We start from the raw sequence: 288,358 nt of genomic DNA, 5'->3' as shown, positions 1-288,358 counted from the left end.
AGCCTTGATACACTGACGGGCAAAACATATATACACTAGAAAATTGAAAAATACCCACACTTCTCAACTAAATACCTAACGACCACAATTATCGTGTTATTTCATTCCCTCCACAGTTCTTCCATCTGAAATAACTGTTCCTGTATGCACCAACTTTAACTGTATATGCGCCATGTTCCCAAACCTGACAGATTCTCCGTGATGTTCGTGCATTCTGTCCTCGCCTAGTACAACCTGCTAAGTTCCTACATTCTGTAAAGCATGGAAGCTGGTGAGTTAACTAACATTTGACGAAGGTTTAAAAAGTATTCAAAACACATCACAGCGACCATCTTGAAATGGTTGAAAGAGCCTTTACATTGTCTATGGTCGTAAACTTGATGTGATCAGGAATACTATTGACATTTTACGGGGTCCTTTTTCCCCCGCCCACTCTATTGTCTCACTGGGGAGTTCCGTCCATTGATGGTGTCATGATCCGCTCAAGGTGGTTCGAATCTCAAATTCACCCTGATATGATCATCAGTCTTTCTTCTCCGTACCATGTGTATTATTGCGTCCCTTAGTCGTGCCAGGATCCGATGCTTGTGGGTTTTAAACCAGATTCGCCTTGATTATAAGATATATATGTCAGCACCTCATGAATTTCACCAAAGTGACAAGGCGACATTGTGACAGCGTGATATTTGACCATTTGTCGCATTGATTTTAACCATAGGACGACAATGCAAATTAGTTCAAGGTAAGAAAATATTACGTTGTCCCATTTTGCTCTTTGATAATTTTGACACTTTTGATTGTCTTTGTAAAGGCGAAAACGCGACAACGTCCCTTCCAAGGTTCCATACTTATTATCAATAATGGTAAACAAAATGTAGACGATAAATTCAAGAGCCGTACACTCACGAGGACCAATAATTAGCATCATGCGACCACAGTGACACAAAACTAAATTAGTTCATTAGAAGTTGATGAAAACGTTTGTCTGAATCATAACAGAATATAGACGTTATCCATAAGTAGCTTGCGTTAACTGTTACTTACAATTTTTAAAAATGCCAATCAAACAGACAAGGTCACTTTAAGGTTTCTTGTGCAATGCAGTTCCATTTCTATTTGTATTGTTTGTCTTCACGATGCCAGGAGTAAAGCAGATATCGATTACCTTAGTATTAAATTACTAATCAACTAGAATATCAGATGGGAGATGAGCGAACAATTTGCTCAACACAAGTGCATGGAAAATAAATTAAATGGACGTTCAGTCTTATTGAATCTGTTGTTTAAATCAAACCGCGATCATTCATTCGTGTGTGCAACCCTTTGCACAAATCAGATGCACCTGCAGGTTTCATATTTGGCTATTGCCCTCAAATCATTCGTGCTCCGAAGTATATATGAAGAGTCGGCTGATGATGTGGCGTCATAATTCCAGTAACTATACCCACACAGACGAGGGACCCTTGACGATCCGTGTAGAGAATAGGTCTTCAGTAACCAGGCTTGCCGTAAGAGGCGACTCAAGCGGCAACGGAGGAGGCTCTGGTAGGCCAGATATTATTCATCGACGAAGACAGACTAATGATTTATTGAAGTCTCTCCAAGTGTGTAAGAACGAAATATTACAGTAAAATATACAATAACATGAAATAATAAAACATATACACACGCCAATTCAAAATGGAAGATCCGGGGTAGAATAGGTCTTCAGCAACCCATGTTTGTCGTAAAAGGCGACTAATGGGTCGGGTGGTCAGGCTCGCTGACTTGGATGATGATCGTATCCCAATTGCGTGGATCGATGCTCATGATGTCAATCACTGGACTGTCTGGTCCAGACTCGATCATTTACAGACCGCCGTCATATAGCTGGGATATTGTTGAGTGAGGCGTTAAACAAAAAACAAACATGATGGCATAGAGGCATATCCACGAAAAATGTGAGTCCAAGAAGAAAATTGTTTCACCATCACAAGTCCGTGAAATAAGCAACGGTTTGTGACATTTGCAAAAAACTTGGCGAGCGTGCAGGGATCAAGTACTTGCAGAACGTTGTTGGTAGATGTGAACCCAGGCTTCATCTGTAGTCACACAGCGTTGCGAGATGCTTTCCGGGGCAGCTTCAGTAGACCTTCCGGTTTTCAAAAAACTTCGGAGATAGTCCACCCCCAAATGACGAAAAGAATATTTTAAGTATATTTCATATGTGGTTCTCTAGCTGTATCATAAAAAAAGTTTTAAAAGTAAAAAGAAAAATAATGCTTCAAACGGTAACCTCCCAAAACCCCTACATCCCATTTCCCGTACAGCTTAAGACAACAAAGTTCACGGTCCAAGGCACTGCTAATCCCTGGTCTGTTACCTATTTCATACAATGGAACAACCCAAGAAACACGAATAGAGATAAATATTTAATTACGATTACGTCATTATTCAAAATTCATAATACATTATAATAAAATGTTCATTTTTCAAAATTCATAATACATTATAATAAATTTCATCTGAAATGTTCAATTCACTCTATATCCCAGCCTGAGGAGATGGCCAACCGCATCTAGAAACTGCATTGGGGATTTCACCTCTCTATTCAACTCGTCCTTCAGGCGGCAGAGACGGTTCTCCACCTCTCTGTACACTCTCTTCCTGCCTCTTGGAGCTGCTCCAAAGTCGAGCTGTAAAATCTTAGCTCGTTCTGCCTGTTCCACCTTCTTGACTACCTCCACAAATCGGTAGATGTTGGGATGTCGGTGAGGGAGACCTCGGTTGAGTCGGTTATGAAAGCCTTCCAGGTTGTTGCTCGTCCTGGGACCTGTTGTACCGTGATGGTTCCACAGTGGTAGGGGGAATCGTGCTCCGTGGTCGACCCACTGAGTGACGATGTAGTCGTTGAAGGCGACAGCTCTTGGTACATCTGGTGTGTTGTCCATTGCGTCAACCCACGTGTCCTGGATCTTGTTCCGGGGGAGTAGGGGTAGGCCATCTGCTCTTCTTATCCACTTGCAGACTTCGGGATCTTCTCGATGAGCGACAGCTAGTCCAAGATCCTGGACCTTCCTCCATATCGCCTGGCAGTAATGGAAGAAACATCCCTTCACATCGACCGTAAGAAACACGACTTGGACAGCACGAATAGCAGCCATCTCAAAGTCTGTCTGGATGCGGGAGCAAGTGGTCTGTTTAGTCTCTGTTGAACTTCATCCTTGAGTAGCCTGAAGAGTCTTGAGTATGTGTCTGTCTGACGGTCGGGGAGTAAGGCGAAGATGAGGGGATAGGTCGTGGCTCCGAGTCTTGCATGGATGATGTGCACTTGATTCCACAGTCCAGGGCAGGCAGTGAACGTTCCATTGTCTGTGGCAAAACAGGAATCGTCTTCTGTCTGTGCCGGTACAACGCGCTGCTCATGGTGGGGAAGGATGGCATTATTCCTGTCTCGTCGTTTTTCAAGTTGGAGAGTTCGTCGTTGTAGAGGGTGTGTATCGGGGTTGACTCTTCTCTCGCTCTCTTCCTCAGGGTGCTCATAAACCGGACCTTCTGGCTGTCCTCAGGGGCATGGTTATGCTCTGTAGCATTCCTCATCACGGTTCCCACTGTTGTGAGTCTTCCTCTACATGTGGACTTGACACACTTCCAGTGTACGCAAGTCAGTCTCTCGACGTTCTTAGCGTGCAGATAACCATCAAATAGGACTTGGGGCTTTCCTCTCTGTGACATAACAAACTCAACATTGCGAAAACCAGCCATGATGATGTCATGTTAGTCAGTTTCAAGTATCTATATACTAAACCTAACCATCTCAACTGTAAATCGTCTCATCTCAGTTTCTCAGTGTAATAATTGTTTCTTCCTATTGTTATTTTTGTAATTTCTAAAAAATTGTCTTCTCATCATACAGGCATCTTTCATTACACTTACATTATTTATTTATTTTTAAACTTCCTTTAAGTCCCCTAATCCCCTAAAGGTCTACCCCTTTCATTTCTACTACCTCTACTCCAGACCTTAATCTCTCCTTTAGGTGCGTTCATAATGCCAGACAGGGGAACTGGGTTGATGGGGAAATGGGATGTAGGGGTTTTGGGAGATAACCCTTCCAACATTATTTCATAAATATAATACCCGTCCAACATGACTGTGTTCGTGATTGCCTGCAAGGTGATATTGAGATATTGAGGTAGTACTGAACGTTGGCAAGAGATGAGACGTGGGGGACACGAAATTACAGTCGAATGAATCATAGGTTCATGTTATATCAAGTCAAGTTTTGCTTCGTATGAAGGCCACTGATGCTAAAAAGTGTAGATATAAATATTACAATGGTACATGAATGGTATCAAACATTATCTTGATTTTCAAATTAAAAACAGTCATCGTAAATAATGCTTCACAACGCCATTTGATACAAAATAAAATCACTCCTTTTACAAAAAATACAAAACAATCAAAAAGTGATCGGAAATGGTTGTAATACAAGCTTGGAAAGGTTTCAATATAAGTTCGACAACAATGTGCTGTCTCCAGCTGTGACACATGCAACAACATCATCCCTATACTGAGCTGACACCAACAGCATCATCCCTATACTGAGCTGACATCAACAGCATCATCCCTATACTGAGCTGACATCAACAGCATCATCCCTATACTGAGCTGACATCAACAGCATCATCCCTATACTGAGCTGACATCAACAGCTATGGGTTGCACGTTCTTCCCTGTACTGAGCTATCATCTTCCTCACCATACACCCGACACCATATTTATCCGTGTTGTTAATATAAAACTCCCCCGTCTCCAGCCATGTGGGCAGGTGGTTCCTGTTGGCTCCTTTCACAAGAACTGGGAAGATCTTTGAGTTGTCCACGCCATTTAGAAAGCTCTTGTTTAGCAACTGTATGTATCCAAAACGTACACCGAGATTTTCTGTGTCAGTCATGGATGGTCCGTCTGTGTTCTGAACTCTCCTGTCAACCCCTCGCAAGAAGCTTGGTCCCACAAGGAGTATTGTGTAGTCAGTCTGCAAGGAAAACGCTAATTAAAGTATATTCAGTGATGACACCAAGTGTTCGACCAACGGGAATACATGCCCTGCTCAACCGGTAGAACCCACCGCTCACACACATTCCATAAAGAAGTAAGTTTGTTGTTTAACGCCTCACTCAGCAATATTCCAGCTACATGACGGCGGTCTGTAATTAATCTAGTCTGGACAAGACAATCCAGTGATTGACATCATGAGCATCGATTCACGAAATTTGGATACGATGACATGCATCAACCAAGTCAGCGAGCCTGACCACCCGACCAGTTGGTTGCCTTTTACGACAAACATGGGTTGCTGAAGACCTATTCTACCCCGGATCTTCACGGGTATGTCTGAAGCGTAAAATGGATCTTTAGTAGAGATTTCATATGATCATGGAAATGTGTTTCGTTACTTTTATTGACTGTTGCCTAACGCTGCACCCAACAATACTTCTGTCATACAACGGCGGTATGTGAACACCAATCCAGTGAGCTGTATCACCATCCACGGCGTTGCGTACAGCATCATTGACATCAGCCGATCATGGGCTTTTTATTAGTTTCATTAGTTTTAACAAAATCAGTAATGATACTCTTGTGTCTGGATTTGCTGGTCCATCGATCACTTGATTGTGTGGTTTGTTTACAGGCTGACGTAGCATGGCAGGATTACTGATGTGCTGCGTCAGACAATAAATACTTACTTTTTTATGCAAATTGTATGAATGGGTGCTTCCGGTAGGGCAGGACATGCTTACCCTTTTCGCGAACACTGTTGTCATCACCGATTTTCAGTGCTCCGCTCATATATTTTCAACAAATCTTATCAAGTGGAATCTGTTTCGGCCGAAAATCTAGGCTGGTTATTCTCTTTCATTGACAATTTATGTTAAGATGAAACACCAAACTCTGTGACGTCCTACCGTTTTCATCGAGTCCAGGATGTACTCCGGGATACCAGACCGTATTCGCCGTGTCGGAGCCAGCTCTCCAAACGCAGGCTGAACATGGATGCTGTCGTGACTGTGATCGGACACGGACTGTATGAAGTCAGGAACAATGTCGTCGTCATCCGGGCTATTCATCATGAAGGTTTTGATCTGCAACTCTGAAAGAGACATACAGGACATATATAAACTGTCTATTTGGGTAATGTGAAGGCATCTTCTAATTCCAAAGCAAAATTCATTTGCTAACATTATTAAATAATGTCCTTCGAACCCAGGTGTTCAGCTGGAATATTGCTGAGTGTGGCGTTAAACGAGAAATAAACAGACAAACTTTGAAAAGGGATGGCCCCTGCCTATGCTTACTCGCCCACTCACGTGGCACACAACAAAATGCAAAACGCATATCCTATGTTGATACCTGACTCCAAATCTAAGTTTGAAGCTGAAGCATACGGCACAAATGCCTGTCATATCAAACTAAAAACGTGTCCTGTCACCTGTGGATTGGATAATCGGCACAAGAGAAAGTATTGACACGAGTTAGCCAGCGGAGATCGAGCATTAACCGAAATGTTTGCAATTGTGTCTGCAAGCATTTCAAGTCTGAAAGTCACTCTATCCTTTGCATAAAAGTTAGGTTATTAAAGAAAATATACCATCCAACAAATTAGCCTTAAATGCAGTCTACTTTATAGAAAACCATTGAAAACCATTTGGAAGTTATCGCACAATAAAAGACGCTGGCAGTCTTTCTGACCGAAGAACTTCCAACGTTAAGGTGTTGTGTCCGGCATCCCAAAGACGCTACTGCAGCCATGCTCAAATCATACATCTCCACGTAGGCTAAATAATACCCTTGATTCGGAAGATTTGTTGTATACCACAAAAACTTTTGAAAACCTTACAGCGGCCTATTGTAGCCTTGATCAAACATCTTTATTGTATTGGTCTCTTTTGGTGTCTTCAACTTTACAAACTTTAATGCAACATCATTCAAACAATAGAGTTGAATACACTTAATTATCAAAAGTGTCATTTCACCGGTTTTGGGCATGGTGTTATCAGGGTCACGTGTCGAAGTTGCCATTGAGACCGGAGAACGCCTGTTACGATCGTAATGGAAGACGCCTGGTCTTAGAGTGGTGTTGCCCGCATCCCTCAATTCGTCAAGACTTCGGTGTGCACCTGGTAGACCCTGGTCTGGCGTAGCTAGGGGTGCGGGAGACTCCTCTAGGCTCTGATAGGGAGTGACGGCGGAGACTTGGCGAGGACCACGGGATTCAGGGAGATGGACGTTCTCTAGTCCGTGTCGTATTTCGTCTAGAATCACCGTATAACCAGTTAAATACATGAATGTGAATAACAAATACATCCAAGAAAATAATAAGTGTTAATGTCAAAAATATATTTACATTGTGATCATTATTTACTTCAAGTTTCGTTGGCACTCGAAATCAATTTTGTTATAACAGATGTTCGTCATACCCTAAATGTAATGCCTTGCTTCCAACCTAATCCTATATCTTCTTTCTTGACAATTAACATCGGGGCGGTGGTATTACTGAAATATTGTTAAAAGTGGCGCAAAAAATAATCACTCGCTTTACACGTTATTTGTTTACAAATATACCTTTGTCATTATGTAGAACACCGCATGTTAAACTAACAGATTATAAGAAATAGTTGTGTTACATAACAAGGTTATATCGGATGGTGTTTTACATTACTTAGTTCTATCATAAAGTTGCATTACATAACCTAGTTCTACCAGATCGTTGTATTACATAACAAAATTATATCAGATCGTTGTATAACATAACGAAGTTATAACAGATAGTTGTATTTCATAACCTAGTCATGTAAGATAGTTGCACGAAATAACATAGTTATATCAAAAAGTTGTATTACATAACAAAGATATATCGGATAGTTGTAATATACATAACACAATTATATCAAATAGTTGATGACATAGCATAGTTATATCAGGTAGTTGTATTTCATAACAAGGATATATCGCATAGTTCTATCAGATCGTTGGATTTCATAGCATAGTTCTATCAGATATTTGTATTACATAACATAGTTATATCAGATTGTTGTATTACATAAAGATAAATCGGATAGTTGTATTACATAGCATAGTTCTATCAGACAGATGTATTACATAACAAAGATAAATCGGATAGTTGTATTACATAGCATAGTTCTATCAGCTAGTTGTTTTACATAACATAGTTCTATCAGACAGTTGTATTACAAAACATAGTCATAGCAGATAGTTGTATTACATAACTACCGGGCAATAGAAAGTTTTCACCGACTTCACTTGACCAAACACCAAAAACAAATGCATATGTGAGATTTATGATAATTAATTTATAAACAGAAATAATTTTCCATGAATTAGAATGAAAATGCATTGTAATGCCGATATTGCATTCTCCGCAATACACAAAGAAAGAGTCAAGGGGTCCAAATTAAAAATTACACAAATCAGAGTTCATTGAAAAAGTGTACGAAGAGTCCATTAATGACACAGTAGTCAGGTAACACGTCATCAATAGCGAGTGTGACCACCCTGGGCATCCATGCAAGCCACCACACGCCTCCTCATTGGCGTTGTCAGTCGGCGGATAACGTCAACAGGAATCCTGTTCCATAAGTTCAATAGAGTCTGTTCAAGTTCCTGTCGGTTCGCTGGAGGCGGTACATGTTGTCTCAGCTGACGACCAAGATGATCCCGGAGTGAGTGAGTAAGTTAACGTGAGTAACGTCACATCGGCAATATTACAGCCATATCATGACGATGAGATGATCCCGGAGATGTTCAATGGGGTTCATGTCTGGAGAACAAGGTGGCCAGGGCAATACGTTGACGTTAACGTTGTTCGGGTAGTCTTGAACAATTCGGGTGGTGGGAGGCCTTGCGTTGTCTTGTTGCAAAATTAAAAAATGTCAAAATAAAAAAATGCCACCCCATACCATGAAGCCTCCACCTCCAAACGGGTGAACTTCTCTAATACAGTATTTTGCTTTTTATACAACTATTTTTAAAGTGAAAACTTTCTTTTGCCCGGTAGTTTAGTGACATCACATAGTTGTATTACATTACCTAGTTCTATCAGATAGTTGTATTACATAACAAAGTCATAACAGATGGTTGTATTACATAGCCTAGTTCTATCATATTGTTGTATTACATAACAAAGTCATATCAGATGGTTGTATGACATAGCCTATCATATAGTTGTATTACATAACAAAGATTAATCGGATAGTTGTATTACATGACATAGTTATATCAAATAGTTGTATAACATAAAGACGTTATAACAGACAATTGTATTACATAAACTAGTCATGTCAGATAATGGCATGAACTAACATAGTTCTATCAAATGGTTGTTTTACATAACATAGTCATTTCAGATAGTTGCATTACATAACATAGTTCTATCAGATAGTTGTATTATATAACATAGTTATATATGATAGTTGTATTACATAAAGAAGTTCTATGAGGTATATCAGATAGTTGCATTTATATAACATATACCGAACCGCAAAAAAAGTATTAAATAACAAAGTTATATCAGATAGTTGTATTACATAACAGTCATATCAGTTAGGTATATTACATAACATAGTTATATCAGATAGTTGTATTATATAACATAGTTATATCAGATAGTTGTATTACATAAAGAAGTTCTATCACGTATATCAGATAGTTGCATTTATAAAACATATACGGAACCGCAAAAAAAATTCACACCAAGTAACATAGCAAGAAAAGTTGTCATTTAAATATCCGGGTAATTTTTGTTAAAGTTTCTAAAATTTAACATTACCTTGTCCGGAATTATTTGATGATAAAAAAACAAATCAGATGACAATAAAACCGATCGCCCAAACGAATCACGGCAACGGCCATGGTAACCCGATGCTCGTGAGTTCCGTGCAAATTGAAATGCACATGCTTTCCCCAATTTCTTGCCCTATAAAAATCCACCCAGATCAGATAACATGTATTCGTTATTGAATTGCTACCACATGCCAAGATTGACAAGAAATCAGCGACACCAAGCCCTTGGATTGCAAGCTAGACAAACCGCCCGGCAAGTAGCCAATGCATTTCAAGTCCACGTAAGGACCATATACAGGCCCCAGCAACGGAACACGACCACCAACACTACAGATGACCGACCACGTAGTGGAAGACCAAGGGTCACTACCCGACGTCAGGATCCTCAGATTGTGCGACAGCATCTTCAAGACCGCTTTGTTACTGCTGCGGAAACTGCTCGACAGACCATGGGGACACACTAGCGACACATTAGTGCGGACACCTTGGGCCGACGATTGACGAGCAGACACCCCCACTGTCACAGGCCACACCGAGGACCCATTCCGACACCACGTCATCGTCGGGACCGTCTTCAGTGGGCAATACAGCACCAGCATTGGCGCCACCAGCAGTGGAGAAGAGTCACCTTCTCAGACGAGAGCCGTCACTGCATCTCAACAGCAGATGGCAGAGAGAGAGAGAGAGTCTGGCGACGCCGTGGGGAACGTTATTCGGATGCTTGTGTTGTTGAGAGAGACTCGTGGTGTGGTCCTAGCATCTTGGTGTGGGGTTGAATTAGTCTTGCACAGAGGGTGGGTCCTGTGGTCTACCAGAACATCGGTGCCGGAAGAGGCAATGGTCTCACAGCAGCTCGGTACATTGATCAAGTCTTGAGACCACACGCCATACCTCATTTGGCACGTCGCCGCAACCACGAGTTTCAGCATGATAACGCCCTTGCACACACTGCAAGAGCAACAAGAGACTTCCTCCAGCAGAATGGCATCAGTCCCGATGTAACTCCCATTGAGCACCTGTGGGACGAGATTCAAAGACGGCTAAATGACGTCCGACCAAGGCCGACAACTGCAGCTGAACTGCGCCAGGCGTTCCTCAGAGTGTGTACTCAAGTTGCCTATGGCCTTTATCAACCGCCTCATCCATTCCATGTTTCGACGTTGCACGGCAGTCATCAATGCACATGGCGGACACACGAGATACTGACTTGTGATGCCATTTTCTCAGAGACTCAGATGCATGTCATCGTATCCCAATTGCGTGGATCAAAGCACATGATGTCAATCACTGGATTGTCTTGTCCAGACTCGCTTATTTACAGACCGCCGTCATATGGCTGGAATAATGCTAAGTGTGGCGTTAAACAACAAATAAACAAACAAAACATTACCTAGTTTAATTAGATAGCTGCATAACATGAGTATTAGGAAATATGTTTCTCTGTTTACGTTTCATGGTTGAATCAATGATATGAAGGCATGATCTTAATTCTGGATGCATCAAGTGGGAAGCAGCCAAAGTCCTGTCCGTCAACAACAGCAACAACAGGCACGTCATAGGATACTACAAGAAGCCATTGATATCAGGAGACACCAGTCAGCCATCACCTTGTATTACTCGCGGAGAATAAAACGGACCTCCAAATAACGCTTAGTCATGTTCACAAGTGGTGTGTCGATAACAAGATGTGTGTTAACAGAGAAAAGACTGGTATTGTACATTTTCGTAACCCATCGTGCAGCAGAACGCATTATATTGTTTTACTACGGCCCCCTAAGGACAGTTTGATCACACAACTATCTCGGACTTTTAATTGATGAATTCCTGGATTTTAACACAACGGCAAAAACAGTTTCGCAGTCAGAGAAGAGAGGTCTTATCATTGCTAAGAGTAAGCACTGAGTGGTCTCCCCAGTGATGCGTATACCAAACTATATGATGCAATTGTGCTACCTGTGATTACGTATGGTGCATCGGTTTGGGGAACTCGAGAATTTTCTACAATTGCAAAGATTCAAAACAGAGCGCGAAGACAGTTTCTTGGAGTTGGAAAATATACTCCTAATGATGCAGTACAGGGGGAGATGGGATGGACCCCAATGTGTGTCAACCTGTGGAAAGCCGTGTTACGTCAGTGGAGAAGATTGGTGAACATGATTGTGGATAGATAGAACAGACGAATATTCATCTTACAAGACAATTCAGAGAATATCAAGATTTAAGATATGGAACTACAGAATTTACAAGTTCTTTGAATACCAAGGGTCGAGTAATTCCTACAACGTTGAAACTTTTATATCCAAGAATGTGATCGATAGTGTTATTAATGCATATGAACTGAAAACATTGGAAGCATGGAGAGACAACCTTCGACAAAAATCAAAATGATAGAAAATTGAGAACTTATCGACTTTCCAAACAAGATTACTGCATGGAACATTATACTCAAGTTAACTTGCCCCAAAACTTCAGGAGTGCATAATGTAAATGTCGCTGTGATGTCGCCCCCATACATATTGAAACGAGCCGATACGAAGGCACCAATCCGTGACCAACTCGTGTTATTCCGGGACAAGCCGAATAGCGACCCGTGCCCCTCTCGTGGCTATCTTTGCAACTGGGTTCCGTCTAAGCGCAAAAGGGCATATCTAAAAGAATAGTCAACCTAATCATTCACGTTTTATCACCCCCATGTATCATATATATTTCAGATGCTATTGAAGACACATCGGGACTTACATTATTATACAGTATCGTTGAACACATTTAAATGTACCTTGGGTATATCTTTAAATGCAAGACATATGTAAAACCAAACATTATTCCTGAGGGATTCTTTGATGGAATTGATGACTGTTATATGATCAAGTGGAAATGATTTTCATTATTTAATCAACTTTGACAGCGATTTCAGTTGTTTGTGTTCAAACGATTACAAGGAGCATATGCGCGCAATAACGTTCGCGCAGTGGAAAATCCCAGTCTAAAAATAGCTCCATCGTCATCATTTTCTGTAATCCCCGGAAATAACTACTCCTGCGTTTTATCAATTTTATCTGAAATACGGACATGAAAACGAAGTTTGTTACTTGATAATTAGGACGCAGAGCTATTCAAGGATTCTCAATACATTCAACTCGTTTTATACATTAATCGCTGCAAGGAATAATCTAATCCAGATTTTTACCTATTTCTAGGCACCCAAGTGCAATGTTACCTACAAACTACATGTATAAATTATGATTGTGTAAATTGGCTTTAATATACAAGCTTTTTTATGATGAGTGAAATATGATAAGACAGCTGAAGACACTCACCTGCCATGCTTCCTGTCAAGACACGCTACAGTCTTCGTGTACAACCGCAAGCGCAAACGTGTAGGCCGCGAGGAAGGTGAATCTATTTATAGCCCATGTCCCAAGTTCGAGACCAGGAAGGCGGGTGTTTTCAAGGGCCGGTTTTTAGTTTTAAATTATGTTGTTGTAATGACGAATGTAGGTAATATATACTCAACAACAAAAGTTCCTGTGACACAAATATTTTAGTATTCGTGCGTGCGTGATTCCCGTGCACCCTTTCGAGTTGAGTTGATTGGTTCAACTCTGTCATATACATTAATACATTACGAAGATGGCTGTTTCAATGAATGTTCGTTCCATCCGTGAAAAACTGGTCTGGTTGTTGATGAAATATAGTGATAGCTAAATAGACAGATTTTTTATTCATGCACCGACTGTCTTTAAATGTAATATCCAGTTGTGTATGACTGTTTAATAATCTCATACCAAAATTGACTGGACTAGGTCCGATAGTTTTTCAGATATTGTAGTAAACGTTGGTACCTTAAATTACCTTCCAGACTATACCAGTGACGTTAGAGTGGGAGGCAACACAAATGTCAGAAGAAAACATATACGTCACCAACGAAAACATATACGTTACCAAAGGAAACAGATACGTTACCAACGAAAACAGATACGTTACCAATGAAAATAGATATGTTACCAATGAAAACAGATACGTTACCAATAAAAACAGATACGTTAACAATGAAAACAGATACGTTACCAATGAAATCAGATATGTTAACAACGAAAACAGATACGTTAACAACGAAAACATAAACGTTAACAACGAAAACAGATGCGTTAACAACGAAAACAGATACGTTACCAATAAAAACAGATACGTTACCAATGACAACAGATGCGTTAACAACGAAAACAGATACGTTAACAACGAAAACATATACGTTAACAGCGAAAACAGATACATTAACAACGAAAACAGATACGTTACCAATGAAAACAGATACGTTAACAACGAAAACAGATGCGTTAACAACGAAAACATATATGTTACCAAAGGAAACAGATACGTTACCAATGAAAACAGATATGTTACCAATGAAAACAGATATGTTACCAATGAAAACAGATATGTTAACAACGAAAACAGATACGTTACCATGGAAAACAGATATGTTACCAATGAAAACAGATACGTTAACAACGAAAACAGAAACGGTATCAATGAAAACAGATACGTTACCAATGAAAACAGATATGTTACCAATGAAAACAGATATGTTACCAATGAAAACAGATACGTTACCAATGAAAACAGATATGTTACCAATGAAAACAGATACGTTACCAGTGAAAACAGATACGTTACCATGGAAACAGATACGTTACCAATGAAAACAGATACGTTAACAACGAAAACAGAAACGGTATCAAGGAAAACAGATACATTGCCAATGAAAACAGATACGTTACCAAAGAAAACGGATATGTTACCAATGAAAACAGATACGTTACCAATGAGAACATACGTTACAAATGAAAACAGATATGTTACCAATGAAAACAGATATGTTACCAATGAAAACAGATACGTTACCATGGAAAAAAGATACGTAACAACGAAAACAGAAACGGTATCAAGGAAAACAGATACGTTGCCAATGAAAACAGATACGTTACCAATGAAAACAGATACGTTACCAGTAAAAACAGATACGTTGCAATGGAAAACAGATATGTTACCAATGAAAACAGATACGTTAACAACGAAAACAGAAACGGTATCAAGGAAAACAGATACGTTACCAATGAAAACAGATACGTTACCAATGAAAACAGATACGTTACAACGAAAACAGAAACGGTATCAAGGAAAACAGATACGTTACCAATGAAAACAATAACATTACCAACTGAAACAGATACGTTACCATGGAAAACAGATACGTAACAACGAAAACAGAAACGGTATCAAGGAAAACAGATACGTTACCAGTGAAAAGGGATACGTTACCAATGAAAACAGGTACGTTACCAATGAAAACAGATACGTTACCAATGAAAACAGATACGTTACCAGTGAAAACAGGTACGTTACCATGGAAAACAGATATGTTACCAATGAAAACAGATACGTTAACAACGAAAACAGAAACGGTATCAAGGAAACAGATACGTTTCTTATGAAAACAAATTCGTTTTCAACGAAAACAGATACGTTACCAATGAAAAGAGGAACATTACCAACTGAAACAGATACGTTATCAACGAAAACATATACTTTACCAACGAAAACAGATACGTTACCAATGACAACATATACGTTACAAATGAAAACAGATACGTTACCATGGAAAACAGATACGTAACAACGAAAACAGAAACGGTATCAAGGAAAACAGATACGTTACCAATGAAAACAATAACATTACCAACTGAAACAGATACGTTATCAACGAAAACAGATACTTTACCAACGAAAACAGATACGTTACCAATGACAACATATACGTTACTAATGAAAACAGATACGGTATCAAGGAAAACAGACACGTTACCAATGGAAACAGATACGGTATCAAGGAAAACAGATATGTTACCAATGAAAACAGATACGTTAACAACGAAAACTTTTACGTTAACGACGAAAACAGATACGTTAACAACGAAAACATACGTTGCCAATGAAAACAGATACGTTTCTAATGAAAACAAATACGTTTTCAACGAAAACAGATACGTTACCAACGAAAACAGATACGTTACCAACGAAAATAGATACGTTACCAATGAAAACAGATACGGTATCAAGGAAAACAGATACGTTACCAACGAAAATAGATACGTTACCAATGAAAACATATACGTTTCTAATGAAAACAAATACATTTCCAATGAAAACAGATGCGTTAGCAACGAAAACATTTACGTTAACAACGAAAACAGATACGGTATCAATGAAAACAGATACGTTACAAATGAAAACAGATACGTTACCAATGAAAACAGATACGTTACCAATGAAAATAGATAATTTACCAATGAAAACAGATACTTTAACAACGAAAACATTTACGTTAACAACGAAAACATTTACGTTAACAACGGAAACAGATATGGTATCAATGAAAACAGATACGTTACCAATGAAAACAGATACGTTACAGATGAAAACAGATACGTTACCAATGAAAACAGATATGTACGTTACCAATGAAAACATTTACGTTAACAACGAAAACAGATACGGTATCAATGAAAACACATACGTTACCAATGAAAACAGATATGTTTTTGTTTTTGTAAGTAGGAAATAAAAAGTAATTTTAAAGATATTTCATATATCTCCCATTTCTGCCGGCAGCCGACATCACAAGAATGTTTTTGCGGATAATATAACAGACCGTGTCCGCGCCCAAGGAATATATTTATACTACAACATTACATAATAAAGCATGTATGTTTAGCATATCCTACATGTATCGTTCTTATCGTTATTAAAAGTAGAGATGACTCTTTCGCCCGAAAATTTGTAGCCGTTTTCGCCAAATGAGGTGCCGTTCTGCTGAAGTGCGGTTTTAGCCTGCAGCCGTTTGCGACGAGTGCCAATTCTAAACCATTATCTAATCAAATAATATACTCTCTATTAAGTAAGGGGCGGTGCCAAAAGCCCTAATGTCTCCACGCGAAAAAGTTTTCTCATATGTTTTATATTCTCAGATACGAACCCTGAATGTTGTATCGGCGAAGCAAGCGAGTTCATTACCAATAACGTGCACGTGTCGTGAAATCAACAAGGTCAGAGTTACTTCCCCTGATGGTTGTCGGCTGATGAGTTGTCAATGGAGAAGCTGGCAGACATTCTTCCACGTGAAAATGGTGAATGATTGGTGAGACAGATAGGTGTATTGACTGGTGGATCATATTCTGTCACGTTGCTTATGCTTATGCGTACCTATCGTTCTACTGACGTCAAATGCAGACAAGGGCGGATCCATCATTTAGAAAGGGAGGGGTCAAAAATATCAAAATCCTCTCTGTCAAGTTTACTGCCTACAACTGATACTGTCTTTGAAAGCATTTAGAAGTGATACACATGAGGAAGAGAATTTATGGATGTCAACTTCTTTATTATGAGGAAAACAACGTTTCGGTGTATATGCTTCCTCCTTCATCAGGTGAATGACTTGATGAATTCACCTGATGAAGGAGTAAGCATATGCTCCGAAACTTTGTGTTCTATGAGAATAATAAAGAAGTTGACATCCATAAATTCTCTTCCTGTAACCACAGGACCATGTCACAATAAAAAAAAAAAAGTCGCCAAAAAATCATAAATCATATGGGTTTTTTTGCGCCTTTTTTTATTTTTATTGTGACATGGTCCTGTGTGTAAACATACAACATTTGGTTTTCAAAAAGGGTCTGGGACCTCCTCTGGAGCAGGCTTTGCTGTTACAAGCACTGTCAGAGTGCACTTTACCAATTACAGTCAAGTCCCGTTAATCTGACATTCAGGGTTGCATATGATTAGGTCAGATTAACTAGTATGTCGGATAAACAAAATTAAGTAGTATCAACGTTTGTGATCGAAAACACATAATAAAAAAATATAAAATAAATATTCATATTGTTGTTACATTGTAATGGAATGTCCTAGTTGATAGCGAGGACTTGTATCTGATTTTAATGAGATTCAGGTAATCTAAGGATGTGATTTATCATGTTTTCTTTATTTAAAGCACAGGGTTGGAAATTGGTACTAGTCCTTTAGTCTTGCCAAACTAATAGACTAATAGAAAATTGCCATTTATAAGGGTTTTGCTATATGTTATTATTTTAGGACTAGTGGACGAAAACTGTTAGTTTCTAACGCTGGAGCATTAATTGTTTATTGTTAAGCAAGTTTAGCTCTGCAGCCGTTGTAATATGCAGCTACCAGCTGACTCGTCTCGCATCACAACACGGGCTGTGAACTCGCGGGCAGATGACCACGGAGTACACTGATCACTGTGTCTGATTAACGAGACTGATTAATGAGTGATTTCGGTAATTCATTACAAATTTGGTGTGTCAGATTGGGAGTGCGAGACTGTCGGATTAAAGGGTCTAAATAGCACTGATTTAATCAGTTCCCATCATTAGTGTCAGATAAAGCTGATTGTCGGATTGTTGTATTGTATATATACAACACCACTTGTTGCCAAGGTATTTGGGCAACGTTTGAATACAGCCAAACCCTTTGTAAATATGTTTGTATATGAGTCTAAAAACAAGTTTCCAAGGGTTGAGTTCACAGTGTACATCCTCGGCTTCTTTCTAAAAATAGTAACAGCAGCCAATGCAAAAGACTTGAACCCTTGTGTAACATTCCAACAGTCGGTGTAGATTTATCAACTGTTACGGTTTGGGATAACCACCTTTAAATGTACACTCCCACATACTTTATTTTCTGAGATCATTTAAGGGGAAACAATGTTGCAACTGTTAGCCATCTAGCCTGCGCTGTTTTAATAAGCCTGCGTAATCACCGGATCTGTCGTGGGTCTCGCCAAAATGGTGAACATGTAAGCCCTGCATCAATCAGGCTTTCCTCCCCATCAAGCTGACACATCAGGATATAACTGAAACACTGATCAAATCAGCATTAAAGCCAACGTGACCCGTGAAGATCTAGAGTAGGGTTGGTCTTCAGCAACCAATGCTTGCCGAAAAAGGCGACTATGCTTGTTGTGATCGGGTGGTCGGGTGGTCAAGCTCGCTGACTTGGCTGATGCATGTCATGGTATCCCAGTTGCGTAGATTGATGCTCATGATGTCAATCACTGGATGGTCCAGACTCAATTATTTACAGACCATCGTCATACAGCTTTAACATTACTGAGAGCGGGGTTAAACAAGAAACAAACCCAGCAGACTCACTCACTCACTCAGGTATCCCCTGCTTGTCATGATGCTCCTACTGATGAGGACCTGGTGATTACCATGGTTACACTGTAATCTGTGCCAGTGTGGTTTAAGCATAGTTTTATCACATACATGAAGAATGAATTGGGGATTGGTAAACAAGCAACAATGCTTATGTTAATACCACCCCAGGTGATTACATATATACATTCAGCGTTAGGAACTAACAGTTTTAGTCCACTAGTCTTTATGATGATAACATACAGCAAAAGTCTTTAAAAAAGGCCAGTTTCTACTCGTCCTTATGATACCTTAACTATTGGTCAGTTTGGCAAGGACTACAGGACTAGTGACATTTTCTAACTCTGACATTGACAGCTTTAATACATAAATTCAAAATACAAATATCATGTAAGAATATAAAAGAAAGGTATAATAAATGTACAGCTCATGTACCACCAAGGTATTTGGCGTTACTTTCAAAGACTACTTCCCTGAACACTGTCGCAGTTAACATACACACTGTTATAGAACACTGTATAAATGGCCAATTTTTTAGATTTAGTAAAAAAAATATGAACGGATTCAATTAGTTAGTGTTACCAACTTATTCAGAATAGGGTTACCATTAAGAACTGTTTGTAAATTATAACCAGTGTGCCCCAGTGATTATTTTTCATTGCTCATGCGACTGCCTCTGTGGTCTAGTGGTAGAGCATCCGCCCAGAGAGCAGAATGTCTGGGGTTCAATCCCCGGCCGCGTCATACCAAAAGACGTTTAAAGATGGTACTTGTTGTTACCCTGTCTGGTGCTCGGCATTAAGGGTCTGAAACAATGGCTGGTCGGCTCAGAGTCAGTATACTGTGTCTAATTGGGGTATTCATGTCAAACTGTGGCATGGTATCTCAGTATGTTAGCACAATAAAATCGGCATCACGTCAATATATATTAGTGCAATAATCTTGGATGGGACGTTAAACCCCATTTCACCTCCCCTCGTTGCTCATGCAGTCAAATGTTTGTTTGTCTGGCCCAGGTGTGATGACTTGATGATATAATGCCCTGATTTTAGTTTGTCATATACCACTTATACCCAAATATTTATCGTTGTTGTATATGACTAGTACCCAGGTATGAAGTTGTCATATATCGGAATATAACTTACCTCGTAAAGTGCATCAAATTACTTGAGCACCTTGAGTAAAACATGAAGAAATTTGGAAAATATATTGATGTCCAGTTGAAGGTAGACATGCTTTGCAAATCCTGCAGTTGACCAAAGTCTTCAATGGCAGTCTCCGTGTTCCATGATCTTCCAGACTGGTTCAGCAAGAGTGCAAACTCGATATTTATGGTCAGTTAACTCCCTTGCCTCAGGAAGATGTACAGTACCTCGGTAATGATGACATTTGACAACCTAATACTGGGAGCATTAGTGATATAGGACATAGAATGTAAGTTTGTATTGTAAATATATTTTAGGAATAAGAATTGTGTTATGCTGGTCTTTGGCATAATACATATTTTTTGTAATTTTAAACCTGCCGTTGTGTTGGTTAGCAATGATTGCAACTTTCGATAGAGTTACTTCCTTTTGGTTTGAGTAGTGACAGGGAGGAAAATCGTGACACGTATCGGCTTACAGAGCACATGCAAGTATCGTGACACGTATCATCTTACGGAGCACATGCAAGTATCGTGACACGTATCGGCTTACGGAGCACATGCAAGAATCGTGACACGTATCGGCTAAACGGAGCACATGCATGTATCGTGACACGTATTGGCTTACGGAGCACAGATAAGAGCACATGCAAGTATCGTGACATGTATCGGCTTACGGAGCACAGATAAGAGCACATGCAAGTATCGTGACACGTATGGGCTTACGGAGCACAGATAAGAGCACATGCAAGTATCGTGACACGTATGGGCTTACGGAGCACAGATAAGAGCACATGCAAGTATCGTGACACGTATCGGCTTACGGAGCACAGATAAGAGCACATGTAAGTATCATGACACGTATGGGCTTACGGAGCACAGATAAGAGCACATGCAAGTATCGTGACACGTATGGGCTTACGGAGCACAGATAAGAGCACATGCAAGTATCGTGACACGTATGGGCTTACGGAGCACAGATAAGAGCACATGCAAGTATCGTGACACGTATGGGCTTATGGAGCACAGACAAGAGCACATGCAAGTATCGTGGAGTACGCAAAAGTGAAAATAGCCCCAATAGTCACCCTAATTAATATATTGCTATTCACCATGTTCACTAAAGTAACTTTGGAAACTGAGTAAGAATAAAAAGTATGAGTGAACCCTACCACCAACATCACCCTACCCTGCACACCCCACCCCCTACACCCTACCTTGCACACCCCACCCCCAACCTTGCACACCCCACCCCCAACCTTGCACACCCCACCCCCTGCCCCCTACCTTGCATACCCAACCCCCTATCCCCACCCCCTGCCTTGCACATCCCACCCCCTACCCCCTGCCTTGCATACCCCAACCTCTACCCCCTACTTTGCATACCCCCACCCCCTGCCTTGCACCCCTACACCCTACCCTGCACACCCTATCCCCCTACCTTTCATACCCCACCCGGGGCGGTCGGGTAGCCTAGTGGTTAAAGCGTTCGCTCGCCACGCCGAAGACCCGGGTTCGATTCCCGACATGGGTACAATGTGTGAAGCCCATTTCTGGTGTCCCCAGCCGTGATATTGCTGGAATATTGCTAAAAGCGGCGTAAAACCATACCTTGCATACCCCATCCCCTACCCCCTACTTTGCACTTTGACAACCTAGTATTAAGTAAGTTAAAAGTATTGTGATCTATATTAACTAAATGAAACAACACTCCATTTTGAAAGTATTGAAATATGGATGGCTTTTTTCTTCGTGTTTCAAAATTTGCTTATTATGGACTGTAATTCTAACTGGTTTGACTTGTGTTCAATGCTATTCTTGTTAGTTTGACGAGTCTCTTATCCTAATTGGCATCTGGTGATGACACCATCTTTTAACGTCTTTTGGTATGACGCAGACAGGGATCAAACCCCTGAACTTGCACTGTCCGGGCAGACACTCTAGCTACTGGACCGCTGAGGCTTTCCTTTCCCCATCTGGTAGTAAGGTGCATGTAAAGTTATTGTTAAGGTAACTGTAGGCATTTACTGTTTTAGAGTTGCCTTGCAGGGTTGCTTTAATAGGGGATGTCTTCAGGTTCCTCATGTTATCTATTGTTAGTTTGTTGTTTAAAACCGCACTCAGCAATATTCCAGCTATATTACCGCAGTCTGTAAATAATCGAGTCTGGACCAAACAATCCAGTTATTGTTTTCATGAGCATCAATCTATGCAATTGGGATATGATGACATGTATTAACCAAGTCAGCGAGCCTGACCACACGATCCCATTAATCGCCTCTTACGACAAGCATAGTCAACTTTAACAGCAAGCATGGGTTGCTGAAGACCTATTCTATCCCAGATCTTCACGGGTCAGCAAGGTACTTGAGTCTGGCAACAGGTTGTAGTTGACTGACTATAAAATTCCAATTTACACCCTTGCCAAACTAGGCTGGAATTATGGAGTTATATATTAGCTAGACTGGCTTCATAGTCCAAACAAAATTGACATCCGGTTCGTAAAATGCCATGCAGATTTCGGTCGATTGCAGGATTTGCAAGGCATGTGTACAGCCAAATCGGCATCAACAGATATTTTCCAATTTTTTTCATGTTTTTATTCAAGCCGCTCACGTGATTTGATAGACTTTGCGAAGTAAGACCTATTTTGTTATAACATAGGTCTTGGTTAGGGATCAGATAATCTCGATTGGACACCACCAATTTGTTTGAAGCAAATGTAGGTGATATGAGAGGTGGAATCTGATTGGTCAATAGGAGGGACATAGAAGGTGCATAACTCGTAATAACCACTGGAGGCGCTACGATCAAGCCCAGATGTTCTAGCCTAGTTGGGCAATGATGAAAACTGGGCTTTTCAAGTCAGTTAACTCCCTTGCCTCGGGAAGATAGCTTTCACTGAACCAAACCAAAGGTAATGGTATCGTACTGGAAAAGTATGGTGGTATGCAATAATTTCTGGGGCCAACTAGAAAGAAGGAGGGGGAACTGCATTTGTTTTTGCCAGTACACTTTGCTAGTTGAATTAGCTATTTTCAAAATACATGAATAGTTAATTCATGGAAAAGAAATCTGACGTTTAGCATGAGTGGAAATAAGTTTTCTTGTTTAATGTTTTTCATTGATATTTTCAGGCTGTCCAAACACCGTCCATCCAGCTAATTCCAACCTTGTGGACATGAAAAAGTTACACATCCCGGAAATTTTGAGAAAAGGACAAGTAGTTGTGGAATTATATGTTCTTCACCAACATAAGCAAACACAAATATAGAGAAAAACACACAAAAATAGACCCAACACTGATGGCATCCAGGAACGATGATCCTGAAATCAGTGTCCAGTATCTAAACATTGCGCACCTGAAGTATCTCATAAAAGCTGGTGATGTCGTTGCTGTTCAAAAGTTCATTCAGACCTCACAAATTAATCCCAGTCAAGAATGTGTAAAAGACATTCCCCCAGTGTTCACAGCAGCAAGATATGGTCAAGTTGATGTCATGCATGTTCTGATATCAATGGGCTTTGCTTGGAACGATTCACGCAGGTTTAATATTGGAAGGCGTGTGGATGTATATTCTTCAATACATTGCGCGGCTTATTACGGCCATGTGGATATTGTAAGGGCACTAGTCATGGAATATGGCGTCGATGCTCAGGTTTTGAACCTTGAGCAGTTTGAAATTGATGAGTGTCTAAGTCTTTATCCATTCCCCCGAGTTCCACTCTGGTTTGCTGTGCATGGCGGCAGACTGAATGTTGTGGAGTTTCTCTTTGAGTATGTAGACTCTTGCCACAAAGCCATTGAGTTCCCCGGCGACCACTCTCCACTAATGCTTGCTGCCATGGGAGAACATCAGGACATATGCAGATATCTTATTTCCAGAGTTGGTAACACAAAGGAGAGGAAGTCTTATCTATGCAATGAATTACTTCAAACCATTAGAACAAACCACATTGAGGCGGCACATGTATTGCTGGATTGTGAAGCTGATGTAAGAGAGGACACAGACAAGCAGCAGGATGGTTTTTTTGCACAAGCACTATTGATGGGCAGTTTAGAAATGATGAAGTTACTACACTCTTACGGCTATGATGCAGACGCTGTACCGGCCAATACATTTAGTCGACATTCCCTGGATGTTGTTCGCTACCTCGCTGTGGATCTGAATGCCAAGATAGTACTCAGTGAATACTGGTTCAAGTCGATGCCTTCTGACATTATAACACTTCTGATAAAAGCAGGTTGCCAATTTACTCACAGAGATTATGACTGTTTAGAGGAGATGTTTGACATTCGAAGATTGTCGCACCCAACGTTTATGAATTTTGTGAGACAAACTATCTCAATACCAAGGAGCCTACAGGACATTTGTTGTTTTAGAGTGCGGCAGCTTCTAGGACGTAACATTTCCTGTGTTGGTTCATTGCAACTTCCCCAAAAAGTAAAGGACTTTATCAGACTGAAACATGTCTGAAACTACTGAAACTGAGAGAATGCTTGAAAAAAATAATGATGCTTCAGACATTTAAAATAAGTAAAATGTCTGTCACAAACATAAAATTGTTGCAAGATGCTTTAAAATAAATGTTTAGGATCTTAATCCTAAATCCTAAATCCCAGACACTGACCCTATTCTTTCTCTTTCGCATTGAAAAGACAAACAAAAGATACTATTATTCACTGGTTTGTCAGGCCCAGACTCAATTAGTAACAGCCTGATGCAGACAAGATTATTTACTGGCTGCAGTTGTATAATTATCCCCCGCCCCAACGAAGTTTTCGGGGGATATAGAAATGGGTTCCGTCCGTGTGCGTGGGTGAGTGCGTGCGTGCGTGTGTGCGTCCCAAAATTGTTTCCGTAGCATAACTCAGAAACCGTTAAATATTTCTCTACGAAACTTTGCATGTCTATCAGACTCATGCTGTACTGGTGCCTTTTGCTATTTAGGAATTTCATAAATTTTTATTTGTTACAATTCCATGGCAACAAGTTGGACTTAGGTTCTATAAGGATGGTGTTCGTGTCCGGAGCATAACTCAAAAACTGTTAAATACTTTCTTATAAAACTTGGCATGTCTACTAGGCACATACTGAACTGGTGCCTTTTGCTATTTAGGAATTTAATAAATTTTTATTTTTTACGTTTCAATTGCAACAAGTTTGACTTAGGTTCTACAGGGTTGGTGTTTGTTTCCAGAGCGTAACTCAAAAACCGTTAAATGCTTTCTTACAAAACTTTGCATGTCTACCACATACTGAACTGGTGCCTTTTGATATAAAGCACTTTTAGAAATTTTTATTGTTTATGTTTCCATGACAACAAGTTGGATTTAAGTTTTAATATAGGATTGGTTTATTTAAGGAGTATAACAAATAAACTGTTAAATATTTCCTTGCCAAACATTGCATGTCTGTATATAAAGCGCATACTGAACTAGTGCCATTTGATATTAAGGAGTTTTAGAAATGTTTATTTTAGAATTTCCATTGCAACTATTTTGACATGGGCTAAGAGAAATGTTGGGTCATTTACCTGGTTTGGGACCATAACGTGTTAAAATGGGCGGGGGATATAGATGACTTTGTCAACTATACGCTTGTTTTAATATTGCTGTGTTAACCAACAAACAAAATTACAAACCATGATCTCATGATCTCTTTTTGGATGTGGTAACCCTAGACTTCTTCTGTTGAAGGTTTGTTGTTTGTTGTTTATTGCCGCACATGGAAATATTCCAGCTATGTGACGGTGGTATGTAAATAATCGAGCTTTGACCAGACAATGCAATGATTGACATCAATCATCTACACATTTGAGATACAATGACATGCATCATCCAACTCAGTGATCACTTATCATCCTCACCACTTGAAATAGAATCGCGAAACATCCCAATGATTAATTGATGAAGATAGCTGCATGTGCGCTATTACTTAGAATGTGAAAACAAGCCATTCGGCACATAAGGAATATTACTTGCAGCAATGCCAAAAACTGTAAAGACCTATTTTACCCCGGATCTTCATGGTTAACATTGTATTGGTATAAATATCTTCTTTGATTTATCTTTGTTCGCGAAAAGGTGAGCTATCCTGCCCCCCAGGTGGCACCCGTCACAAGCAAACTTTGGTAACTTAGAGTAGATGCGACCACTTTTGACACCTTGACACCGGAGTGTCTTGCTTGGACCTTGGGCCTGGCCAACACGCAAGGACATAACACATGTGGTGTCTCCTCGGGCAAGTGATTTTGTTCAAAATAGGCCTGTGTTCACCCAGGAGTGAGTGGGTAACCGGTAGACTGTCAACCGTCTAGCGGTTCAACTCCAATTTCCCAACATTTGGATGGTTAGAATAACATGGGATGAAAGGATTATGATCTGCGGGAGTAACCCTCTTTCAAGTTAGGGGTACTTGGATGAAACTAGCCAAACTGAAATAGGTAAAGCATTGAATATTAATTTTCATCATACGTTTCTTTATGTATCAATATTTGAATTAATTTAGATATCAATATATTTTTTCTCAAATAATAATATTATAAAAAAATGTGTTCGAACATCAACATATTTCATTATTAAGTTTATAAAACTGTGATGAAACAATAATATATTTTCATTATTTATAGTATATAGTACTTAGGATATGTCCATGGTTGTAGTAGCACTTACAAATAGAGAATACACATACAAATTAAACAATCAAGTCATAGTCCATCTGCAATTTGAATGGCCGACTTTCTGTCCTTTTTGGAAGATGCGTTTTTCACTGGTCCAGGGATTCTTCGTGGGTGAGGTATTTCCTGTTTCTGGGGCAAAAGGAAACTCCAGCATGTTATCAGAGTATTATGGCTTTGGTGTATGCTTGTTGTCTTGAAGAAGTCTATTATCTTATAGAGAACACAGATGATGTGGTACGATTACTGCTGGTGGACTAATTGCTTTTGTCTCAGGGATGTGTATCAACATGAATTTTGGACGTGTACACAGAGTGTGAAGCTATGGCATCAAATAGCCACGACCAATAGTTGTCAATTTCAAGGATCATTGAGATAGTCATGATTTTAAACGACCATGCATATAAATGAACAGGTTCCTCCAGAAATATATGAACAAAAAAGAAAATAGATTTTAGTCATGAAGGCGGCTAGAAGTGATGGTAAGGATGGTAAGGTCGATCACTTGATTGTCTGGTTTCTTTGCAAGCCGCCGTCGAGTGGCAGGACTACTGCTGTGCGGCGTCAGGCAGGAAATACTTACTTCTTTATGCGATCCTCGAAGATACGGGGTAGAATAGGTCTTCAGCAACCCATGCTTGCCGTAAAAGGCGAATATGCTTGTCGTAAGAGGCGACTAACGGGATCGGGTGGTCAGGCTCGCTGACTTGTTTGATGCATGTCATCGATCCCAATTGCGTGGATCGATGTTCATGATGTAAATCACTGGATTGTCTGGTCCAGACTCGATTATTTACAGACCGCCGTCATATAGCTGGAATATTGGTGGGTGCGGCGTTGAGCAACAAACAAACATAACAACAAAAACTTTTTTATGTTGTGTGAATGGCGTGTGCTTCCGGGAATGCTCAGCCTTTTCAGTGGTCCATTCATATAATTTTCACCCTTTTTTGCCTTTTACGCCAAATTTATTATGTGTTTCAGCGGATAATCTAGACTGGTTATTCCCTAACATTGACAATTTATATTAAAAAACCATTTTGTCGAAGTTTAATGAACCTACGTAAATGCTTCGAGTTATCCGAAGTTCGACACGACAAAAATGATGAATAAAGAAGGAATACGCAAGGACCATGATTTTACTTCGAGACAACCGAAATGTCGACACATTAAAGTTCGATATAACGGTGTTTTTGACTGTATATTTGAACATTATTATGGCTTAAGCTTTAGAAGACCTTTTTCCCTTTTGATAAGGATATGGTGTTGTGCATTGTGTATATATGGCCAGACTATTCTATTATGTACAGTGTTCATAATGTTGATCTTATGGTACTCTGATGGATGATGGTATAGGTGTGAAGAAAGTTTTTAACAGCGTAATATGTATTGGTGATTGTCATGCCTGTGTGGGCGGTAAATCTAATTATGTTGAACATGATTATTACTCCCGGTACACACATGACGATGGGTGCTCTGTGGATAGCTGTCTTCCAAGGAACTCCCTGGAGAATACAGATGGCAGGGTCAGCACAGTTAGATCTTGTACTATCGGTTTACCTTTAGCAAATGGAAGGTGTGAACGTGATATACCCGGGAGACACACGTATGAAAATGTTTGGAGTGACAGAATTTTTTGACTCGTATGTAAATGGCATTGAGATCATTATCTTCTTGACACGTGACAATTCAACTTGAAGTGCAGGTCACCCACAAGTGATATGACTCAGTGTCGCCTTGAAGATATAAACCATATTATTGACTGTTGTAGTGAAACTACTTTGACCGAATTCAAGAAACAAGTGTCTGATATTCTTCTCATCACCGCTAAACCCTACACCGAGCGGAAATTAAATGGATTGCATATGATTGACAAACACAGTTCAGTGATGCGTACGTAAAATCACCTGAGCGATTCGCCAAAGACTGTGTTAAGCTGAACAGTGTTTACCTTACTTCATTAGAGGCATTCCTGAAAGATATGTCAAATTACATCAGAGTGAAAATACAAACTGGCAAGAAAATATTTAAGAGACTTGTGAAAAGCAATAAAAGAGTTTACTGTGACGTTAAAACAAAGAAATTAGAACTGCTGTGTTCACAAGGCCCAAAGAATTCTGGAAACATTTTAAGCTCAAAAACACCATTTAATTTATACGGATATATATGCATCTGACTTTGCAATTTTTTATGAAAATATTTCTACAGAATCATTTGTGGAAGAGACACTCGCCACTATCAAAGTACAGCTACCCGTGCTATGAAGAACTTGAATGTGAAACTAACTTACAAAATATGAAATCAGTAGCATTTGGTGGAATAATGAACGCATTGTTTAATGTGGCAATGAAATTCTTGTGGCTCCTATAACTACACTATTTAATAAGATAAATCCCTCTTGATTGTTTTGCTCCAAAGCCTTAGACATATATGGGTATCATACCGATTCACAAAAAAGGAAGTAGCAGTGACGTGGGCAGTTATAGGGGATAACCAGAAACAGCTGTTTGTCAATGTTGAGTGAGTGAGTATGGTTTTACGTTGCTTTTAGCAATATTCCAGCAATATCACGGCAGGGGACACTATACATGGGCTTCTCACAATGTCCAGATTTGAAATGAAAGTCGCAAGAAAACACGGATGCTGATTCGCTTACTGATATTGTTAACTTACTTATGATTCTCGTTGCAGATAATACGTTTCTTTTTTCAGGAAGTATAGTGGCCTCTTATTCCTTAAATACAAAGAGATTGTAGATTGTGATTATTGTAAACGATCTAACATATATGTTAAGAGTATGAGTATCATTTCTTACTAATATGTCCAAACTTTAACAATAATAGGGTTATATATTACTGAATATTACTGGCAAAACCCAAGTGAAGATAAAACGAAACAGTTATTAAAATATAATAGTAAAACTCTTATCATCATGGACATCGCAAAATATATCAAATCCTGCTTGTATTAATTACTTTTGACTGCCCTGCCCTGCTCTGCCCGCCCCGCCCTCCACGCCCCGCCCCACCCTGCCCTGCCCTGCCCGCCCCGCCCCGCCCCGCCCCTCCCTGCCCTGCCCTGCCCTGACTGACTTTGTGGTTTATAGCCAATGTTGGGAAACCGGGCGGGGAGGTCAACATTCGAGTGCGGCTTTGGTTGTATACTCCCCAGGAAGCTGAGAATGAAATTGAGTACACGCTGATCTGTTGACCGGGGTAGAAATGTTTATTTATCATTGCCTAACCCTGTTGAGCAATTATAATTTGGTAAGTGATCTGTACAAATGCATAACTTCATATAACTTAATTAGATTGATCAAAACTACGGATACGTCGATATGAGCTTTAACATGATTCCTTTTAGATTGATTACAGACAGACCTTCTCATTTCCGTGAACATGAAAAGAATTGTCAATATATATTATTGGTTGTGTAAAACGGCAGATTTTTGTTGCCTTTGACGGTTTTTGAAAGCACTGTATTGTACTTGAAAATTGATAATAATAACAATGACAATAAATTAAATAAATAAATACGATGACACAGCAAACAGTGACAAAAAATAACATAAAGATACAAATGCAAAGTGACGCAACACCGTGAAGTCGTGATATACTAACCTGGGTTCGCTTACAAATACAGTCTTTTGTTCTTCTTTCTTCGTTAGCATGATTAGATGAAGTTGACACCGTCTCCCATCACCTGATGCATCATTTGTTCAGGTGTAACTGTGCGATGATGAAAGGGAATATAGATGACTTTGTTTTCTTTTGTCTATTTCACTTAACTTAAGGGATCAATTCCCAAATGAAACAGAAATAGACGAAAATGCTTTCACGACAGCAGTTTTATTGCAGTCAATCTTGCGAAGGAGCGTGTAATATTAATTATGAAACACAAGGTTAACTGTGAGAATTCCTGGTCAGAAACGATTCCCCAGAACTTTATGTTTCTGGTGAGACTTAAATCTGTCACAAACTGGGGCTCTAACTTTACAATTTGCGTGGCATCGTAACGTGCTGCCGGAATCTTTGCATATGCTTCATGCCATTGGTTTTAGTGGTCCAGACTCAAAGATCACTGTGGTGCTGCTGGAATATTGCGGCGGAACACACCATTCACTCACTCGATGTAACGGAGAGGAATTAACTAACATATCCACCATCAGCAAAACACACCAACCATCAGAAAAACACCCACCATCAGTATAACACACTCACTATCAGTATAACACTTCCACCATCAGTATAACACACCCACCATCAGTATAACACATCCACCATCAGTATAACACGCTCACCATCAGTATAACACACTCAACATCAGTATAACACATCCACCATCAGTATAACACACTCAACATCAGTATAACACGCTCATCATCAGTATAACACATCCACCGTCGGTATAACACACTCAACATCAGTATAACACATCCACCATCAGTATAACACATATATCATCAGTATACCAATCCACCATCAGTATAACAAACTCACCATCAGTATAACCCATCCACCATCAGTATAACATATCCACCATCAGTATAGCACACTCACCATCAGTATAACATATCCACCATCAGAATAACACATCCACCATCAGTATAACACACTCAACATCAGTATAACACACTCAACATCAGTATAACACATACATCATCAGTATAACACACTCAACATCAGTATAACACGCTCACCATCAGTATAACACACTCATCATCAGTATAACACTCTCCATCAGTATAACACATCCACCATCAGTATAACACTCCTCCATCAGTATAGCACACTCACCATCTGTATAACTCATCCACCATCAGTATAGCCCATCCACCATCAGTATAGCCCATCCACCATCAGTATAACACATCCACCATCAGTATAACACATCCACCATCAGTATAACACTCCTCCATCAGTTTAACACATCCCCCATCAGTATAACACACTCACCATCAGTATAACTCACCCGCCATCAGCATAACGTATATACCACCAGCAACACACTCGCCATCATTAAGATCCGTAAGATTATAAATATTTATTCTTATATGGTTTTGGAGTGCCATTGTTAACACAGGGCATTGGTAATATGAACGCCTTTATGACTCTCATTAAAGAGCGACTATATTTCTACTTCAGTCAGTATTGGCACCGTAGCCTTAACTTGTTTTCAAAATGTTATTATTATGCTAACTTTAAATCAGTTTTTAATGTGGAAAGATACTTTCATCAGAAATTCCTTGCTTGTAAAACTACATTGCTACATTTGAATGTAATAACGTTAGATTGTCAGTGGAAACAGGAGGCGTAATAAAACGGCCTACTGTGATGGACTATGGTAATAATGGCATACACGAAGATGACGTGTAACATGTACTTATGTAATTAAATGATACTAAAATATCAGAGAAGTATGTCTCCCTCTGCATATTTTGTTTTCTAAAAAAGTGTTATAATTACTACAGTCATCCTCCGGAGGCAAGCCAGTGAAGTTTCCACCCTTGGGAATTTCGTGGCTCAATTCGTGGTTCGATCGTAGCTCCACCAGCGGCTCTTACCAGTTATTTCCCCTTCTAAATCCCTACAGGTGATCGATCCGCTACCACCTGTCATATCACTTACATTCGCTTGAAATACATTGACGGCGCCCAGTCAAGACGATCTGATCAATAATCAACATCTATACTGCTCACAGTTTGCTAAGGATCAAGTTTTGAGGATATTGATAAGTAGTCCAACAAATAAAGATTGAAATATCCCGGTACACAATGCCTGGGTAACCCTTGCAGGACCTCAATTTCATGAAGAACGGACAGAGGCGTGCAGTCATGGGCACGATGTGCACAAGGTGTTCGTATGTATCACGAAAGAACAGTTGCACATCATTATCAGAGAACTCGACAACAGTTGCTTCTGAGGATTGCAACAACCGAATGCACATCGATCGAAGAATTTGGCATAGGCATGCATGAAACTGGGTCAACACGTCACGTTGCAAACGTCTTTGGTGCCAGCAAAAGTGTGATCAGCAGTGCATAGAATCGATACCAGACGTTTGGATCGGCTATCCAGCGATATGCAGGTGGACGATAGCGTTCCACCACACAACAGGGAGACAGGTTTCTCCTCATTGCAGGATGGCGTCATCACTTCGTGACTGCCACCACACTCAGAAATGACCTACGGAACGCCAGTGGCTTTAACGTTTCTTCTCAGACAGTGTGTGACCGTCTCCGTGTGTCTGATCTCCGGTCACAGGCAAGCACGATTGGATTGGGCTGAAGATCTCGTCAATTCGACAGACCAGGGCTGAGCTCCAGTACTTTTCACTGGTGAATCGAGATTTCAGGATTCCAACGTATCCGAACATGATTTGGAGTGGGATCAGTAGAGCAGGAAGAACCAATCTCCATGTCCTTCAGCGTGGCACGATGACAGGTGTGGTCTTCAGGGATGGCGTGCCAGGGATGATGCCTGCCAAGAGGAGGAGACCATTGTCCACATGGAGTGGGAAACACGATCACCATCCTCAACCTTATCAAATATGTGTGGAACGCCCTGTCCTTCTGGCGAATCTACAGAAAGTGGCTTTCCCTAGCAAACATTAAGTAGTATATATTGTAATAAAACAGGTCTTACCTTGCGAAGAGTTTGAGCAAGGTGAATAAAACATGTAAAGATTTGAAAAAAAATCCATCGAAGCCCAGTTGACTTTACACATGCTTTTCAAATCCAGATTCCATATTGCGATTTTGATTGGACTCGTGAGGTCAGCCAAAATATTACTCAGAAATTCCAGCCTAATTCAGCAAAGGTGGAAACAGGACTTTCACAGTTAGATAATTCCCTTGCCTCGGGAAGATAAACAACAGTAGGGAAAACTCATTTGCTGTTTTAAAAGAGTGTAGAATTTCTGGTGTGTTAAAGTTTTATAGATAACCTAAAAAGAAGTTTCAAGCGTCATCGCCTGCATTAACAGCATTTACGATCAGCGAAGAACAGGTTTTATTATATGAAACTTGTGACGATTTGCCACGTCGATGGTTATCTAACGTTTTGCAAGTCGTTTCAATTTAATGAGATACTCTGAAACAAACTATCATATACCAGAGGTTTTCAAGCTCCAATACGTGATATTAATCAAATATTTCAAATATCAAGTGTTGTGCTCAACACAAAAGGAATCCAGACTATCCTGGAAACCAACAGAATAAATCAATACTGTGTTGAAAGATGATATGTTTAGCTCCTGTACTCCCTGGAACCCCCCTGGCAAGTTGCCAGGTGGTCGTGTTGACAGAAAGTAGAGCGTCAACGCGGAAAGCGAAAGGTCCATGGTTTGATCCCCGGCTGCGTCATACCAAAAGACGTTACTTGTTATAACCGTGCCTAGAGCTCGACAATTAGGGACTAAAACAATGAGTGGTCTGCTCGGGCTCAGTATACCGTGTCTGTACATGTACATGCATTTATATCATTTGAATTTTTCTGTCCCTTTTGACACTAAAGTGATTGGCAAGATGGAGGAAAAACATGGGAAATATGTGGACCTCACTTTCGAAATGTCACGCTTGCATCCCAAGTACCAAGTTGTCCGACTCCCCATTGTTCTCGGCGCCTTAGGTTTGGTACCTTCCAATCTGTTGACTGACATTGGGAGATTCATAATTTTGTGCACTTTTGCACACATTTATTTGTCTGATGATCATCTTCTGAAGCATGTCAAGACTCATGATGAAAACAAGACATTCCACAGTTTTCTAAAACGAGCCAAAGATGTGGGACATAATCTCAATGTCGGTGTTGGTTTTGGTGATGGTTCTGTACTGAGGGATGGTACAGAAATGAATGTCAATGAATGTGAGTATGCATGTCGCTATAAAGGTGCAATAACCTTGGACGCGACGTTATATCCCATTTCACCTTACCTCACCTAATCCTTGTTTACAAGCTATAGTAAAACGGGATAAACTTGCCGTATCTTTCCTTTCAATGGACACAGTAGGAGTCAAGTGTTAGTACATAGTAATTCAGGGGACCCAGACGTCTAAGGCGCTGCAATTCTCTGTGCAGAGTTGCGTCCCATGGGCACGTCAGAAACCTATGATCGTGGGTTCGAGACCCGGTTCGCCCGATTTTGTTTCTAGTTTTGTCAGCATCGTACATGTGGGTTTCACAAAACGTCTAAGCTAAGATCTGCATCCTTTTGGGCTTTCCTCTCACATCAAGGTGACAAGCCAAAACCAAACCCACTCACTCAGTCACTCCAGTTTAACACTGCACCCGACGCCTTGTTTCACTTCTTCTATGTTTGTTTGTTGTTTAACGCCGGACTGTGTGTACACAATTGTGTAGGTTGTTTAACGCCGCACTCAGCAATATTCCAGCAACATGACGGCGGTCTTCAAATAATCGAGTCTGGACCAGACAATCCACCTATTGCAATCCACTTATTGCCATCATGAGCATCGAACAACGCAATTGGGATACGATGACATGCATCAACCAATTCAGGGAGCCTGACCACCCGATCCCGTTATTTGCCTCTTACGACAAGCATAGTCGCCTGTTTCGGAAAGCCTGGGTTGCTGAAGACCTACTCTATCCCCGATCATCAAAGGGAGGGGTTGGTGTGTACACATTGTGCCTTCACTGCGAACTGCGTCGCCTCTAATGACTGCGACACCCGTGCTCCCTATACACATTAAGACAAATAATACATTCGGCCATATATGTCAGAAAATAACAGTAACAATAAGGACATCACAAATGCTTTTATTGCAGTCTTTCACAAAGACTTGTAATATAATATATTCATGACGGAATGAGAGCGAATTGTGTAGGTTTTCCGTGTGAAAACGGGCCCATCTGCTGCATATGTATCGATTTACAAAACATTTAAACATCTGAAGAACACTTTTTATAACAGATCGCACGCGACTTTTCCAGGACTGAAACATTTGTCAGAAACAGATGTTGAGAAAAAATTACGTGTCCATTAAATCAATACAAGATTTGTGAAATTTATTCGTATATGTAATTTATGGTCAATATGTTTGAAATCTAAAGATGTTTAGATGATTGGGAGTACATTGTTAGGATAATACACGTTGATATTCACTTAACGTAAACATTTTATGTTTAGATGGTGTGTTTGGGTGATGTTTAGGCTGTGGGACGATAGCTCATTAAACGTCATTAGTTGTAACACACAGATGTGTATTACGTTTAGAATTTAAAACAATGGGTAAACATGTTTCTATCTAAATATGTCTTGTGTGCCCCTAACCTCCTCACTCTCCCTACCCGCCCCATCCCACACCCACACTCCGCCCCTTCTCACATCCCCAGCCCACTCACACCCACACCACGCTCCGCCCCTTCTCACACCCCCGGCCCACTCACACCCACACCACGCTCCGCCCCTTCTCACACTCCCAGTCCACTCACACCCACACCACGCTCCGCCCCTTCTCACACTCCTACCCCGCCCCATCCCACACCCACACTCCGCCCCATCCCACACCCACACTCCGCCCCTTCTCACATCCCCAGCCCACTCACACCCACACCACGCTCCGCCTCCTCTCACACTCCCAAACCGCCCCATCCAAAATCAACACCACACTCCGCCCCATCTCACACCCCCAGCCCACTCACACCCACACCTCGCTCCGCCCCATCCCACACCCACACTCCGCCCCATCCCACACCCACACTCCGCCCCATCTCACACCCCCAGCCCACTCACACCCACACCTCGCTCCGCCCCATCCCACACCCACACTCCGCCCCATCCCACACCCACACTCCGCCCCATCTCACACCCCCAGCCCACTCACACCCACACCACGCTCCGCCCCTTCTCACACCCACACTCCGCCCCATCCCACACCCACACTCCGCCCCTTCTCACACCCCCAGCCCACTCACACCCACACCACGCTCCGCCCCATCCCACACCCACACTCCGCCCCTTCTCACACTCCTACCCCGCCCCATCCCAATCCCACGCTCCGCCCCTTCTCACACTCACAGCCACCGCAAATCTCACTAGCATAGGCGACTAAATGTTTTTTGTCTGATTTTCAATTACTGCAAGCCCTGAATTATTAACTTCGTTCTACAATTTGTCCCTGCAATGTGTCCACGGATGACTGTATCCACTATCCAAAGTCTAGAAACAGTTTATGCAATATGACGCAAGCCTGACACCAATCTCTACATCTGTTTTTACCTGGAGGCAGGGCAAGGCCACACAAACACTTCAGGTGACATGTATTTGATTGTATACACAATGAAGTATGGCTGATACTATGGAATCCTAGAAGGATCCTGAGCAGTTGCTAAAATTTGCTAATCCAAATATAGCACTGCTTAGCAAAATATAGCATGAGCTTAATCTCATGACGATCGTTTGCGCGCATCATCATTTTTGCATAAAAAATTCCCTCTGTAGTAGCAATATAGGTATATAAATCGGGCTCCTGTGGAGTTGCGGCAGAATCCCCATCATCTATACTACTCCCGAAAAATACTGTTACTTTCCTTATTTTGACTGACACCTCTGGGTCCGCACGTGGACAATAATGTAAACTGTAATCCAAATATATTGATTTGCATGAAATCAAATAACTTGTCTGTGTTGGCGACCGAGAAGTAACAGTGGTCATTCTTTGGTCATCCTGTTTCAAATGAAAGCAACTTTTCACTGTTAATTAAACAGTTAATAAGCAAGTCTGATGCCGGTTTCTAGCCTTACATATTCAGGCCCCGCCGTTGTAAACACATACCTACCTGGGCTTTCCTCTCACATCAAGGTGACAAGCCAAAACCAAACCCACTCACTCAGTCACTCCAGTTTAACACTGCACCCGACGCCTTGTTTCACTTCTTCTATGTTTGTTTGTTGTTTAACGCCGGACTGTGTGTACACAATTGTGTAGGTTGTTTAACGCCGCACTCAGCAATATTCCAGCAACATGACGGCGGTCTTCAAATAATCGAGTCTGGACCAGACAATCCACCTATTGCAATCCACTTATTGCCATCATGAGCATCGAACAACGCAATTGGGATACGATGACATGCATCAACCAATTCAGGGAGCCTGACCACCCGATCCCGTTATTTGCCTCTTACGACAAGCATAGTCGCCTGTTTCGGAAAGCCTGGGTTGCTGAAGACCTACTCTATCCCCGATCATCAAAGGGAGGGGTTGGTGTGTACACATTGTGCCTTCACTGCGAACTGCGTCGCCTCTAATGACTGCGACACCCGTGCTCCCTATACACATTAAGACAAATAATACATTCGGCCATATATGTCAGAAAATAACAGTAACACCAATCTCTACATCTGTTTTTACCTGGAGGCAGGGCAAGGCCACACAAACACTTCAGGTGACATGTATTTGATTGTATACACAATGAAGTATGGCTGATACTATGGAATCCTAGAAGGATCCTGAGCAGTTGCTAAAATTTGCTAATCCAAATATAGCACTGCTTAGCAAAATATAGCATGAGCTTAATCTCATGACGATCGTTTGCGCGCATCATCATTTTTGCATAAAAAATTCCCTCTGTAGTAGCAATATAGGTATATAAATCGGGCTCCTGTGGAGTTGCGGCAGAATCCCCATCATCTATACTACTCCCGAAAAATACTGTTACTTTCCTTATTTTGACTGACACCTCTGGGTCCGCACGTGGACAATAATGTAAACTGTAATCCAAATATATTGATTTGCATGAAATCAAATAACTTGTCTGTGTTGGCGACCGAGAAGTAACAGTGGTCATTCTTTGGTCATCCTGTTTCAAATGAAAGCAACTTTTCACTGTTAATTAAACAGTTAATAAGCAAGTCTGATGCCGGTTTCTAGCCTTACATATTCAGGCCCCGACGTTGTAAACACATACCTACCCTGAATACTACGCTAATTAATGGTTTCACCCGTTTTCTGAATGCACACGCCGTTCACAGGCGGTGGTCAAGCTTTGTCCAAGACGGATAAGCTCGTTAACGCCACACACGAACTATCCCGGGCATTATAATTACGTTGGATGTGTAACGAGCTCACATATTAGTCGCATTGCCATGATAATACTGATTGTTTCCAATATCATGTGATTCTCGGCCTACCTGTTATGGTGACGGGTGTGGCCTTCTATGCGACACAGGATGAAATTATAGAGACCGTGCATGTTTAACAATAATCTTCCATTACATGCTGACTGATTTAAAAGCTTATGTATTTAAGAGAATTGTATTCCGACTTGATATTTACCCTGTCAGATTATTTTACAAACAGTACATTTTTAAACGAATTAAGGAAACACAGAGAAGCAAATAAATAAAATATAAGCGATCAAAACCTTTCATTATTCTTAAGAAATATTTGCTAAAGCAGAGCAGATTGTACGATTCCAACAATATCATAAACATGTGTATATGAATCACGATCAAATGGTGATACTAGGTGTTACATGGTGAGTCTATTCGGAATACGATGGCTCGAAACTGGCTAGCGAACGGCTTTGTCTGCTCAAACGACTAATAATAATGATGATAAATGCATTTGTACGCTCGTACAGCACAGCATTCACTGCCGCAACACAGGTAGTCGGAGGCCTCTCTTGCCTGTATCTCTCTGGTCACTGGATTGTCTGGTCCAGACTCGATTATTTCCAGACCGCCGACATATAGCTAGCCTGTTGCAGAATGCGGCTTAAACAGCAAACTAGGCCGAACACTGTCTCCGAAACACTGCAAACGTGTGGTCCAAAACAGCCCGCTTGGACACATAATGGCTTTACAATATCAGCGTTGCACGTGACGGGTGCCATTGGTGGGGCAGGATACGCTCACCTTTTCGCGAACACCTGGTGTCATCACTATTTGATAGTGATTCATAAACACCTGGTGTCATCACTATTTGATAGTGATTCATAAACACCTGGTGTCATCACTATTTGATAGTGATTCATAAACACCTGGTGTCATCACTATTTGATAGTGATTCATAAACACCTGGTGTCATCACTATTTGATAGTGATTCATAAACACCTGGTGTCATCACTATTTGATAGTGATTCATAAACACCTGGTGTCATCACTATTTGATAGTGATTCATAAACACCTGGTGTCATCACTATTTGATAGTGATTCATAAACACCTGGTGTCATCACTATTTGATAGTGATTCATACACACCTGGTGTCATCACTATTTGATAGTGATTCATAAACACCTGGTGTCATCACTATTTGATAGTGATTCATAAACACCTGGTGTCATCACTATTTGATAGTGATTCAGAAACACCTGGTGTCATCACTATTTGATAGTGATTCATAAACACCTGGTGTCATCACTATTTGATAGTGATTCAGAAACACCTGGTGTCATCACTATTTGATAGTGATTCATACACACCTGGTGTCATCACTATTTGATAGTGATTCATACACACCTGGTGTCATCACTATTTGATAGTGATTCATAAACACATGCTGATGATCACGTCGGAATCGGACAGTCGATTATGCGCTTGGCAGAGTTTTCTTATAAACATGGAAAGGATTTGTCGCTTTTACTACTCCAACAGATAATTGGCTCTGCATGGATATTGATAGTATGCAAAAATAACAAATAACTCGAACACGTGACCCACTGATTAGAATATTTCAAATCTGTTATTTGACGACGTAATAGTTGGTTTGTGCAGTCCGATAGAATGACGTTATTCAAAATAGTTTCTTATATATTCACCAAGTTCTAGAATGCCAATCAAACAGTCACGTAGCCTCGGTACACAATACCTCTACGTGGGTTTCTGGCTTTGTCTGAGTCATTCGTGTTCTGTGTATTCGTTTATGTAAAGTAAAACATTGAAATATCTTCATCGTAGTTTGACCCCAATAATGTGGCTCAAAGTTAGTTGCATAAATTAAATCAAATTGCCAGACACCTAACTGCATCTGGTAGTCTTGACCCTGTTTATCACACTGTGGGTGCTAATGACAAGACGCGCGCACCCTTGCACCTGCTTTCACACCTGTCAATTGTTCAATCTAACTATATTGATTATTTCATCATAAAATAGATGTTCATGAATAACCGAGGTTTCCACACAGAATTAACCTTTCTTTTGTATGTACGACAACCTGTCAAAACGTGTTGTATATACGTAATCAAACATAGGCTCTTTTACATGAAGGTGTATTCAGCACAGTGGTGGCATCGTCAAGATTATTTGTGACAATAAGTCATTAAGGTTCTTATATAGGGATTACAAGGTGTGTTAGAATATCACACTGTTTGTGTAATACGCTTGAGTTTTCTATTACACTCCTACCCGACAACCGTTGTTATTGTCCAGGTAAATGTTCTGCTTGATGTAGTGTATATGTGTACAGGTCTGATGGTGTGCTCCCTCACAGGTTCTCCCCGGCATCCAATCATTAATATATGGGTAACTGCTCTCGCAGACAATTCTATACGACGGCAAAGTAGACCTACTTTTCCACCTGTACCACATCGCATGGTACTTGCAATCGCGGAGATTGGAAAATCCATATACTCTGAGATAGTTCTACATCTACACAGACAGCATGCACGTGTGTAGATGAATCGATATACTATTAGATAAATCCACATGTATATAGATAGCATGCATGTGTGTAGATAAATCGATATACTATAAGATAAATCTACATGTATATAGATAGCATGCATGTGTGTAGATAAATCGATATACTATTATATAAATCTACATGTATATAGATAGCATGCATGTGTGTAGATGAATCGATATACTATTAGATAAATCTACATGTATATAGATAGCATGCAGGTGTGTAGATGAATCGATATACTATAAGATAAATCTACATGTATATAGATAGCATGCAGGTGTGTAGATAAATCGATATACTATTAGATAAATCTACATGTATATAGATAGCATGCATGTGTGTAGATAAATCGATAAACTATAAAATAAATCTACATGTATATAGATAGCATGCATGTGTGTAGATAAATCGATATACTATAAGATAAATCTACATGTATATAGATAGCATGCATGTGTGTAGATGAATCGATATACTATTAGATAAATCTACATGTATATAGATAGCATGCAGGTGTGTAGATAAATCGATATACTATTAGATAAATCTACATGTATATAGATAGCATGCATGTGTGTAGATAAATCGATATACTATTATATAAATCTACATGTATATAGATAGCATGCATGTGTGTAGATAAATCGATATACTATTAGATAAATCTACATGTATATAGATAGCATGCATGTGTGTAGATAAATCGATATACTATAAGATAAATCCACATGTATATAGATAGCATGCATGTGTGTAGATAAATCGATATACTATTAGATAAATCTACATGTATATAGATAGCATGCATGTGTGTAGATAAATCGATATACTATTAGATAAATCTACATGTATATAGATAGCATGCAGGTGTGTAGATAAATCGATATACTATAAGATAAATCCACTTGAACATATTCGTGAAACCTGTTGAGTAAATATACAGCTCGATCAAAAATCAAAAGCCGAGCAGAATAAGAGTATTTATTATGATACATATTTAGTGAGATAGATAATGTTTCTAAATATTTATAATATATATTCAGAGAGAGAGAGAGAGAGAGAGAGAGAGAGAGAGAGAGAGAGAGAGAGAGAGAGAGAGAGATTTTTTTTATAAATACTATATATTAAGAGAGAGAGAAACAGAGAGCGATTGTTTTATTTTGTCCTATATAACAGTTTGGTTGTACAATATTGCCTGTATCGTATGCTCTTCATAAATGTTTTAATGTTCTAAACCATTACAATTGTAACAACCTCTCTCAATTATCCCCACTTTACTTCTATTATATAATCTAAACAACAATGTTCAGTACGCACATCGTGTAATCTTCACTAGCAGTAACAGTCAGCGGGAACGTGTCAGTCCTCTAGTTCTACACAATGTCCACATGTGGGGATCGAATGACCGGATACAGGCAGGGGTACACTTGACCGTCTGTATTGATCACCCAGGATTACCGCCACACAACGCAGCTATTGAATAAGTAACTGCCCACAGCATCTGTTCATCTCGTGTTCCCACCAGGCCGTCATCTATTGATTTCAGGTGTGGAAAATGTACATAATTAATTAGCACGATCGAATTGATATCGAATTCTGTATGGAGGCTAGTTGTACTCGGTGTTTTTGTGGAGTTGCCACACTGGTGGCTTCACCTGCCATCTTCATCCCATAATTCCCTCACAGCTTCTACATTAACTTCATTATTATTATTTACAGATTAAAATACAAAATGCAGCAAAGAGAGCTTGGGTGATCCTGGCACAGTTAGGCTGGTTAGGCTCATCATCAGCTCAGGGCCCCTGCCCCCTCTACACGCAGCCCAGACAGCGAATGGGACTTCTCCAAGGAAGCGCTACCTTGTCAAACCCACCCAAAAACTTTTCGGAGAATGTGAAGACTCCCCAACACTGCAGCCTTCTGCATTACCCAGATTGTCAGAAGGGCTGTATTCCTGGTAGCAAACCTGGGCACTCTCCCAATGTCAGTCAACAGACTGGGAGGTACCAAACCTAAGGAACCGAGAACAATGGGGAGTCGGACAACTTGGTACTTGGGATGCAAGCGTGACATTTCGAAAGCGAGGTCTGCATATTTCCCATGTTTTTCCTTAATCTTGTCAATCACATTACTGTCAAAGAGGACAGAAAATTCATTGAGTTAAACGATTTCATTGTATTTATAAAAAAGGACAAGATCAGATATGTTGGCCTGGATATGTCTGAGGCCATATACGGCCTATTCCAAAGGATTTTGTATTTATCATTTTCCATGTCTCCCTCTACATATTCCGGGTCGTACCATGGATGGACCTCTGTGTCAAAACGGTAATAAAAGACGGTAATAAAATGATCGAGCTACACCATCATGTCGTTTAAGATACTGTACCAAAACTGGGCATCCACTGACAATGTATTGGACAGTCTCATTAAATTCATTACATAATCTACATTTCATATTTACATTTTAATGCAAAATCACACATTGACTGTTTCGAGTGGGAAGTGACTGGTCCTGAGCAGAAAGCCTTCTGTTTCACTTTTCAGGCCAGACGACTTCATCCAAGTGAAGGACACTGCAGGATTGTTGATCTTCTCAACACACTGCACATAAACTCGATGCAGTGGTCGTTCAGATAGCCTCTCTTTGAAAAGCTGAGTCTGGGCCCACTTGATATGGCACTTCGCTTGTTTGACATTCATTCCTGTACCGTCCAGCAGTACAGAACCATCACAAAAATCAACACCGACATTGAAATTATGTCCAACATCTTTGGCTCGTTTTAGAAAACTGTGGAATGCCTTCTTTTCATCATGAGTCTTGACATGCCTCAGGAGATGATCATCAGACAAATAAATGTGTGCAAAAGTGTCAACAGCGACAGAAAATTCAATGATATAAATGCATGTACATGTGTGTGATTGTATGTGTCTGCTTGTACTAGTCCGATCTATAGCGCTAGCGTGAAATGGGGTTTAACGTCACATTTATTATTATTGCACTTATATGTACGTGTGTGTGTGTGTCTGTGTGTGTGTGTGTGTGCTTGTGTGTGCTTGCGTGCGTGTGTGTGTGTGTGTGTGTGTGTGTGTGTGTGTGTGTGTGTGTGTGTGTGTGTGTGTGTGTGTGTGCGTGTGCGCGTGTGTGCGCGTGTGTGCGTGTGTGCGTGTGTGTGGCTGTGTGTACTCACTCCGGTTTCATAGTGCCAGCGCTGTACTTTAACACGGATAACCACCTGAGACACGGTCTACTGACTCCAAACCGACCAGTCCTTGTTTTATCCCTTTCATTGCAAACACTGCAATCCGATCTTTTCTTTTGGGTGTATGGCAGCTTGTCATTACACATTGTGCACAAGGAATCATAATGATAATAACAATACACTTGAAGGACTCATTGCTCATTGTTATACTAATACATGTACATGTACTAGAGGAGTGTACATTTATCATTAAGCTGACCAGGCCTTCGTCAAGGCTTAACGTGATTTCATTCGTAATTGTAATAAAGAGATTACTATAACTCTCTTTGATCGTGTAATACTCTTGACTTGAGTCAACCATTACACCCCAGATGGGATTGTGTTGCTTGTAGTACATGTACCCAACGCTGGCAGCATTATATAGATCGTTAAGTACTAACGGACCAGATGTCGGAAACACGTTGAATGTGATATTGAATATATCACGATACAAAGTCTACATTTCTAATACAGAATGTCCTTCATCAAATTAAAGAAATCCGACACCTAGGTTTGTCCTTTGAAGCGAACTAGATTTTAGTGGATATAAACATTATTTGCTTTATATTCGGAAACATAATCTTCTTTCTCCCATTTTTTTAAAGGGTGGCCTAGTGGTTAAAGTATTCGCTCGTCATATCTGAGTCACGATTTTGATTCTCTACATGGGTAGAAAGTGTGAAGCCCATTTCCGATGTCCCCCGCCGTGATATTGTTGGAATGTTGCTAAAAGAGGCGTAAAACCAAACTCACTCACTTTTTTTCTTTTGAGGTAAGGTGAGGTGAAATGGGGTTTAACGTCACATTCATGATTATTGCACTTATTTAGCGATGTGCAAGCATAAAACATATTCATTTTTGTGGTAGATTTTATGCTTGTCGGGTTAACAGTAGAAGTCATAGCCCTGTTCAAACCGACAAACTATAATAGTCGCTCACGTAGGCAAATGTAGGCGGCCCCTGATCATCGGGTTGCAGTTGGTCTTCAGCAACCCATGCTTGTCGTAAGAGGCGGCTGACGGGATCGGGTGGTCAGGCTTTCTGACTTGTTTGATGCATGTTATCGTATCCCAGTTTCGTAGATCGATGCTCATGGTGTCAATCACTAGATTGTCTGGTCCAGACTCGATTATTTACAGACCGCCGTCATATAGCTGGAATATTGCTGAGTGCGGCGTTAAACAACAAACACACAAACAATCATCTGGCAACACGGGCTCCATCGGATCAATCTGCAGGCCACTGCTTGTTACCTAACATTGATAACGAGAATGAAATTGATTTATCTACAACCCCGGCATCAGCTGTCACACGCTGATTCATACTCCCGAATCACACTACAAAACAGTTCAGTTCAAAACACTGTTAACAGGACTCCAACGTCACAGCTCTAACACAATAGCCACTCAGTAGTATCGGATTAAATTTCCATGAAAAGGCCTTGCCCGTTAAAGTGGAACGGTGTTACTGTGCATTCATACATAAGACTACAGACAATTGATTTTGACGTGGTGATCAGTAGGCTCACGTGACTGGAGGAAGCCAATGGGTGTGCGTGGAGATCGTGAGAACAACCCCCTGCGTTAATCAAGTCCCCATTTACCTGGTAGGTACTAATTAAACTGCTTCTCTTCCATAACCTGTACCTGCACGCATTCAAGAACCGGTAACCAAGGGATTGTTTTTATCCACACCTATACAGGGAAGGATTCGAGGCTAGTATCACAACGGCTTGAAATCTTGTCAGGAGAAGTACGTGGTTCTTACCACCTATACAGCTAAGGATTCGAGGCTAGTATCACAACGGCTTGAAATCTTGTCAGGAGAAGTACGTGGTTCTTACCTGTTAACAGGATTTCTTTATAGTTGTTTGGTTTCTGAAATCCTTTCTTGTGCTGTGTCAAGAACGCTACCGAAGAAACAATTAACCCTATTTTGGATCTTTTGTGTTTTATCCAAGTCGGAGAGTACAATGTGACCTTTTAATCCTGTGAGTTTTTATCTATTTTTATAAAAGAAAAACATTGTAAATATATTACAACAAGAGACCGTATATTTAAAACAGCTGACGCAGTCCAGTAAGTCGGATTAAGTGCTTAGGAAAGATGGGTATTCCTCACTGTGGAAACGTTTTGGGTAAGATGGATATTGCAATTACCCTTGTGTTTATCGTGCTTGTGAATCACGCTGTCAGGACTAAACAATCAGCGTCCGTGTCAGATATATCAATGACTATGAGTGACATGTCTACTGTGTCAGAGACGGGATCTATGTCACTCCCTTCCCAGATGGCGAGCTACGACTCATCAGCTAGTCTTGATAGTAGTGGTGTGTCATTGACGTATTCAACGGACTCGTCATCCAGTAGTATAGATATGAGTAGCATGTCAGGTATATATGCTAGTGACACTTCGAGTTACGTCATGGGAAGCCAGGATTCTTCAAGTATGTGGAGCAGCGATTCATCGTCAATGACGGTATCAACAGACATGATGGCAAGCATCTCTCAAAACACCATCAGCACGATGTCGTCTCCTGGAGACTATTCGATGTCAAGTGACCCAAGCATGATGCCCAGTATGTCATATGGAAGTTCCACAATGTCAAGTGACTCGAGCATGATGCCAAGTATGTCATATGGAAGTTCTATGTCAAGTGACTCGAGCATCATGCCCAGTATGTCATATGGAAGTTCCACAATGTCAAGTGACTCGAGCATGATGCCCAGTATGTCATATGGAAGTTCAATGTTAAGTGACTCGAGCATGATGCCCAGTATGTCATATGGAAGTTCCATGTTAAGTGACCCCAGCATGATGCCAAGTATGTCATATGGAAGTTCTATGTCAAGTGACTCGAGCATCATGCCCAGTATGTCATATGGAAGTTCAATGTCAAGTGACTCGAGCATGATGCCAAGTATGTCATATGGAAGTTCAATGTCAAGTGACCCCAGCATGATGCCAAGTATGTCATATGGAAGTTCTATGTCAAGTGACTCGAGCATCATGCCCAGTATGTCATATGGAAGTTCAATGTCAAGTGACTCGAGCATGATGCCCAGTATGTCATATGGAAGTTCAATGTTAAGTGACTCGAGCATGATGCCCAGTATGTCATATGGAAGTTCTATGTCAAGTGACTCGAGCATCATGCCCAGTATGTCATATGGAAGTTCAATGTCAAGTGACTCGAGCATGATGCCCAGTATGTCATATGGAAGTTCAATGTCAAGTGACCCCAGCATGATGCCAAGTATGTCATATGGAAGTTCTATGTCAAGTGACTCGAGCATGATGCCCAGTATGTCATATGGAAGTTCTATGTCAAGTGACTCGAGCATCATGCCCAGTATGTCATATGGAAGTTCCACAATGTCAAGTGACTCGAGCATGATGCCAAGTATGTCATATGGAAGTTCAATGTCAAGTGACTCGAGCATGATGCCCAGTATGTCATATGGAAGTTCCATGTCAAGTGACCCCAGCATGATGCCAAGTATGTCATATGGAAGTTCTATGTCAAGTGACTCGAGCATGATGCCCAGTATGTCATATGGAAGTTCAATGTCAAGTGACTCGAGCATGATGCCAAGTATGTCATATGGAAGTTCTATGTCAAGTGACTCGAGCATGATGCCCAGTATGTCATATGGAAGTTCGATGTCAAGTGACTCGAGCATGATGCCAAGTATGTCATATGGAAGTTCTATGTCAAGTGACTCGAGCATGATGCCCAGTATGTCATATGGAAGTTCTATGTCAAGTGACTCGAGCATGATGCCCAGTATGTCATATGGAAGTTCCATGTCAAGTGACCCCAGCATGATGCCCAGTATGTCATATGGAAGTTCCATGTCAAGTGACTCGAGCATGATGCCTAGTATGCCATCGTCATCACCACTGGCTAGTTTCTCGTCAATGCCACCAATGTTGTCGTCATCACCACTGGCAAGTTCCTCATCAATGCCACCAATGTCATCGTCATCACCACTGGCAAGTTCCTCATCAATGCCACCAATGTTGTCGTCATCACCACCGCCTAGTTCCTCATCAATGCCACCAATGTCATCGTCATCACCAGCTGCTAGTTCTTCTTCTGCGCCACCAATGTCGTCGTCATCACCCCTGCCTAGTTCCTCATCAATGCCACCAATGTCGTCGTCATCACCATTGGCAAGTTCCTCATCAATGCCACCAATGTCGTCGTCATCACCAGCTGCTAGTTCCTCATCAATGCCACAAATGTCGTCGTCATCACCACTGGCAAGTTCCTCATCAATACCACCAATGTCGTCGTCATCACCAGCTGCTAGTTCTTCTTCTGCGCCACCAATGTCGTCGTCATCACCACTGGCAAGTTCCTCATCAATGCCACCAATGTCATCGTCATCACCACTGGCTAGTTCCTCATCAATGCCACCAATGTCGTCGTCATCACCACTGGTAAGTTCCTCATCAATGCCACCAATGTCGTCGTCATCACCTCTGGCAAGTTCCTCATCAATGCCACCAATGTCGTCGTCATCACCAGCTGCTAGTTCTTCTTCTGCGCCACCAATGTCATCGTCATCACCACTGGCAAGTTCCTCATCAATGCCACAAATGTCATCGTCATCACCAGCGGCTAGTTCCTCATCAATGCCACCAATGTCGTCGTCATCACCACTGGCAAGTTCCTCATCAATGCCACCAATGTCATCGTCATCACCAGCTGCTAGTTCTTCTTCTGTACCACCAATGTCGTCGTCATCACCACTGGCAAGTTCCTCATCAATGCCACCAATGTCGTCGTCATCACCAGCGGTTAGTTCCTCATCAATGCCACCAATGTCGTCGTCATCACCACTGGCAAGTTCTTCTTCTGCGCCTTCAATGTCGTCGTCATCACCAGCTGCTAGTTCTTCCTTTGCACCACCAATGTCGTCGTCATCACCACTGGCAAGTTCCTCATCAATGCCACCAATGTCGTCGTCATCACCAGCTGCTAGTTCTTCTTCTGCGCCACCAATGTCATCGTCATCACCACTGGCAAGTTCCTCATCAATGCCACAAATGTCATCGTCATCACCAGCGGCTAGTTCCTCATCAATGCCACCAATGTCGTCGTCATCACCACTGGCAAGTTCCTCATCAATGCCACCAATGTCATCGTCATCACCAGCTGCTAGTTCTTCTTCTGTACCACCAATGTCGTCGTCATCACCACTGGCAAGTTCCTCATCAATGCCACCAATGTCGTCGTCATCACCAGCGGTTAGTTCCTCATCAATGCCACCAATGTCGTCGTCATCACCACTGGCAAGTTCTTCTTCTGCGCCTTCAATGTCGTCGTCATCACCAGCTGCTAGTTCTTCCTTTGCACCACCAATGTCGTCGTCATCACCACTGGCAAGTTCCTCATCAATGCCACCAATGTCGTCGTCATCACCTCTGGCAAGTTCCTCATCAATGCCACCAATGTCGTCGTCATCACCAGCTGCTAGTTCTTCTTCTGCGCCACCAATGTCATCGTCATCACCACTGGCAAGTTCCTCATCAATGCCACAAATGTCATCGTCATCACCAGCGGCTAGTTCCTCATCAATGCCACCAATGTCGTCGTCATCACCACTGGCAAGTTCCTCATCAATGCCACCAATGTCGTCGTCATCACCAGCTGCTAGTTCTTCTTCTGTACCACCAATGTCGTCGTCATCACCACTGGCAAGTTCCTCATCAATGCCACCAATGTCGTCGTCATCACCAGCGGTTAGTTCCTCATCAATGCCACCAATGTCGTCGTCATCACCAGCTGCTAGTTCTTCCTCTGCACCTTCAATGTCGTCGTCATCACCACTGGCAAGTTCCTCATCAATGCCACCAATGTCGTCGTCATCACCAGCTGCTAGTTCTTCTTCTGCGCCACCAATGTCGTCGTCATCACCACAGGCAAGTTCCTCATCAATTCCACCAATGTCGTCGTCTACACCAGCGGATAGTTCTTCTTCTGCACCACAAATGTCATCGTCATCACCACTGGCAAGTTCCTCATCAATGCCACAAATGTCATCCTCATCACCAGCTGCTAGTTCTTCTTCTGTACCACCAATGTCGTCGTCATCACCACTGGCAAGTTCCTCATCAATGCCACCAATGTCGTCGTCATCACCAGCTGCTAGTTCTTCTTCTGCGCCACCAATGTCGTCGTCATCACCACAGGCAAGTTCCTCATCAATTCCACCAATGTCGTCGTCATCACCAGCTGCTAGTTCTTCTTCTGCGCCACCAATGTCGTCGTCATCACCACTGGCAAGTTCCTCATCAATGCCACCAATGTCGCCGTCATCACCAGCTGCTAGTTCTTCTTCTGCGCCACCAATGTCGTCGTCCTCACCAGCGACGAGTTCCTCGACAACACCACCAACATCATCGTCAACACCAGTGCCTAGTTCCTCGTCAACACCAGTGCCTAGTTCCTCGTCAACACCAGTGGCTAGTTCTTCGTCAACACCACCAACGTCATCGTCAACACCAGCGGCTAGTTCCTCGTCAACAGCCCCAATGTCATCGTCAACACCAGCTGCCAGTTCCTCGTCAACAGCCCCAATGTCATCGTCAACACAAGTGGCTAGTTCCTCGTCAACAGCCCCAACGTCATCGTCAACACCAGCTGCCAGTTCCTCGTCAACAGCCCCAATGTCATCGTCAACACAAGTGGCTAGTTCCTCGTCAACAGCCCCAACGTCATCGTCAACACCAGCTGCCAGTTCCTCGTCAACAGCCCCAATGTCATCGTCAACACAAGTGGCTAGTTCCTCGTCAACAGCCCCAACGTCATCGTCAACACCTGCGGCTAGTTCCTCGTCAACAGCCCCACTGTCATCGTCATCACCAGCTGACTCCAGCTCCATCTCAGCTGAAACATCAACGGCATCTCAAGATTCTCTATCAGCATCCGCAACAAGCACACCCTCTACACCAGCAACGCCATCAGCATCGTCTACCATAGCACCGGGATCAACGGAAGCGTCTGCTACTGCAACCACATCCACAGAAATAATGCCATCAACCACAATGATGACATTAACCTCCACGGTCGCTGACACGTCAACCTCTGTAGCCATTTCCCCATCTTCTGTGTCAGTCGTCCCTTCGTCATCAATTGTCATAGACTTCAGCGGTTTCTACGGCTGCTTCCAACAACGAGGCATCAACTTCTTGGCCAAGTATGAAGTCTACAACAAAGTATACTGTGCTGCTACCACGATCCCTGCAATTGGAGGTAAACTAGCAAACCTTACCCTCCCGGATGGCAATGTGACAACCATAGACTTAAGTCCCGTGTCGTCATCTGTGCTTGCTACCGCTAGTGCCGCTCTCTCAAGCAGCAGCCCCAACTGTTCAGCGTATGACTTTAGCGGACAATCCAATGCAGAAATACTATCTGGTCTCCAAACAGATGTTCAAGCAGCAATAACGTTCTTCACTTCTCAAGCTTCCACCGAAGTAGATCAGGCAGCATTGTGTGGCGTCAATGTCCTCGGCAGCCAAGCATCGACGTACACCAGCACCATCGACACATACAAGACAGCTGCCAAGGCTCAGATAGCGGAGTTCAAGACGTACTTCGAGGCCCTGCTGGCTGCACTTAAGGAAGGTGAGTGTTATCTGTCTTCTAAAACTTGGGCTAATATACTCGGTAAGACATCTTGGTTGAATTGTGTATATTAAACTAATTGTTCTATTACAAACTGACCATTTGATGACCCAGTGGTGTAGCAAAGGGAAGAGGGTGGGGTTGGTGGTGTATCTGTCATATCTTCTAACGAACAATATCACTGAAAACTCATTCTTTCTGGAACAAAAAATGCCTTTATTTGGCAACAATAACATCATTCTATCATCCAAACTGTCTTCAACGTGCGATATCGCTTGGGTCACATCAAAGCGATATCTTCTAGGAGTTTACATTTCAATGCTTTTCCGTCCATTGTGATGTCACCATTGCAATTCAATTAAAACGCTAATCTCTCTGCCTCTGAAGTTGGTTAGCTTCTTACACTAACGACACTGGCTATTATTGTTAACAATCTAAAATAGTAGGAAGAATGATTTGGATAATAAATAAAACTTCACCCGAAAAAAGTTTGATTTGAAACATATTAGCGATATATTTGATGTCAAAAGACATTCGGTTGAGATTCATTATTTATCATACACAACCGGCATTCTTAAGTCCCCGTTATACTATCAAAAACTTTGATTAAAACCTGATCAAAGTCCATTTTGACCACGTTTTTGATAGTGTAACATGCTGGTAAAAACTTTGCCAAATGTTTTGACGGACTTTGATGGAATAGAAACCGATCCTATTTCTCGTCAAACTTTGATCAAAGTTTGATGATGTTGATTACATTTAGACAATCAGAACAAGGAACAATTACCCCTTTTCAACCGGAAGTGCATAGAAACAAGTCAGAAAGAGACAACTATTTTGGACTGAAGAGATGCTGGAAGAATTAATTCATTTGGTTCAACAGGGAGCAGCCATTCTCGGGACCAAATCTGTCTTCCCCGACGCCGCATTCTCAACAGGGCAATACACAAAATACAAATGACAACAACAAAACATTCTTCGTCAGTAGCATCCATCATAGCAAGATAATTCCCCCCAAAGCTTTGACGTTTGATCAAGTTTTTCATCAAAGTATTTGATAGTGTAACGGGGGCTTTAGACTTATCGCTACAGTGAAACTGAATCACAAGGCTTTGCAGACTAATAATATGACGTCATCAGTTACTATGACGTCACAATCAAATGACATCACTAATCCATGCCACTGAAACTGTTAAGCTGTACCTGTTACGCTCAATAATAATTTATTATATCTCTAATTTGATTTGTTGTTTTGCAACTGTATTTAATTCTTATTCAAGATTTTATTCTAAAATGATTAATTACGTGACGTTTCTTTAAGGCGTTGTGTCACTGACAAGTAATTGACGTACAGACATGCTATGTATGCCCATCAGTGGAATCCTTAGTCCCTGGAACAACCATGCTATAATCAAACAGGTGTACGTACGATGCGATCATGAAGACATAAAACAGATTCTCTCTACAGTAATGAATCCCCTCTTTGTTTTATTACTAAACTTCACATTTGTTCAGTCAATCGTTTATTGATAAAAATGTGATTGGACGCTACAGATAAATGTCAATATGATAATAGTGAACCTATGTCAAACCACAGGGGAAACATTAATACAATATTTCCACACGATTCCATTTTATCTGGATTTCAAACCCTGTATCAATAACGCCTAATACCCCAGAACCCTTTTGGTAAGCTGTGGTAATCGTCAAGTATTTAGACATCTACTTACTGAGACTTTACTAAATGAATCAAATATAAATATAATTAAAAAATTATACATGATTTATTTCGAATTGTTAGACTTCCGCAGATGTTGAGCAATGTTTTATTTCTGCCGCACCATACCCTGGTACAGAACAACACGTGATCAACAAGTAAACCAAGGTTAAATGTACAGCAAGGTCTCTGAAAGTAGTTGTTTAAAACATAAAACATACTATTGTATACAAATTAATCAATAAAAGAGTAGAGGTGCAAACCTGGGATACTTATATGGGTCCATTGTACTTCTTTTGAATAACGCTCAGTTTTGCGTTCTTTGTAAGACCTTTCTTTTAAACAAGAGTTTGATTGATATAATCTGTATAAGACTAATACTTAAACAAAACTAAATGGAACTTTCACGTTGTTTATAAATGAAAAAAAGCAAAAATTATGTACATAATCATAATATATAAAAATCAAGAAATAACATTTAAATGATAACTCTCTACTAAAAGTAGAGTCCACTGTTCGATTCCGACTATATCACAAACATGTGTTTAGGAATCACTTTCAAAACGGGATGAACCAAGTGTTCGCGAAAAGGTTATCGCATCCTGCTCCACCTTTGGCATATATTAAACTAAAGTATAATCTTCACAGACATTACATTACCGAGATGTTTTATGTCTGAATATGTTTTCAGCTACAAACGATATACTAACCTGGGTTTCTTTCTTCAGTATTTCTTTTACAAACGTCCAGCACAGTATACCGTCATTCACCTTTCATAAATTATATTTCGAACCCGAGGTTCCAACAAATGTACCATACCTGGTGTCATCGCTGATTTTCAGTGATCAATATACTTTTACGACAATTTTGCCTTTTGCGCCCAACTGATAATCTAAATGAGCTATTCTACGGCGTTGTCGTTTTATATTTACTGGAATTCTGACCTCGCTACCAAACAGCTCAATGAAGCTTTACGTAACGAATGTTCTTATTTGAGTCTGTAATAATGCAATGTCATGTCACATGTGTCTTACGAAGTACTTCTTTGATTCTTCTACAGTGATTCATTCACATACTTTTCACCGCTACAGTCTCCACTTTGTTGTAATAAAATAATCGTTTTAAACATTCCGTTGGCGATAAATATTAACTCTGAGTTTTTGGTTTGCAAATATCAAAATCTCAAACTAATTTCAGTCTGTCGAACGCCGACAACAGCAGCGATCTGGAAAGTTTTACCTGGAACATAAATGGATATGGATATGAAACACTATCACTGTTTCCAAAGTTTCGACACATTCCTGCTGTTTATAATACAAGTTATTTAATATCGAGGTTATTTATATATGCCCTGGGTGATGTGGCAATTGCCATGGAAACAGCCTTGGCTCAATGACAAACACGTGTTGTTATTAATGGGAGTCATGTGTCGCATCGATATTGACATGTCTGTCTCATCGATCGTTTGATAAAGAGCCACAGCTGATATACTGAATATAGCATGTCTCTAATGAACTATCACAGTCTCTTCTACCTTGTCAATGTGGACATCAACGTGACCACGACTGTATTCTCCACGACCTCGTCGTCATCATCATCATCATCATCATCATCATCATCATCATCGTCATCATCATCAATATTATCATATATACAATACATCTACCTACCTGGTAATGATTAAAAAAACACAATGTTATGTACGTTATTTGTAAATGACATGATATTCATATTTCAAGTAAAATCATGAATTAACCAATTAAGGTAGAAAGACAATTATTAAATCCTAATACAACCTCTTGGAACTGGACACACACGTCCTGACTGATACGTTGTTTTGCAAGAATTTAATGTATTCAGTAGACAAAATAATTGTGTCATAGTGATTTGCTCAGGAACTAACAACTCACTGATAAATTATATAGAATATAAAGAATTCCATGTTAAAACTCAATTAGAATTTAAAACAAACAAACGTTATTATCTAACCGTCGTTATTTTGATAGAGTGATTCATAATTGAACAAAGGATTTGCTGCTAATTATGGCAGGGGCTGGCGAGCAGTGCGTTGCCAGGGCAATGTTGATGCGTGTGGGCGGACATGTTTGTTGTGAGATGGGAGAACTGTTGTCAGCAATCTGGGTACAAAATATTATTTAAGACTTTCCCTGCACGATTGAAAGATTCGTGTAATCTTCACAGATTTTACGGTACTTTTTCAGATCTAATTGTACTTAAAAAAATATATACATTATATTCAAAATTATATATTATACTAAAATACTGTAGCAGCTAATTATGAGTAAAATGTTTTCACAGCATCGAAAACTGAAACACACTAAACTGAATCTCAACCACATGGACAGAAGGTCATAAAGTAAATAATATTTGTTTACATTTACATAAATAGCAAGTTATGAACATATATTCGCTTCACTGTTGTTTCAAAGCAATGTCAGTACGTGCATAGACAGGGACAATAAGGACATACCTATCCGGCGTTCATACACCATTGTTGGTAGTGAGCTACACGACCGATACTCTCAACAGGGACATCATGTAAATCCTGTCGGTGTTTCGGATGAAATTCATTCATTCATTCATTCAGGACAGATAATCTATCATTCCTCGCTTGTTATTCTCTAAATAACACAATGGAAACTGGTGTAACCAGTCTTCACAACCAATGCATCTTACCAATACAACGTCGATGCACTTAACTTCGTGAACCACCAGTCTTCTACATGTAAACGGATAAGCGGAAATTAACCAATCTTTTTTAATAACCAATGGAATGTTTAGATTTCGAACATCACGCCTCGCTGTCACAGCGGGACGTTGAGATACCTGTTTTCACTATTAACTAATCGGGGTAAGATAATGGTTCGGTCCAATTTTAATCATTCCCATTTCAGCTACGATGCTTAGTTTGGCCCCACGATATGCGTTTATTGAACTTTTATGAGGTGAACTATTAATACACATATTCGAACTTGGTAGGATTTGTTAAGGATCCCTTTGCTTCGGTGATCCGATGCAATTCCCTATTTTGACTTGTACAATATGTGCCCGGTTTTTGTTCAGGTGAAAAAATTACTTGCCTTTGCGTGTGTTTGTGACGGGTGTCATCGTTGGGGAAGAATACGAACACCTGGTGTCATCACTATTTGACACTGATTCATAAACACATGCGTATAATTATGGAGAGAGAGAGGGGGGGAGAGAGAGAGAGAGAGGAGGAGGGAGAGAGAGGGAGAGAGAGAGAGGACTGTGAAAAAACACACAACCTTTGTCTTTTTCCCACAAGTCATGAAAAGTCATTCGGTTTTATTAATTACTGTTATCCATATTATTAGCTCGACTACCGAGTCTGTGGTTTAGGTAATAAAAGTTCACTTCCAGATGTTTATCTATTCTTCTCATGTCTAACAATCACTTCATGGTTCCAGTGACTGGTTGTACGGGAACATTAGACTGCGCCGGTGTATGTAACGGCCAGGCTGTGTTTCACTCCACCTGCAACATCTGCTACGGTGGAACCGCCAATGTCAGTGCTGTCAGCGACTTCCTGGACTGCAATGGTAAGATATATTATGTAGATAACCGTATCATGAGCGTGTGGAATGGACATTAGCCTATTGTACAGGTGCCCCGTGAAGACCTGGAGTAGAACATGTCTTCATCAACCCATGTTTGCCGTAAAAGGCGACTATGTTTGTCGTAAGAGGCGACTAACGGGATCGGGCGTTCCAGCTCGCTGACTTGGTTGATGCATGTCATCGTATCCCAATTGTGTGGATCGGTGCTCATGATGTCAATCACTGGATTGTCTGGTCCAGACTCGATTATTTACGGACCGCCGTCATATAGATGGAATATTGCTGAGTGTAGCGTTAAACAAACAAACAAACAAACAAACAAACAAACAAACGAACAAACTGTACAGGTAGACAGCTCGGTTAGCTGTATATTTAATTTAGCGTGTCACTAGTATGACGTCATCCCGTTCATTGTGATGTAAAACAATAAATCAGAGTGAGGTCAGAGTCAGACAGCGAAATACGAAAATATCAAGCACGCTGTGGTCCCTAAAACTTGAAGTACAGTTTCTTTGTCGAGAACACTTTGAAAATTGTCTTAACAATAACTCTCCATTTTGTAACATTAAGTGAACAGATCATTTCTTTAGAATGACCATGGACAACTATTGAGATAAAAGGTTTTTATCTTCATCTTGGCTGTTTCAATAGGAGTTGGATGAACCAGTCACAATCGAGTCATTGGGGTTCAAGCCACAGTCAGCATACGTTTGTCTTCTTCATTTGAAAACGTTTCCATTCTATTTCTCTATGCCAAAGTCACGTGGTACAAACGTGCAACCATGTCCGCCTGAAATGTCAATCAATGTCACTGAATGAAATACATCATTATGTATAACAGTAAAATACTGACAGGAATCCACGAACCTGGAGACTATGATATTGTTAGACTGACATCGGGGGTTAACATAGGAGACAAACTAACAAATATTTAACTTTAACCACATGAGATGTTGCAAATTGTACCAAGTTGCCGGCGCTTTGGAATGTTCACAGCATTTTAGTCAACGTTAAGCGAGAGATTTTCGGCTATATTGGGCACCATTGATTATTTGGCGCTGTAGGAGCCTTCAGAACTACGTACTCAAACTGTCAGGTCGATTCCTAAAGAACACGTGCCCTACCAATCAATAATATCAGCATAGAGTAAGTATACATGACGGACTCTGATGAGTCGGTGTCATTACGTTAACACAACATTGTGCAATCAGTGTTTTTAATAAAGTGCTGGTTTCACTGTGTAAACTCTTGCTGTCATTGCCGTAATCGACAATTACTGACAGATACTGTAGGAAAGGTAAAGCTCCAAATACGTTTGTTTGCATACATCTTTTTCTAAAATATTTTGAATCAGCCCGTAACCCAGTTTTGTGTTAAGTTTGCATGAATAGAAAACATATTCCGCAAACAATGTAACATAACAGTACGAATTTTTCAGTTTTCATTTATTATATTTTTATGACTACGTGCTTGTATCGTTATCTACCGTGAAGTTGTCCGATTTTCGATCACGAACGCTGATACTACTTAATTTCGTTTATCCGACATACTCGTTAATCCGACATAATCATATGCAACCAACCATGTCGGATAAACGGTACTTGACTGTATAATAATTGTTTATCTTACTTTGTCAATGGAATGCATGAAGATAAACTCGTAACCTTTGGCAATCTGGTGAAATACAGGCCACACGCTAGAGAGCGATACCAGCAGGAATAAACTGCCGACCAAAACAAAGTACATACTTGAAAGCTGGGTTTCATCAAAAAGTTCCTCCAGTGAGGAGACTTCTCTGTGGTGGGGTCATGTCAGATTAAAACCTCAATATACATTACTACTAAGGAATCAACCTTTGGTTTGTCCTAGGAAATTCTCTTAAAAATAGTTATGCTTCAGAATCCTGAAAACAAAATTAAAAAGTTGTCTGCCTTTAAAATTAGATTGTTACAAGGTCATTTTGTTAAATAATATTCAGTCTGATAGTTATATTTCTTAATATACCTGGCTTTGCACCTGTAGCTGAAACATCTCTATGAGTCAAATATTAATTTCAAAATAAAAACCGTGCAACAATGCATTTTTTGTTTCAAACAATTTCATTTTCTCTCCAACAGTCAGAGCCTAATAATTTTTACAAGCATTTTCGGGGTCAACTTTTGTTTCAATAAAATCCTAGCCCCTACCACCACCCTTTAATATCAAATGGTCATTCCCTAACTATTACTTGGTGTCTCGTGGTGCAATAGAACAATCTATTCCAAAACCTGTTCCTGAATATAAAGAATGCCAATCCATTGAGGAGGCTTGGTCTTCTACGGTTGGACTAGGCACCAGGCAGGTTCCTCCTCAGTCTCTCCATGAACGAGTAATGAGATAAGCATTATCACGTCATCTCAGCATGATTTATGCATGGCCATGATGCAGATGGCATCGGTGCCATAGAGATGTATTCACAGATATTGTTTAATGGAATAATAAAACTGCTCCATTATGACATTCAGCGACAGGCGTAATGGTGTTGTGATGTTGATCAGGCAGCAAACTATGGTAACACAGAAACAACTAGGAGGATGTTTAAATTATTAATTTTTGTTTAGGTGTTTGCTTTGTACTGACAGCAGTACGATGGAAGTCGAAAGGAAAGTGAAAACTAAACGACTCACGTCATTGAAATTAAAAGCCATGCATAGTGTGAACCCAGCGTTAAACCCAACTCACTCACTCACTTAATGCGTAAGGAAAGTCCAAGGTAAGGTATGTCGTTTACTAGAGTAATAGCCGAGAGCATATGTATGAGGATGCCAACCCCGTTTTAGTACGCTGTATACCAAACTTTGTCAAGTAGCATTCCGGAAGCCTCAGAGCAGTACGCTGTATGCCAAACTTTGTCAAGTGGCATTCCGGAAGCCTCAGAGCAGTACGCTGTATACCAAACTTTGTCAAGAGGCATTCCGGAAGCCTCAGAGCAGTACGCTGTATACCAAACTTTGTCAAGTGGCATTCTGAAAGCCTCAGAGCAGTACGCTGGATGCCAAACTTTGTCAAGTGGCATTCCGGAAGCCTCAGAGCAGTACGCTGGATGCCAAACTTTGTCAAGAGGCATTCCGAAAGCCCGAGAGCAGTACGCTGTAAGCCAAACTTTGTCAAGAGGCATTCCGGAAGCCTCAGAGCAGTACGCTGGATGCCAAACTTTGTCAAGAGGCATTCCGGAAGCCCCAGAACAGTACGCTGGATGCCTTTAAATGTTTATCTGGTTAGCGGATGTCAATATTTCAATGTTGAATTTATGATTCGTGCAGAGAATAACAAATCAATAAAATTGTTACCCCTAAGCTTTTGAGCACGCATTGTCAGGCATTCCATGTGAAAATCCCAGAATATTATACCACCCTTGAACACTGATATGGCCCGAGAGTTCTTAAATTGGATTCCAAGACCAAATAAGTGGTATGCTTGATGGCTAGAGGGAGCAGGTTTGCACCCTCATGTATCGTGCTACCAAAACCAAGGCGCGCAAGGTTTCAATGCAAAACTCAAATAGTGTTAAATCCTTTTTGTAAAAACCGGGCATACATCCACCAACATCCAGTCGGATATACAACTTAGAAGCAGTAGTAGTAGTAGAAAGTAGTAGTAGTAGTAGTAGTAGTAGTAGTAGTAGAAGTAGAAACAGTAGTAGTAGTAGTAGTATTAGCTGCAGCAATAGTAGTAGTAGTAGTAGTAGTAGTAGAAGAAGCAGCAGTTGAAACGAAACAGTAGTAGTAGAAGCTGCAGCAATAGCAGTAGTAGTAGAAGCAGAAGCATTAGTAGTAGTAGGAGCAGCAGCAGAAACAGTAGTAGTACTAGTAGCAGTAGCAATAGTAGTAGTAGTAGTAGTTGTAGTAGAAACGGCAGTTGAAACAGTAGTAGTAGTAGTAGCTGTATCACTAATAGTAGTAGAAGTAGCAGCATTAGCAGTAGTAGAAGAATCAATAGAAACACTAGTAGTAGTAGTAGTAGTAGTAGTAGTAGTAGTGGTAGAAGAAGTAGTAGCTATAGAACTACTAGTAGTAGTAGTTCTAGCTGCAGTTGAAGCAGTAGTAGTAGAAAGTAGTTGTAGTAGTAGTAGTTGTAGTAGTAGTAGTAGCTGCAGGAATAGTAGTAGTAGTAGCAGCAGTTGAATCAGTAGTAGTAGTAGTAGTAGTAGTAGTAGTAGTAGTAGTAGTAACAGCAACAGTAGTAGTAGTAGGAGGAGGAGGAGAAGTAGCAACAACAATACCTTGGCAAGAAGGGTAACATTTATTTTCCCCCTCCCCAGGACAATGTCAAGGGAACGCTACCACCAACAACTGCGGGGAGTGTTACGGCGGCACCACTGGTCGCAACATCACCTACGGAGTGGACAGTTGTAACGGGCAGTGTATGAGCAGGCCCGGCTACGCCACCAGCACCGACTGCAACAACGAATGTAACGGAACAGCCATCATAGACAGCTGCTCAGGGCAATGTGTGGGTGAGTAGATGTGAGATATTATAATGATATTTTGATTTTTATTCTTATTATGAAATATGCACCCGGACAACAAGTCGTGTTGTATCATTATTGTGTGAGTCTTGGCGTCCTTTCCAGCTCCTTCGCTGCTCACTTAAATCAAGGTTTCAAAATGCCAATGATTCATCGTATACTTTTATGACCCGTGAAGATCCGGGGTAGTATAGGTCTTCAGCAACCCAAGCTTGCCATAAATGGCGACTAAGAGAATCGGGTGGTCAAGCTCGCTGGCGTGGCGGATGCATGTCATCGCATCCCATTTTGAGTAGATCGATTCTCATGATGTCAATCACTGAATTGTCTGGTCCAGACTTGATTATTTAAACAACAAACAAACAAACAAACTTTAATAGATTTTAGTTGATATATTAACGCAGTAAAACCAGGACCAGAAATATGGTGCTGTTAACACAGAGGTCCGAGTAAGTGAGTGTCCGGTTAAGACAGATTCCACTGCACGTGTGTTTCCACAACTCATTTGACTTCCTCATGGGCGGCTGAATCCAATACGTGAGAGCAGATAAACTGGGTTTTTTAGCACCATGTAATTTCAGACATATCGTAACTAACCACTTTTCTCACAGATCCTAATGGGACGTGTCCTGTTACGCATGGCTTCAACTCATTATTTATTTTACTTCATGAATATTTCTTATCTGTGTTTATATATCACATCAATCAAAACAGTTCTGTCGCTGTTAATATCAAGGCTGAAATTCGATCGTACCTTAGCGGCAAGAATACCACAAATTGTACAATCAATCATTCAGAAAATTCAGCCCGTTGATAGCCACGATAAAAATGTCTATGAGTTTTATACAATCCTTGTTTGGATTGATGTGTCTGCCAATCATTTCCGTTTGGTGGTTTACAATCACTTCACATGGAGAAATTATGCTTTATGAAAAACATTCGCAAAATTGAGTAAAGAGGAAAAGCAGAAACGCAAACAACAAGCTGCGTTATTTATTTGTAATGTACCCCTCGGGCTGAGTCGTGTTGTGTCGATCTTGTATAATCTAACCTGGATCAAGGAGGACGCTTCGACCAAATCATAGCAATATGAAATTGTTAGTCTCTAAATTATACATATTTTATCCCCCAGGGCTGCTCAATGATTTCATAAATAACACGAATACTGAAAACATCAACTGTGCAATACTGGGGAATTATGGAGTTTAACCCCGCTGGGGGCTTTTTTAATCTTATCACAGTGTGTCAGCTAAATGTGGGACAAAAACCGAGTGACACAGGCTGTTGTCGCTTGTCACTATGAAGCCGATAGAACAGGTATCGTGTCGTAGCCCAAGGTCAGGATCAGGATGATACGAACATTGAAACCCACACCCCAACAGATCCTGGTTTGACAAAGGGAAGCAACTGTGCATATCGAATTATATGCCACAGTGCTTCTTTGTAAGGCCAGGTTCACACAGTGACGATTGTGGCTCCCGTTTGAGATCAGACAGCGGTACGACACGAAAAGTGAATAAGTCGGATAACTATCCTGGAATGTCCTATCATTGTCTTAACGTAGTCGTATACGTTCGTAACAGAGCCACGGATCGGGAAAGGTCCAGAGAGGTCGGCCAAGCACTCCCGACAGTCAGGTGCGTCCCGTAACATTCGGGAACCTCAACCGATTTTGTCTAGTCGAATTACAATCGTGACTATGTCGTGACAGATTCTGCTGTATCGGATCAAAATCGTAACAATGTCCTATGTTGTCAGGGCGGTGTCCTGTGGATCGGACGCTGTCGTGATGAACGGTCATGAATTGTTCATTGCTGTTTCTTGTCGATTGAGTCCAGATTGCGTCCAGATCTTGCCGAATGCGAACCGTCTTTGTCGGTTCACTGTCCGGTCACTGTATGATCTCTGTCGGATCACATTCGGGAGAATCGGGACGCTGTCGGGACAGCTTCGATCGTGTTTTACCATGCGAAAGATACAAATCGGATCAGATTCAGATTGAGAACGGGAGAATCGGGACGAATTCGGTTGGAAACGGCTGAATCGGGACACTTCCCCAACAATATCTCGATGTTTGTGAATTTCCCGCCGCGAATCACAGGATCTTGATCTGACTTTTGACACATTTTAATCAAGAACGGCAGTAGAAATCCCGAATGTGTGACTGGTCCCTTAGAACTGACATACATTTACACTGGTGAATGAACTCTATGGACTACAAACAGAGCTCACGCTCTTTTTCCTTGTCGCGACATACATATGTGTAGACTGTGTCATTTCATTTCATGATTTATTTATACTGTCGACTCAGTGTGTTACATTTTTCTGAAGCTTATCCAAGAATCTCCCATAATACCCACGATTGTGAAATATCAATGACGTCATTAACACGTCCAATCACTCAGCTGCATCTGGTCCGGATCAATTCTCTTGTTTCTAAAATCACAAAACATAACTTGATATGGGGCTTCTTTACCAAACTACGACTAAACCCTAGAAATAACTATATATATTTACTTGACTAAACATAGCTTAATATGTTTTCACGGAGCATTGTTTCACTGAACTAAACATGATTCAACATTACTCAACTTAGCTACAAAAAGAAATATGTCTTACATTGTTCTCTGCAAAGATTGCTGATGGCAATGGAAAACAGTTGTCGGTTATATTTATTAACGTCACTAAATGTGATTTACTTTAACTGAACAGTGACTAAACATTCTCAAACTTTTTAATGGCGCTCGGTTCCAAATTAAAATAAAAGGTCCTCCTCTACATTGGGACTACATCAAATTTCAAACCACAGTAGGTTTATCTTCTAAATGAACATGTCTTTGTGAACACCTGGTGTCATCACTATTCGATAGTGCTTCATAAACACCTGGTGTCATCACTATTCGATAGTGCTTCATAAACACCTGGTGTCATCACTATTCGATAGTGATTCATAAACACCTGGTATCATCACTATTTGATAGTGATTCATAAACACCTGGTGTCATCACTATTGATAGTAATTCATAAACACCTGGTGTCATCACTATTTGATAGTGCTTCATAAACACCTGCTTATGATATACAGCCGAACCCCGATATCTCGAACATAGCCAGACCGTGCTGTAACTTCGACGAAACGAGGTATGGATACTCAGACCCAGAGCAAAACGATTGCATACTGGAGACATCGAAAACACAACACGTGTGATCATGACGCATTGAAATGTATTTCACAGGCAATGATCAATAACACTTGTAATAAGATATGTACGGTGGTATTTCATGTTACATTGACAAAACATCACATGCACATTATTAAGCACAGAAGCAATCTGAAATCAACAGCTTCTGAACGAGTGGCACGTGGACATTGAATTGCTCACATCATGTTGCAGTACAGAATGTGAAGTTAGATATAACAAAGAGGGTGATGCATATAAGGGATATCGGACTGGTTGCCTTTTCAGAACAATAGACGTTTAATGTGATTACATGTATTTGGGTAAATACAAATTAGGGAATGAAAAATGACGAAAAAGACACATCTCATGTTTATTCAAATATAACAATGTTTAACAATTTGTATCATAATTTGACACATGTTTAGTACAGCTGTCACAGTTCATGACAATGTAAGCAGGTGCGAGGCAGCCTCTGCATAATGGAAGACATCCATGTCAACAGTCTGCTGTCTGGGTTTCAGTAGATTCAGGCTTCTGTTAATGCCTGTGTATTTCTTTTCTGTGTATTGCACTTTTCAACCTGCCCAGTGTTTTAACAACATCACACTGCCTGCAGGCAGCATCAAAGAAATCTATACCGTTTTCACAAATCTCCCGGTGAGATATTTGTATTCAGTTTACTGAAACTTTACTTTACTAAAACCACAAAGTGTCACACTCGCCTCAAGCATGTAAAGTTAATGATAGGACATGGCAAGTAGCGTCCCGCGGTTTCATTCCTATAATTGCCTTTGATTAGCAATGTTTGATATATCAATGGACTCTATATTAAAAACAAACCCTTAAGATTACGGAAAGGGCAGTGTTGGTTATTTTAACTAAATCAATCACTACGAGAGACCGAGGCTGGAAGTACAAGCTGGAGGCGCCAGAGATTGCAAACTCTGAGACATGGCAAGTTTTGTGATGTGATATTCAGGTAATCGTGACAGTTGTGAGGGACGTAGTCTGACACACTGACGTAATGTGCCTTGAAAACAACAAATAATAAGTTTGTGGAAGGATGTGTAGGGGCCGTGCATTGAAACATAGCACCTAAATCTAAACGGTTCCGAGAAATATAACCACTGATACTGAAGGATTTAAGATTATTTTGCTTGAAAGTCAAACCTTCAGAAAGTTCATAGGTCAATTTTCAACCTTAATATGCACATAAATACCTTAGGGAAAAAGAGAGGAGTTACGTATATTAAAGAAAACAGTTTCAGTTCGTCTAAGGCTCCGCAATTAGCGTTGCACATTTATGCCCCTTTGGCGAGCCAGGATCCTCTGATATTTGATTCGAATCCAAGATTAGCTTTTTTATGAAACTTGGTTCCTTACCCCCAATCATGGGTTTCACCGAAGTGGTAAACGTGGTTTCAATACCACATAATGATGACACGACTTGATATTACTGAAGTTTGCTCAATGTGACGTCACACTCACTGATACAGTTTGTCCGAGAAACAAACTAACGTGGAATAGTTCATACACATTGTAAACCCTTTTTTCATGGTAAAATGTGTCATTTGTTACAGGTGGGTCAACGGGCAAAAGTGCTGCAGATTTCAGAGACTGCAACAATAATTGCAACGGCACCAGTGTCAACGACACATGTGGTTTCTGTGTAGCAGCGTCGGCGGCGGCCGGCGTCACAGGGAGTCAATACAAAGACTGCAACAACGACTGCTATACGCCAGGTAAGTGAGAACGAAGCACACGTGTGATGCATATCATTACAACATGCAGAAAAACATCAACCATGTCTCGCGTCCCGAGAACATCCGGGTTCCAATTGGCCTTCAGCAACCAGTGCTATTCGTTAGAAGCGACTAACAGGATCCGATGGTCTGGCTCCCTGATTTGGTTGATGCATGTCATCGTATCCCAGTTGCCTGAATTGATGCTCATGGTATCAATCACTGGATACACAACAAACAAAATACACAGGTTTGACATGGGTTCAATGTGTGAATACTGTTACTTAAAGCTGGAATTACGCAAGAATTTCGAGTTTCACCGAAATTGCTTTGAGCAATTCCAATTCACCTATTTAAACAATGAAGGCCAATGGAGCCATATGTTTATGGTTAAAATGTTGACCAATCGTGCCCACTCGTCATATTCCGCTACCTATACCTCGGACAGCAAGTGCGTTTTTTATTGAACGAATTAATATCTTAACATTGACACATCAAGCATTTGTGTAGCGCTTACATGTCTCCGTACCCTTTGCACTACAAGATCCTTCTGCATGAAGTTCCCACGGGCCGCCGACGTATTGTTGTAAGATTGCAGAGTGTAACGCTAATTTAAACAACAAAAAAGACATTGTTGTCATGGGGATCTCTGTACAATAAGAACAATCGATTTACATGCATTGTATCGTACATAAAATCAATACATTAAAATTTATATATTGACTTAAACTTGCGAGAACTGCCTTTTGAATCCAGTGTAAATCCCCGGAAGGTAGAACTTGCTGACTCCGCGTCTCGCCACCACCAGTCAATACATTCCACCGCTCTGTTAAGTGAGTAGTGAGTCTCGCCACTACCCGTCAATACATTCCACCGCTCTGTTAAGTGAGTAGTGAGTCTCGCCAGTAAACGTCAATACATTCCACCGCTCTGTTAAGTGAGTAGTGAGTCTCGCCACCACCCGTCAATACATTCCACCGCTCTGTTAAGTGAGTAGTGAGTCTCGCCACTACCCGTCAATACATTCCACCGCTCTGTTAAGTGTGTAGTGAGTCTCGCCACCACCCGTCAATACATTCCACCGCTCTGTTAAGTGAGTAGTGAGTCTCGCCACCACCCGTCAATACATTCCACCGCTCTGTTAAGTGAGTAGTGAGTCTCGCCACTACCCGTCAATACATTCCACCGCTCTGTTAAGTGAGTAGTGAGTCTCGCCACTACCCGTCAATACATTCCACCGCTCTGTTAAGTGTGTAGTGAGTCTCGCCACTACCCGTCAATACATTCCACCGCTCTGTTAAGTGAGTAGTGAGTCTCGCAACCTTTCGTCAATACATTCCACCGCTCTGTTAAGTGTGTAGTGAGTCTCGCCACCACCCGTCAATACATTCCACCGCTCTGTTAAGTGAGTAGTGAGTCTCGCAACCTCTCGTCAATACATTCCACCGCTCTGTTAAGTGAGTAGTGAGTCTCGCCACTACCCGTCAATACATTCCACCGCTCTGTTAAGTGAGTAGTGAGTCTCGCAACCTCTCGTCAATACATTCCACCGTTCTGTTAAGTGAGTAGTGAGTCTCGCCACTACCCGTCAATACATTCCACCGCTCTGTTAAGTGAGTAGTGAGTCTCGCCACTACCCGTCAATACATTCCACCGCTCTGTTAAGTGAGTAGTGAGTCTCGCAACCTCTCGTCAATACATTCCAACGTTCTGTTAAGTGAGTAGTGAGTCTCGCCACTACCCGTCAATACATTCCACCGCTCTGTTAAGTGAGTAGTGAGTCTCGCAACCTCTCGTCAATACATTCCACCGTTCTGTTAAGTGAGTAGTGAGTCTCGCCACTACCCGTCAATACATTCCACCGCTCTGTTTAGTGAGTAGTGAGGTGTGTGTGGTTTAGTCAGCCGTTTTTTACTCACGGAAGTTGAATAAGTGAGTATGATTATACGCCGCATCCGTTCACGACATGGAATTCATACTTTGTACCTATGTAGGGAAATGAACACTGGGCTTCTGCACGAACACTCTAACCACTAAGCCACCCCATCACTCCTTAACAACCTAGATACCACATGACACAACTCAATAAAGATATCTGCTAGAGTATCAAATGCTCAAACCATGTGAAGATCCAGAATGGAATCGGTCTTTAAAAGGCAGCCATGATTGTCGTAAGAGGTGATTAAAGGGATCGGGTGGTTAGGCTTTCTGACTTGGTTGATGCATGTTATCGTATCAAAATTGCGTGGATCGATCGCGATGCTCATGATGTCAATCACTGGATCGTCTGGTCCAGACTCGACTATTTACAGATCGCCGTCATATAGCTGGAATATTGCTTGGTGGGGCGTTAAATAACAAACAAATCAAAACCAAATGCTCAAATATATGAAATCAGGCAATCAGCACTGTAAGCGAGGCAAGTTGCGGTCTTCCTCAGCCTGTAGTGTTCCTGTACACGTCCCTTGACGGTGAGTATGGTGGTTTAACAATGCTACCTATCCTCCAGGTACACTGGCTCAGATGGCATCCAACAACACGTGCCAGGTGTGTGTCGGCGGCTCGACAGGCAACGCGGCAACAGCGGGAATGGACGCTTGCGGCGTCTGTAGCGGCGACAACTCCACCTGTACCGACTGTAGCGGAACTGTGAATGGGCAAGTACCATACATCTTGATTTTGTTCCGATTCCATTTCTGACGAGATTCCTTGTATTTTCCACGAAATCTTTCATCCCAAACCTTAAAATTCAGTCGAAACTTGTAACCCGCTATTGACCAAAACATAATTTACCTACATATTTAAGAAATAAACGACTCATGGTCGTTGTTTCTCGTACAATAAAACTCTGCAGGTTTATTCTCCGTTCATTATTTTATTGTGCGATAAACAACGACCACGTGTCGTTTATTTCTTATATTATTTTTCAATATTATGTACAGCATCTTTAAGGATGTTGATACAATGTACAAGCTTCAGAAATATTTACCTATTTTTTGATAATGATGACTCCCTGAATGGAATCCGACTTTGGAAATGTCGGACAAGACCATTTTACGAACAGGTGGGTTAAGTTTGATATATTTCCGCATATTCTTACGTTCCTTACGTCGATTAACTGTACCTTTTCTCCCAATACCGATGGTCACATCTTTCCCACTTGTGGATGCGGTCATTCGGCCGCTACGTTTATGTGCATAGCCCAGCCACGTCTATAGTATTTCATGCTGGTTTAACATTGTTTAATACAAATTAAATAATAGTACAGTTGTGTGGCTGTGTAGTGTAAGCTCCCCCTCCTTCATCACGTGATGAAGGACGAAAGAGTGATAACATGTTTAGACGTCAATAACAGTTCAGTAGACTTGTCCGACATTTTGAATTTAAAGTATGGCGCAGTGTGTGAACGTACCCAATTAAGCTAAGTCAGTGTATTGATAGTCATTGGGTAATGCCGACAGAACATTGTTAGGTGTTGATTGCATCTGAAGACACCCAACGTGCGTGATGTCAACCATTAAGACAACAGAACTTAAAACACCGCACGGGCTGGCTCGCTGATGGTGTCAATTACCAGTTCGTCACTCCGTGACCAAACCTGCTGGTCACCACTTGATTGTTTTCGCCTTAGTAATTTTCTCAAGCATTATTTACGAAAACACTTTCAATGCCAGACTTCTGTGTGTGTAGTGTTGATGCCAGACTTCTGTGTGTGCGGTGTTGATGCCAGACTTCTGTGTGTGCAGTGTTGATGGCAGACTTCTGTGTGTGCGGTGTTGATGGCAGACTTCTGTGTGTGCGGTGTTCATATTATGGTGTATGGATTTCCGCAGTTTCGCCGTGCAAAGTCTTTTGCTTCCATTAGGTGTACCAAACCCAGAAGGGTACCTTCATCAGACAAATCGCTGAGCACTTGTCTTGTGAAGGTACCTTCATGGGTTTGGCCATCTTCCTGAGGCAAGAGAGTTAACTGACTTTAAAAGTCCAGTTTCCATCCTTGCCGAACTAGGCTGGAATACTGGGCTCGATCGTAGCGCCACCAGTGGCTATTACCAGTTATGTCCCTTCTAAGCCGCTCATATGGACCAATTAGATTCCACCTCTCGCATCACTTGCGTTTGCTTCACACAAAATGCTGGCTCCGAGTCAGGACGATCTGATCGATAATCAAGATCTATATTGTGATAAAACGGGTCTTACATCGCGAAATGCATCAAATCACGTGAGCACCTTGATTAAAAACATGAAAAGATGTGGATGCTGACAACGAGTTGGCGGTGCAGATGCTTTGCAAATCCTGTAATCGACCGAAATCTGCACGACAGTTTACGAACCGGATTTCGATTTCGGTGCGCGATTTTGATTGGACTATACATAGACTCGTTAGTCTAGCCAAACTGTAACTCCATAATACCAGCCTAGTTCGGCAAGGGTGGAAACTGGACTTTTATAGTCAGTTAACTCTCTTGCCTCGGGAAGATGGGGTTTGGCATGCAAAATGGACGCAACCAATTTCGTCTAAAATGGTGAAATTGGCAAAGAGTTATCTCCCATAGTGGTACCAGGTTCCGCTGCTCTTGGCACTTCCTGGTTATAATTCTCCATGTATCAGCACCGTGCCTGTGCTCGTACGTTTCACCAGAGATCTTTGCATATGGCAGGTGATGTACCAAAATGTGAAACGCTTCCTCTCTCAGTTGACATCCTGTGATAAATTGAAGCAATGTTTATAGCGTTGATGAAGCTGAACTCTCTCACAAGTGAAATTTGTACATTTTGCACTTTTTGCGAAAAGTCCGTTCATGTCCTCTTGGTGATGCAAAGCGACACTCACTGGGCAAGTAATATAAGTCAGGTTAGACAGATCTCCATTCCTCTGAATGTTTAATCGAATTCATAACAACTGTGTTGTGGCTGATTAAAATAGTAATATCAGTCTTTAAAAAACTGCTGGACTGGTTTCATGTCGTGTTTGACACAGACCACTGAAATCGATGAATATTTTTATACTTGTTTTTTTTTCTAAAACCAACATCTTATTTAACAAACCTCAATTCCGAAATGATGTTACTACGTTCCTAGAATACACCAAAGCATAGTATCACGAAATCTAGTGCCCGACACGCAAGACTTACATGAAATATACAAGCATTGCCGTACACTGTTCCAAGTAAGTGATTGATTTCCTGGTTGTTGATTACAAGAATGTCGCTATATTAATAATTAAATGTGTTCCTTCTCGTTGTCCAGTAGGTAACCGGGAGCCATCTCTGTTTGTGTAGTTCTGTATCGGGGACAGCTATTGGGGCTATCTTCATTCAGGGCAATTGTAACATCGCATGTAATGTGATGACAGGGTTGCTCCGGGCAGCGGCAGTTCTTCTAACTTAGATGTTTTGTTTATTGCCTGGCATTTTTGCTGTGGCTTGGAAGTAGAAGAAATGCCCGGACTGATGGAATTACATCCAAGTTTAATCTACATCTTGATTGTCATTATTGTGATCTGCTGTTATCACTTATCTCTTCATTATGCCGAAAATCACTGTAAAGCCCATACATATTCCGTGAACACTAAGCACATTATTATGTCATCTGCACGACTCCTTCGAGTGTTATAGCAACATTCTATTACAATATGTAACAGTAAAAGTCATATGTCGATAATTTAGTATGGCGATAAATGACAAAATGTAAAGTAAAATATATTAACTACAAATTAGCTATTGCGAACTATTGTTTTGATTTCAAACACACGCGCACCGCATCCCCCCACCCCCACCCCCTCGCCTCAGCATCCCACGTATGTTGCTAACCCTGATAAAACAAGTCTGGGTCAGTGTTGCAAGTTTTGCATCAGGAGTACATTCAGCAATAAATTTTCAATCGATTCACATTATGCAGGTGCGCCATTAACTTGTCTAAGCTACTTTAATCGTTTCAGTGACATTACCAAGATTCCGACATTGCAAGATTACCGAATCATTTGTCATAAGGCTTATACGTATTTTCACATGAGTAGTCTAGGTGATGGCGAGGTTTGCTAACTACAGGGGTCCGAATAAACGGGGTATAACTGTAAACTCGCTCATCGATTACAAAGTAGGTCGATAGTTACATGAAACCGCGCAAGTGTGTGCGACGTCTCGCTGGTTTCTAAGCTAATGTTTTCGTGGATACTGGGAAATGTAATTAAGGAGAGTTATCAATACATTTTATTTGATTTAACTTAGCGGCGCTCCTTGACTTATAAAATCTCCCGTGAAATTGACACCTGTTGCATCATAGTTCTATTTACTTTGAGGTGAGAGCGATGGGGTAGCCTTGTGGTTAAAGCGTTGGACCCATGTTCGACTCCAAACATGGGTACAATGTAGAAGCCCATTTCTGGTGTTCCCTGTCGGGATATTGCTGGAATATTAGCCTTTGCTTCAATAACAGTGTGGTTGTAGGACTTCGACAATGCTCATACTAATGGTTGTGGTAAACAAATCTACCATAAATACATGACACTTTTTTTTCTTTCTTTTTTTTTCTTTTTTTTTAATTTATTTTTTTAAAAGAAGTTGCTATCCACAACAAAGTGTCATGTATTCATGTTCTCCAAACTTCTAATTGGCTATCAAAGACTTAAATCTGCCATAGCTGAAATCGACACTACTACACAAAGGTAATACACGTAACACACGAACAGCTTTTCGCTATTCCCTGTACATCTCACCGTTATCTGAAGGGCTAACTACAATAAAGACCCCCGTGACCACGGTTCATCACAGGTATACACAAAGTCAACGTACGCCCATTGTATCCGTGTTATAAATAACTCATGGTTGATATTTGACTAATACATGTATAAATATGTGTTCTCCCGTAAAGATCCGGGTAAGAATTGATATTCAGCAACCCATGCTTGTCGTAAGAGGCGTCTAACGGGATCGGGTGGTCAGGCTTGGTTTCTTGGTATGTCATTGTTTCTCAATTGCGTTGATCGATGATCATGACCCGACTCGTTTGCAAACCGCCGCCATGTAGCTGGAATATTGCTGAGTGTGGCGTTAAACAAGAAACACTTTTTGCTACCCGGAAGTTAAGCAGGTTGCGGCACGTGTTTGTGCAGGTATAACTAAACTTGGTTTTCCAAGAACTACATTGATTCGTTAATTGTTCACCCACAGGAGACGTGCTTATACATGGATGATTTCTTTGAAATATTCGTTTATTTTCTAGTCAAGCATAAACACAGGCGATCTATTACGTTCAGACTAAGTGGATCCATTCAAGTATTTCAAAACTGTTCTAGTTGTCGACCGTCTGCAAATGGGGAAAACGATTACCCTGTTTTGTTAAGAATTACCTTTTGTTAAGAATCTTCCCTGGGGAGACATTACGAAATCACGCATATTTTAACCGTTCTTTCAACGATCCACTATTTATTCGCGAATTGACATTTCGGTTGTGAGTTGCCCCATTCTCAGTTATCATTGCCAGTCATTATAATTTAAGTTAACATTGTCATATATAATTGTCATTTATCATTGTCAGTTATTTTATTTGAAGGTATCATTGTCAGTTATTTTATTTTGAGGCATTATTGTCAGTTATTTTATTTTGAGGTATTATTGTCAGTTATCATTATCATTTATCATTTCTGTTATCATTCAATTTATTAGTTATCATTGTCATTTATAATTGTCAGTTAATTATTTTGAGGTCTTATTGTCAGTATTCATTGTCATTTAACACTATCATTCATCATTGTCAGTTATCATTGTCATTTCTAGATTTCATTCATCATCATCAGTTAATTATTTTCAGTATCATTGTCAGTTAATTATTTTCAGTATCATCCTGAAAGAACGTAACATTTAATATACAAACGCAATAAAAGTACAGGGGTGGTCCCTCCCTGAATCCGCGTCACAGTACTCACTCATAACACAGGCTCACCGAATTGGTCGTATCTTAATTGTGTCGATCGATACTCATGATGTGAATCATTGGATTGTCTGGTCCAGACGCGATTATTTACAAACTGCCGTGAGTCATTAAACAACAAACCAAAAAAACACTCAATGTTATTGTTATTGATGCCACATTGCATGTTTGGACAGAACTACGCAAATCGATGTTAAGAAATTGAACTCGCTGCGCTTGATCGCTTCATATAAGGGTGTTATTTTACAACTGATTGATTGTTCCCCTGGCAAACACAGTAAATGTTTTGTCAACAGTCGCAACAAGTTGCAACTGATTGCTGTTTCGTGGAAAATGCCTGGCTTGGCAAACTGCATGCCTCACACCTGACCTGCTGTTGGAGCCATGTGTTGCCCGGGTGATATATCAACATACAATGGGTGGCCAAGCACCATAGTGCAGCGTTTCCTCCCTTAGCAATGTCAGGACGCACTGGTTGTTGGTTGGAATCCCAAGCTCACTCTGATTGTGCTGTTTGATCTGTTAGCACTGAACCCGCGCTCGTGCGTTTCATTGTTAAACACCACCGTCAAGATCCAGGGTTAGAATTGGTCTTCCGCAACCAAGCTTGGACAAGGTCTCTGACTTGGTTGATGCATGTCATCGTATCCCATCGATGCTCATGATCTCAATCACTGGATTGTCTGCTCCAGACTCGATTATTTCGAGAGCGCCGCAATAAATAACCGCAAATATGCTGAAGTGCTACACTTATGATGTTAAATATATATAGTGAAATCAGTAACTAAAATAACACAATATTAGAATACATGATTCCTTTTAGAATTATAGTTTAAGATTTAATTTCTTCGGACCATTGCATTAAAATTCTTCCATGTTATTTTGGGGGTATTTTCAACTGGAATGGCCTGAAGATTACGGGAAAAAAATGTGCTTATAAAGGTAAAAGCAATGATTTTAGCTTCTGCATGAAAGAAATTGTCAAGTGAAACAGGAAATACAAAAGAAATTGTAAGTCATCATGTCTTGTAATGGTTTATCGCAAAATTAAAATTTACTTCGAGTCTGTTTACTCCTGTTCGTTCACCTGTTTCTTTTTAAGATAGTACCTTCGTTTGTTTGTTTGTTTGTTATTCAACGCCGCACTTCACAATATTCCAGCTATATATTTGACGGCGGTCTGTAAATAATCTGGACCAAACAATCCAGTGACTGACAACATGGGCATCGATCCACGCAATTGGGATATGATGACGTGCATCAAACCACCCGATTCCGTTAGTCGCCTCTTATGACAAGCATTGTCGCCATTTACGGCAAGCATGGGTAGCTGAAGACCTATTCTACCCGGAGCTTCACGGCAAACATGCATTGCTGAAGACCTATTCTACCCTGGATCTTCACGGGTCTATGATAGAACTAACCATCACACTACCCTACCAGGTTGCTTCAACACTGACGCAGCTGATATTTTTTCGATTTATTTACGTGCTTTCACTGAGTCAAATACGCAGGAATGTTTTGCGTCAGGTTAAAAGCTATTTTATATAATATAATCTACAGAATAAATCAGCCAGACCATTGGACATGCATGTTTTAAGAATCTGACCGCCCGAGACCTTCGGTGTCGGTCGCTCGGGTAGTTTAAACACTGCCTCGGGACAATGACTATTATTTGGCAAACTATAATTGACTGTTGTGTCGACCATTCATTCTACAACGTTCATTACATTTCAGAGGGAAATCGATTGACCCTTGTGGGGTGTGTGGCGGTGACGGCACTACCTGTCTCGTTGTGACGTCAGTCAGCCCCGATTATGTCCCGCCACAAACCGTAAAGGTAAGATTACTTTTCACAAATTATAGAAAAAAACTACACATCTGCTTTCGTGGATTTATAGGAGCGGTGAGGTAGTTTAGTGATTATAACGTTCGCTCGTCACGCTAAAGTTCTGAGTTCGATTCCCTACATAGGTATATTGCGTGAACCACATTCCTATTACTATAGGCGGCGTAACACTATACTCACTCACACGTTGATCTAAATGGCCGATTCAAAATACGTAAACGTAGACAAGTGGATTTCCCTATTTTGACTTGTAGCATGTGTTCGCATGTTGTTTTTTCAGATGAAAAACTTACTTGCCTTTGCATGTGTTTGTGACGGGTGCCGCCAGTGGGGCAGGATACGCTGACCTTTTCGCGAACACCTGGTATCATCAGTATTTGATGGTGTTTCACAAACACATGCTCATGATACAGTCGGAATCGCACTATCGACCCTATTTCTATTGGATGCGGGAAGGAAAATTAGCTTACCCATGATGCATGTTTGTTTGTTCTTATACAGACGATCAAAGTCGGCGGCGCTGGGTTAGGTAGGGCATCCATAGAGTGTGTCGCCATTAGTCAGGCTACCAACGCTGAAACCAGTTTGACAACCATCCAGAAGACACCTCAAGAAATTACCCTATCTCTTCCCGCCGTAGCTGCAGGTGAGGCGTCAGATCCTTATACAAGCAGAAATATGGTTGATCTGAACCTTAGGAAATATATACCACAATGTAATCAGCTGATCTTTACTCTCCCGATGTCAGGGCCTCTTATCATTTTCTTTCAATCAAATTAATCTTTTCTCTTTAACTGTTTTCAGTCTTATTATTTTGTTAAAAAGTTATTCAACATTTGAGAATGTGTCAGAGAAAGACACGCTAATAATAGTTGCGAATTAAAAGTAAAGTATTGTTATTAATTGTTATTACCTGAGTACAAATATGACGACCCATTAAACAGCATATCCAGAATATGTAAACATGTATATTTTTATAAATATCAAAACATATACAGTTTGTACCCGGCAGTGTATAAAGCTATGAATATACGATACATATAGACAACGTTAATTGGTTTAGTTTTGATACGCTGCAAGATTCTGCGTACTTTTAGGGGCGGTGGGGTAGCCTAATGGTTAAAGCGTTCGCTGGTCTCACCGAAGAGCCGGGTTCGATTCCCCAAATGGATACAATGTGTGAAGTCCCCGCAGTGACATTGCTAAAATTTTGCTAAAAGCGGCGTAAATCTCACTCACTCACTCACGCTTACCTTCTGACACATGGTTCTTTTCTTCCCCTACCTGTTCCTTTATTTTTTATCTTCAGTATATGCTACAACTGTCTTAACTTCTCATTTGTCTATTTCAGCTATGTACAATATATCCTGCCGTCTTGGTTCTGCTGGATCTCTTGCCTCCACCACGGCCATTGTGACAGTGTATGACTCAAGTAAGTAAACATGTTTGTTTGTTAGTCGTTTAACGTCGTTTAACGAATATTCCATCAATATGACGGCGATCTGTAAATAATCAAGCTTGGACAAGAAATACAGTCATTGACATCTTGAGCATCGATCTTAACAATTGAAATATACATCAACCAAGTCAGCGAGCAGGACCACCCGATCCCGTTAGTCGCCTGTTATGACAAGATCCCGTTAGTCGCCTGTTATGACAAGATCCCGTTAGTCGCCTGTTATGACAAGATCCCGTTAGTCGCCTGTTATGACAAGATCCCGTTAGTCGCCTTTTATGACAAGCATAGTCGCCTCTAACGGCAAGCATGGGTTGCTGAAGACCTATTCTAACCCAGATCTTCACAGGTCTATGATAGTTCTAACCATACCCTTACAGGTTGCTTCAACACTGACGCAGCTGATATATTTTCGATGTATTTAATTACGTGCTTACAGTGGATCAAATACGCAAGCATGGGTTACTGAAGACCAGTTCTAACCCGGGATTATCACGGCTCTGAGAACATGTAAACATTTTCCTACTCTAAAAGAGCTTTGTAAGAATTAGATTACTTAACTCATGTCTGTTTCATCGAGTGAATATTTACGCCAACATCTTTCACGAATACCTCATACTGCCATTTCATACAGGAGGTTTACACGATATACGGTTGTTCTATTGGACGAAAGGTCGATCACATGACCGCTAAACCGTCGTTCATGAGCATATGGACCACAAATGTTGATACAATCGTTCATATGTTTTTCATGAGATTATATTTTGAAGTGAAATGAGTCCCACATTAGTTGGGCCGTACCCCTTGGAACCCTAAAGCCCACACGTTCATACAGGTCTGCCCTCACTCTAGGAAGGTTCATACTCCAGTGAATCCACACAAAGTGAAAGTCAGTTTTTAAATAAGTGTACAATGATTGTGACAGCTGTTTGAATGGGATTTGTTTGTTCTCGTGGCAAACATACAACTAAGACATTGACGCTTTAACATAAACTTTCTGGAAACGGTGACAAAACAACACTTCATGTTGGCGCACTCAGCCCGATAACCCTCAGACAGGTGATGTACAATCCAATCAGTTTGTATCAGAGCGGTTTAAAATTAATTGAATCGGAGCGCGGCTTTCGTCACTTTCGTGTATGGGGGCTGTTTTGTGAAACACAGGACCCGCTATTCATGTGTTCTAATCCCCGATAATGATGATCTGTGTCAGTGTCAATGTCTAACACACACAGCCACCGAGGCTTCCACAAAAATGAAAGTCCGACACTCGTCAGAGGGGTGCACAAAGTACGTGATCTGGACTACCAGTTGTCGGACCCTTTTGTGTTCATTTTTGTGGAAGCCTCGGTGTCTGAGTGGGCTAGATCGCTGACTTTGTGTACTGACGATAAGGTGCCTCACTCTGGCAGTGAGGGTTCGAATCCCGGACCCAAAATGGTACGAGAATCTGTAGCTCAGAAAGTGTTATCCCAAATATAACATTTGTTACATGTCGACGATACATTTACACTGGCAATATTTGACCCGGAAAGAACTAATCATCTTTGACATCACATCAGAACCTTGACCTAGGGTTTCAGTTAGTGGCATCTATCTACACTAAGTATGTCTTTGAGTGTTGATCCCCCTAAACCTGAAAGTAAGAATGCGATGCCCCTCAAACAGCACTGATCTCCAACTCCAACTTTCTGATATTCTTTTTTATTGCTACAGGTGCGACCGTGACCTCTGTGACCCCAACCCAGTTCACTATTTCCGGGTCAACCCAGTCGCTGGCATTCGTTGGATCTGACTTCGTGGTTAATCACACCTACTGCCACGTCAAAGGTACTGGTCACCATGTGTTATAAACTACCCAAAACATTTAAAGACCACCCGATTCATGCCATGACAAATTAACTATAGTAATTTGAAGGAATTGGGTAGTCCTTAACTTCCTTTGAGTAGAGTACATTGTTTAGAAAAAAAACACTTTCATTGGGCTATTATGCATCTAACATGCTATTTATTTGTTTTTCATTTTGTACCAACGTAACTTATCTTATTGACCTTATTCAGGTCTGTTTTCACGTACCATTGATCTTACATGAGGAGCATAAATGAAATTAACATTCGCATTGCATTTTATAGATATATTGTATTGGTTTAAGAGACTGAAAACACTTTCCTACCAATTGTTATAAATATATCGTTAACCAACGATTTATCAAATGTTAAACATTATACATGAAACAAAGAATTTAGGAGTTTACAATTGTCCCTTCTTCTTATCATAAAGAGCCATGGTTGACGATACAGCATCTATATAATCAGACATACTATGTGATGTAGGTACTTACGTAGCTGCATATGGGAACTTATCTTGTCGTTATAAATGAATATATCACTATAACGCTTGTTCCTTTGGTAAAAAGTGTATACGGAGTTTACGACTAGCAACTAACTGACTTGTTTTGGCCTCGTGTACATTATCAAGGTGGACAATATGATGTTTTAGCTTATAGAATCAAGGCATCGATGCTAAAAAACTAATACAATAAAATTGTTCGATAAATCTGCTAATGAGGTCACCCGATGGGAACGACTTAAATGCTCTACACATCGATGCGATATCAGTTTTTTTTTAAACTATTTACTTACCTTTCCAGATAGTTTAGATATGGGTTTCCCATTGCCTGGTTTATTATGGGGAATTTAAACATGGCCGCAAATCATTTAGCACTTTATGGTCAGTGGGAAGTTCACTCACACACTGTATTGATACGCGTTTTTAACGTTCTCCCCATGCTGCAAGGTATTTTTAAAGACCGTCAGTTAATGATATATCTGCTAACCATCTCAAAATCCTGATCTGATCTGTATTTGTAAAATATGTCTTCATAATGAAGAATTGTAACTTGATTTAAAATATAATCATGTACATCTCGTGACAAATGTTAATATCCAATCTGCATTTTACTCTGGGCCTTGATGCCTAATTACTGGATGAATTGTCTGTCCGCCTGTTTAACATTACTTCATCGAAGTTACGCCTTAAAATTAGTTTAAGGATGATAAAGAGATAATTACCCGTGTGCGTTTCCGTATCATAAATATCATATATTAGGAATAGAACTTATGTATTATGCTCGCAAAAAGGCTCGTATAATATATATTTCTTATTCCGAATATATTTATGATCCGAAACGCACAAGGGTAATAATTTTTTTCATTTATTATCTATATCACAAGCGGGGTCACACACATTTGTATGTTTGTGTTTCAGTGGGAGCAGCTGCAGAAACTACCTTCCTCGCAAGTGTCACCGACGCCAGCAATGCTGCCTGTGACGTCACACATCCTCCGACGTCATCCCAAATACTGGTAGCCTTGAGTCTGAACACACTGGACAAACTCGCCAGCGACACCACAGTGACGGCACAGGCCGCAGCCCCTACCCTCACAGCGGCCTTCACCAACTCGGGTACAATATACGACTGATACTGCTTGAATAATGTGACAAAGTCCCATCCCCATCCCTCCACCGCCCCATTCCTCACACACCCATGGGGAGTCCGGGTAGGGATACGTCTCTAGGAACATATGCTGATGCTGGTCGTATGAGGCGATTTAATGGATTGGTTGATAGCTATATCGTTGCTCATAATATCAGTCACTGGATTATATGGTCCAGATTCTACAAGACAACACGTTTAACGACAGAGAATACTCTGTCTCGATTATCTGCCGAAACAGATTCCACTTAACGTAAAACGCAAAATAGCATTGACAATTATATGAATTAATCACTGAAAATCAGGAGTGACACCTGGTGTCATACATGTGTTTGTTTAACATACATGATAACTGCGGTGAATTCACTCAACGCCGCATTGGACAGTATTCAGTTATATCATGGCGTGTCTTCTTTGTGTGGGACGAAAGTCCACAGTGACGTAGGTCGTTGATATTAACAACTTTGGTGTCCATGAACCCGGGTATGGTGCTGAAATTAACGCAAGACTCATAATCAGGGACATCTGGAATTCAAACCTACAATCTTCGGATCCTGGTACCATTAAGGGACGCAACACAGCTAATCGAATTGTGTCCCTAAGATAACTTGGCCACACGTGCCCCCGCATCATACACGAACTTCGAAATGTTAACGTGGCAGCAAAGGCAGCATTGATTATTTATACGAGGATGGGTCGGCCTTTCCTCGCACGAATCACATGGCTACAGTATGTGAATAGATACTGATACACGTTATCTTTATTTGCAGGTGAAAAGGTCGTTGTTACATTCAGCGCGTCCGTGAACACAGCTAGTCTCACTTCCTGTGCCGCGGTGTTCCAGGATGTGACGTCACTCGGATCCACTGCCACGTGCTCTTTCAAATCTCGGACCACCATGTTAATTGAGAGTACCACAGCTGCACTTGGTGAGCTTCTCAACCAATAGAATTTGAAAGATTTGAAACAGATATGTTGAACATTAATTATATTAATCACATTTATACTGCGTATCTGTGGAAAAAATCGGATTTACGTTGTTTCATGGTAGGGACGTGTGAGTGAGTATTGTTTTACGTTGTATTTATCAATATTCCAGCGTCGTGGAACTACAGGAATGGATTCGTATTGTATGCCCATGTGGGAAAGAGAACCCAGGCCTAATGTGTGACGAGCGAATGCTGTATCCACACGGCTTTCCTACAGTTCAGACACTTTATAAAAAATACGCATGCACATCATTGTGTCAAATATGTGTGTCATGTGTCAAATATGTGTGCCATGTGTCAAATATGTGTGTCATATGTCAAAGACGTATTTAATCCAGCAGGTCTTGCGTCGTGCTTCAAATACAGGATATAATTACCAGGTGTTGAAACACGTGTTAATGGTGTCGGCAATCCGCAGGAAATAGTATCTGGAGTTAGAGCTCTCTCTGCAGGATCAATGCAAGCAATAGATTAATTATTAAGACGTTCATTGCTAGCGCTAGGAGATGACGGATCAGCCACCACCATTGGCTTATTCAAGCTCAAGGCCTGGGGGATTTCACATAACTGTACGCGACAAACACGACTTTTATTTCCACTGAACATTATTCAGTGTTTATGGAAAGGACTGTTGAATATACACAAACCCCCTTTTAATATACAGAAAGAGAAAAACCATCGGTTGTTTTGTTTCCGACACAATGGATAATTGTGCGGAAACGCGGCAATATAGCGAGAGAACGCGGTAGTATAGTGAGGGAACGCGGTAATATAGCGAGGGAACGCGGTAAAACAGCGACAGAACGCGGAAATATAGCGATGGGACTCGGTAGTATAGCGAGGGAACGCGGTAATATAGCGCAGGAATGCGGTAGTATAGCGGTGGAACACGGTAATATAGCGAGGGAACGCGGTAGTGTAGCGACATAACGCGGTAATATAGCGAGGAGCTCGGTAGTATAGCGAGGGAACGCGGTAATATAGCGGAGGAATGCGGTAGTATAGCGGTGGAACACGGTAATATAGCGAGTAACTCGGTAGTATAGCGAGGGAACGCAGTAATATAGCGAGGGAACGCGGTAGTATAGCGAGGGAACGCGATAATATAGCTGATTAAATCTGTGAAAAAGAGAGGGAACGCGATAATAATGCGAGGGATCCCGAATATTAAGCGTAGGAACGCCGTAGTGTGGCGAGGGAACACGCTAATGTAACCAGGGGACGCGGTAGTAAAGCGGGGGAACGCGGCAGTATAGAGAAGGAACGCGGATATTTAGAGAGGGAACGCGAACATTATTGTGAGGGGACGAATGTTATACATATATATTGACCATATCAGGCGCATTCGTACTATACATATCCATAATCACTTTTCTTGATTATCAGATAGCAGCTTGACGATAAAGACTGGCGCCGTCAAAGCCTATGATGAAACGTATGCCATAGCTGCCAGTGGAACAATCACACTGGCCAAGGGGAGTAACCCTGTCCAACCTACCGGTACCATCCGTGGACCAAGCAAGATCGGGTCGTGCAGTGACCTATCCGTGAATGCCCTCGGCAGCAGTGGCGGGGGAGGACGGGCGCTGACCTACACATGGGCCGTGTCCCCATCAACTGGCCTCACTCTCAGTAAGTATAGTAACTAGCAATGGCGTTTGTAAATAGTAAAGCCAAGAGTAACACAAGGCGTTTGTGAATAGTAAAGGCAAGAGTAACACAAGGCTTTTATGAATAGTAAAGGCAAGAGTAACGCAAGGCGTTTGTGAATAGTAAAGGCAAGAGTAACACAAGGCTTTTATGAATAGTAAAGGCAAGAGTAACACAAGGCGTTTGTGAATAGTAAAGGCAAGAGTAACACAAGGCTTTTATGAATAGTAAAGGCAAGAGTAACGCAAGGCGTTTGTGAATAGTAAAGGCAAGAGTAACACAAGCCTTTTATGAATAGTAAAGGCAAGAGTAACACAAGGCGTTTGTAAATAGTAAAGGCAAGAGTAACACAAGCCTTTTATGAATCGTAAAGGCAAGAGTAACGCAAGGCGTTTGTGAATAGTAAAGGCAAGAGTAACGCAAGGCGCTTGTGAATAGTAAAGGCAAGAGTAACACAAGCCTTTTATGAATAGTAAAGGCAAGAGTAACACAAGGCGTTTGTAAATAGTAAGACCAGGAGTAATACAAACCGTGTGTGAATAATAAAGGCCGAAAGTATTTTTTGTCTCGTTTCAGTCTTTTGTTAACACGTATTCTACATCTTATTATGACCCGATAGAGAGAGAGTTTCTAGGTCTTCGGTCCTGCCCCACACTGAAGCATATGTAACCAGTGGCATCAGTTTGGCAATGTGCCTCTGTTCACCCAGCAGTGAATGGGTACCCGGTAGGATGAGATGGCGATGTGGTTGTTAACCTTCTAGCGCCTCAAAGGCAGCTACTTGTATCCTCACCAGGGAGCTGGGGAGGATTCTTGAGTGCACACTGATAGTAGCGCTTTGAGCATGCCCCTTTGACTGGTGTGGAGATAAACGCAATATGAATGGCCTGTTATTATTATTATTATGTTGCAGCCGGACAAGGTACAACTGATCTCTCCGTGACCGGCACGATGAATGGAGTGACGTACACCGTGACCTTGACCGTGTGCAACTTCATGAACGAGTGCGACAATACCCCGACGAAGACCGTAGAGAAGCTGACGACGGCCATACCAGACGTTTTCGTCACAGCTGGTGCTGACGTCAGCAATGTTATCGCGTCCGAGGGGTGGGTTCATTGCTGTTGTTTTTAAATAATATGTGTAACATTGCATTATCTTTAAGGAACCGAGAATCTGATATTCGGGGTATGAATGGGGGTGGATGTGTGTTTGGGATGTTATCGAAAAACATAAATTGTTCAATAAATTTCTTGAAAGAAATACATATGCTTACGACTGTTGAACAAAAAGGAAATTGCGTGCCTCAAAAATTACCTTCTTACAAGTTTTTTTTTCTTATAATATACATTCAGGCTCATATTTTTAATAAAACAATATCTTATCTCCAAAATATCCTTGATGATATTTATTGAAGATATGGTTCAAGTCCTGTAATATAATGCCTTTTGATCACCAATTGTAATGTTTGTATATTCCAGTTTTGAGCTGAAAGCGAACGCTAAGCTGACAAGCTGTGTGGACGACAATCTGTTGTTCTCATGGAGCTTCAGCGACTCCCGCGTCAACATCAACACCGTCGACCAAACGCGTAGGGTGTACAACGTCCGTGCCGGAGATCTGCCAGGTGAGGGGCCAGGACCTGTGTACAACGACACCTCGTCAGTCCGGACTCTTGAATATTGAACATACACAAGTACAATGTGACATCACCTTGATTTCATTATACCAAGGTCATGGAATTTGATAATGCGGATTCTTGATAACTTAATAATATTTTGTAATATGGAAACGAAAGAAAGGAAGAGACGGAACTTGAACCCACTATCACAGGTTTCTAGAACACCGATAGGACGCAACCATGCACAGCGAATTGCGGTGCTATGTTGCCCCTTATGCCAAGTGGAATCAGTTTCGACAGATAATCTAGGCTGGTTTTTCTCTTGTATTGACAATTTATATTTACTCAACTGGGGCACCTGCATCCCCAATAGCCGTAACGTGGAGCAGTAATCATCCATCAAACTAACGACTTATGTTGTTTAATGGCATTTTTAAAATTGTTTCACAACAGCGTTTATGTTCTTTAAAGGCATTGTTTAAAGTTGGTTAAGGACATTGTTTAAAGATATTAAAAGTCATTGTTTAATGCTGTTTTAAGACATTGTTGAAGTTGTTTAATGCCATCGTTTCAAGTTGTTTAATGACATTGTATAAAGTTGTTTAAGAACAATGCTACCGGTGGGGCTGGATACGCTCACCTTTTCGCGAACGCCTGGTATTAATACTATTTAATAGTGATTCACAAACACATTCTTATGATATAGTCGGAATCGTACAGGGGACTGCTTTTCGCAGAGCTTCCTTATGCTTATGGAAAGGGGTTTTTGTTGCTTTTATTTATTAATAAGTATAATTATCCAAGTACGTGTTTTTCTCACAGGTGATGTGACAATAACGGCGACAGTGACGGTATCACTGGCCAGCGACTCCACAAGGACAGTTCAGGCCAGTATCTCCCTCGTCACCAAGTCAACGCCTCTTGTCGCTCTTATCAAAGGTAAAGGAATATTGAGTTACTTTAGCTTATCTTCAAGTGTGCACACTTTTTCGCAAACACCTTTGAAAGCACACACTCATATCTTATATGCTAAAAGGATTTTGTTTAAGGCGTCAACTTTTGGTACATTCACACGACGAAATCAAGCAATTTGAACACCTGGTGTCATCACCATTTAAAAGTGATCCATAAACACATGCTAATTCTTTAATCGGAATCATACAATGGCCTGTATAAAGCAGAGATTTCTTAGATTATGGAACTGGTTTTGTTGCTTTTAGTGCCATGTTAAAGGATGCACCACAGAGATGTAGATACAAATCCTTTTAACAAGTTTATTGCCGTTGGAGTAACTGTTTGTTACGTTTGGGCGAACTTCATGATCACACTGGAAATCCTTTGATTACGGTAAAACTGAAAAAAACACATGAAAAATGAACGCTAATACACTTTTCCGCTGTGCAGAGGTGCGTCCATTGGGCACGCAAGAAGAGTTTGAATCCCGTTTCGCCCCGATTATGTTCCTAGGTTTGTCAGCACCGTGCCCGTGGGTAACGTCTGAGCCCTGCATCACTTCGGGCTTTCTTCCCACATTAAGCTGACTTGCCACGATATAACGGGAATACTGTTAAAAGCGGCGTTAAACCAAACTCACTCACTCCTTGTGTTATCTGTGATGTCTTAATTGATGCTAAGTTTGTTTGGAACTAACTTCCAAGTTTTTAGAGAGTGGGACGATTTGGGATGAAAAATGTCAACGAGTACCAGTTCTGATTAATCAAGGAACGTGAATATATAACTCGGGTCAGCAGCATGACAGGTGCAGAATGGCCTCTGAACGTCGGTGGCCAGCTGTTTGTATTGTGTAAAGTCACAGACATGACCTAGTGGATTGTTGGTTCCAGGATCGGACACGGTTACCATAGGAACACAGACGGGCCAACTCATGCTTGACGGAAGTAATTCCCGTGACCCGGATGGAGCTGCTGGTAGTCTTGTGTATGAGTGGGCATGCGTCGTGCAGATAGCGGTAAGATGTGTGCTGAGTTAGTTGTTGTTTTATGCCGCAGTCACCATTATTCCAGAAACATCCGGGCGATATATATATATATGTTTTATAAATAGACCAATTTTTAGTCAATTTATAAAATGATTGAAAATGACTGAAATGACTGGATATCTACTTCTTGTACGCAACATAGTATGTGTCACGTGAGCCCAAGAAACACGTGACACATTCCACCTAAAACCTGCAAATGTTAAAGGTCATCGATATAAACTCAAAGACAATGAAAACGTTTTATGACAATTTATCAGTGACAACAAAGAACTATAGACCATATTTTCAGGTGGCAGCCAAATGGAACACTTTTCCATCCATGAATATACTTTTAGAAATTCTGTTACCATCAATGCGTTTCTTGTTCAAGGGAGCATATAAACGCAGCCATACAGATAATCTAAATGTACATATCTGTACTTCTACTCTCAGCGAACCTACAACGAATACAAATAAATCCTATGTGCACATCGCTTTGTATTTTCAGTCGTCAACAGCTACATGTCTTGACCCCACCGGATCTACCTTCCCGACAAGTTCTGAGCGCTCTTCAGCAACGTTTACGATGGCGACGACTCGGTTGTTGAGCGGCAAAACCTACTTATTTACACTGACAGTCAGCAAGTCTAGCGGGAGTACCACGAGGTCCAACAGCGCCTCCGTCACAGTCGTCACTGTGGAGGGCACGCCACCAAAGGTTCGTTACATCAGAATGAGTGAGTTGGGTGTGATGTCGTTTTAAGCACCATTCCCGTCATACCACTGCAGGGAACTCAACTGAAGGCATCCAGCTTTGTACCATGATGGGATTCGAGCACTGATTTTCAATCCTTTGCTCTGTATACTGAGTGAGTAAATGAGTATGGTTTTGAGCCGCTTTGAGCAATATTCCAGCAATATCACGGCGGAAGACACCAGAAGACGGCTTCACACGTTGTACCCATGTGGGAAACAGATCCCGGGTCTTTGGTGTGACAAGCGAACCCCTAGCTTGCCCCACCGCTACTCTTCCAAATGCTATACCTTGATACCTTGACCTTGACCAGTCGTCTAAGGAGCCGCGATTCGCTGTGCAGAGTTGCGTCCCTTGGGCACGCCAGAAACCTGTGATTGCGGGTTCGAATCCCGGTTCGCCCCGATTATGTTTCTAGGTTTGTCAGCACCATACCCGTGCGCGTGGGTTTCACCGAAGTGGTAAACGTCCGAGACCTGCATCACTTCGAGCTTTCCTCCTACATTAAGCTGACACGCTGTGATATAACTGGAATACTGTTAAAAGCGGCGTTAAAGCCAACTCACTTACTAAGTTGATATTGCTTAATAACCCTAGTGAGTTCTTGAGTGGATGTGAGTTAATGTTTGTTCATGAAATGACAGGTGTCATCAACTCTGAGAGTTTCCATCCTCTGTAAACACCATTTCCTCATTACTTTCAATGAGCCTATTACATATATCATTTCATAGGTTTAACTCGTTATATTTATATTTGCAGATCACGTTCAGGGACCTGGCCAATGACGGTAAAGTTAACTCGAACGACGTCTTCACACTCACAGCAATCGTAGAATCTACGACGACAGTGACCTTCACCTGGGATTCAGAGGTCAAGGCTGGTATGTACAGCCGTGATATTATTTAGCGTCTTAAATGTATTTTAAGTGCCTGATTTCCTTTTAGTGCCTGATTATATGTACATATGCATTGCACAAGAATGTGTTTGTTTGTTGTTTATCGCCACACACAGCAATATTTCAGCTATATGACGGCGGTCTGTAAATAATCGAGTCTGGACCAGACAATCCAGTGATTGACATCATGAGCATCGATCCACGCAATTGGGACCGATGACATGCATCAACCAAGACAGAGTGCAGAGTTGCGTCCCTTTGGCACTCAAGAAACCTATGATTGTGGGTTCGAATCCCGGTTCGCCCCGATTATGTTTCTAGGTTTGTCAGCACCATACCCGTGCCCGTGGGTTTCACCGAAGTGGTAAACGACTGAGACCTGCATCACTTCGGGCTTTCCTCCCACATTAAGCTGCCACGCCGTGATAAAACTGGAATACTGTTAAAAGCGGCGTTAAACCCAACTCACTCACTCACTCTTTGTACACCGCTTTAAAGCAAAAAGATGGATGTCACGTGCCATCGAGCAACTGTTTTCTATCAATTTGGAATATATTTGAATTATATTACTATGTCACATTAAAACATGTCGATAACATAAATTCGTTGTAGCAGGATCACTCGGGGAACATGGCGTGTTATGCGTCCCGGGTTAGGTTTCATACCACGCGCCTCCGGCCTCCGGTACGTGGTATGAAACTCGGGACGCCTAAAACCCCATGTACTCCCCGTGGTCCAGCTGCAACTTATTATGGATGCACTTTTTGTGGCAGACAATTTCATTTTTTTCAAAAGTCTGAATCTTAATTATATTTCTTCAAGCATTTACTTGGGCAATCTATTTCGATAGAACCCCCTCTTTCTGTCACAGCTTAGACTGGATTTATTTCTCGTACCATAAAAAGCATAGTGCTCATGATATAATATGAAATAGTGTTATGTCATCAGAACCGATGTAAAGTGCCTTACCTCTGTCTGGTTGAGTCGGGTTCAAATAAAAATAAACTCATGTGGTTTTTTTTACAGGTTATGGCTTTGTGGACTTGACCAACACCAACAACCTGCAGACCACGCCCACATTGACGACCACCTCAACCAACACATACGTCACAGTGCTGTCAGTCAAAGCAGGTAGGTAGATTACACGCTTATCGTTAATATCAGATGTCACCTTTATGATAAAATAAAGAAAACGTTTTCATAATCATATGAAATTTATACTGAGAGCGGTATCCAGGGTACGATTCCGACTATATCATAAGCAGGTCAAATCAAATAGTGACACTAGGCGTTTAAATTCCTAGACGCCGTCGTTTTGATAAACTACAAGTTAAAGCCTCAAGCAAAACCATTTTAGAATATAGTGAGTAAGTGAGTGCGTTGGGTTTAACACCGCTTTTAGCAGTATTACAGTTATATCACAGCTTATCAGCTTAATGTTGGAGGAAAGCCCGAAGTGATGCAGGTCTCAGCCGTCTACCACTTCGGTGAAACCCATGGGCATGGGTATGGTGCTGACACACCTAGAAACATAATCGGGGCGAACCGGGATTCGAAACCACAATCATAGGTTTCTGGCGTGTCCAAGGGACGCAACCCTGCACAGCAAATTGCGGCCCTTAGACGAAAGGGCCACCCGTGCCAGCTTTTAGCATATGAGATATGATTGTCTGTTTTCGAATTAGAATAGTGCATATTGGTAGGGAAGCCTAATCCCTAGTATGAGGCGTTAATTTGGTTGCTGGCGATCTATTGCCCTTTATTTATATTGTGCTGTTAACTGATATTTATATTTTTACATGCTCTCAAAATTCAGACACGGGAGCTACCCGCCTGCGTACATTCTGGGTATTAGTTTTAGTTGTTTTTTTGTGTAACTAAATTCTGTTTGTCACAGACATCCTACAGCGAGGGACGAATTACCGCTTCAGGTGTACTGTCAATGACGCAAACGGAAAGTCTAACGTGGCATCGAAGGAAGTCTATGTTTATAATGGCGTCACTTCCTGTTCCATCACCGCGCCCACGTCCTATCAACAACTAGATTCGGTTAGTGTCATTGTGAAGGGGCAATGTTTCCAGCATAAACTGTTTTAAACATCCTTAGTTTTCGATTAATTATAGGAATATGAACGAATCGGTGGTCCTTAACTCTTTTGAGAAGTATAGTCCAAACAATCCTCTCCGGATGTTTTCTTTAGGAACATCTGCATATAATTAAAAAATAAGTGCCAGGGACCCGTTGCACAAAGAGATCTTAGCGCTAAGATGGTCGTAATTTTCAGACATAGGCTTACATCTATCAAAGCGCTAAGATCGCTTTGTGGAGCGGCTCCGTGGCAGTGATTTTGTAGTCCAGAAACTATGATGAAGTCACACTTGTAATTAACATGTACATATCATATATACCTACACACACAACTGGAATAAAACAACTGGAATAAAACTGTAACTCAACACACGTAGATGTCACCATTGGGCGTCCAACGAAACCTGTTAACAAAACCTGTTCCAAATGTGTTCATCGACCGGAATTTCGCTGTGTTTTTTAGATCAGTCTGACTGTGACCAAGTGCTTCACCGACAGTGACGGCAGTCCCCTCACCTACACCCTCTACCAGGTGAAGGGTGGCAGCGACACCTCCTTCCCCCTGTCCACAACTCAGGACAGTGGGCAGTTTGTGGTCAACGTCGGCCCTAAGGATGACGGGTCTGGGAAGAACGTCTTCGCCGTTAAGGCAAGTATTCTGTCACGTCCTTCCCATCATGTAAGGACCATTTTACCGAAAAAATACAGGCTCAGGGAACATAACAATCCAACCAGTTGGTTCAACTTATGGATGCCAAAAATGTTTTACGTTGATTTGATCGTTTATTTTTGCTTTTACAAAAATGACAGAAAAGAACATGCTACAAATATGAGACGAACAGTTCCAATTACTGAACATAATGAAGTACATTTTACATGCATCGAAACACATAATGTTCTGTACAACAAAAATGTTTCCATGTGGGAATTCATCAGGAATCAATTAATCAGATTTAGTAACAGAAACAGGCGGATGCTGACATTAACATCTGCTCTCTTTTGGGTTAACGAATGCGAACTGAATAGCATTTATTTCCAGCATGTTTTTCATTTACATCTGAAATTGACCTCCGTGAAGATCCAGGTTAGAATTGGTCTTCGGTAACTGATGCTTTTCGTAAGAGATGACTAACGGGATCGGGTGGTCAGGCGTAGATCGATGTTCATGACGTCAATCATGGGATTGTGTGGTCCCGACTCAATTATTTACAGACCACCGTCCTATAACTGGAAAATTGTTGAGTGTGGCTTTAAGCAACTAACAAAGATACTAAATGTTGGCCAAATTTCAATTTGCTCGATCCCATTTTTTCAGGTGTGCGCAAACAAAGGAGGCTGTACGGTTTATAAAACGGGAGACATCACCGTGACGGCAGTTACTGCAGCTGCCCTGGCGGCCAAGAAGACGGCAGTACTCGGCAATGTCGACACGCTCACGAAAGAAGGTATTTCCATTCTATCACGTAGTTATTGTACCCGTCTTCAGCAACCCATGTTTGTCGTAAGGGGCCACTAACGGAAGACTATTTCCTTATGTGTTTGGTGAAGACCTTGATCGGGTGGTCGGGTGGTCAGACTTGGTTGATGTCCTCGGTTGGTCCATCATCTGGTCCACAATCGATTATTTACAGACCGCCGTCATAAAGATGGAATATGGCTGAGTTAAAAAAACAAAACAGACGTTGTTACTGCTCTGGCTTCCTTGGTTTAATGTTCTGGTGGCAATGGTCGTTATAACAACCGGCAACGCTTACTGCTTGTTCACAACTCTATTGAAGAGACGCAAAGGTCGGCTATAGGTAAACTCAAACATGTTCCAGTAACTGACACAGACAAGTCAAACATGTTCCAGTAACTGACACAGACAAGTCAACCATCCCAGCAAGTAACTGTCCTCTCATGCCAAACATCTTGGCAACATCTAAGACATGGATGTTTTTGTTGTTGTTGCAATATTCCAGCTATATGACGGCGGACTGTAAATAATTGAATCTGGACCAGACAATCTAGTGATTGACATCATGAGCATCGATCCACGCATTTGGGATACGATGACATGCCTCAACCAAATCACCGAGCCTTACCACCCGATCCCGTTAGTAGCCAATTACGACAAGCATAGTCGCCTCGTCGCCTCTTACGATAAGCATGCGTTGCTGAAGACCAATTCTACCCCGGGTCTCCACGGGTCCCGTATGTGTTTCTATAACACTAAATGAAATAAGTATTACTACAATCACTCGTATTATATTTGTGTCACAGGTAATCCCTTGGATGCTTCCGTCTCTCTCAGTATCTACATGTCTGCCCTCACCGGAAGTGTCAGCCGACGTCGACGTAGCGCTGATGAAGCCTTGGAACGTTACAGACGTAGCACAGTCGTCACCACAGACCTTGCAACCCTACAGATAGATCTCGTCAACAAATCCCTCAATAACATACAGCTGAAAGAGTCTGTGGGAAACACGTTGTATGGTGTTCTGGGCGCGTTACCCGCGACGACAGTCAGTGACAGCGACATGCAGGTGGTTACAGGGTTCTACTTGACCATCACAAACTTTTTCCAAACAAATACAATCAAAATGCAGTTTACCAGTGTTCAGCATTTAGACACGTGGACTGTGGCCCTGGCAGCAAGATCGATAACTGGTAGTGATGTAACGGATCTGTCTTCAAAGGCAAAGAAAGCCGCCAGGCTTGGATATCAATTGGAGGAGACTCAGACCTTCACCTTGTCTCAGTCAACCCGGAAGTACATGTTCGTCATACCCGGGACTGGCCACGTCAGCAAGGACACGGACAGTACGGTGATCAGTTTTGGAGACACCCTACGGAAACAGTAGGTCTATTTCTTCCCCTACCACACGCTGCCTAGTATTGACAGAAGGGACCTAAACTGACCCAATATTTACGATGACACTAAATATAAATGCATGTCAATGATCTGTATTCCATCGAGGCTTAGTCCGACCTCTCCATAACCATCAACAAATCTACATGCAGAACCACACTTTACATAATATATACTGAACGAATAATTGTTTCTTTATCAATGTTGATAAGCATGTAGTAGTAGTAGTAGTAGTAGTAGTAGTAGTAGTAGTAGTAGTAGTAGTAGTGTGAGAGAGAGAGTGAGTGAGTGAATGTAGTTTTACTCAAAGACATCAATATTCAGATAATATGATGACTCTCTTTTAATAATCGAGAGAAAGACGCGACTATGCTTGTCCTATTAGACGATAAACGGGATCATGTGGTCAGACTGACTTGGTTAATGCATGTCATCTTATCCCAATTGCCTCGATCAGTGCTCTACAAACAAACAAATAATCGAGACAGACCATTGGTCAACGATGTATCCTGTCTTTGTTGTAACCCTGCGATCTCATCTTTAGCGACTCTTACCGGATCACCAATTTTATTTTTATCGGTTTGTCGACACCATACCTTGCTCGTGGTTTTCATCAAGGTTATAATAGTCAAAGACCTGTATCACTGTGGGCTTTCCTCCCATATCAAACTGACAAGCCGTGATACAACTGAAATAGCGTTCAAAGCGGCGTTTAAAACGCTTCAGATAAGCATAGTGTACTGAGCATCCATGATCAAGGATGAAGCAATAGATGATTTGTTGCAGGTTTGCGTCCTGGTCGTGCAGCTCGGGAACGTGCGAGGGCGTCGGCGTCGAGATGACAACCAGCAACACCGGTGTCGACCCTTACTCGACCACCAGCGACGACATCAAGCAGAGAGCTACAGACGTCCTGGAAATATTGCTCATTGATCCAAAATCAGGTAAAGAAGCCTAGGTTGCAGCAACTGTTATAACGTCACGCATTGGCTGTAGTATCTGTCGTGTGAAGAGCAACTGGAATTTCTCTATGATGCATTCAGAAGCTGTAGACAGGATTGACTTTTAAATAATTTTATCTTATTATTTTAATGCAATGTTTCGGCACAAGCGCCACAGCGCTAATAGCGCTAATAGAGGTTCCAGCGCCTGTACTGAAAGAAGTTAAAACACATAGTTGCGCCAATCCTGTCTTCAGAAGATTGAATATCATTGTGCGCTATCCGTGACCTTTATGAAATTTGTAAGACTTTTTAAATGGTTCCCAGATGACTCATGTTTTTCATTTAAAATAACTTGGGCAAGGATGTCAGGTCTCATTTAATCATTATGTTGTTTTCATGTAAAGTTCATATGCTGACGCATTTTATAAATATGTTAAATTGTTAAAAATCAATTTAATCATATCATTAGGTCCTTCAACTTAACGTTTTGTTTCACTTCACAAGTCAAACGTTTAACACGTATTTATTACAAAACTGGACCCTGCAAATAAGTACGTTTGCTTCAATGCTGATGTTTTGTTTCAGGGGCTGAGATATCTAGTATCACTGGACTGAGCAGCCCTGTGACCATGACCTTCGTTGTGACGCGGCCTCAGTCTGGGACGTCCTTGACCTGCAAGTACTGGAACACGCTCAGCGCGAGATGGGAGACGGACGGAGTGACGACGTCATCACAGTCCACGAGCTCCCTCGCATGTACTAGTGACCATCTTACTGGCTTTTCAGGTTTTGCGGAAAGTAAGCATTTTTCAAAATGATAATTTGTTCTTTCTTTTTACAGTTTTTCTGTTGTTTCCTTTTAAGCTCTTGTCTGTGTTTCATTTACTCGTTTTTTTAAGTGAGTAATTTCATTTGCTCACCTTTGGGGGAGATGTGTGTGCCTTAAAACATACATTGATGACCGCTGTTAACACAATCGATGGTTTTAAATATAAGCAACAAAAATCCTTTACATGATCATAAGAAATATGTACTAAAAGCCCTGTACGATTCCGACAATATTATGAGCATGTACGTATTAAACACTATCAAATAGTGATGATACCAGGTGTTCGCCAAAAAGTGAGTGTATCCTTCCCCACATGTGGCGAGCGTCACAAACACAAGCAAAGGCAAGTGAAGTGATCACACACAAAACACGGGAACAGATGGTTCAGGTTACAAAAGGGAATTGCACTGGACAAATCTTGGTCAAATTTGGAAATGTTCTCCACATGTCTAAACTCATCAAATTCTCACGTTGTTAACGGTAATGAATATTCCTTATTTCTCTTTTCCAGCAACAGAAACAACCACAGCCAAATCAGAGCAAACAGGTTTAATCGTTGGAATCGTCTTCGGCGGTATCATTGGGATGTGTGTCATTGTAGGTGTCGCCATCGTCATAGCACTCGCCGTCAACAAGAAGAACAAGGTGAACATAGTCGAGGCCATTTCTCCTCCACTCGGACCAGAGCCCTGAATGACATAATCAGTGACGTCATGATTCGCCTGCCTATCAGGTTCTTCCTTTAATATGTTGGCTGGTAATTGGGATCTACTTTACTTGCAGTGATTTGAAGGGTTATTAGATATTCTGACGTAAAAAGGTTGATCCTTAAGTTCGTGCGTTCCATTTATGACAAAAGCGGAATTTATGGGAGTTTTAATTGTATCAATATTTGTATAACAAAATGATTATATATTTATACAAATGAAAGAAACTGTATCATTGATATACGTATTACGTACAATTTGGTAAATTAGGGCAGATTTTTTTATTCGTGCCCGAAATGTACGCCTGTTACACATTGCATACGGTATGACGTCATATTCTCGTGGCACCATTACAACTAGTGGGATGGCATGTTGCTAAGTGACCATGGATAGAGCACCCGTTTTATCTTTGCAGTGCTATCTGACACACACACACCCCACAACCCGCCCCATCGTCTTTGCACAAATTCAAGTTTGATGGGTACTGAGACATTAATACAAAATCTTACTTCACCAGAACTCAGTATGCTTTCTATGAGCCGTCATGAGACATGAATTTCCGTTTGAGTATCGAAATGTAAACAATTTAATGACATCAATGGTATGAGTAAAAAAATAATTAAATATCCAGCGGATGATTTACAAGATAACATTGCGAGTAGTATTTGAAGAGGCTGTACCGAGGGGTTTCCATGACATCAGCTTACCATAACGCATTATTTCTAACGGATGATGTGTTTGACGTACAACGAAGTAAACTTCAATCAAACCCGAACTTGTACATACCTGAAGCACAATACATATGTAATGGGTTTTTTATAAAGTTGGTACGACTCTGTGTACAATTCTGATGCTTCGCGTTTCTGTACATGCAATCTCTTTAATTTTAAAGTGCATCTATCGTTCATCTTCTTCAACATACACGAGAGGAACGATGGTGCATTTAAACCGTAGTTCATACAAAGTGGTTTTCCTGTCGGATATATCGCAATAAGTGTGACCGTGACATTGTTCTTTTATTTATTGTCAGACCTGGTTGGTCTACCTTTACTCCACGTGTTCTGGCAGGTCTATAAAAGAAGTCATAAAACTCCTGAAACTGAAAAAATATACCCCAAATATGTGTTTACAATATTGCTCATGCTTATAAAAATATCGGGTAACTCGTCCATATTTGCACTTGCGGATTTGAACGTTTTTATGGATGATGATTTTAATTGCAATATTCTATTACAGATATTTGTAGTTGACTCGTTGATTTGTAGCTTATGATGAAACTCGATGACTTCAGTCCACCAGCAGAAACATCGACCACGTTCATATAAATATAATACGTCATTGTCAGAACAACAAGGCACAATTATCCGACAAAAGAGATGCAATTTGGCATAAATGGCAAATAGCTGTGAAATTCTATGAAAATCAGTGATGACACCGGGTGTTTGCTGTGTTCATCCATAGGTGATTACACGACGGAGAGATTCCGTTACCCCAGCAACAATAGTTCTACTTCAGAAAGTAAAAGCGACTAAACCCTTTCCATGTCCGTAAGAAATATCTGCCCAAATCAGAGTCGATTGTCCGATTCCACTGATATCATGAGCATGTTGCAGCGATATTTCATATATATTTCTGGAGTTTATTTTTTAAGCTTTTGATAGAGTTACGAAGCGGACACCTGGCTCGCTTATCAGCATTAACTATTTCAGTGTTTCTTGACTGAGTCGACAACGTGTCGTGGTAGCCCAATAAGGGCTATCTTGGTTACCTGGGCCAGAAGGAGATATTGAACTGACACATAGACCATGCATTATCAGCGAATTCCTCTGTCAGGTCATTCTGTGATCCAGTGTGAATATTTTCTGTTAAAACCGTTACATATATCCAATGTTTGTTTTTTTTAAACGTTTTTATTGTATATTATATATCCAATGTTACTGTGGCATGTACATCTGGCATGTTTACATACCGATTACGTAAATACGTTTTAGAGACCATTTTGCTTCCTCTAAAGTGTAAAACGAAATGTACTTGTGATGTAATTTGTTGTTAGACATAGAGACAATTTTATGTAACAATTAAGAAGAGACATTGTATCAAACAATGCTCCAAAAAATATATATTTGTTTAGATTGCAAATGAAGCGATGCGTTGTTCTCTTATTGGTAACGTATTTGAACTTTCTACCGCGCACCCATTCACTGCTGGGTGAACAGAGGCATATTTCCACCTGCCTAAGGAGACACCACATGTGCCACATGTGCTTCATAATGAAAACAACTTATTGTCTTATTGCAACAATGACTGAACTTTTTTGTCATATCATAGCATATTTTCATATAGCATACCACCTTTTGAAGAGCGTTGAATTAATTTATTCCACAAATATTGTAAATTGGTAAAGTGCTAATTACCTGGTATTCAAAGGTGTCTGTGATTTTATGACACGTTATTGTGTTATGGAAATATGTTGTAAAATATTCGAAAGTTGCACATGTACATACCCTATGTTAATATTCCCTTTTTACCATTCCGTCCAAATCATGCTGTACCGGCGCGGCATGGCTTCTAGTTTCCGGCCCGGTTAGATAGTGTAGAAACTGTTATATTGACTTCGCTAATGCTAATTACCAGCAAGTCATGACACACTGCTGCAGGGTCCACAGTTCATTTATGGCCTGGGTGGGGTCAGGAACAATTTACAGGAGGGTGGTCATGGGAAATGCACATCTGTAGAGGTAAATCAAAGCAGGCATCAGTGAACTGATCCGGCAATAAGGAGTGATGAAACCCTCTTAGATGAGGGGTCTGGGGAGGTCAGCCTTTTGGAAAGTCAACACCCCCACCCAACACACACACATGTAATCTGAATGTCGATTGTGAACATTTATGTTCAAGCCCGCGTACATGTACTTGCAGACGGCAGCGGTTGAAATATTTTAGACAAAAAGACGACCCTGTTCACTAACTCACTTACCTTATGTCTTTGTGTTTATACACACTAGTCACTATATTTATATGTATTTTCACCTTGTTAATAAGGTCATGATTTTCTTAGTTGTTATAAAAGATCTACAGATATTTTTACATTAAAATATACATATTTCTGTGTGTAAATAAACTTGGCAATATATCTTTCATAAATACCCTTTCTGACTGTGATTTTATTGTACGTCCTTCAAATAGATACGGTCTGATGTTCGTGTTTATCTGCACCTCGGATGTCAACCCTGTATAGTTATATTAGCTCCATGCGAGTTGCACTGCTCAACATGGGTGGAATTATTTCAGATATTTCTTCAGCTGAGGCTGCAAACCCAGATGCGCCAGATGCATTTTGTCAATGAAAAACTATGCGCCTAAATTTCTTTTTTACATCATCTTACAACAATGTTATTTTGTGGCAGACAATTGCTTTTTATCAAGAGTCTATAGCAGAATTAGCTTTTTTCGTGCATTTCTGGGACAGTTTATGTTTTCAATAAAATTCAAGCAGCAAGAATATCGAATGGTCGGTCCCTTGAAGAAATGACAAATTAATTTATTTCTATTTTTCATTTTAACCATTGTTATTTAGACATGTTGAGAAGTGTAATTTGTATCCATATTTAATGCTACAAACGTTTGTATTTGCGCATAGTTAGTTTGTGTCATTTTACCTTCGTCGAATCCGAACATTATTTTTTGTTGCGAAAATTAAATTGTATTAAATTTATGATTAAGTTAAGATCACTCGTTACAAGTATGTATCTTGTTGTTATCGACGAATCACAACCGACGCCTGTGATATGACTGTTTGTTTGTACTGAGCGTGTTAATTTGTTGTCATCGTTATTGTTGCATCTTCTGTGAATAAAAAAGCAATGGTTTTGTCTAAGAATGACCCTTTTTTGTCTCCCTGGTCGTTCCGTGTGACGCTGGAAGCTCATTCTAATGATGAATTCGATCAAATTCTTCGAGTCCTCTAACACCCAAGCATGTTCGATCATTTTCAGCTTCTGCTGGTAAGTCGACACGTTGGTCCGTCCGAAGATACCATTATGTCAAGTCGGCCGAAATAAAACTATTATGGACCATGATCTCCATGTGAATGGAGGAAAAGAAATACCAATGACCATTGAGCTTGTTTATATGCATTGAAAGCTTATTCTAAAATTTCAATGAGTGAAGTTGCAGCTTTTTCTATAATCGCCAAGAGACTAACCGTATTTTCGGGTGCGGTTATACTGAATGATGAGTGCACTGTAGTAATTTGGATGTATATGTATGTCGTTACATCAGAATGAGTGAGTTGGGTGTGATGTCGTTTTAAGCACCATTTCCGTCATACCACTGCAGGGAACTCAACTGCAGGCATCCAGCTTTGTACCATGATGGGATTCGAGCATTGATTTTCAATTCTTTGCTCTGTATACTGAGTGAGTGAGTGAGTATGGTTTTACGCCGCGTTTAGCAATATTCCAGTATTATCACGGCGGGGGCACCAGTAATGGGCTTCACACGTTGTACCCATGTTGGAAATCGAACCGGGCCTTCGGCGTGACAAGCGAACGCTTTAGCCACCAGGCCACCCCACCCCTATATATAAGCTAGCTACGAGATAAATCGCAAAGAACAATGAAGAACGAGACGTGGATTATGTCACGATAAAACATAGTTCTGTCATGACGTCATTCCTGAAGATTCGAACATACGCTCGCAACTTGATGACGTCGCAAATTGGCATGCTATTTTTGAGAGGTTGGTGACTTGTTCCCCATAGATGTAGCTGTGCAACAAAGATAACCACAATGGCCGAACGATCGCATCCGTAAATGGGCGAGATGTGGCAGTCTGAGACGGGAGAGAAGGTATAGATGAACGTGAGAAATGTGAGAAGTTTTAGGAAATACCTGACTTAACCCCCCGTTCTTCAGTTGGATCGTATTCAGGGAGTCATCATCATTTACATAGGGTAACTATTATAAGTTATATTAACAGCCTGAGAGACGCTGTATGTAAAGTTGATACTGGTATATCATAAGAAATATGAAACCAAAAACGTTATTCACAATTCTATGTGTATATATGTTTCCCAGCGATACTAGGTGTAGTGTTCATTAACACATTAACACAACCGTGAAGATCGGGGTTAGAATTGGTCTTCATTCCTTGTCATGAGAGGCGACAATGCATGCCTTAAGAGTTGACTAAAGGATCGGGAGGTCAGACCCACTGACTTGGTTGATGCATGTCATCGTATCCCAATTGCGTAGATAGACGCTGATTATGTCAATGACTGGATTGTCCGATCCAGATTTGATTATTTACAATATTTATCATATTGCTTGAATATTGCTGTGTGCGCCCTAAAACAACAAACAAACAAAATTTTCTAGTTTTGCCTTTGCAAGTATCTGTTCCCCTTCCCGTTGTTCTATAGATGACTTAATTTTACTTTTACTTCTCCGACTTGGTAGGCCGATCCATGGAAGCCGCCGTTCTTCTTGCAACATTCAACAACAAACAAGCTAACTGCCACTACACGATCATGAGTCTATTTGATCCACAAGCAAATATATTGATTGATACAGTATTTTATTACGAAACATTGAGTGATATATACAGGAATCATTTTAAAACATCTCAAACAGCAATTTATACAAATATATATATATATCACGTATAATTTCACAAAGGCACTGTTGGACAAGTTAGTTTTTCTAAATTTTATTTTTGTTATTACAATATATTTCCATGAATAACATTTGGAAAAAAAAATATCCGTCAAGTTTTAATCTGTATCATATATATCGAAAGATTGGTTAGAGTTTGAGAGGAAGTGGACAGTGATATAAAAATAAGATACAATCTATATTGGACGGAACCAGATAACAGTATAAGATATAAAGGAACATTCTGTACAGAAAATATCACAGTTTGATATCAATAATCAATCAACCATATTTCATAACAACAATTATAAAGTCTACTGATTTCAAAGTGGCATTGACTCATCTCCACGAACTTTGTGTATTTTTGCGTTTTACGTTTAGTTTAAGTTATTGAATGTTACCGTCGTCAATATGCGCGTACATATGCTTGTATTACCCTCAGATATCAATTGTGCGATGATGTCATTTGACTGGCATTTTTGTTGGAACTTAAGTTTGAAGTCACTCAATAATAATTTTCACAAATCTTGAAGTACTATAATAATTATTCTGCCATCATAATGTTAAATGTGTAAAGAAAAGTGTCAGCATGTACAATCGATGCCTTATTTTAAGCTATTAATAGGTTGCATGTGAACAAAATAACACATATAGTTACACAAAGAATCTAAGAATGCTTATGTAATAACTTGCTACAAGCCAAGTATTAATACTATTGCGTATCACAAAGCTAACATGACCCTCTCACACAAATCCTACAAGAAACAGGAAGAGCAATTTCATTAATGAACCCAAACGTTTCTTTCCAAGTATTTATGCATAAATATATAATTAGTTCTGCAAGTACATACATGTAGTATAATTAAACTTTAAACCTGTCTAAACGGAATCCTACGTTGTGTCATACATTCTTTAGAAATAATAGTCAGTAAGTGAGTGAGTTGGTTTTTACGCCGCTTTGAACAGTATTCCAGTGACATCTCAGCGTGTCAGCTTGGTGTGGGAGGAAAGCCTTAAATAATGCAGATCTTAGACGTGTGCCAGTTTGGTGAAACCCACGAGCACGGGTATGGTGCTGACAAACCTGAAAACATAAACGGGGCGAACCCGGAGATTATAGGTGTCTGGCATGCCCAGAGGACGTAACTCTGTACGGCGAACAGAGGCGCCTTTGACGACTGGGCCAACAGTATCCGATTGAAAAATAAGATTGTTTATGCAAAATATAGTGGATTAAGGTAAAGAGTGGATTTCAGAATATAACAATCATCGTCGACTGGTGTAAATATTAAGTAGATGTAGGATTCAGTACTTCTTCAACATCGCTACAAGTACTCTCGGTGAGAATTATTGCTCGCGCACTAATCACTGTCAACTTCTCGTTTCTGTTAGTAGATGTTTCTCTTGAGCCCGTCGCCTGACCCGGGACGTTTGTCGCTAGGGGAGTCTACCAGTCGATTTGGTGACTCGTTACTCGTGTGAACTCTGGACTGGGACCTAGAGTTCCTTCTGGAGGTGGCGTTCATTCTTGAGTTAGCCCTATAATAAGAAAGAGAGATATCTTCAACCAATCCATGTACCGGAAGATAGGAGTCTTTCACAAACAACGATTTAGCGACATGGCTGGTAACAAATGAAACAAGTTCTAACTTTAATAAGCAGACAGATTAAACATGTATCATCTAGATTGATGCAATGGCCACGATATCAGTTGCATGTACATCACTGGAAGAAAAACTCTCTTTTGCTGGAGTGAGTGAGTTAGGTTTTACGCCACTTTGAACAGTATTCCAGTTATATCACGGCGTGCCAGTTTCAATTGGGAGGAAAGCCCGAAGCGATGTTGGTCTCAGACGTTTACCACTATCCTGAACCCCACGAGCACGGGTTCAGCATAACAAACAAAGAATTCGAATTCTCGATCATAGGTTTTTGGCTTGCCATTTGGCGAATTGCGGCGCCTTAGACGACTGGGCAACCCGTGCCCCCTCTTTTGCTGGAAAGATGTGTGGAGTGAACGCTAATTCCAAACTTATCAAGAGACGAATGATTTCCTTTTCAGTGATATTTAATATTCAGCTGATCCAACTTATAACTTTGTTTTGTGTCACCTGTCTCTTTAATATGTACTACTTTACTCGTTCACGCCTATTTACATAGGTATCTACGTTGTACTTAGCATAGGGAGAAACAACAAATGGAAGTGACAATTGAGAGAAAAATTCGCACAAAAACTTAACATTGTCGTCTAAAAGAAGAGATTTTACTAAAGCAACCAAATAGATCTTTATGGATCAAGTTCAAAGCTTACCTGGAAATGTCTAGGACTTTGTTCCGTGTGCATCGGTAAACTATGAAGACGATGAGAAGGATGATGACGATCATGAGGACGATGATGCCGAGGACGATGCCGACAATCATACCTGTGTTGTGGTCGTCGTTGTAGGCTGTGAAGACATCACAATGCAAATAAATGTGTCATAGACAACCGATGAGGTGAAGAATATCCCACGTTAAACTCTGAGCTGGATAATTGTAACAACAAAAATCAAGACAATCAAGTCTGTGATGCCAGAAGACAATCAAGTCTGTGATTTAAGAAAACAATCAAGTATGTGATGTAAGAAGACAATCATGTCTGTGATGTAAGAAGACAATCAAGTATTTGATGTAAGAAGACAATCAAGTATGTGATGCCAGAAGACAATCAAGTATTTGATGTAAGAAGACAGTCAAGTATGTGATGCCAGAAGACAATCAAGTATTTGATGTAAGAAGACAGTCAAGTATGTGATGCCAGAAGACAATCAAGTATTTGATGTAAGAAGACAGTCAAGTATGTAAGGCCAGAAGACAATCAAGTCTGTGATGCCAGAAGACAGTCAAGTATGTGATGCCAGAAGACAATCGAGTTTGTGATGTAAGAAGACAATAAAGTATGCAATTCAAGAAGTCAGTCATGTTTCTGATACAAGCAGATAATCAATTATGTGATATCAGAAAACAATCAATTGTGCGATGTATGAAGACAATCAAGTCTGTGATAGAAGAGGACAATCAAATCTGTGATAGAAAAGGACAATCAAGTCTGGGATGCAAGAAGATAAACAAGTCTGACGCAAAAATATCTTTACTACAAAGTGGGATACACAGAAGTGATTAACCTGTGTAGGTATTTACATAAAAAACAAATTTTCGAATCGATTGCTTCAGTGTATACTGATCTATGTTCCAGTCTAACTGTATAGGTCAATACTTCAGTGTGTACTGATCTTTGTGCCGGTCTATGTGTGTAGGTCATTGTTTCAGCGTGTACGTATCTATGTTACAGTCAACGTGTATAGGTCATTGCTTCAGTGTATACCGATATTTGAACCCGTGTATGTGTAGGTCATTGCTTCAGTGTATACTGATTTATGTACCGGTCTACGTGTGTAGGTCATTGCTTCAGTGTATACTGATTTATGTACCAGTCCACATGTGTAGGTCATTGCTTCAGTGTATACTGATATTTGTACCAGTCTACGTGTGTAGGTCATTGCTTCAGTGTATACTGATTTATGTACCAGTCCACATGTGTAGGTCATTGCTTCAGTGTATACTGATATTTGTACCAGTCTACGTGTGTAGGTCATTGCTTCAGTGTATACTGATTTATGTACCTGTCAACGTGTGTAGGTCATTGCTTCAGTGTATACTGATATTTGTACCATTCTACGTGTGTAGGTCATTGCTTCAGTGTATACTGATTTATGTACCGGTCTACGTGTGTAGGTCATTTCTTCAGTGTATACTGATTTATGTACCGGTCTACGTGTGTAGGTCATTGCTTCAGTGTATACTGATTTATGTACCTGTCAACGTGTGTAGGTCATTGCTTCAGTGTATACTGATATTTGTACCGGTCTACGTGTGTAGGTCATTGCTTCAGTGTATACCGATATTTTTATCGGTCTACGTGTGTAGGTCATTGCTTCAGTGTATACTGATTTAAGTACCGGTCTACGCGTGTAGGTCATTGTTTCAGTGTATACTGATTTATGTACCAGTCTACGTGTGTAGGTCATTGCTTCAGTGTATACTGATTTATGTACCTGCCAACGTGTGTAGGTTATTGCTTCAGTGTATACTGATTTATGTACCGGCCTACGTGTGTAGGTCATTGTTTCAGTGTATACTGATTTATGTACCAGTCTATGTGTGTAGGTCATTGCTTCAGTGTATACTGATTTAGGTACCGGTCTACGTGTGTAGGTCATTGCTTCAGTGTATACTGATTTATGTACCAGTCCACATGTGTAGGTCATTGCTTCAGTGTATACTGATATTTGTACCAGTCTACGTGTGTAGGTCATTGCTTCAGTGTATACTGATTTATGTACCAGTCCACATGTGTAGGTCATTGCTTCAGTGTATACTGATATTTGTACCAGTCTACGTGTGTAGGTCATTGCTTAAAAGCTTCAGTGTATACTGATTTATGTATCTGTCAACGTGTGTAAGTCATTGCTTCAGTGTATACCGATTTAGGTACCGGTCTACGTGTGTAGGTCATTGCTTCAGTGTATACTGATTTATGTACCGGTCTACGCGTGTAGGTCATTGTTTCAGTGTATACTGATTTATGTACCAGTCTACGTGTGTAGGTCACTGCTTCAGTGTATACTGATTTATGTACCTGCCAACGTGTGTAGGTCATTGCTTCAGTGTATACTGATTTATGTACCGGCCTACGTGTGTAGGTCATTGCTTCAGTGTATACTGATTTATGTACCAGTCTACGTGTGTAGGTCATTGCTTCAGTGTATACTGATTTATGTACCGGTCTACGTGTGTAGGTCATTGCTTCGGTGTATACTGATTTATGTACCGGTCATGCGCCACGACTTACCTTGATTTGCATGTATAACGGTGTACGTGGTGAAATGAGATGCTCTGCACTCCACGTTTGTGCCGGTCTGGACTGCCGTTGTCACGCCCTCCGTTGACCAGGTGCTTGTGGCGGCGTCCCAGAACACACACAGCGCCACCTGGCCCTGGTTAGCCTGGTCGCTGTTCAGTTTCATCGAGATGGACGCCGGCGTCTCAAGCCCTGCCACTTGCTTCTGTCCATCTGGAAGTACAGAGGTGACGTTTCATGCAGCATTAGCACTGTTTAGCCACATAGTCACGAGAAAGTGATATCGAAATGATCAGCAAAGGATACATGATTTATTACATTCGTCAGTGTGAAATAATGAGTTCACTGGAATAGAGAAAAGGGATATTTTCATTTTAGTGAACATAACACTTTATATTTTACTGCAATGAACATAACACTTGATATTTCACTGCAGTAAACAAGACAATTTGACGGAACTATTGTCATACCAGAGTTACCTTCACGCAAATGTCTTCCTTTATCATAAGTGTCTGGCCCGTACACAAACTGTTGACTTCCTTCTTATGTTAGTTCCACATTGACAAGGCCAAATAATGACAGATGGTCAATTTTGAGGTTTATGTTTCGTTATAAACTGTAATTTCTTTATGAAACTCGTCAATCGAGACTGTTTTTTACGCAAAGAGCCATTTTTGTTACTTGACCAGCATGTATTCTATCGCCCTCAACAGCGTTCTCATGGACTTCAAGAATATTTTTGTTGAAGTCTGTTTTTTATATAATCATATCTAAATGTATGATAAAGAACCTAATTATTTCTTGTTATATTTGTTAATTTTAAGATTTTGCAAACACGGAACTACATTTCAAGTCGCAAATACAGGAGCTAGTTAAACGTCCCTGTGTGTTAGGTAGGCAGAATTTACGTTTCAACGTTTTACTTTTGGAATGAAATTATTTAATTTTTCCGGTAGACAACTACACATAAAGTATAATATAAATAGGATATTCTACGCCACTCGTGAAAAATCTCCTTTCCCCTTTCCCTCCTTTCTTCAATTTAGTGAGTGAGCGAGTGAACTGTGATTAGTCTTATCGCTGTCAGTTGTCTAAGAGTGGGAGGGTACGCTGGTACGTCACACGATGGCAGGCATGGTGCTGCCAGACCAAGGATCCTAATTAAATCTAGGAGTCGAACGTGTGATCGACCTGCAGGACTAAGGGACACAACTCTGCACATGGACCTGTGGCGCCAACTACTACTACTACTGTCACTACTACCTTCACTACAACTACCACTGCTGCGAATTCTACTCCTACTACTATTGCAGCTGCTACTGCTACTACTACTACTACTACTACTACTACTACTACTACTACTAATACTACCGCGTCTTACAAAAAGACGTTAAAAGATTGTACTTGTTCTTACCCTGTCTGGCGCTCGGCATTAAGGGGCTAAAACAAGGACTGGTCGGCTCGGAGTCAGTATACTGTGTCTGAGTGGGGTATTCATGTTAAACTGCGGCATGGTATCTCAGTGAGCTAGCACTATAAATCGGCATCAGTCCGGACTAGTACAAGCAGCCACACACACACATACACGTGCATGCACGTCGCTATATAAGTGCAATAATCTTGGACGCGACGTTAAACCCAATTTCACCTCACCTCACTACTACTACTACTACTACTACTACCGCTACTGATAATACTATTGCTGCTTAACGGGATCTGATGGTCAGGCTCGCTGATTTAGTTGATGCATGTCATCGATCTCAATGCCGTGGATCGATGCTCATGATATTAATCACTGGATTGTCTGGTCTAGACTAGATTATTAACAGACCGTCGTCATATAGCTTGAATATTGCTGAGTGCGGTGTTAAACAACAAAGAAACAAACAAAACAAACTACTGCTGCTACTACTGCCACAACTTCTACTAAAACCACTACTACAACTGCTACTAAAACTTCTACCACTGCTGCTGCTACTACCTCTATTACTTCTTCCCATCGAAAAAAGCCCGATGTCAATCCTTGCCGAACTAACCTGGAATTCCGGAGTACCATTTTGGCTGCAGGCGAACTAGACATGCACTTGGTTCATAAACAACATGACTTTCAACGTACAGATTTCGGTTGACCGCAGGCTTTGCAAAACACGTATACGTGTCAACTGGGCGTCGACAGATATTTTCCAAATCTTTTTCATGTTATTAATCAAGGTGCCGAAGTGATGTGATGCACCTCGCGAGGTTAAGACCCGTTTAATTACAATATAGATCTCGATTATCGATCAGATCGTCATGACTGGTCGCCGCCATTCTGTGTGATGCAAATGGAATCTGATTGGTCAATAGGAGGGACATAGAAAGGGACATAAATCGTAATAGTCACCGGTTGCGCTACGGTCGAGCCACGAATGCCAACCCAAGTTGGATCGCCGTCATATAGCTGGAATATATCTGAGTGCGGCATTAAAGAAATAAATAAACGGCTATTGCTGCCTCTGCTGGTACTGCTACGACTGCACCTATTCATACTAATGCTGCTGCTGCTGCTGATGCTGATACTCACTTGTGGCCGGGTCTAAGAAGGAGACTTCAATGATGGGCGCCATAGTAGAAGACGCATCGGAGATGGCTGCAGGTTTGGTCTTGAAGGATGTCACCTTAATGACCACGTTCTTGTAGCCAAGCCTGCAAACAAACACGTCATAATAATGTCCAAGCTGATTTACTAACCTGATCTGACTGAAAGACGTATCTGCCTGGAAAACATGACGTGGAATTATCATCAAGGCACTTAGACGTCCTCAAATCCGACGATGCGGGTTCGAACCCCGCTGGCACAACATGTTTTCGACAAAATTTAAAATCATTCCCTTGTCAAAATAAAAAAAATAGTTCCGTCTCTTTCAAGTGTAAATTAATTGAAATATTGGTGCAAGATAATGTATATTTGACGAATACCCTGAAAGTAATGGGGCGTTTAAACAATAGAATGGCGTCACAAATATGTTTTAACATCAAGACTGGGTATTTAGCTTGGCATACGGAAGAGAAGGATTTTGCTGTCAGTCCATATACAAACAAAACGCCCACGTGGGTGGTTTCGAATGTACGTTTCTCTGTTAAAACCCTTAAATCAGACATGTTGATACCTGACACCTCAGTCCGACTTTACCATTACGTATCTGAATAATTTGTTGAGCGGGTCAAAGACAATACTAACCAACGGCCACGTGAGTTACTGGACACACCCCGCACTTGCTGAATTTCAGTACTCTTTCTTCATGATAAACGGGCAAACCGTCCAGTAATTACTAAAATGACTTTTTCAAAATGACTGCCGAGGTGAGCAAATTTAAAGATGGATCCAAACCATGTAATATGTTGGGTTTTTTTCAGTATAACAACTACTTACTATATGTCACACGTCATATGATACATCCTGAGTTCCAAATGTGATAGTTTTAATATGGCTGCCACGACGGCCATATTTAAAATTTGAATAAAATTGTAGAACACTCTTTGGAGACCTTTGCAAGGTTTCAGAGAAAACGGACGGATGACGTGTCACGACTGGAAAAAAACTCTCACTTACTTCGATCTGACACTTTCACCGAATTTTATCTTCAAATCGTTGTTGCTTCCATCTTTGACCGTCAAGTCATCGCCGGGTATATCATTGACCACGCTCACACGAGATGCAGTCAGGTCATAAGTAGCAGAGTTTCCGTATTCAACCCCAGTGGCCTCGGCATCATCCACTTTGGCCTCTAAGGCCGCAATCACATCACTAGAAGCACCCGCAGTCTTAGCATTGGCGAGCCAGGTGTTCACGCCCTCAAGGTATCGTTCCGGGACTTTGACGTTATTGTTGATGAAGTAGTCGGTGGTGTTCATTATATGAGAAGCGAGAGTAGCAATGTCCTCACTCCTGAAAGCCTGGGGTGGGATTGCCGTCAAGGCGTCGAGGAAAGTGCTTGCGGAAGCATCGTTCATGGTCCTCTTGGCAGCTATGTCTTTGACCAGAGGAATAAGCAGAGATGGGAGGGTGCTCTCGCCTGTCTTTCCGTACAACGTAACAAGAAGAACTGCAGCTTCCATGGACCGGCCTACAAAGGCGGAAAAATTAAACCAGTCAAGCATTGAATAAAGTGAAGGGGAATGGCTGCTTGCAACGGCAAAACTATAAACAAGTATTTAAAGAAAGTGTGTTTGTTTGTTGTTTAACGCCACACTCAGGAATGTTACAGCTGTATGACGGCGGTCTGTAAATAATCGAATATGTACCAGACAATCCGGTGGTTGACATCATGAGCATCGATGCATGCAATTGGGATCGGTGACCTGCATCAACTGAGTCAGTGAGCCTGACCACCCGATCCCGTTAGTCGCTTCTAACGACAAGCGTACTCGCCTTTTATGACAAGAACGGGTTGTTGAAGACCTATTCTTCCCCGGATCTTCAAGGGTCAGTGTAAATTATTACATAAATGGAATTATTGGGGACTAGTATTTTTCGCTATCCTCGATTATCCAATGCATTATGTTTCCATGCTATTATGATAAATACTCTGGGGTGAGTGAGTTGGGTTTAGCGATGCTTCGAACAGTATTCAAGTTATATCACGGCGTATCGGCTGGTTTTTGGAGGAAATGATGCATGTCTTATAAGTTTACCACTTTGGTGAAACCCACGGGTATGGTGCGAACAAACCTAGAAACATTATCTTGGCGAACCGGACTCAAACTCATCATTATTAGGTTTCAGACGTGCCCAAGGGACGCAACTCTGCACAGAGAGTTGCGGTCACCCTTGGATCCTAAATACCATGGACATTTGGGAGCATTGGTTTGAGCCTTTGTGAGCCTCGGATTTCCATGACTCTTAAAACAGCCATCCAATCAAAGAGGGCGCTAAGTTAGAGACAAAAGCGATAGAGGTGGTGAAATCTACGGCGGCGAATGTGTCTCGCATGTTTAGATATCTTGTCATATAAAATACTATTTCATAAGCTGTCAACATGATATTACATTAGCATGTTTGAGAACTATTTATCAAAACGATATTTCACTTATAAAATAAATAACACGTAAAGAACGGCATTGAGCGAAACTCTCTACCGAGATATAGTTACTTATACAAATAAATATAATCGTATTTTTATCTTATTGGTGGACAATTGATAGAAACAATTATTGATATAAATAGATATAATAGTATTGTTTTCTTATTGGTGCAACACTGACAGATACAAGTATTTATACGAATAGATAAAATCGTATTTTTGTCTAATTGGTGAAAGACTGACATATACAATTATTATTAAGGAAAAACGCATAGATCTATTCTCCCCTTCTATACACCATGTTTTTAACCAGCTTCCTCTACATATCTGCTGAATATCCATCGTACAACAGATACAACAACAGTCTTTCGCTGTCCCCAAATTTAAGTAGGAAAAATATTTGTTTTTCGAAATGTCATCATCCTGTGCACCCTGTGAATAAAAACTGAAGTCGTCCTACACATCCCTGTCATGGAATCCCTGGTGTTTCTTGGTGTTTTTCTGACTGATCATCAGGTCACATTTCCTTACTTTGATTATTGAGAAGATCGATCTCTGTCTTGATTGCCGTGACCAGCGTGTCCGTACTCCCGGGGGCGTTGACAGTTGGGACCACGCAGCTCAATGTCCTGCACAGGCCGTTCTCGCCTCCCACACACACCTGGACATCAAACAATTATATATGGCTACTGACTGACCGATACTCTTCAGCAAACTTCATCATCCGTAGTCTGCCACTCTACACTTTTGCTAGCGGGTGCGCTCCTCAGCCCGTGTAATATTATCTACCTTGACAGCACTTCTGCTCTTCAGACGTATACAGGTTAAACGAGCTGTATTACAATACAGTAAACTACGTTTATAACGAACTGACGGATATAACGAACTTTTTTGTCCCGGACATTTGCTGTATATATGTTGTAAATATGCCTTTAACAAATTACGGTTATAAAAAAACTAAAATTAGTGGTCCCTTTGAGGTCGTTGTAGCCGTTTTTACTGTACATATGTATTTCGTCCAATAGAAAAGTCGTATCGTGTAAACTTCACATTAAAACCACATGATTCTGTTAAAACTAACTGTCATTGGAAAAGTCCTTTGAAGTTGTATATGTTGGAGGTTGCCTATCAGTAGACATAAACATATAAACACAAACAATGTGTCTAGTTGTGTATGTATTGAATTAAGCCAAACATACACGAGTGAGGGAGTATGGTTTTACGCCGCTTTTAGGAATATCCCAGCATTATCACGGGAAGGGACACCAGAAATGGGTTTTACACATTGTACCCATATCGGAAATGGAAACCGGGTCTTCGGCGTGATGAGCGAACGCTTTATCCACTAGACTACACGACCGCCCCTTATATGCAGAAACACATGATATATAAGATGTGAATAATTTTCTGTTTGCGAATAGCAACACAATATCATTCAACAAACTACTATAAAACAACGGATCTTTTTCAAATCACAATGATGACACCAGGTGCTTGTGAATCTAACAAGCCTGAACTGTCCTACGAATCGTTATCACCACGAGTCAAGGTCAAGGCCAGTGTACAAGAAGCTGTACATCAAGTTCTCGTCATCACCACGAGTCAAGGTCAAGGTCACTGTACAAGAAGCTGTACAACATGTTCTAGTCCTCACTACGAGTCAAGGCCAAGGCCACTGTACAGGCAGCTGACGAACATGAACCAGACCGGGAAGATGAAGATAAAGTAACGGTTGTATTTTTTTCAATTAGTTTAAATTGTGAAATGTAACCACGAATTCCTCACCTCAACATGGAAGGTGTTTCCAGCAGAGCTGTAGGAGCGAGGCCCGACAACACGGAAGTCCCCAGTGCTCTGCCTCTGAGACAAAGCCCTGAATTGTCCAGGAGAGGTCTGGACTAGGAGCATGTAAGTCATCCCTCCCGGACCGTCCACCTTCCTAGTCGTGATTGATATCTGCAACAATAAATCGATTTCTATGATCAGTGAAACCAAACCAATCGTGAGCATGCTGTCTCTCATGTGACCTTTCGAGACCATAACCTTTAACTACCACGCAGTGATATAACTGTAATACTGTTCCATATAACTCACTAAATAGTATCTGACATACCAACTGATTACACACATGAAACTATTTCCGTAATATTTAACGGAACTGAAAATTGTAGAGTTATCGGGTCGAACTGACAGGTGACCTCTACGTCAAAATATAAGACTATATGAATACATCACCGAAAATCAGTGATGGCACCAGGTGCCTGCGACAAGGGCAAGATGTCCTACCATACCGGTAGCACCTGCTTCTCACACAACTTGCAGAAACATTAAGTGTTTGTTTGTTACACAGCAGTACTCCTGCCATACGATGACGGTCTGCAAACACATGAGTGAGTGAGTGATTTTCGGTTTAACGCCGCTTTTAACAGTATTGCAGTTATATCGCGGCGTGTCAGCTTAATGAGGGAGGTAAGCCCGAAGTGATGCAGGTTCCAGACGTTTACCCCATCGGTGAAACCCAAGAGCACGGGTATGGTGCTGACAAACCTAGAAACATAATCGGTGCAAACAGGGATTCGAACCCACAATCATAGGTTTCTGGCATCCCCCACGACGCAACTCTGCATAGCAAATTGCGGCGCCTTAGACGACTTGACCACCCGTGCCCTCAAACAACAGAACGAGGAGATGCCAACCTACCTTGTTCAGCTCGGTGTAAGCCGAAGGACATGTCAGTTCCCCTCCAGACAATCCCTTCTTCACGCTCACAGTAATCGTTGTCTTGGTTTGACCGCCATTAACATCCGTAATGATAGCTTGTAGATTGTACATATTGCCGCCTTCGACAATGCCTGGAAATACATAACCCAACTGGAAAACCACCCAACACAGGGCTCCTCAGAACCAGGTGATGAACCGTTATCAACCACCCTGTCTGCCGTTGGTGTCGTCACAGCCCCATGTTCCATGAACCATCCAATTTATACTATGGGACGCCGCTTAGCGAACGACCATTTGTTATTCTGACGGTGGGGGCTGGGGGTAGGGGGTTCTGGGATTTTATCGACAGGTAGATGTATAAAAACCATCCTCTGCATAATTCCAATTTACGTTAATAAAAAGGTACAATTATCAAATCCACGTATGGACCCTCTAAATTTATACCACTGTGTGTTTCCCTCAACATTTAATTTGTATATTATATGGTGGGTACACTATTTATTATGTCCTTACTGAGATTCATTGATTATACATATACTATATGATCAAATAGAGTCTGGTCTTTTCTTTCAGTTTGAAATACCTTACTATGTGACACCTACCTTTTCCGATTACAAGGAACATCTTATATACATTGTCGGGCAGGGCATCGGTGTACTGGTCCGCTATGGCCACGTCCAAGTCCAGGGCCATGACAGCTGAACACAAAGTAAAGACACATGATAATTTCTGATATAGCACACGCATAAAAACTGACGATTTCCCACTCTACCCAATACCTCTGACCAATTAATCACGCCATTTCGAGCTCATTCCATCCTTCCCCACCACCTTGTACCCTATTCCACCCCTTCTTACGACATCCCACCCCTTCTTACTCCATTCCCTCCCTTCTGTTCTAGCCCCATCCCATCCCACTCTGGTCATACCCCTTCCTACCCCGTCCAACCCCTTCTTACGCCACCCCACACCGCCCTACCCCGTCCCAAGCCGTTTTACACCGTACTACCCCCAAAATCCCTCCTAACGACGTCCTATTTCCTACCCTTCCCTCCCCATACCGACCCACAAGAACCCCTTACAGCATGAACTGTAGCTACCTCCGCGTGTCTGGCTGTTCCACATCGTGTCCCTGATGGCTACTGAGGATGTGCAGGTGACCACAAGCAATGCCCGGTCTCCTGGCCGCACAATGTGTCGATTATTTGACGCAAAACACTGTAAAGAATGATTAAAAAATCAGATACATGTACATTTTTTAGTGTACAATTGGCATTTCAACAGGATTTGTGATAAAATATCTTTACAGTTTAACACAATCTTTTACTTGATCTACAATTCACGGAAATTCCATATTTAATCACATGAGTTTATATGTTGATCAGGTTTTCGGTCCATGTATTCAAAAGCGATCGAAAAATTCAATTTTATTTATCAATCTGTGCCTTTAAAACACATTTATCGTTGTAACTAGGTTTCCAAAAGAACGTTGTGAAGAAGTCGCTGATGTTGAAATTACGATTATTATTATTACTATTAAAGTACCGAGTACATATTTTCTTAAACGTCTTGATCGTGATAATCAGAGACATACAGATTATTATTCGAGCATGTGTTTCATACTGATTTTACGACACGACTGTCAGAATTCTTGTATTTTTCGAGCGGGAACGAGGGTATTAATTACTAGTATATAGATTCTCACATCCGTTTCGTGAAAAAAGTCCAACACACACGCGAGTGTAGTAATTTCTTTTTACTCATTTTTTCCTTATTCTTCGCAGCTACCCTTTAGAAACATGCACAGATCACGACCGCCATCTTAGAAAAGCACAATTGTCGAAAGAAATTTCAGCTATGACGTCCTTTCAAGTGTGACGTCATTCGACCTTATGTCACAATAAGATTCGAATGACGTCAGCAATGCCGTCCGGATGACCTAAACAATACACTAGTGATATTTGCACGAGTGCACATACAATCATTTAAGGGATGACTGTGTACACAGTGCACATACAATCAATTCTTAGCAATAACTGTGTATACACTGTGTATTCTTTACAGTCTGCACATCGGTTTTTCGATTCATACATCAATGAACCGAAACAAATACACAGTCAATCCTTAAATAACTCGGTTATTTCTAACACTCATTGTAATAAACTGAATTGTTATATCTCTATTAATCTTGCAATTCCATTGGTTAATCCGTACCATGTGACGAAACAATACATTTCAATGTTGACCCCGAAATCATGACACTGACCTCGACTATTGACTCGTCACATGATCAGTATTGACCTATCACGTGATCAATATTGACTGCTAGAAAACAAGATGGCGTCTAGTAGTAACATTTCACAGTTCGCAGCTAAGTTACTGTAAAGAAACAGAGGACGGTTTGAGACTTCATAATCTTTCAAATGAATTTCGGTATAACAAACGAATGGTTACTCTTTACGTGGTAAATGAACGAAAACAAGGACCCTCGGACCCGACCGCTTCGGCGGTCAGACCACCTCGGGGTTCGGGGCCTCGGATCCTTTGTTTTCGCAAATTGATCTCGTCAAGAGTAATTAATTGTATAATATGCCTACCACTGGTGATGTTCCACTCTGGATATCCAAGGTGACAGTCTTCGAGCCGGACTTTGTAGCCGTAGTGACAGTGAGCGTCACTTCACACCGTGTCCCTGCAGACAACAGGGAAGGATCTATTGACAGCGTCTCACTGTTCGTGGATGCACCTGACGCAAGACATGAGCCAACATCGGTTCCCTGAAAATAAAACCGTAGATCTCGTTTCATTTACCATGGAATGAACAAGCACACCTTTGAAGTTAATGTGGCGACAGTGTTCATGCCTTGATCCACATCCGGATAACCAACTTACACGAGAGACACGTGAAGATGCGTGTGTGAAGTGTGTGTGTGCACTAATCCGGACTAACGCCTCTTATAGAGTGATTCCACTGAGACACCATCTCTCAGTTTCACGTGAATACTCCACTCAGACACAGTATACTGACTCCGAGCCGACCGGTCCGTGTTTGATCCCCGTAATCCCGAGCGCCAGGCAGTGTAACAACAAATACCATCTTTTAGCGTCTTTTGGTACGACGTGGCCGGGGATCAAACCCCGGACCTCGGCTCTCCGGGCATACGTTCTATCCACTAGACACGGAGGCTGTCTCTCGGACTAAATGAACGCGGAAGTGCCCTTGCTGCGCTTATGTTTTTAAGCGAAAATGCCATCTTTGTATGTTTATGAAGAACATGGAATGAACGCCACGTGTGCTAAGTGCTACATTCCCAGTTGCCAAGTATCGAATAAGTATCTTACCAAAAGATTCCTGTGTGTTTTGCTTTGGATTGGCCTGGATGGCATTGAAGTTGGATTATTTGGGATTGCCTTTAATGGGCTTTCGTAGTCTTTCCTTCTTGAACAATGTTAATTCACAAGTTACATTTACAGTTTCTCCAAAATTTCGTAAAAAAACGTATTAAAATAAAAAAATTGTTCCTTTATTTTTTCTCTCAATTATATTTTAAAATTACCATCGAATATCATCATTAATGCGCATATATCATTCAAGATGTAATTACAATATAACACGGAGTATGAATATACCCCGTTTGTTTCAAACCCAAACCGATGAGGAGCGAAATATGAATTAAATCAAATACTTTCCAACTATCATTTATCATTTTATCACCATATTGCATCGAGCTGAATTACGCCATTTGTTTGAAACTGAGAAAGGAAAAAAAATAATTTTACTTTCCATGTACAATTTACCATGTCATTACAATACTGCATTGTGTTTTAATATATCTTATATCTCCCAGACAGTTTAGCACGAGGTCCGAATAAAGTTTTTGAATGAACTTTCGACCAGCCGTGTTTGCCAAGGGATGTGTGCTCGCACTGCAAAAACAACTTGTCTTCCTGCCCACATTGTATTTCTGCACGAGTGATTACGTAATGTTGACCAGTGAAGATCCAGGTTAGAATACATCTTCAGCAACCCATGCTTGCCGTGAGAGGCGACTATGCTTGTCGTAATAGGAATCCCGATATACTTGCAGTTCATTTATCATTCATAGTGGTTGTCAAATAGGAAACAGTACCACAGATGTTCTCGAGCTGACAGTCGTGGCAGTGAAAGATATTCGTAGATTGCTGTATATTCTTCCATGGCATTGAAGGATGATCTAATTCTATTGGTTACTGTGACCAAATTTGAACCCGTGAAGATCCGGGTTAGTATCGGTCTTCAGTAACCCCTGCTTGTCAGGTGGTCAGACTCGTTGACTTTGTTGATGCATGTCATGGTATCCCAGTTATGTGGATCGATGCTCATGATGTCAATCACTGGATTGTCTGGACCAGACTCGATTGCTTATAGACCGCCGTCACATAGCTGGAATAGTGCTGAGTGCGGCGTTAAACAACAAACAAACAAACAAAACTTACACTGCTGTCTCGCCCCACTGCTGTCCACGAGAAGAATAAGTTTGCCGTAGGGTCATCCGGGTCCTTCGTGAAATTGGCATCAAACACCTGCAGTCCGCTGTTGACACTTGCCGTACGTTCTTCACCACCTGCAACACGTGCACACACGTCAGTCACATCCGTTATATGTGAATCGTAGAATTACAGAGGTTAATAATGTTATCAACAGTAGAAACTACAAGAACAGAGCCATCTCGTGTTTTTCGTGAACGGGAGTGACCGTGCAAAGGGCAAATGATCCGTCGTAGGTAATTTTCTCTGTTTTATTTTCTGAGCCATCAAGTTTATTCCAGATATATTTCTTCTGAGTGAGGGACAGAACAGGGTTGTATGCCGCTTAATTCCACAATGTCACGGCTGGGTAAACACAACATACCATCGCCGCACTCGGGTTGACCTTGTCTCTTATGAGCATGAGTCTCTGGTGCTGTGCGAGAACAGACTGACCCGCAGTCATGGCTGTAGAAGGGTAGCCTAGTTGGCCTACCAGTGCATGGTTTGGTTCCTACTGTGAATTCAGTGTGTTCCGTCCATTACTATTGTTCCCCATCTTGATTTGGTGAATATTGCCTCAGAGGCGGAAACCCCTACACACTGTCATTGTCTCACTAGCTCAATATCCGCTCAGAATGTTGTGATGGCAATACGATCGCGAGAACGCTTGAATTGACAAGTCGACATTTCGAGATTTTGTACCATGTCCAAATAGCGCATTCTCACAGTCTTGCATTCTCGCATCACACAAAAACACTATGTACACGAGAATGCGGGATCTCGAGAATGAGATATTCTGGCCAAATCTCAAGTTGTCGTGATCTTGCATACTCGTACTTTGGGCATATTTAGCTCGCGAGATCACAAGAATGACAGCAGGCAAAAATAGCAATTACATTATTCCACAGTTTGACGACGAATTGCGACAACGAGGCTAAAATGATGGGAAGGTTCATCTCCTTTGTGTTAGGCAGCGCTAAAGACTCGAACAGGGGAACAGTTTTTCCAAACGAAGAAAGCAATTTTATAACGGTCCTACCAATTAGGCCATCAGTTTGTAAACTTGGTACAAAATATATAATGCTGCATGACCTAGAACAATTGTGTTAGAATGAAATTTTAATAATTCTTCACAATACAAAGTTTCAAATAAACAATACAAAGTTTCAAATAAACAATACAAAGTTTCAAATAAACAATATATATAATGACTGGAATCAATTTTGATTTCGGCAAATTTTCTTTTCTTTTCGTGAGTGAGTGAGTATGGTTTTACGCCGCTTTTAGCAATATTCCATCAATATCACGGCATGGGAGACCAGAAACGGGCTTCACTCATTGTACCAAAGTCGTGAATCGAACCCGGGTCTTCGGCGTGTCTAGCGAACGCTTCGTCCACTAGGTTACCCGACCGCCCCTCCTTTTTATGAAGTAGATTCTAAACGAGCTATGCTACCTGTGGAAATCTTTAATTAATATTTACGAAGCTTTGAAGCAGGTAGTCGCATCTTTATAGAGCAACCCATTCGTAAACAACGAAAACAAACGTATAGTCAACTCTAGTTTTTTGTTGTCAAAATTCTGATAAATGGGAATATGTACACGTCGCCGTGTTATAGCTAAAATAGTGCGGACTGTGGCGTCAACCAACTTCCGGTCATTCACTTTGAATTCACGCCATGGGGATTCTAGGTTTGAATTGGTTCCTAGCAACCTGTACTGGTTGTACGTTCTGCCTTGTTTGTTGTTTAACGCCGCACTCAGCAATATTCCAGCTATGTGACGGCGGTCTGAAAATAATACAGTCTGGACCAGACAATCCAATGATTGACATCATGAGTATCGATCTACGCAGTTGGGATACGATGACATGCATCAACCAAGTCAGCTAACCTGACCACCTGATTAGTGTCCTCTTAGTGACCAGCAAGGGTTACTGAAGACCTATTGAAACCCGGAATCTTCACAGACTGGTCGTAAGAGGCAACCAAATGGATAGGTTGTCATGCCCTGTGACGTGCTTGATATCGTGTCAACGTGACCTGACATCGTGAATCATTGTTCATGATATCACTCACTAGTTTGTGTGCTCCAGACTAATTTATATACCACCGCCGTCATATACGGCAATATTGGTGAGCGCGGCGAGACCCACCAAACACACAAACAAAAGACACTGAAAACAAAGCTTATAGTTATACATACCATCGATAAATACCTCCAGTGCAGTGCTGATTGTGACGATTTCAAATTCCCTCGACGCGGAGACAGATGGATCCGACGTCAGGGACACCACCAGAGTTACCGATATGGTTTGTCCGGCTGCAAAGAGGGAGGATGTCTTTAAAAGGTTCCAACAGTTTTGATGCGCCAGAATTACATCATCGTATCCGTTCCTGACATGGACTTGGAAATACACTGCCGAGCTAAAGAAAGTTGCTTGCAAAGTGGATTTGACAAAGAATTACAAACGTCACCAAAACGCCACTAGGCTGAAAATAGTCACCGAAACACCGCAAACTTAAGGTCCAAAGCACAACTAGGATCAAATACGACACCATCGTTTCTTGTTTGTTCCATGTTTAACCACCATCAAACATGGCTGCATATTTCCTTTTGCCCGGTCGTATAGATATGTCGCTGATTCGTTGATGTCGAAGTTAGTTTAGAGCATGTTTAACAGAAGGCGTTGCAGTAGCAGTAGCCTCTGTAGATGCTGCAGTACCAGTCGCGGCAGCAATAGAAGTAGTGTCCTGAAGCACTCGGAGGTGATTGGAGATGATCGATGAGAAGATGACCATAGCATACCATGTTTTCACCAAAGAACTATGTCACCTTGAAAAATAACCTCGTTTAATTGAATTTGAAATCTCTGTTCGAGTATCAAGTATTTTCCAAATTCCTAGTCGAGTTTGGGTTTAATTCTGAAGATTGATTTGAGTATTACTGAGTACTGAAAGATACTGATCACATCAACCGAGGCAAACCAGGCAGAGGCTGAATGATACAATTGCCTCTTTGAGACACAAACAACTGTCTGTAGAATTGTAAACATTTTAAATAGCTTCTATTTTTGTAACTGAAACAGTTGAAACCTTGCGTCGTTAGTATTGTAGTGGTAGCTGTACGAGTAGAAGCATTTAGTGGAGCAGTATTGGTAGAAGCATTTAGAGAAGAAGTATCAGTGGAAGCATTTAGTGGAGCAGTACTCGTAGAAGCATTTAGTAGATAAGCACTAGTAGAAGCAGTATTAATAGAAGCATTCAGAGAAGCAGTACTAGTAGAAGCATTTAGAGGAGCAATCAGTGGAAGCATTTAATGGAGCAGTACTAGTAGAAGCTTTTAGTGGAGTAGTACTAGTACAAGCATTTACTGGAGCAGTACTAGTACAAGCATTTAGAGGAGCAGTATCAGTAGAAGAATTTAGCATAGTAGTACTGGTAGAAGTATTTAGAGGAGCAGTATTAGTAGAAGCACTTAATGGAGCAGTATTAGTCAAAGAATTTCGTGGAGCAGTACTCGTAGAAGCGTTTAGTGGTGCAGTCCTAGTAGAAGCGTTTAGTGGTGCAGTCCTAGTAGAAGTGTTTAGTGGTGCAGTCCTAGTAGAAGCGTTTAGTGGTGCAGTCCTAGTAGAAGCGTTTAGCGGTGCAGTCCTAGTAGAAGCGTTTAGTGGTGCAGTCCTAGTAGAAGCGTTTAGTGGTGCAGTCCTAGTAGAAGCGTTTAGCGGTGCAGTCCTAGTAGAAGCGTTTAGTGGTGCAGTCCTAGTAGAAGCGTTTAGTGGTGCAGTCCTAGTAGAAGCGTTTAGTGGTGCAGTCCTAGTAGAAGTGTTTAGTGGTGCAGTCCTAGTAGAAGCGTTTAGTGATGTAGTACTAGTAGAAGCGTTTAGTGGTGCAGTACTAGTAGAAGCGTTTAGTGGTGCAGTCCTAGTAGAAGCGTTTAGTGGTGCAGTACTAGTAGAAGCGTTTAGTGGAACAGTGCTAGAGAAGCAGCAGCTGTGGCAGAACAAACAACAGTAGATGTAACAGTGCAAGTAGTGATGCCAGTAGTTGCAGCAACACTGGTAGTGATAGTAGACGATGTGCGAGTGGTTGTAGTAGTTGTAGCAGTGCGAGGGGTTGCAGTTGTCGTTGTTATTATTCATGACTACATACGTGGGAAATCTCCCTCCCTGACTTGATAGACTTGGTCATTCTGCCTATCGGCGTTGATCTTCAGCCCAGGAGTGTTACTGAACGTCCAGCTGTAGGTCAAGCTTGTCTCCACAGGTGCCCCAGGACATTGGGAGGGCAATGCAAAACCGAATAGTTCAAATCTGAAGTTATGAATAAAATATATGTTGTGTATAAGCATTAGACACTAGGCGCACTTTCTGGAGGTCTCAACCCAAGGCTCTCCAATCTACTGGAGATAAATGGAATAAATGAGTGAGTGAATATTCCTTAACGCCGCATCAGCAATTTTGCAGCTTTTCGCGGCGAGGAGAAAGAATAAAAGAATAATTATGATAATAACAGTATAACACAATTATAATTACTAGCAATATTCGCTGGTAATTATAACAGTTACTGTTACTATTCAGGTATAATTGAAATTGTGTGATTGTGTTATGGAAGCAATATATAGTAGGGCCTGGATACCTTGGCTTTAAATATTACATCCCACGAGGGAGATACCTAATTAATGGGGCTGATTACAATTCTTACTTAAAAACAGTAAACAATGTTGGCCAGGATCTTGCACGGAGCAATAAACACGACAAAGTCCGTTCTATTGTAGGATTCCGACCAGATCATGAGCATATATTTATGAACCTCTGTCTCCAGATGTTCGCTCACCTTGTGTTAAAAGCCAAAGATGGGTTTACATCAGACATCATTTTTGTCACATGTCAAGTTTGGAAATATTCTCCACATGTAAACAACACAACCTTTTTCACAGCTTTACTAAAGCCTTGAATGTTGTTTGTTTGTTTGTTATATACGGTGGTCTGTAAATTATCGAGTCTGGACCAGACAATCCAGTGATTAACATCACGAGCATCGATCCACAAAATTGGGATACGATTCCGTTAGTCCTTTTACGGCAAGCACAGTTGCATTTTACGGCAAGCAAAGTTGCCTTTTACGGCAAGCAAAGTTGCCTTTTACGGCAAGCAAAGTTGCCTTTTACGGCAAGCACAGTTGCCTTTTACGGCAAGCAAAGTTGCCTTTTACGGCAAGCAAAGTTGCCTTTTACGACAAGCACAGTTGCCTTTTACGGCAAGCACAGTTGCCTTTTGCGGCAAGCATAATTGCCTTTTACGGCAAGCATGCTTTGAATGGTGTAGCCCTGAGTCAAGAACTTTTGAACAGTTGTATGACGGCTTTGTAAGTTTAACAAGCGCCTTACTCTGTGTTGGCCGGGGCAGCATTGACGTCCACGGCTGTCTCAATGCTCACTTCGGGAGGGTACGACGACGTCTTTGTCACCGTTTCCTGGCACGATGTGCATATGTCGAATACTGTACATACCCGCAGTGTCACGGTGTACGAAGTACCGGCCACAAGACCCGTCCATTCGGCGTAACCATTCAAGGGTTCAGCTGGAATCAGATTGACAGTGACGCTATATATATACATACATGTAATATAACGTTATTAAATTCTGTCTATTAAGTATATTTTGTAGAAATCGTTTTAGAAATTAAAAACAATAAAATCAGGACGGTATCCCAATGAAACCGTCAAGATCTTCATGAGAACTGTGTGGCGTGAAGGGAGATGTGGACCGTAGAAGTTTTATTGGTTTTCGTAACCAGGGGTATCCATATCAACGGGGCGAAAATTACGAAGGCTAAGAACATATAAATTCTCAATGCAAGAAAAAAACCATCCTAGACTTTCTGCCGAAACAGATTCCACTTGGCGTAAAGGGCAAATGGAAATAATATGAATGGACCGCTGAGAATCCGTGATGATACTGGGTATTCCCGATAAAGGTAAGCATGTCCTGCCCTACCCGTGGAACCCGCCATCCATACAATTTGCACAATAAAAGTAAGTATTTAAAGCCTGACGCAGCACAGCAGTGATACGTGTTGCTCACTTAATGCGTCACTTGTGGAAGGAGAAATGGTCCAGTGGTATGTCAGTCCAAGCGTTCCACCTCCTCTGCTGCTGACGCCGTTCATCATTAAATCAGTGCACGAATCAATGGAGGTAGGTCCGGTTATCACACACGTCGGACTGACACTGGACTCTGAAACGTTGAAACCAAATAATAGTATGTGTTTTACATTGGGGAATTAACCCTATATCAGTCAACAAATGTTCAAGCTTTAATTCAAAAACTACACATCGTTGTAAATGACAATGAAACCAGACAACCAACTCTCATGGTGTAGTCGATTTATAAAAGCAAACATTTATTCAAAACAGATATCGCCCTCTAAGGTATCCAAGCGGGAGATACCTTATCTAAGACTGGGCAACCATCTGTCCACCGACATAGATGATAGTCGTACTGGACTCTAGTAGAATGTCAGGTCACATCAAGATTCTAAATGGCAGCTGTTTGCCAGGGTAGGAGAACGGAGAACATGTTATTTCCCCAGAGCTTCACAATATGCATGTATAATTAGCAATGCCAGTTGACTGAATCTAACAAATAATAAATGACCCAAGATTAGCCACAAAAACATAATTATTAGATTGTCATCCAAATATAGTTTATCTTCTTTCTATAAACTGTTCATCAGTGATGCGTAGGAAGCATGAATGTTTGTTACGAAGATGTACGTGATGGCTATAATCAAGTAGAGAAAGTAGGGACTATCATTTATCATCCAAAACTGGCTCCCACGGGAGATATCGCTTGGGTGAGATCAAGCGACATCTACATTCTAGATGTGTCTGCAATGAAATTGCATCACAATGCTTTGCAGGCCATTGTGGCGTCATTGGTTACCATGACGTCACAATCAAATGACATCACTAATGGCTCCGCTAGTGAAGCTGTTAGTAGTACTTTTTACACTTAAGACACTGCTTATTACTGTCTACAGACTGGAAGAATGATGTTGGATGATAAATAAAGTCTCACTCTCGTGTCTTTTGATATAAATGTATCAACACTCCTTGATATATTAGATATAAAAAAACACTCGGGTGAGATTCTCTATACGTCAACACCAGATAGTAACTAGTCTCGATTATCCAACAAAACAGGTGATATGATGTGAAACGTCGCGTCCAAGATAATTGCACTTATATAGCTATATACATGCACGTGTGTGTGTGTGTGTGTGTGTGTGTGTGTGTGTGTGTGTGTGTGTGTGTGTGTGTGTGTGTGTGTGTGTGTGTGTGTGTGCTTGTACTAGTCCCAACTAATGCCGATTTTATATTGCTACCTCACTGAGATACCATGCCACAGTTTAACATGAATACCTCAGACACAGTATACTGCCTACGAGCCGACAAGTCCTTGTTTTAGCCTCTTAATGCCCAGCGCCAGGCAGGGTTACAACAAGTACCATCTTTTAACGTCTTTCGGAATGACGCGACCGGGGATGGAACCCTAGAATTTCCGAGCTCCAGGCGGTCGATCTACCACAAGACCACAGAGGCGGTCTCCGTGAAAACAGATTCCATTGGGCTTAAAGGAGAAAATTATATTTAAATAATTACATTAAAATTAAATGATAAATATATGAATGGATCATTGAAAATAAGTGATCACACCCGGTGTTCGGGAACCCACTTAACGATTTCCTTTGGCGTGCAGGTACTTGGATACCATAACATGTGTGCCAGTTTGGACATTGTACAATTCCGACTATGTCATAAGCATGTTTTTTTTATGAATCACCATCAGAGAAGTATTTCTTTATATACCTGATGCCTCGTAGACTGTGAACTTTCCAGTACTGGTACCCAGAGCTGCTACAGCCGTCACCCTACACTGCAGCATGTAATCTCCAACTGTAGAACAGAGGAACATCATTCAAAAATCATTCTATTTCATAAGCCACTGATAGTCTCTAAATGGAAATATAAAACGCCAGCGCCAGAGAATATCTAGTCTCAATTATCCAACGATACAGGTTACATAGGGCGTAAAAGGTAAAACAGCTTTGAAAAGTCGATGAAACGTTCCACAAAGATACCTAAGCTACGATGACGGTATTACCACCGTAACATAGTCTTACGATTTTCGTAGCGCTAAAGTCGCTCCGTGGAACGGGACGGCCATACAGCATTACGGTATTTCAAAACGTAAACGTTGAGTTTGTATGTAATACAATATATGGAACGGATCTATTCTAACCAGCTGAAGTTGCCAACGAGTACCAACCTGAAACGTATTGCAATTTTACAAAGTTCAACCTTGTTCCTGATTGTAGGTGTCTTCCCAACACGAAGACGAAACCCCAAAACCATTGAACATAGGTATAACACAGCCGCAGTTGTTTGTTAACTATAGCCTTGTGGACTCCACGCAAATCTACGAGTGAGTGAGCATGGCTTTTCATGGATACTTTAACTACTGCGAAAGTGTATTGCAATTGATCAAAATAAAATAGCGACACTATTGCAATAAGCTTACTCATATTAAGTGTGTGAGTGTGGTTTTCCAGCAATATCACTGCGGGGGACACCAGAAATGGGCTTCACACATTGTTCCCATGTGGGAAATCGGACCCGGGTCTTTGGCGTGACGAGCGAACGCTTTAACCCAACCACCCCCCTTACTTATATTGAAATAACATGTGTGATAGTATGACGCGTACATTGATCCACCCACTGCAGATTCACTGCATATCCGACGCGAGGACAAGATCGCGGTTATAGGTTCAGTATTGTTCTAGGTTCTTTTATTGATAAAATGAACACAGGCATAAAGTAAAGTTATGCATAGATACATGCATGTTTCGTTAGGGTGTAAATCATTATACGAGCGCTTATATGTTACCTTTTAATAGTTCATCCATGCTCAAAACAAGACACAAAACACAACAATGGTTATCAGACCAACCTTTGCTGTAAGAAAAACGGAAGTGAGGATATGTATAGCGCCACACAATTACATCTACCTTCTAATGAATTCGCTTCAACGGTGACTTCTATGGATGTTACACTGTTTCGCGTTGTTATGGGTACCCGGTGTTCTGTGGAAGTGTCTGTGTTTGTGGCCACACACTGCACTGATGCCGAAAACAAGCTTGTGCCAGTCACTGTCAAAACCTGAAATTATTCAGAACCATGGACCAATTGCAGATTCTGCAATTGTAAGACTAGTGGGGGCTTCGGGGAATGTCCGCTTTTAATGTTCAAAGTGAGCAAACAAATGACGCGTGGTGATTGGTAAAACAATAGAGAATTATAGGGACCGTCTCACAGGCAAGTGAGCAAAGGTATAAGGATGGTGAAGCAAGTCCACACAAAGACGTACATATATGTAAATTCATTAACTAACAAATTATATAGGTGAATTCATTAACTAGATTCACTCAATTCACTAGGATATTCACAATTTTCACTTATGCTTTTCACTCATTTCACCAATGATATTCACTAAATTCACTATGATATTCACATTGTTCACTTATAATATTCACTCATTTCTATAATGATATTCACTAAGTTCACTAATGATATTCACTCAATTCATAAATGATATTCACTAAGTTGTGACACAAAGGTTTGACGTTTAGAATTTTCTTCATTTCAATGTGGCGAATGTTCAGCTTGTGATAGGCCGACGAAGATTGTAAAGGTTTCTGGTGTTGTTGCACATCTAGGAACGTAAATGTGTATTTACATTACAGAGTACTGGCATACCTGATTCCGGTCAGTACGAACTAGTACAGGGCTGACAGCGGTGACGGCTATGCAGGTTGTGCCGTCGCCATCACAAACGTCACAAGCATCCTTCACCTTGGCTGTCACACCAGTGGTTCCCCCTAATGGTTAAAAGATTGCAATTAAAATTATTTTAAGCAACAATATTATTTCTGCGTTTTGTACTTGTCATCGGATATGCAGTAGGCAAACCAGTTCTGTTACTGTTTTTCTCACAAAAAAGGGGCATATAAATGAATATTTAAAATTGATTGTCATGTTTGTCAAAATATATATAATGTGCTCACCTGAGCAGACACCATCGCAGTCCAGAGTAGCAGCCCCATCACATACATCGGCGCAATCATAGGAACATTCTGAAAAAATCATTCAAAAATGAATTCACTTTGTAAGATAGTCCGGCTAACTGTGAAGACCATTTCTGGTGTCCCCCGCCATAATATTGCTGGAATATTGCTAAAAACGTTAAACCATACTCACTCACTGTCAAAAAGACAATGTACAATGCACAGGCTTAGCAGAAAAGTATACTAGTTTGTTATAATTATTCTACTGAAATTAGCAAGTTTCGTAAAACACTCATTCTATGGGGTGTGTAATAAGGAGATTACGTCACACACGGAAATGTATTTTTAAAATGTGCAGGTATGTAAGAATTCCTAATGCCAACAACATATTTCTGAACCGAAGATGGTATTAAATACAGACATAAATATATCCACACCGAAATCGATAAATACATGAGTACTTCTGACAATTGAACAAAAGGAAGTGTGAGCCACATAAAAACGCTTTGTTGCAAGCTGCTTTTTGTAATAAAGAAATTAGACTCATAGTTTCAACTTTTAAAATAGCTGTTTTTACAAATGTTGCTGATAAACTACAAAATCCCAGAATACCAAAAAGTATGAAAGACTAATTGCCCAGGTCACGAACGAAAGGCCCATGATACCTCAAACGTGAAAGAAAGAACATATATTTTCTTTCAGCTGTGCATAAATGTCACACAGAGAAAGTTTCTTTCAACTTTATATGTGAAGACTGGAGTGATGAATCACATCAGTATATTCACTCATAAACGAAAACTAAAGGTACCTGTACATGTCACTCCGTTCCCAGTCAACCCAGCATCACAGGTACAACTGTAGCTATCAAGAAGATTGCCACACGTTGCATTCATATGACATGGACTGGAATCACACTCGTTGATATCTGTAAATTTACAAGCATTCAATATTACATCACCGAACATTTATTCCCGAGTGGATGAAGCTTATGCTCATCACGCCAAAGATTCGGGCACGATTTGCCACATAGGTACATTGAGTGAAGCCTCTATGATTGGTTGGTTTGTTGTTTTACGCCACACTCAGCTATATTCCGGCTATATGACGGCGGTCTGTAAATAATCGAGTCTGGGCCAGACAATCCAGTATCGACAACATAAGAATCGATCCACGCAATTGGGATCGATGACATGTTTCAACCAAGTCAGCGAGCCTGACCACCCGGTCCCGTTAGTCGCCTCCTACGACAAACTTAGTTGCCTTTTACGGCAAGCATGGGTTGCTGAAGACCTATTCCACCCCGGATCTTCACGGGTCGAAGCCTCTATGAGATCATGTCACGTTCACAACAAAAGGTTTGAAAATTACTCAGTTCATTCTATGTGAGGCTTAAAACTTATCAACAAACTCTCGAACTTCAGCTCTTCTCTGAAAACGACCCTTTCCACAACTGAGTCACACTTGTTTCCATAAAATTTTAAAAACTTTGCACTTTCAAAAGGCATAAATACCATGGCTTGAAAATATTTGCAACGCTTCATAACGGAAGGCTGAATTTGTATTATCATCTTTGAAGATGGACGGATGAAGAGACGGAAAAACGCATCCATACACATGCAATCAACATGTAGAACTCATGGAAGAATTGTAAAGACTGTAAAGTTTACATAGTTTATCCATAGATATTAATCAATATTACAAACCTTTACATGTCATTCCATTCCCTGTATATCCAGCATTACATGTACAACTGTAGCTGTCAACAAGATTACTACAAGCTGCGTTACTGTCGCATGGATTGGAATCACACTCGTTGATATCTGTGAATGATGACAACCATCAAATATTCCCTCGTAGTTAAATTACAAATACCATAAAAAAATACAGATACTTGTTTTCATCATATACTGAATACATTGTGTATTTTCTGCTGATAACGTATGCTTTTAGATAAAGTTTTATTTAACATAATCACAAATACAACAATAAAATACAATGAAACAATATTAAATGTTACCATTTGTTTGAATCATACATTTAATACGATGTAATGCCCTATATTTGTTACATTCTTGATGTAGCCTTACACTGGGAAACCTAATAACAAAGTGGTACCTTCAGAGAGTTCAAACAAACCAAATTAAAAGTGATAACAAAACATCAAATCTTAAAAAGAATCAAACGGCAACCAAATGAACCCATGCGAGCTTACTACGCTTGAACCATACCCCATTGTTTTTGCCTTTAGAGTTATCTGACCTTTCTCGACTTGTTTGTTGGTTTGCTGTTTCACCCTGTGTATTTCAACATGAAGTTATCATAACGGTCACACCTTATTCTAGTTCCTCATTCATTACAGGATATGTACAGTACTGCTAACACAAGTATAGCTATTTTTAATACCCAAAGTTACTAACTATATTTGTGGCAGATTCAGGTCAATGCAGTATCTATAAGCCATCATTCTTTTATATCCCTATGGATGAAAAGCAAATACAGCAAACCTGTACACGCCATTCCATTCCCTGTATAGCCAGCATTACAGGTACAACTGTAGCTATTCAAGAGATTTCCACAAAGTGCATTAGTGTCGCATGGACTGGAATCACATTCGTTGATATCTGGAAATGTTTGAATGGATTAAACATTAGTTCTTCTAGTCTTTTAGTAAATTTAATTATGAGTGACATACAACATAGGACAAAAAATGTCAAGCATTTGCCTCTTCAATGAAGAGGTACATTTCTGCATCCAAATCTTTAAATTAAACTGCCGAGTTAGATTGGCTTATATTTATTTAAATAACGTTAATTTAGACAATTACGTTCACCCTCAAGCTGTTTGTAGTCCTGCATTGTCAAAAAAAAGTCCTCAAAACAGATTGAGTTTCCTTATTCAGACAAATTTTCAAATAAGAAACAAGGCCTTTTCTATACAAATGTGATCATTTGTATACGTGATCGTTTCCAGGGTACTTTGGAACACCATGGAACACATTCGCCTATAAACATAACTCTTAAATACACCAGTGATAGTTAAGATCGATTAATATCTATCCAAAATAAAAATAACATTATTTCCATTCAAACCTAAGATAACCCGTCTAAGGCCCGTCACATATACCTCTTATACCGCTTATACCAGTCTGAGGTTAATAAAGTTCAGTGAAGTGAATGTGCTTGACGTGCTTATCATACATTCAGAATCGTAAAATGAACATGATTTATGAACAGGCTTTCTTAAGATTATGAAACTGGTTTTTTCCACTTTTATTATTTTGATGTTTCTCCCCCATCTAATAATCAGTGAATGTCAAAATCAAGTTCTCATATGTGTCATACTCTTTTCTAGTTCCACATTCATCATAGAATATGTACAGTATTGCAAACACACATCTAAACACATTTTATAACCTGGCATTACTAACTATACTTGTGACAGGCACAGCTGAGACGTATTTTTAGTCATCATGTCTTTTATCCCTTTGGATGAAAAACAAAAACAACAAACCTGTACACGTCATTCCATTCCCTGTATAGCCAGCGTTACAAGTACAACTGTAACTATCAAGGAGATTTCCACAAAGTGCGTTTGCGTCGCATGGACTGGAATCACACTCGTTGATATCTGGAAATGTTTAACAGAAGTAAAACCTATAAAATATGCTACAAAATATAAATAAAACGCATTGGCTATTTAATTACAAAGGTACATTTCTCCATACAAATCTTTAAAATATACTGATCAGTTAAATAGGCTTATATTTATTTAAAAAACAACGTGTTTTTGAACAATTAATTTCATCTTAAAGCTACTTGTATTCCAGCATTGTCAAAAAAGTCCTCAAAACAGATGGAACTTCCTTATTCAAACAATCAAATTTCAATAAGGAACAAAGCCCTTTTTATTAAAATGTGATCATTTGTACACGTGATCGTACACGAAGTTTTTTGGAACACCATCGAACAGCCTCTCCTTTGCTTCTTCCATAGAAAATAAACACATTCGCCTTTAAACATAATTCTTAAATACACAAGTGACAGATAAGATCGATTAATATCTATCTAAAATGAAAAATAACATTATTTCCATTCAAACCTAAGGCCCATCGCATTAAAATGTTATCAATTGTATTTGAACATGTATATTCGTTCGGAAAGCAAATAAATTGTGGAACCTTATTTGGTTCAGTGCACATTGTGCCCATTAAGAGTGATCCTTCATTATAGTGACTATATTGTCTCTGTTTGTTCGCAGGATATAATCTTATTGTAACCATTACAATACTTTCAACCTATGATACTCAGTGTATTTTCTAGCTTATCTACATTAAGTTTACAATGTAAGCTCCTCTGCCATGAGTGTGTAGGGAACGGGGCATTTTTTATGTAAATGGTAAAGAAATACAACGAACCTGTACATGTTATTCCATTCCCTGTATATCCGGCATTACAGGTACAACTATAGCTATCAACTAGATCACCACAAAGTGCGTTACTGTCGCATGGACTGGAATCACACTCGTTGATATCTGCAAATGATGACAACAATTGCAGATTCACTTCTCTCCTGCTATTGTAAATGTAATCACAAATAACACAATAAAACGTCATCCTTGATACCAATAAATGTTTCCATCTGACATTTGATACAATGTCATGCTTTTTATTAGCTAAGCCCCAGTAGTAGCCTTGCACCTATGAGGCTTATACCACAGTGGTAACTTCAGAAAGTTAACAAAAGAAAAATACTTTCAATGGCATCAAATCTTTAAAAGAAACAAACGGCAACAAAATGAGAGCTGACTACGCTTGACCCAAACCACATTGTTTTTGCATTAAGACTAACCAGGCCTTGCCTTGATACTTACATGAGCTTATTACACATTCAGAATTATACAATAGACTTTCCTTCAAGCAGAGGATTTCTTATGTAAATAGTTCTTGTTACTTTTATTAGTTTCATGTTTTTTCCCCACCTTATAATTAGTGTATGTCAATATTCCTAACAGAATATGCACAGGATTGCAAATACACATCTAATCACATTTTTATTATCTGATGTTACAAACTATATTTGTGACAGGTACCGGTCTGTGCACAATTCATTAGGCATCGTTCCTTTATCCCTATGTATGATGCACAATACAACGAACCTGTACACGTCATTCCATTCCCTGTATAGCCAGCATTGCAGGTACAGCTGAAACTATCGAGGAGATTTCCACAAGCTGCATTAGTGTCGCATGGACTGGAATTACACTCGTTGATATCTGGAAATGTATAAATATTAAATATTAGACCTTATTCTCCCTTAGTGTCATAAAACATAGAACAAAATACAACTATCACGGAGTTGTTTCGCCAATGCAAATGTACATATCTCCAAACAAATCTTTAAACTACACGCACGAGTTAAACTGACTTTCAATTATTTAAACAACAACGTGTTATATGACAATGAATTACACTCTCAATTTGCACTTATTCCAGTATTGTCACGAAAGTCGGAAAGCAGATGGAATTTTCTTATTCAGACAATGAAATTTTTAAATGAGAAAAAAAGGATCTTTATATTTTAAAAAAGAGATCATTTGTATATGTGTTAGTTTCCTTTGTTTCTTCAATGGCAAATGTACATTTGACAGGTAAGATCCTTTTTAATAACAATGTGATGTAGGAAAACAATTTGTTATCACACAAGTTAAGATGATCCCTGTCCTGTTCCAAAAGGAGGGAATTTCTTCACTAAACACATTCAATTTTTATTAAAACCTAAGGCCTGTATCATAAAAAAACGTTATCAATTGTATTTTAACATACATGTATATATACATCATATAATTTGTGAATCGTAATTTGATACACTGCACATTGCGCCCATAAATAGTATGCATTCAAAGTAGTCACTATATTGGTTCTGCTATTACCCAGCACATAATCGTAAAGAACACCATCCTTCCCACGTGTGATACTCGGAGTATTTGCTAACATGTTTACATTAAATGTACAAAACTTATTTCCTTTGCCATGTGTTTACTGTGAATCTTTTATAGTACTGTATGCCTAAATATGTGTATATATCTAAACTAACACTTCAAGTACATACACACGAAAGTCTATTTTTCCTACATCATCACCCTGAGAACATGTATTCACGTGGAGTAAAAGCGTAACGCCTGAGGCCCGGGTTCGATTCTCCACATGGGTACAATATATGAAGCCTGTGTGAGATCGTGTAAAGACCACAACCAATGATTTGACTGTTATGCAATCTCTTCTATGTGAGGCTAAGAACACAATCAATCAGTTAATGTGTTCGCTCGTCATGCCTCTATGAAATCATGTAATGTTCAAAAACACAGAAAAGTTAACTTTTATGCAATTCATTCTACGTGAGACTTAGAACCTATCAACCAACCCTGCTACTTAACTATTTTTCAGTTCCTCTCTGAAAGCGCCCAATGAGACTGAGTCGCACTTGTTTACATAAAATGTCAAACACATTCAAATTTCAAAGGGCATAAGTTGCACAAACGAAGCACTTCTTCTTGTTTTATATGCTTCACTTTTTAAAGGACTTCTGAATTCGCATTATTCTGCTTTGAAAATGACACAGACGCTCAGATGGGAAAAAAACATCCAAGGCAATCTATATTTAGAACTCATGGAAGAATTGTTAAGAAAGAAAGAAATATAACAACCTGTACACGTCATTCCATTCCCTGTATATCCAGAATTGCAGGTACAACTGAAGCTATCAACAAGATTTCCACAAGCTGCGTTCGTGTCGCATGGACTGGAATCACACTCGTCGATATCTGCAAATGTTTAAAAAAATTCTACACCTTTAGTACATTCAGTTGCGAGTGCCATAAAATATAGTACAAAACACAACTATCACGCAGTTGTTTCTCCAATGCAAATCCTCATTTCTACATTTAGTTCTCATTGCCATGACAAATAAGGACAACATGAAAGGATACCTAATCCGTTGATATCTATAAATGATTACAACCATCGAACATACCTTCCTCTACATGATGCATTTAACACATCCTTGTAGTACACTTGGACTTAGGAAATATCATTGATTCATTTTCAGTTGAGAATTTAATTTCACTTTGTGTGAGTTCACTGGAGTATGAACCTTCATAGAGTGAGGGCCAAACTGTATGAACGTCGGAGCACTGCATCGGACTCGCACAAATGCTTTTGCATGAGTTTGAGGCGGGTGACGCCGGTTGGGCAGAATATAATCACCTTTTCGCGAACAACTAGTATCATCACTATTTGATTAAAAAATAAATGCTTATTGTTTGTCGAAATCAAACAAATCTTATGATTGCAGAAAGGATTTTGTTGAACACATCAAAAGGCAGGTCAAACGTTTACCTGAAACAAACACGGGAACACATGATACAAGTCAAAATGGGGTATTGCATCGGACTTTATTTTTGTCACTGATCAGTCAAATTTGACCCCTTTGGTCATCAATCCTTTATTCCTTTGGATGAAACATAAATTTAACAAACCTGTACACGTCATTCCATTCCCTGTATATCCAGCATTACAGGTACAACTGTAACTATCAAGGAGATTTCCACAAAGTGCGTTAGTGTCGCATGGATTGGAATCACACTCGTTGATCTCTAAAAATGTTTTTAACAGATCAATATTAGCCCCTATAATCCTTTAGTCCATTTAGTTATGGATGCCATAAAACATAGTACAAAAAAGTCTATCACGCTTTTGTTCCTTCAATGCAAATGTTCATCTCTCCAAACAAATCTTTAAAATAAATCGAGAAGTTTGATTGACTGCTATTTAACTAACGTGTTATTAGACTATTAATTACACTTTCAATTTGCTTCAATTCAAGTATTGTTGTGAAAGTCGGAAAGCAGGTCGAATTCCCTTATTCAGACATCAAAATAGATCATTTGTATATGTGTTAGTTATCGAAATATATTGGAAAAAACATGGAACAGCCTCTCCTTTGTCTCTTCAATAGCAAATTACACTATCACTTTTGGACATAATTCTTAAATACACAACTGACAGATGAGATCGATTGATATCTTTTTCAATTAACGCTACGTGACACATGTTTAGATGATACCAGTCCTGTTCCAATAGTAGGGAGTCTGTTGGAATTACTTCACTAGATCCATTCAATTTTTATCAAAACCTAAGACCTCTCTCATTAAAATGTTTTTTCTTGCGTCTTATTGTATATTCGTTCGGATAGCAAACAATTTGTCAACCTGATTTGGTGCAAGGCACATTGTGCCCATCAATAATTATCATATAGTGACGATAATAGTTATATTATTTTATGTAGGAAACAATCTGATTGTAAGCATCATCATACCTTCCACGTGTGAGACTCGGTGTATTTTCTAACAAAAACACATTAAATTTACAATGCTTACTCCTGTGTCATGTGTACAGAAAATGGGGCATGATTCACCATTCATCTTTTACACTGATATTTGTCTAAATAAGGGAATATATAAACAAAACACCTGACATACCTACACACGAAAGTCCATTAAGCCCCTATAGATGATAAATAAATACAACAAACCTGTACATGTCATGCCATTCCCTGTATATCCCGGATTGCAGGTACAACTGTAGCTACCAATATCATTACCACAAGCTGCGTTACTGTCGCATGGACTGGCATCACACTCGTTGATATCTGTAAATGTTTAAAAGAACTAAAGGTTACCTCTTCTCCTTTTTCAGTACATTTAGCTCTCACTGCCTTCAAAACAACACGAACAACATGAAACAATTGGTGAAGCCATGTCATGTTCACAATTAAAAAGTCCTTTTGTATTTTTATTGATCCTCGAGTTGAAGAGTAATACAGTATTCCGTCAAGATGTCACATTTAAACTAAACACGTTGCAACACAACATCAGTCTCAAACATAGCATGTATCAACAAAGAGCTAAGAAACAAATGCAAAGAATAAAAGTGACCAAGTTATTTTACTCATCTTTTTTCATAGCAATACATTTTGCGATTGAATATATGTTTTTAAGTAGTTTTTAATGTATATCTATTTTTGGTTTGATTCCTTTAATTCCACATACATGAATATGCCCTTTTCCAAATAAAAGTATAGGATTTATTAAAGTATTGAAATACCAGAACCAAGCTAATAAGACATCTTGTCATCTAATTATTTTTTAAATAATTATTAAGCCAAAGTTCCAGATCATTAAAAGTTTTGATAGTTTTCCTACATGCCCAAAAGACATGGCTGATGTCTTCATTGACAACATCACAAACTTTAAGTATATATTCATTTGATATTAATTTATGAAAGGGGAAAGCACCTTTGACAGGTTTTATCAGATCACTTCAGGAACTGTTTATATACAAATTCTTTAAATTAATATTTCTACTTTTCTTGACTGTTGCTTTCCATGAGTCTGGTACATTGAAAATTAAATATCTATGGTCTAATGTTATGCCTTTTATCGGATAGTTTCAGTTCTCCAAATGACATAAATCCGTTTTTAATGCATATATATCTTTAATTGAGTAAATTCCATGACTAGCCCATTGTTTTCTGTAGTATGTTGCTTTTTAAAGTTGTGATTTTCTACAGTTTGCATAGCAATCTATCTATATCTTCTGGCATTCCTTTTGTATCAACTAACCAGGGTTCACTTAAGTTTGGATTAAATATTATCTTCTAATCTTTTCCCAATTATTTATTGTGACATGTCATGTTCACTTTTACGCAATTCATTCTATGTGAGGCTCGGAACTCTTCAATAAACCCTCGTACTAAACTAGTTTTAAGTTCTTCTCTGAAAACGACCCCATTAAAAACTACTGTCACGCAGATTTTCATAAAATGTCATAAACATTTCAATTGTATAAGTAATAAAATCACAAACGACGCAATTCAACACTGCATAATTTATGTCTGCAACGTTTCTGAAAGGTGTGCAGAATTCGTATTATCCTGCTTTGATAATGACACAGACGGGTGGGTCAACAGAAGGCAAAACGCATCCATACACAAGGCAATCAACATTTCGAAGTCATGGAAGAATAATTATTGTAAAGACGGTACACTTTACATGTTTTTTTTCATCATGGATATAATTAAATAGGACAAACCTGTACACGTCATTCCATTCCCTGTATATCCAGCATTACAGGTACAACTGTAGCTGTCAACAAGATTACTACAAGCCGCGTTACTGTCGCATGGATTGGAATCACACTCGTTGATATCTGCAAATGACGACAGAATTAAAACCTATAAAATATACTACAAAATAAAAATAAAACGCAATTGCTATTTAAATGCAGAGGAAATGATGACAACAATCGAAGGTTCCCTTCTCTCCTGCTGTTGTAAATGTAATCACAAATAACACACAATAACACAATAAAAATCTTCCTTGTTACCAATAAATGTTTGCATCAGACATTTGATACAATGTCATGCTTTGTATTAGCTAAGCCCCAGTAGTAGCCTTGCACTTATAAGGCTTAAAACAAAGTGGTAACTTCAGAAAGTTAACAAAGAAAAATACTTTCAATAGCATCAAATCTTAAAAAGAATCAAGGTTACAAAATGAGTCAATGAGAGCTGACTACATTTCACCCAAACCACATTGTTTTTGTATAAAGACTAACCTGGGTTTACATTGATACTTACATGAGCTTATTACACATTCAGAATTGTACAATAGATTTTGCTTCAAGCAGAGGATTTCTTATGTAAATAGTTCTTGTTACTTTTATTAATTTCATGTTTTTCCCCCACCTTATAATTAGTGTATGTCAACATTCCCAACAGAATATGCACAGGATTGCAAATACACATCTAAACACATTTTTATTACCTGATGTTACAAACTATCTTTTATGAGAGGTACAGGTGTGTGCAGAATTTATTAGGCATCGTCCCTTTATCCATATGTATGATGCACAATACAACGAACCTGTACACGTCATTCCATTCCCTGTATAGCCAGCATTGCAGGTACAGCTGAAACTATCGAGGAGATTTCCACAAGCTGCATTAGTGTCGCATGGACTGGAATTACACTCGTTGATATCTGGAAATGTATAAATATTAAATATTAGACCTTATTCTCCCTTAGTGTCACAAAATATGAACAAAATACAACTATCACGGAGTTGTTTCTCCAATGCAAATGCACATATCACCAAACAAATCTTTTAACTACACGCACGAGTTACACTGACTTTCAATTATTTAAACAACAACGTGTTATATGACAATGAATTACACTTTCAATTTGCACTTATTCCAGTATTGTCACGAAAGTCGGAAAGCAGATGGAATTTTCTTATTCAGACAATGAAATTTTAAATAAGAAAAAAAAGAATCTTTTTATCTTAAAAAAGAGATCATTTGTAAACGGATATTTTTCCTACATCATCACCCTGAGAACATGTATTCGCGTGGAGTTAAAGTGTCACGCCTGAGGCCCGGGTTCGATTCTCCACATGGGTACAATATATGAAGCCTGTGTGAGATGGTGTAAAGACCACAACCAATTATTTGACTGTTATGCAATCTCTTCTATGTGAGGCTAAGAACACAATCAATCAGTTAATGTGTTCGCTCGTCATGCCTAAGACCTCTATGAAATCATGTAATGTTCAAAAACAAAAAAAGTTAACTTTTATGCAATTCATTCTACGTGAGACTTAGAACCTATCAACCAACCCTGGTACTTAACTATTTTTCAGTTCCTCTCTGAAAGCGCCCCATGAGCTGAGTCGCACTTGTTTACATAAAATGTCAAACACATTTAAATTTCAAAGGGCATATGTTGCACAAACGAAGCACTTCTTCTTAATTTATATGCTTCACTTTTTAAAGGACTTCTGAATTCGAATTATTCTGCTTTGAAAATGACACAGAGGCTCAGATGGGAAAAAACATCCAAGGCAATCTATATTTAGAACTAGAATTGTTAAGAAAGAAAGAAATATAACAACCTGTACACGTTATTCCATTCCCTGTATATCCAGAATTGCAGGTACAACTGAAGCTATCAACAAGATTTCCACAAGCTGCGTTCGTGTCGCATGGACTGGAATCACACTCGTCAATATCTGCAAATGTTTAAAAGAATTCTACACCTTTAGTACATTCAGTTGCGAGTGCCATAAAATATAGTACAAAACACAACTATCACGCAGTTGTTTCTCCAATGCAAATCCTCATTTCTACATTTAGTTCTCATTGCCATGAAAAATATGGACAACATGAAAGGATACCTCATGCGTTGATTTCTATAAATGATGACAACCATCGAACATACCTTCCTCTACATGATGCATTTAACACATCCTTGTAGTACACTTGCACTTACGAAATATCATTGATTCATTTTCAGTTGAGAATTTGCTTTCACTTTGTGTGAGTTCACTGGAGTATGAACCTTCATAGAGTGAGGGCCAAACTGTATGAGCGTCGGAGCACTGCATCGGACTCGCACAAATGCTTTTGTATGAGTTTGAGGCGGGTGACGCCGGTTGGGCAGAATATAATCACCTTTTCGCGAACAACTAGTATCATCACTATTTGATTCAAAAATAAATGCTTATTGTTTGTCGAAATCAAACAAATCTTATGATTGCAGAAAGGATTTTGTTGAACACATCAAAAGGCAGGTCAAACGTTTACCTGAAACAAACACGGGAACACATGATACAAGTCAAAATGGGGTATTGCATCGGACTTTATTTCTGTCACTGATCAGTCAAATTTGACCTCGTTGGTCATCATTCCTTTATTCCTTTGGATGAAACATAAATTTAACAAACCTGTACACGTCATTCCATTCCCTGTATATCCAGCATTACAGGTACAACTGTAGCTGTCAACAAGATTACTACAAGCCGCGTTACTGTCGCATGGATTGGCATCACACTCGTTGATATCTGCAAATGACGACAGAATTAAAACCTATAAAATATACTACAAAATAAAAATAAAACGCAATTGCTATTTAAATGCAGAGGAAATGATGACAACAATCGAAGGTTCCCTTCTCTCCTGCTGTTGTAAATGTAATCACAAATAACACACAATAACACAATAAAAATCTTCCTTGTTACCAATAAATGTTTGCATCAGACATTTGATACAATGTCATGCTTTGTATTAGCTAAGCCCCTGTAGTAGCCTTGCACTTATAAGGCTTAAAACAAAGTGGTAACTTCAGAAAGATAAAAAGAAAAATACTTTCAATAGCATCAAATCTTAAAAAGAATTAAGGTTACAAAATGAGTCAATGAGAGCTGACTATACTTGACCCAAACCACATTGTTTTAGTATAAAGACTAACCTGGGTTTACCTTGATACTTACATGAGCTTATTACACATTCAGAATTGTACAATAGATTTTGCTTCAAGCAGAGGATTTCTTATGTAAATAGTTCTTGTTACTTTTATTAGTTTCATGTTTTTTCCCCACCTTATAATTAGTGTATGTCAACATTCCTAACAGAATATGCACAGGATTGCAAATACACATCTAAACACATTTTTATTACCTGATGTTACAAACTATCTTTTATGAGAGGTACAGGTGTGTGCAGAATCTATTAGGCATCGTCCCTTTATCCATATGTATGATGCACAATACAACGAACCTGTACACGTCATTCCATTCCCTGTATAGCCAGCATTGCAGGTACAGCTGAAACTATCGAGGAGATTTCCACAAGCTGCATTAGTGTCGCATGGACTGGAATTACACTCGTTGATATCTGGAAATGTATAAATATTAAATATTAGACCTTATTCTCCCTTAGTGTCATAAAACATAGAACAAAATACAACTATCACGCAGTTGTATCTCTAATGCAAATGTACATATCGCCAAACAAATCTTTTAACTACACGCACGAGTTAAACTGACTTTCAATTATTTAAACAACAACGTGTTATATGACAATGAATTACACTTTCAATTTGCACTTATTCCAGTATTGTCACGAAAGTCGGAAAGCAGATTGAATTTTCTTATTCAGACAATGAAATTTTAAATGAGAAAAAAGGATCTTTATAATTTAAAAAAGAGATCATTTGTATACGTGTTAGTTTTCGAAGTATATTGGAAAAACTTGGAACAACCTCTCCTTTGTTTCTTTAATGGCAAATGTACATTTGACAGGTAAGATCCTTTTTAACAACAACGTGATGTAGGAAAACAATTTGTTATCACACAAGTTAAGATGATCCCTGTCCTGTTCCAAAAGGAGGGAATTTCTTCACTAAACACATTCAATTTTTATTAAAACCTAAGGCCTGTATCATAAAAACGTTATCAATTGTATTTTAACATACATGTATATATACATCATATAATTTGTGAATCGTAATTTGATACACTGCACATTGCGCCACATAAATAGTAAGCATATAAAGTAGTCACTATATTGGTTCTGCTATTACCCAGCACATAATCTTAAAGAACACCATACTTTCCACGTGTGATACTCGGAGTATTTGCTAACATGTTTACATTAAATGTACAAAGCTTATTTCCTTTGCCATGTGTTTACTGTGAATAGGGTACAATGTACCAAAAATCTTTTATAGTACTGTATGCCTAAATATGTGTATATATCTAAACTAACACTTCAAGTACATACACACGAAAGTCTATTTTTCCTACATCATCACCCTGAGAAAATGTATTCGCGTGGAGTAAAAGCGTCACGCCTGAGGCCCGGGCTCGATTCTCCACATGGGTACAATATATGAAGCCTGTGTGAGATGGTGTAAAGACCACAACCAATTATTTGACTGTTATGCAATCTCTTCTATGTGAGGCTTAGAACACAATCAATCAGTTAATGTGTTCGCTCGTCATGCCTAAGGCCTCTATGAAATCATGTAATGTTCAAAAACAAAAAAAGTTAACTTTTATGCAATTCATTCTACGTGAGACTTAGAACCTATCAACCAACCCTGGTGCTTAACTATTTTTCTGTTTCTCTCTGAAAGCGCCCCATGAGCTGAGTCGCACTTGTTTACATAAAATGTCAAACACATTTAAATTTCAAAGGGCATATGTTGCACAAACGAAGCAATTCTTCTTGATTTATATGCTTCACTTTTTAAAGGACTGCTGAATTCGTATTATTCTGCTTTGAAAATGACACAGACGCTCAGATGGGAAAAAACATCCATGGCAATCTATATTTAGAACTAGAATTGTTAAGAAAGAAAGAAATATAACAACCTGTACACGTCATTCCATTCCCTGTATATCCAGAATTGCAGGTACAACTGAAGCTATCAACAAGATTTCCACAAGCTGCGTTCGTGTCGCATGGACTGGAATCACACTCGTCGATATCTGCAAAAGTTTAAAAGAATTCTACACCTTTAGTACATTCAGTTGCGAGTGCCATAAAATATAGTACAAAACACAACTATCACGCAGTTGTTTCTCCAATGCAAATCCTCATTTCTACATTTAGTTCTCATTGCCATGAACAATATGGACAACATGAAAGGATACCTCATGCGTTGATATCTATAAATGATGACAACCATCGAACATACCTTCCTCTACATGATGCATTTAACACATCCTTGTAGTACACTTGGACTTACGAAATATCATTGATTCATTTTCAGTTGAGAATTTACTTTCACTTTGTGTGAGTTCACTGGAGTATGAACCTTCATAGGTTGAGGGTCAAACTGTATGAACGTCGGAGCACTGCATCGGACTCGCACAAATGCTTTTGTATGAGTTTGAGGCGGGTGACGCCGGTTGGGCAGAATATAATCACCTTTTCGCGAACAGCTAGTATCATCACTATTTGATCCAAAAATAATGCTTATTGTTTGTCGAAATCAAACAAATCTTATGATTGCAGAAAGGATTTTGTTGAACACATCAAAAGGCAGGTCAAACGTTTACCTGAAACAAACACGGGAACACATGATACAAGTCAAAATGGGGTATTGCATCGGACTTTATTTCTGTCACTGATCAGTCAAATTTGACCTATTTGGTCATCATTCCTTTATTCCTTTGGATGAAACATAAATTTAACAAACCTGTACACGTCATTCCATTCCCTGTATATCCAGCATTACAGGTACAACTGTAACTATCAAGGAGATTTCCACAAAGTGCGTTAGTGTCGCATGGACTGGATTCACACTCGTTGATCTCTAAAAATGTTTTTAACAGATCAATATTAGCCCCTATACTCCTTTAGTACATTTAGTTATGGATGCCATAAAACATAGTACAAAAAAGTCTATCACGCTTTTGTTCCTTCAATGCAAATGTTCATCTCTCCAAACAAATCTTTAAAATGTACAGAGAAGTTTGATTGACTGCTATTTAACTAACGTGTTATTAGACTATTAATTACACTTTCAATTTGCTTCAATTCAAGTATTGTTGTGAAAGTCGGAAAGCAGGTCGAATTCCCTTATTCAGACATCAAAATAGATCATTTGTATATGTGTTAGTTATCGAAATATATTGGAAAAAACATGGAACAGCCTCTCCTTTGTCTCTTCAATAGCAAATTACACTATCACTTTTGGACATAATTCTTAAATACACAACTGACAGATGAGATCGATTGATATCTTTTTCAATTAACGCTACGTGACACATGTTTAGATGATACCAGTCCTGTTCCAATAGTAGGGAGTCTGTTGGAATTACTTCACTAGATCCATTCAATTTTTATCAAAACCTAAGACCTCTCTCATTAAAATGTTTTTTCTTGCGTCTTATTGTATATTCGTTCGGATAGCAAACAATTTGTCAACCTGATTTGGTGCAAGGCACATTGTGCCCATCAATAATTATCATATAGTGACGATAATAGTTCTATTATTTTATGTAGGAAACAACCTGATTGTAAGCATCATCATACCTTCCACGTGTGAGACTCGGTGTATTTTCTAACAAAAACACATTAAATTTACAATGCTTACTCCTGTGTCATGTGTACAGAAAATGGGGCATGATTCACCATTCATCTTTTACACTGATATTTGTCTAAATAAGGGAATATATAAACAAAACACCTGACATACCTACACACGAAAGTCCATTAAGCCCCTATAGATGATAAATAAATACAACAAACCTGTACATGTCATGCCATTCCCTGTATATCCCGGATTGCAGGTACAACTGTAGCTACCAATATCATTACCACAAGCTGCGTTACTGTCGCATGGACTGGCATCACACTCGTTGATATCTGTAAATGTTTAAAAGAACTAAAGGTTACCTCTTCTCCTTTTTCAGTACATTTAGCTCTCACTGCCTTCAAAACAACACGAACAACATGAAACAATTGGTGAAGCCATGTCATGTTCACAACTAAAAAGTCCTTTTGTATTTTTATTGATCCTCGAGTTGAAGAGTAATACAGTATTCCGTCAAGATGTCACATTTAAACTAAACACGTTGCAACACAACATCAGTCTCAAACATAGCATGTATCAACAAAGAGCTAAGAAACAAATGCAAAGAATAAAAGTGACCGAGTTATTTTACTCATCCTTTTTCATAGCAATACATTTTGCGATTGAATATATGTTTTTAAGTAGTTTTTAATGTATATCTATTTTTGGTTTGATTCCTTTAATTCCACATACATGAATATGCCCTTTTCCAAATAAAAGTATAGGATTTATTAAAGTATTGAAATACCAGAACCAAGCTAATAAGACATCTTGTCATCTAATTATTTTTTAAATAATTATTAAGCCAAAGTTCCAGATCATTCAAAGTTTTGATAGTTTTCCTACATGCCCAAAAGACATGGCTGATGTCTTCATTGACAACATCACAAACTTTAAGTATATATTCATTTGATATTAATTTATGAAAGGGGAAAGCACCTTTGACAGGTTTTATCAGATCACTTCAGGAACTGTTTATATACAAATTCTTTAAATCAATATTTCTTCTTTTCTTGACTGTTGCTTTCCATGAGTCTGGTACATTGAAAATTAAATATCTATGGTCTAATGTTATGCCTTTTATCGGATAGTTTCAGTTCTCCAAATGACATAAATCCGTTTTTAATGCATATATATCTTTAATTGAGTAAATTCCATGACTAGCCCATTGTTTTCTGTAGTATGTTGCTTTTTAAAGTTGTGATTTTCTACAGTTTGCATAGCAATCTATCTATATCTTCTGGCATTCCTTTTGTATCAACTAACCAGGGTTCACTTAAGTTTGGATTAAATATTATCTTCTAATCTTTTCCCAATTATTTATTGTGACATGTCATGTTCACTTTTACGCAATTCATTCTATGTGAGGCTCGGAACTCTTCAATAAACCCTCGTACTAAACTAGTTTTAAGTTCTTCTCTGAAAACGACCCCATTAAAAACTACTGTCACGCAGATTTTCATAAAATTTCATAAACATTTCAATTGTATAAGTAATAAAATCACAAACGACGCAATTCAACACTGCATAATTTATGTCTGCAACGTTTCTGAAAGGTGTGCAGAATTCGTATTATCCTGCTTTGATAATGACACAGACGGGTGGGTCAACAGAAGGCAAAACGCATCCATACACAAGGCAATCAACATTTCGAAGTCATGGAAGAATAATTATTGTAAAGACGGTACACTTTACATGGTTTTTTTCATCATGGATATAATTAAATAGGACAAACCTGTACACGTCATTCCATTCCCTGTATATCCAGCATTACAGGTACAGCTGTAGCTGTCAACAAGATTACTACAAGCCGCGTTACTGTCGCATGGATTGGAATCACACTCGTTGATATCTGCAAATGACGACAGAATTAAAACCTATAAAATATACTACAAAATAAAAATAAAACGCAATTGCTATTTAAATGCAGAGGAAATGATGACAACAATCGAAGGTTCACTTCTCTCCTGCTGTTGTAAATGTAATCACAAATAACACACAATAACACAATAAAAATCTTCCTTGTTACCAATAAATGTTTGCATCAGACATTTGATACAATGTCATGCTTTGTATTAGCTAAGCCCCTGTAGTAGCCTTGCACTTATAAGGCTTAAAACAAAGTGGTAACTTCAGAAAGTTAACAAAGAAAAATACTTTCAATAGCATCAAATCTTAAAAAGAATCAAGGTTACAAAATGAGTCAATGAGAGCTGACTACATTTCACCCAAACCACATTGTTTTTGTATAAAGACTAACCTGGGTTTACCTTGATACTTACATGAGCTTATTACACATTCAGAATTGTACAATAGATTTTGCTTCAAGCAGAGGATTTCTTATGTAAATAGTTCTTGTTACTTTTATTAATTTCATGTTTTTCCCCCACCTTATAATTAGTGTATGTCAACATTCCCAACAGAATATGCACAGGATTGCAAATACACATCTAAACACATTTTTATTACCTGATGTTACAAACTATCTTTTATGAGAGGTACAGGTGTGTGCAGAATTTATTAGGCATCGTCCCTTTATCCATATGTATGATGCACAATACAACGAACCTGTACACGTCATTCCATTCCCTGTATAGCCAGCATTGCAGGTACAGCTGAAACTATCGAGGAGATTTCCACAAGCTGCATTAGTGTCGCATGGACTGGAATTACACTCGTTGATATCTGGAAATGTATAAATATTAAATATTAGCCCTTATTCTCCCTTAGTGTCATAAAACATAGAACAAAATACAACTATCACGCAGTTGTTTCTCTAATGCAAATGTATATATCGCCAAACAAATCTTTTAACTACACGCACGAGTTAAACTGACTTTCAATTATTTGAACAACAACGTGTTATATGACAATGAATTACACTTTCAATTTGCACTTATTCCAGTATTGTCACGAAAGTCGGAAAGCAGATGGAATTTTCTTATTCAGACAATGAAATTTTAAATAAGAATAAAAAGGATCTTTTTATCTGAAAAAGAGATCATTTGTAAACGGATATTTTTCCTACATCATCACCCTGAGAACATGTATTCGAGTGGAGTTAAAGTGTAACGCCTGAGGCCCGGGTTCGATTCTCCACATGGGTACAATATATGAAGCCTGTGTGAGATCGTGTAAAGACCACAACCAATGATTTGACTGTTGTGCAATCTCTTCTATGTGAGGCTTAGAACACAATCAATCAGTTAATGTGTTCGCTCGTCATGCCTAAGGCCTCTATGGAATCATGTAATTCATTCTACGTGAGACTTAGTACCTATCAACCAACCCTGGTGCTTAACTATTTTTCAGTTCCTCTCTGAAAGCGCCCCATTAGCTGAGTCGCACTTGTTTACATAAAATGTCAAACACATTTAAATTTCAAAGGGCATATGTTGCACAAACGAAGCACTTCTTCTTGATTTATATGCTTCACTTTTTAAAGGACTGCTGAATTCGAATTATTCTGCTTTGAAAATGACACAGACGCTCAGATGGGAAAAAACATCCAAGGCAATCTATATTTAGAACTCATGGAAGAATTGTTAAGAAAGAAAGAAATATAACAACCTGTACACGTCATTCCATTCCCTGTATATCCAGAATTGCAGGTACAACTGAAGCTATCAACAAGATTTCCACAAGCTGCGTTCGTGTCGCATGGACTGGAATCACACTCGTCGATATCTGCAAATGTTTAAAAGAATTCTACACCTTCAGTACATTCAGTTGCGAGTGCCATAAAATATTGTACAAAACACAACTATCACGCAGTTGTTTCTCCAATGCAAATCCTCATTTCTACATTTAGTTCTCATTGCCATGAAAAATATGGACAACATGAAAGGATATCTCATGCGTTGATATCTATAAATGATGACAACCATCGAACATACCTTCCTCTACATGAAGCATTTAACACATCCTTGTAGTACACTTGGACTTACGAAATATCATTGATTCATTTTCAGTTGAGAATTTACTTTCACTTTGTGTGAGTTCACTGGAGTATGAACCTTCATAGAGTGAGGGTCGAACTGTATGAACGTCGGAGCACTGCATCGGACTCGCACAAATGCTTTTGTATGAGTTTGAGGCGGGTGACGCCGGTTGGGCAGAATATAATCACCTTTTCGCGAACAACTTGTATCATCACTATTTGATTCAAAAATAAATGCTTATTGTTTGTCGAAATCAAACAAATCTTATGATTGCAGAAAGGATTTTGTTGAACACATCAAAAGGCAGGTCAAACGTTTACCTGAAACAAACACGGGAACACATGATACAAGTCAAAATGGGGTATTGCATCGGACTTTATTTCTGTCACTGATCAGTCAAATTTGACCTCTTTGGTCATCATTCCTTTATTCCTTTGGATGAAACATAAATTTAACAAACCTGTACACGTCATTCCATTCCCTGTATATCCAGCATTACAGGTACAACTGTAGCTGTCAACAAGATTACTACAAGCCGCGTTACTGTCGCATGGATTGGCATCACACTCGTTGATATCTGCAAATGACGACAGAATTAAAACCTATAAAATATACTACAAAATAAAAATAAAACGCATTTGCTATTTAATGCAGAGGAAATGATGCCAACAATCGAAGGTTCCCTTCTCTCCTGCTGTTGTAAATGTAATCACAAATAATACACAATAACACAATAAAAATCTTCCTTGTTACCAATAAATGTTTGCATCAGACATTTGATACAATGTCATGCTTTTTATTAGCTAAGCCCCTGTAGTAGCCTTGCACTTATAAGGCTTAAAACAAAGTGGTAACTTCAGAAAGTTAACAAAGAAAAATACTTTCAATAGCATCAAATCTTTAAAAGAATCAAGGTTACAAAATGAGTCAATGAGAGCTGACTACACTTGACCCAAACCACATTGTTTTTGTATAAAGACTAACCTGGGTTTACATTGATACTTACATGAGCTTATTACACATTCAGAATTATACAATAGACTTTGCTTTAAGCAGAGGATTTCTTATGTAAATAGTTCTTGTTACTTTTATTAGTTTCATGTTTTTTCCCCCACCTTATAATTAGTGTATGTCAACATTCCTAACAGAATATGCACAGGATTGCAAATACACATCTAAACACATTTTTATTACCTGATGTTACAAACTATATTTGTGACAGGTACAGGTGTGTGCAGAATCTATTAGGCATCGTCCCTTTATCCATATGTATGATGCACAATACAACGAACCTGTACACGTCATTCCATTCCCTGTATAGCCAGCATTGCAGGTACAGCTGAAACTATCGAGGAGATTTCCACAAGCTGCATTAGTGTCGCATGGACTGGAATTACACTCGTTGATATCTGGAAATGTATAAATATTAAATATTAGACCTTATTCTCCCTTAGTGTCACAAAATATAGAACAAAATACAACTATCACGCAGTTGTTTCTCCAATGCAAATGTATATATCTCCAAGCAAATCTTTAAACTACACGCATGAGTTAAACTGACTTTCAATTATTTAAACAACAACGTGTTATATGACAATGAATTACACTTTCAATTTGCACTTATTCCAGTATTGTCGCGAAAGTCGGAAAGCAGATTGAATTTTCTTATTCAGACAATGAAATTTTAAATGAGAAAAAAGGATCTTTATATTTTAAAAAAGAGATCATTTGTATACGTGTTAGTTTTCGAAGTATATTGGAAAAACTTGGAACAACCTCTCCTTTGTTTCTTTAATGGCAAATGTACATTTGACAGGTAAGATCCTTTTTAACAACAATGTGATGTAGGAAAACAATTTGTTATCACACAAGTTAAGATGATCCCTGTCCTGTTCCAAAAGGAGGGAATTTCTTCACTAAACACATTCAATTTTTATTAAAACCTAAGGCCTGTATCATAAAAACGTTATCAATTGTATTTTAACATACATGTATATATACATCATATAATTTGTGAATCGTAATTTGATACACTGCACATTGCACCCTTATAAATAGTAAGCATTCAAAAAAAGTCACTATATTGGTTCTGCTATTACCCAGCACATAATCGTAAAGAACACCATACTTTCCACGTGTGATACTCGGAGTATTTGCTAACATGTTTACATTAAATGTACAAAGCTTATTTCCTTTGCCATGTGTTTACTGTGAATAGGGTACAATGTACCAAAAATCTTTTATAGTACTGTATGCCTAAATATGTGTATATATCTAAACTAACACTTCAAGTACATACACACGAAAGTCTATTTTTCCTACATCATCACCCTGAGAAAATGTATTCGCGTGGAGTAAAAGCGTCACGACTGAGGCCCGGGTTCGATTCTCCACATGGGTACAATATATGAAGCCTGTGTGAGATGGTGTAAAGACCACAACCAATGATTTGACTGTTATGCAATACAACTTCTATGTGAGGCTTAGAACACAATCAATCAGTTAATGTGTTCGCTCGTCATGCCTAAGGCCTCTATGAAATCATGTAATGTTCAAAAACAAAAAAAGTTAACTTTTATGCAATTCATTCTACGTGAGACTTAGAACCTATCAACCAACCCTGGTGCTTAACTATTTTTCTGTTTCTCTCTGAAAGCGCCCCCTGAGCTGAGTCGCACTTGTTTACATAAAATGTCAAACACATTTAAATTTCAAAGGGCATAAGTTGCACAAACGAAGCAATTCTTCTTGATTTATATGCTTCACTTTTTAAAGGACTGCTGAATTCGCATTATTCTGCTTTGAAAATGACACAGGCGCTCAGATGGGAAAAAACATGCAAGGCAATCTATATTTAGAACTCATGGAAGAACTGTTAAGAAAGAAAGAAATATAACAACCTGTACACGTCATTCCATTCCCTGTATATCCAGAATTGCAGGTACAACTGAAGCTATCAACAAGATTTCCACAAGCTGCGTTCGTGTCGCATGGACTGGAATCACACTCGTCGATATCTGCAAAAGTTAAAAAGAATTCTACACCTTTAGTACATTCAGTTGCGAGTGCCATAAAATATAGTACAAAACACAACTATCACGCAGTTGTTTCTCCAATGCAAATCCTCATTTCTACATTTAGTTCTCATTGCCATGAACAATATGGACAACATGAAAGGATACCTCATGCGTTGATATCTATAAATGATGACAACCATCGAACATACCTTCCTCTACATGATGCATTTAACACATCCTTGTAGTACACTTGCACTTACGAAATATCATTGATTCATTTTCAGTTGAGAATTTACTTTCACTTTGTGTGAGTTCACTGGAGTATGAACCTTCATAGGTTGAGGGTCAAACTGTATGAACGTCGGAGCACTGCATCGGACTCGCACAAATGCTTTTGTATGAGTTTGAGGCGGGTGACGCCGGTTGGGCAGAATATAATCACCTTTTCGCGAACAGCTAGTATCATCACTATTTGATCCAAAAATAATGCTTATTGTTTGTCGAAATCAAACAAATCTTATGATTGCAGAAAGGATTTTGTTGAACACATCAAAAGGCAGGTCAAACGTTTACCTGAAACAAACACGGGAACACATGATACAAGTCAAAATGGGGTATTGCATCGGACTTTATTTCTGTCACTGATCAGTCAAATTTGACCTCTTTGGTCATCATTCCTTTATTCCTTTGGATGAAACATAAATTTAACAAACCTGTACACGTCATTCCATTCCCTGTATATCCAGCATTACAGGTACAACTGTAACTATCAAGGAGATTTCCACAAAGTGCGTTAGTGTCGCATGGACTGGATTCACACTCGTTGATCTCTAAAAATGTTTTTAACAGATCAATATTAGCCCCTATACTCCTTTAGTACATTTAGTTATGGATGCCATAAAACATAGTACAAAAAAGTCTATCACGCTTTTGTTCCTTCAATGCAAATGTTCATCTCTCCAAACAAATCTTTAAAATGTACAGAGAAGTTTGATTGACTGCTATTTAACTAACGTGTTATTAGACTATTAATTACACTTTCAATTTGCTTCAATTCAAGTATTGTTGTGAAAGTCGGAAAGCAGGTCGAATTCCCTTATTCAGACATCAAAATAGATCATTTGTATATGTGTTAGTTATCGAAATATATTGGAAAAAACATGGAACAGCCTCTCCTTTGTCTCTTCAATAGCAAATTACACTATCACTTTTGGACATAATTCTTAAATACACAACTGACAGATGAGATCGATTGATATCTTTTTCAATTAACGCTACGTGACACATGTTTAGATGATACCAGTCCTGTTCCATTAGTAGGGAGTCTGTTGGAATTACTTCACTAGATCCATTCAATTTCTATCAAAACCTAAGACCTCTCTCATTAAAATGTTTTTTCTTGCGTCTTATTGTATATTCGTTCGGATAGCAAACAATTTGTCAACCTGATTTGGTGCAAGGCACATTGTGCCCATCAATAATTATCATATAGTGACGATAATAGTTATATTATTTTATGTAGGAAACAACCTGATTGTAAGCATCATCATACCTTCCACGTGTGAGACTCGGTGTATTTTCTAACAAAAACACATTAAATTTACAATGCTTACTCCTGTGTCATGTGTACAGAAAATGGGGCATGATTCACCATTCATCTTTTACACTGATATTTGTCTAAATAAGGGAATATATAAACAAAACACCTGACATACCTACACACGAAAGTCCATTAAGCCCCTATAGATGATAAATAAATACAACAAACCTGTACATGTCATGCCATTCCCTGTATATCCCGGATTGCAGGTACAACTGTAGCTACCAATATCATTACCACAAGCTGCGTTACTGTCGCATGGACTGGCATCACACTCGTTGATATCTGTAAATGTTTAAAAGAACTAAAGGTTACCTCTTCTCCTTTTTCAGTACATTTAGCTCTCACTGCCTTCAAAACAACACGAACAACATGAAACAATTGGTGAAGCCATGTCATGTTCACAACTAAAAAGTCCTTTTGTATTTTTATTGATCCTCGAGTTGAAGAGTAATACAGTATTCCGTCAAGATGTCACATTTAAACTAAACACGTTGCAACACAACATCAGTCTCAAACATAGCATGTATCAACAAAGAGCTAAGAAACAAATGCAAAGAATAAAAGTGACCGAGTTATTTTACTCATCCTTTTTCATAGCAATACATTTTGCGATTGAATATATGTTTTTAAGTAGTTTTTAATGTATATCTATTTTTGGTTTGATTCCTTTAATTCCACATACATGAATATGCCCTTTTCCAAATAAAAGTATAGGATTTATTAAAGTATTGAAATACCAGAACCAAGCTAATAAGACATCTTGTCATCTAATTATTTTTTAAATAATTATTAAGCCAAAGTTCCAGATCATTCAAAGTTTTGATAGTTTTCCTACATGCCCAAAAGACATGGCTGATGTCTTCATTGACAACATCACAAACTTTAAGTATATATTCATTTGATATTAATTTATGAAAGGGGAAAGCACCTTTGACAGGTTTTATCAGATCACTTCAGGAACTGTTTATATACAAATTCTTTAAATCAATATTTCTTCTTTTCTTGACTGTTGCTTTCCATGAGTCTGGTACATTGAAAATTAAATATCTATGGTCTAATGTTATGCCTTTTATCGGATAGTTTCAGTTCTCCAAATGACATAAATCCGTTTTTAATGCATATATATCTTTGATTGAGTAAATTCCATGACTAGCCCATTGTTTTCTGTAGTATGTTGCTTTTTAAAGTTGTGATTTTCTACAGTTTGCATAGCAATCTATCTATATCTTCTGGCATTCCTTTTGTATCAACTAACCAGGGTTCACTTAAGTTTGGATTAAATATTATCTTCTAATCTTTTCCCAATTATTTATTGTGACATGTCATGTTCACTTTTACGCAATTCATTCTATGTGAGGCTCGGAACTCTTCAATAAACCCTCGTACTAAACTAGTTTTAAGTTCTTCTCTGAAAACGACCCCATTAAAAACTACTGTCACGCAGATTTTCATAAAATTTCATAAACATTTCAATTGTATAAGTAATAAAATCACAAACGACGCAATTCAACACTGCATAATTTATGTCTGCAACGTTTCTGAAAGGTGTGCAGAATTCGTATTATCCTGCTTTGATAATGACACAGACGGGTGGGTCAACAGAAGGCAAAACGCATCCATACACAAGGCAATCAACATTTCGAAGTCATGGAAGAATAATTATTGTAAAGACGGTACACTTTACATGGTTTTTTTCATCATGGATATAATTAAATAGGACAAACCTGTACACGTCATTCCATTCCCTGTATATCCAGCATTACAGGTACAGCTGTAGCTGTCAACAAGATTACTACAAGCCGCGTTACTGTCGCATGGATTGGAATCACACTCGTTGATATCTGCAAATGACGACAGAATTAAAACCTATAAAATATACTACAAAATAAAAATAAAACGCAATTGCTATTTAAATGCAGAGGAAATGATGACAACAATCGAAGGTTCACTTCTCTCCTGCTGTTGTAAATGTAATCACAAATAACATACAATAACACAATAAAAATCTTCCTTGTTACCAATAAATGTTTGCATCAGACATTTGATACAATGTCATGCTTTGTATTAGCTAAGCCCCTGTAGTAGCCTTGCACTTATAAGGCTTAAAACAAAGTGGTAACTTCAGAAAGTTAACAAAGAAAAATACTTTCAATAGCATCAAATCTTAAAAAGAATCAAGGTTACAAAATGAGTCAATGAGAGCTGACTACATTTCACCCAAACCACATTGTTTTTGTATAAAGACTAACCTGGGTTTACATTGATACTTACATGAGCTTATTACACATTCAGAATTGTACAATAGATTTTGCTTCAAGCAGAGGATTTCTTATGTAAATAGTTCTTGTTACTTTTATTAATTTCATGTTTTTCCCCCACCTTATAATTAGTGTATGTCAACATTCCTAACAGAATATGCACAAGATTGCAAATACACATCTAAACACATTTTTATTACCTGATGTTACAAACTATCTTTTATGAGAGGTACAGGTGTGTGCAGAATTTATTAGGCATCGTCCCTTTATCCATATGTATGATGCACAATACAACGAACCTGTACACGTCATTCCATTCCCTGTATAGCCAGCATTGCAGGTACAGCTGAAACTATCGAGGAGATTTCCACAAGCTGCATTAGTGTCGCATGGACTGGAATTACACTCGTTGATATCTGGAAATGTATAAATATTAAATATTAGCCCTTATTCTCCCTTAGTGTCATAAAACATAGAACAAAATACAACTATCACGCAATTGTTTCTCTAATGCAAATGTATATATCGCCAAACAAATCTTTTAACTACACGCACGAGTTAAACTGACTTTCAATTATTTGAACAACAACGTGTTATATGACAATGAATTACACTTTCAATTTGCACTTATTCCAGTATTGTCACGAAAGTCGGAAAGCAGATGGAATTTTCTTATTCAGACAATGAAATTTTAAATAAGAATAAAAAGGATCTTTTTATCTGAAAAAGAGATCATTTGTAAACGGATATTTTTCCTACATCATCACCCTGAGAACATGTATTCGAGTGGAGTTAAAGTGTAACGCCTGAGGCCCGGGTTCGATTCTCCACATGGGTACAATATATGAAGCCTGTGTGAGATCGTGTAAAGACCACAACCAATGATTTGACTGTTGTGCAATCTCTTCTATGTGAGGCTTAGAACACAATCAATCAGTTAATGTGTTCGCTCGTCATGCCTAAGGCCTCTATGGAATCATATAATTCATTCTACGTGAGACTTAGTACCTATCAACCAACCCTGGTGCTTAACTATTTTTCAGTTCCTCTCTGAAAGCGCCCCATTAGCTGAGTCGCACTTGTTTACATAAAATGTCAAACACATTTAAATTTCAAAGGGCATATGTTGCACAAACGAAGCACTTCTTCTTGATTTATATGCTTCACTTTTTAAAGGACTGCTGAATTCGAATTATTCTGCTTTGAAAATGACACAGACGCTCAGATGGGAAAAAACATCCAAGGCAATCTATATTTAGAACTCATGGAAGAATTGTTAAGAAAGAAAGAAATATAACAACCTGTACACGTCATTCCATTCCCTGTATATCCAGAATTGCAGGTACAACTGAAGCTATCAACAAGATTTCCACAAGCTGCGTTCGTGTCGCATGGACTGGAATCACACTCGTCGATATCTGCAAATGTTTAAAAGAATTCTACACCTTCAGTACATTCAGTTGCGAGTGCCATAAAATATTGTACAAAACACAACTATCACGCAGTTGTTTCTCCAATGCAAATCCTCATTTCTACATTTAGTTCTCATTGCCATGAAAAATATGGACAACATGAAAGGATACCTCATGCGTTGATATCTATAAATGATGACAACCATCGAACATACCTTCCTCTTCATGAAGCATTTAACACATCCTTGTAGTACACTTGCACTTACGAAATATCATTGATTCATTTTCAGTTGAGAATTTACTTTCACTTTGTGTGAGTTCACTGGAGTATGAACCTTCATAGAGTGAGGGTCGAACTGTATGAACGTCGGAGCACTGCATCGGACTCGCACAAATGCTTTTGTATGAGTTTGAGGCGGGTGACGCCGGTTGGGCAGAATATAATCACCTTTTCGCGAACAACTTGTATCATCACTATTTGATTCAAAAATAAATGCTTATTGTTTGTCGAAATCAAACAAATCTTATGATTGCAGAAAGGATTTTGTTGAACACATCAAAAGGCAGGTCAAACGTTTACCTGAAACAAACACGGGAACACATGATACAAGTCAAAATGGGGTATTGCATCGGACTTTATTTCTGTCACTGATCAGTCAAATTTGACCTCTTTGGTCATCATTCCTTTATTCCTTTGGATGAAACATAAATTTAACAAACCTGTACACGTCATTCCATTCCCTGTATATCCAGCATTACAGGTACAACTGTAGCTGTCAACAAGATTACTACAAGCCGCGTTAGTGTCGCATGGATTGGAATCACATTCGTTGATATCTGCAAATGACGACAGAATTAAAACCTATAAAATATACTACAAAATAAAAATAAAACGCATTTGCTATTTAAATGCAGAGGAAATGATGCCAACAATCGAAGGTTCACTTCTCTCCTGCTGTTGTAAATGTAATCACAAATAATACACAATAACACAATAAAAATCTTCCTTGTTACCAATAAATGTTTGCATCAGACATTTGATACAATGTCATGCTTTTTATTAGCTAAGCCCCTGTAGTAGCCTTGCACTTATAAGGCTTAAAACAAAGTGGTAACTTCAGAAAGTTAACAAAGAAAAATACTTTCAATAGCATCAAATCTTTAAAAGAATCAAGGTTACAAAATGAGTCAATGAGAGCTGACTACACTTGACCCAAACCACATTGTTTTTGTATAAAGACTAACCTGGGTTTACATTGATACTTACATGAGCTTATTACACATTCAGAATTGTACAATAGATTTTGCTTCAAGCAGAGGTCTCTTATGTAAATAGTTCTTGTTACTTTTATTAATTTCATGTTTTTCCCCCACCTTATAATTAGTGTATGTCAACATTCCTAACAGAATATGCACAGGATTGCAAATACACATCTAAACACATTTTTATTACCTGATGTTACAAACTATCTTTTATGAGAGGTACAGGTGTGTGCAGAATCTATTAGGCATCGTCCCTTTATCCATATGTATGATGCACAATACAACGAACCTGTACACGTCATTCCATTCCCTGTATAGCCAGCATTGCAGGTACAGCTGAAACTATCGAGGAGATTTCCACAAGCTGCATTAGTGTCGCATGGACTGGAATTACACTCGTTGATATCTGGAAATGTATAAATATTAAATATTAGACCTTATTCTCCCTTAGTGTCACAAAATATAGAACAAAATACAACTTTCACGCAGTTGTTTCTCCAATGCAAATGTATATATCTCCAAGCAAATCTTTAAACTACACGCACGAGTTAAACTGACTTTCAATTATTTAAACAACAACGTGTTATATGACAATGAATTACACTTTCAATTTGCACTTATTCCAGTATTGTCACGAAAGTCGGAAAGCAGATTGAATTTTCTTATTCAGACAATGAAATTTTAAATGAGAAAAAAGGATCTTTATATTTTAAAAAAGAGATCATTTGTATACGTGTTAGTTTTCGAAGTATATTGGAAAAACTTGGAACAACCTCTCCTTTGTTTCTTTAATGGCAAATGTACATTTGACAGGTAAGATCCTTTTTAACAACAATGTGATGTAGGAAAACAATTTGTTATCACACAAGTTAAGATGATCCCTGTCCTGTTCCAAAAGGAGGGAATTTCTTCACTAAACACATTCAATTTTTATTAAAACCTAAGGCCTGTATCATAAAAACGTTATCAATTGTATTTTAACATACATGTATATATACATCATATAATTTGTGAATCGTAATTTGATACACTGCACATTGCACCCTTATAAATAGTAAGCATTCAAAAAAAGTCACTATATTGGTTCTGCTATTACCCAGCACATAATCGTAAAGAACACCATACTTTCCACGTGTGATACTCGGAGTATTTGCTAACATGTTTACATTAAATGTACAAAGCTTATTTCCTTTGCCATGTGTTTACTGTGAATGGGGTACAATGTACCAAAAATCTTTTATAGTACTGTATGCCTAAATATGTGTATATATCTAAACTAACACTTCAAGTACATACACACGAAAGTCTATTTTTCCTACATCATCACCCTGAGAAAATGTATTCCCGTGGAGTAAAAGCGTCACGACTGAGGCCCGGGTTCGATTCTCCACATGGGTACAATATATGAAGCCTGTGTGAGATGGTGTAAAGACCACAACCAATGATTTGACTGTTATGCAATACAACTTCTATGTGAGGCTTAGAACACAATCAATCAGTTAATGTGTTCGCTCGTCATGCCTAAGGCCTCTATGAAAACATGTAATGTTCAAAAACAAAAAAAGTTAACTTTTATGCAATTCATTCTACGTGAGACTTAGAACCTATCAACCAACCCTGGTGCTTAACTATTTTTCAGTTTCTCTCTGAAAGCGCCCCATGAGCTGAGTCGCACTTGTTTACATAAAATGTCAAACACATTTAAATTTCAAAGGGCATAAGTTGCACAAATGAAGCAATTCTTCTTGATTTATATGCTTCACTTTTTAAAGGACTGCTGAATTCGCATTATTCTGCTTTGAAAATGACACAGACGCTCAGATGGGAAAAAACATGCAAGGCAATCTATATTTAGAACTCATGGAAGAATTGTTAAGAAAGAAAGAAATATAACAACCTGTACACGTCATTCCATTCCCTGTATATCCAGAATTGCAGGTACAACTGAAGCTATCAACAAGATTTCCACAAGCTGCGTTCGTGTCGCATGGACTGGAATCACACTCGTCGATATCTGCAAATGTTTAAAAGAATTCTACACCTTTAGTACATTCAGTTGCGAGTGCCATAAAATATAGTACAAAACACAACTATCACGCAGTTGTTTCTCCAATGCAAATCCTCATTTCTACATTTAGTTCTCATTGCCATGAAAAATATGGACAACATGAAAGGATATCTCATGCGTTGATATCTATAAATGATGACAACCATCGAACATACCTTCCTCTACATGATGCATTTAACACATCCTTGTAGTACACTTGCACTTACGAAATATCATTGATTCATTTTCAGTTGAGAATTTACTTTCACTTTGTGTGAGTTCACTGGAGTATGAACCTTCATAGAGTGGGGGTCAAACTGTATGAACGTCGGAGCACTGCATCGGACTCGCACAAATGCTTTTGTATGAGTTTGAGGCGGGTGACGCCGGTTGGGCAGAATATAATCACCTTTTCGCAAACAACTTGTATCATCACTATTTGATTCAAAAATGAATGCTTATTGTTTGTCGAAATCAAACAAATCTTATGATTGCAGAAAGGATTTTGTTGAACACATCAAAAGGCAGGTCAAACGTTTACCTGAAACAAACACGGGAACACATGATACAAGTCAAAATGGGGTATTGCATCGGACTTTATTTCTGTCACTGATCAGTCAAATTTGACCTCTTTGGTCATCATTCCTTTATTCCTTTGGATGAAACATAAATTTAACAAACCTGTACACGTCATTCCATTCCCTGTATATCCAGCATTACAGGTACAACTGTAGCTGTCAACAAGATTACTACAAGCCGCGTTAGTGTCGCATGGATTGGAATCACACTCGTTGATATCTGCAAATGACGACAGAATTAAAACCTATAAAATATACTACAAAATAAAAATAAAACGCAATTGCTATTCAAATGCAGAGGAAATGATGACAACAATCGAAGGTTCCCTTCTCTCCTGCTAGTGTAAATGTAATCACAAATAACACACAATAACACAATAAAAATCTTCCTTGTTACCAATAAATGTTTGCATCAGACATTTGATACAATGTCATGCTTTGTATTAGCTAAGCCCCAGTAGTAGCCTTGCACTGATAAGGCTTAAAACAAAGTGGTAACTTCAGAAAGTTAACAAAGAAAAATACTTTCAATAGCATCAAATCTTTAAAAGAATCAAGGTTACAAAATGAGTCAATGAGAGCTGACTACACTTGACCAAAACCACATTGTTTTTGTATAAAGACTAACCTGGGTTTACATTGATACTTACATGGGCTTATTACACATTCAGAATTGTACAATAGATTTTGCTTCAAGCAGAGGATTTCTTATGTAAATAGTTCTTGTTACTTTTATTAATTTCATGTTTTTCCCCCACCTTATAATTAGTGTATGTCAACATTCCTAACAGAATATGCACAGGATTGCAAATACACATCTAAACACATTTTTATTATATGATGTTACAAACTATCTTTTATGAGAGGTACATGTCTGTGCAGAATCTATTAGGCATGGTCCCTTTATCCCTATGTATGATGCACAATACAACGAACCTGTACACGTCATTCCATTCCCTGTATAGCCAGCATTGCAGGTACAGCTGAAACTATCGAGGAGATTTTCACAAGCTGCATTAGTGTCGCATGGACTGGAATCACACTCGTTGATATCTGGAAATGTATAAAAATTAAATATTAGCCCTTATTCTCCCTTAGTGTCATAAAACATAGAACAAAATACAACTATCACGCAATTGTTTCTCCAATGCAAATGCACATATTGCCAAACAAATCTTTTAACTACATGCACGAGTTAAACTGACTTTCAATTATTTAAACAACAACGTGTTATATGACAATGAATTACACTTTCAATTTGCACTTATTCCAGTATTGTCACGAAACTTGGAAAGCAGATGGAATTTTCTTATTCAGACAATGAAATTTTAAATAAGAAAAAAAAAATCTTTTTACTTTAAAAAAGAGATCATTTGTATACGTGTTAGTTTTCGAAGTATATTAGAAAAACTTGGAACAACCTCTCCTTTGTTTCCTCAATGGCAAATGTACATTTGACAGGTAAGATCCTTTTTAACAACAATGTGATGTAGGAAAACAATATATTATCACACAAGTTAAGATGATCCCTGTCAGGGGCCAAAAGGAGGGTATTTCTTCACTAAACACATTCATTTTTTAATAAAACCTAAGGCCTGTATCATAAAAACGTTATCAATTGTATTTTAACATACATGTATGTATACATCATATAATTTGTGAATCGTAATTTGATACACTGCACATTGCGCCACATAAATAGTAAGCATTCAAAGTAGTCACTATATTGGTTCTGCTATTACCCAGCACATAATCGTAAAGAACACCATACTTTCAACGTGTGATACTCGGAGTATTTGCTAACATGTTTACATTAAATCTACAAAGCTTATTTCCTTTGCCATGTGTTTACTGTGAATGGGGTAAAATGTACCAAAAATCTTTTATAGTACTGTATGCCTAAATATGTGTATATATCTAAACTAACACTTGAAGTACATACACACGAAAGTCGATGTTTCCTACATCATCCCCCTGAGAACATGTATTCGCGTGGAGTTAAAGTGTCACGCCTGAGGCCCGGGTTCGATTTTCCACTTGGGTACAATATATGAAGCCTGTGTGAGATCGTGTAAAGACCACAACCAATGATTTGACTGTTATGCAATCTCTTCTATGTGAGGCTTAGAACACAATCAACCAGTTAATGTGTTCGCCCGTCATGCCTAAGGCCTCTATGAAATCATGTAATGTTCAAAATCAAAAACAAAAAAAAGTTAACTTTTATGCAATTCATTCTACGTGAGACTTAGAACCTATCAACCAACCCTGGAACTTAACTATTTTTCAGTTCCTCTCTGAAAGCGCCCCATGAGCTGAGTCGCACTTGTTTACATAAAATGTCAAACACATTTAAATTTCAAAGGGCATAAGTTGCACAAACGAAGCACTTTTTCTTGATATATATGCTTCACTTTTTAAAGGACTGCTGCATTCGTATTATTCTGCTTTGAAAATGACACAGACGCTTAGATGGGAAAAGACATCCAAGGCAATCTATATTTAGAACTCAAGGAAGAATTGTTAAGAAAGAAAGAAATATAACAACCTGTACACGTCATTCCATTCCCTGTATATCCAGAATTGCAGGTACAACTGAAGCTATCAACAAGATTTCCACAAGCTGCGTTCGTGTCGCATGGACTAGAATCACACTCGTCGATATCTGCAAATGTTTAAAAGAATTCTACACCTTATAGTACATTCAGTTGCGAGTGTCATAAAATATAGTACAAAACACAACTATCACGCAGTTGTTTCTCCAATGCAAATCCTCATTTCTACATTTAGTTCTCATTGCCATGACAAATAAGGACAACATGAAAGGATACCTCATGCGTTGATATCTATAAATGATGACAACCATCGAACATACCTTCCTCTACATGATGCATTTAACACATCCTTGTAGTACACTTGCACTTACGAAATATCACTGATTCATTTTCAGTTGAGAATTTACTTTCACTTTGTCTGAGTTCACTGGAGTATGAACCTTCATAGAGTGAGGGCCAAACTGTATGAACGTCGGAGCACTGCATCGGACTCGCACAAATGCTTTTGCATGAGTTTGAGGCGGGTGACGCCGGTTGGGCAGAATATAATCACCTTTTCGCGAACAGCTAGTATCATCACTATTTGATTCAAAAATGAATGCTTATTGTTTGTCGAAATCAAACAAATCTTATGATTGCAGAAAGGATTTTGTTGAACACATCAAAAGGCAGGTCAAACGTTTACCTGAAACAAACACGGGAACACATGATACAAGTCAAAATGGGGTATTGCATCGGACTTTATTTTTGTCACTGATCAGTCAAATTTTACCTCTTTGGTCATCATTCCTTTATCCCTTGTATGACACATAAATTTACAAACCTGCACACGTCATTCCATTCCCTGTATATCCAGCATTACAGGTACAACTGTAACTATCAAGGAGATTTCCACAAAGTGCGTTAGTGTCGCATGGATTGGAATCACACTCGTTGATCTCTAAAAATGTTTTAAAAGATCAATATTAGCCCCTATACTCCTTTAGTACATTTAGTTATGGATGCCATAAAACATAGTACAAACAAGTCTATCACGCTTTTGTTCCTTCAATGCAAATGTTCATCTCTCCAAACAAATCTTTAAAATAAACCGAGAAGTTTGATTGACTGCTATTTAACTAACGTGTTATTAGACTATTAATTACACTTTCAATTTGCTTCAATTCAAGTATTGTTGTAAAAGTCGGAAAGCAGGTCGAATTCCCTTATTCAGATATCAAAATAGATCGTATATATATGTGTTAGTTATCGAAATATATTGGAAAAACATGGAACAGCCTCTCCTTTGTCTCTTCAATAGCAAATTACACTATCACTTTTGGACATAATTCTTAAATACACAACTGACAGATGAGATCGATTGATATCTTTTTCAATTAACGCTACGTGACACATGTTTAGATGATACCAGTCCTGTTCCATTAGTAGGGAGTCTGTTGGAATTACTTCACTAGATCCATTCAATTTCTATCAAAACCTAAGACCTCTCTCATTAAAATGTGTTTTTTTGCGTCTTATTGTATATTCGTTCGGATAGCAAACAATTTGTCAACCTGATTTGGTGCAAGGCACATTGTGCCCATCAATAATTATCATATAGTGACGATAATAGTTCTATTATTTTATGTAGGAAACAACCTGATTGTAAGCATCATCATACCTTCCACGTGTGAGACTCGGTGTATTTTCTAACAAAAACACATTAAATTTACAATGCTTACTCCTGTGTCATGTGTACAGAAAATGGGGCATGATTCACCATTCATCTTTTACACTGATATTTGTCTAAATAAGGGAATATATAAACAAAACACCTGACATACCTACACGCGAAAGTCCATTAAGCCCCTATAGATGATAAATAAATACAACAAACCTGTACATGTCATGCCATTCCCTGTATATCCCGGATTGCAGGTACAACTGTAGCTACCAATATCATTACCACAAGCTGCGTTACTGTCGCATGGACTGGCATCACACTCGTTGATATCTGTAAATGTTTAAAAGAACTAAAGGTTACCTCTTCTCCTTTTACAGTACATTTAGCTCTCACTGCCTTCAAAACAACACGAACAACATGAAACGATTTCACATTTGGGGTTCATTTGAATGTGCATGTGTACATTTCTTAACACATCCCCTTCATATCAGTAAATATTTGTTCAATATCAATAAATGCGGGTGGGGTGAGCAAGGAGTCTACACAGTATTAATCATTCATATTACCTAATACTCTGTAGATGAAAACACACACACCATGTATATGCTACTAGCATCTTATAGTACATCATCGTCCTTAGAACATTTAGGCCCGAGTGATTAAACCGAGTGGTTCACGCCTGAGGACCCAGACATCATTCGCCACACAGGTACAATTGGTGAAGCCATGTCATGTTCACAACTAAAAAGTCTTTTTGTATTTTTATTGATCCTAGAGTTGAAGAGTAATACAGTATTCCGTCAAGATGTCACATTTAAACTAAACACGTTGCAACACAACATCAGTCTCAAACATAGCATGTATCAACAAAGAGCTAAGAAACAAATGCAAAGAATAAAAGTGACCAAGTTATTTTACTCATCCTTTTTCATAGCAATACATTTTGCGATTGAATATATGTTTTTAAGTAGTTTTTAATGTATATCTATTTTTGGTTTGATTCCTTTAATTCCACATACATGAATATGCCCTTTTCCAAATAAAAGTGTAGGATTTATTAAAGTATTGAAATACCAGAACCAAGCTAATAAGACATCTTGTCATCTAATTATTTTTTTAAATAATTATTAAGCCAAAGTTCCAGATCATTCGAAGTTTTGATAGTTTTCCTACATGCCCAAAAGACATGGCTGATGTCTTCATTGACAACATCACAAACTTTAAGTATATATTCATTTGATATTAATTTATGAAAGGGGAAAGCACCTTTGACAGGTTTTATCAGATCACTTCAGGAACTGTTTATATACAAATTCTTTAAATTAATATTTCTACTTTTCTTGACTGTTGCTTTCCATGAGTCTGGTACATTAAAAATTAAATATCTATGGTCTAATGTTATGCCTTTTATCGAATAGTTTCAGTTTTCCAAATGACATAATTCCGTTTTTAATGCATATATCTTTAATTGAGTAAATTCCATGACTAGCCCATTCTTTTCTGTAGTATGTTGCTTTTTAAAGTTGTGATTTTCTACAGTTTGCATAGCAATCTATCTATATCTTCTGGCATTCCTATTGTATCAACTAACCAGGGTTCACTTAAGTTTGGATTAAATATTATCTTCTAATCTTTTCCCAATTATTTATTGTGACATGTCATGTTCACTTTTACGCAATTCATTCTATGTGAGGCTCGGAACTCTTCAATAAACCCTCGTACTAAACTAGTTTTTAGTTCTTCTCTGAAAACGACCCCATTCAAAACTACTGTCACGCAGATTTTCATAAAATTTCATAAACATTTCAACTGTATAAGTCATAAAAATCACAAACGACGCAGTTTAACACTGCATAATTTATGTCTGCAACGTTTCTGAAAGGTGTGCAGAATTCGTATTATCCTGCTTTGATAATGACACAGACGGGTGGGTCAACAGAAGGCAAAACGCATCCATACACAAGGCAATCAACATTTCGAAGTCATGGAAGAATTGTAAAGACGGTACACTTTACATGTTTTTTTCATCATGGATATAATTAAATAGGACAAACCTGTACACGTCATTCCATTCCCTGTATATCCAGCATTACAGGTACAACTGTAGCTGTCAACAAGATTACTACAAGCTGCGTTACTGTCGCATGGATTGGAATCACACTCGTTGATATCTGCAAATGACGACAGAATTAAAACCTATAAAATATACTACAAAATAAAAATAAAACGCATTTGCTATCTAAATGCAGAGGAAATGATGCCAACAATCGAAAGTTCCCTTCTCTCCTGCTGTTGTAAATGTAATCACAAATAACACACAATAACACAATAAAAATCTTCCTTGTTACCAATAAATGTTTGCATCAGACATTTGATACAATGTCATGCTTTTTATTAGCTAAGCCCCAGTAGTAGCCTTGCACTTATAAGGCTTAAAATAAAGTAGTAACTTCAGAAAGTTAACAAAAGAAAAATACTTTCAATGGCATCAAATCTTTAAAAGAATCAAGGTAACAAAATGAGTCAATGAGAGCTCACTATACTTGACCAAAACCACATTGTTTTTGTATTAAGACTAACCTGGGTTTACATTGATACTTACATGAGCATATTACACATTCAGAATTATACAATAGACTTTGCTTTAAGCAGAGGATTTCTTATGTAAATAGTTCTTGTTCCTTTTATTAGTTTCATGTTTTTTCCCCACCTTATAATTAGTGTATGTCAACATTCCTAACAGAATATGCACAGGATTGCAAATACACATCTAAACACATTTTTATTATATGATGTTACAAACTATCTTTTATGAGAGGTACATGTCTGTGCAGAATCTATTGGGCATGGTCCCTTTATCCCTATGTATGATGCACAATACAACGAACCTGTACACGTCATTCCATTCCCTGTATAGCCAGCATTGCAGGTACAACTGAAACTATCGAGGAGATTTTCACAAGCTGCATTAGTGTCGCATGGACTGGAATCACACTCGTTGATATCTGGAAATGTATAAAAATTAAATATTAGCCCTTATTCACCCTTAGTGTCATAAAATATAGAACAAAATACAACTATCACGCAGTTGTTTCTCCAATGCAAATGTACATATCTCCAAACAAATCTTTAAACTACACGCACGAGTTAAACTGACTTTCAATTATTTAAACAACAACGTGTTATATGACAATGAATTACACTTTCAATTTGCACTTATTCCAGTATTGTCACGAAACTTGGAAAGCAGATGGAATTTTCTTATTCAGACAATGAAATTTTAAATAAGAAAAAAAAAATCTTTTTACTTTAAAAAAGAGATCCTTTGTATACGTGTAAGTTTTCGAAGTATATTGGAAAAACTTGGAACAACCTCTCCTTTGTTTCTTTAATGGCAAATGTACATTTGACAGGTAAGATCCTTTTTAACAACAATGTGATGTAGGAAAACAATATATTATCACACAAGTTAAGATGATCCCTGTCAGGGGCCAAAAGGTGGGTATTTCTTCACTAAACACATTCAATTTTTATTTAAACCTAAGGCCTGTATCATAAAAACGTTATCAATTGTATTTTAACATACATGTATATATACATCATATAATTTGTGAATCGTAATTTGATACACTGCACATTGCGCCCATAAATAGTAAGCATTCAAAGTAGTCACTATATTGGTTCTGCTATTACCCAGCATATAATCGTAAAGAACACCATACTTTCAACGTGTGATACTCGGAGTATTTGCTAACATGTTTACATTAAATCTACAAAGCTTATTTCCTTTGCCATGTGTTTACTGTGAATGGGGTAAAATGTACCAAAAATCTTTTATAGTACTGTATGCCTAAATATGTGTATATATCTAAACTAACACTTCAAGTACATACACACGAAAGTCGATGTTTCCTACATCATCCCCCTGAGAACATGTATTCGCGTGGAGTTAAAGTGTCACGCCTGAGGCCCGGGTTCGATTCTCCACTTGGGTACAATATATGAAGCCTGTGTGAGATCGTGTAAAGACCGGGGCGGTCGGGTAGCCTAGTGGTTAAAGCGTTCTCTCGTCTATCCAAAGACCCGGGTTCGATTCCCGACATGGGTACAGTGTGTGAAGCCCATTCTGGTGTCCCCCGCCGTGATATTGCTGGAATATTGCTCAAAGAGGCGTTAAACCAAACTCACTCACTCACTCGTGTAAAGACCACAACCAATGATTTGACTGTTATGCAATCTCTTCTATGTGAGGCTTAGAACACAATCAATCAGTTAATGTGTTCGCTCGTCATGCCTAAGGCCTCTATGAAATCATGTAATGTTCAAAATCAAAAACAAAAAAGTTAACTTTTATGCAATTCATTCTACGTGAGACTTAGAACCTATCAACCAACCCTGGTACTTAACTATTTTTCAGTTTCTCTCTGAAAGCGCCCCATGAGCTGAGTCGCACTTGTTTACATAAAATGTCAAACACATTTAAATTTCAAAGGGCATAAGTTGCACAAACGAAGCACTTTTTCTTGATATATATGCTTCACTTTTTAAAGGACTGCTGCATTCGTATTATTCTGCTTTGAAAATGACACAGACGCTTAGATGGGAAAAGACATCCAAGGCAATCTATATTTAAAACTCAAGGAAGAATTGTTAAGAAAGAAAGAAATATAACAACCTGTACACGTCATTCCATTCCCTGTATATCCAGAATTGCAGGTACAACTGAAGCTATCAACAAGATTTCCACAAGCTGCGTTCGTGTCGCATGGACTGGAATCACACTCGTCGATATCTGCAAATGTTTAAAAGAATTCTACACCTTATAGTACATTTAGTTGCGAGTGTCATAAAATATAGTACAAAACACAACTATCACGCAGTTGTTTCTCCAATACAAATCCTCATTTCTACATTTAGTTCTCATTGCCATGAAAAATAAGGACAACATGAAAGGATACCTCATGCGTTGATATCTATAAATGATGACAACCATCGAACATACCTTCCTCTACATGATGCATTTAACAGATCCTTGTAGTACACTTGCACTTACGAAATATCACTGATTCATTTTCAGTTGAGAATTTACTTTCACTTTGTCTGAGTTCACTGGAGTATGAACCTTCATAGAGTGAGGGCCAAACTGTATGAACGTCGGAGCACTGCATCGGACTCGCACAAATGCTTTTGCATGAGTTTGAGGCGGGTGACGCCGGTTGGGCAGAATATAATCACCTTTTCGCGAACAGCTAGTATCATCACTATTTGATTCAAAAATGAATGCTTATTGTTTGTCGAAATCAAACAAATCTTATGATTGCAGAAAGGATTTTGTTGAACACATCAAAAGGCAGGTCAAACGTTTACCTGAAACAAACACGGGAACACATGATACAAGTCAAAATGGGGTATTGCATCGGACTTTATTTTTGTCACTGATCAGTCAAATTTTACCTCTTTGGTCATCATTCCTTTATCCCTTGTATGACACATAAATTTACAAACCTGCACACGTCATTCCATTCCCTGTATATCCAGCATTACAGGTACAACTGTAACTATCAAGGAGATTTCCGCAAAGTGCGTTAGTGTCGCATGGATTGGAATCACACTCGTTGATATCTATAAATGTTCAAAAGAATTAAATTATTTCTTTTCTATTTCTTCTGTACATTTAGTTCTGATTACAAGCAAACAGGGGGCACGGGTGGCCCAGTCGTCTAAGGCGCCGCGATTCGCTTCGCAGAGTTGCGTCCCTTGGGCACGCCAGAAACCTATGATTGTGGGTTCGAATCCCGGTTCGCCCCGATTATGTTTCTAGGTTTGTCAGCTCCATACCCGTGCTCGTGGGTTTCAACGAAGTGGTAAACGTCTAAGACCTGCATCACTTCGGGCTTTCCTCCCACATTAAGCTGACACGCCGCGATATAACTGGAATACTGTTAAAAGCGGCGTTAAACCCAACTCACTCACTCACTCACTCACTACAAGCAAACAATTAGTGCATTATAAAACGATTCTTCATTAGCTAGTGCATGTGTACGTTTCTGCACAGATTATGTCTGTAAATATTTTCACGTTACACATGTTACTTCTTCAACTCTATATTTCTTCTCTACATTTCATTCACGAATACCACAAATACACAGAACAGTATGTATCTATCATATGACGAACTGTACGGTAATAAACCAGTTCTGCCTCACATAAATGTTCATCAGATTTGCTTATCCAACATCACTAAATGCATCTGTGTTGAGCAATGTTTCCACACAATAGGCACAATTCGACACTTAGGCACTTTTTATTGGTAAAATGTACTTTTGTATTCAACATTCTTAGATAGGTTTATATGCGTATATGGTAATAGGAAATTATTAATCGATGAAGACAGAATTGACATTGTCTTCAACTTCTTTTTATCGTCTTCGTTGACTCGTCTCGGCACAGAAACAACTTGATAGAAACTTTATAAAGCATGTGCTTTTAGTTATCGCTTTCTTGATACGTTAACATTTCTCCAAATACATTACATGGCGGCCAAGTTGACCTTTATAGCATGGTGTCAGTGTTAGAGAAACCGAAAACACTAATCATCAGAAAGTGTTTTTTTCTTGGAACTGTGATTCGTAGGAAAAGAAACATTTCTCTAATTGTTAGCGGGAGAAAACAACATTCGTCGAGATTGTTCCTGAAACACAGACGCACCAAGTTAATAATCCGGTCATATGTGGTATTCGATGATACTTAAACCTGCATAATGAGCTGTAGCCTACTAAACCAATAGGCCACCGATTCAATCCAAAGATTGTTGTTGGATGATGATCAGGCAAGACCGTATATCAACGCTAAATTAGAAATTGGATTCTACATAAAGCAACTTGCAAAGAAATAAAGTGATATACCTGTACACGTGTAGCCATCTCCGGTATATCCTGCAGCACATGAACACGTGAACGATGGATCGAGATTGTTACACACTGAATTGTCGCCGCAAGGATTGTCATAGGTGCACTCGTCGTAATCTGAATATGAAATGTCAAGTTGTATTATGGATATATATTTCTATGGTTGAAGACATATGATCATTTAAAACATGACACGAAGACTATGCAATGAATTCTCGTTATTTCATTCGTTGGTAACTGTACTCATACCACTATAATGTCACTTGTAGAGTTAAACAAAACGTCAGTTCAATCCAGATCCAACTAAGATATGTACCCAGCTGTCTTTAATATCTATACCCAAGACCATCAGATTCCACTAGATCTAACTAAGACCTATACCAACATGTCTTTAATATTGAAAAAGAACACTAGACCATCAGTTGCTACTTGATCCAATCAAAGTCTGTACCTATCTGTCTTTAATATTTAAAAAACACACTAGACCATCAGTGGCTACTTGATCAAACCAAGGTCTGTACCTATCTGTCTTTAAAATCTATAAAAAAAAACTACACCATAAGTGGCTACTTGATCCAACCAAGGTCTGTACCTATCTGTCTTTAAAATCTAAAAAAATAACACAAGACCATCAGTGGCTACTTGATCCAACCAAGGTCTGTACTTACCTGTCTTTAAAATCTAAAAACACCACTAGACCATCAGTGGCTACTTGATCCAACCAAGGTCTGTACCTATCTGTCTTTAAAATCTAAAAAAAACTCTAGACCATCAGTGGCTACTTTATCCAACCAAGGTCTGTACCTATCTGTCTTTAAAATCTAACAAAAACACTAGACCATCAGTGGCTACTTGATCCAACCAAGGTCTGTACCTATCTGTCTTTAAAATGTAACAAAAACATTAGACCATCAGTGGCTACTTGATCCAACCAAGGTCTGTACCTATCTGTCTTTAAAATCTAAAAAAAAACACTAGACCATCAGTGGCTACTTGATCCAACCAAGGTCTGTACCTATCTGTTTTTAAAATCTAAAAAAAAAAACACTGGACCATCAGTGGCTACTTGATCCAAACAAGGTCTGTACCTATTTCTCGTTAAAATCTAAAACAAAAACACTAGACCATCAGTGGCTACTTGATCAAACCAAGGTCTGTACCTATCTGTCTTTAAAATCTAAAAAAGCACTAGACCATCAGTGGCTGCTTGATCCAACCAAGGTCTGTACCTATCTGTCTTTAAAATCTAAAAAAAAACACTAGACCATCAGTGGCTACTTGATCCAACCAAGGTCTGTACCTATCTGTCTTTAAAATCTAAAAAAGCACTAGACCATCAGTGGCTACTTGATCCAACCAAGGTCTGTACCTATCTGTTTTTAAAATCTAAAAAAAAACCACTGGACCATCAGTGGCTACTTGATCCAACCAAGGTCTGTACCTATCTGTCTTTAAAATCTAAAAGAAAACACTAGACCATCAGTGGCTAATTGATCAAACCAAGGTCTGTACCTATCTGTCTTTAAAATCTAAAAAAAACCACTAGACCATACAGTGGCTACTTGATCCAACCAAGGTCTGTACCTATCTGTCTTTAAAATCTAAAAAAAACCACTAGACCATACAGTGGCTACTTGATCCAACCAAGGTCTGTACCTATCTGTTTTTAAAATCTAAAAAAGCACTAGACCATCAGTGGCTACTTGATCCAACCAAGGTCTGTACCTATCTGTCCTTAAAATCTAAAAGAAAACACTAGACCATCAGTGGCTACTTGATCCAACAAGGTCTGTACCTATCTTTTTTTAAAATCTAAAAAGAAACACTAGACCATCAGTGGCTACTTGATCCAACCAAGGTCTGTACATATCTGTCTTTAAAATCTAAAAAACCCACTAGACCATCAGTTGCTACTTGATCCAACCAAGGTCTGTACCTATTTGTCGTTAAAATCTAAAACAAAAACACTAGACCATCAGTGGCTACTTAATCCAACCAAGGTCTGTACCTATCTGTCTTTGAAATCTAAAAAAACACACTAAACCATCAGTGGCTACTTGACCCAACCAAGGTCTGTACCTATCTGTCTTTAAAATCTAAAAAAAAAACACTAGACCATCAGTGGCTACTTGATCCAAACAAGGTCTGTACCTATCTGTCTTTAATATTTAAAAAAAAGCCACTAGACAATCAGTGGCTACTTGATCCAACCAAGGTCTGTACCTATCTGTCTTTAGAATCTAAAACAAAAACACTATACCATACAGTGGCTACTTGATCCAACCAAGGTCTGTACCTATCTGTCTTTTAAATCTAAAAAAACCACTAGACCATCAGTGGCTACTTGATCCAACCAAGGTCTGTACCTATCAGTTTTTAAAATCTAAAAAAAAAACACTGGACCATCAGTGGCTACTTGATCCAAACAAGGTCTGTACCTATCTGTCTTTAATATTTAAAAAGAAGCCACTAGACAATCAGTGGCTACTTGATCCAAACAAGGTCTGTACCTATCTGTCTTTAAAACCTAAAAAAGCACTAGACCATCAGTGACTAATTGATCCAACCAAGGTCTGTACCTATCTGTCTTTAGAATCTAAAACAAAAACACTAGACCATCAGTGGCTACTTGATCCAACCAAGGTCTGTACCTATCTGTCTTTAAAATCTAAAAATGCACTAGACCATCAGTGGCTACTTGATCCAACAAGGTCTGTACCTATCGGTTTTTAAAATCTAAAAAAAAAAAACTGGACCATCAGTGGCTACTTGATCCAACCAAGGTCTGTACCTATCTGTCTTTAAAATCTAAAAGAAAACACTAGACCATCAGTGGCTACTTGATCAAACCAAGGTCTGTACCTATCTGTCTTTAAAATCTAAAAGAAAACACTAGACCATACAGTGGCTACTTTATCCAACCAAGGTCTGTACCTATCTGTCTTTAAAATCTAAAAAAAAAACACTGGACCATCAGTGGCTACTTGATCCAACTAAGGTCTGTACCTATCTGTCTTTAAAATCTAAAAAAAACACTAGACCATACAGTGGCTACTTTATCCAACCAAGGTCTGTACCTATCTGTCTTTAAAATCTAACAAAAACACTAGACCATCAGTGGCTACTTGATCCAACCAAGGTCTGTACCTATCTGTCTTTAAAATCTAAAAAAAAACACTAGACCATCAGTGGCTACTTGATCCAACCAAGGTCTGTACCTATCTGTCTTTAAAATCTAAAAAAAACACTAGACCATCAGTGGCTACTTGATCCAACCAAGGTCTGTACCTATCTGTCTTTAAATCTAAAATTAATCACTAGACCATCAGTGGCTACCTGATCCATACAAGGTCTGTACCTATCTGTCTTTAATATCTAAAAAAGCACTAGACCATCAGTGGCTACTTGATCCAACAAGGTCTGTACCTATCTGTTTTTAAAATCTAAAAAAGAAACCACTGGACCATCAGTGGCTACTTGATCCAACCAAGGTCTGTACCTATCTGTCTTTAAAATCTAAAAGAAAACACTAGACCATCAGTGGCTACTTGATCCAACCAAGGTCTGTACCTATCTGTCTTTAAAATCTAAAAAGAAACACTAGACCATACAGTGGCTACTTGATCCAACCAAGGTCTGTACCTATCTGTCTTTAAAATCTAAAAAAGCACTAGACCATCAGTGGCTACTTGATCCAACCAAGGTCTGTACCTATCTGTCTTTAAAATCTAAAAGAAAACACTAGACCATCAGTGGCTAATTGATCCAACCAAGGTATGTACTTATCTGTCTTTAAAATCTAAAAACACCACTAGACCATCAGTGGCTACTTGATCCAACCAAGGTCTGTACCTATCTGTCTTTAAAATCTAAAAGAAAACACTAGACCATCAGTGGCTACTTGATCCAACCAAGGTCTGTACCTATCTGTCTTTAAAATCTAAAAAAAAACACTAGACCATACAGTGGCTACTTGATCCAACCAAGGTCTGTACCTATCTGTTTTTAAAATCTAAAAAAGCACTAGACCATCAGTGGCTACTTGATCCAACCAAGGTCTGTACCTATCTGTTTTTAAAATCTAAAAAAGCACTAGACCATCAGTGGCTACTTGATCCAACCAAGGTCTGTACCTATCTGTCTTTAAAATCTAAAAAAGCACTAGACCATCAGTGGCTACTTGATCCAACCAAGGTCTGTACCTATCTGTCTTTAAAATCTAAAAAAAACACTAGACCATACAGTGGCTACTTTATCCAACCAAGGTCTGTACCTATCTGTCTTTAAAATCTAACAAAAACACTAGACCATACAGTGGCTACTTGATCCAACCAAGGTCTGTACCTATCTGTCTTTAAAATCTAAAAAAAACACTAGACCATCAGTGGCTACTTGATCCAACCAAGGTCTGTACCTATCTGTCTTTAAATCTAAAATTAACCACTAGACCATCAGTGGCTACTTGATCCAACCAAGGTCTGTACCTATCTGTCTTTAGAATCTAAAACAAAAACACTAGACCATACAGTGGCTACTTGATCCAACCAAGCAAGGTCTGTACCTATCTGTCTTTAAAATCTAAAAAAGCACTAGACCATCAGTGGCTACTTGATCCAACAAAGGTCTGTACCTATCTGTCTTTAATATTTAAAAAAAAGCCACTAGACCATCAGTTGCTACTTGATCCAACCAAGGGGTGTGCGCCCATCTGTCTTTAATATTTAACCCAAGACCATCAGTTGCTACTTTAGCCAAACAAGATCTGGACCCACAGCCGTAGGATTTGATATGTTGACGTTTACTTCCTACATTGTTGGAACTTGAAGCGGATTGGAAGGTTACTGGTTCTTAAAGGAGAACATTCAAAAATATTTTGGTCGTTGATTAAGATTTATTCATAATACATTCGAATAAATATAGTACATCCTCCTGTGGCAAGAGAGTTAACTGACTATACAAGTCCAGTTTCCACCCTTGCCGAACTAGGCTGGTATTATGGAGTTACATTTTGGCTGGACTAACGAGTCTATGCATAGTCCAATCGAAATCGCGCACCGAAATCGAAATCCGGTTCGTAAACTGTCGTGCAGATTTCGGTCGATTGCAGGATTTACAAAGCATGTGCACCGCCAACTCGTTGTCAGCAGATATTTTCCAAATCTTTTCATGTTTTTAATCAAGGTGCTCACGTGATTTGATGCATTTCGCGATGTAAGACCCGTTTTATCACGATATAGAACTTGATCCAACCAAGGTCTGTACCTATCTGTCTTTAAAATCTAAAAGAAAACACTAGACCATCAGTGGCTACTTGATCAAACCAAGGTCTGTACCTATCTGTCTTTAAAATCTAAAAGAAAACACTAGACCATACAGTGGCTACTTTATCCAACCAAGGTCTGTACCTATCTGTCTTTAAAATCTAAAAAAAAAACACTGGACCATCAGTGGCTACTTGATCCAACTAAGGTCTGTACCTATCTGTCTTTAAAATCTAAAAGAAAACACTAGACCATCAGTGGCTACTTGATCCAACCAAGGTCTGTACTTATCTGTCTTTAAAATCTAAAAAAAACCACTAGACCATCAGTGGCTACTTGATCCAACCAAGGTCTGTACCTATCTGTCTTTAAAATCTAAAAAAAACACTAGACCATACAGTGGCTACTTTATCCAACCAAGGTCTGTACCTATCTGTCTTTAAAATCTAACAAAAACACTAGACCATCAGTGGCTACTTGATCCAACCAAGGTCTGTACCTATCTGTCTTTAAAATCTAAAAAAAAACACTAGACCATACAGTGGCTACTTGATCCAACCAAGGTCTGTACCTATCTGTTTTTAAAATCTAAAAAAGCACTAGACCATCAGTGGCTACTTGATCCAACCAAGGTCTGTACCTATCTGTTTTTAAAATCTAAAAAAGCACTAGACCATCAGTGGCTACTTGATCCAACCAAGGTCTGTACCTATCTGTTTTTAAAATCTAAAAAAGCACTAGACCATCAGTGGCTACTTGATCCAACCAAGGTCTGTACCTATCTGTCTTTAAAATCTAAAAAAAACACTAGACCATACAGTGGCTACTTTATCCAACCAAGGTCTGTACCTATCTGTCTTTAAAATCTAACAAAAACACTAGACCATACAGTGGCTACTTGATCCAACCAAGGTCTGTACCTATCTGTCTTTAAAATCTAAAAAAAACACTAGACCATCAGTGGCTACTTGATCCAACCAAGGTCTGTACCTATCTGTCTTTAAATCTAAAATTAACCACTAGACCATCAGTGGCTACTTGATCCAACCAAGGTCTGTACCTATCTGTCTTTAGAATCTAAAACAAAAACACTAGACCATACAGTGGCTACTTGATCCAACCAAGCAAGGTCTGTACCTATCTGTCTTTAAAATCTAAAAAAGCACTAGACCATCAGTGGCTACTTGATCCAACAAAGGTCTGTACCTATCTGTCTTTAATATTTAAAAAAAAGCCACTAGACCATCAGTTGCTACTTGATCCAACCAAGGGGTGTGCGCCCATCTGTCTTTAATATTTAACCCAAGACCATCAGTTGCTACTTTAGCCAAACAAGATCTGGACCCACAGCCGTAGGATTTGATATGTTGACGTTTACTTCCTACATTGTTGGAACTTGAAGCGGATTGGAAGGTTACTGGTTCTTAAAGGAGAACATTCAAAAATATTTTGGTCGTTGATTAAGATTTATTCATAATACATTCGAATAAATATAGTACATCCTCCTGTGGCAAGAGAGTTAACTGACTATACAAGTCCAGTTTCCACCCTTGCCGAACTAGGCTGGTATTATGGAGTTACATTTTGGCTGGACTAACGAGTCTATGCATAGTCCAATCGAAATCGCGCACCGAAATCGAAATCCGGTTCGTAAACTGTCGTGCAGATTTCGGTCGATTGCAGGATTTACAAAGCATGTGCACCGCCAACTCGTTGTCAGCAGATATTTTCCAAATCTTTTCATGTTTTTAATCAAGGTGCTCACGTGATTTGATGCATTTCGCGATGTAAGACCCGTTTTATCACGATATAGAACTTGATTATCGATCAGATCGTCCTGACTGGGCGCCACCATTTTGTGTGAAGCAAACGCAAGTGATACGAGAGGTGGAATCTGATTGGTCCATAGGAGAGACTTAGAAGTGACATAAGTGGCAACAGACACTGGTGGCGCTACGATCGAGCCCAGGAATTCCAGCCTAGTTCGGCAAGGGTGGAAACTGGACTTTTTAAGTCAGTTAACTCTCTTGCCTCGGGAAGATGAATATAGTATTCCGAAGTCTTAATTTTCCAATCACGATAATACAATGTCAGTGTGCCAGGACCATGTAATAGTGTTGCTTCTGGTCCTGGTTCTCCAGATACTTTGGAATTGATCACTGGTTAGTTAGTTTCCACATTGTATTGCTTACAGTTTAATTTAGAGTGGTAAATAGTAGAACTAATGCAGGATTACTGCATTTAGCGACATCAAACTAATCAAACTATATGACAAGAGAGTTGACTTCAACTTTCCAATAATCAAAATTTCCTTCATGGCTAGCAATATTCCAGCAGCTCTAGCCTTTTGGGGGAAATCGACCATGCTCTTTCTGCCAATTTTTCAAAGAGCGTCAGGTAGAAAGGGTTCAAGCAATCAATAACTCAGTAAAGTTCTCGAGAACATTTATTGCAAACATGTTGAGATTAGTTCCAAAACTGACCAAAATGACATCCGATGCAATTTCCTAGTTTGACTTGTTCCATATGATCTCGTTTTTGGTCAGGTGAATATTTGCCTTGACACCGGGGGGGCAGGATACGCGAACACCTGGTGCCATGACTGATTGACACTGATTCATCAACACATCATTATGGGATAGTCGGAATCGTTTTCAGAACACATCTCTTATTCGTGAGATATTGTACTCTTTCCTGGGAACTAAACTGATTCATTCTAATTACCACTCGGTATTCAACGACCATTTATTTATTTCTAAAGTTGCGCCAGTAACCAAGATTGGTCAGGTTAATACTCCGGCTCATTACTGAAGAGTCCGCTTCAGACAGTGATCACGTGACAAACGATGCGGCAAAATAGCTACTATCAAAGGTATCACATAGGGATCTAGATATGTACCCACAGTTTCATAGTTCATGGTGACATCTTGATAAACATATGGCGTCTACATTCCCAGACCTCTATCTGGTTAATGACGAAGAATGGGGTCAAGTGCTATGTTACAGAATAGAGTCGATTTGCCAAAATAGCGTGTCCTGGGTCATGTGATTATCAACAATTAGATATCGCGGACAGGAATATGAAGTATCACCATTGGTATTCATTGAGATAATCCGTGTTTCACGTACCAACACACACGATTCCGTCGCCCACATCACCTGCTTGACACTGGCAGCTGAATGATCCGGCGGTGTTTGTGCACTGTGCATCTGCATGGCAATTATCCGTACCTGCCGTACATTCGTTGACATCTACAAGAGAATGTGAATAGTTTACCAGACCGCCGTCATGCAGATGGTATATTGCTGAGTGCGGCGTTAAACAACTAACAATCACACAAACAAACAAACCTTGATAACAATAGATCATGGCCCATGCCTCACACAATGAGCAAACTGTATTACCATAGTCGCAATAGATCGTATCTTTACCATACATATAACTCATTAAGATAACCAGACTTCCTTGGTCACAGTAGGTCAGTAGGTTGCTTCCTTCGCAAACCGTGATAACTGTATTACCTTGGCAACACCATATCCTGGCAATCCTTTACCCACTGGAATAAGCGTATTACCTTGGCAACAATAGCACCTGGTCCATCCTTCATACAATAGGCAACACCAGTTCCTGGCAATCCTTTACCCACTGGAATAAGCGTATTACCTTGGCAACAATAGCACCTGGTCCATCCTTCATACAATAGGCAACACCAGTTCCTGGCAATCCTTTACCGACTGGAACAAGCGTATTACCTTAATCATAATAGCACCTGGTCCATTCTTCATACAATAGGCAACACCAGTTCCTGGCAATCCTTTACCCACTAGAATAAGCGTTTTCCCTTGGTCACAATAGCACGTGGTCCACCCTTCAAACAATAGGCTGACCAGTTCCTGGCAATGCTTTACCCACTAGAATAAGCGTATTACCTTGGTCACAATAGCACCTGGTCCACCCTTCATACAATAGGCTGACCAGTTCCTGGCAATGCTTTACCCATTTGAATAAGCGTATTCCCTTGGTCACAATAGGCCCCGGTCTATCCTACATATAATAGGCAACACCAGTTCCTGGCAATGCTTTACCCACTAGAATAAGCGTATTACTTTGGTCACAACAGCACCTGGTCCATTCTTCATACAATAGGCTGACCAGTTCCTGGCAATGCTTTACCCACTAGAATAAGCGTATTACTTTGGTCACAATAGGCCCCGGTCCATCCTACATATAATAGGCAACACCAGTTCCTGGCAATCCTTTACCCCACTAGAATAAGCGTATTACCTGGGCAACAATAGGCCCCGGCCCATCCTTCATACAATAGGCAACACCAGTTCCTGGCAATCCTTTACCCACTAGAATAAGCGTTTTCCCTTGGTCACAATAGCACGTGGTCCACCCTTCAAACAATAGGCTGACCAGTTCCTGGCAATGCTTTACCCACTAGAATAAGCGTATTACCTTGGTCACAATATCACCTGGTCCATCCTTCATACAATAGGCAACACCAGTTCCTGGCAATGCTTTACCCATTTGAATAAGCGTATTCCCTTGGTCACAATAGGCCCCGGTCTATCCTACATATAATAGGCAACACCAGTTCCTGGCAATGCTTTACCCACTAGAATAAGCGTATTACCTTGGTCACAACAGCACCTGGTCCATTCTTCATACAATAGGCTGACCAGTTCCTGGCAATGCTTTACCCACTAGAATAAGCGTATTACTTTGGTCACAATAGGCCCCGGTCCATCCTACATATAGTAGGCAACACCACTTCCTGGCAATCCTTTACCCCACTAGAATAAGCGTATTACCTTGGCAACAATAGGCCCCGGCCCATCCTTCATACAATAGGCAACACCAGTTCCTTGCAATCCTTTACCCACTGGAATAAGCGTATTACCTTGGCAACAATAGCACCTGGTCCATCCTTCATACAATAGGCAACACCAGTTCCTGGCAATCCTTTACCTACTAGAATAAGCATATTACCTTGGCAACAATAGCACCTGGTCCATCCTTCATACAATAGGCAACACCAGTTCCTGGCAATCCTTTACCCACTGGAATAAGCGTATTACCTTAATCATAATAGCACCTGGTCCATTCTTCATACAATAGGCAACACCAGTTCCTGGCAATCCTTTACTCACTAGAATAAGCGTATTACCTTGGTAACAATGGCACCTGGTCCATCCTTCATACAATAGGCAACACCAGTTCCTGGCAATGCTTTACCCACTAGAATAAGCGTTTTCCCTTGGTCACAATAGCACGTGGTCCACCCTTCATACAATAGGCTGACCAGTTCCTGGCAATGCTTTACCCACTAGAATAAGCGTATTACGTTGGTCACAATAGCACCTGGTCCATCCTTCATACAATAGGCTGACCAGTTCCTGGCAATTCTTTACCCACTAGAATAAGCGTATTACTTTGGTCACAATAGGCCCCGGTCCATCCTACATATAATAGGCAACACCACTTCCTGCCAATGCTTTACCCACTAGAATAAACGTATTACCTGGGCAACAATAGCACCTGGTCCATCCTTCATACAATAGGCAACACAAGTTACTGGCAATGCTTTACCCATTTGAATAAGCGTATTCCCTTGGTCACAATAGGCCCCGGTCCATCCTTCATACAATAGGCCGCACCAGTTCCAGGAAATCCTTTACCCACTGGAATAAACGTATTACCTTGGTCACAATAGCACCTGGTCCATCCTTCATACAATAGGCCGCACCAGTTCCTGGCAATCTTTTACCCACTGGAATAAACGTATTACCTTGGTCACAATAGTCCCCGGACCATTCAGTAGGGCACTGGCAAGTCACAGCCTCGGGGCCGTTCAGGAAGCACGAACCCTCGTTGCAGGGGTTAGGGTTGCATCTGTCTATGGTTGGGTCTGTACACAGAAAGCAAACCTTGTAATCATACCAACCAATTGTCAAATGCAAATGTAGAATAAATATCGTTAAATGCTGTTCACAGAACGAATAATTCTGTTACCCACAGGTGTTTTCAGAATGGCTTCCCACCACGAACTAATGCCTTCTTTGGCGTTGTTGGGAATACGTGTATTCATATTCATCCTCCTTTCTCTTGACTTTTCATGAGGTAAATATATATCATAACCCTGTCACTACTAAAATATTAGAATTATAACTACATCGGGAATAGAGGTTAACCATAAAAAGAAGACTTTTAGTAGTACTAGTATTGTCAGTTCAGTTCAGTTTCGCAACAGAGCTCACTGTAATGAAGCAGTAATAATTGAAAATCCATGCATAAATGCATATATAAATATAAGAGATATAATTCGGAGATAAACTTAATGTTTTAAATTTTGAGTTGCTTTATGATTGATTAAACACCGCTAAATGTTATTAACATCATCATTGATTGGATTGTTAGTGTAAGTATTCTGCATCGCGTGAGTGCAGGTTACTGTTATAACATTGGAAAGAGTGATGTAGTGATTGGTTTGTTAGTGTAAGTATTCTGCATCGCGTGAGTGTAGGTTACTGATATAACATTGTGATGAGTGATGTATTGATTGGGGCAGTTGGCATGTCACTTATGCCCGATGAAACAAACATGTGAGTACATTCAGAGAAAGTGTCGTTTGTGTTTTTTTGTGAGAGACTAAATCGTGACTGGAGATGACACAACAAATGGGTGCATATTATTCCTACGCGATGTAACGCGGCCCTTAAATCACATTAACCACTTACGGTTAGATTTGTTTGTTTGTTGGTTAAGGCCACAATATGAAACTATATGACAGCGGTTGATTATCTGATCATGAGCATCTATCTTCGCAATTGGGATAGATGACATGCATCAAAAAAGTCAGCGAGTCTGACCACCTGACAAACAGTGATTGCTGAAAACCGATACTAACCCGGATCTTCACGGGTTCAAATTTAGTAACAGTAACCAATCAAATTAGATCATCCTTCAATGTCATGGAAGAATATACAGCAATCTACGAATATCTGTTACTGGCACGACCGTCAGCTCAAGAACATCTGTGGTACTGTTTCCTATTTGACAACCATTATGAATGATAAGTGAACTGCAAGTATATCAGCGTTCCTTTGAAATTATGAAGTCAGCTCCGTTCTCATCTTACCCTGACGATGTGAAGGCAAATACAAAATATGTAGATGTAGAAATCTCTTATCCTTTTTCTGTGTGTCTGTCTGACACGTGTTTAATCAATCTAAGGGCTATGTCATATACAAGTTAAAAATATGTGCTTGTTAAGATGCCTTACCAAATTGACAAACGGATGAGCTGTCTCTAGTCCATCCAGGAGGACATTCGCAAGAGTAAAATGAAGTCGTATCAACACATCGCTCACCAACAGCACAGGGATTTGATAAGCATTCGTTCGTCTCTGAAATAACATAAGCAGTGTTAATAATATAGCATGATATAAAGTGGAAGTTTATTCAATTGTGTTCAAACTTTGCTTTAAAACAGTAAAAAGTACATACTGAACAAAACAATTGGGGATCATGAATATTTTTAAGATATATTTTGAACTGAAAACAAGCAGTTTCATATTTCACGTATAACAATATGTTATGATCTAAAACTTCTTTGATCAGTAAAGTATACAGCTGCCTAGATAATTCTATTATAGCTATACTTGTATCATAAATGAAAAATTAATATGTCCATTAACATAATCTATGGTGATCTGCATTCACACACTAAGTGCATATATAAACATGCTAAATATTGAACCCTTAAGTGAGCCATACTACATGTCAACGATGCTTTGAAATATCTTATTATATATGGTTTTATTATATTTTAGTAATTCATTTCCTCCTCGCAAGTGACCAGTGTTATGTTAGACGGGGGCGCGGGTGGCCCAGTCGTCTAAGGCGCCGCGATTCGCTGTGCAGAGTTGCGTCCCTATGCACGCCAGAAACCTATGATTTTGGGTTCGAATCCTGGTTCGTCCTGATTATGTTTCTAGGTTTGTCAGCCCATATCCGTGCACATTCCTCCCACATTAAGTTGATACGCCGCTACATAACTGGAATACGGTTAAAAGCGACGTTAAACCCAACTCACTCACTCACTCACTCACTCACTCACTCACTCACTCACTCACTGTTATGTATATTGGATAAGGTTTACCTTCGTCGTCATCCACGATGGTTACCGTGGTTGAACCTGACTGTTCACTTCCCAAACTGAAGGTGACACCAAAGATCTGATCTTCTCTCACAAACTAATGAACAGAAATACATTAATTTATGGTAAAGGCATGGTAACTGTAACCTTTTCTTGTGGAGAATTTTCTTTGACAATTCGAATAACAATTATTACACTTTTCTCAAACCAAACATCCTTTCGGTTTGGTATGGTATGGTTTTACGCCGCTTTTACAAGTATTTCAGCAATATCTCGGCGGGGGAAACTAGAAATGGGCTTCACTCATTGTACCCATGTCCAGAATTTAACCCGGGTCTTCGGCGTGACAAGCGAACGCTTTAACCACAAGGCTACCTAAGTTGTAGACACATTTGTATCTTACATCGATAAAGTGCCGTGCTACGAAAAGTTATATTTGACAGCTTTATATACACTGTAAGCGAACAAAATAATGCCTTATATCTGAACGACATAAGAGCATATATTAGAATTGAATATTGCAATCTCAGAAAAGAACCAATTCTATTCTGTCAAAACATTTGATTTTTCAACTTTACCCCACTATCCCACATGACAAACTAAAGGAAAAAAATTCCTTGATCCATGGGGCTTTTGTTACAAAACGTGGTGAACACAGATACAGTTACGTATCTATATTCTGAGGTTTAGGACAATTTGGGAAAAATGAAAGCAAATGCCATCTGAAGTTTACCGAGACAACAATATGTGAAAGGCTGGGCTTCCTCATTGATAACATCTACGTAAAATTTGGAGGTAAAACATTTAGGGAAAAAAGTAGGCATCCCCATGGGCATCAGTTGTGCTCCCCTTCTTGCGGATCTGTTTCTTTTATGATATGAATCTGTTCTGTTCGGATTGGCAAAGTCAAAACGAGGTCATTTGGCCAAGAAGTTAAGCTTCAGGTACATCGATGATCTGATATCGCCCAAGAACAAAAAGCCAGTTCCCTTCCACTGATTTACCCACCTGAACTTGAAATAAAGGAGACCAGTGAGACTGCCTCATCTGTTTCATATTTAGATCTATGCATAAAGATTCAGAGTGACAAAACACTCTCCACAAGACTGCATGAAAAGAGGGATGACTTAAACTTTCTAATAGTCAACTTTCCCTTCCTGTCGAGCAATATTCCAGCAGCTCTATGATTTCAAAGAGCTTCATACAACTCTTGCTCAGAAGTTGTTTGATCAAGGTTACAACATGCTAGGCCTCAGTAATGTTTTCTAAACGTTTTATGGTAGACATGTGATATAAATAAGTCGGACTTGTACACTCGACTCTGCTTTATGTAGATATTTCTATTGGAAATGGAAAGGGTTTTGTCGCTTTATTTATGTGAGTGATGGATGCTGTTTAGAAACGTATTATGGCAACGTACACTTTATCTGGGCCAACACTGTACAGTCACAGCCTGCCGTTTCAATTAGACCGACGTAAATGTCCGAACATAAAGTTGGTTTCAGGTTTATTCTACGTTTCACGTTTCACGTGATATTGATATATGAAAATAGGGCATGTCTTATTTCGTACAAGTCACGTCCGACAAGATGCATGCGTCAAAAGTTGGCCCGACTTGCATTATCACAGGATGCAATGTGTTGAAGTGTTTGTCTGTCCATAAGCACAGGAGCTCACTCTACGTCTGTTGAAGGTGAGGGTTATCTTCATCAAATCATGACAGTACCCGACATCCGATTAATAACAGTGTCATATCAATTTCTTTAATAAGGGTTTCGCTTAAACCTTCGGAGAAATTATCATTTGAATACAAAAATTTCCAGCAGACTCGAAATATGGCAGTGTACAAGCAATGTACATGTTCTAAGGGAGTGGTCATTTATTATAGGGAGGAGCGCCGTTGAGACAAAGAGTTGGATGGGGTGATAAAAATTGACACAGCGAAAGTTGGGGGTCGCCAAAATGTATCACAACTATAAGGAGTTCAACTTTTTAAAATAAAATGTTTATATATTTGGTGAAAATATGTTTAAAGTTTAAAAAATATTATAAAGTCCTAAGTGCAATCTCACTCGACACCACAGCCCCCACAACACACTCACATATTCACCAACCCCCATAACGAATGACAAGTCCCTGAGAGACATCAATGGAATAGATATGCTACAATACGTCCTTACCGAATCGTCGACAATTCCTATTGTAAATGATTTGGAAGTTTCCCCGTTTATGAAATCCAATGTGTTTCCATGTATGTTTTCGTAGTCAATAACAGGTGATGCAGTATCGCCCAATTGCGGCAGGCTGAGGACAAGGCTAGCGCTGCCATCATGGCCTCCGGTCCGGGTGACCTTGACAGTGACTGTGCCAGCGTTCTCATCAACACTGTACGTTTCCGATTCGAACTGGAATGTCCCCTTGTCTATAAAATAAGTTATAATTATGAATGTGCATATACATGAAGCATATAAACAAATCGTGCAGAATTATGTCACTTATTTGGTAAAGGATTGTACCCATGTGGAGAATCGAACCCGGGTCTTCGGCGTGATGAGCCAATGCTTTAACCACAAGGCTACCCCAGCGCTCCACACAGGACAAGGATGACATCGAGGCGAAATGGATATCGCAACAGCTGATCAATGCTCAGTGAAGGAACTAAATTTGTACAGGGAATTGTGGTGCTTTAGTGCCATCGACAACGATGCTACCCTTCTGTTCTATAGGCTCATTCAGTTCACGTATATACAGACATTGTGGTGTTAATATCTGTGGAAAAGGAGCAGACCACAAAAGCGGATCTTCCCACTTTTGTTGACTATTGTTTAACAGATAGGTCTGGCGTGCTTTATACCAAAACAATTGGGGATTAGGTGGTCATCTCAAGTAGTATCTGTGTTTCTATATTCCTCTATTTCTGGTGTTATTTTTGTATTCTGCACGGTGATGTCTCAAAACATTACTTGTATCTTCATATTGGTGAGGGAGTGAGTACAGTTTTACGCCGCTTTTAGCAATATTCAAGCACTATTACGACGGAAGACACCGGAAATGGGCTGCACACATGATGAGTAATCGAACCCGGTCTACGGCGTGACGATCAAACGCTCGAACCACTAGGCTACTACATCTCCCCTAATCTTCATATTACTGTATATTGAGCACTGTACTCTGTAACGTATTACATACTGCATGTCTGTATCACGTTTCTGGTATTTGAGTTTCGGTCTTTTGAGAACGTAAGGGGATGTTTTCGTCAGTTTTTCCAATAATGTTTACTTATGTCTGATTAATAAAATGTGATCATATTTATTTGGTCTATAGCTTATGTTTTTCAATTAAAACTGACAATGTTTTTTTCTATATTTAGTGCTGTCGTTTTTAAGATGGTGACCTATGCTGAATATGACCACATATATTTTACAAGCAAGTGACATTTGTAACACATGTTATATTTGGGATAACACATTCTTAGCAAAGTACAGATTCTAATACAATTTTGGGTTGAGTCCCATCCGGGATTCGAACCCACACTGCCATCGTCAGGCACCTAACCAACAGCACACAAAGTCAGCGATCTCATCCACTCAGTCACCGAGGCATTTGACCACATTCTAAAATGGCATTGTGTTCAAAGTGACATTTGGTGCAGAACTGGTGGTGGTGTCTTTAGCTTCCTGTGCTCGGAAAAGGAGCTAAGCTGGTCAGTTTTTGGTTGTATTGCTGCTTTAAGGCCAGACTGTGCACATATGTATTGGATATAGCTGTTGAATGCTTAGTTATTTTTTTAAATATAACGTTACTATAGAAGTGTATGGGAAAACAGTTGGTTGTGTGTAACCTGTAGATAATAGATTGCTGGGGAAGGACCGTGAGACGTTAGACTAGTCCCGAGTGCTGCTTTGTGCGCTCATACATGACTGCAGTGTAACCCAATACACGACATTGACGCAACACATCATTGTGTCATAGGTGCATTATTCCGATCTATTGTATACACTGGCACTTAGGAGATAAAAACGGTTTATTGAAGTGAATGCTATAAACAACTCACTATATTCACAGTACGTCCCGAACTGTTTCGCCGGGCAGTTGCTGCACACGTCGTCTGGAGATTCTGCACAGGTGCCGCCATTGCAGGGGTCGGGGCTACATCTGGGGCCGGCTGAAAATAAATCAATAAAAAAAATTATAATCATAATTTAAAAAGACTGCGGTGTTGTTGTTGATGTTGCCACAGGCGTCTCAACAGGAAACATACTAACATGGTTTACTTCCGCTACTGCGTTGTCTGTTATGATTCATTAATGTGGAACCCGTGAAGATACGGGTTAGAGTTGGTCTTCAACAACAGGATCGGGTGGTCAGGCTCGACTATTTGGTTGATTCACGTCATTGTATCAAAATTGCCAAGATCGATGCTCATGATATCAATCACTGGAATGTCTGGCCCCGACTCGAATATTTACAGACTGCCGTGATATTCTGGAATATTGCTGAGTGCGGCGTTACACAAAAAAATATATAAATAAATAAACAAACATAAATTTTGAAGAAGAATGACTATTGTGTAAGGTTCATCACCTTTTACACATTAAATATACAACCCACCTCTCCTTTGTCTAAATAGAACGTGATGTTTATAACTCAAGTTTCTAAAGCCAATTTATGAATGTTGTAATACCATCATGTATGATGCGCAATGATGCTGCACATCGTATATAGACATCTATGCGTCTTCCTGTCAGAGTCAGTCAGTATGGTTTTACCCCGCTTTTGGCAATATTCCAGCAATATCACGGTGGGGGACACCAGAGATGGGCTTCACACATTGTACCCATGTCGGGAATCGAACCCGGCGTGACGAGCGAACGCTTTAACCACTAGGCTACCCGACCACCCGTCCTGTCTGAACCAGCTTGTAAGTATCGAAAAGAGTATGCTTCCCACAAAAATGAAAAATTTAGAAAAGAGAAATCTTATAAATCTGAACTGTACGTATATCATGACGCCCTTTCGAAGTGAAGGCGTCACAATAAACGAGTCATTGTTCATATCGGTAATGTTCCAAGAGGCAGAGTTTCCGAATGAACTGAGTGTTGCTATGTTATTGTATCACTGTATACTACTCAACAGAAGTTAAAGAACATCCGGTTAGTCATATCGTTTGTTTGTTTGTTTGTTTGTTGTTTAACGCCGCACTCAGCAATATTCCAGCTCTATGACGGCGGTCTGTAAAATAATCGAGTCTGGACAATCCAGTGATTAATATCATGAGCATCGATCCACGCAATTGGGATCGATGACATGCATCAACCAAGTCAGCGCGCCTGACCACCCGATTCCGTTAGTCGCCTCTTACGACAAGCATAGTCGCCTTTTACGGCAAGGATGGGTTGCTGAAGACCTATTCCACCCCGGAATCGTTAGTCATATCACTACAATTAATCTGTCTGGTTTGTATTGCAACAATCAGGTTTTCTAATGGTGGGCATTCCTTGACTTGTTTTAAGTTGTATGCTTTACCACAAACAGGAATGATCGAGAGAAAACTTCCTAAAGGCAAAGAATTTCACTTAATAACTGACACCTCCCCCACGCGATCGCTTTCGATAACGCATGTGCATAGAACTGATCTGACGTCGATGTCGGTTGGGGTCTTTCGTTAGCAGGAAAGTCCTGCTTGTATGATGTTATTTCCAGGATGACCTGGAAGAGCCACATACAGGGCCCAGGCGTGAAGACTCAAATACAAGTTTCGGAAGTTGAAATTTGCTATTCGGGTAAAGAAAAAGGTGATGAATGAGTGAGTTGGATTTTATGCAACTTTTATCGTTATACAATCCGGATCACGACGTGGCCACAAAGAATGGACTTCATACGATGTAACCATAAAGAGAATAGAACCCGGTCAATTGACGGGAAGAGCCAACGTTCTAGCCATTAGGCTACCTCAACGACCACATGTCGAGCTGTCCTGACTCATCTAAAGGTAGACGGCGTAAGGTAGATAACTCCAGATACGCCCATGCAGGTGCGCCCGTCAACAAATCATTATTATAATTCTACATTCTAACTGTTGCACGTACAAGCTGTACACGAGGGGTATGTGCCTGTGAAGCCGGGTCCGCATGAGCAGCTGAAGCTCCCATCGGTGTTGGTGCAAACGTAATCACCACAGGTATGTGCGCCGGTGATGCACTCGTTGATATCTGAAACACGCAGGAGTCGTTATAATACAGACTATACACGGTGACGGGAATCCTGGGTACAAGCATAGTGTTACACACACGTACACAGAACAACATCCACACACCTGCCTGAAGCGGACATAATAGTTCCGAGTGCAAAACACGGACCTTCCGAACCGAGGTCGGACACATGATGCAGAGGTTAACATCTTCAGCAAGCTGACATGGTAAGAATGTCACATGTGGGATGAACCCATGCCCTGCTGCATACTCGAACGCACGCACGCACGCACACACACACACACACACGCACACACACACGCACACGTATACGCATATAAACACACTCCCCCAATATAAAAGATTAGGTCCTTACAATTTCAAGGTATTCATTTCATATCACTTAAACAAATATGTCCCTGCATAATAGTGGTTCATTCAATCCCAAACTATTTCCCAAACATATTCCAAAATGTTTAATGGTTACTAACTCATCATATGCATGCTTATTACATCACAAGTTCTTGTTAAGATTTAAAATGGACTGCATGGCTGATCAAACACTTCATGTTGAATTATGAAGAAGGGCACAGACAGATGGACAGAGTGATTAATGTTAAATTCCTCTGAATGTACCACACCTTCGGTACACCTCCTAGTTGATATATACTACTCAAAAGAAGTTAAAGACAACACGATTCGTTCGTAATTTGAATTAATCGGGTTTTTTCCCTTTTTTTAAGAGTATTCATAGTGCAAAGACATCCTGACCAACCTATTACCTACAGATTTCGGTTAGACAATGGCCGCGGGGTCACGTATCAGTTAAGGGTAGTTTCAATCACATCTTCCCGAGGCAAGGCAGGGGAGTTAACTGACTGTAGAAGTCCAGTCCTTCCCGAACTAGGCTGGAATATCTGGTCTGAATCGTAGCGCCACCAGTGGCTATAACGAGTTATGTCCCTTCTATGTCCCTCCTAATGACCATTCATAACCCTCAATAATTCCAGCCTAGTTCGGCAAGGGTGGAAACTGAACTTTTACAGTCAGTTAACTCCCTTGCCTTGAGAGGATGTTTCATCCAAGGTTGCTGCAACACTGGCTTACCTTCAGTTGCAAACGTTGAGAACTCCGTGAAATGGGACGTCTTTATAGCAATCATGTCCAGTTCACACACTGGGGGTAGTGTCGCCATGAGCGTCACCCCAGTTGTCTCCCATTGGTTAGTGGTGTGGTCATAATACATGGGCGTGATCTCATATCCTGGGAGGTTCTGCGTCTTTGGTAGACAGATGACTGCCTCTTCAGTCAAGCTGGATATGCTGTCCTCCACACCTGTAACAGAAATGTTTCACAAAATATACAATGTGCATAGTGGATATAAAGTTTTTTCCAAAAACAAGATATGTCATATCTTAAAAAACAAACGTGATAACCCCTTGATGCCACATTCTGAAATTCGAACCAGTATTCACATCTCTCACAAACGGTAAAAAATGATTTTTTTCCAGGAATGTTCGCAAAAAGCACTTCGCCCTAAAGATACTGACTTCCAAATGAATATTTTCATTATTTGAGCTGATTAGTAGATGACGTCAACGGATACCGTATCTATCCTTTATCCTGCCCGAAAAGCCTACCCATCATACGTTTAATTCAGTGTATTCAGTTTTGACGGATTCTTGCCTCAGAGGTTTGTATTATTGCTCATCACGAAGAACATATACATTGATTCAACATTGAGACAGCTGCACCTATGTGACCATACCCGTGGTGCTGTCGTACACTGACACCGAGAAGATGCTGCTTGTCCTTTTGTCCGCCATATCCCCAGGGGAAAGATTGTCCACTTCCTCAGCATAAGTTACCAGCTTTAGCGTGACGCTACCAGGAAACCTTTCATACGGAAATAATACAGTGTTATTGAGGCATGAGGGTACGAGAAAAGCAACAAGTGATATATGTTTTAGACGTTTGAAACTAGGGCGAAGGGGCCTTGTGGTTAAAGCGTTCACCCCTCATGTTCGATTCCCTAAATGGATACAAAGTGTGAAGCTCATTACAGCTGTAGAAACAGTTTTCGTCCGCTAGTCCTTATAATGATAACAAATAACAAAACCCTTTTTCTGCTGGTTTTTATGATACCTTATTTTGGGGGCAGTTTGGCCAGGACTAAACGATTAGTGGCAATTTCTAACGCTGATTTATGATGTTCCCCGTCGTGATATTGTTGGAATATTGCCAAAAGCGACGTAAAATACAACTCACTCACTCACTCACTCACACCTTATTACTAGTCATGTAATAGTCGTGAGGATTACATCATCACTGACCTCCACTGTGACACATGTTTCTGTTTAGAATTTTAATGACATGACTGTGGAGGGTACCTTGTAGTGAAGGACTGGCCGGGCATCAGCTTCACGTCATTGGTTCCGTCTTTTCCCGAGATAACGGCCACACTCGCAGATACCTTGGCAGTCTTCACGTCTTTGTCAGGGAATGTGTTCACCACTTCATCGCCAAGATTTAGGCCGCTGTTCAACCCCATTTCTAACGCTTTCCCAAGGGCACTGATCGCACCTTCAGTAACAACACCGTCCGCCTTGGCCTCACTCACCAACACGGCCATCTTCTGGGGTAGCTGACTCGGCAACCGTTCATCTTCAGAAATTAAAATTTCAACAAGTCCCCCCATGTACTCAACAAACTTCTGCTTGTCTCCAGCTGCCAGGTCTGAATACTGCAATGCGTCGAGAGAAGTCAGCACCATGCGTACACTTGCGAGGTCAATGCCTTCGTCCTTGGTGCTGATGATGGTAGCCGCAGCATCCAAGATCACCTGGATGAGGTCAGTTTCAACGCTCCTCCTTCGGCGGGTTGCTGTGTCTTCAGACGTGAATCCTGTCAACACTGTCGCCGCCAGTGACGCGGCATCGTCTTTCGATCCTGGAATAAACCATTTAAAGGACAGTTTTACTCACAAGCAGTATACTCGGAGTACCAAATATCCACCGAAAAGTGTTCTTTTGATATTATGAGCAACGATCCACGCTAGCAACCAATCAGATTATTCGAACCTTTAGGTCACCTATTAAGACTACCTTTTTAGTTCCTTAGCACCAATAACCCGTTATTCCTACAGGCGCCAGAAAGTGGTCTCATTACTACATATTGTACACATATAGGATCTCATGACGAAACACCCCAGAGCCTGCCAACCCACCATAATATATATGAAGTCAATACGGTTCATTACTAAAAGCCCTGATACACTGTTTGAACGGAAATGCAAATGCAAAGAAGAGGCGTTAGCAAGATGATATTAACAAAATTATTTTCGTCGGAGGTGTCTTGTTTTACATCAGGACAAGTTGTCGACCGATCTTGAGGGGTATATGGTGTGATGGACCCCATGTGTAAGTCTTCGTACCCTAGGACGTCAGTGTACATCACATCTACTGAATAAAACGCTTTGATTCAGCCATTTCGACAGCTAGCAGATAACGCAAACATCGAGTAACTTCCCTTACCCAACGCATTCACATAAACATCGGTTCATTTCAGCTCAGCTCGATTAAGCGAGATAAGCAAGTTACCGAAGGTGTTTTCCGATCGATTTTTCAGGGGGTATATGAGTGGAGTACACTACCGGTTACAATATTTCTTACTGAAATACATGTAGACTGTCTCACCGGCTTTGAGTTGGTCCTGCACCTCCTCCTCCAGGTCCAGCTTGGCTGCTGCCTTGCCCTCTGCACTCACAGGCTGAACAGTCACGGTCTTGTGGAACAGCTCCCACTCTCCCGTTTCCACGCCACTCACCTTGAAAGGAAGAAGGAAAGATGGTTTTAACACAAGACACAGTCGAGACCAACGGGCACCTATGCAACCTGAACACCTCCCATAATTAAGTACAATCAAATGTCGTTCATTGTATTACAGTGCATAAGCGTGAAGGTAGGTCTGACTTATTACCTTGACTGCAAAGTTGATTCCGTTTCCAGTGGTTGCTACGGGACCAGGAAGCTCGACTCTCTTGCCGTTGTTAATGAACGTCAAGTCACTGTCGCCGGGTCCCGTGTTGTAGAAGTACTGGTATGTGAGAGCTTCAATACTCTCGCAGTTCTCAGTGTCAAGGAATATCTGGGGAGAAAACATCAAATATTGCTGAATGTGTTTTGGGATTTTTCAGGTTTCTACTTTTACACCTAAACAATTAGACATTTGTTCTTGATAGGAGATACATTTTTCGTATACAAGCTTATTCCGGTACAGGCTAATCTTGCCTTCCAAGACACATGCAAATATCGTCGGTGAGTGAGTGAATCAATTGTGTGATATTACTGCAGTAGCCATCATTACAGGATTACCACCGAACCTTATGTGACAAGTGTGACAACAGCGTGACTTATTAAGTCAGATTAACAACCACAGGGCTCTGGGAGCATTCATAGATGGTAATATTGGTTTGTTATTGCCTGCATAACGCCACACTCAGCAATATTCAGCGGCCTGTAAATAATCGAGTCGACTAGATAAACCAGTGATTGTTAATATGAGGAAGCTCTCTCCCGCTAAATGGATCGGTTAGTCAGACTCGCTTATGTGGCTGATGCATTGAATCGAATTGCATCCACATAGGTCGATGATGTCAATCACTGAATTGTCTGGTCCAGACCGATTATTCGATTACGTCCGCCGCCATATTGTAGGAATATTGCCGAGTGCTGCTAAGAACAAACAAACAAGAAAACACAATGACAAGACTGGAGTAGGACCTTACCCTGCTGTATGCTGTGTAGTCGGCTGCTAGCAGCTCGCAGTTCCTAATACCGGCACTGACATTAATGTCGATAGCAGACCCGCTCTCCTGTTTGTCAGGGTAGATGACGTCGGCGACAATTCGGTACGTGGATCCAGGATTCAGTCTCCCTAAAACAAACACATCACATCACGTCACTACAAGGAATGATTTTAGCAAACTTCCAGCAACATCGCGGCGGGAGACACCAGGAATTGATTTCACACATTGTATTCACATGGGGAATTGAACCTGCGTCTTTGGCGTGACGAGCGAAATCTTTAACCACTGGACTACCACACCGCCCCATACTACATGGAATTGACCTACTTGAGTGTGTATACACATTATTCAACCTTAAACAGTGACATCAAATTAACGTGTTTGATTCATGAACTGTTCACGAATTGGCAAAGGGTTAGTATCAAAACGTAATTGGAGATATATTACAGTAGTTTAAAGAAGATGAACGTCATGATGCGATACATTCATTTATGTACGATTGCATGGGAAACTGGCTCCAAGGATCTCGTTTATTGACATGCGCGTTTGTGACACATGTTATTTCTCGTGGAGAAATTCCCTATACATACACAGACTTTCATATATTTCAACCATATCCGTGTAGCGCATGCCATTTATTGAACTAATGATATTTTAACTCTGTGCATGAAGCAGAGATATTATATCTTGGTATTTGCACTATTACTGGTGATAAGAGTCAATGCAGGTACGTAGCAATTAGTGTGTCAGTCTTTAAGATATCGCTCTTGGAAACAGAAAGGGTTTAGAAAATGAAATGGCATAGCATTGCACTGGTCAATGTACAATTTTGCGTCAAATTATTACCTGATCTATCTGGGGAGTATACAGACAATATATAGACGTGATCTCCCTGGGGAGTATACAGACAATATATAGACGTGATCTCCCTGGGGAGTATACAGACAATGTATAGACGTGATCTCCCTGGGGAGTATACAGACAATATATAGACGTGATCTCCCTGGGGAGTATACAGACAATATAGACGTGATCTCCCTGGGGAGTATACAGACAATATATAGACGTCATCTCCCTGGGGAGTATACAGACAGTATATAGACGTGATCTCCCTGGGGAGTATACAGACAATATATAGACGTCATCTCCCTGGGGAGTATACAGACAATATATAGACACAGACGTTGTAAGGATAAATGTACCTTTCTTTATCAGCAAACTGCTTTGGTAAAACTGGTTATTTTCTGATAAACCAGATCCACTCATAACGGCCGTGTCAGCACTCAGCGCGATATAGTCGAAACCTGAAACAAATAAACAACGTGTGATATCTGAATACTCTCCAGACTTTGTGCCGACAACTCCAGTTTAAAGTAACCTCAGATGTACTGGGGATCCTATCAATGTATCCAGGGAACAGCCACGCTACATACTCTATATACGGCGTGAAACAACAAACAAACAAATTGTTTAGATGTTTAGGGCCGTTAATCTCCCCGTGTAATCCTCGAAAGGGACTAACACTGAAGGCGTCCAGATAGCCAAATGAAGTAATGTCAGAAGACCCCTAGCCATGCACACATCACATGACGTCACCTTCCCCATCCTTCTCTCTCAACAAGGACTGTTAACATGATTTGCTGCGAGTCAGTGAGTGAGTTCGATCCTGTGTGTTTTAGCAATATTTCAGCGGTGGGGGACACAAGAAATGTACCATGCTGAGAATCGAACCAGGGTCTTCGCAATGACGAGCGAGAGCCTTAACCATCAGGCTACCAAACCTCCAAGAAAGTTATGACAGTATTCATGAAAAGCGGATAGTTTCAAAGGAATGAAAGACGATTAAACTGAATAAGTGAAACTTGAGTCAACTACAACTACCTACGCATTGATGACTGTTAGTTGTACCAACGGAAATAGTATTTAACTGTAAGTGCGTACAATGATGTATATTTATAAGTAATTATATGGCAGTTTCATATCATATCCCATTGGGTGAAGGCCAGAGGGCTGATATGGGGATCTCGGGTTGATATGGGGAGCTCTCGGGTTGATATGGGGATCTCGGTTTGTTATTGGGATCTCGGGTTGATATGGAGATCTCGGGTTGATATGGGGATCTCGGGGTGAGATGGGGATCTAGGGTTGATATGGGGATCTCGGGTTGTTATGTGAATCTCGGGTTGATATGGGGATCTCGGGTTGATATGGAGATCTCGGGTTGTTATGGGAATCTCGGGTTGATATGGAGATCTCGGGTTGTTATGGGAATCTCGGGTTGATATGGGGATCTCGGGTTGTTATGTGAATCTCGGGTTGATATGGGGATCTCGGGTTGATATGGAGATCTCGGGTTGTTATGGGAATCTCGGGTTGATATGGGGATCTCGGGTTGATATGGAGATCTCGGGTTGATGTGGGGTATGATGTGAACTGCCATATAATACCCTTTTTAACATATACCAGAACATCACATTGTAAAATGAATCTATTTGCAAGTGAATGAACACAATGTCATGGAGACGCAAGCCGAGCAGACGACGCACTAAGCGACGTAACTCCAATTTCTTATCGAGCGCCCATTAAAAATGCATTGACGAACCATATCATGCCTGCGGGGGATGTAATACGAGTCCCCCCACCCAGCACCCCCTTCCCCACCCCCACCCCCACCACCGTGATATGACTCTCTACGTCAAATGCAAAAAACGTGCATATCATTGATAGTGATATGATATATATCATATATCGTAAATCAATCAACAGCCTATTCTCACCATCCTCATCAGCTGAGCTGGACCACTGAAAGACGACAGGTTCTGTGGTTTCACACCGTGCAACTACTAGTATGGCTTCTGATGCGGAATACAGGGTCTTTTCTGTCATCATCTTTACCTGAAGTGGAACATTGGCTCACATGTACACTTGATAACACAAGATCGTTGTTTTCAATGAAACTCTTTAACCCAAGTTGGATATATAAAATGAATACTTATTTCTAATATCATCCTTGTATACTTACATCACAGATGTCGCCCTGTATAAACTCGACTGTGACAGACTGCCTGGCTGTTCTCCGACTCTCGCCGATGCCCTTTGAGGCCGTGTAGGTGAAGACGCACTTGCCGTCAGTCGCGAACGCTGCTGGGCTCAGAGTGAGTAAATCCTGCTCCACTGGGCCTGACATTCCACTGCACAGCCTGCTCGGTTCCTTGTGTGAGAGGTTCAAAATAATGTGAATAACGTAGTCACTAACGTACAGCGTGCTTAGCATTAACAAGATACCTTCCCCATGACCACGATAAGCATACCACGCCCAGGGTTGGGGGGAAATAGGGTTTAATGTCGCATGGAAGATTATTGCACTAATATAGTGACGCGCGCGCGCGTGTGTGTGTGTGTGTGTGTGTGTGTGTGTGTGGAGGGGGTGTCTTTGATGTTTCTGTGTCTGTCTGTGGGTCTCTGTGTCTTTGTGTGTGTGTGTCTGTGTGTGTATGTGTGTACTAATGCCAGTGTTATAGTGCCAACAACACAGAAGCCCAATGCTACAGGTATCATCGATATATCTCTGAGACACAGTATTCTGACTCCGAGTCGACCAGCCCTTGTTTTATCCCAAGTAATGCCAAGGCAGGGAAACAACAAGTACCATTGTTTACCATGTATTTGGTGAGACGGGGCCAGCGGATCGAACAATCGACTTTCCGATCTCTGGGCAGACGCTCTATGCACTAGGTCGGTAAGACCACGGTATAATCATGAATACATGGGTGGGACACTGGATACCCAGATGCTATATTAACATAAAACCATTGCTAAATTTGACAATCACTGAATATCTTCCAGTATTTTAGTGAAGGGGTCGGGGGACTCCAGGATTAGATCGTGTCGTTCATGCCTTGCGGGTGGATAGTTTTGAGATCGATGACCTATTTTAGTTCAGTGGATCGGCGTTTGGCCATGTTCTGGTCTGACTCAGGGTCCGTTTGCAGCTGTTGTATGATTTGTTAATGTAGGTCTGTAGTAGAGTGTCCCACTGAACTGAAATGTTTAGCTACGGGTTTGTCCCTTAGAAGTTCTCCTACCTAATTATACTGAGTCCGATAGGCGTGGCTTCTTTCAATTTTGCTGAAATGGCATGTCAAAAGTATCCTGTTTATGTTACCTCTGAAAGTACACATGTCCATGTCCGGGTTATCTCCCCTTCTTCAGAGGTCGGATCATCAGGGTCACTGGCTTCCCCCTCAAGCACCAGTCGGTCAGTGAAGGTGCCAACACTCCTTCGCCTACTGCCTGCAGGGAGAGGAACAACGGGTTCGTTCATCAGCACACCGTAAATTGTAGATGTACAGACGTAGACAACAGTGATACAGCCCTTTCACCTTCTACAAACATGATACCCACAAATACCGGTTTTCATATTACGTTACGAAAGCCCACACTGCTAATTCGATAATAAGGTCAGTGACTATGGGCCTTGATTCAATGTCTGATAAGAACAGTGAATCGGGGTAACCATCTGGCCGTCTCATCTTCCTAATCCCCATGGGATTATCACAAACATGAGCGAGTGAGTGAGCTAGTGAGTTGGTCTTATCGACTCCTCGATCACTATTTCTGCGGTGACGGCGCGTCAGTTTGACGTCCAGGGAAGCGGGAAGTGAACACACGTTCATTGTCTGCTGGGACTCCAAGGGGACGCAACTCGTCTCGCCATGCGTAAAAGGGACGGGACACTAGGCTACAGTGAAGAAACCAACCCTTGATTTGAGCTTCAAGATCAGACTGCACGACGTTTAGTGTGATGGAGGCTGTGGCGGAGACGTCGGCGTCATCAGCTGATTCCACGGTCACATAGAACGTCACTTCTCCCACTGAAACACAAAATCACGATGACTTGAACGAGGGCCATTTTCTTCTATGTGAATTTATATTCACAATTATAAGAGACCTTGGTTTGATTTGTGTATCTTTTACACTTAACTCTAATCACTATTTTTCTGAGCATCCAGCAGAAACACGATTTGGTTCATGTTTGTTAAGTTAAAGTCATAATGTTAAGAAAACTAAAAGTCATGCTCGTGATACAAGCAATACGGTACTAATCGACGCCCATTTTAAAGACTTTTTGTAAAAACAAGAAAAACAACTCGATGGAGTTTATTCTGTAGCTCACCTGGAAGGTCAAAGGGGTTGACGAAGTACCGGGTCCTATTCGCAGTGTTCAGTGTCACGGCCGTGTTGGTGGACGACCACTGGATTACCTGGTTAACTTTTGGAGAACATGTTGCCAGCTTGATGCCAACACTCATTGTGAATCTGAAACAAACATGGGCTGACAAGTGAGCATGTCCGGCATCCCCGCTGACGTCCGCGCAGCATTAACAGAGATGATATACATGGTTGCACATGTCATGCCTTTATCTGTGGGAGTTGGTTCCTGAACCGTGCAAGTTTATTTAGACTCCGTTCTTACTGATCAGTCTACTCTGAAGGCATTTGTGAATTTACTTAATTGTACTTATTGAGTGAGTGAGTGTGTGAGTATGGTTTTACCCCGCTTTCAGCAACATTCCAGCAATATCACGATGGGGTACACATTGTACCCATATCGGGAATCGAACCCGGGTCTTCGGCGTGACGAGCGAACGCTTAAACCACTAGGCTACCCGACCTCCCCTGTACGTATTGAGTTTGCACGAGAGCGCAAGAGAGCGCCTGCCTCCAGCAATGGAGACTTTAGTTATGAGCAATATTGTTTACTCGGCAGTGCATCTGGACGGCTGACAGAATTATATAAAATATGTTCTACACTATATACATATATAACTACACCTAACGTCAGTTTTCATTAAAATATATGCATGATTACATTATGATCTACGTTTACATTGTAACAATAATGCTACAGTAACGGTTTAAAACAACCATCGGCGGTACATGAGTTGTACAACAACAAAAACTACAGTAATAGATGTACAGCTTGATGACACATACTGTAGCTCACGTCACAGTATAGCATTCAAATGTTTGAGGATCTTTGAGAGTTTTTTTTTAAAGTACCTACTTTACCATTTGTGAACAGTTTACGATATCTACTTGTGTTTAGCAAGTGTGTGTAGTATTCATTACCTCATTCAGCGCATAAGGTTAAAGAGGAATTACAGTTGAATACATAATGGAACTCGTCACCAATTACTTGGCAGTCACACAATATTCATATCTTTTGTTGTCGTGATATAATTTCCCATCGGCCTGTTTCTATTGGTAGTTTGTGCTTACCAGTTCCAGAAACAGTAAAAGTTTAGAAACATGATCAGTGAAAAGTAAATATTATATATCATCCTGTTCAGAAAGACAACACTAAATATTGGAAAAACTTGAACACTTTTAATTTACTCAATAGATGTACATTTGACAAAATATCAATTCTCACACAAGATCATCCAAACACAGCTGCCAGATCTCTCAATCCACATTTCATCTTTCTCTACGAAAGCTGCTGGCCGAACGACTGATTCTGATTTGGTATATACGTTGATCCTCCATTTTATCTATTGTAACGTCATCATAACCCATATACTGAACGTTCAGTAAGCTTGCGAGTATAGATTTAGATAACTATGGTTATGAATCGCTAAGTTCGTGTAAAAGCATACGAAACTTACTTGGAAGTCCGGTAGACATTCCTGGGGTCTATATCGACCTTGATATTCAGTAATGGGGCTGGGTTGGACTTCTTGGTGATGACGCGGACGGCCGAGCTGCAGTGGCTGGCCTGGTTGCAGACTATCTGGGTCACGACGTAGTCCTGGCCGGGCTGGGTGTTGAGGATCTTTATGTTGCTTGTGCCGGAACCATCTGGAACAGTGAGTGAGTGAGTGAGTGAGTGAGTGAGTGAGTGAGCGTATGTGTCCGTTTCTGCAATGGATTCAAATACCAGATTCATACAAATACCAAATCGAAGGACGAATTTTAAGATTCTCATGTACGAATGTACTGCATGAAATGTCCGTTAAGCCTATTTGTATAACTCAGTATTTTGTTACTTGGAAGCTGTATTGAAAGTTAGATAACGCCATGTAACTGGACATCCGTTGCCAATAATGATTCTCGTTCCATTCACTGGCTCACACATTATTTGAATTGTTTGATAAGCATCACTTGGAAGTTGGCGGAAGACAAGGTAGACACAACTAATGGATAACAACTTCTTTCATCGTGTAAAGTCGACGTTTCAGTCTTGCTTGGCAACGGTATTAGTATCTATACCGAAACGTCGTCTTTACAGTATTAAAGAAGTTGTTATCCATTTAGTGTGTCACATTATTTCTTACGAATATTTCAGTTACTTGTGCACTTTCTGTATCTGGAGCCTCTGTCGTCGCAGTTCTCAGATCTGTGGCATACGATTGCGTTAGAGAACACTTACCGATGACAATCCCATCACTTGGTTCCACGGTCTGCGTGTAGGTGAGAGGACGACCCCTCCTGCCTTGTCCTGGGTGGGCGTGGTACAGGTATATATCGCTGCAGGACCCCACAGACGACGGTCCCTCCATCTCAGCGTCCGGCTTCGGGGGATCCGACGCAGCAGAGATGCTGAGACTGCCAGATGCGGGGACACCATTATCACCAGCAGCGACAACAGCTCCGTCTTTTAGTGTTAACACGGCGCCTGTAATAAGGAGTGTCAGTGAGAGTGGGCGTGGTTTTATGGCGGTTCTAGCAATATTCCAGCAATATCAGGGAGGGGGGTACCAGAAAGGGACTTCACACACGTTGTATGGAATCGAAGCCACCGAAAAGACCGCCAGCACATTAATCACTCGTTCGTCACACTCAAAGACATTGCAGGAACATCTGCAGGACACCAGCGGGAAAACCAGGCAGGAAAACCACCAGGAAACCAGCGGGACTAGACCTGCCCCATCACCTTTCTCAGTCAGCGTCCCTCACAGGGGCCGCATTAGCCAACATCATCAACAGACGTCTGCCCCATATTACACATCACATGCCAATGGTACGGATCTTCCTTGTCTCCCTAAACCCTAGAGGATGTGAGTGACTATGGTGTTTACACAGCTTTCAGCACTATTCCAGAAATTTCACGGCCAGGGACACCAAATATGGCTTCACATAGTGTACCCATGCGTCATGTGCGGAATCGAACCTAGGCATTCGGTGTGACGAGCGACCACTTTAACCACGTGTCTACCCTACCTATAGATCGCATGTGAAACACATACACTGGAATAAAAGGAAATGTACCACAAGACACTAAAAAAGAACAGAAAAAAGAGATATTTAGACATATTTATATATCAAGCTTATCATTCAGTTCCAAATTTTAATCAGTTAATTAAATTAAATATACAAGAAACCTTACTCCACATATGATATACAATATGCTTATATGAGTGCGGCGTTTAACAAAAAAAACCAAAACAGCCACCTGCAGCGGTCAGGTCGACGACGTAGAAGCAGATCAGCTTGGCAGGATTGGCTGGAGGTTTCATCTCCACTGATGCTCCGAGAGCTGTGACGTCATCAAAGATGTCCGTCGCTGATGTGATGTCAGAGGTGGAGATGGGCACATTGCACGATAGACAAATCCCATCACCTAAAATATAGAAAAATATGAAAAATGAAAATATTTAAGAAGCTAGAATTTGATATCAGCAATGCTAAATGCGTCGGTTAAATTTCTTCTGTGCCTTTACAAATGCGTTGTTTAGAAACTTAATACAATAAACAGAAATGTTAATCTCAAACAGACCTAGCATAATAAACTGAAAAAAAAGTAAGGGATGACGAACATTTTTGGAAATATTTTTGAAATTGTGTGGTCAACAAAATAACTCCAAAATATTCATGATCCTTTACTTTTTGTCCCTAGTATATTAAACTAGGTCTGTTTGAGATTACTTTAAACATTAACTGTTGACACTACAAACATCACACTAGAACTATACAGAGGCACATATTATTACCTCGTTTGTTGTAACCAACTTTGCACACGGGGGCCGGTGCGTTGACGGCGACTGTCACTGACGTCCCAAGACTGGTGTCGCCGTCCACTGACAGAGAGATGGTGACCTCCCCTCCCCGGAGGGGGTGGAGGATGACGCACCGCCTCGAGTTGCCTGTACCCTCTGCTTTAGACAGCTTCGTGTATGTGGCTCCCGCCGCTACAAGACAACCACGTACACAATGTAGATATACACTGAGTGAAAATCAAGTTATCTGATACCCATCTTCCCGGATCAAGGGAGTTAACTGACTGTAAAAGTCCAGTTTCCACCCTAGCCGAACTGGGCTGGAATTTCTGGGCCACCAGTGGTTATTACGAGTTATGTCCCTTCGATGTCCCTCCTATTGACCAATCAGATTCAACGTATATCATTTGCATTAGCTTCACTTAAAATGGACTTTGCATAGACTCGATAGTCCAGCCAAAATATAACTCTACAACTCCAGACTAGTTCGGCAAGGGTAGAAACTGGACTTTAATAGTCAGTTAACTCCCATGCCTCAGGAAGATGTCTATTACCACCTGCCTCAGTTCGTCCACGCATATCCCTATCCGGATACCAACCAATGTCTGTCACAGTCCATTAGACTGGAGGTTAAATTTGACCAGATTGTCAATTGTTCAGTACATACCTTGATACAGGCAGTTCAGGGAGACAGATGGCACTATACATACCTCGATACAGGCAGTACAGGGGGACAGATGGCACTATACATACCTTGATACAGGCAGTACAGGGAGACAGATGGCACTATACATACCTCGATACAGGCAGTACAGGAAGACAGATGGCACTATACATACCTTGATACAGGCAGTTCAGGGAGACATATGACACTATACATACTTCGATACAGGCAGTTCAGGGAGACAAATGGCACTATACATACCTTGATACAGGCAGTTCAGGGAGACAGATGGCACTATACATACCTCGATACGGGCAGTACAGTGAGACAGATGGCACTATACATACCTCGATACAGGCAGTACAGGGAGACAGATGGCACTATACATACCTTGATACAGGCAGTTCAGGGAGACATATGGCACTATACATACCTCGATACAGGCAGTACAGGGGGACAGGTGGGAACCCAGTCCCAGTCAGAGTGATCTCAGTCTTTCCTTGCTTCTCCAGAGTGAAGCTAGAGGGAGATGCTGCTTGGATCACAGTGGCTGTCAGGAATTAAAACAAGTTATTAATCATTTCAAATAATCCATAGTAAGTACAAAACGTTATACAATAATGCGAGTGCATACAGTCTGGTCGCCGTTGTACAAAACAACCTACGGCTGTCGTAAGTCTATGTTAAGGTATGGGAGTTACGATCACCTTAGCGCTAAGATCGCTTTGCACACCGGTATCCTGTATACCTCATATATACAATGGGACATAACTCCATTTCTCGTTAAACCGCTGTGTTAGTGACATTTAGTCCCAGAAATAAAGTTATCTTATTAAAAAATATTAGCTACAAAAAATTAAAACAATAAAATCTAAAAACAATCCTTAATTTACTAGAGTCGAGGCAATCTGGACTTGCCAAGTCATTCAAAACTTGAGTTTGAGTCTCTTAATTGTTTTCTCTTGAGTCTAGGAGACAGTGTATGCAGCACTCAGTGTAGTTTATGTCACGAACACAATCTAATGCCGTGCTTACTTCATTTTCAAGTTATTTATCTACTTTAACATTTTCTTCTTTTTTATAATATGGTTTAAATATGTTTTGTCAAAGCTAGGACAGGTCAGCCGTAGACAACTTACCATCAGGATCCAGTACATGTAGAGAGGCATCGGAGCCAGACCAGGGAGAACTGACGGTGTCCCGGAAGTGGATGCTGTAGGTTCCTCATCAAAGAAGTAATAGGCTTTCAATTACTACATTCATTTTTAAAATTCGAAAAGAAACACGTGTCAAGACCTCGAACGTGATATGCTGTTCAGGAAAGTAGCTGGTATATATTGACATGCATGTCTGATCACATGATACTTTCGGATTTTAGTTGGATTAAAAATATATATAGGTTCACTCTTACAGTGACTAGTTATTTTGCCTAATAGGACGGTTTTGACGATAAAAAATAATCATAGAGTCTAAGTTGAATAGTAACATGATTGACAACATTGTTGTGAAAACTGCGATTTTCAAATGTGTTTTTAATCATTTAGTTTAATGGATTTGTGTTCTTGGGTAAAATCGGAATTAATAATAGTGATAGATGAAGCCTACATTAATCAGGGAATTATCAGCTTGTAAAACATCTTTGCGACTGCATGTCGTACACCATTTGAAAGGTCTAATCCGACTGTTTATAAATATGAAAGTTATGTTTATCACATCACTTAATAATGCTTAATTAATAATTACTTAAATAAACTGCATTTAACAATCTAAAACTATCAGCCTGAGAACAAATCTGTCGCCAACGGGGCTACTGGCCGATGTTTATTTTGAATACTGTTTCAATACCTGCGGCGAGGCCAGGGAGGACAGCCGCCATGATTGTATCGCCCTTCCTCTCCATTACAGTCAGGGCCATGCCTGCGTCAGTCGGGCTGCTTCTCACCAGGAGTTCGGAGCTGGCTCCAATAAATCCAACCCCTTCAACAGCCAGCGCCTGAAGGAAAGAGATGCGACATCCAAGTCCTGAGTTTGTGATAGTTTCGTTATGGTACGTACGTGTTTAAGCTGGTTCGTGTATTTTAATATATACCCTAGTGTTGAATTACCATTCATTCATTTCATATTTCCAGTAATATTATTTTCAGAACAATAACTCTCTGTCAACATTGTATTGTATTTGGTTGTAAGACGAACTGTGGGGCTTTATACCGCTGTGGCACTACTCGTGGCTTACTGCCTTACCTCTGTACTCCCCAGCATCACGATGTGTGGCACTACCCGTGTCTTACTGCCTTACCTCTGTACTCCCCAGCATCACGATGTGGGGCACGACGCTCTTCACTCTCATGCAGTCGTTGCTGCCGTCACAGACTCCACAGGAATCTAACTGGGAAGGGCTGTGAGCACAATTGATATACATATATACATGTATCTTGGATTGTCGAATTATTTAGGGTTTTCGCTCACTGCATTTCTGTCAGAGATATTTAAAGCAATATTCACAGCTGAGGGAATTGTTTGGAAAATGTCATTCGCTTCAGTTTATAATAAAAAATGTTTAGGGATCCTATAGTCGGTATTGTATTATGATCCTTCAGCACACCCTTATGCTCAAATGCACGTCAGTAGTGGTGTTTATCTATCTATAATGGTTGTTTCTGACTTCGTAACCGACCCACCCCTTCGGGACGCCGGCACAGTCGTTACAGGTGGAGCCATCTCCGTCACACACGCCGCAGACGTCCATCCCGGCGGTCCGGAGCTTTCCCGACTGGCCACCAACACACAGCCCACACTTGTTCAGGGAGGCACCCCGAACACCTGGTGACACATACCGTATTACGTTAAAACAAACTGAAATGTGATTGTTTTTAGAGTTATCCTGAATTGGCAAGTAGTTTGTTGTGTAATAAGTTAGCACATTGATCCCGCTGCTGAATCAAATAATCCACATCATCAATTAATTTACATGACTCAAATAATTTGTGTCTTCACATGTGTTCAGATACAGATTTCAAGACTTTTGATTGTTTGTTTGATTGTTTGTTTGTTGTTTAACGCCGCACTCAGCAATATTCCAATATATTCCAATATATTCTATAAGACGACAGTCTGTAAATAATCGTGTCTGAACCAGACAATCCAGTGATTGACATCATGACATCGATCCACGCAATTGGGATACGATGACATGCATCAACCAAGTCAGCGAGCTGGTCCACACGTATCCGTTAGTCGCCTCTTACAACAAGCATCGTCGCCTTTTATGGTAAGCATGGGTTGTTGAAGACCTATTCTAACCCGTATACTCACGGGTTGATTCCAATACTTGTGCAAACTATCATTCTATAACGTTTTTGGCCGCAGACCAAAATACATTTCATTTGAAAATGCAAATTGTGTAAGAATTTAGGCTGACTTGGCTGCCTCTCACCTCTCTGTATGCACTGGTTGGCACAGTCTCGCACGGGGACGTTGTCCACGCACCTGCCGCAGTCGAAGACGTCAGCCTCAGTTTTACCGGTGTCTCCGTCTGTAACGTGTCAAACAAGGAACTGTAATGAGCGCTTACCAGAGCAAACATCAGGCGATTCTCGTTTAATAAAACCGACAAAACCCTTCCCATATCCAACAGATATCCAACCCACAGATGGCATGTCTAACGACAGATCCCGACAGGACACATGCTAGATATGTGCCATAACAGCCCCCACAAATGGCATGTCTGACGACAGATCCTGACAGGACACATGCTAGATAACTACACCCACAGGTATCATGTCTGAAGACAGATCCCGACAGGACACATGCTAGATATGTGCCATAACTACACCCACAGATGTCATGTCTGACGACAGATCCCGACAGGACACATGCTAGATATGTGCCATAACAACCCCCACAGATGGCATGTCTGACGACAGATCCCTGCACACCACACACGATATATACTCACCGTAACAGCCCCCACAGATGGCATGTCTAACGGCAGATCCTCCGCACACGCCGTTGCAGTCCGGTTTTTGTGCGTCGGGGTCACCGACGCAGCCACCGCATTTGTTGATGCCTTTGTTTTCAGGAACTCCAGTCGACGCTCCCACACAGAACCCACACGCGTTGGTTGTCCCGGAACACGTGCCTGTAACATGATCGTCAGTGTTAGGCTAGGACACACACAACCAGAGTTAGAACTCGTAAAGTAATTAAAACATTATTTCTAAACCTTTCAGCATACATGCCTGCTTTCAATTAATAGGATATTGTATCTAAAAACGGCAATTATTACATAAACAATTGTGTCTGCAAATGAGTCCAAATGTTTGATGACATGTATCTCTGTTATGAATATGAATTGGAGCCTGTCAATTGATTTTGTGGTCGTAACATACTGTCGTTTTAAAATATAATAAGAAGTAAAAATGTGACTTTTTACCATGAAGTCCCTCATCTCATGGTTGGTCACATACAGTAAACTACGCTTATCACGAACTCAATTCCACTAACTTTAATTCGTTATAACCGTAGTTCGTTACATGCAAATGTACGGAATATATGCAGCAAATGGACAGGACCAAAACATAGTTCGTTATATCCGTCTGTTCGTTATAAACGTAGTCTATTGTTTTTCCATGTCCCGATGAGTAGGACTTAAAAAGACATACTTCTGCTCCATCTTGGGTTAAAATCTAAGAATTGCGATCCCTGGATAAAAGTTGATTCTCTTTCTAGAATAGATGGTTGATCCCTTTGCAATGAAACACTGGAGATATACACAGCTGAAAAAACAGCTGTAAGCTTACTGATCTGACACGTGTCTCCACCATACAGTCTGGTACACTCGCACACGAATGTGTCTCCTTTAGGGCCGTTTGTGCAGGTGCCCCCGTTCTCGCAGGGGTTGGATGAACAGGGACCTATAACGAAAATCGGACATTACGTGTCCATTTTTTGGATATTTGGCAGTGACAAGGCGTATCTATCAGTGGAATATATCTAGGTACAATAATCTGATAACTGTCATATGTCGCTGTTCTGTAAACACAGTGACGTCTTAAAATACAAATATGTATGTTGTATAATCACATGCAATCGTATCACATGTATATTCAAATGACTTCAATAATAATTGAAAATGAATAAAGTATACTTTAATAATGGGCTTTATAGGTGATAGATTTATTAACAGTTTAATATTTACGCAACAAGCACTTATACACGACCAGTCTAGTCTCCTACCGTTGTAATGCACTTGAGTTTCATCTCATCACGTTTTAAACTTTTAACAGGGACGGCGGGGTAGCCTAGTGGTTAAAGCATTCGCTCGTCATTCCGAAGAACCAGGTTCAATTCCTCACATAGGTTCAATGTGTGAAGCCCATTTGTGGTGTCCCCCGCCGTGATATTGCTCGAATATTTTTAAAAGCGGCGTAAAACCATACTCACTGACTCATTAAACGTTTAACATAACTTTGCATATGTACTGAAAACAGATTATCGCAGAGAGATGCTAAGGTTAGGTTTCACAAATTGCATTGAATAGAATGGTCAACATACAGACAACTTGATGTAAACTCTGTCTGGGACATACCTGGATGGTTCCTCTTCTGTAGTCTTATTATAATGTAGTCTAATTATTCTTCTAATTTTTGTCATTGAAATAAAGTTCAATTATTGCATTAAAACACAGTAGTAAATAATCATCCCATGTGAAGTAATACAAGTTGTGACTTCAGTATTTAGTATTTAGCTCGGGGGATCTAATACGAATACTGAAGTATTCCCAATATCAACATAATATTACGGGAAAATGTGCTCCACTGTTGTGCATGAATGGACTCACATCTCGACGGTTGGATAAGTAAGCAATAATGGATATGTTTTAATTAGCACATGATGTTCGATATAAACAGACTATTATATCCCATTAACGTACCAGGCGTTAGCAGTTTCTTTAGGTCTTCCAAGGCGGTTTTCATGTCATTTACGGTTTTCCTATGATATTTAACAATGTCATCAGAAAGCCCTCCCTTTGTGATGACGGGAGTGGCACACGTGTCCAGGTTCCGGACGCTGGTCACCAGAGTCCTCCCGACATAGGACAGCGTCTCAGCCAGCGTCCTCTTGGCAAAGTCCTCCACATCAGTGGGGACATCTGTCGCTGCGCAGGCAAGTGGCATGCTGACGTGTCCCAGCGCTGCAAGTAGCTTGACTTGTTCCACCTCTTGTGCAAGATCGTCATCTTTCCTGGCAGCACACATCAGTCTCATTGCCAGCTCCTTTCCCCGCTGTAATCTTGAGTTAAATGTGGTATTGCATTGGCCGAGCTGTTCCAGATACAAGTCTGTAACGGTGAAACATTTACACATTAATAATACTGGTAATAATGATGGTAATAATAATAATTATGTTCCTTTTGTGGGCAGTTAGAGGAAGGAACTAGAGACGATTGTTTTCCTTTTTTACTTCAACTGTTCGTGAAAAACAATACCAAGGGGATCACTGGAGTCATCTGTCATCAGATATGCGTTATCCATACATCGGACATGCTGTAGCTATGTTTGCTCTATAAGTGAAATCATCTTGGACGCGACGTTAAACACCTCCTCACCTGTAGCTATGTCCTGTATAGTATGACGCTCCATTACATCCGATGTGGATTGCAACATTATATCATTTATCATTCTTTTATTACAAATGAAAGAAGTCAAGAAAATCTACACGATCACGTTAAACAATGATTTCATCCATAGTAAAGCAGTGTTGGTCAAAGATTTCACCCACACTGCAGCATTGTTAGTCAAAGATTTCACCCACACTGCAGCATTGTTAGTCAAAGATTTCACCCACACTGCAGCATACTTGGCCAAAGATTTCACCCACACTGCAGCATTGTTAGTCAAAGATTTCACCAACACTGTAGCATAATTGGCCAAAGACTTCACCCACACTGCAGCATTGTTGGTCAATGATAACACCATTGGCGATACATACTCCATTGTTGGCGTGAAGGGGCGGTCGGGTAGCCAAGTGGTTAAAGCGTAAGCTCGTCACGCCGAACACCCGGGTTCGATTCCCGACATGGGTACTATGTGTGAAGCCCATTTCTGGTGTCTCCCGCCGTGATATTGCTGGAATATTGCTAAAAGCGGCGTAAAACCATACTCACTAATTCACTGTTGGCGTGAAACAGACTCCATTGTTGACGAAACTGCATGACTCCCGTTTGTAAAATACAAATATTTTGTGACTCGCTCTAGATCTGTCACGAATTTTTATCACGAATATATCACGGATGTGATAACGGAAGATACTCACTTATTTCGCAGTCTTTGCCGGTCGTACCCTCTGGACACCGGCACACATACGACTCGTCCACATTCTTACATTCACCGCTGTTCATGCAGGGAGAAGACTGGCATGGACCTTGAAATATGAATTAGTGTTAACAAAACATACATTTCTACATCTACGAAGTAGTGCCACTGTCACCAAATTTATGATATTTTATGAAATTGTGTGCTCAGTCTTCACTACCAAGGAATATCCACAGAAATATTGATGATCTCTAACTTTGTTCAGTATAGATTGCTTTACTTTCTTACATATGCTTATATGTGCAAGTCCAACATTAAATGTGAGAGCTGCAAAATCGCACACCGACATTGTACATGAACTGCCCATGCTAATTCCATGATTCACGATGTACACCCATACCACATTCAATAGACTGAATATGTTTAGATGAAAATTACTTCAAATAATGTTCATCACTTTTTTGTCCCTCACTCCCGAAGGAATCACTTTCGGCATATAATAGCAACTAATATGTCTCTGGCGTTGACCTTGTATATTTTAGTGATTTGCCAATTTTGTCAAGTTTTAAGGTGAGACAAGGTCAGAAAAGGCAGCCATGGTCTATTTGGTAAAACTGTCATCATCTCTATGGGACTAACCTGGTATCAATTCCTCCCTGAGAGCTGCAAGTGTTTTGGTCATGTTCACAAGCTGTGCCCGGCTGTTGGCAACAAACCCATCCGTCGAACCAGCTGTTCCAGCCTGTTCTTCCACACAACTCTTCAGTGTCTCATATCCCACAGTCAGGTTCACCATACCGAACCTATCAGCCTTCTTCACCATCTCCTTAGCAACCATGACATCATTTGCCTTGACTGATGCTGATGTGGCCATCTTGGAACAGTCAGGGGCGGATGACGGGTGCTGGAGCAGGTGCTGAAGACTATGCTTGCTAACGAGGTCCTTCAAGGAGTCCAGGTTCTGCAGACTACAGACTATGTGTAGTACACGCCCCTGTGCTTGTTCCATCAGGTGCTTAAAGTCATCTTTGCACTGTTGCTGCTCTATATCTATAAAGTAACACAAACACTCTTTTACTGACAAAATACTTTCAGTGATGATAAGGGATTCCCTTGTCGCAAACGTCTGCTGATCACTGATCAATTCATATTATTTTCATCACTAGTTTGCCTTTTATTATTATAATAATAATCTAGTTTTTGATAGATATTTAGGAATTGGAAACAAAAATTTCATTTCTTCAAATCCCGCTCTAATCTTCGTCAATACAATAACATAAATTGTCATCAATTTAACAATTAAACGATTCGTTAGATGCTGAATAACATGTCTTCTATATGAAATATCTCATTGTCAAAGAAAAAGGTTTGAATTCAAATTCCTCTTCCATGTGTGCTAGAACATTGACGAGTACAGTTCACGTACCAGGTGTCAGGGCAGTGGCAAGTCCTACAATGGTGTGTCTTATGTTGGAAACGTACGTTCCGCTCTGTTTGACGAGTTCATCCTCCTGTTTGCGTCGATCAGCGCACTCTGTGAAATTTTTGTGCTCGTCCCCCAGTTTCTGCTTCACAAACCTGAAGGCTGCATCCAGAATGTCCTTAATCTTAGACTCTGCGTCTGTGTCTCCGTAAGCTGTGTCTGTACATGCCAAGGTGTGGCCACGGAGCATCTTCACTAGAGGGCGCTGCTTCAGGAGCTCCAAGACGCTAGGAACACGGTTTGCATAGCAGCTGATATCAGTTGCCCATTTACGTGCGGACTCCAAGACAGACTCGAACTTGTCCTTACAAGCTTCCCATGCTTCGTCTTGAAAGTTGAAACATGGATTACTTTGAATGAGTTTTCTAACGCCATATTCAGCAATATTTCATTCATATTAGCACAGGCAGCATCTGAATCTGCTTCACACAATGGGGAATGTTTTAATTATTTGGGTTTAACACCGCTTTGCACAGTATTCTAGTTATATCACAGCGTGTCAGCTTAATGTGGGAGGAAAGTCCGAAGTGATGCAGGTCTTAGACGTTTACCATTTTGGGGAAACCCACGAGCACGGGTATGGTGCTGACAAACCAAGAAACATAATCGGGGCGAACCGGGATATAATCATAGGTTCATGGCGTTTTCAAGGGACGCAAATCTTCACAACGAACTGTGGCGCTTTAGACGACTGGGCTACCCGTGCTCCCGTACTAGTGAGGAGAATTGAACCCTCTATTAGTGCTGGCCTACCTAACCATCCCTGGAATACCTTGATGCATACGCCCTTGTATTTACATTACAAAGCCCATACTCGTTTCACATAAATGAAATGATGTGATGTTTCAGTGACATTCAAGAACTCGTGTACAGTTCAACTCACCTTCACCTTCATCAACATATTCACAGTTATCTCCCTTGAAGCCAGTTTTGCATACGCAAATGAAGTCCTTTTCAGACGTAGGACTGATACACGAGCCGCCATTTTGGCATGGGTGTGATAAACAAGAGCCAGAAGGACCTGAAATATTAAGCATTGCACACTGAATGTTAGGTTAGGTTATAAATGTAGGATCTTTAAGTGTCAAAACAAATAAGAGAACTCATGTACAAACGAAAGGAGAAAAGTATTTACCTTTGCCATACATGTAAGGTCCCACATCTGCCTTGACAGAAGCAGAGAAGTCATCATAGAAAGCTCTCATGCGACCCTGCATCGCTGCGTTCTCGTCATCACTTCTGCCCGAAACCTTCAGCACGTTCATGAGACAATCCACTCCTTTATTCAAGTCTGTCTGTTCTTCGCTGCTGTTCAGGTATGTAAACAAGGCCCGTACATCCTCCATCACCTCTTTCTTGAAGGAGCCATCTGTGGTCTCTACATATCCCATCTTAGTGCAGTCCCTTAACGTGAGAGTACTTCCGTCAGATGTCGAGTTGGATGCTTCATTGTAGATGTCGTTCAAGGTGGGTTTCCTCAACCAAGACCCTTTGAATGGTGTTAGATACTGCAAAGCTGCACATTTCACCTTTTTACGTAGATTGCCATTATCCAGTACATCTGTCAGGTTCTTCTCGTGCATATCAATACATGTTTTGATTGCGTCCTTTTCTTCATGTGTCAAGTCGGATGGCAAATTTGGATCATCTGCGTAAAACACATTGTTTTCTTATGATAGGAATTAGACAATTTTCATAATGGTCACAAGGTTTTGGTTATTTGATTAATCCATATAAGGAGTGTCATATCTAATCTCATAATAATGACAATGATCATGATCATGAGAATGGGTGAGTGAGTTTGGGTTTACGCCGCTTGTAGCAATAATTCAGCAATATCAGGGCGGGGGACACCAGAAATTGGCTTCTTTGTACCCATGTCGGGAATCGAACCCAGGTCTTCGGCGCGGCGAGCGAACGCTTTAACCACCAGGCTACCCGATCGCCCCTGATCATGATAATGATAACGATGATGATTTGTTACCCATTTTCAGTCTAGGGCCAGAAGTTGGCGTGTTTTTCATGATTGCTGGTTTGTTTGTATAACATTACCCCAGCGATATATCTGATTTATAAAGACGGTGTAAATAGTCGAGTCTGGACAAGACAAGCGAGTGACTGACATCATGAGCATCGATCCACTCAAATGAATTACATCAACCAAGTCAGCGAACATGACCACCCGATCCCGTTAGTCGCTTCTTACGACCAATTTGGACATTACGGTAAATTAACTGTAAGATTGACATCCATCACACAATGTTTCAAGGACATGGGACTGTCAATGAGCTGATCTCAGGCCCCATTGAACGTATCAGGAACTGCTCCATATGACATACACATACTTACCGAACGGGGTGTCACAGTCCTTGCCTGTGTATAAGGCAGAACATGAGCACATGTAGTCGGCGCCCAGGGGAACACACGAACCAAGGTGTTTGCAAGGCATCCACATACACGGGCCTGGAATGGAAGACCGTCACACTTAGGTTTCATCAAATATAAAACACCAATTTTTGTCCACCGTCATACAGCAGAGTGCCGCGTCAAACAAACACGATACGATTTGTTTATATCCAGATGCGTACTTCTGTCAACACACCATGACTTATTGCGTGTGTTTCCCCAATGATGTAATGATGTAAAGTGAGTGAGTGAGTGAGTTGGGTTAACACTAAAACAGGAGCATAACCAGTCTCGATCATCCACCGAAAGAAATTCCTTTCGGCGTAAAAACAAAATAAGTGGTGAAAAGTACGTGAATGGATCACTGACAGTCAGTGACACCTGGTGTTCGCGAAAAGAATAAACACGTCATGTTTTGCCGGCCACGCACAACTTGCATGAACGCGTTTTGAAATATGGGTATATCATATTAGCTACACCCCATGTACTTCCGCATAAAAAGGCACATGTCACCCGCCTTGAGAAAAAGGACCGTATGGGTGCTAGGATATAATTGCAATATGACGTCATAAAGAAAGATATTTAACGTCAAACGTTGACGTCAACGTTACTTTCTTATTGTATTTTTGAGTTCCTAAGGTACAGTTGTATAAATATAAAAATGATAAATATAATAAGAAGTCAAAATGTGATTTTTCACCCATAAGGTCCCTTATTATATATCTCATGATGGGCCACATAATATGAGTGATTCTTATAATGACACTCATCTCACGAAGGTATTGTCAGCATGTGTGCATTTCATGAATAATAAATACTTCTTTCTTTACGATGGATACCTATAGTCAAGATGTAGTGTCTCCTTCATGATTTCCCTTATTGAAAATTGTGTGGAGAGGTACCTGTGTCAATGTGACGCCAACATTGATACGTTGTAACGTTGTAATGTACTGTCTTCAGTACACGCCAGGTCAAAATATGACTTAAAGTTATGACAGCAGTTGGTTTAAATTGTCTGTTACGGCGTGATGTCAATTTCGTGTTCTACTGAACTCGCTTGTTTTAACCAAATTGGTACTGATATATATGTACGCTTAAGCCTTTTTCGAAACCGACTTCTAATACCAGAAATATTGCTGCATATCTTGATCCGAAAAGTAAAAATAAGGGATGTCCCATGCTCGAACCTTCTTCAGTTGTCTTCCAGCTCTGTTTTATATTTTCAACTTCTATACAACCCAAACCCTTGAACTTATGTTATAAAACTATTGTACAAAGAAAGAATCTTACCTGCGGTTAAAATCATATTCACAGTTCCTGAAACTGCCCCAAACAAGTGATCGAACGATGTGGAAATATTCCCTAGCGTTGCAGGCAGCTCGGCCACGACACAAGCCTTGGCCTTGGTAAGTTCGTCCAGGTAGTCATCACTTGAGAATTCGGCTGCAGCCTCGGTCAAAATCGTCATCATTTCAGCACGTGTGTAGTTGGTCTCGGTAATATTCATACAGCTTGTCATCATGGAATGCATAGATGGGGACGAGACATCGCTGATGATCTTCATTGCTGACATATGTGTCGGGGAATACTCCTTGCCCATCTGACACAGGACTTTGTTAACGCTACTCAGTATTCCTTGAAGACGTTTATTAAAATCTTGCAAGCAGCCACTGATTTTCTGTTTGTATTCTATGCTAAGATTCATTGATGATTCCCCTGAAAGAACAAGTATTTCTGTTAAAGGAAAGGCTTACATTATGGAATTCATTCGAGAGACACAGTTCGGACATTGATACTAGGCATCGTGAGACAGACTGGGTTCCTTCTATAGATCTCTTTCCAAGTGCGCCCACTATCCAGGGCATCATAGAGTATTTTTAGTTGGAGTTGCAGTGTACTTTGTGCTATACTGTATGTGATGGGGTCTGTCTTTTCAAACCAGTACTTATTGCTAGGTTCATATCAATACGCCATCACTAATCTTCTAGAACATCAACTATACATACAAGTGTTATATAAATGGATCTGGCTAGGTGATTTGGTTGAGGATGTGTCGTCCCATCTCGACGGCTTGAAATTAAATCATTGGTTTGTCTGGTCCAAATTCTATCATTTTTTGTCCACCGTCATACAGCAAAGTGCTTCTTGTAACTTAGCCAAGATACTTTCTGATCCATGACTAGTTCGAGTTAATTTGTTACCATCATATTACCTTTTTTGTGGACATTTTCCATGTCATCAAAAGCAGTCTAGTACACGAATCACTGAAAGCTGAAAAATACAAATGTTCCGAGCAGAGTGGCAGGCTCATTACCTGTGGCAGGAGGAAGACACACTTGTCCGCAGCCGTTGGTGCAGCACTTGTGATCAAATGGGCAGTCGTTGTCCCCGGCGCACTCGATGGCACATACGCCAACTGTCGTCGTCGTCACAGCTGGGCACATTCCCGGTTTGTCTTCAAACAAATTACATGTCAGTCAGTCACAGTGTTAAAACTGGGGATATCTGGGGTGTTTCGGGAGGGAGGGGTGTGTGCATGCGTATGCGTTTGTCTTCGTAATTGCTTAAACTATACCGAGCTAATGCCAGATTTTGTAGCGCAAGCCCGCTGCTCAGTACCAGCATACATGTACATGACTCCGAGCAGACAGGCCCTTTTTTATCCCCTTAATGCCAGGCAGGGTAACAACAAGAACCACGTTTTAACATTTGTTTGAATGACATGGCCTGGTATCCAGCCAGACCTATCCGCTAGATAGGAAATGGGCACCACAGGGTAAAGCATATAATTAGGAGGGGTAAAGTAGTATTTCTAGTTTATGTACAATTCAGTCCACAGATTTACTTTACCGGTTTCACCATTGTGATTTTCAAGAGTGGAATTATGAATGTTGCTGCCGCGGGGCCGGTAAACCATGAGTCGACGATGGCATTAATAAAACTTTGGCAGTGATGACGTAAGTACCTTTCCTTAGGGCAATTACCGGCGAATAATGAGTGAGCATACACCATGAAAGCTGAATGTGAAAACTCAAATGAACATGACTTGTATAATGACCCTCCCGTTAATAGAAGTGGGATCAATACGAGGCATACTAAAATCAAAGTCCCAACCTTCAAAACCTCAGTAAAGCTTACAAAACGTTTTATGACAAGATAGACACAATTTTTTATGGATAACAACTTCTTTAATACTGTAAAAGGCGACGTTTCGGCATAGATCCTTATACCGTTGTCAACGAAACGTCGCCTTTTACAGTATTAAAGAAGTTGTTATCCATAAAAAATTGTGTCTATCTTGTCATCCATCAACTTCTAAGTAATGCCTATCAAACAATTTAAAACGTTTTATGGTAAACAAGATGAGAACATTTCCAAATTTGACGCATCATTGACTAAAATGATGTACGATACAATAACCTATTTTGACGTTCCCGTTTGTTTTTGCTGAACAATTGACTTGCCTTTACATGTGTTTGTGACGGGTGCTACCGTTGAGGCAGGATACACCCATCTTTTCGCGAACACACGGTATCATCACTATTTGACTGTAATTCAATACATGAATAAAGGCAAACAATGAACCCTGCTTTATGCAGAAATTTCTTATGATTTCGTCTGGTCTTGATTTTATGCGAGGCACCACGTTCCGATTGTTTTTCTTACAGAAATGGTGGAATACCCGGATTTGACCGCGCCAACGTCAAGCATGATCGGGCGGTGGGATAGCCTAGTGATTAAAGCGTTTGCTCGTCACGCCGAAGACCCGGGTTCGATTTCCCACATGGGTCAAATGCGTGAAGCCCATTTCTGGTGTCCCCCGTCGTGATATTGCTGGAATATTGCTACAAACCATACTCACTCACTCACTTACTCAAGTATGATCATTATGAGAGAAAAATCTATACAGAACATATTGAAACTGCTGTCTTCAACACACGTATGAATATTATTGTTAAGTGCACAAGCTATGTATATATTTTTTTACACTTTTTCAACATCATATATGTAGGTTGCATGTTAACCGATCGATCAATCACTTTCTTGGAGACAATTAGTCCTGATATTCACACGGAGAGCAACTATGCATTCTCCTGACACCTTGTTTACAGAATTCTGAACTGTGCCAAGCTGGTATAGCTATAATAACCCTAACAAAGTGAGAACGTCAGCAATTCCTTAACGCTTTATCCTCATAAGTTCCGGAGTGATGCGATACCACACTGATGCATGACGAAATTACAGTCATTGCGGACACTGGTATTAATTAAGAATCATTTGTTTGTAGCACGGTATGAAGTTTTAACCGACTGACAAAAATGGAACAAACCATTTACATGCATTCTTCCGAGACTGTCTCGCTCGGCTAAACCGAAAATCGATCTCCAATGGGTCTTTGATCAAAGATGAAAGTAGTTTGTAGGTTGTTTAAAGCGCGCTTTATCAGTGAAAATACAAATGACATCTTCGTCCAATGGCATTATCATCTTGTGTGTTTCCATATATTGAAACATGACAATGGATGGGAATAGCGGAGTGACATTTTCTGTTTTCCTTTCTCGCCTTGATTTATTTACTTTGTTGTTGTGTCAGTTCGCCTGCTTCCTTCACTCACTCTGTACTTCGCCCACTCTCACTTTCCCCACACCCTCCACACATTCGCTGTGTTCCAGATTTACTGTAAATCGTTCTTCAGTCTCTGTAAATGTTTCCTTTCCTGCCCCTTACTCCTGCTACAGATCATGTCCTCTCGCTCCTCCTTCCTCACCCATATGATGGACCCCGTAACCACCACCACCAGCAACACCAGCACCACAACACAACAACACCAGCACCACAACACCACAACACCACGACACCATACCTCCATACCACCACTACAACACAACACAACAACAACACATCACCTAAACACAACATAACACAACAACAACAACACAACACCGCACCACACCACAATACCACTACACCACATCACCACAACATAACACAAGAACACCACAACATCATTACACCACCAAGCCCCTACAAGGGGCGGTCGGGTAGCCTAGTGGTCGCCACGCCGAAGACCCGGGTTCGATTTCCGACATGGGTACAATGTGTGAAGCCCATTTCTGGCGTCCCCCGCCGTGATATTGCTGGCATATTGCTAAAAGCAGCGTAAAACCATACTCACTCACTCACTCACTCACCAAACCCCTACACCATACCACTACAACATAACACCACCACCACCACCACCACCACCACCACCACCACCACCACAACACAACACCACCACCACCACCACCACCACCACCACAACACAACACAACACCAAACCACTACACCATACCACTACAACATAACACCACCACCACCACAACACAACACAACACCACAACACCAAACCACTACACCACATCACCACAACATAACACCACCACCACCACCACAACACAACACCAAAACACCAAACCACTACACCACATCACCACAACATAACACCACCACCACCACCACAACACAACACCAAAACACCAAACCACTACACCACATCACCACAACATAACACAACACCACACACAACACCATAAAACACAATACTCCATACAACACAACTCAACACAAAACACCACACACCATTGTGCAACATCACACAACACCATCACCCTCCCTCGTTGATAATTAGTCAGCTGTTTTCATTTAACGGAATAAATGAAGCAATTTATTACAACACGTATAACAGGGGAGTTTCCATAGAAACAAAGCTCGTCTCTGACTACGCATGAATGTCTGTGAGTGAGTGAGTCGATTTTTGAGCCGCTGTTATACCAAGTTTATTCAGCGGGGACACCAAATGTGTGTGTGTGTCTGTGTGTGCTTGCGCGCGTTAGTGTGTGTCTTACTGTATGTGTGACTGTGTGTATGTGTGTATATATGTGTGTGAGTGGCTGTGTGTATATATGTGTGTATGTGTATGTATGTGTGTATATGTATATGCATGTGTGTGTATGTGTATACATGTGTGTGAGTGTCTGTGTGTTCTGTGTATATATGTGTGTATGTGTATGTATGTGTGTGTGTATGATTGTGTATGTATGTGTGAATGTATGTGTATTTATGTGTGTGTATGTATGTGTGAATGTATGTGTATGTATGATTGTGTATGTATGTGTGAATGTATGTGTATTTATGTGTGTGTATGTATGTGTGAATGTATGTGTATGTATGTGTGTGTATGTATGTGAGTGTATGTGTGTGTACGTATGTGTGTGTATGTGTGTATGTGTATGTATGTGTGTATGTATGTGTGTGTATGTTTATGTATGTGTATGTGTGTGTGTGTATGTATGTGTGTGTATGTGTTAAGTGACATATGACATATAATAATAGAAAAACCGCTTATTAAGCATAAAACGACCAAGAGCAATGACCTAGTATCATTTAATTATTCAATTATAAACTATGATAATCAAAATGGCTATATACGCGACTGTAACGCTAGGCCTATTACATTATACACGAGCAGTTTGGTACGATGGTATTGATTAACGATGATTCTCAGCCATAACATACACAGTATCTCCCATCTAGGGTGATGTTATGCGGTTGTAGGGCTTTTAAATAGCAACCTTTTGTTTACGTGTACTTCTATAGTAACGCCCAAACAGCTATTGTATATAACAAAGTAAATCGACATAATAAACAAAGTAAATTATTCAGAGCAAAGATCAATTCTTCTGGTAAAACATGTCATCTGGTTTGGATGATTTTTGAAAAAAATAAATATTTACTTTGCAAAACTATTACATCACGCATCGAGAAGATAGAGTTGTGAAACACGTTCCGCTTGGCCTGTTCCGCTTAACTGAGGAATACACTTATCACATGCTAAATCTGCTGTAACCTAACAAGTATTAGAGGAAAGACAATGTAATGTAACATATATCAAGGTTACAACATTCAAGTCCTCAGTGAAGCTTTAAAAAAATTAACCTTTTCGCAAACACCTGGTAGCATCACTATTTGATAATGATTCATAAACACACGCTCATGATATAGTCGGTATCGTACAATCAACTCATGAATATGGGAAGGGTTATATCGCTTTCACATATTGTATGGCTGCTATTGAATAACTGATAATTGGTGTAATATGACATATATTGTGTGACAGTAGTGTTGGTATATGGCATATATTGTTTGACAGTAACGTTGGTATATGTAATATATAGTAGGACAGTAATGTTGGTATATGGCATATATTGTGTGACAGTAATAATGGTACATGACATATATTGTGTGACAGTAGTGTTGGTATATGGCATATATTGTTTGACAGTAGTGTTGGTATATGGCATATATTGTTTGACAGTAGTATTGGTATATGGCATATATTGTTTGACAGTAATGTTGGTATATGGAATATATTGTTTGACAGTAATGTTGGTATATGGCATATATTGTGTGACAGTAATGTTGGTATATGGCATATACTGTAGGACAGTAATGTTGGTATATGACATATATTGTGTGACAGTAATGTTGGTATATTGCATATATTGTGTGACAGTAATGTTGGTATATGGCATATATTGTAGTACAGTAATGTTGGTATATGGCATATATTGTGTGACAGTAATATTGGTATATGGCATATACTGTAGGAGAGTAATGTTGGTATATGACAAATAATGTAAGACAGTAATGTTGGTATATGGCATATACTGTAGGACAGTAATGTTGGTATATGACATATATTGTGTGACAGTAATGTTGGTATATGGCACATACGGTAGGAGAGTAATGTTGGTATATGACATATATTGTGTGACAGTAATGTTGGTATATGACATATATTGTGTGACAGTAATGTTGTTATATGGCATATATTGTGTGACTGTAATGTTGGTATATGGCATATACTGTAGGAATGTAATGTTGGTATATGACATATATTGTGTGAAAGAAATAATGGTATATGACATATATTGTGTGAGAGTAATGTTGGTATAGGGCATATATTCTGTGACAGTAATGTTGGTATAAGGCATATATTGTAGGACAGTATTGTTGGTATATGGCATATATTGTGTGACAGTAGTTTTCGTATATGACATATATTGTAGAACAGTAATGTTGGTATATGGCATATATTGGGTGACAGTAATGTTGGTATATGGCATATACTGTAGGAGAGTAATGTTGGTATATGACATATATTGTGTGACAGTAATGTTGGTATATGACATATATTGTGTGACAGTAATGCTGGTATATGGCATATATTGTGTGACTGTAATGTTGGTATATGGCATATACTGTAGGAATGTAATGTTGGTATATGACATATATTGTGTGAAAGAAATAATGGTATATGACATATATTGTGTGACAATAATGTTGGTATAGGGCATATATTGTGTGACAGTAATGTTGGTATAAGGCATATATTGTAGGACAGTATTGTTGGTATATGGCATATATTGTGTGACAGTAATTTTCGTATATGACATATATTGTAGAACAGTAATGTTGGTATATGGCATATATTGGGTGACAGTAATGTTGGTATATGGCATATATTGCAGGACAGTAATGTTGGAATATGGCATATATTGTGTGACAGTAATGTTGGAATTTGGCATATATTGTGTGACAGTAATGTTGGTATATTGCATATATTGTGTGACTGTAATGTTGGTATAGGGAATATATTGTGTGACAGTAATGTTGGTATATGACATATATTGTGGGACAGTATTGTTGGTATAAGGCATATATTGGGTGACAGTAATGTTGGTATATGACATAATTATATTGTGTGACGGTAATGTTGGTATATGACATAATTATAGTGTGTGAGAGTAATGTTGGTATATGGCATATATTGTGTGACGGTAATGTTGGTATTTGGCATATATTGTGTTAGAGTAATGTTGGAATATGGCATATATTGTGTGACAGTAATGTTGGTATAGGGCATAAATTGTAGGACAGTAATGTTGGTATATTACATAATTATATTGTGTGACAGTAATGTTGGTATATGGCATATATTATATGGCAGTAATGTTGGTAAATGACATATATTGTTTGACAGTAATGTTGGTATATGGCATAAATTGTAGGACAGTAATTTTTGTATATTGCATATATTGTGTGACAGTAATGTTGGTATATGACATACATTGTGTGACAGTAATGTTGGTTTATCGCATATATTGCGTGACAGTAATGCTGGTGTATGGCATAAATTGTAGGACAGTAATGTTGGTATATGACATGAAGAGTAGGGCAGTAATGTTGGAATATGGCATATATTGTGTGACAGTAATGTTGGTATATGACATATATTGTGTGACAGTAATGTTGGTATATGACATATATTGTAGGACAGTAATGTTGGAATACGGCATATATTGTGTGACAGTAATGTTGGTAAATGACATATATTGTGTGACTGTAATGTTGGCATAAGGCATATATTGTGTGACAGTGATGTTGGAATATGGCATATATTGTGTCACAGTAATGTTGGTATATGGCATAAATTGAGTGACAGTATGTTGGTATATGGCATATATTGTGTGACAGTAATGTTGGCAAATGACATATATTGTGTGACAGTAATGTTGGTATATTGCATATATTGTTTGACAGTAATGTTTGTATATGGCATATATTGTTTAACAGTAATGTTGGTATATGGCATATATTGTGTGACAGTAATGTTGGTATATGACATAAATTGTAGGACAGTATTGTTGGTATATGGCATATATTGTGTGACAGTAATGTTGGTATATGACATATATTGTGTGACAGTAATGTTGGTATATGACATATATTGCAGGACAGTATTGTTGGTACATGACATAAATTGTAGGACAGTATTCTTGGTATATGGCATATATTGTGTTACAGTAATGTTGGTATATGACATATATTGTGTGACAGTATTGTTGGTATATGGCATATATTGTAGGACAGTATTGTTGGTATATGGCATATATTGTGTGACAGTAATGTTGGTATATGACATAAATTGTAGGACAGTATTGTTGTATATGGCATATATTATGTGACAGTATTGTTGGTATTTTACATAAATTGTTAGACAGTGATGTTGGAATATTGCATATATTGTGTGACAGTAATGTTGGTATTTGGCATATATTGTAGGACAGTAATGTTGGAATAGGGCATATATTGTGTGAGAGTAATGTTGGTATAGGGCATATATTGCTGGACAAAGTATGTAGTATAGGTAGAAGGATAGACTTGAACGCTTAACTGAATGTCTATATGTTGTATTAGGGGCTGGAATCAGTATTATCACAAGGTGTGTATGTCTTGCTTCTTCACTATAAAGTTATGAAATCATGATGCTTGGATAGCTGAAAACAGTCATGTACATTACACCGTAAATATCCTATATATTGATGGTTCTTTTAAAATACTAAAAAAAATCGAAGACAATAATTCCTGTTTTATCGTCAATTCCAATTACATGCCTTGATGCAACCGTATTGTCATTTAACATGCCATCGCTTACACCATTCGCCAGTCATTTGCCACCTTAGAATAACTACTAGAAGTGAACATAGCACACTGGAGTTTGGCCGTCCATTGCAATTTCAATAGGTACACACAATACACATACACAACATAAAAACATTAAATCATTGCAATAGGTATTTCCGTTTTCATTAATTCATTCATTCACTGTTCCATTTCCCTCTTCCCTTCCTCCTATTATCTTTGTAAAGCTTTCAAAAGGATTTGTGGAGACAAGTTGAGGCCATTTCCAAATTTGACGCATCAGTGACTAAAATGATGCCCGACGTAGTTTCTATTTTAACTTGTACCATATCTTCTCGTATTTTTTACGCAAAGAATTGACTTTGCCTGTGCATGTGTTTGTGATGGACGTCTGCGGGGAAGGATACGCACACACACGCAGAAAACAACATTCATTCGTTATGTGGCCTCTAATACATCCTCATTGTACTCCCTTCTTCTTTCTCCCCTTCTCTACTTTTCTCTTCCTCGTTACCATAGTGATTACAGGACAGAGCAGGTCATAGCAGGTCACTGTGTTCACTGCATGATCGTGTAAAATCGTACACCTTCCGCATGGATCGCTGATAATGCAACTACCCACTGGTTTGCCCGCCCGCCTACTCCACCTACTCCACCTACTCCATACACTCCACACGCTCCACCCACTCCACCCACTCCACACACTCCACACACTCCACACACTCCACCTACTCCACACTCTCCACACACTACACACACTACACACACTCCACCTACTCCACACACTCCACCTACTCCACACACTCCACACACTACACACACTACACACACTCCACCTACTCCACACACTCCACACACTCCACACACTCCACCCACTCCACCCACTCCACACACTCCACACACTCCACTCACTCCACCTACTCCACATACTCCACACACTCCACCTACTCCATACACTCCACACACTACACACACTACACACACTCCACACACTACACACACTACACACACTCCACCTACTCCACACACTCCACCTACTCCACCTACTCCACACACTACACACACTACACACACTACACCTACTCCACACACTCCACCCACTCCACACACTCCACCCACTCCACACACTCCACACACTCCACCCACTCCACCTACTCCACATACTCCACACACTCCACCTACTCCACACACTCCACACACTACACACACTACACACACTCCACACACTCCACACACAACACCAAATCCACCAACTCCACACACTCCACCTACTCCACCTACTCCACACATTCCACACACTCCACACACTCCACACACTCCACCCACTCCACCCACTCCACACACTACACACACTACACACACTACACACACTCCACCAACTCCACACACTCCACCTACTCCACCTACTCCACACATTCCACACACTCCACACACTCCACCCACTCCACCCACTCCACCCACTCCACCCACTCCACACACTCCACACACTCCACTCACTCCACCTACTCCACATACTCCACACACTCCACCTACTCCATACACTCCACACACTACACACACTACACACACTCCACACACTCCACACACTACACACACTACACACACTCCACCTACTCCACACACTCCACCTACTCCACACACTCCACACACTACACACACTACACACACTCCACCTACTCCACACACTCCACACACTCCACACACTCCACCCACTCCACACACTCCACACACTCCACACACTCCACCCACTCCACCTACTCCACATACTCCACACACTCCACCTACTCCACACACTCCACACACTACACACACTACACACACTCCACACACTCCACACACAACACCAAATCCACCAACTCCACACACTCCACCTACTCCACCTACTCCACACATTCCACACACTCCACACACTCCACACACTCCACACACTCCACCCACTCCACCTACTCCACACACTACACACACTACACACACTACACACACTCCACCTACTCCACACACTCCACCCACTCCACACACTCCACCCACTCCACCCACTCCACCTACTCCACACACTCCACCCACTCCACCTACTCCATACGCTCCACACACTCCACCTACTCCACACACAACACCCACTCCACCTACTCCACCTACTCCACCTACTCTACACACTCCACCTACTCCACCTACTCCACCTGCTCCACACACTCCACACACTCCACCTACTCCACACAACCCACCTACTCCACACACTCCACCTACTCCACCTACTCCACACACAACACCCACTCCACACACTCCACCTACTCCACACACTCCACACACTCCACCTACTCCACCTACTCCACACACTCCACCTACTCCGCCTACTCCATACACTCCACACACTCCACCTACTTCACACACTCCACACACTCCACCTACTCCACACACTCCACCTACTCCGCCTACTCCATACACTCCACACACTCCACCTACTTCACACACTCAACACACTCCACCTACTCCACACACTCCACCTACTCCACACACTCCACCTACTCCACACACAACACCCACTCCACACGCTCCACCTACTTCACACACTCCACACACTCCACCTACTCCACCTACTCCACACACTCCACACACTCCACACACTCAACCTACTCCACACACTCCACCCACTCCACACACTCCACCCACTCCACCTACTCCACACACTCCACACACTACACACACTACACACACTCCACACACTCCACCCACTCCACCCACTCCACACACTCCACACACTCCACACACTCCACACACTCCACATACTCCACACACTCCACCTACTCCACACTCTCCACACACTACACACACTACACACACTCCACACACTACACACACTACACACACTCCACCTACTCCACACACTCCACCTACTCCACACACTCCACACACTCCACCCACTCCACCCACTCTACACACTCCACACACTCCACCCACTCCACCTACTCCACACACTCCACACACTCCACCTACTCCACACACTCCACACACTACACACACTACACACACTCCACACACTCCACACACTACACACACTCCACCTACTCCACACACTCCACACACTACACACACTACACACACTCCACCTACTCCACACACTCCACCTACTCCACCTACTCCATACACTCCACACACTCCACCTACTCCACACACTCCACACACTCCACCTACTCCACACGCTCCACCTACTCCACACACTCCACCTACTCCACACACTCCACCTACTCCACACACTCCTCCTACTCCACACACTCCACACACTCCACACACTCCACACACTCCACACGCTCTACACACTCCACCTACTCCACACACTCCACACACTCCACCTACTCCACACGCTCCACACACTCCACACACTCCACCTACTCCACTTACTCCACACACTCCACCTACTCCACACGCTCCACACACTCCACACACTCCACACACAACACCAAATCCACCAACTCCACACACTCCACCTACTCCACCTACTCCACACATTCCACACACTCCACACACTCCACACACTCCACCTACTCCACACGCTCCACACACTCCACACACTCCACACACAACACCCAATCCACCAACTCCACACACTCCACCTACTCCACCTACTCCACACACTCCACACACTCCACACACTCCACCTACTCTACACACTCCACCTACTCCACACACTCCACACACTCCACCTACTCCACACACTCCACACACTCCACACACTCGCCTTTTCATTCCACCCACACCACAAACACCCCGAACTTTACCCAAACATATTCCAAAATGTTTAATGGTTACTAACTCATCACATGCATGCTTATTACATATCACAAGTTCTTGTTAAGCACACTTACCCACACCACAAACACACACACTCACATAACACACAGCACATACTCACACACACACCCCTTACACACTCACCCACTACACCCACCCACACCACAAACACACACCCCGCAAACTCACCCACGCAACCCACACCACAAACACACACACACCTACACACACCCCACACACCCCCCCCCCCCCCCCCACACACACACACACACACACACCCCACACACACACACACCCTCAACCCCAACCCAACCCCTCCTCACACACATTACATCCACACTCACCCACACACACCACACACCCTTTGATAAAGCGAAAATCGTGATAATACCACAGGCGCCACTGTCAAGGAAAATTGTTCAAAATGGATCTAAAACGCCATTGAACCATTTATTGTTGATGACCCCTGACCATTTACTACCTTGACGTAGAGGAAAGTATGTAACTGTTACAACTGCCAATAAACACTGCCTCTTTGACAAAGTCCCCATTAATTAAGTCGGACACGAAGATACATCCAATAAGCCAGCCAATAGAGAAGTGTTACACTGACCAGTAAACCGCTATACAGGTATCTTGACCCCATCAGCACTCTAAGCACTAAGTCAATAGACACACCGCGGTAGGCAGGTTGCAGCGACCGGCCAATGTTTGGGACATCGTGGGGATACGGCGATAACAGATCGATACTTAGACGTATAGGCAGTAAATGGAAACGAAAGTTTAACCTTGAATTGAGAACATGTACAAACAAGACGAACATATATAACGACTGATAGTGTGGGTTGATGGTTCCTAACGCTGACAACATCGTACCATTAGGTGCGAAGAGGTTTGTTAGGTAACCATGTTCATTGTATTTGTACTAGTGTTGGACATGTGTACGCGTGAGACTTTAATCAATGATGTCAGTGTTATATACTTGCACTGGGTGTGTATGCTCAAACAAAGGCGGCACAAAACAAGAACCCTCGGCCAAAAGCTGAGTCCTTTGTAGTATTCCGACTATATAACGAGCATGTGTTTATGAATCACTATGAAATAGTGATGACACCAGTGTTCGCGAAAAGGTGAGCGCATCCTGCCCTACCGGTAGCACACATCAGATACACATGCAAAGACAAGTCAACTATTCACCTAAAATACAGGAACATGTGGTACAAGTCAAAATAGGGAGGGGTATCGAACATCAGTTTTAGTCACTGATGCGTCAAATTTGGAAATGTCCTCAACTTGTCTCCCATAAAACATTTCTATTACGGGCTGGCCAGTAAAGAAACTATATCCACATGACTTTTCTCTTTCAGCTTTCATGATGTATATTCCTGCACTCATTCATCAGTCGACGGTAGTTGCACCACATGAAGGTACTAACGCCATCGGTGCAAACGTTTTATATATTCAATGATAAACTGGGAATTCCATTAGACATCATTCGTCACTGATGTTGTTTATTCCCATTGGGCAATTCAAATAAATACACAAATATAAATAGTTAAGCTTTCGGCTTCCCGGCCTTCACTCTGAAAGTCAGTTACAGCAACTGCTGAAAAAGGATCTCAAATGATGTAGCATGAACCCCACAGAGTGTGCTTGATGAAGGCCGAAAGCTGGACTCTGTATATTTATAAACATAAATAGTTCGTTGGCATCCCACTGACTGCTTATGTTTTTTTGTTTTTTTAAACAAAATATATAAAGACTATAACATCTTGATGTAATATGATAAGTGATTCAGTGAAGTATAAGTTTCAATCTAGTTATGTTTTATATCTTATTTCTGCGTCAACACTCATGTACCAAATCCATTGTTTCCTTCAACCGATTATGACAAACAATGGGGAGTAATGCGATATGCTAATATGCTATTGCATAATCATATATCCATCTTCTCTTTCTCGACCGTGCGAGGTCTTGGTGATTACTAGGAGAGTAAAACATTATCAATCCAACACTTACTCTGAAATATTTATCGAGCACTGGAGTTAGGTGTGATAAAAATTACCCATCCTATATCGATTCTGAAACATTTATCAGACACTGAGGTCAGTTGTGATAAAGATCACCCTTCCAATTTTTATTCTGAAACATTTATCTAATACTGGAGTTAGTTGTGATAAAATGGTATCCACTCAACAGCTCATCTAAAACATTTATCGAACACTGAAGTCAAAATTGTTTTTAAGTAAGAGGTATGTTTAACATAATTTATCATCCAAAACTGGCTCCCACAGGAGATATCGCTTGGGTGAGATCAAGCGATATCTATACTGTAGATATCGCTGCAATGAAATTGCATCACAATGCTTTGCAGACCATTTAACGTCATTGGTTACCATGACGTCACAATCAAATGATATCACTAATGGCTCTGCTACTGAAGCTATTAGCAGTACTTTTTCCACTTAAGACACTGCTTATTACTTTCGACAAACTGAAAAAGTTCGAAGAATGATGTTAGATGATAAATAAAATCTCACCCTCGTGTCTTTTGATATCGGCAAGCCTCGGAGTTTTCCCACTTTTATCAACTCGTGTTGATATATTTGATATCAAAAGACACTCGGGTGAGATTCTCTATGATGCTTCCGTTGTCGAATCGTTCAGCGGAGACTTTTTTCTAACTATGTTAACTTACTGCTACCAGGGCACGAGTATTTATTAAAGCGACAAAAAGTCTTTAAAGGAAGGTTTGAGATAAATAGACCTCTTTGAGAGTAAATAATGATGGAATCAGTCATAGCCAGAGACCATGGGGTTCATTACTCTTGGTAAGTGATGGAGTGTGTTATACAGTGTACACAGTGCTTTAAACGGTGTCCTACTTATACCATGGTGTGTCAGGTAATGTGTCGAGTCCCGGAGGTGGTGCAGGTCCTAAGCGTTTAAACCCAAGAGCACAGGTATGATGCTCACAAGTAAGGAACCGCACTGCAAGTTAAGGCACCTCAGACAAGTGGGCCACCAAGGCTGTTGCCTTTAAATACATCAGACGCCATACTTACGACTTCCGAAGGCTCGTCCTGCTCCTATAGTGATGTTGAGGATATCTGAATATAACTGCCTCATGATCATCACGACCTTCTTCTCACTCAAAGAATCGTTCATACATTTCACAGCCATGGAGAACGTCGTGGAATGTAGACTAGCGTTCAGGGCCTGCAGTGCTCCGGCCAATTTAGTTTTCACCTCTGCAGGGGTAAATGCGACGCTGTTATTGACACAGTCCTTCATGAGAAGCTCTTGCATCTTCATCCCTGTTATCAGCGCTGACACGATGTCGTGGACACGGGGGATCCTGAACGTCTTTGCCCTGCTTCCAATGTGTGATGACTGACAGAAGATGTCGTTCATGATGGTCACCTGTTCCTGAACCTCATCTCTGAATGACTGCAAGCATGTGTCCACAGTCCTAATATCAGCTGATGCCAGGCTTGAAAATGTTTCAGCTGTGGGTGATAAAAAGAAACCTTCTATCAAAAGTTCTGCTTTTATGATAGACAGGGAAGAAGCTAAGGGTGGGTTGAACGAGGCTGGGACTTTTGTTACGCGACTTCATTGTCCAAAAGAAACCATATAAACGTTTGTTAATATTCTTACGTAGAGATAAGGTAACGTTCTTACCTATATTCAATTCACAGTAACGTCCAACAAACCCCGGAGCGCAGTGACAGCTTTGGGAATCAGGCAGACACGATCCTCCATTAAGACATGTGGTGCAGTTTTCTAGACCTGAGAAAAAGGATATCATAAAAAAATACACCGGCACGAGATAACGTTTGAAATATAAACTGAACACAGACACAAATTGACGGAAAGACGGAATATGGAACCTGAGAGCCCTATATCGATCTCTTTGAATATCACGACGTTTCATGCACACTTACTCTTCTTATACACGTTGCACGTGGCACCAGTCCAGGGATACGAACACATGCAACTACTGAAGGTTCCGTTCTTGAAGACACAGGAGCCACCATTGTAACACTTGTCACACATCGCTGCAAATGAAGGGATACAGAAATGAAGAGAAATGTATCAGGAGTGTGTGCGTCCCCACAACGATTTAACCAAGTCTACATCAATTCACTATGACAATACAAGTTTAAAACAACATAAACAAAAGGTCCATGATACAATAAGCATTGCTTAAAGGCACCTGGTATTAAATAATATAATTATATAATTTAACAGACAATTTAACAACAATCAGAACTTGAAAACCACAACGTAAGATGGCACCGATGCCCTTTCAATAACAAGAGCATTTAGAATAGGAACTATACGTCAAATATATACAATTATACCAACTATTTTATATGTAAGTTATTACACGTTATGTGTCAATTAATTTAAGATAGAAGTATTATTATACGTTATGTTTCAATTACTATTGAGTTGGAATCATTACCGTAAACGTCAGATGTCCCATTGTGGCAGCGCCTCCCCCAGGTGTTAGTACTGCACATGCACCTGTTGTTGGTATTGCACTGTCCAGCACCGCAGTCTGCGTCCATTCTACAGTAGCCTCCTTGGACTGGAGAAATGACAGCCATTTGTATCTACTTTCACTTTCACTTCTATTTACATAACCTCTCAAGCATTCCCATACATTAAACGTTACCATGACAAAACATATATGAGGCCATAATTAATTAATTGTGATTTTGTAGAAATTTTCAATTATTTTGCTTAAAATAAAACATTTAAGTCGTATCACATGATGAGTGTCATAGTATGACATTTCTCTACGAAACTACGAATTCTAATGAAAGATAGGAGTAAAAAATTCGAAAGTAGGGTAGATGAGAACTAAACTACTTACTATTCTCAGATAGTTCATCAGCAAGGTCGTGTATCCGGCAGACGAGACGAGACACAAATTTCTTCATTCCTTCCGCAACATCAACTGGATCTTTAAAAGCATCACTTGTCTCTATGCATACCTTAGCACTCTCCAGTGCAATAAAGAAGTCGTTCTTAAGGGCATCGGCCACGGCAGTTATCTTGGTTTGGGCTTCACCAAGGGTGTCAGCCGTCGTGACCTCCTCACAACTTCTATTCGTGGCAACGCGGAAATCTTCAGAAGCAGCCTCTCTGCTTTCTGGAAGTCTGAGTGCACTGTGCTGCATCTCACCTCGAAGTTTAAGTTGGAAGTTGCAGATGATCGGGTTGATGATTGTCAGCTGATTTTGGATAGTGTTTTTCACATCAGTAATGCACCCATCAACAACCGCGGCTTCAGTTTCTGTCAGAGGTGGCTTGCCCATTTCTGCTGGAATGAAAAGAATGATATATATTTGCTGACTGCGACGGAAACAATCCATTCACGATTTGAATGTAAAAGATATTCGCATCGAAGAGGGACATGTGTCCACTCAACTGTTGGACTATATCAGCCTAGCATCGTCGAACTGTAGTACTTCAACACTTTACAGTGAAGCTCCGAAGTACTGAAGCACCGCAGCACTCCACTTCCGTAGAATCGTAGTACTTCAGCACCGAAGTAACATACCACTGTTGCATCGTGCCAATGTCGCACCATAACAGTGTAGGTCTGTAACATTGTAGCACCATAGCACTGTAGTTCTGTAACATTGTAACATTGTAGCACATTAAAACTGTGGTGATGCAACACTGAAGCATCGTAGCACCGTGACGCCATAGAACGGTAGTACCGTACTACTGTTGCATTTTAGCAGCGTAGAACCGTCGTACCACTTCAGGGGAACGTTCCACAAAGCTATCGTAGCGCTAATGTGACCGTAACTCCCATACGTACGACGGAACTTACGATAGACTTACGATTGTCGTTGCGCTACGATCACTTTGTGGAACGAGGACCAGCATTCTATCAACGTGGCACTGTAACACCTCCGTTCTGTGGTATCAATGCAAAGGCATCACCTGGATACTGGCTGAATAGTTCTAACAAAGTGAGTGAGTAACTGACTACTGCTAGTGGTTCATATCGCTGTGTCTACTTATCACAGCAATAGCACGTCAGACCTACGGCAGATATCTCGCTGGGCAGTTGTGTTGATCTGTTGTCGCATACTTACGGTCGGTGGGCTTCTTGATGTTGCAACGTTTGCCGGTGTAGTCGTCATCGTCGCAGACACACACGACTAGGTCACACATGCCTTTCCCACACTCACTGTCGTCATCGCAGGTGGCACCACCAGATGCTGAAAAGTGTATGTTTGAATTTATTTACAATGACAGTGAACTCGAAGTCCCTAAGACCATCGAACATTCGTCTAAGGCTCCGCAATTCGCTGTGCAGAGTTGCGTCCCTTGGGAACGCCAGAAACCTATGATTGTGGGTTCGAATCCCTGTTCGTCCCGATAATGTTTCTACGTTTGTCAGACCCATACCCGTGCTCGTGGGTCCGGCAACGCGACAATGTTCTTTCAGGATTACATACATGCAATTATGCATTTCTACATTATAATTATTGCAAAACAATCTGGAAACCACTCTGAAAGACCCCCATTAACACGGGCTGCTCTGATTTAAGTATAAGTGCGTTTGTTTACAAACAGGATAAAGATTCGGTCACGTGATATGCACATTAACTTGTGATAGTGGTGCCAACTCGCTTGAATTTTTCGACCCGAACGTCATATCTTTTGCGTCACGATGAATGGCATGACGTTAAATAGTGATCTTCCTTGATTTGTTTAGGGTTGCCCACTTCACGTTAGCTTACGAAGGAGCTGTGGTACTTATTTCCAATGCCTGGCATTTATGCAAGTAAAGTATTACCATGTAAAAAATAATGTTTCAGGTGTACAGCGCCATACTTTGTTTGAAGGCTATTGTCGTGAATCCTGAATTCAGATCAACAAATAACCCTCAATATTAACCCATACTGCTTTATTCAATATCGTTGCTAACACTTGCGATTTTTTGTCATGTGTTTTCATCGTCGAGCTAGTTTACATTTCTCCGTGCTTGATTGAACTGGGAACCGAACGCGCAATGTGGGGTTTCATATGTTAAACTGACCTTTACATTGAAAACAAACATTCTCGCGAATATCCCTGAAACTGGTCACTCCGAATAAATGAATACCTTGACCAATTATAGCATGACGTCACTGAAGGTTTACAAAAAGATATATGGATGTTCTTTTGCCATATCAGATATGACATTCATCTCCTCAAGAGACCTGACACAGGTAATATTTAACATCATCTGATGAGTTACACATGTTATATCACACGTAAAGACAGGTGTAGTTAAGTATTTTCTTCCTGAATTTTATTATCTGTCTTTGAAAACCGTAGTGTCATCAAGGGCAGGCATGAAGTAGTTCAGGCATAAAGTAGTTCCGGCATAAAGTAGTTCCGGCGTTTCACAGGAGAAACATAACAAGACATTTCACTCTTCTGACTCAGATTGTATATTTTCTTATAGATACAGTTTTTATCACTAAGTACATAGTAAATAGGATTTAAAAAATTGAGGGACATCTTTTTATGAGTGGAGCGTTGAACAGGAGAGATTAGGGACACTTTATAACGGGCGTCTGGAGATTACCGACATTTGTTTACACACATGTGGGTGAGAAACCCATTTGATAAAACTGGTATCAAACATATGTGTTAGGTCGAATTACAGGTCTGTGATTGGCTACTCCATGGTGATTTATGATGTACTGCTATCCTAATTGTAATTTATTGATAAGTTACTCGTGCTTCGGTCGAATTACCCTACTTCTGTGTCGAAAACGTAGAGAGTGTCAATAAATATCTTTGGTCTTATCTCGTTTGCATTCTCAACATCGCCTTGATAATCCACAGATATGGCGGAAACCTATATTGTGGAGGGTCACACCAGGTATGGGCAGTAAGCAGTAGGCCGGATGACGTGATGATGATGATGATGATGATGATGATGATGATGATTAGAGGAGATGCGTATCAACATCATCTAGTCTTGCCTACTCGTGACATTTTTGCCGACCACTAGTGACCATTAATTGTTATTTGTTTGGGTTCCATGGTATTTTCCGCGGTGAATATTGCTAAAAGCGGCGTAAAACCATATTCATTCATTCCACACTATTTTCACTTTCACTTGTCAGGTTAACGTCCCTTATTTACATATGCTGAATGATTCAGTCACGCAGCACCTGGTTGTGGGATGGTGGCAGTGACAGCTATCGCATGACGTGTTATCAAGAAGATACTTTGCGGCACCGGAAATTGGACCTTTATTGTTACGATTTAGCAGACAAACAAATTTCCTACTTAAATGATTCCCACGGACGGTGTAAGTCCACAAAGGTGATAATGTTTTACTCGTTATCAATAACAGGCATTAATGTTTAAAGGTACATATTTCTGAAACTATGTAATTTGGCGTGCGTGGTTCCATCGCTTTCTGTTTCAGAAACAACGGGAACCACGTGCTCGTAATTCAGCTCAGTGTGACCTTGGGCGACCTCGACCTTCAAAGTTTTGAATGCTAGTACAAAATGAATATTTGACTTACACCCTAAAATTAAAATACAGTTTTGTCCCAAATATAGTTAATTAACATAAACGTATATGCATGTACAGGTATTCTATTTAAGGAATAAACGAGTGGGAGTTGTTGATCGTACAATAAAACACAACAGGGAGAATGAACCGATTGCCATATGTCTCCTACTTTTGGATGAGATCGTTCGGCCACTGCGTTTATTTGTGTAGCCCAGCGCATACTCGAATCACCAGAAATGACGTCATGACAGAACAACGTTTTTATATTAGTGCTTAAACTTTTCACACGAAATACAAGAATGTTTTCAATTACATTTACGTTATATATAGTAAAGCATGCATTTCTTAATTCGTGAAGTCGACTGTGGGTGAGAATAAATCGTATAACGCTGTCCATGGCAGAGGAGACACGGTTCATTAATAATGATTTGGTAAATGAAAGAAATTAACAGTATTCAACACTGTTCCCCCGTGTATAAGATGGCGTTTTGCATTGGATCCGGGACGTTGTCATTTATTGTTTGCACATTATCGAGCGATAAAGGCATTCAAAGTAAACCAACTAACAAGCTGAAATGTTCGCCTGATATTGATTTGATGTCCCAACCATGCCTTTTTCATTGGCATATTGATTACTCTCCGTTAAGGCAACATTATCTATCTATCTATCTATCTATCTATCTGTCTATCTATCTATCTATCTATCTATCTATCTAACTCTATCTATATATCTGTCTATCTATATCTATATCTATCTATCTATATCTATATCTATCTATCTATCTATCTATCTATCTATCTGTCTATCTATATGTCTATCCAAATGTATATCTATCTCTATCTATCTATATCGATCTATCTATCTTTCTATCTATCTATCTATCTATCTATTGTTTTATTTAGTTAATATTTCCTGCCAAATAAAAAGACTAATCTCTGTATTCAAGAAAATATATCTATTATGAAATACTTTTACAGATATGACTTGGATTTACGAAACTTTCAAGCCAGCAATCGCATACGCTTAAAAATCTAAAACAGCTTAAAATATCCTATTTACATTAGCTACTTCCTCCAGCGACTGGTTTGTTTCTTCCGAGCAAGACATATCAATGAGGAATTGAGAATAAATACGATTTTCACGGACTTTAAAACATATAAGTTTACAAATACATTAAAGATACACGCGAAAGGGTATAACTATATCATTGTCTATCGCATTGTGGTATATACCTTTTTTTGTGGTTTCCCGCGGTCAAAATTATAACATCTGTATGTTTGTTTTAAAAAAAGGATTTCTCATACACCATATATGCACTGACATGATATGTCGCTTTGCACAATGCAATCAATTAATTACATATTTATAATTATTGTTTTATTCAAAGCATGTGTATACTGTTTTGTTAGTTTGTTTGTTATTAAACGTCGTACTCAGCAGTATTCCAGCTATATGACGGAGGTCTGTAAATAATCTAGTCTGGACCAGAAAATCAAGTGATTGACATAATGAGCATCATGATACAATTACAAGTATCAACCATGTCAGCAAGCCTGACCACCCGATTCCGTCAGTCGCCTCTTACGACAAGCATAGTCGCCTCTTACAACAAGCATAGGTTGCTGGGTGTATTAGAGCGAGTGAGTATTGCTTAACGCCACACCAGTATTCAAGTGTTATGAAGTCAAGCATAAAACGTCTCCACGTCTACCCAGACTCACTTTTATTGGTGACATCCTTAATCGTGTTATTCAACATCTCAAAGAACCTGGAATACACCATCCTCAGTGTCCTTAAGCCTGTGTCCTCCTCAAGACCAGCATCCTTGGTACAGTTCATGGCTGTATCGAGTAAGGTGACCACAATCCAGTTGTTCAAGTCAGTTTGAACCCCCATTAACTCACTGACCTCTTCTTGAGAGACAGTCCCATTACCCGTCGAGTCACATCCTTGGGTGAAGTAGCCGGAGACGTCTGTGAACGTTTTCCCACTCAAGACGTCTTGGACAGCCGGAGGGACGAACTTGTTCCGAATCTTTGATGGGAATCTGCAAGCAACGGAATCTACCTGGTCTGTATAAAGACGTAGAGCCGCGTTCAAAGAAGAAAAACATTCGATGGCTTTAGAGGCATCTTGTCCTGAAACCATTTGACTTCCAAGCAGGACCACGAGAACCAACACCAAAGTATCCATTCTGGGACTAGGGAACCATTAGAAATGACAGATCTCAAACAATAAACACTAAAGGTTTAATCCGTCTGATCCGTCAGACTTGACTCAGTGACAGGACGATTGTGCCGAAGAACCAACAACCCTGTCAATCAAAGATTATTGATCTCCCCAGGTCACGTGGTTTTCACCTGGAGCTGTCTGCACAAAGTGGTTTTTATTGTGACATCATCCCTATGTTCGATCGTCTTCCCAGCATTGCTTGACGGGACGCCACTCTCTTTAATACAAGGCATTGATGACCCAAGACGAGATGTATGTGTGTCTTTCCTAATACAGTATATGCCCAATCGATGGGACGATTGTGTTCGGGAAGTTCATGACCACATCCCGTTACCGTTTCGATGTCAGTTGTAGATAATTTATCACCTACAATTTCAACACCGTAACCATAGCGATTAAAAATCCCTTCGTGAAGGTTGCATTGTGGAGCACGCGCGGTGGTGGTGTGGTGCGCTGTTGTGTTGTACAAGCAATGTTTATGGTAACCTTGACAACAAACACGCCATCATGATGGGTACGCTTCGGTAGCCACGTTGTTGCAAATTCCTACAGAAATATAAATTACTAAAGGTTTTCATTATTTTCATCATTTCCATCGATTTTCATCGTTGTCCTTGTATTTAATCAAAGGCATTCCACGAGGACGCAAACGAGCAATATTTTGAAGTTCGACTGATTGAAAATATATGTCTACCATTTATCTTTATCGATTATGTTTTTTTCTAATCATCGGTAGGAAATCAATAGAGAAAACTGTGACACCTGGTCGTATGCCTTGAGTCGCGCATCGTTCCTTCACGACTCGTTGGTGGAGTTTCTTTATATTTTTTGTTGATAATATCCGTGATCATATTTGGCTAGGCGATATCATTGCGTTTGTGTTGGAAGGTATGAGGGAAATACATGAACTGTGCACAACGATGTATCCACTGGGTCTAAACCGACAGCCGAGAAGAGCCCGACATTCTTTTTAAACTTTTTAAGATTTTGATCTAGTATTTATGTTTGATCAATAAACGTGTTAATTATTATTTCAAATCTTGCAAAATCGATACAATTTTGTTAATAATATGTTATCAGTTTCTATTTAGAATACACCGTTTATCCATGACACAAAACTACAGAGCATTCTGTAAACAGATGCAGTTATAAATATGTGCTTTGTGGAGGCCTTCACGAAGTTAAATGCTTTCTAAAAATAAGAGAAAATACATGAAATATATTATATTAAAGAAGAAATGTTTGATAAACTGGGCGGCAAAAGAAAGTATAGGTTGAGTTCCATGATCGATAAAAAACATAACAAGAAGAGGTTTTGTTGTGAATTATAATATAATCTAGGGAGGGGTAACAAATGATTGATCAACCACAGTTTGAATGAAATTGTACAATCACAGGTAATGTAAGCTCAAGGTAAACAAAGGTGGGGTAAGAAATTTCATTTTCAAAAGTTGTCTGAAATGTCATCAAAAAATTGTCAGACACACTACAAGTTCATTGTCGACACAGTTGCCTTCAATAGCGTGTATGAGCTCCCGCTGCCTCAATGCATGCTCTGATACGCCGCCTCATCGATGACGTCAGTCTTCTGATGACGTGGACTGGAATCCGTTGCCACTCATCTCTCAGGGCTTGCTGCAATTCTTGTCTGTTGACGGGAGGCTGATGGCGTGCTCTAATCTGTCTCTCAAGATGGTCCCACAGATGTTCAATAGGATTCATATCGGGTGAGTGGGAAGGCCAGGGCAAAAAGTCAACGTTCTGCTGGTTTAGAAAGTTCCGAGTCAGTCTTGCAGTATAGGGCCTGGGACTGTCGTGTTGAAACAATGTCCCCTGCTGTTGGTTTTGTAAGAACGGAAGCATGACTGGCTGCAACACTTGGTCTCTGTACTGCACAGCGTTCAGGTTTCCGTGTATAATCACCAAATCAGTCTTCTGATCTCCACAAATACCGCCCCACACCATGACACCTCCCCCGCCGAATGGATGGACCTCTCGAATACACGCCGGAGCCAAACGTTCCCCTCTGTGTAGATGAACTCGTTCTCTGCCGTCATTTCGAAACAAGTTAAACCGACTTTCATCAGTAAACAGCACTCGACGCCTATTTCTCACTTGCCAGCGTCGAACCTGCCTCGCCCATCGCAGTCTCAGGCGTCGATGTTGAGCAGTCAGCACCATTCCTCGGAAAGGACGATTCCAGCAGCGCACGAACTGTACGTTGGCTAATGGGATGTCCCAACGCTGTTGCTGCCGTCGCCGTCGCCGTTACGAATCTGTTTCGCAGGTGAATGAACCGTATCTGACCGTCTTCCAGTGGTGTTGTCACTCGGGGTCATCCGGTTCTGGGCATGTCCTGTGTCCTCCCTGTCTGTCTGTACCGTTGAATCAGCCTGGCTGCTGTCAATGGTATACAACCAAACCTTCTGGCAATTTGGATCTGTGTTACCCCCATTTCGGCCATACCGATGTCTCTCTCTCTCTCTCTCTCTCTCTCTCTCTCTCTCTCTCTCTCTCTCTCTTTTGTGTGCTTTCATCACTGCAGACGAACACATTTATGCAGCTAACATGCACGTGCAGTTTATGCCATAAGCGGGAAACCTGTTTCACCATTTTTTTGTCACCGCACGAGCGCCGTCAAAGGTACCTGTACCATTTGGTACCTGTTCCTTGGCAGTCATATTTCCAATACCCACTTTCCACTAGTATAGCTGTTTTTAGTAACATTACAAATTGCCAACCTATACTTTCTTGTGCCGCTTAGTTTAAATGTCCTGTATTTTCCTGTATCAAGACATAGAAAACTGAAATGAAATCATCAACGCAGGCAATGACACCAGGTTTTCGCGGAAAGGTTCGTGTCCTGTCCTGTAGGTAGCCACTGAGTTTCTTAAATTTAAGAAACAAATCCCCCATGTAACTATTTCTCAATAATTATATTTTCTCTTTTATTACGGTTCACTTGTAAGTTAGTTTTTATATCCTACATTACAATGGATTGAAATTAAAGGAAATACATTTGGAGGACAAACTATACGCATTAATAGATTTCATCTGCATGGAAAGAAGCAATATTTCATTTTATTTTTTTAAGTAGATATTATTGTCCTGTACAACATGTTCCCATATGATTTGTTCCGGTGAACTCTTGACTTGCCTCTGCATGTGCAGGGTGACCCCAAGTGCCCAGCTTTTCGCGAAAACCTGATATCATCAGTATTCAAAAACACATGCTCACGATACAGCCGGAATGGACTTTTAGATATGATTATGGACATATTTTTTTGTTGCTTTTATATTTTATAACACCTGGTGCCATCACTTTCAGTGATCCATTCATATTATTGTCACCTCAGTTTTACCTTTCACCCAGTGGAATCTGTTCCGCAGACAACCGAAACTGATTTATTTCTGTCGTTATAATTTTACGTTAGTTTTCTGTCAAAAACAAATTCTGCACGTTGTAAAGATGTTATACAGATGCATTGTCACATTGTTGGAACTTGCGTCTTGACTTGATCAACAAACAAATAACACATAAAATGTACATCTCGTGTTAGACGTGATATGGAAGGTGTAGTTTGTGTGGTAAACCTTATCATGGGCTCTGGCCTCTGACGCGGAGAGAGTACTGACTGAACTAATTCTCCCTGGAAACAGACGTGTGTTGTGAATAACGTTTCAATACATGAAGATGCAACAAGGACTGTTATGGTGAACCTGAAGCACTGTTGGCCCAGTGGAGATCTGGTTGGAATTGGTCTTCAGCATCCATGCGTGTCGTCAGGCGGCTAACTGGGTTGGGTGGTCGGGCTCACTAACTTGGGTGATGTATTCCAATTGCGAAGATCGATGTTCATGATTGCTCACAAGAATTTCTGGCCCAGACTCGATTATTCACAGACCGCCGTTACACACCTCCTGGAATATTGAGTGAAACCACAAGTCGCAGAAGTAGTAGTATCATATAGTAGTTGTAGTAGTAGAAGCAGTGGTAGTAGTTCTAGTGGTAGTTAAAGTTGAAATGGTAGTTATACTAATAGAAGTATGTGTAGTAGTAGTGGTAGTAGTAGTAGTAGTAGTAGTAGTAGTAGTAGTAGTAGTAGTAGTAGAAAGTACCGGAATCCCAGTATAGAAGAATAAGTAGAATTTTGTTATTCGGAGAATTGGACAATAGTTTTTACATAACAGAGCGCGTCGTCCGAAATGACCTTCCAGTGCTATTACTGGCTTACTGTTTGATAACAACGATATGATAGTCATGGTTCGTGTCCCACGGGTAATCTCATAATGAGAGATAGTCTACTTTCGTTCCTTTGAAGTTTCGTCAAAATCAATGTCACTATCCAGCAATGAGAATCACCCATAACCGGGTGATCCTTAATTATTAATGGGTCACCTGTCATGGCCAATATATGACCACGGGAACCCCATCAATTCCTTTTTACACAGTAAGATACATACACAGTTTCGAAATAAAACGGTTGTGTTTAATACGCTTGGTAGCAAGGGTATTTAAACAAGATGGACAATCCACAGCACACTTTGTAGAAACGTCCATGAACTTGGAAATTTTTTAACATGAACTTACAGATCCGTGAAGATCCGGGGTAGAATAGGTCTTCAGTAACCCATATTTGACGTAAATGGCGACTATGCTTGTCGTCGGAGACGCCTAACGGGATCGGGTGGTCAGGCTTGCTGACAGCTCAACAGGCGACTAACGGGATCGGGTGGTCAGGCTTGCTGACAGCTCAACAGGCGACTAACGGGATCAGGTGGTCAGGCTTGCTGACAGCTCAACAGGCGACTAACGAGATTGGGTGGTCAGGCTTGCTGACAGCTCAACAGGCGACTAACGGGATCGGGGGGTCAGGCTTACTGACAGCTCAACAGGCGACTAACGACATCGGTTGGTCAGGCTTGCTGACAACTCAACAGGCGACTTACGGGATCGGGTGGTCAGGCTTACTGACAGCTAAAAAGAATCGTGGCAGGTCAGTTTTAATACAAGCCCTACAGATGACGTCACGCACGACAGACAGGTCGCTTGAATTCCATGATCAGTTTAATAGCGCACCTTTTCTCGAAAGATATCGCCTCTGATTGATAGAGATTCTGAACAATATGCTTATGGTGCAGTCGAAATCGTACAGGGGATATTGCTGATGATTGTGGAAATTGTTTTGTCACTGTTTTAGACCAAACGCTTGAACCACTTGGCTACCCGAAGTGTCGATGATCGTATCTTTGTCACCTGGAGTGAGTGAGGCTTTGAATGCAGTTTTGCTTTTGGCATGTATAGGAATGTCAGTATTCGAGTCTGACTGACCTTAGGATGAAGGATCAGCCTTGAGGACACGACACACTGTTCACTTTTGTAGGGATATTTTTATCTTTTAATGCTAAACAAAAATAATTCTCATATCAATATGTATATTTAAATATAATGACATATCTTAATATCCCTATCAAATGTTGAGAAGTATATATGAACCAGGTCACACACAGCAACCAACCGATCATCATTTTGAGCCGACAGCCTTCGTAGTCTAGTTGACGTCAGGCCGGAAGGTCAGCAGTACGGCGCGTCTTATCAAAAGCTGTTAAAATATGGTACTTGTTGTTACCCTTGATGGTGCTCAGCATGAAGTGGATAAAACAAGGACTGTCAGCTAGCTGTCAGTATACTGACTGAGGTCGTGCGGCATGGTGTCTTAGTGGGCCAGCGCTATTTAACTAGCATTCGCGTACACACATATTACAGGGTATCTATACTGGGTATATACTGGGTCCCTATGCTGGGTATATACAGGGGACGCATACTTGTGATCTATATTAGAGACCAATACTAAAGTCCTCGCCACTTGAAACAGAATCACAAAATATCGTGATGAATAATTAACGTAGCGCTGCATGTGTTCTAATTCGTATATACAGTTAAAACCAGCCATTCCGCCTAGGAAGATTACTTACAGAAAAGGCAAAACTTGTAACGTGCGCGCTTTTCAATAAATGTCGATTTTCTTAGCGATAAACATCATCATTGAGTTGGCTCTGGTAAATTATACCAAGCACGTGATTGGCTCTACTTAGGACAAGAACGTTGATTAAAGACAAATGAACAAGAAATGTGGCCACGACATACTCCCTGACTCGGGTACAAGTACTACAACTATGTCATATATAGACATAAGTGAAAGCGATATGCTTCGTTAACCATCCATGTGGCACTGTGAATACAGGGATCAATCGTTCATGCTGTGTGATAATGCCACTATACGTCGATCTACAAAAAAATCTATTAAACATAATGTGTGTTTAGGATAACGAATATCACAAGTAGGTAGCAGCAGGGAGACAGTTAACAATATAGCTGTAACATCAAGGAAACAGTACACAAAATAGCTGTAACATCAAGGAAACAGTACACAAAATAGCTGTAACATCAAGGAAACAGTACACAAAATAGCTGTAACATCAAGGAAACAGTACACAATATAGCTGTAACATCAAGGAAACAGTTCACAATATAGCTGTAACATCAAGGAAACAGTACACAATATAGCTGTAACATCAAGGAAACAGTTCAAAATATAGTTGTTACATCAAGGAAACAGTACACAAAATAGCTGTTACATCAAGGAAACAGTTCACAATATAGCTGTAACATCAAGGAAACAGTTCACAAAATAGCTGTAACATCAAGGAAACAGTACACAATATAGCTGTTACATCAAGGAAACAGTACACAAAATAGCTGTAACATCAAGGAAACAGTACACAAAATAGCTGTTACATCAAGGAAACAGTACACAAAATAGCTGTAACATCAAGGAAACAGTACACAAAATAGCTGTTACATCAAGGAAACAGTACACAAAATAGCTGTAACATCAAGGAAACAGTACACAATATAGCTGTTACATCAAGGAAACAGTACACAAAATAGCTGTAACATCAAGGAAACAGTACACAAAATAGCTGTTACGTCAAGGAAACAGTACACAAAATAGCTGTAACATCAAGGAAACAGTTCACAAAATAGCTGTAACATCAAGGAAACAGTTCACAAAATAGCTGTTACATCAAGGAAACAGTACACAAAATAGCTGTAACATCAAGGAAACAGTACACAAAATAGCTGTTACATCAAGGAAACAGTACACAAAATAGCTGTAACATCAAGGAAACAGTTCACAATATAGCTGTAACATCAAGGAAACAGTTCACAATATAGCTTTTACAGCAAGGAAACAGTTGTCGTAAGACAATGTTAAAGTATGGGAGTTACGATCACCTAACTGCTGCGATCGCTTTGTAGAACGGGACATATTGCACCAATGTAGCGGCCTTGAGCACGTGTTGAACTGTGAGTGCGGCGCAATTTAAATCTGCAAATAAACATGCATAATTATGTTACAACACGTAAATTCTTCATTTCGTATATGACGAAGAAACCCCTGTAGAATGGCATGGTACTACTAGTTGAGCGTCCCGTTGTATCAGCCAGCTGTACAGTTGATTACAGCATATCCATAATAACACCAGGGGTATATTCAAATGGAATACGAGGGCTGGTGAAAAGGTTCTAAGCCTAACCAAACCAACAATTTTGAAATTGTTTTTAATTTTATTTTTAACATAATATCCCTGTTTTTAATGCACTTCTAATATCGAGAGTGAAGCTTTTCAATTCCAGTCAGAAAGAATTTTCTGAAGGCACCATGAAAAACCCATTCACGGCAGCTTTGAGGTCATCGTTGTCGTCACAGCGCTTTCCATGCAGGTGTTCTTACAGTTAGGGATACAGGTGGAATCAATTGGTGCCAGGTCTGGGGGGTATAGAGGATGAGAAAACTCCTCGAACCCACATTGTCGCACAGCAGCCTTTGCAGTCGAGAGGTGTGAGAAGAGGCAAGGTCATGAAGTAGTAGAACTCAAGCAGTCAGCATTTCTCACCGCTTTTTTTTGATAGGATCTCTTAGGCGATGAAGCAAAAACAAGCATAGTAGGCACCGGTCATCGTCTTTTGATTTCTAAGTAATCAACAAGGGTTACAACCTGTGCATCCCTCGATACAGTGGCCACAATTTTCTTGATTTATCGTGAAGATTTGAATTTCTTTGTTGCCGGAGAGGTGGAATGGTGCCATTCCATCTGTAAATGTTAATAAATGAATAGCACTTTCAGTGGATCGATGACTTAGACCTGCGTCTCCCTCAAGTTCAGCAATGGTAATACGTCTGTCTGACAGTGTAAATTCTTTTCTATCACCTTGAGTGAATCTTGATTGATGGAAGTTGAGGGACGTGCAGACTTAGGGTTATCATCAAGGCTTGTTCTCCAGGCCTTAAACATAGCTGCCCAACGTTTAACAATGGAATAGCTAAGGCACTTATCCCCATACACTTGTGACATGAGGTCATGAATTTCGTGGGGAGTAATTTCTCCAAGCCAACACTTTGCCTTGTTCTCGTTCTTTTCTGTTTCCGTGTCCATTTGGACCCCTATCACATTCAACTGGCTGTCACTAATAGACAGCGGCCTCAACAGACCATCTACTCAAACAATGTGCGACTAGTTCACTTTGTCATGGCCCATAGTTGAAAGTTAGTGAGACTTAGAACGTGTAAACAGTCCTCGTATGTGTACCTGCTGGCCCGCAAGAAGGGGAAGTTGGCGTGCTGTCTATGTACTCTTACAAAAATGTAGGGGATTATGAAATACAAATGTTAATACCAAGTAGTAGAACAAAGATAATTGTTGACGAAAAACATCCTATGTCAGAGTTACGAGACAGACGATTAGAAATCTTCAACATGCAACTCATATCCATGCTCGACGACCACGTGTCGTGCCCCCCCCCCCCCCCCCCTTTTTAGTCGTCATATTGCCAAAGACGTCAGTGCTGTGCACACAACGTCGAAAATGAAGTAAACGTCGCTGGTCACGTGTCATGGTTTCAGATAAGTCCCGATTCCCTTTGCACTTCCGTGATAGGCGTAGTCGCGTCTGGAGACGTCAAAATGAACGTCAAGCCAATGTCAACCAGATACCTCATCATAGATTTGACGATGGTTAGGTTGTGTGCAGGGTGCCATCACTATGACAACGAACCCCACTCCATATTGTGAAATAAAGAGTCACTGGACAGTACTGTCGAGACAACATTTCTGTTTCTACATTTCATCTTTCAGAACGACAACGCCCTTTCTCACGAATCGTTATTGTTCACCCCCAGCAGCACAGCATCCATAGAATGCCATGGCCAGCAATGAGCCCAGACCTTTTCCCCACTGAACACGTCTGTAACAAGGGAGACGTGTGCGTCAACGTCAAACGCCGCTAACCGCGTCGGCTGACCATGTCTAGGCGCATGTAGTGAATGTTTAACAAATCGTGGCGGTATTACGCACTACTGAAATTTCCAATCGTGCACCTATCGTCATTCCAAACCGGTCATAAATCTACTGTCACACTTTACTTCCAGTTGAAATGTGTTCCCAATTCGTTCATTATTATCAAACAACTATTGCTAGAAACGTATATCTCATACAATTTTGGGGGCGGTCAGGCAGCCTAGTGGTTAAAGCGTTCGCTCGTCACGCCTAAGGCCCGGGGTTCGATGACCGACATGGGTACAATGTGTGACGCCCATTTCTGGTGTCCCCCGCCGTGATATTGCTGGAATATTGCTTAAAGCGGCGTAAAACCAAACTCACTCACTCACTCGCTCACTCACTCACTCATACAATTTTGACCATTTAAAGTATTTCTGAGTATCCCGACCCTTGTTGATGAGTATACAAAAAGAATCGATTGAATTCGGGGCTTTGAATTCTGACAGGTGGAAGATGGCTCGAATGGTTACATTATCAAATGTACACAGCTCAGGTCATCATAAGCATTAATACATGAGACACGCGCCTATTCTGAAACATAATTGTCTGTGGACGGTTCTCTGTCTTGACGATGATACAATAGAGATATACGATCGGTTCGTTCAGGTGTGTCACAGTTCAACGAAGGTTACGGAGTGGATTCATATTGTGTGGAACTGACTGGTAGACTTTTTAAACAAAAGATGAAAATGAATTGATAACAATCAATTGGTGGTAGAGCAGGGGAGCGGAAGGTCGGGGCATGGTATCTTTATGATAGTGGGCTAGCACTATGAAATCACACACACACACACACACACACACACGTGCATGCACATCGCTATTTAAGTGCAACAATCTTTGATGCGACGTTAAACCCCATGTTTGTTTCTTTCTTTCTTTCTTTTTCACACAATATTTCAGTTAAGTGTAATTTGAGTCTGGGTCATGCAATCCAGTGATTTTCACGGTGAACAAGCACGAGCTGCTGAAGACAAATTCTAGCCGGATCTTCACGAGGGACAAGCATGGATTGCTGAAGACCAATTCTAACACGGATCTTCACTTCAGCTCATCTTCTCCACGACGAAGACAACCAGAATGGGTTTCACACACTGTGAGCAAATCGTCCACGTGACGGTGTTTTAACACCTCCAAACATGTCTGTAACTTAAAGAGTGAGTGAGTCAGGAGAGTTTCACGCCGCTTGCAGCATTACTCCGGGAAAATCACACAAATAATGATATAATGATATTTAGATTATGTCCTGAGAACTGAACCCAGATCTTCATCGAGATAAGTGAACGCGCTAGCCACTTCCCAAGCGTCATACTACTAGTAAGAGTGAGTGAGTGAGTTGGCTTAACGCCACTTTTAACAGTATTCCAGTTATATCACGGCGTGTCAGCTTAATGTGGGAGGAAAGCCGAAGTTATGTAGGTCTGAGACATTTACCACTTCGGTGCACCCCACGAACACGGGTATGGTGCTGACAAACACAGAGACATAATCGGGGGAACCGGAATTTGAACCCACAACCAGATGTTTCTGACATACCCAATGGACGCAACTCTGTACAACGAAAAATACAATGAGTTTGGGTTTTTTATCTTAAGGGTATTACATCTGTTACAGATGGCATCCTCTTCATCATCTTTACATCAACCTCTTCGTACCTCCTGTATCCCAACTTTATTATACCCACGACGAAATGTAAAACCTAATGCTAGACCGTGGTAGGATGGTACGCTATATATCGCAATAGGTAAGTTATAATAGATCGTAATGCTTACAAACTTATTAAATATGTCACACGCAAAATAATTTCTTGTTCTTTGTTCCACTTTTATGACACATCAATTAGGACTGATCGATATTGATTTTCTTTACCGAGGTCGGTAAACAAAGTACTTGTCAATAGCGACGCACGGGCAGGCAACTCTATATTATTGCGGTATGGCTATTTTGTGGTGGAATAGTGTGGATTATGTTGTTTACATCATTTTCTCTTTTTGATTATGCATATTCAGTATGCATACGACCTAAGTTGGGTCAAGGGACTTCGTCTAAACAAATGGATTCTTTTCTAATCAATTTTGAATGAAGGTAGGGGTAATACCACTTCAAAAACATTCCAGAAACGATCATAAAAACATACTCTTGTAGCCGTGACAAAACGCAACCTCTCCTGCATTCGACCATGCGATGAAATATTGTCCTTAGTTTGGCATAAGTAAACAGTCGAGATTTACCGATACCTCGATAATATAGAGTCATACTATAAATAAAGTAGTAGCTAAGTAGCACGGTGTCTTTGTCGTTGTAAACGAACCAAATATCCCCGGGAGACAGATCTCCCTCTTGACAAAACTCAATGCATGAACCAACTGGACGAGAGGTAGGTCAGTACACTCTGTTCACCTGGAATAATGATGACATCAACACAATGTTAGTTCTAACAGACCTGGTTCCTGACACGCCTGTTTGAACACATGAGTTCGCCATGTTTCTTCTGCTCCACATCCGGGTACTCACGAGGGAAAAGCAATAACAAAGGCAACAACCAGTCCAGGGGAATTAGATCAGTGCCCCTTTAAACTGTATTTTGATTGTCTACCTCCCGAATCATAGTATCAGAAAGTCCATATCATTCGGATTTCCGTTTTCATCCAAACCTTCCCAGGTCTTAAATTTGAAAAACAACGAATCTGAAATCATTATTTTAAGCACAAAACGGACGTTACTATTCATTTTATGCTGGAGCAATAAAACGTTGAAGACATAAATCACAAGAAATCTGCTAAAAGAAGGATCCTTTATACGATTCAGTTTTGAGTGGCATTTCCCCGACTTACTCACCCAGAACGATGTTTGTTTGTTTGTTTGTTTGTTTGTTTGTCTCTTTCTTCCAAGATTATGAAGCTTATACAGACCCTCCTACTTAAACTATGCCGATGGCTAAGACGGGATCAGCGTATCGCTAACCTGTTTTATAATTACTGTCCTGGGCGTGTAAAAGTACTTCCAGTAAATTAGGTCTTTTTTGTTTCAGTTCACACCTCAGAGCATGGTTCGCTGGGTAATACCGGCCAATGTCCTAAGTTCTGTTGAGAATTTTCCCATTAACTTGCCAAGTTATTAGTTGGATCATTAACTCGGACGCTCAATGTCGCTCAATTAAGTCCATGTTTATTGTATATACTGTGCGTCATTATTGGGGGGTCGCGCAGAAAGTAAAAGGTAAAAATATTTTTTTTAAAGCCGCATTACCGACTTCCCAGAGTTCAGTTCAGTTACATCTATAATGAAGCATGTTGCACCTTTCTTCCATGTTACTTGTCATGTATTGCACATACAGGCTCTAAACCACTGGTTGCGTTCAGGCGTGTGTTTTACAGGGTATTCCGTTCCATCACCTTCAATCCTGCACTTTTCAGCGTTTTTTAAACTTCGTTGTCCATTTTTTCCGGTTTCGAAAGGGCATCTTATATATGCTACATAGGCATAAACAACATGTTCTTCAACTAGTATCACATTGTCAACAAAATCGGGACTATTGACCCGCGTTGGTATATGTTCATGTTTGACAATCTACATACCATGGTGACCACTCCATGATGACGCTGACAATGGTCAAGAGACTGTATTAATTTTATTTTTTTTATTTTTTTTAACTTTCTATTTATGTTGCATTTCTATTTTTCAGTTGCGCATATTACTGTATTTGTTGACCAATCATTGAAGCCTAGTGCCTTCTTTAAGAGTTCATCATTAATTTAAAAACTTTCCTTCCTGAGGTTAAGTCCTAAATAGTTTAAACGGTTTCAGTTCACACCAGTGTCCATGATTGGGTGAGAAATTTAAGTAACATTGTTTAGAGAAACAACAAACTGTAATGTTAATAGTGTGCTTACTTTGTGACCCGGGGAATAGTAAATAAAAGTGAAAAAACATTTCCATATTCATGCGAAATCTCTATATCTAGAGCACTTGATTATGTATCAAATAGTGATGATACCTGGTGTTTGTGAAATGTTGAGTGTATCTTGCCCCACAAATGGAACCCGTCACATGCTAAGGCAAGTCAACTGGTTCAGTATTCAGAACATTCACTTCAAACTAATAGCATTTCTGGTTTGTGGCACTAAGACGATCAGATTAGGTACTATTATCAGAACAGTAAAAACCAAACTTAAACACTTAAAAAAGATCTGCTAAATTTGACCTACAATTTGAACTAGCGAATACTTCCAAAAGGCGCCTGCCACCGTTTCCCATCCAACAATTTCAAGACAGTAATATTAGCTTTCATATCAACTTCACAAAGGCCTGTTTCAGGGAGAAGCTGAGTCAGAAATCAACCTTTGGCTTGATTCTAAAACCTGAAGACATATCCATTCCTCTTTTGTACTGGATTCAAGTAAACTTAAACATCCACAAAGAGAGATCTGTTCTTGCCCCACACCATGTATCAGTCTCTGTCTCTGAGATTAACCATAAATCATTTAAACAATCAACGAAATACTTTCTCCATAAAGAACAAAATGTTTGAGTTTTGAGAAGTGGAACCGTTGAAATAGTGTGGATACCGAAACACTCTACACACTTTCATTTTAATAATCTCAGAAAAGAACCAAATTCAATTATGTCATAGCATTTGATTTGTCAACTTTGTACCCTGCTAAACTGTATGACAAACGTAAGGGGAAACGTCATTCCTTGATCCCCGGGGCATTTGTTACTAAACTTGGTGACCACAGATATAGTTACATATCTTTTCCAAACCTGCTCTTTCAACGAAGATTTGAAAGAGCGTCATACAACGTATATTTTGTAAGGCATGTTTCATGCAATTCCTTATTCGGGCTTGTACAATGTGGTCCCGTGTTTTTGTACCCTGAACCCTGAAGACATGTCCATTCCTCGTTTGTACTTGGTCCCAACGCTCCATAGATATTCGTACAAAGAGAGATGTGTTGCCTTGTGTTCCCATGGGTTTTTTCAAATGAACATTTGACGCGCCTTTGCGTGTGTTTGTGACTGGTGCCACAGTTAAGATTAAATACGCTCACCTGGTAGCATCCCCATTTCGAAAGTGATTCATAAACACATGCTTTTAATGTCGGAATCGTACAATCGACAATCGATTCTTATGAAAATGGAAAGGGTTTTGTCATTTTTAGGTATACTCTTACAACCAAAGTGACTGTATTTAACATATACATTCCTGTCCAAATTATGTTGTCACATGTAAATATATTGGAATAACAAAGAGACGGCAACTTTGTATAATGTAACCATTACTCAAAATGCCCTCCGACAATCATTGAGAAAGAATTCAAATACTTTTCTTTTGTCTATATTTTTCTTTTTTGTCTTCGTCTGCGTACGTTTGTTTGCGTCTTCGTACGTTCGTCTGCGTGTACTTCAGGTTAGTGGCGTCGGAATATAATCCAATAATTGTTCATGAAGGCTAGTTTGTTTTAACCGTTTGACTTTTATTTTATTGTAGAGTAACATGGTTTGATAACTGTTGCATCATGTCATATCTTCTTTCCATATTTAGTCTTGGAATTTAAATAAGGCTTTTTCCTATAAAATGATAAATTCATGTAGTTGATAAACCAGTATTACTAAACCGTTTAACCATACTGTTGAATTTGCAGGTGAGCGGGTAAGATCAATGTTCACTGCTGGCAAGGTGTTCTAGACAGGGTGTTTACCTCGTGATAAGCTCACTCACTCACTCACTCACTCACTCACTCACTCACTCATTTCAACTTTCAGGTGCTGGTGCGTGTAAATCAGTCCTGTCTTCATTCATACGACCTCTCCATGTAAGATATTTGTCAATCCGGCAATAAGGGTTTCCCTACTTACACTGCGGCGGTGGCTATGAGAGTGTATTTGTGGACAAGGTCGTCGACCGCCACTCGTTAACGTGTTAGTCATTCATGTATTTGTTTCAGATGACAACACAGGACATGGCTCGCTGATTCTGTACAAATACATTAATCAAACTTTCATGTTAGCTAGCATACTTTCTTTCTAAGCCTGACTATATTTAAACTAATCGTTAAAGTACCAGATCAGTTCAAACATACATTCATTAAAACATTATTTCACGTTTTGAGTCCATGTTTTTAGTAGATGAGGAGTAGATGAGGAGCTCCTCATCTACTAAAAACACAGACTCAAAACGTGAAATAATGTGTTAATGAATGTATGTCTGTAAAGGCGACGTTTCGGTACAGATCCTTACACCGTTGTCAAGCAACAGCCTTTCTGTTTGAAGATTGTATTGTTTGTATATAGTAATTTATAGTAACTCATATCAAGTGTGAAATCCATTCACGACAGCTTAGAGGTCATCGTTGTCGTCACAGCACTTTCCTTGAAGGTGTTCTTTCATTTTAGGAAACAGGTGGAAATCACTTGGTAGCAGGTCTGGCGAATATGGAGGGTGAGGAAGCTCTTCGAACCCACATTGTCGCACAACAGTCTTTGTACTCGAGAGAAGAGGCATTGTCATGAGGTAGTAGAACTCAAGCAGTCAGCATTCCTCGCCGCCTTTCTTTGGTAGGATCTCTTAGGTGATGAAGCAAATAAGCAAAGGGGGCACCGGTAATCGTCTTTCGACTTTCTAAGTAATCAACAAGGGTCACATGTCAGTGCTGTGCACACAATGTCGAAACTGGGGTAAACGTCGCTGGTCACGTGTCATGTTTTCAGATGAGTCCCGATTCCCTTTGCACTTCCGTGGTCGCGCCTGGAGACGTCGAAATGAACGCCAAGCCAATGTCAACCAAATACCTCATCATAGATTTGACGATGGTTCGGTTGTGTGCGGGGTGCCATCACTATGACAACGAACCCCAATCCATATTGTGAAATAAAGAGTCACTGGACAGTACTGTCTGGACAAAATTTCTGATTCTACATTTCGTCTATAAGAACGACAACGCCCTTTCTCACGGATCGTTATTGTTCACCCCCAGCAGCACAGCCTCCATAGAATGGCCAGCAATGAGCCCAGACCTTTTCCCCCCTGAACACGTCTGTAACAAGGGAGACGTGTGCGTCAACGTCAAACGCCGCTAACCGCGTCGGCTGACCATGTCTAGGCGCTGCAAGAGAAGTGAATGTTTAACAAATCGTGGCGGTATTACGCACAGCTGAAATACGTTAATGAAACTCTGGAATTTCCAATCATAATCCTATCGTCATTCCAAACCGGTCATAAATCTACTGTCATATTTACTTCCAGTTGAAATGTGTTCCCAATTCGTTCATTATTATCAAACAACTATTGCTAGAAACGTATGTCTCATACAATTTTTGGGGCGGTCATGTAGCCTAGTAGTTTAAGCGTTCGTTAAAGACCCGGGTTCGATTCCCAACATGGGTACAGCAACATGTGTGAAACCCATTTCTGGTGTCCCCCGCCGTGATATTGCTGGAATAGTGCTAAACGCGGCGTAAAACCATACTCACTCACTCACTCATACAATTTTGACCATTTAAAGTATTTCTGAGTATCCCTACCCTTGTTGAAGAGTATACAAAAAGAATCGATTGAATTCGGGGCTTTGAATTCTGACAGGTGGAAGAAGGCTCGAATGGTTACACAAATGTACACAGCTCAGGTCACCAAAAGCATTAATACATGAGACATCTACTCAACAGAGCATACAATGGAGACGCCTCTTCACGCGCCTATTCTGAAACATAATTGTCTGTGGACGGTTCTCCATCATGACAATGATACAATATAAATATACGATAGGTTCGTTCAGGTGTGTCACAGTTCAACGAAGGTTACAGAATGGATTGTTATTGTGTGGAACTGACTGGGAGACATTTTAAACAAAAGATGAAAATGAATTGATCATAATCAATTGGTGGTAGAGCAGGGGAGCGGAAGGTCGGGGTATGGTATCTTTATAATAGTTGACTAGCACTATGATATCACACACACACACACACACACACACACACACACACACACACACACACACACACACACACACACATGTGCATGCACATCGCTATTTAAGTGCTATAATCTTTGACGCGACGTTAAATCCCATGTTTGTTTCTTTCTGTCTTTCCTTTTCACACAATATTTCAGTTAAGCACCAACGAGCACGGGTTTGGTGCTGACAAACACAGAGATATAATTGGGGTGAACCGGGATTTGAACCCACAACCAAAAGTTTCTGGCATACCCAATGGACGCAACTCTGTACAACGAAAAATACAATGAGTTTGGGTTTTTTATCTTAAGGGTATTACATCTGTTACAGATGGCATCCTCTTCATCATCTTTACATCAACCTCTTCGTACCTCCTGTATCCCAACTTTATTATACCCACGACGAAATGTAAAACCTAATGCTAGACCGTGGTAGGATGGTACGCTATATATCGCAATAGGTAAGTTATAATAGATCGTAATGCTTACAAACTTATTAAATATGTCACACGCAAAATAATTTCTTGTTCTTTGTTCCACTTTTATGACACATCAATTAGGACTGATCGATATTGATTTTCTTTACCGAGGTCGGTAAACAAAGTACTTGTCAATAGCGACGCACGGGCAGGCAACTCGAAATTATTGCGGTATGTCTATTTTGTGGTGTGATAGTGTGGATTATGTTGTTTACAGCACTTTCTCTTTTGGATTATGCATATTCAGTATGCATACGACCTAAGTTGGGTCAAAGGACTTCGTCTAAACAAATGGATTCTTTTCTAATCAATTTTGAATGGAGGTAGGGGTAATACCACTTCAAAAACATTCCAGAAACGATCATAAAAACATACTCTTGTAGCCGTGACAAAACGCAACCTCTCCTGCATTCGATCATGCGATGAAATATTGTCCTTAGTTTGGCATAAGTAAACAGTCGAGATTTACCGATACCGCGATGATATAGAGTCATACTATAAATAGAGTAGTAGCTAAGTAGCACGGTGTCTTTGTCGTTGTAAACGAACCAAATATCCCCGGGAGACAGATCTCCCTCTTGACAAAACTCAATGCATGAACCAACTGGACGAGAGGTAGGTCAGTACACTCTGTTCACCTGGAATAATGATGACATCAACACAATGTTAGTTCTAACAGACCTGGTTCCTGACACGCCTGTTTGAACACATGAGTTCGCCATGTTTCTTCTGCTCCACATCCGGGTACTCACGAGGGAAAAGAAATAACAAAGGCAACAACCAGTCCAGGGGAATTAGATCAGTGCCCCTTTAAACTGTATTTTGATTGTCTACCTCCCGAATCACAGAAAGTCCATATCATTCGGATTTCCGTTTTCATCCAAACCTTCCCAGGTCTTAAATTTGAAAAACAACGAATCTGAAATCATTATTTTAAGCACAAAACGGACGTCACTATTCATTTTATGCTGGAGCAATAAAACGTTGAAGACATAAATCACAAGAAATCTCCTTTATACGATTCAGTTTTGAGTGGCATTTCCCCGACTTACTCACCCAGAACGATGTTTGTTTGTTTGTTTGTTTGTTTGTTTGTCTCTTTCTTCCAAGATTATGAAGCTTATACAGACCCTCCTACTTAAACTATGCCGATGGCTAAGACGGGATCAGCGTATCGCTAACCTGTTAATAATTACTGTCCTGGGCGTGTAAAAGTACTTCCAGTAAATTAGGTCTTTTTTGTTTCAGTTCACTCCTCAGAGCATGGTTCGCTGGGTAATACCGGCCAATGTCCTAAGTTCTGTTGAGAATTTTTCCATTATCTTGCCAAGTTATTAGTTGGATCATTAACTCGGACGGCTTGCTGGCTCGCTCAATTAAGTCCATGTCTATTATATATACTGTGCGTCATTATTGGGGGGTCGCGCAGAAAGTAAAAGGTAAAAATATTTTTTTAAAAGCCGCATTACCGACTTCCCAGAGTTCAGTTCAGTTACATCTATAATGAAGCATGTTGTACCTTTCTTCCATGTTATTTGTCATGTATTGCACATACATGCTCTAAACCACTGGTTGCGTTTAGGTGTGTCTTTTACAGGGTATTCCGTTCCATCACCTTCAATCCTGCACTTTTCAGCGTTTTTTAAACTTCGTTGTCCATTTTTTTCCGGTTTCGAAAGGGCATCTTATATATGCCACATAGGCATAAACAACATGTTCTTCAACTAGTATCACATTGTCAACAAACTCGGGACTATTGACCCGCGTTGGTATATGTTCATGTTTGACAATCTACATACCATGGTGACCATTCCATGATGACGCTGACAATGGTCAAGAGACTGTATTAATTTTATTTTTTTTATTTTTTTTTAACTTTCTATTTATGTTGCATTTCTATTTTTCAGTTGCGCATATTACTGTATTTGTTGACCAATCATTGAAGCCTAGTGCCTTCTTTAAGAGTTCATCATTAATTTAAAAACTTTCCTTCCTGAGGTTAAGTCCTAAATAGTTTAAACAGTTTCAGTTCACACCAGTGTCCATGATTGGGTGAGAAATTTAAGTAACATTGTTTAGAGAAACAACAAACTGTAATGTTAATATTGTGCTTACTTTGTTACCCTGCGAATAGTAAATAAAAGTGAAAAAACATTTCCATATTCATGCGAAATCTCTATATCTAGAGCACTTGATTATGTATCAAATAGTGATGATACCTGGTGTTTGTGAAATGTTGAGTGTATCTTGCCCCACAAATGGCACCCGTCACATGCTAAGGCAAGTCAACTGGTTCAGTATTCAGAACATTCACTTCAAACTAATAGCATTTCTGGTTTGTGGCACTAAGACGATCAGATTAGGTACTATAATCAGAACAGTAAAAACCAAACTTACCACACTTAAAAAAGATCTGCTAAATTTGACCTACAATTTGAACTAGCGAATACTTCCAAAAGGCGCCTGCCACCGTTTCCCATCCAACAATTTCAAGACAGTAATATCAGCTTTCATATCACCTTCACAAAGGCCTGTTTCAGGGAGAAGCTGAGTCAGAAATCAACCTTTGTCTTGATTCTAAGACCTGAAGACATATTCTTTTGTACTGGATTCCAAAGCTCCTGAAACATCCGCACAAAGAGAGATCTGTTCTTGCCCCACACCATGTATCAGCCCCTGTCTCTGAGATTAACCATAAATCATTTAAACAATCAACGAAATACTTTCTCCATAAAGAACAGAAAGTTTTGAGTTTTGAGAAGTGGCACCGTTGAAATAGTGCGGATACCGAAACACTCTACACACTTTAATTTTTATAATCTCAAAAAAGAACCAAATTCAATTATGTCCTAACATTTGGTTTGTCAACTGTGTACCCCGCTATACTGACAAACGTAAGGGGAAATGTCATTTCTTGATCAAAGGGACATTTGTTACTGAACTTGTTGACCATAGATATAGTTACATCTTTATTTTCAAGCCTGCTCTTTCAACGAAGATTTCAAAGAGCGTCATGCAGCTTGTTTCAAAACGTTTATTTTGTAAGGCATGTGAAGAAAATATCCACATTTGAAGCATCAGTGACAACAATCATGTCTCATGCAATTCCTTATTTGGGCTTGTGCCATCTGTTCCCGTGTTTTTGTACTCTGAAGCCTGAAGACATTCCATTCCTCGTTTGTACTTGGTTCCAACGCTCCGTAAATATCCGTACAAAGAGAGATCGATTGCCTTGTGTTCCCGTGGTTTTTCAAGTGAACTTTTGACGTGCCTTTGCGTGTGTTTGTGACTGGTACCACAGTTAAGACTAAATACGCTCACCTGGTAGCATCACCATTTCGAAAGTGATTCATAAATACATGCTTTTAATGTCGGAATCGTAAATCAACAATCGATTCTTATGAAAATGGAAAGGGTTTTGTCATTTTTATGTATACTCTGCCCAAATTATATTGTCACATGTAAACATATTGGAATAACAAAGAGACTGCAATTCTGTATTTTGTAACGAGAATTCAAGTACATTTCTTTTTTCTTTATTATATCAAATATTTTTCTGTAAATATAGCTTCCCCGGAAATGTTTACCTCGTGATAAGCGAGCTCTCTCATTCGTTCGCTCTTACTCACTCACTCACTCACTCACCCATCCGATCCCGCTAGTCGCCACTTACGACGAACATGGTTTGCTGAAGACCAATGTTATAGTATTGCAGAGCGCAACTATAGTGAGTGAGTGAGTGAGTGAGTATGGTTTTACGCCGCTTTTAGCGATATTCCAGCAATATCACGGCGGGGACACAAGAAATGGGCTTTGCACATTGTACCCATGTCGGGAATCGAACCCGGTTCTTCGGCGTGACGAGTGAACGCTTTAACCACTAGGCTACCCGGCCTCCCCGAGCGCAACTATAAACAATAAACAAAGAAACCAGACCCCTCAGCACCGCCACATGTTAACGTGTTAGTCATTCATGTATTTGTTTCAAATGAGAGCACAGGACATGGCTCGCTGATTCTGTACAAATACATTAATCAAACTTTCATGTTAGCATACTTTCCTTCTAACCCTGACTATATTTAAACTAATCGTTAAAGTACCAGGTCAGTTCAAACATAAATTCGTTAAAACATCATTTCACGTTTTGAGTCCATGTTTTTAGTAGATGAGTAGCGTGTCAACGTATCAAAATCTTGGCTCCCTGCATCCGTATATTTTGAAAACAACTCCCGAAGTATCACAAAGTAGAGACAACGCATGGAAAACAACTTCTGTAACGGCGAAGTTTCGGTACAGATCCTTACACCGTTGTCAAGCAACAGCCTTTCTGTTTGAAGATTGTATTGTTTGTATATAGTAATATCATTTAGTATTCAGACGTCTGGTCAAAACCTTGTTTCATATCATTTACGATTGCAGAGCTGTTCTTTCAGGAGCAAGCGTTCAACATAGGGGAAATGGTATGCCTCAGGTCACGTGATAAGGCCTGCAATCGTATATGATATGGAACAAAGTCGTGGTTTTATTTCTGACTGTTGTGTTTGACTGACTGTTGTGTTACACCGACAGTACACTCTATGCGGTTAACCGTTGCCATGTTATACAACCTGAAGCCCTCGGTTGGCCCCTTGACACCTCGTCAATGTGACCGCCATGGCTCCCCACCAAGATACGTCATCAAACATATGATATAGCAAACCACCCTAGGCATGGATGACATGTGTGTCTTAATGTTACACTGTCTACAAATTTAATATATATTCAAATACAATATAAGGTCAATTTAAACACAAATTCTAAACGAGATTACCCCTTTCAGAGAGGTTGTCCATGAACTTAATCAATTTCAAGGTATTTCAATAACATCGTCGTTAGAACAGTGGGAGAAATCTGCTTCACAAACCCCAAGTCACTTCACTCAATTAGCCGGAACGTCATCTATTGGGGAATGTTTTCGGAATATTATGGACAGTAATTATTATATATAGGCGTGTAATTTCGTTTCGTTTCGTTTCGTTTCGTTTCGTTTCGTTTATGTAATGATATTAAACGGATCCGACCGATCATATATGAATCATTTAAAAAAAACAATGTAGGAAATATACAGTGGTGGGGGGAATAGTGCTCGGGCGACAGACTTTACAGGTGAAAGTTGAGTGATGGAGGGTACAGGGGAAGGTAGTGTGATGGAGAGAACAGGGGAAGGCTGTGTGATGTAGGAGCGTTCAGGGGAAGGTTGTGTGATGGAGAGAACAGGGGAAGGTTGTGTAATGTAGGAGGGTACAAGGGAAGGTTGTGTGATGGAGAGAACAGGGGAACGTTGTGTGATGGAGAGAACAGGGGAAGGTTGTGTAATGTAGGAGGGCACAGGGGAAGGTTGTGTGATGGAGAGAACAGGGGAACGTTGTGTGATGGAGAGAAAAGGGGAAGGCTGTGTAATGTAGAAGGGCACAGGGGAAGGTTGTGTGATGGAGAGAACAGGGGAACGTTGTGTGATGGGGAGAACAGGGGAAGGTTGTGTGATGGAGAGAACAGGGGAACGTTGTGTGATGGAGAGAACAGGGGAAGGCTGTGTGATGGAGAGAACAGGGGAAGGTTGTGTAATGTAGGAGAGAACAGGGGAAGGTTGTGTGATGTAGGAGGGTACAAGGGAAGGTTGTGTGATGGAGAGAACAGGGGAAGCATACAGAGCATACAATGGAGATGCCTCTTCACGCGCCTATTCTGAAACACAATTGTCTGTGGCCGGTTCTCCATCATGACGATGATACAATAGAGATATACGATCGGTTCGTTCAGGTGTGTCACAGTTCAACGAAAGTTACAGAGTGGATTGTTATTGTGTGGAACTGACTGGGACACTTTTAAACACATGATAAAAATGAATTGATCATAATCAATTGGTGGTGGAGCGTCCGCCCGGAGAGCGGAAGGTCGGGGTTTCGATCCCAGGCCCTACGTCAGACCCAACGATGTAAAAATATGGTACTTGTCCCGTTGCCTTGTGATTGGGATTATAACGGGGGGCTTAAACAAGGACTGGTAGTCTCGCAGTCAGTATGTTGTGTGTGAGTGGGGTATTTATGTTAAACTGTGGTATGGTATCTTTATAATAGTGGGCTGGCACTTTAAAATCGGCATTAGTCCAGACTAGTACTAACAAACAAACACACACACACACACACACACACACACACACACACACACACACACACACACACACACACACACACACACACACACACACACACACACACACACACACACGGGCATGCGCGTCGCTATATAAGCTCAATACAGGTTTTGAGAAGTGGAACAGTTGAACAAATGTGGATACTGAAACACTCTACACACTTGAAGTTTTATAATCTCAGAAAAGAACTAAGTTCAATTATGTCATAACATTTGATTTGTCAACTTTGTACCCTGCTAAACTGTATGACAAACGTAAGGGGAAACGTCATTCCTTGATCCCCGGGGCATTTGTTACTAAACTTGGTGACCACAGATATAGTTACATATCTTTTCCAAACCTGCTCTTTCAACGAAGATTTGAAAGAGCGTCATACAACGTTTATTTTGTAAGACATGTTTCATGCAATTCCTTATTTGGGCTTGTACAATGTTGTCCCGCGTTTTTGTACCCTGAACCCTGAAGACATGTCCATTCCTCGTTTGTACTTGGTCACAACCCTCCATAGATATTCGTACAAAGAGAGATGTGTTGCCTTGTGTTCCCATGGGTTTTTTCAAATGAACATTTGACGCGCCTTTGCGTGTGTTTGTGACTGGTGCCACAGTTAAGATTAAATACGCTCACCTGGTAGCATCCCCATTTCGAAAGTGATTCATAAACACATGCTTTTAATGTCGGAATCGTACAATCGACAATCGATTCTTATGAAAATGGAAAGGGTTTTGTCATTTTTAGGTATACTCTTACATCATAAGTGACTGTATTTAACATATACATTCCTGTCCAAATTATGTTGTCACATGTAAATATATTGGAATAACAAAAAGACGGCAACTTTGTATAATGTAACCATTACTCAAAATGCCCTCCGACAATCATTGAGAAAGAATTCAAATACTTTTCTTTTGTCTATATTTTTCTTTTTTGTCTTCGTCTTCGTACGTTTGTTTGCGTCTTCGTACGTTCGTCTGCGTGTACTTCAGGTTAGTGGCGTCGGAATATAATCCAATAATTGTTCATGAAGGCTAGTTTGTTTTAACCGTTTGACTTTTATTTTATTGTAGGGTAACACGGTTTGATAACTGTTGCATCATGTCATATCTTCTTTCCATATTTAGTCTTGGAATTTAAATAAGGCTTTTTCCTATAAAATGATAAATTCATGTAGTTGATAAACCAGTATTACTAAACCGTTTAACCATACTGTTGAATTTGCCGGTGAGCGGGTAAGATCAATGTTCACTGCTGGCAAGGTGTTCTAGACAGGGTGTTTACCTCGTGATAAGCTCACTCACTCACTCACTCACTCACTCACTCACTCATTTCAACTTTCAGGTGCTGGTGCGTGTAAATCAGTCCTGTCTTCATTCATACGACCTCTCCACGTAAGATATTTGTCAATCCGGCAATAAGGGTTTCCCTACTTACACTGCGGCGGTGGCTATGAGAGTGTATTTGTGGAAAAGGTCGTCGACCGCCACTCGTTAACGTGTTAGTCATTCATGTATTTGTTTCAGATGACAACACAGGACATGGCTCGCTGATTCTGTACAAATACATTAATCAAACTTTCATGTTAGCTAGCATACTTTCTTTCTAAGCCTGACTATATTTAAACTAATCGTTAAAGTACCAGATCAATTCAAACATACATTCATTAAAACATTATTTCACGTTTTGAGTCCATGTTTTTAGTAGATGAGGAGTAGATGAGGAGCTCCTCATCTACTAAAAACATAGACTCAAAACGTGAAATAATGTGTTAATGAATGTATGTCTGTAAAGGCGACGTTTCGGTACAGATCCTTACACCGTTGTCAAGCAACAGCCTTTCTGTTTGAAGATTGTATTGTTTGTATATAGTAATTTATAGTAACTCATATCAAGTGTGAAATCCATTCACGACAGCTTAGAGGTCATCGTTGTCGTCACAGCACTTTCCTTGAAGGTGTTCTTTCATTTTAGGAAAAAGGTGGAAATCACTTGGTAGCAGGTCTGGCGAATATGGAGGGTGAGGAAGCTCTTCGAACCCACATTGTCGCACAACAGTCTTTGTACTCGAGAGAAGAGGCATTGTCATGAGGTAGTAGAACTCAAGCAGTCAGCATTCCTCGCCGCCTTTCTTTGGTAGGATCTCTTAGGTGATGAAGCAAATAAGCAAAGGGGGCACCGGTAATCGTCTTTCGACTTTCTAAGTAATCAACAAAGGTCACATGTCAGTGCTGTGCACACAATGTCGAAACTGGGGTAAACGTCGCTGGTCACGTGTCATGTTTTCAGATGAGTCCCGATTCCCTTTGCACTTCCGTGGTCGCGCCTGGAGACGTCGAAATGAACGCCAAGCCAATGTCAACCAAATACCTCATCATAGATTTGACGATGGTTCGGTTGTGTGCGGGGTGCCATCACTATGACAACAAACCCCACTCCATATTGTGAAATAAAGAGTCACTGGACAGTACTGTCGAGACAACATTTCTGTTTCTACATTTCATCTTTCAGAACGACAACGCCCTTTCCTACGAATCGTTATTGTTCACCCCCAGCAGCACAGCATCCATAGAATGCCATGGCCAGCAATGAGCCCAGACCTTTTCCCCCCTGAACACGTCTGTAACAAGGGAGACGTGTGCGTCAACGTCAAACGCCGCTAACCGCGTCGGCTGACCATGTCTAGGCGCTGCAAGAGAAGTGAATGTTTAACAAATCGTGGCGGTATTACGCACAGCTGAAATACGTTAATGAAACTCTGGAATTTCCAATCATAATCCTATCGTCATTCCAAACCGGTCATAAATCTACTGTCATACTTTACTTCCAGTTGAAATGTGTTCCCAATTCGTTCATTATTATCAAACAACTATTGCTAGAAACGTATGTCTCATACAATTTTTGGGGCGGTCATGTAGCCTAGTAGTTTAAGCGTTCGTTAAAGGCCCGGGTTCGATTCCCAACATGGGTACAGCAACATGTGTGAAGCCCATTTCTGGTGTCCCTCGCCGTGATATTGCTGGAATAGTGCAAAACGCGGCGGAAAACCATACTCACTCACTCATACAATTTTGACCATTTAAAGTATTTCTGAGTATCCCTACCCTTGTTGAAGAGTATACAAAAAGAAACGATTGAATTCGGGGAATTCTGACAGGTGGAAGAAGGCTCGAATGGTTACACAAATGTACACAGCTCAGGTCACCACAAGCATTAATACATGAGACATCTACTCAACAGAGCATACAATGGATTCGCCTCTTCACGCGCCTATTCTGAAACATAATTGTCTGTGGACGGTTCTCACACACACACACACACACATACACACAAACACACACACAAACACACACACACACACACAAACACACACACGTGCATGCACATCGCTATTTAAGTGCAACAATCTTTGATGCGACGTTAAACCCCATGTTTGTTTCTTTCTGTCTTTCTTTTTCACACAATATTTCAGTTAAGTGTAATTTGAGTCTGGGTCATGCAATCCAGTGATCTTCACGGTGAACAAGCACGAGCTGCTGAAGACATTGACACGAATCTTCACGAGGGGCAAGCATGGATTGCTGAAGACCAATTCTAACACGGATCTTCACTTCAGCTCATCTTCTCCACGACGAAGACAACCAGAATGGGTTTCACGCACTGTGAGCAAATCTTCCACGTGACGGTGTTTTAACACTTCCGAACATGTCTGTAACTTAAAGAGTGAGTGAGTCAGGAGAGTTTCACGCCGCTTGCAGCATTAGTCCGGGAATATCACACAAATAATGATATAATGATATTTAGATTATGTCCTGAGAACTGAACCCAGATCTTCATCGAGATAAGTGAACGCGCTAGCCACTTCCCAAGCGTCATACTACTAGTAAGAGTGAGTGAGTGAGTTGGCTTAACGCCACTTTTAACAGTATTCCAGTTATATCACGGCGTGTCAGCTTAATGTGGGAGGAAAGGCCGAAGTTATGTAGGTCTGAGACATTTACCACTTCGGTGCACCAACGAGCACGGGTTTGGTGCTGACAAACACAGAGATATAATTGGGGTGAACCGGAATTTGAACCCACAACCAAAAGTTTCTGGCATACCCAATGGACGCAACTCTGTACAACGAAAAATACAATGAGTTTGGGTTTTTTATCTTAAGGGTATTACATCTGTTACAGATGGCATCCTCTTCATCATCTTTACATCAACCTCTTCGTACCTCCTGTATCCCAACTTTATTATACCCACGACGAAATATAAAACCTAATGCTAGACCGTGGTAGGATGGTACGCTATATATCGCAATAGGTAAGTTATAATAGATCGTAATGCTTACAAACTTATTAAATATGTCACACGCAAAATAATTTCTTGTTCTTTGTTCCACTTTTATGACACATCAATTAGGACTGATCGATATTGATTTTCTTTACCGAGGTCGGTAAACAAAGTACTTGTCAATAGCGACGCACGGGCAGGCAACTCGAAATTATTGCGGTATGGCTATTTTGTGGTGTGATAGTGTGGATTATGTTGTTTACATCACTTTCTCTTTTGGATTATGCATATTCAGTATGCATACGACCTAAGTTGGGTCAAAGGACTTCGTCTAAACAAATGGATTCTTTTCTAATCAATTTTGAATGGATGTAGGGGTAATACCACTTCAAAAACATTCCAGAAACGATCATAAAAACATACTCTTGTAGCCGTGACAAAACGCAACCTCTCCTGCATTCGACCATGCGATGAAATATTGTCCTTAGTTTGGCATAAGTAAACAGTCGAGATTTACCGATACCGCGATAATATAGAGTCATACTATAAATAGAGTAGTAGCTAAGTAGCACGGTGTCTTTGTCGTTGTAAACGAACCAAATATCCCCGGGAGACAGATCTCCCTCTTGACAAAACTCAATGCATGAACCAACTGGACGAGAGGTAGGTCAGTACACTCTGTTCACCTGGAATAATGATGACATCAACACAATGTTAGTTCTAACAGACCTGGTTCCTGACACGCCTGTTTGAACACATGAGTTCGCCATGTTTCTTCTGCTCCACATCCGGGTACTCACGAGGGAAAAGCAATAACAAAGGCAACAACCAGTCCAGGGGAATTAGATCAGTGCCCCTTTAAACTGTATTTTGATTGTCTACCTCCCGAATCATAGTATCAGAAAGTCCATATCATTCGGATTTCCGTTTTCATCCAAACCTTCCCAGGTCTTAAATTTGAAAAACAACGAATCTGAAATAATTATTTTAAGCACAAAACGGACGTTATTATTCATTTTATGCTGGAGCAATAAAACGTTGAAGACATAAATCACAAGAAATCTGCTAAAAGAAGGATCCTTTATACGATTCAGTTTTGAGTGGCATTTCCCCGACTTACTCACCCAGAACGATGTTTGTTTGTTTGTTTGTTTGTTTGTTTGTTTGTCTCTTTCTTCCAAGATTATGAAGCTTATACAGACCCTCCTACTTAAACTATGCCGATGGCTAATACGGGATCAGCTTATCGCTAATCTGTTAATAATTACTGTCCTTGGCGTGTAAAAGTACTTCCAGTAAATTAGGTCTTTTTTGTTTCAGTTCACACCTCAGAGCATGGTTCGCTGGGTAATACCGGCCAATGTCCTAAGTTCTGTTGAGAATTTTTCCATTAACTTGCCAAGTTATTAGTTGGATCATTAACTCGGACGGCTTGCTGGCTCGCTCAATTACGTCCATGTTTATTATATATACTGTGCGTCATTATTGGGGGGTCGCGCAGAAAGTAAAAGGTAAAAATATTTTTTAAAAAGCCTCCATTACCGACTTCCCAGAGTTCAGTTCAGTTACATGTATAATGAAGCATGTTGTACCTTTCTTCCATGTAACTTGTCATGTATTGCACATACAGGCTCTAAACCACTGGTTGCGTTCAGGCGTGTGTTATATTCCAGGGTATCCCTTTCCATCACCTTCAATCCTGCACTTTTCAGCGTTATTTTAAACTTCGTTGTCCATTTTTTCCGGTTTCGAAAGGGCATCTAATATATGCCACATAGGCATAAACAATATGTTCTTCAACTAGTATCTCATTGTCAACAAAATCGGGCCTATTGACCCGCGTTGGTATATGTTCATGTTTGACAACCTCCATCCATGGTGACCATTCCATGATGACGCTGACAATGGTCAAGAGACTGTATTAATTTTATTTTTTTTAACTTTCTATTTCTGTTGCATTTCTATTTTTCAGTTGCGCATATTTCTGTATTTGTTGACCAATCATTGAAGACTAGTACCTTCTTTAAGAGTTCATCATTAATTTAAAAACTTTCCTTCCTGAGGTTAAGTCCTAAATAGTTTAAACGGTTTCAGTTCATACCAGTGTCCATGATTGGGTGAGAAATTTAAGCAACATTGTTTAGAGAAACAACAAACTGTAATGTTAATAGTGTGCTTACTTTGTTACCCGGGGAATAGTAAATAAAAGTGAAAAAAACATTTCCATATTCATGCGAAATCTCTATATCTAGAGCACTTGATTATGTATCAAATAGTGATGATACCTGGTGTTCGTGAAATGTTAAATGTATCTTGCCCCACAAATGGCACCCGTCACATGCTAAGGCTAGTCAACTGGTTCAGTATGTATCATTATCAAATAGTGATGATACCAGGTTTTTATGTGTCATTATCAAAAAGTGATGATACCAGGTTTTTATGTGTCATTATCAAATAGTGCTGATACCAGGTTTTTATGTGTCATTATGAAATAGTGATGATACCAGGTTTTTATGTATCATTATCAAATAGTTATGATACCAGGTGTTTATGTATCATTATCAAATATTAGATTATCAGATTAGGTACTATTATCAAAACAGTAAAAACCAAACTTATCACACTTAAAAAAGATCTGCTAAATTTGACCTACAATTTGAACTAGCGAATACTTCCAAAAGGCGTCTGCCACCGTTTCCCACCAGACAATTTCAAGACAGTAATAGCAGCTTTCATATCAACTTCACAAAGGCATGTTTCAGGGAGAAGCTGAGTCAGAAATCAACCTTTGTCTTGATCCTAAAACCTGAAGACATATTCTTTTGTACTGGATTCCAAAGCTCCTGAAACATCCGCACAAAGAGAGATCTGTTCTTGCCCCACACCATGTATCAGCCCCTGTCTCTGAGATTAACCATAAATCATTTAAACAATCAACGAAATACTTTCTCCATAAAGAACAGAAAGTTTTGAGTTTTGAGAAGTGGAACCGTTGAAATAGTGTGGATACTTAAACACTCTACACACTTTCATTTTTATAATCTCAGAAAAGAACCAAATTATGTCCTAACATTTGATTTGTCAACTGTGTACCTCGCTATACTACATGACAAACGTAAGGGGAAATGTCATTTCTTGATCCAAGGGACATTTGTTACTGAACTTGATGACCATAGATATAGTTACATCTTTATTTTCAAGCCTGCTCTTTCTACGAAGACTTCAAAGAGCGTCATGCAACTTCTTTCAAAACGTTTATTTTGTAAGGCATGTGAAGAACATATCCACATTTGAAGCATCAGTGACAACAATCATGTCTCATGCAATTCCTTATTTGGGCTTGTACCATCTGTTCCCGTGTTTTTGTACTCTGAAGCCTGACATGTCCATTCCTCGTTTGTACTTGATTCCAACGCTCCGTAAATATCCGTACAAAGAGAGATATATTGCCTTGCCAAAGGGCATTTGACGTGCCTTTGCGTGTGTTTGTGACTGGTGCCTCAGTTAAGACTAAATACGCTCACCTGGTAGCATCGCCATTTCGAAAGTGATTCATAAACACATGCTTTAATGTCGCAATCGTACAATCGACAATCGATTCTTATGAAAATGGAAAGGGTTATGTCATTTTTATGTATACTCTTACATCATAAGTGAATGTATTAAACATATCCATTTCTGCCCAAATTATATTGTCACATGTAAACTTATTGGAATAACAAAGAGACTGCAATTCTGTATTTTGTAACGGGAATTCAAATACATTTCTTTTTTCTTTATTATATCAAATATTTTTCTGTAAATATAGCTTCCCCGGGGATGTTTACCTCGTGATTAGCTCACTCACTCACTCACTCACCCATCCAATCCCGTTAGTCGCCACTTACGACGAACATGGTTTGTTGAAGACCAATGCTATAGTATTGCAGAGCGCAACTATAGTGAGTGAGTGAGTGAGTGAGTATGGTTTTATGCCGCTTTTACCGATATTCCAGCAATATCACGGCGGGGACACAAGAAATGGGCTTTACACATTGTACCCATGTCGAGAATCGGCGTGACGAGCGAACGCTTTAACCACTAGGCTACCCGGCCTCCCCGAGCGCAACTATAAACAATAAACAAAGAAACCAGACCCCTGAGCGCCGCCACTCATTAACGTGTTAGTCATTACTGTAGTTGTTTCAGATGACTGCATGGGACATGGTTCGCTGATTCTGTACAAATACATTAATCAAACTTTCATGTTAGCATACTTTCCTTCTAACCCTGACTATATTTAAACTAATCGTTAAAGTACCAGGTCAGTTCAAACATACATTCATTAAAACATCATTTCACGTTTTGAGTCCATGTTTTTAGTAGATGAGTAGCGTGTCAACGTATCAAAATCTTGGCTCCCTGCATCCGTATATTTTGAAAACAACTCCCGAAGTATCACAAAGTAGAGACAACGCATGGAAAACAACTTCTGTAACGGCGAAGTTTCGGTACAGATCCTTACACCGTTGTCAAGCAACAGCCTTTCTGTTTGAAGATTGTATTGTTTGTATATAGTAATATCATTTAGTATTCAGACGTCTGGTCAAAACCTTGTTTCATATCATTTACGATTGCAGAGCTGTTCTTTCAGGAGCAAGCGTTCAACCTAGGGGAAATGGTATGCCTCAGGTCACGTGATAAGGCCTGCAATCGTATATGATATGGAACAAAGTCATGGTTTTATTTCTGACTGTTGTGTTTGACTGACTGTTGACTGACTGTTGTGTTACACCGACAGTACACTCTATGCGGTTAACCGTTGCCATGTCATACAACCTGAAGCCCTCGGTTGGCCCCTTAACACCTCGTCAATGTGACCGCCATGGCTCCCCACCAAGATACGTCATCAAACATATGATATAGCAAACCACCCTAGGCATGGATGACATATGTGTCTTAATGTTACACTGTCTACAAATTTAATAGATATTCAAATACAATATAAGGTCAATTTAAACACAAATTCTAAACGAGATTACCCCTTTCAGAGAGGTTGTCCATGAACTTAATCAATTTCAAGGTATTTCAATAACATCGTCGTTAGAACAGTCGGAGAAATCTGCTTCACAAACCCCCAGTCACTTCACTCAATTAGCCGGAACGTCATCTATTGGGGAATGTTTCGGAATATTATGGACAGTAATTATTATATATAGGCGTGTATTTTCGTTTCGTTTCGTTTAGGTAATGATATTAAACGGATCCGACCGATCACATATGAATCATTTAAAAAAAACAATGTAGGAAATATACATTGGTGGGGGGAATAGTGCTCGGGCGACAGACTTTACAGGTGAAAGTTGTGTGATGGAGAGAACAGGGGAAGGTTGTGTAATGTAGGAGGGTACAGGGGAAGGTTGTGTGATGGAGAGAACAGGGGAAGGCTGTGTAATGTAGGAGCGTACAGGGGAAGGCTGTGTAATGTAGGAGGGTACAGGGGAAGGTTGTGTGATGGAGAGAACAGGGGAAGGCTGTGTAATGTAGGAGGGTACAAGGGAACGTTGTGTGATGGAGAGAACAGGGGAAGGCTGTGTAATGTAGGAGGGTACAAGGGAACGTTGTGTGATGGAGAGAACAGGGGAAGGCTGTGTAATGTAGGAGCGTACAAGGGAATGTTTTTAGTAGATGACGAGTAGATGAGGAGCTCATCATCTACTAAAAACATGGACCCAAAACGTGAAATAATGTTTTAATGAATGTCTGTTTGAACTGATCTGGTACTTTAACGATAGGTTTATTATAGTCAGGCTTAGAAAGAAAGTATGCTAGCTAACATGAAAGTTTGATTAATGTATTTTTAAAGAAAGAAAGAGCCATGTCCTGTGTTGTCATCTGAAACAAATACATGAATGACTAACACGTTAACGAGTGGCGGTCGACGACCTTGTCCACAATTACACTCTCATAGCCACGTTTTGAGTCCATGTTTAAGTAGATGAGTAGCGTGTCAACGTATCAAAATCTTGGCTCCCTGCATCCGTATATTTTGAAAACAACTCCCGAAGTATCACAAAGTAGAGACAACGCATGGAGAACAACTTCTGTAACGGCGACGTTTCGGTAAAGATCCTTACACCGTTGTCAAGCAACAGCCTTCCTGTTTGAAGATTGTATTGTTCGTACATAGTAATATCATTTAGTATTCAGACGTCTGGTCAAAACGTTGTTTCATATCATTTACGACTGCAGAGCTGTTCTTTCAGGAGCAAGCGTTCAACATAGGGGAAATGGTATGCCTCAGGTCACGTGATAAGGCCTGCAATCGTATATGATATGGAACAAAGTCATGGTTTTATTTCTGACTGTTGTGTTACACCGACAGTACACTCTAGGCGGTTATTCGTTGCCATGTAATACAACCTCAAGCCCTCGGTTGGCCCTTTGACACCTCGTCAATGTGACCGCCATGGCTCCCCGCCAAGATACGTCATCAAACATATAATATAGCAAACCACTCTAGGCATGGATGACATGTGTGTCTTAATTTTACATTGTCTACAAATTTATTATATATTCAATGTAAGGTCAATTTGAACACAAATTCTAAACAAGATTACCCTTTTCAGAGAGGTTGTCCATGAACTTAATCAATATCAAGATATTTCAATAACATCGTCGATAGAACAGTGAGTGAAATCTGCTTCACAAACCCCAAGTCACTTCACTCAATTAGCCGGGACGTCATCTATTGGGGAATGTTTTCGGAATATTATGGACAGTAATTATTATATATAGGCGTGTAATTTCGTTTCGTTTCGTTTCGTTTTGGTTTATGTAATGATATTAAACTGATCCGACCGATCATATATGAATCATTTAAAAAAAACAATGTAGGAAATATACAGTGGTGGGGGGAATAGTGCTCGGGCGACAGACTTTACAGGTGAAAGTTGTGTGATGGAGAGAACAGGTGAAGGTTGTGTAATGTAGGAGGGTACAGGGGAAGGTTGTGTGATGTAGGAGGGTACAGGGGAAGGTTGTGTGATGTAGGAGGGTACAGGGGAAGGTTGTGTGATGTAGGAGGGTACAGGGGAAGGTTGTGTGAAGTAGGAGGGTACAGGGGAAGGTTGTGTGATGTATGGGTACAAGGGAAGGCTGTGTGATGTAGGAGGCTACAGGGGAAGGCTGTGTGATGTAGGAGGGTACAGGGGAAGATTGTGTGATGGAGGAGGGTACAGGGGAAGGTTGTGTGATGGAGGAGGGTACAGGGGAAGGTTGTGTGATGTAGGAGGACACAGGGGAAGGTTGTGTGATGTAGGAGAACACAGGGGAAGGTTGTGTGATGTAGGAGGTTACAGGGGAAGGTTGTGTGATGTAGGAGAACACAGGGGAATGTTGTGTGAAGACGGAGGGTACAGGGGAAGGTTGTGTGATGGAGAGAACTCGAGAAGGCTGTGTGATGAAGGAGGGTACAGGGTAAGGTTGTGTGATGGAGAGAACAGGGGAAGGTTGTGTGAAGACGGAGGGTACAGGGGAAGGTTGTGTGATGGAGAGAACAGGGGAAGGTTGTGTGATGAAGGAGCGTACAGGGGAAGGTTGTGTGATGTAGGAGAACACAAGGGAAGGTTGTGTGATGAAGGAGGGTACAGGGGAAGGCTGTGTGATGTAGGAGGGTACAGGGGAAGGTTGTGTGATGGAGAGAACAGGGGAAGGTTGTGTGATGAAGGAGGGTACATGGGAAGGCTGTGTGATGAAGGAGAAAACAGGGGAAGGTTGTGTGATGTAGAGGAACACAGGGGAAGGCTTTGTGATGTAGGAGAACACAGGGGAAGGCTGTGTGATGTAGGAGAACACAGGGGAAGGCTGTGTGATGTAGGAGAACACAGGGGAAGGTTGTGTGATGTAGGAGGGTACAGGGGAAGGATGTGTGATGTAGGAGGGTACAGGGGAAGGCTGTGTGATGTAGGAGGGTACAGGGGAAGGCTGTGTGATGAAGGAGGGTACAGGAGAAGGCTGTGTGATGTAGGAGGGTACAGGGGAAGGTTGTGTGATGGAGGAGAACACAGGGGAAGGTTGTGTGATGTAGGAGGGTACAGGGGAAGGCTGTGTGATGTAGAAGGGTACAGGGGAAGGTTGTGTGATGTAGGAGGGTACAGGGGAAGGCTGTGTGATGTAGGAGGGTACAGGGGAAGGTTGTGTGATGTAGGAGAACACAGGGGAAGGTTGTGTGATGTAGGAGGGTACAGGAGAAGGCTGTGTGATGTAGGAGGGTACAGGGGAAGGTTGTGTGATGGAGGAGAACACAGGGGAAGGTTGTGTGATGTAGGAGGGTACAGGGGAAGGCTGTGTGATGTAGGAGAATACAGGGGAAGGTTGTGTGATGTAGGAGGGTACAGGGGAAGGCTGTGTGATGTAGGAGGGTACAGGGGAAGGTTGTGTGATGTAGGAGAACACAGGGGAAGGTTGTGTGATGTAGGAGAGTACAGGTGAAGGCTGTGTGATGTAGTAGGGTACAAGGGAAGGTTGTGTGATGAAGGAGGGTACAGTGAAAGGTTGTGTGATGTAGTAGGGTACAGGGGAAGGCTGTGTGATGTAGGAGGGTACAGGTGAAGGTTGTGTGATGTAGGAGGGTACAGTTGAAGGTTGTGTGATGTAGGAGGGTACAGGGGAAGGCTGTGTGATGTAGGAGGGTACAGGTGAAGGTTGTTTGATGTAGTAGGGTACAGGGGAAGGCTGTGTGATGTAGGAAAACACAGGGGAAGGTTGTGTGATGAAGGGGAACACAGGGGAAGGCTGTGTGATGTAGGAGAACACAGGGGAAGGTTGTGTGATGTAGGAGAATACAGGGGAAGGTTGTGTGATGTAGTAGGGTAGTGGGAAGGCTGTGTGATGTAGGAGGGCACAGGAGAAGGCTGTGTGATGCAGTAGGGTACAGGGGAAGGCTGTGTGATGTAGGAGAACACAGGGGAAGGTTGTGTGATGAAGGGGAACACAGGGGAAGGCTGTGTGATGTAGGAGAACACAGGGGAAGGTTGTGTGATGTAGGAGAATACAGGGGAAGGTTGTGTGATGTAGGAGAACATAGGGGAAGGTTGTGTGATGTAGGAGAATACAGGGGAACGTTGTGTGATGAAGGAGAACACAGGGGAAGGCTGTGTGATCTAGGAGGGTACAGGGGAAGGCTGTGTGATGAAGGAGAACACAGGGGAAGGCTTTGTGATGTAGGAGAACACAGGGGAAGGCTGTGTGATGTAGGAGGGTACAGTGAAAGGTTGTGTGATGTAGGAGGGTACAGTGAAAGGTTGTGTGATGTAGGAGAACACAGGGGAAGGTTGTGTGATGTAGCAGAATACAGGGGAAGGCTGTGTGATGTAGGAGGGTACAGTGAAAGGTTGTTTGATGTAGGAGGGTACAGGGGAAGGTTGTTTGATGTAGGAGAGTACAGGGGAAGGCTGTGTGATGTTACAAACACAGCATGTCACTTTAAGCCACTTGAATATGTAAATGTATCTATAAATTTAAACATTATGTAATGTAATCACTCGGATGAGGTAGCTGCTGGCAGAGTAGCAGTATGTTGTACTTTGCTATTACGCATATGTAATAGCATACGATAATGTATTATTATTTATCACATAAACTGCTTGTGCTGAGACGTATGGGCTGAGAGGCCTACATTCTGAATAATATTATATTAGAGGAAGATAACAATACTCCTTGGACGTGAAGAAAATGGCGATTTGAATTTGGAAGAACGACTGAGACTTGTTTGTGTCAAATTACCCGGATACATGTGCAAGACATGCAGTGATCTGTGATAGTGTACTTATATAGTACAGTGTGTGTGGCCTTGGAGACTCAGTGCAGTCGTACCAAGATAAACATGTTCTTTTTGTGCAACATAATAATCAATCGATATGACAATCGATGTTTATATTTGTTTAACCTTGTCAAGCAAGAAATGAAAGAGTATATACAGATAGATGGACAATTCAGAGGACATACAAATATATCAGAATACAATTTGCTGCTTTTTAGAATAAAAATAGATGAGACAAAAAGTGAAATAGTAGTAGCGATTGTGTTCAGTTCACTGCAGTGTCAAACAAGCATTGTTGTGATGAGACTTTAACTAGCAATCTGAATAGTTTCTATTTTCAGTTTTGCATGTTTAAAATTCTATTTATATTTAAGGGCCGCTTCTATCATTCACTCAAAGCGTTATAAAATCTCCACTGTGCTCGATGATGAATGAGTCTCATTTTCCGCGGCAACAAAATCCTTACGTTGACTGGGAAACAGCTCTGTGGGGGGGATGGTGCCCGGGGTGGCAGGCTTTCAAATGTTGAATCTCTGCCAAGTCATCCATTCGTGTGCCTCTTAATGAGCTAAAGAAAGCAAGTCTGTTCTTTACATTTACAAGTAAAGCTTCACGTTATGGGGCAGCTTCACGAGGTGATACGAGGATGAATGTGATCTCAAGGCAACCTCAGATTGAAAGCGTAATAGATGGAGAGATGGAGAAGGGTGGGGGGGGGAGAGAGAGAATGGAGTCTGTTTGGTCTGCATGGAAATCTGACTAAACGAGGGAGCCTGTCCCGGAATAGTATTACATCTTCATCGTACAGACGACAAAGATGAGATGGGTATCGGATGATTACAATGGCTCATCGTATGTGTCATTGTTCCCAGACATCGTGGATTTCTGCTCATGTTATCAACTACTGGTTCATTATTCAGGATGCAGCGGGAATATTTCTCACTGCGGCGTAATTCAACATCCACTCATCCTGTAGCTTCAGTTATGACACAGCGCCGTGCGTTTTGATTTGAAATGAATAGCTATCTCCTACAAGCTGAGAAAGGAAACCTGCCCTGTCCGGGTAAGATGCCACTCTAGGACAGCCAGGGTGTGACTGAGACACAGTATTCCACGTAGTTCTAACGGAAGTATGCACACATGTTTATTGGTGGTTACAAATAAAACAATCAAGAAATGGTGATGTATTTGATACGGTATGATTTGTGTTTTGGACCTAAGTTTGCAATGTTTCGGCGATTGTTTCTAGGCCCCTAACGTATTAATAAAGTGTGTAATTTTGCGGCCAAATCTAATTATCAAGTGTGTATTGTTTTCCCCTGGAAGTTTAGTAGCAATGTATACTGTTGTTTGTTTATTCTTTCGTTTTGTTGGGTTTTGTTTTTGTTTTTTTCTTTTCGTCTGTTTTTTGTTTCTTGTTTTGGTTTTTAGTTTTGGTTTAATTTCTTTCCTTCTTTTCTTTTTCCTTTTCTTAATTTCTTATTTTGTCGTTTGTTTTTTATTTGTTTTTGTTGTGCTTTTGGGTGGGGTGGGGTGGGCCCATGCCCTCATTAGGCCTGCATGCCGGAGTCCTGCCTTGTGTATCAAATATATTGACGACGAACATATAACATATTCCCTTTCATCTTTGCCCCGGGCAACTCGTCATCTTCTGGAACTTTCTCCCTCTCAGCATCTCTCAGCGGAACCTGATGCATAACGACTGATTACCTTGTCAGACTGGTTTCTCGCGCGTGGTATGCGCAGTATTTATTAATATCACTAGACAAGAGCCCAGTGTAGATTACCATCCGCTCACAACCATTAGGAAGCATGCACTGTGTAACTACTAGTCCAGGAGACGCAACGCCGCTGTTATCAGTGTATTAAAGGAACGAATAGATTTTCGGAAAACCATCAAGACATGCCGTTTTAAATACATTTTTCTGAGTGATCTTCACTTTTTCGAAGGAAATTGCGAACTGTGCATATTTTACTCTGAGAACGCCTTGCTAGATTGCGATGGTTACAACCGGGGCTGAAGTCGAGTAGGTTCTGGAAACAGTGTGTTAATGCATTCAGCACACCGTGAAGACCGTACCATCTCCACACGCTGGTATAGGGTTACAGCAGGAGTCTGGTGGAGTTCTCGTATCTTCTCCCTTGTACTGCGTGTAGTGCGTCTTGCTCAACCCGACGAGGTGCAGCAGAGATCTCATGACACGAACAGCGGGTTACAGTCAGTAGCAGCGGTCTTGATAGAGCATTAAATTTTTGAAGGCGACATGAATAGTTTAAATACATTAAATATAACTTACTTTTTACAATTAAGTGAGGAGGAACTAATTAGTCCATACTTGGCATGACGTGACGTCTTCATGTGTTGCTACAGCAACCACAGCAACTCCAACTAACAGCAAATGTAACAAGTAGCCTAGTCATACAGGCCCTGAAACAAATATATCCAATGCAGCCCATGGAAGTCTATATATTTAGCAAGTCTAAATAACTGCAGTATCTTAAGATGAAGCAAGTCTCATGGCTCCGTTTTATTTTATTTTATAACTTTTTATATTTTTCTTTAAAACATGCTCATTTCAGAGAGTAGATGTTAGTCTACAAGTAGCGTTATGTAACAAGATAGTCGTATGTAGCATGTAACTAGTTTGTTTGTTTGTTTGTTAATGCCACACTCTTCAATATTCCAACCATATGACGGTGATGTGTAAATAATTGAGTCAGGACCAGACAATCCAGTGATTGACATCATGAGCATCGATCTACGCAATTGAAATATACGATGACATGCATCAACCAGGTCAGCGAGCCTAACCACCGGATCCCGTTAGTTGCCTCTCACGACAAGCCATGCGCCTCTTACGACAAGTATGGGTTGCTGAAGACCTATTCTAACCCGAATCTTCACGGGTCCACAAGTAGCCGTGTATGTAACATGGAGGTATATTTACCGAATTGCTAGTTATCTTGAATAGCCGGACATTCCGAATGGCTGTATATATATGACCTCACCGACAGAGAATAGCCACCCTCGATCAACCGCCGAACCAGATTCTATAGGGAATAAGGCAAAATAGGTGTGAAGAGAATATGAATGGACCAATGTCCTGCTACACCGGTAGCTCTGCCAATCATTTTTTTCAAAAAAAATGAAGTGTTTGATGCCTGACGCCGCAGTATTCCTACCATACGGCCGCGACCTGTAAACAATAATCGTGTCATGTGACGCTTATATTACCAGAGGGTAGTAATTACATGTATATATAGGCGACAAAAAACTCTTTCCATAAGCTAAAAGATGGTTGTTGCGAACATTCTGATATAACTAATAGTTAGATATATAGAATATATCGGTATAACGACTAGTTAGATATATAGATTAGTTGGGCATAACGAATGGTTAGATATATAGAATAGTCGGGTATAACGAATAGTTAGATATATAGAATATTCGGGTATAACGAATAGTTAGATATATAGAATAGTTGGGTATCACGAATAGTTAGATATATAGAATAGTCGGGCATAACGAATAGTTAGATATATAGAATAGTCGGGTATAACGAATAGTTAGATATATAAAAAAGTGGGGTATAACGAATAGTTTGATATATAGAATAGTCGGGTATAACGAATAGTTAGATATGTAGAAAAGTCGGGTATAACGACTAGTTAGATATATAGAATATATTGGTATAACGCCTAGTTAGATATATAGAATAGTCGGGTACAACGAATAGTTAGATATATAGAATATTCGGGTATAACGAATAGTTAGATATATAGAATAGTTGGGTATCACGAATAGTTAGATATATAGAATAGTCGGGCATAACGAATAGTTAGATATATAGAATAGTCGGGTATAACGAATAGTTAGATATATAAAAAGTGGGGTATAACGAATAGTTTGATATATAGAATAGTCGGGTATAACGAATAGTTAGATATGTAGAAAAGTCGGGTATAACGACTAGTTAGATATATAGAATATATTGGTATAACGCCTAGTTAGATATATAGAATAGTCGGGTACAACGAATAGTTAGATATATAGAAAAGTCGGGTAAGGAAATCTATATACTCAGGCTGGTGCTTGATATGGCGCCTCCTGGCGGTTCACAGCACCTCGGTAACTGACCACTACCAAATATGGCCATACCATTACATAACGCAGCGGACGCTACACAGTGGCATCTGACGACTCCTCCCCTCCCCCCCCCCCCCCCCTCTCCCCCCCCCCCCCCCCCCCTCCCCTGCACGGCTATCTCGTTTGCCATGGTTCATTGCCTACAGAGTCGACGCGGCGCCTGCAATCTGCATTAGCTGAAACTGTGTCTTGAAAACCTGTGTGATTTTTACACGTCACACCTTGAATCAATACAGTTCTATAATATACTCTGATATTTAGGAATAGCATTATTGGAATGACGTTGTAAGCAGATCATTGTATGAAACTGCCTCGTTGTCTCTCTGTAACTGACAATTAAAGGGGTGTTCGAATAATTAAAATCAAAAGCAGAAACCTGAAGGCTTTTAATAGGCAGTGCAATTAATCACACCCTAGTCATATTTACGAATAGACTTAAGTGATATATGTCGGTGTTCCATGGTAGTCATGCCATGTATTTACACACAGCATCTATACATAATGTACATTATATATCCGTCTTTCATGTTTACAAATCTATTTACTCCCAGATGTAGCAAGTTTATACTCTGCCCTTTGGGGGTGTTCTGTACAATAAAACAAATCTTGTTTCTTTGTAATGTACCCGTTTCTATAGCAACTGTACACATGATATGTACGCATCCCATTTCCTGTAGATACCAGGTACCATGAACAACATTCTTTGAAACCGATAGCTTCTTTTGTCATAAATGCCCTGGTGTTACTTTCATTCTGACCGCCTCCGTGGTCTAGCGGTAGCGCGTCCGCCCGGAGAGCGTAAGGTTCGGGTTCGACCCCCGACCACGTCATACCAACAGACGTCATCATATGGTACTTGTTGTTACCCTGCCTGGCGCTGGGCAGTAAGGGGCTAAACCAAGGAGTCAGTGTACTGTGTCTGAGTGGGGTATTCATGTTAAACTGCGGCATGGTATCTCAGTGAGCTAGCACTATAAATCGGCATAAGTCCAGACTAGTACAAGCTGCTACACACACACACGTGCATGCACATCGCTTTATAAGTCAATAATCTTTAACGCGACGTTAAACCCCATTTCACCTCACCTCACCTCATCCCACCTCACCTCACCTCACCTCACTTCCGACTTGTTACGACTGTTTTGGAAACGCAATTGATCCGCGGCACACATCACATCCAAAGTGTGTTGATGGTGGTCCCTGTGTGTCCTCCATAATGAAACTAAGTCAATACTATATGCACATTGTCAGGCGTGGCACCCTTTGTGGGTCAAAATATTATTCAATCACTCCTGACA

The 288,358-nt window shown here is 40.3% G+C and overlaps 7 protein-coding genes across 8 annotated transcripts; 3 read left to right on the top strand and 4 right to left on the bottom strand.

Annotated features, from left to right (window-relative positions):
- Positions 1-2,513: 2,513 nt before the first annotated feature.
- On the bottom strand, positions 2,514-3,143 carry LOC139467190 (uncharacterized). The gene has a single exon (XM_071248910.1). It carries the CDS (start codon positions 3,141-3,143, stop codon positions 2,514-2,516), a length of 630 nt encoding a protein of 209 aa, XP_071105011.1.
- Positions 3,144-4,679: 1,536 nt separating this feature from the next.
- LOC139467189 (uncharacterized) lies at positions 4,680-13,237 on the bottom strand. Its single transcript, XM_071248909.1, has 4 exons — positions 13,161-13,237; positions 7,017-7,295; positions 5,949-6,133; positions 4,680-5,017 (listed from the first exon to the last, which is right to left on the bottom strand). Exons 1-4 carry the CDS (start codon positions 13,165-13,167, stop codon positions 4,688-4,690), a joined length of 801 nt encoding a protein of 266 aa, XP_071105010.1. The 5' UTR covers positions 13,168-13,237; the 3' UTR covers positions 4,680-4,687.
- A 3,734-nt stretch (positions 13,238-16,971) lies between these two features.
- LOC139467188 (ankyrin repeat and KH domain-containing protein 1-like) lies at positions 16,972-24,729 on the top strand. Of its 2 annotated transcripts, none has more exons than XM_071248908.1 (2): positions 16,972-17,030; positions 23,361-24,729. In XM_071248908.1, exon 2 carries the CDS (start codon positions 23,463-23,465, stop codon positions 24,699-24,701), a length of 1,239 nt encoding a protein of 412 aa, XP_071105009.1. In that variant the 5' UTR covers positions 16,972-17,030; positions 23,361-23,462; the 3' UTR covers positions 24,702-24,729. The 2 variants fall into 2 exon arrangements, with proteins under 2 accessions (XP_071105009.1, XP_071105008.1); XM_071248907.1 differs by having other exon boundaries at positions 16,977-17,041.
- An 11,433-nt stretch (positions 24,730-36,162) lies between these two features.
- LOC139466645 (uncharacterized) lies at positions 36,163-36,966 on the top strand. Its single transcript, XM_071248229.1, has one exon. The coding sequence runs from the start codon at positions 36,163-36,165 to the stop codon at positions 36,964-36,966; it is 804 nt and encodes a 267-aa protein (XP_071104330.1).
- A 9,567-nt stretch (positions 36,967-46,533) lies between these two features.
- On the top strand, positions 46,534-101,055 carry LOC139466849 (platelet binding protein GspB-like). The gene is made up of 26 exons (XM_071248587.1): positions 46,534-52,432; positions 57,599-57,730; positions 62,049-62,243; positions 67,018-67,179; positions 69,689-69,836; positions 76,849-76,951; positions 77,462-77,606; positions 78,312-78,392; positions 80,133-80,246; positions 81,685-81,882; positions 82,684-82,842; positions 84,289-84,534; positions 85,466-85,661; positions 86,034-86,179; positions 86,996-87,112; positions 88,018-88,142; positions 88,660-88,869; positions 89,665-89,785; positions 90,827-90,931; positions 91,698-91,849; positions 92,353-92,538; positions 93,205-93,334; positions 94,152-94,728; positions 95,527-95,684; positions 96,270-96,482; positions 97,025-101,055. Exons 1-26 carry the CDS (start codon positions 46,900-46,902, stop codon positions 97,204-97,206), a joined length of 9,834 nt encoding a protein of 3,277 aa, XP_071104688.1. The 5' UTR covers positions 46,534-46,899; the 3' UTR covers positions 97,207-101,055.
- Positions 101,056-102,889: 1,834 nt separating this feature from the next.
- On the bottom strand, positions 102,890-244,850 carry LOC139466644 (uncharacterized). Its single transcript, XM_071248228.1, has 108 exons — positions 244,296-244,850; positions 240,143-240,268; positions 238,906-239,352; positions 238,492-238,617; positions 237,968-238,081; positions 237,705-237,812; positions 237,086-237,529; positions 222,022-222,162; positions 220,998-221,423; positions 219,651-219,764; positions 218,437-218,949; positions 218,185-218,322; positions 217,245-217,628; positions 216,458-216,868; positions 215,820-215,927; positions 214,438-214,845; positions 213,305-213,418; positions 212,461-212,643; positions 211,939-212,037; positions 211,184-211,325; positions 210,802-210,901; positions 210,351-210,498; positions 209,645-209,728; positions 208,939-209,055; positions 207,836-208,033; positions 207,298-207,465; positions 206,275-206,520; positions 205,511-205,703; positions 204,019-204,161; positions 203,603-203,716; positions 203,008-203,135; positions 201,865-202,053; positions 201,620-201,737; positions 200,045-200,146; positions 198,822-198,970; positions 198,014-198,181; positions 197,731-197,860; positions 196,426-196,984; positions 195,804-195,931; positions 195,143-195,370; positions 193,934-194,056; positions 191,899-192,009; positions 190,025-190,266; positions 187,848-187,941; positions 186,970-187,092; positions 185,476-185,595; positions 182,810-182,932; positions 174,417-174,536; positions 173,017-173,133; positions 172,187-172,303; positions 170,400-170,516; positions 169,566-169,682; positions 167,725-167,841; positions 166,672-166,788; positions 165,842-165,958; positions 164,230-164,346; positions 163,397-163,513; positions 162,566-162,682; positions 160,958-161,074; positions 160,126-160,242; positions 159,295-159,411; positions 158,293-158,409; positions 157,460-157,576; positions 155,901-156,017; positions 154,846-154,962; positions 154,016-154,132; positions 152,408-152,524; positions 151,576-151,692; positions 150,745-150,861; positions 149,743-149,859; positions 148,910-149,026; positions 147,351-147,467; positions 146,296-146,412; positions 145,466-145,582; positions 143,868-143,984; positions 143,036-143,152; positions 142,205-142,321; positions 141,175-141,291; positions 140,342-140,458; positions 138,783-138,899; positions 137,728-137,844; positions 136,897-137,013; positions 135,349-135,465; positions 134,608-134,724; positions 133,704-133,820; positions 132,698-132,814; positions 131,897-132,013; positions 131,002-131,118; positions 130,194-130,262; positions 129,886-130,007; positions 129,138-129,288; positions 127,939-128,025; positions 126,152-126,304; positions 125,456-125,648; positions 124,219-124,379; positions 122,273-122,389; positions 120,035-120,162; positions 118,156-118,335; positions 116,659-116,776; positions 116,161-116,256; positions 115,538-115,689; positions 114,623-114,793; positions 113,369-113,498; positions 111,367-111,880; positions 110,338-110,459; positions 107,766-107,987; positions 105,186-105,321; positions 102,890-104,413 (listed from the first exon to the last, which is right to left on the bottom strand). Exons 1-108 carry the CDS (start codon positions 244,765-244,767, stop codon positions 104,263-104,265), a joined length of 17,337 nt encoding a protein of 5,778 aa, XP_071104329.1. The 5' UTR covers positions 244,768-244,850; the 3' UTR covers positions 102,890-104,262.
- Positions 244,851-247,031: 2,181 nt separating this feature from the next.
- LOC139466643 (uncharacterized) lies at positions 247,032-285,111 on the bottom strand. Its single transcript, XM_071248227.1, has 3 exons — positions 284,994-285,111; positions 280,240-282,035; positions 247,032-247,181 (listed from the first exon to the last, which is right to left on the bottom strand). Exons 1-3 carry the CDS (start codon positions 285,109-285,111, stop codon positions 247,032-247,034), a joined length of 2,064 nt encoding a protein of 687 aa, XP_071104328.1.
- Positions 285,112-288,358: the final 3,247 nt, after the last annotated feature.

This window comes from Haliotis cracherodii, unplaced genomic scaffold, assembly GCF_022045235.1.
Source record: "Haliotis cracherodii isolate W230 unplaced genomic scaffold, xgHalCrac1.p SCAF_19, whole genome shotgun sequence".
Classification (NCBI taxonomy): Eukaryota; Metazoa; Mollusca; class Gastropoda; order Lepetellida; family Haliotidae; genus Haliotis; species Haliotis cracherodii.
This window is presented reverse-complemented; position numbering and strand designations above follow the sequence as displayed.

Excerpts from the sequence above, each read along its gene's own strand:
- LOC139467190 (XM_071248910.1), bottom strand. The coding sequence starts at position 3,143 with ATGGCTGCTATTCGTGCTGTCCAAGTCGTGTTTCTTACGGTCGATGTG.
- LOC139467189 (XM_071248909.1), bottom strand. Across the intron at positions 6,134-7,016 it reads TAACACCATGCCCAAAACCG|AGTTGCAGATCAAAACCTTC; the intron begins GTGAAATGACAC and ends TGTCTCTTTCAG. Across the intron at positions 5,018-5,948 it reads TCCTGGACTCGATGAAAACG|ACTGACTACACAATACTCCT; the intron begins GTAGGACGTCAC and ends TTTTCCTTGCAG.
- LOC139467188 (XM_071248908.1), top strand. The coding sequence starts at position 23,463 with ATGTTCTTCACCAACATAAGCAAACACAAATATAGAGAAAAACACACA.
- LOC139466645 (XM_071248229.1), top strand. The coding sequence starts at position 36,163 with ATGTTTCTATCTAAATATGTCTTGTGTGCCCCTAACCTCCTCACTCTC.
- LOC139466849 (XM_071248587.1), top strand. The coding sequence starts at position 46,900 with ATGGGTATTCCTCACTGTGGAAACGTTTTGGGTAAGATGGATATTGCA. Across the intron at positions 52,433-57,598 it reads GCTGGCTGCACTTAAGGAAG|TGACTGGTTGTACGGGAACA; the intron begins GTGAGTGTTATC and ends TCATGGTTCCAG. Across the intron at positions 94,729-95,526 it reads GGAGACACCCTACGGAAACA|GTTTGCGTCCTGGTCGTGCA; the intron begins GTAGGTCTATTT and ends GATTTGTTGCAG.
- LOC139466644 (XM_071248228.1), bottom strand. The coding sequence starts at position 244,767 with ATGGATACTTTGGTGTTGGTTCTCGTGGTCCTGCTTGGAAGTCAAATG. Across the intron at positions 237,530-237,704 it reads TTACTGTGAATTGAATATAG|CTGAAACATTTTCAAGCCTG; the intron begins GTAAGAACGTTA and ends TATCACCCACAG. Across the intron at positions 154,133-154,845 it reads GAATGGAATGACGTGTACAG|ATATCGACGAGTGTGATTCC; the intron begins GTTTGTTAAATT and ends TAACTTTTGCAG.
- LOC139466643 (XM_071248227.1), bottom strand. The coding sequence starts at position 285,111 with ATGAGATCTCTGCTGCACCTCGTCGGGTTGAGCAAGACGCACTACACG. Across the intron at positions 282,036-284,993 it reads TATACCAGCGTGTGGAGATG|CCTTCCCCTGTACCCTACTG; the intron begins GTACGGTCTTCA and ends TACATCACACAG. Across the intron at positions 247,182-280,239 it reads ACATCACACAGCCTTCCCTT|ACAGACAGGGAGGACACAGG; the intron begins GTACCCATACAT and ends TCAACGGTACAG.